General features: G+C 46.0%; 14 protein-coding genes and 1 pseudogene across 22 annotated transcripts; 5 read left to right on the forward strand and 10 right to left on the reverse strand.

Moving 5' to 3' along the window:
• Positions 1-33,623: 33,623 nt before the first annotated feature.
• DTD1 (D-aminoacyl-tRNA deacylase 1) lies at positions 33,624-44,882 on the reverse strand. Its single transcript, XM_056487879.1, has 6 exons — positions 44,760-44,882; positions 42,865-42,955; positions 40,687-40,922; positions 37,143-37,240; positions 35,527-35,703; positions 33,624-34,233 (listed from the first exon to the last, which is right to left on the reverse strand). Exons 1-5 carry the CDS (start codon positions 44,800-44,802, stop codon positions 35,548-35,550), a joined length of 624 nt encoding a protein of 207 aa, XP_056343854.1. The 5' UTR covers positions 44,803-44,882; the 3' UTR covers positions 33,624-34,233; positions 35,527-35,547.
• Positions 44,883-45,819: 937 nt separating this feature from the next.
• On the reverse strand, positions 45,820-47,238 carry SMIM26 (small integral membrane protein 26). Its single transcript, XM_056487880.1, has 2 exons — positions 47,081-47,238; positions 45,820-46,287 (listed from the first exon to the last, which is right to left on the reverse strand). Exons 1-2 carry the CDS (start codon positions 47,196-47,198, stop codon positions 46,103-46,105), a joined length of 303 nt encoding a protein of 100 aa, XP_056343855.1. The 5' UTR covers positions 47,199-47,238; the 3' UTR covers positions 45,820-46,102.
• Positions 47,239-47,489: 251 nt separating this feature from the next.
• On the reverse strand, positions 47,490-61,822 carry SEC23B (SEC23 homolog B, COPII coat complex component). Of its 2 annotated transcripts, none has more exons than XM_056487444.1 (20): positions 61,668-61,822; positions 59,648-59,883; positions 58,600-58,657; positions 57,926-58,012; positions 57,509-57,745; positions 57,280-57,365; positions 56,679-56,823; positions 55,971-56,129; positions 55,176-55,291; positions 54,159-54,282; positions 53,575-53,655; positions 53,173-53,262; positions 52,795-52,901; positions 52,520-52,673; positions 51,075-51,152; positions 50,618-50,779; positions 50,299-50,385; positions 49,134-49,289; positions 48,252-48,317; positions 47,490-47,740 (listed from the first exon to the last, which is right to left on the reverse strand). In XM_056487444.1, exons 2-20 carry the CDS (start codon positions 59,866-59,868, stop codon positions 47,651-47,653), a joined length of 2,304 nt encoding a protein of 767 aa, XP_056343419.1. In that variant the 5' UTR covers positions 59,869-59,883; positions 61,668-61,822; the 3' UTR covers positions 47,490-47,650. The 2 variants fall into 2 exon arrangements, with proteins under 2 accessions (XP_056343419.1, XP_056343417.1); XM_056487442.1 differs by lacking the exon at positions 61,668-61,822 and adding an exon at positions 60,746-61,186.
• A 5,404-nt stretch (positions 61,823-67,226) lies between these two features.
• POLR3F (RNA polymerase III subunit F) lies at positions 67,227-73,132 on the reverse strand. The gene is made up of 9 exons (XM_056486782.1): positions 73,020-73,132; positions 72,468-72,585; positions 71,605-71,672; positions 71,426-71,493; positions 71,067-71,179; positions 70,347-70,490; positions 69,364-69,471; positions 68,465-68,656; positions 67,227-67,901 (listed from the first exon to the last, which is right to left on the reverse strand). Exons 1-9 carry the CDS (start codon positions 73,073-73,075, stop codon positions 67,824-67,826), a joined length of 945 nt encoding a protein of 314 aa, XP_056342757.1. The 5' UTR covers positions 73,076-73,132; the 3' UTR covers positions 67,227-67,823.
• DZANK1 (double zinc ribbon and ankyrin repeat domains 1) lies at positions 73,130-94,159 on the forward strand. Its single transcript, XM_056486781.1, has 21 exons — positions 73,130-73,230; positions 74,221-74,345; positions 74,965-75,118; positions 76,141-76,258; positions 76,630-76,726; positions 77,482-77,594; positions 78,158-78,243; positions 78,919-79,036; positions 79,933-80,046; positions 80,987-81,079; positions 82,975-83,097; positions 83,761-83,922; positions 84,540-84,765; positions 88,018-88,121; positions 89,281-89,352; positions 90,256-90,352; positions 91,133-91,221; positions 92,250-92,330; positions 92,852-92,979; positions 93,336-93,410; positions 93,643-94,159. Exons 2-21 carry the CDS (start codon positions 74,237-74,239, stop codon positions 93,761-93,763), a joined length of 2,280 nt encoding a protein of 759 aa, XP_056342756.1. The 5' UTR covers positions 73,130-73,230; positions 74,221-74,236; the 3' UTR covers positions 93,764-94,159.
• A 96-nt stretch (positions 94,160-94,255) lies between these two features.
• On the reverse strand, positions 94,256-95,919 carry BIRC5 (baculoviral IAP repeat containing 5). Its single transcript, XM_056486784.1, has 4 exons — positions 95,532-95,919; positions 95,348-95,457; positions 95,087-95,204; positions 94,256-94,860 (listed from the first exon to the last, which is right to left on the reverse strand). The coding sequence occupies exons 1-4, from the start codon at positions 95,643-95,645 to the stop codon at positions 94,780-94,782; spliced, it is 423 nt and encodes a 140-aa protein (XP_056342759.1). The 5' UTR covers positions 95,646-95,919; the 3' UTR covers positions 94,256-94,779.
• A 543-nt stretch (positions 95,920-96,462) lies between these two features.
• Positions 96,463-115,333, reverse strand: KAT14 (lysine acetyltransferase 14). Of its 2 annotated transcripts, none has more exons than XM_056486785.1 (10): positions 114,703-115,333; positions 112,839-112,957; positions 109,557-109,678; positions 107,698-107,879; positions 106,783-107,202; positions 105,308-105,879; positions 104,657-104,793; positions 103,977-104,152; positions 100,739-100,929; positions 96,463-98,285 (listed from the first exon to the last, which is right to left on the reverse strand). In XM_056486785.1, exons 1-10 carry the CDS (start codon positions 114,956-114,958, stop codon positions 98,112-98,114), a joined length of 2,349 nt encoding a protein of 782 aa, XP_056342760.1. In that variant the 5' UTR covers positions 114,959-115,333; the 3' UTR covers positions 96,463-98,111. The 2 variants fall into 2 exon arrangements, with proteins under 2 accessions (XP_056342760.1, XP_056342761.1); XM_056486786.1 differs by having other exon boundaries at positions 106,783-107,199; positions 114,703-115,294.
• LOC130251943 (U1 spliceosomal RNA) lies at positions 101,091-101,243 on the reverse strand (annotated as a pseudogene).
• On the reverse strand, positions 115,184-119,260 carry LOC130250756 (protein PET117 homolog, mitochondrial). Its single transcript, XM_056486787.1, has 2 exons — positions 118,552-119,260; positions 115,184-115,333 (listed from the first exon to the last, which is right to left on the reverse strand). The coding sequence occupies exons 1-2, from the start codon at positions 118,645-118,647 to the stop codon at positions 115,184-115,186; spliced, it is 246 nt and encodes an 81-aa protein (XP_056342762.1). The 5' UTR covers positions 118,648-119,260.
• A 10,969-nt stretch (positions 119,261-130,229) lies between these two features.
• On the forward strand, positions 130,230-138,031 carry OVOL2 (ovo like zinc finger 2). The gene is made up of 4 exons (XM_056488423.1): positions 130,230-130,570; positions 131,226-131,416; positions 133,572-133,761; positions 136,971-138,031. Exons 1-4 carry the CDS (start codon positions 130,471-130,473, stop codon positions 137,279-137,281), a joined length of 792 nt encoding a protein of 263 aa, XP_056344398.1. The 5' UTR covers positions 130,230-130,470; the 3' UTR covers positions 137,282-138,031.
• A 1,529-nt stretch (positions 138,032-139,560) lies between these two features.
• On the reverse strand, positions 139,561-146,964 carry MGME1 (mitochondrial genome maintenance exonuclease 1). 2 transcript variants are annotated; one of them, XM_056488421.1, is made up of 6 exons: positions 146,889-146,934; positions 145,700-145,858; positions 143,328-143,931; positions 142,439-142,661; positions 141,894-142,026; positions 139,561-140,738 (listed from the first exon to the last, which is right to left on the reverse strand). In XM_056488421.1, the coding sequence occupies exons 3-6, from the start codon at positions 143,848-143,850 to the stop codon at positions 140,604-140,606; spliced, it is 1,014 nt and encodes a 337-aa protein (XP_056344396.1). In that variant the 5' UTR covers positions 143,851-143,931; positions 145,700-145,858; positions 146,889-146,934; the 3' UTR covers positions 139,561-140,603. The 2 variants fall into 2 exon arrangements, with proteins under 2 accessions (XP_056344396.1, XP_056344397.1); XM_056488422.1 differs by lacking the exon at positions 145,700-145,858 and having other exon boundaries at positions 146,889-146,964.
• A 236-nt stretch (positions 146,965-147,200) lies between these two features.
• SNX5 (sorting nexin 5) lies at positions 147,201-162,218 on the forward strand. The gene is made up of 13 exons (XM_056488425.1): positions 147,201-147,364; positions 154,140-154,244; positions 154,734-154,844; positions 155,392-155,513; positions 155,817-155,940; positions 156,524-156,619; positions 157,489-157,594; positions 157,674-157,749; positions 158,614-158,653; positions 158,778-158,864; positions 159,930-160,089; positions 160,853-160,938; positions 161,658-162,218. The coding sequence occupies exons 1-13, from the start codon at positions 147,332-147,334 to the stop codon at positions 161,703-161,705; spliced, it is 1,194 nt and encodes a 397-aa protein (XP_056344400.1). The 5' UTR covers positions 147,201-147,331; the 3' UTR covers positions 161,706-162,218.
• Positions 162,219-204,671: 42,453 nt separating this feature from the next.
• Positions 204,672-227,583, forward strand: RRBP1 (ribosome binding protein 1). Of its 3 annotated transcripts, none has more exons than XM_056488427.1 (22): positions 204,674-204,830; positions 210,376-211,077; positions 213,841-213,989; positions 214,197-214,319; positions 215,082-215,234; positions 215,725-215,843; positions 216,599-216,752; positions 218,396-218,534; positions 218,877-219,064; positions 219,196-219,233; positions 220,369-220,459; positions 221,061-221,153; positions 221,502-221,594; positions 221,696-221,776; positions 221,871-221,960; positions 222,362-222,454; positions 223,341-223,412; positions 223,577-223,672; positions 224,125-224,208; positions 225,723-225,806; positions 226,249-226,347; positions 227,173-227,583. In XM_056488427.1, exons 2-22 carry the CDS (start codon positions 210,396-210,398, stop codon positions 227,209-227,211), a joined length of 2,760 nt encoding a protein of 919 aa, XP_056344402.1. In that variant the 5' UTR covers positions 204,674-204,830; positions 210,376-210,395; the 3' UTR covers positions 227,212-227,583. The 3 variants fall into 3 exon arrangements, with proteins under 3 accessions (XP_056344403.1, XP_056344402.1, XP_056344401.1); XM_056488426.1 differs by having other exon boundaries at positions 204,674-204,826; XM_056488428.1 differs by lacking the exon at positions 225,723-225,806 and having other exon boundaries at positions 204,672-204,826.
• Positions 227,584-231,459: 3,876 nt separating this feature from the next.
• On the reverse strand, positions 231,460-243,118 carry DSTN (destrin, actin depolymerizing factor). The gene is made up of 4 exons (XM_056488430.1): positions 242,861-243,118; positions 234,214-234,521; positions 233,895-233,971; positions 231,460-232,822 (listed from the first exon to the last, which is right to left on the reverse strand). Exons 1-4 carry the CDS (start codon positions 242,861-242,863, stop codon positions 232,713-232,715), a joined length of 498 nt encoding a protein of 165 aa, XP_056344405.1. The 5' UTR covers positions 242,864-243,118; the 3' UTR covers positions 231,460-232,712.
• A 99-nt stretch (positions 243,119-243,217) lies between these two features.
• Positions 243,218-267,704, forward strand: CST3 (cystatin C). Of its 4 annotated transcripts, XM_056488431.1 has the most exons (6): positions 243,232-243,264; positions 243,575-244,128; positions 256,166-256,296; positions 265,244-265,755; positions 266,233-266,346; positions 267,300-267,704. In XM_056488431.1, exons 4-6 carry the CDS (start codon positions 265,477-265,479, stop codon positions 267,375-267,377), a joined length of 471 nt encoding a protein of 156 aa, XP_056344406.1. In that variant the 5' UTR covers positions 243,232-243,264; positions 243,575-244,128; positions 256,166-256,296; positions 265,244-265,476; the 3' UTR covers positions 267,378-267,704. The 4 variants fall into 4 exon arrangements, with proteins under 4 accessions (XP_056344407.1, XP_056344406.1, XP_056344408.1 ...); XM_056488432.1 differs by lacking the exon at positions 243,575-244,128 and having other exon boundaries at positions 243,218-243,264; XM_056488433.1 differs by lacking the exon at positions 243,575-244,128 and having other exon boundaries at positions 243,260-243,328.
• Positions 267,705-279,764: the final 12,060 nt, after the last annotated feature.

The raw sequence follows: 279,764 nt of genomic DNA on the forward strand, positions 1-279,764 counted from the left end.
CAGGGAGTTTGGTGGCTGCAGCCAGCAGCTGACCCACTGGAGCTGGGCAAGGTGAGATCCCTTCCCTCTCTACCACACAGAGACACTCTTTAGGCCTTTTTAAATTAATTGTCTTTTCCTAAATGCAATCAGAAAATCAATCACAGTTAATTGACCAAATTAATACATTTCCCTACACACATGCACAGACACCCAGAGCATAATTAAACGGTGTCAGAGCCCTGAGTGCACTCAAAGGCTCTCAGTCACCCTGACAATCCTCACGTGGCCTTCTGCACTGTGGCCTGCACCCAGACAAACCTTTGGCCACAGTGCAGAAGCTCTGGATAAATTCAGGCTGCATTCCCACTCCTCATTTGAGCTGGGTAATTGTTTTTATCCCTGTCTCCTGGCATAGAGTCTGGACCTTCCTTGTAGCCGTCCATCTCCCCATCCCCACCCTGCTGCTCCTGTCCTCTCTCCTGCTGATGATGCCCTGCATCAGTCAGAAGGGAACTTTTCAGAAAAATTTATTCCCTTTGCAGAAGAAAACATCCCCAGATTTTAAAGCCCCTACAGAGATTATAACCCCCTCCTCTAGAGGTCTTAGTTCAACCTTTGTAGATATTCAGGCATGTGCACTGTCCTGGTTTGAAGGACAGGTGTGTGCCAATAAAGGCAGAAGCTTTTCCTTGAAATGGAGAATGTAAACAACCTTCCTCCAAATTATTATTATAATTTTGAAATTAAGGGGCTCTCAGGCAAAGATAGGGGAATTAGGAATAACAGTTCTTTACTAGGAAAATTAAAATAGAAATACAGGATTACAAAGAACAATCCCAGCCCTGACAGAGTCAGAATACAGCCTGACACCCTGTCAGTCAGTCAGGGTGTTGGTAGCAGTCCCATTCAATGGTGGCTGCATCCTCCTGCAGTGGCAGATGTGGTTCAGCTGAAGCAGTGCTCCTGTAGAAGGTGCAGTTTTCCTCTGAAGGTCCAGAGATGATGTGGAAAAAGTCCTGTTTTCCTCTGGAATCCAGTGGAAAGACGGTAACTTGCTGTCCAAAATGTCAGTTTTTATCCAGGTAGGAAAGGCTTGGCTCTTCCCCCTGGCTGGAGCATCTCCCAGTGGGATGATGTAATTTTATCAGTCACACAGTGGGATTCAATGGCCCAGCAGCAGATGATATCTTCCTAGAGGGAGGATGGGTTGTGGAAAAGATAAAGATGATTGCCCCAGCTGGTTTAAAGATGGCCCATTAGCAGATGGTATGTGCCACAGAGATAAGGGTCACTGCCCTACCCAGCTTCAACAGATTTTTTCAACAGATAATTTCTGGCCACATTTTACATTGCAACCCAAGACATGCACTTAAACCTAAGCCTAATTTCAGGAAATAAATTAATCTGACATTTGAAAAAGACAGAAAACTCCTTTGGTCCTCAACAGGAAGGGACTTCATGTTTAACCAGCACAAGCATGACACATAATCTGCATTTCACAGAAGAGAAGCAATTTCTATATAGACCAGCAAGCAGCACTACTAGGAGTATGATAAAAATTATCCTTCCCCGAGTTTAAATAAAAAAATATTTCAGTTCAGTTAACTCTGCCTGCACTTAGCCATGACGTTTTGCATGTATCATTAGGAAAAGTGAGAAAGAGGCTAAATATCCATTGGAAAAAGCTTGTTCCAAGGAAGGGCCCAAATTAGGACCAGGACCAGAGAGTCATAGCCTTCTGAAAGGCAAATTCAATTAAATTAAATTATTGTACTTCAGATGCAACAGGAAGAAATGGATGGAAGTGAGGAGTAAATGACGTAAATCAGGAGTTCTGTTTACATAAAATCTGTTCCACTATTGCAAAAATAAAATGTAGCAGTTGTAGCATTCAAAAAAGTTGTTTCCTAGAGTATAAGAGAGATAATTTCAACTGCAGAACTTCTATAAAGAAATCTAGATTTTCAAATTAGTGTAGACAAAAGGTTTACATTATATATATATAGCCCCTGGAAACACAAAAAAGAAGAGAATGAAAATTCAGAGACTACAGTTTGGAAATCAGCTATTAGATCTCAGTGCTAACTCATAGCAACTTCTGAGTCCATCCCACTTTTGAGGGGCCTTTTGGGAAACACAAAGCAATGCTTGAGGGAAAGAGTGGTAAATCACTCAGGAGATCAGGTGGATTTAGGGGGGTAGTTTTTAATCACTGTCACTCCATTACCCACACAAATCAAAGATTTACTACAGCATCCTCGCATCCCAGTCATTTGTTCCAGCACAGTCAGGCCACAGGCTGACCTGAAACCATCCCACCTCCACTGGCTGCCACAGACTCCAGCACAACTTCCCATAGGAGATACACAGTCATGCAGACTCTCCAGCAATTCTTTCTTGCTTCTTCCCCTGTTTCTCTCTTTTAAACTTCATAGAGTAGATGGCCTGACCAACACTGAATTTCTTACCCTGGCTAGGAAAGCCTGGATGGCCTCAGGGACAGGCTGGAGCTGTGCTCTGGCACACCAGCACTGCTGCCATGCCTTGGGGAGGCTGCCAAGGGCCCTGGACAGAAGCTCCTTTCTCTCCCTCTTCTTCCATTGGTTTCTCCTGAGATTTAGCTACTGGTTCACTTTCTTCTCAGTGCCTCGGCAGACAAAGGTCACACATAACCATCTATCAAACTAGGACAACAAAAGCTGCCAAACGCACTTCCCTTCCTTGCCCCACGTAAAAATTCTCTTCTGCTCTCAAGCAATTCAATTTTTTTTTTCTTTTCTCTAGTTAAGAAAAAAGATTTTCCTGAAAGCAGAAGCCATGGGGCCAGACAAGCAAACCCATCCTCTCTTTAAATCCCAGGCTGTGCTTTGCTGTAAGCACATACAGTGACCTGTCCACATCTGGCCAGAGACAAACCAGACTTCAAACTCTTCACACACCTCAAGTTACACCCACCCACTTCTTGAAGCATCTCACATATGTAATTGCTCCCTACCTGGACTCTCATTTCCTAGTGGCACTCACTCCCTATTTTAATCTTTGGTTAAAAATAAAAGGATTTAAAACACCGAAAGACTTTCAAAGGTATTTGATGGAGCTAAAAAGAAATTACAGGAACACCCATTTTGCCCATGGCAGAGGGGTTGGAACTAGATGTTCTTTAGGGTCCCTTCCAACCCTAACCATTCTATTAATCTCAGTTAGGATTGCACCAATTATATGTTCATTAGCCCATTCAGGTTTAGGGGGGGGTCTATCCAAAAAGCAGAAGTAGACATTTATAGTAATAACATTCAGGGAGATTCTGATTTACTGACAACAGTTAGCATTCATGCCATGAATTATCCTTCAATCTGAAAGCAAATTAAAATTTTTTAAAAAACTTGAAATGGATGAGATGGCATAGCATAATCTGGCTCACCCATTTCCTCTTTGTTACCATGAAATTTATATCCTTGTCTCAGTTGGTACCTGATGTCATTTAGATATTGAGTACCAGAGCTCTGCTTCTTTAAGACCTGTGGGTTTTTCTTGACCTGTCATTGTTTTCCTGCAAAGTTATATCCAAATGACATCTCTGACATTTCAAAGTGACAGCAAACAGGCTGAGTAAGGAGGGGAAAACTAAAAAAGAAACCAGCAACAGAAAAAGGAGGAATTTGTTTCTCCCAGGGTAGTGAATTCTCATGGCTGGGCTAAGCAGACAAGCTGTTACCATGAGAATCTGAGAGTTCTCACTTTGAAGGTTTGCCTGCTGATCAGTAATAGAGGGGGATCCCATTTTGTGTAAGGAAAGAAAAGGTGAAAAGAGAACAACAAAAATCCCTCTGGGAAGCATATCTACCCCTTATTGTAAATATTACTACCAAGTTTTCCAGTTAAACCTGGAATGGATCAGATGTAAAAGTCAGCTCTCTGTTTACAAATGAAAATAAGCACACAAAGTAAAGCAGTGCCTATACCAAGGAACCAAGAAACCTCCCAGATGCTGGAAACCTGCAGGAGCCATCAGGGCAGACACGTAATAACTTCCAGCATTCTGATATCTCATTTCAGTAGGACATCAACTAATGACAGTGGGGAAATATGTTAAGTGCAAGAATGATACTTTGCTGCTCAGCGAGAATTTCTGAAGATCTGAAGTGCAGCAGTCTCTGGGCTATTATTCAGATACAGTGGATAAGGCTGTGCAAGGCAGCTTTGCACTCTGTGATAGAAGTGATTTCTGAACTAAAAAATGAGCTAATTCTGTGGAAGGTTGAATGTCACAGCAATCCCTGTACATTAAAATGAGAAGGATATAATGGATTTCACAGTGGGAGCAGAGTACAGCACCACAGAATCACAGATAACTCCACATCAGGCTGCTGTATAAAGTCACTGGTAAACAGAGTGCTCCAGTCTTGATTGCAAAGGGAATAGACACACACAATGAAATGTCATTTCAGGAAAAGCAACCTCCTTCCTCCTGCCAGTATGAGGCTGGCATTTGACTTGACATGCAAACAAGGAATGCAGGCACTGGCAACCAGAGTTGGCCTTTCAAGCAAGAACCTGATCTGCTCCTGCCCTAACACAAATGGGGAGCACATCCACTGAAAACAGCCAGAACTGGGAAAACTGGAGGGAAGGCAGTTCTGTTTGCTGTACATTTCAAGAGCACAGAGTGCCAAGTCACCTGATAATAAGTTACCCCACTGCAGCTTCAGGCAGCAAGCTGACAAATTGCATTTCTTCTGATTTACTCTTTCATAAGAAAATCATCATGCCTCCTGGAGATGCAGATATTGCTGTATCAGCCTGTTCTCTGCAAGATTATAAAGAGAGCACTAAAAAGCATTTTTAGCAATGGCTTTTCACAGGTGAAGAGATTTGCAGAAATGCTGACTACTCACTCAATTTTATCTTTTCCTCCCCAGTACACACAGCAGACACACATCAAAACATCCCCTGAGCTAAAACATAGTGGAGTAAAGTTAAAATAAAATGAAATAAATAAAAAATGAATTAATTTAATTTATAAATGAAATATTATTCTAACTGAAAGGTACAATTTCAATTCCCACTCCAAGACAGTCCCCACAGCCTCTCACCTGATGTGCCCATCAACAGTCTCACAGAGGGGAGTTTCCACCAAATTACTGACAGCTGATAGAAAAACTGCTCTGAGAGTCATGCCTGGGGTCTCCTGCTAATTCTCAGCTTAGATAGTGTCTGCTTCTGAAGATCACCCTTCACAAAAGATACACACTAATGAGAAGGCATCCAGAGACTCCAACTAAGAGAGATCAAGGTTTTAGGAAACATGGTCTCATAGGATTTATCAGAGGATTAATGGACTTGGGTTTCAATGTCAAGAAGGTAGAAGAGAGCTCTGAAAGAGCCTTCCAGTATTCAAAAGGATACTGCAAAGGAAAATGGGACAAATTTCTCCCCCTGTTCCATGATGAGAGCAGGGAGTGGACAGAGATGGTACGAGCAAGCTTTTCACCCAGGAGGAGAAGACAGAACTGCATAGCCAGAGGCTGGTAAGGACAACACAACAGCAATCACAGACCAACTGGATGTCAAGAATCCATAAAAAGAAACATGCTGTTAAAAGAGTCCAGGTCTGTATTTGCCCTTGTTCATTCTCATTTCCTTAGCCTGCCCAAAGGCTTATGGCCATTTATGCACACCCCAGTCACTCAGGAATTAAGGGAATTTTATTCCATAGCTTTATACCAACTCTTTCTATCAATTAAGCCTCCCTACAACCCTCCTGATCATTGTTGCATGCTCAGAGTCCCAAGGAGTTAATTCCAGCTCTGGCAGTACTGAAGGTAATAGAGGTTGGAGAGAAGTAATTCAAAAGACTGAAATACTGGTGAGGTTTTAAGGACCACTTTCTGCTAATTGTATCTGAATTTTACACAGTCATTGTAAAAATCCCTTTCCTCTTGGAAAGGACTGCAACTTGCTTTAACATTATGGCATTGTGGACTTTCTTCACCTTTCCTCAGAACATTGAAACTTTTCTGTAAATTCCCTGACTTATTTTGCAGATTAATTTGGGCCTGCAAACATGCCTCTAGAGGCTAATTCTCCCTATGCTGGCACTCTAAACACACTCAAGGGAAAGCTGCAGCTGAGGACAGAATGCTGTTGCACTGCCATTGTCCACTATCATTGGGAACAGGAGCTAGTGCACTGCAGCTGCCAGGATATATGGGATCTGACAGGTCTAAAAGACCCCCAAAAACCCACTGCAGAGGATCCTGCAAATGAAATGGCAGGTCCAGATATTTTAATCTTTTGGTCTCTAGACATTTCAAGTCTTGGGATAAGTCATGGAGAAGAGGCAAATACTGTTAATTACCCCAAACAGTTCACCTGACATAAATGGGGGGGAAGAAAAATTTTAAAAAGAGAAAAAAAAGTTGTGACATTTCTGGCTTCTGTGGGCACAAACTACTAGAAAGTGTTACATCAACATAAATGCTCACATCAAGTACAATCCAGCATTTCCTAACAGCTAACAAACAGATTGTCACATTAGTCAACATTGTTCTGATTCAGCCTAATCATCCAACAATCAATACCTCCCTTTGTGACAATCCAGCAATTCAGAAGTTGCATTTGAGTGCTGCCCACTTCTAGGCATTGCCAAATCTGACTCTGGTTCATAGACATCACTGCTTTTTAGGCCAGCTGTCCTTTCCTGTGGGCAATGGAGATAGACAGCTCAGCTGCACCCACACCAGACCCAGGATTATTCAGACCTCCCTTTATCTCCTCCACCAGCCCAAAACTTGTAACACGATTACATAAGGTTGCACATTATTGTTGCTACTACTACTTCCTAAATGGTCAGACTCAATTATGCTCTAAGTCCTGAAGCTGCAGAGAATGAGGAACAAGGGCTCTTTCCTCAGAGGAGAATAAAAAAAGTGTGAACAGAATGGCACAGTTTTGAAGGTCAGTGGAAGTTCTTTCAACTTGCTCCAAAATGTGTGACATACCTAAAACTGCAAAATTCACTACTGCAGGGGAGAGGGGGGAAAAGATCCCTGCACTGTGGTGTAACTGGGACAAAAGTGCTCCTCAGAATAAATGTCCTAACAGACCTCAGGTGAATCATGAGTGTAAAACTCACACTTGCTTGGACACCAAGATATTAAAAATGCAATTCCAGGCACAAAAAGAAGAATAACAAATTCAAGAACCTGCCAAGCACAAGGGTTCTGAAATCCTAGTTCTAGAGGCCAGGAAGAAAAGAGCTGACCCGATGAGAAATGTGTTTCTTGGCACAGATGGTCACTCCATAAATGTCTATGGTTCAAAGAAGATAAGCCAATACAAACAAGAGAGCAAATTTGTACTTTTAAGAATCAGCACAATAGCTAGGTTTGAAGTACTTGTACTTCAAAATTATATGCTGCAAACACTTTTTCTGCATAGAATGTCATTAGAATAGAATATTAGAATGTCATTATATATATGTTTGTCATTATACAGTAAATATTTTAGTCCAGAGACACATCCAAGCATTTACTCCTGGCTGCTCCTGGCCACTCTCACATGTAGTTGTGTTCCTCAGAGACAACTCCACCCTGCACTACAGAAAAATGGTCAGTGTAAGGCACCACCAGCATCCCTGATTTCTACATATTTAAAATTCAGTCCAAGACATCAAGCAATGAGCTTCAGAAAGCAAACACAGCCCTGATACAGCTTTCCCTTCCTATTATTTGGGGTTTAGAAATTATTCAGATTAAAATTTTCTTGTGAGTGCTAAAGTCAGATGATAAAACGCCAACAGGCAGTTTACAGAAACTGTTACCTCTGAAAGCCAGATTAAAAAAAGAGGATGTGTGTCCTGTGCTAAGGCTGCTCTAGGCTAAGGGTTAGCTGCACAGCAGTTTCCAAAGCAAGGATGGCAAAGTTAAAAAAAAAAAACAAAAAAAAAACCCCACAAACAAACAAATAAAAAAACACCAAAACAAAACAACAAAAAACACACACATTAAAAAAAAACCACAACACTTTAAAGAAGAAGCTACAGGCACCCAAAACACATCTTCCCAGTACAAAGTGTAGGACGCAGGTACATTTGCTAACATACCAGAGTAATTTTGTCCCATGACTCTCCTATAAGGATGTCTGCAGAGATTATTCTTCATTCTAAATCTCTGGGGAGGTTTCTTCCTCCTGCCTTGCACCCCTCCTCCCCCAGCCTTCTGTAGCAGAAACTGCTGAGAAAATAAACCTTATTCTTTAATTTGATATTTGAGCAAGTATTTCAGTGAGACAGGACTGTGGTTTTTGGTGAACTCCTGGACTGTCAATAAGGCTTTTTTAATTATTTAATCACTAATCCATGTAACCTGAACAACAGATTTAGCCCATGGCAGCAGCATCCTCAGAGAGAAGAGAGAAAACAGTGAGAGGAGCTCATTTGCTTACACCCCCCTGCCTGGTGAAGCTGTTCTCCATCCCCTCCCCAGGTGGTATCCCGTGCAATAACCATGTGCTCCTTGAAAAAGGAGTGAATACCAGGCTTCACACTGAGATAAGGCTCCACATTAAATTAGAGCACAGGGATTTGGTGCTAAACTGTCTCATCACTTGGGGGCTTAGCTGACCTCAGAACCTCAGCTTTCTGGGCTCAGAGATAAATGGCTTTAAATGTTTCACCCAAATTCCCTTTCCAGGCAAGCCAAGGCACATTTCACTGGTGTCACCTGTCTTTTCAGCTACATCAGCAAGAAAATGTCCTGTTACTACATCCAGTTAGCCAAGTACAGTCTGCAGCAGATGACCAACACTGTAATTCATGCCAGAGCACCTTCTCTTTATTACTTCCATCAGCAAATGAGTGACTTTTGCTCTACAATTGCAGAGGAGTGCCAAGGCCCAGCATAGTGCTGTAAGCTGTGTCTCTTTGGAGTAGACACAGCTTTTTCCTGTTATTATTTCCAAACATCCTGCCACTGCAGCAGGATCTTGCAGTGCTCAGGAGTGAAGTTCCAGACCATTGGTGCAGGACTCTTACCAAGCCTCTCTGAAGCTTTTCAAGCAGAGTATCAGAGTTAACTCACTTCTGCTTGAAAAATGTCAGCTTCACCCCAGTCTGCAGAGGAAGCAGAGCTCAGCCAACATCACCTAGGAGCCTTGAATTCAGAGGGCCCTGGTGCTGACACAGGTGCAAACAAAGCCCCTTTCCATAAGTGGGAAATGGGAGGGACTGGAGGAAGCCTCTGGGTGACAGCACTCCTCATTGGGGAGCTCAGCTGGGCAAATGCAGCTCTAAGCACTGTGAGCAGCCAGTGCTGAGTGCTGCCAGCTTCAGTCAGCAATTTCTGCCTGCAGAAATAATGGCTGGCCTAAAAATATGGGGGGGGGGGGGGGGGGAGGGGAGAAGATGGTGGACACACCCAACATATCAACAAAGTCAGCAAAAATAAATTGTTTATATAAAACCATAGTGGTGGCTGTGTGGCTAAAATCATTCTCAGCTGGGTTCCTGGGCTGTTGAATGACAGAAGGAGACAGGATGTGGTGTTGGCACTCCTAGCATCTGCATGCAGAGCAGGGAACCCTCTAAAGATGGTTTGTGAGAAAGTCTGAGCACCACTTTCTCTAGGGATTAATGTCCACATATTCCTGCAAAAATACAGATGAATCCCAGGCTAAGTTCTCAAGCACAACTGGAGATCCCAGACAGGGCTGCACTGGTGTTTCTCATGGCACAGCTCCTGCAAATTTACATGGCAAGCTAAAGAAAAAGTGGATTTTCTGTAACACACAGGGCAAGAGCTGTCAGAGCTAAGATTTACTCTTGCAAAGCCCATTTTCCCCTCTGTTAAGACACTAAGCATGCTGCTATTTCAGGCAAGCATCCCAGAGATAATACTTTTTGTTCCAGTGCGCATTACTTCTCTCATCTCTATTTTGCATTTCTAATGAAAGATCTATTTGTTGCTTAGCTGAACAAACCCTGCTATCTTTTTCGCTGGGGACTTGCTCGGATATGTTCAATCCAATCCGTGGTGGAAAGGTGTTCCCGAACGGAATGGGGAGAACGAAAGGAGCAGGAGATGCTGGGTGGAGCAGCACGGATGCCCTGGGGAGAAGCAGCGCGGGCGCTCCGGGGATGGCCGGGAACATCCCGATCCCTCTCTCCTGAGAGGTACCCGAGTCCCTCCACCCCGGGCTGTGTTTTTCCGACGTGGGAAGAGCTCCCCCAGGCTGTGGCGGGCTCCGGGATGCTGGGGTGCCTTTGGGAGCACCCGGGGGAAAGGGACAACTCTGCCAGCCCTTGTCATCCCCGCTGCTCGCTGCAGGCGTGCGACCCGCTGATCAGTTCAATTCTCTTTATCTGCACTGGGTTCTTTAAACCTGCCAGGCATCTGCTGCTCCTCCCAGCCCCTCTCTCCTTCTGCCTTCTTGGGTGTTTGCCATTTCTGGTTTTTGGCACTCTCCCTTCCCTCTCCAGCTCCCTCAGCCTTTTCTCCCTCCCTGCAGGTTGTGCATTTCAGGAGAAAATAATGAGTTATTCAGACACAAAAATCTATACGTCTTCCGGATTAAATAAATACCAGGTCGTGTTTGACTCTGTGTAGAGAGGATGTATATATATCCTGAACTTTCTGTCTCTTTAATATGGTATCCTAGGCAACCTGGATTTTCGTGTTGGAGATACAACTCTCCCAGCTTTTCTTCTTCTGATATAAAGATTAACCTTTGCATGTCATCTGAAATTTTAAGAAAGTTCATAACCTGATTATGCCTAAACTCCATGAATTATTCATTTGTCTGCTAGTGAGATCAGATTTAATTACATTTGAGGGACATCTTGTGCAGAATTAAATGCTGAAATCCTCATTTACCTTCATCACAGCTTTAAACACAATTGATATTGGCCTTTAAATGTACATGCATAAACATGGCATTCGTTTAAAAGTTAAATTTAAAATATACCAATACCTCATACAACTAAACAATAGGCATGTTTACTCAAGTTTTTTGTATATTAAACCAAACACAACTTTATCTCCATTACTACTAAATTTAAAAAATTAATATTACATATCCAGAATGTGGCTGTGAGTCATATAAAATATTTATGTCCTCTGGGAAATTTCTTAAACAGCTATAGGCTGATATTAGCCATCAAAGAACATGTATCAATAACAAAGTCACAGCCTCTTGTCATATTTGGCATGCTTTAAATACAAAATCAAAAAAGAGACCTTAATTGTAATCAATATTAGTTGTCTGTGTAAGCACTTTACAGAAGTGTAAAAAAACTTACTCTGAAATATTTATGAAAAGCATCTTACAAGAGCTATAATAATAATATAAATGCTTCCACCCTTTCAAAGAAATTCTTTGCCAAAACCTAAAATATAATCAAGGTTTTCACCCCACCAAAATTTATTTTAAGGACAACACACCTCTACATTGATCTAAATTCATACACATGTGTAACCCAGAAGATTTTGGTGTAGCCATTTCCCAGTAAACCATAGAACCATATCCCAGTTAAGCCACCCCCATCATTTCTCTGTGCTGAGAGCTTTAATTTTTAGGTTTATTTTATTTGAGACTGCTAATGCAAATCAAAATTTCCTGACAGCAAGCACTCTTGTTTGTAGGACCTCATGCACCTTGACAAGGCTGCTTCCCTTGACAGCCAAATGAGATACAGCCAACTTATCCCTCACCCCCACAGCCTGAGATGAGACTTGGCAGGGGAAGAATTTCCACTGTCTCTGTTTTTCTGTCTAAAAGTTGATGACACAGATATTTATTTTTTTTATACAGCATTTCAAGCCCTACTGAGAACAGCCCTCTTTAAAAGGCTGCCATTCTTCTTAACTGCTTAGTGTGATTCTAAAGCCAAAAAGAGAGGTTGGTTTTCACTTGTATCACTTGTATTTCCTGATGGTGTTTTCCTGGGGTTTCTTTTTTCTTTTTTTTTCTTTTTTTTTTTTTGCTTTGTTTTTTGTAAATGGAAATAAGAATACCTTGTATATATGTCAGATATATATATATATATATATATATATATATATATATATATAGGCCAGGTTTTGGTAGCAGAATGGGTACAGGGGTGGCATGTCTGGCACCCAGCCAGAGTCAACCCACTACAATCTGAATATTTGCCTTTTCCAAGGCACACAGAAAGGATTTGGAGAGCAAGCTAAGCACCCAATTCTTTCAAGCACCACCCCTTCAAAGCCAGCAGCTGCCTTAGTCCAAATTTACAGCTGCATTTTCAAAAACTCATTTGACTGGGAAGCAAATAAAACATTTGATGACTTATAAAGGATAAGTCTTCCTAAACATCTGCATAAAGCCAGCAGCAGGCCACTGGACCTGACTGCTGCAAACCAGTGTGAACACACAAAAATCACCTGTTGTGGGTTTAACCCAGGTTACAGTGCATAGTTTTAATGTGTGTGTCTGCAAAACCAGAACACACCCCAGAAACTGCTCCCCTTTTTCTACCCAGCATCTTTTTATATCCAGAAAGATTTACATGTAAAGTAATTTTCAAGTCTACCCTGGTGTTTTTTTCCTGTGAGACGCCTTCTTGTGGTTTGTTTCCCATTGCAAGGCAACGAAATGGATAACATTATATTTTAATACTTTAATATACAACGTTTTATTGTTTACTGAAATATTAATGAGTCCTCAATTCATCCTTATATAACAACTGTAGGTGTCTAGACTGCCTGCTTACTTAAAAATTGCTACACTGCATAAATTTAGGTTTTCTGCTACTCTTCTAAATGCATCATTTTCTAATGGGAACTCCTTGCCTCTGATAAATAAAAAGACTTTATGGGTGATTTTCTTCACGTAGCAGCACTCTGAGCACAGGGGTCTTTGAGCCCAAAGACTTGCAGGGATTCATAGGAGGATTTCAGGGTGCACAAAGATTAACCTGATTCCTGCAGTATCCCAGTAAATGTTATGTTCCCACCTTTCACAAATAAGGATATTGCATTATACAAATGTCCTGGTTTGGAGGACAGGTGTCTGCCAAGAAAAAGCAGGAGCCTCTGTTTGAAATTGAGAATGTAAATTCCTTCCTCCAAATTATTATTATAATTTTGAAATTAAGGGGCTCTCAGGCAAAGATGTGTGAATTAGGAATAACAGTTCTTTACTGGGAAAATTAAAATATAAATACAGTATTATAAAAAACAATCTCACAACACTGACAGAGTCAGAATACAACCTGACACCCTGTCAGTCAGTCAGGGTGTTGGCAGCAGTCCCATTAAATGGTGGCTGCATCCTCCTGCAGTGGCAGATGTGGTTCAGCTGGAGCAGTGCTCCTGTAGAAGGTGCAGTTTTCCTCTGAAGGTCCAGGGATGATGTGGAAGGGTCTGGTTTTCCTCTGGAATCCAGTGGAAAGAAAGTAACTTGCTGCCCAAAATCTCAGTTTTTATCCAGGTAGGAAAGACTTGGCTGCTCCCCCTGGCTGAAGCATCTCCCAGTGGGATGATGTAATTTTATCAGTCACACAGTGGGACTGAATGGGCCAGCAGCAGATGATATCTTCCTGGAGGGAGGATGGGTTGTGGAAAAGATGAAGATGATTGCCCCACCTGTTTTTAAAGGTGGCCCATTAGCAGATGGTATGTGCCATGGAGATAAGGGTCACTGCCCCACCTGGTCTCAACAGATGGTGATAGAATACACACTTTTGGTCACATCCTGTATTGCAACCCAAGACAACAAATATGCTGTTTCAGAGGCCACAACTCAAATACACATTTAGCCATGCACTCCAGCAACAAATCTAGCACAAGCTAAAATCCCAGTGGTCCCACATTCGTGCCAAAAATGAAGCCTCAACAGGACTTTAAACATGTGATTGGTGCTAAATCCATAGTGGGCCTTTCTGACCTGAGACCAGGTCAGACATGGGCATGGATGGGCTCTCCCAAGCTATGGGGAGCTGTGGCTTTTCCCTGCTGACATCAGAGGAAGGCAAGAAAGGCACCTGCAAAGGAATTGTATGATTAGATCCAGAATGTGCAGCAGAGCAAGAGTTTCACTCTGGTTTGGGGTTTGGGTTTTTTTTTTCCTTACTAAAAGCAGATAAGTTTTTTTTCACATGGGAAAATTTGAATTTTCAAATTTATCTGTTTAAAAATACTCTCCATTTGCTGGGTGATTTCCACTCCTTCCTTATTCCAATTCTCAAGATGTTTTATTTTTCAGTGCATGTAACACACATGACACATGAAAATTTCACACAAGTTTTCTGAGATTTTGATGGCAAGGAGCATAGAGTCTGTTAACCACCCTATGAGAAGAAAGGCTAAAAACCAGCTACAAGACTTTAGAAGTCAGGGGCCCTCCTTGGTGCTGCTTACATGTTCTGGAGGAACAGTACCTCTCAGATATTTCAGTTAGCTTTTTCTACTAAGAAAAGCTAAAATAGAGACATTTTTTGCCACCTTGCAGGGGCAGTTTTCTTCTGTGAGCACCTGCCATGCTCTTTCAAACTCCCTGTGCAAAGGGAGCTCTGGTTTTGCACGTCCTTATTCACCACCATAACCTCAAGACATGTACAACAAGGAACCCAGTATCTGCTTAGTGAAGAAATCCTCTCCTGGTTTTAAAGCACGGGATTGTTACCTGGGTGCATTTGACACTTTGAAAAGTCAAACAGTTTATTGATATCACCTGAAAATGGACCAAAAAATATAAAATAGGAGGCTCGGACCTCCATGATTTGTAACTAGTAAATCTATTTCCTCTTCTAAAGCACTCTTGATATGATGAAATTCAAGTATTTGAAAGCACTGACCAGATCTGAGAGTAGCAAATTATGTCTAAAAATGTGCCTTTATGAGCCCATCCAGCTCCCACAAAAATCGATACGATCCTGCCCGTGTTTAGCTCAGAGCCTGGAAGACAGATCACCTTCCTGGGAGTGATCCTTCACAACAGAGCTGCCTGAGCAAATAAAAGGGAGAAATTATTTCCCAGCAGACGTGTTCCCTGGGCCAAATGCCCCTTGGTGCTCTCTGCCACACAGGCACAGTACAACTGCCCTGTTTTCCAAAAGCTTTGTGCAGGTGTGTGGGCTGCAGGTTAGCACAGTTTTCACCCCGAGCCTGAAAAGCCTTCCTTCTCTAAAAATATGGAAAGTCAAGAGAGGGACTGAAAAGAAAAAAAAATCTGGCATTGTTTAGGAAGAAAAAAAATAGCAGGAACTTAAAGCCATTTCAGATTTCATGGATAAGAAGAGTGAAAGGGATGCACAGGCATTTTCCATAGACTTTTGCCCCCCACCTCTCTGAGCAGCTGCTTATTTTTTCTGCAAACACTGTTATTCTGTCTACCCCAGCAAGGAGCAATGCTGAGCTCCTCACTGTTTCTAGAATTAGCAGAGCTCATTGATGTCACCTGGAGTTAATGCTGCTGATTTTTAATCCCCTCTGATCTATTTCAGAACCACTGGTTGTGGTGGTATGAAAGTCACTCGAGCTCTGAGTTCACTTTTCTTCTATTTCCCCTGTGGATAGGCAGGGCCCTGCTGTGGAGAGACCTGGAATGAACACTGAGATCCCCTTATGAGTGGCAATCCCTGGATTTTAACAGGGCTGAGTTTTCAATCAGGCCCTTCAGGAGGCATCTTTCTGTATGGCAAAACCTCTGCAGAATTCAGAGGCTTGAGCTGAGCCCTCCACATTCCTTGCTTCAGTCCCTCCCTATCTACAGAAATTTCTTCCATGACACAGTTCTTCCATTTCTTTGCATGACACAGTTTGAACAGCACAGCTGAGGGCCCTGCTAGCCTTTCTCTTCAGAGAATTTTGCATTGTCACTTGTCAGAATTCAGCTTTGGAGCCATTGCAAAGAAGACATTGGAGATAGAAAACAAGAAAAAAGTGAAGATGGTGCTTCAATTCAGAAACCTACTGCAGCCCCAAATTAGCTGGCACAAACCACCTTTTGCAGGAAGAGGGCTGAAGGCTGAAAAAATCCCCTCAGGATGCTCACAAGGATTAACAACAGACTCAGGTGGAGAGGTGGACGTGCTCAAAGGGGTTTCAGTAGAAGCACATTTTGCTTTTTGCTGGCCCCATAAGCCTGCTCTCATTCTTTGTGACATTGGGCTAGAAATTTTATTCACACCTCCTGCCAATTCCTGTTATGTGTGTTAATTTTGGCTGCCTGTAGTAGGGTGTCCTGATGATGACTTATTTTCTGCAGTGCCACTGCCTGTAAGCATTTTGTTGGAAACTCAGCTTCCAAAAGCTAAACAACCTGAGAAGATCAATCCAGGAGACACAGATCCAAAACATGAAGTAGAAAAATGCAGAATTTCCCCCTATGCACCCTATATGGTGCATTTAAAAACCTTGAAGGAGATGTTGCTTAAAGTGACCCAGCAGAACCATGTGGCTGGAATATGAACAAAAATGCACCAAATTAAGGTTGAAATAAAACTGTTCCTGTCATCAGTGGTGTAATAGCAATTAAGGACTGGGAAAGAGTATAAGGGGAAGCTTTAGAATTGTTCACTTGAGACATTAGGACAAGATTATCCTAATCTTCAACTGTGATATCTTCTTTAATGACAGAGGCAATGAGATAAAATGTTTTAACACATTCTTACAAAAAAAAAAAAAAAAATGGGATTTCTTATGGTAGTCTCTAAAAAGCACTAAAACCTATTGCACTTTTGTGGTTGTGATGTTGTTTTCAAACAAAAAAGGCAGCAGCTTCCCAAATCTTGACTCCAGCCTACTCCTTTAGTTCTGCATTCAGCTTTCTTCATTGCTTCTACAAAACAACATCATTCAGTCATATCAGCAGTCAAAAAACATGAATAAACCTTTTTTAAAGTGATTTTTGCTTCACTCAGTTCAGTCCTAATACTCAGATGTTTTACAGTATCTTTGGTTCTAAAATGAAAGTCTTACTTTGGACTGCAGCAGAATTCAGCTTCTTGGGAAACTCTTCCATTGCACAATTGCTATTTCCTATCATAATATTAAATATGTCTTTGAAGACAACTGCATGTACATCAAGTCCCTAAACAGTTCTTTTAAGGCACAAAAGAAGCTGAGGGTTGCACTGAAACTTTTAGATTTGTTATCAAACTTTAAGTGTTTTGCAGCTCAGAAGTCATACTAAATATAAAGGTCAGAGAGACACCCTTTTGTCTTTCCTGTAAAAACACAGCCTTCTCTTCCTAAAAAAGCTCTGAGCTGAGAAGAAAATTAACTCTTTCTTACAAGGATGGTGGTGAGCAAAGTAACAGCTCCCAAAAGACAGCATCTTCTTGAAGCAAAAACTTTTAATTTCACAATATGGCAGGGGTTTTACAATATTGCAAAAAGAATCTTTACTAAAAAAAAAAAAATATTTCATTATGTCACCTTTTACTCCCATATATGTGAAAAATAATGGTGGTTTCTGCTATAAATGGGCAGTAAATTCAGTGTGCTAGGGGCAGATGTCAGCTGGAGGTGTGAACACCAGTTCTTGAACTTGCCAGCATGAACACACCACTTTTAATTTCCCATGCTCAGCCATGTGATGAGCTCAGCTCAGCTCAAGCTCTTAGGCCTGCTGGAGTGGGAAAGGCTGTATCTCAGTAGAGCAGCTGCCCTCCCTACCTGCTCTTTGCTGAGAGAATGAAAAAGAGAAGACTTCTGACTTTTTCTTCCCCTCCTTCTCTGCTTCCTCTCTTTGTGTTTGGTCACTGGAAACTGAGCCTGCTGTGCAAGGACAGAGCTGCTCACCTGCTGTAATTTCAGTAAGACTATCAAGGATGCTTTCCAAAAGCTTGGGAAATTCAGCTGCCCATCACATCTTTGCTTCTCCTCAAACACATTCCTTCAAAAATGTTACTGGTAGGCTACTGTCACAGCTTTTGTCCAGAGACAGGCAACTTGCATACACATAAAAACAATGAAAGAAGGTAATCATGCTTCTCATGTGTGAAGTTTCAAATGGAAGTGGAAACAAAGATAGAACTGCAATTAAATTTCCCCAGGCAACCCCCTTTGTCATTAAAAAAAAAAATTTATGCAGATTAACACTAAATATAATATTCCAAAGAAATTCTAATAACATTAACACAATTTTTTCACCCTTCAAAGGTGATAAATTTATTCAAAGAAGAATTATGTTAAATATGAGTCAGTACTGAAGGCATTTGAGCACAAGTTTTCAAGAACAATATATATGTTGTATCATAAAGTCTATATACTAAATCTGGAGGGCGGCATTTGAAGACAGAGACACTGATTTCTTTTATTTTGGCTGACCTTGTTTTTGATTATAGAATTGACAATAAGCTGTAAACACTTATTATGATAATTTCTGCTGTTTGCATTTTAGTTGTTACCAAGTGCTAAGAATACAGGGTAGACACTTTGATATAAATACAAATCTAATTCCAAAACTAATAAACAAAGTCAGCGGGATATTGTCTAGAAAATGTAATCAAATAATATTCATTATCATCTCCCAAATTTTCCAAGAGTCTGAACAAATCATGTTAAGAAGGTGCAATGCTCTTTTACATTCCCTGCCCATACTTGGCTTTTCCCTATTGAACTCCTCTACCCAGTTTCCAGAGAGAGTCCCAGCCCCCTTTGGGTATCAAAGATAGTCTCTAAAAAGCAAGGCCATGTCACCATCTTCCAGTTTTCTCCCTCACTGAAGCTTGGAGCTGTACTGGGAGCACAGGTTGGTGTGTGTGCTCTCAGCATAATCTTGTCACGTGTGATGGGGCTCGTGTGACAGCATCTCTGGGACAGAGATGTGTGACAGCATCTTCTGGAGCACCCAGCATCAGGCACACACTTTACTTGGAAGTGGACACGTATCAAAAACACCTCCTTTAAACATGACATGTATGAAATAAACACAACCAGCAAAATGCATTCAAACATAATTTTTTTGGCAAAGGAGATTGTTTCTGCCCCTCCCCAGGTTCTGGATAATTACTATTCATTATTTGACATTCTGTTGCTTTTGAGTAGGAGCACGAAGAGCTGTTTCCCACTTAAGTTCTGGAAATTGGGGCATACAGGGGGGATTTTGCCAATTCTACCACTCACCAAAGGGGCTGCTGGCAGCCCAGGCAGCTTCCTTTTTCTAGCCTGAAAGGTTTTTCTCCACTGCTGGAGGGTGTTCCTCCCAGCTCATTAACTCCAAAATGAAATTAAGGGCATCCTCATCCACAGGGTAAATCCTACATAGCCAAACAGTCCTCTAAAATTTTGACACAAATTTTTTCACACAATAGCACTAAAATAATAAAGGAAACAATACACAAACAGCTTTGCTATTTTTTAACAAATTCTTGCCTGATTTATATCCTAAGAACAGTAAACCATCAAAGACAATTCTAAAGTCAATTTGAAAGTATCACCCTTGCTAATGCAATCAGATATCCCTCTGGGTTTTTTTGAAAGAAAAAAGTGTCCCTGCTTTCAAAGGGGAATGCCTCAGCCTCCTCTCCAGCATTTTGCTATCCCACTTCTAATTCCAAGCTCTCCTGCTACCAGGGAGGCACTTTTGGAAAAGGAGAAGAGAGGAAAAAAACCTCAGATGAAGTATATTTAGCTTTTGGGTTTGTTGTTGTTTTGGGTTTTTTTGGTTTTGTTTTTGTTTTCGTTTTTTGTTTTGTTTTGTTTTGTTTTTGGGGTTTTGTTTTGTTTTTGTTTTTTTTGTTTTGTTTTGTTTTTTTGGTTTTTTGGTTTTTTTTCTTTAATAGAGAATTAACAATCACTTCAAACTCTCCTTCCACCAGAGAATGCATTGATCCATATTCAGGAATTGTCTAAGTTGCATTTCAAATCTTCAGAGTGTGTAGCTAAATTTTACTGATGGCTTAACTGGGTAAGTGGGGAACACTGTGGCTATGAGCAACTGTTACAGTGCTATGTAGCATAAAAAGCCATGTCATTCCTGCCTAGATCTACATTCCTGAATGTCTTTCTGAATGGGAAATTAAATGTGCTAAGTGAAGGGGAAAAAAACAACAACAAAAAACAGAAAAAACCCCACAACTTTAATAATGTGCTAATTTCCGAGGGACTTGTGTCAAAGGTTCTCTTGTACACATTCTAGGGTAGTTTTTTTAAAATTGTTTCCTCTTTCTACTTAAACCAGAAGAAAATAATTTTTTAAGTGATGACCAAACCATATACAGGAGAGATACCCAAAAGCCCAGGCCTCTTTAAGAAAATGGTAATTTTGCTTTGTCACTGGTAAACTGCAAAGAACACAGCATCAAACTCTTGCAAACACTTTTAAAAGTTACAAAAAAGTTTTGTAAAAACAAGTTGTTGTTTTTTTTTAAGTTTTACTGAAATACATTTGGTATCAATGGTATCTGAAATATAAATCAATATTTAAAACTAAGTGAATCTTAAAATCCTGCACTTTTCATATAACTGAGTAATAATTTTAAATACATTATAAAACTTAAAATATTTTGGTGATAGCTCATAAATATGAATGTCTAAGCATCTTTTCATGGATAATAAAAATCAGAAGAAAATACAAATACTCCATAATTTTAAATACAAGTTTAATTCTATAGGGCCTAGTTAAGAGCTACACATTACCACACAATTACTTCTATGTGATAAAATACCAAAATTGGTATTTTTGCCTTGTTGTTTTGTCTCACACAATCTCTAGTTGAATCCATTTCCTTCCCTCCCAACCTTTACTTTCATCTCCTGTATCTTCAGATCACTTTCTGTGCATTTGAAGTTGTTCTTGTCGCTCAACAAAATTTGGGGTCTAATACAAGATGTTTGATATAATAATAGAGAAAAGGTGCTTTTCTCCGGGGTGGTACTAAGTAATTTTTCTTTGTGGCTTTCTTGCTATAGAGAAGGAAGCAATAAGCTTTACTGAATTCAGCTTTCACACACTCACTTCTTTATTTCAGATTTTCTATAACCCTCACCAAACTTGATCACATTAATTACCAAGTACCATCCCTTGAAAGCACATGCTGGACTAGCCAGAAAACAGGTTTGGAGATCAGCAGACCTCATTTAAATAACCAACACAGCATTATCTGCTTACCAGGTGTCCTGCACTGTAAATTCATTGGATTAAATCCACCTGACAGCATATAAGGCAGCTGACCCTCGTGCTGCTCATTTGCTTAAGTAACTACATTACTTAAGAATCATCCAAATAAACTTTGCATGTTACAAGGAATATCCTAAATTAATCCAAAGTAGGGGGATTGTTTTAGGAGTATACTTATTAAATCAAAACCCTAGAAACCTAGGGACAGACAACACCATGCCCACTTGCTTAGATTTCCCCTTCAAGCTGTGCCACGTGAAATATAACAGCATCTCAAATACAGGGACTATCCTAAGACTGGGAATTGCTTTAGGATTTACATCCAGCTGTGCAGCTTTGGCTTCATGCACAGCATGGTATACAGAGAAAGTCAGTTGGCATTTTTCAGTAACCTATCCTTCCTGAATAGAATCTAACTAATTAAGAGTCAATTTGATTCAATTACAGCATCAAGCCAAGTTCCCAAAAGAAAGAGATGAGGCTGATAAGGCCTTTTGAAAGCACAAAATCTAGACTGCAATTATGTTCTACAAGGCTCCTCTTCTAAGAGTTGAGCTGCCCAAAGGAGAAGGGGGCTTGGCACTTGCAGGTGGCCCCAGCCACACACAACATCCAGGTACTAAAAGTGTCACCAGTATTAGCACCTCCAGATTACTTCAAATACCTGGAGTCACTAATTATCTGTGAGACATTACGGAACAACTACATTTTAATTTTTTTCTCATGGCTGAGATTGCTTTGAAGAACAGCATTTCTTATTCGGTAATATTCTCATAACAATGTGTGCTTCAGTGCTGATTTACATCTCTGAGTGGCTATGTAAATTACACTGCACACAGAGGCTCACATGCCTCTAACACCCTGTTTTCCATTATTCTGAGTAGCCAAGCAATAAATGTGTTTTAATTGGAACCAGAAACAGATACTTGATATGACCCAGCAGTGCCTTTTACAGTGATACTGGGTGGCCGTGATATGCATTTAGATCCAGGCTTCCCTGGAGTTTAGAGGTGAGCATGTGAGCTGTAGCTAAAATTAATATTTCCTTCTTCTGAACACTGAGATATTGAAGCAGAAAAATAATCTTATTCTGTAACTCACCCCTCTGACCTGAATCTTCCCCAGCTAATGAGAGCTGGGGGAGAGACACTCTGCTACTCATTTATTGATGCTGCTCAGAGATAGCAAACTTCATATGGTTGGAAAAGTTGCAAAGGCTGGTTTTGATTTAAAGACATTTCTGGTCCTGGTAACTTTGCCAGCCCATCTTTCATTCATGAAGAGTTTAAGGAAAACCCTCATCAGCCTGGTAAAAGTCCTCAGTCTGACACACAGCTTCAATGATAGGTCAGCCAAAGATCCCCTTTTCTCTAAGGGTTAAGATTAATTATCTCCTCATTATTTTGCAGTTTAAAATGTTTTTAATCTGTATTAAATATCTTTTCTCCTAAATGCTGCCCATCAGGTGCAAGTCATGGGATTCCCAGGTGACCTCTGCAGTAACATCCCAACTGACCTTCCTGAAATCACGTGTGACAGGTGGCAACTCTTTTCTATGTACTGAAGACTTACCCTATCTTCAAGGAATAGCATTTTAAAGACTGGGGGCTGCATAGTTCTCCAGACCAGCACAATGGTCTGCTGAAGACCCACTACATTGCTCACCCTGTAATTAAGTTAATGATAAAATATTAAAAATTTTATCCTTTGGTATTAGTTATTTCTGCTGCACTATTAAAACTGAACTGAAATAGAGTAATACAGAGGAGAATCACTTCTTCCATATATAGAGGACACAGTGGTTAATTTACATGCCAATAATCTTCCTCAGCTGACAGACTGTTGGGTTCATACAGACACATATTGTGTGTTAATAAAAGTCACATCGCTGGCAACATTACATGTGGTTTTCTACTCCTGCTCCAAACTGTTTTGCACACCTCCTTGCAACTCAAATTAGATTGAAAACACTGAAATTTGACATTACAATGCCCAGAAGTACAATTAAACCTGTAAAACTATATCTGATGATAAATCAGTGAAAGTCTAAAAACCCAAGCTAAAGGAAAGATGACCATAACCAAGGGGTAGAAACTTTCTTAAGTTCTCCAGATTTGCACACTGAGCAGCAACACACTAATGTGTAATTCAAAATTATCCTCACATTCCTGAGCTGCTCCCTTAACCTGGATTGTTTTTATTTTCTCAGTGTATTCCTTAAAAAATTATATTTTTCCTTAAAAAACACTGGAGAACTGACATAGCCTATTTTTTTCCCCACACATTACAAAAAGAGATCAGAAAAAATTGCAGTATATTCAGTACTGTAAATATAACCTGAAAAATTGGTGGTGGAACAAATTAGACAAATTTAATTTAATTTTTCACATTTGCTCATTTACCCAATAAACAGAAATGGAACTCAAATTAGCTCATTAGAACCAGTAAGCCAATACATTTCTGTTCTGGAAATTGGCCGTGTTGTCTCACTTATGAAGAGTCATTAAATAGAAATCTTTCTCAAAAAAACCTCTTAACAGATTCCCTTCCCAAACATAACAAGTGAACTCATAAATAGATACAATATTCTAAAGAATTAGAAATACAAATACCTGAAGAATTATTGCTGTTTTAGTCTTAATGCATTCTTTCAGTGCATTCCAACTCCATTAGCATTCAGACTGCCTGGATAGAGCAGGAAAAATAACCTAACAATGGAAAAACTGTACAAAATGTCATTCAGAATGTGGCATTACGTGAAAATGAGGTGGGAGATTCCAAGGTTACCTGACACAAAGCCTGGGGCACAGAATTCATCCAACATCCATGTTAGAAGAGGCCAAATTGCCTGTATGCCCATTTTCAGCACCTTCAAGACCAACAGGAAAAAAAAAAGTCATTCTCATAAAGAAAATACAATTGAAAGTACACGACTCTATTTTTGCACTAAATTTTCACTACAATCATCAGAATTCTTTTGCTTTCCTCCATTCTCCCCCACCCCTCCAAGGCAAAACTAATTTGTCCTTAATGATCAATGCAGTGCTGGTCTAAAAATCAAACACACATCTCCTCCCTAACTTCTACTGTGTTTCATGTAAAACAAATTCTTTGCAATGTTGCTTAGGGACAGGACAAAATATTTCAGGCTCAGAGATGAAAATGAAGGTGTAGCCAGTGATTAGACAAAAGACAAGCACATTTCCCTCCCTTCAGGAGGCACAGCAGTAGAAATCACAAATAAACTTATCAGTACCTGATTTCTTACTTTATTTTAAATACTATCACTATGCCCACACACACTGAAATGTAGGAGTTACTGTAAATAAGAAGAGGCAATCACTTGTGCAAAGTAGTCAGGATTAGCATTAAACTTACCATGGGATAATGTTTAAGAAGCACTTAGAACATCATTCTCTCTGCGTGTTCATGAGAAAATGCTGCTTTTCTTATTAATTAGAAGTTCATCAGATGGGTATAAAAGGTAATTTGAAGCTGTTTTTAGGCCTAGGCATGGGATGTAATGGTCTGAGCATGTGGGGAGTAACAATTTAGGTCACCCAGATCTTGCCAATGCAAACTCCAGGTTAACAAGGGGTTTTAGCTCTGATTTACACCCTAGGTGTAAGCACAGAGTCATAGAAAATACTCCTTATTTACCTTCACCTTAAAGAGGATGTGTAAAATGTTCTTGCTGATACAAATCAAGGCACAAATCAATATATAAAAAACACCCACAAATCCCTGAAAAGAATGAGAAACCCTTTCAACCACAAAATCATTAAGGTTGGAGAAAATCTCCAAGATCACCAAGTCCAACCTTTGACCAAACACCACCCTGCCAATTAAACCATAGCACTGGATGTCACATCCAGCCATTTATTGAGCACTTCCAGGAATGGTGACTCCACTACCTGGCTGGGCAGCCCATTTCAATGCTAGACAACCCTTTCCATGAAGAAGTTTTTCCTGATGTTTAACCTGAACCTCCCCTGGTGCATCTTGAGGCTGTGTCATCTTGTCCTGGTTGTATGGAAGAGGAGGTCAGTCCACACCTGGCTACACTCTCCTTCCAGGGATTTGTAGAGAGTGATAAGGTTTCCTGAGCCTCCTTTTCTCCAGGCTGAACACTCCCAAATCCCTCAGCCTCTCCTCACACAATTTGCTCTCTACATCCTTTACAAGTTTTGTTGTCCTTCTCTGGACATGCTCCAGTGTCTCAGAATCATGTTAAAATAGTAGAAATCTAACTACAGTTTTGGTTTTGGTTTGGTGGGCTGCATTTTTGGGGTTTATATAAGCACATGTCTGGAAAAAAAAAAAAAAAAAAAAAGAAAAACAAACCAACCAACCTACTACTAGACATGTTTATATTAGAAAAAAGTAAAATTCAGATTCAAAGTAGTGGCAGCCAAAACAAGAAGCAAGGAATTCACCTGAAATTGTCTGTGAGGGAAGTTTAGAACCATCTGCTTGGAAGAAATCTTTTAACTCCAGGAAGTCTCTAAGGTGCCAAAGAAAGCTTAGGTTTCACTGCAAGATCAACAAAGAATTAAAACAAAATACAAGTGTATGCATAGCTGTCTAGAAATCACCTGAACTGAAAATGCAGCATTTCTCCTGCTTCAGTTTTGCTTCTAGGAGCATCTCCTGCTGACAGCTGGAGTTGCTGCAGGTGTCCTAGCAAAGCTGCTCACTCACAGGCTCACCAGCACAGGCTTTTGTTAAACATTTCTAAATTCGAGGACCAAATAAAAGGGGGAGGGGGGATGAAAATAATAAGAAAACATATCATTTTACCCAGTAATTTGTCCAAGTATGTGTCTTGTATAACACAAGGAGCATTAAAGGCTGTGGATGGTTGACAGATTCCCCACTTCCCACATCCATTTAAGCTCTCATGGACCTACTAGGCAAAATCTTGCAACTGAAGCAAGGGATCATTCCCAGTTGATAAAACCTCTCCTAGACACTGCCAGCTTTCCCAGAGAGACCAACAAAGAGGCATCACATGACAACATCATGAAATGAGATCCTGCAAACTTCAATGTGCCCTGCACCTCTCAAGGAGGCAAATTTGGGATGAAGGAAGAACTAAAACTGCTCCTACAGGCTCTCTTCAGTTATTGTGAAGCTTGTACAGCAACACCTAAAGGGCCTAAATCTATTCCATGTATTCCACTTTGTTACTGAAAGGCTGTTCAAAATTTCTGTAAACAGGGCTTTTATGGGTGAGAACACAGGTCTAGACAAAATCTCATTAAGTATTACTTACACTGTGTTTTATTATACATTAAATATTTTTTATTCTTTTTGAGAATTGGATAAGATAAGGTAAACTGAAGCCAGTGGTCCCAATAAATGAGCAGTACCACTTCAGGAAAATATCCATGCTAAGCAACTCATCTCAGGAGACTCTAGCAAGGGCAGAAGTAAATTGTCTGTGAGTGAGGATTTTGACAATTGAATCAGACTGGAAAAACAGAAGCACACAGAATTTAGCACACCCTGTGAAACAAAAACCTGCTGGGCCTGGTCATGTCTAAAGTTTAAGTTAACTTCAAGGTTCATCTTATTAAGAAAATATCAAGCATCCCTGGCTGAAAATGACAGATTGTTGAGGGTAACCCCACTGTATTCCATATTTCTTTGTGTCCAAAATTGTTACTGTCTCTTTAAGACCCTGCAGGACACAGATGTATATATGTTATACTTGACATACATTTATAAATTTATAGAGATGACATATGCATATATATAAATTTTAAAGTGGCATTTAACAAATTTTATTTAGTATATATATGTGTGCATACAAATATATATATATATATATATATATTTATATATATATATATATACACAAACACACACACACACACACATATATATATGCATTTTCCAGCAAGATCTGGCTTGAAGGAAAAAAGCTGGTAAATCTCAAACCAATCAGAAGGAGAAATGCTGTATGCAACCCTATTGCTTTGAGGACACAAAACACCTGTATTCAGTAATCCAAGCTGCTTTGACAAATTTCCTGACTACTTCAGTTTCTGAATGCTGCAGTTTCCCCATCAGAAACAGAATTTTCAGCTTATTAAAATTAATCCTTTGCCAACCCACATTCATGAACTAAAACTCCACTTTACTCAGATGCTGGTGATGTCAGAAAACTGAGTTAAGTGAATCTGATGACCAGACTGGTGAGCTGGAGGTGAAAACCATCACCATACAAATAATGGTCCAAAAGGTCTTCCTCAGCATCTTATGTACATTCTGAATGGGGTCCAGCAGCAGAATCTATCTGGTCAGGTCAGGATGCCTGTGCTCTTCCTCATTCCTCTCGTTTCAAGCAGTCACCAGCTCCCCTGATTTTTGGCCTCCATAGGAAGCATCCTGTAGCAGGTCCAAAGTAAGGCTGTGGTTTGGTATAAAACAGACTGAAAAGGAGCAGCAGAGAGAGGGCAGTGGATGAACCTCAGAGTTCAAACATCACACTTCAGAGAGGCACAGTTACTTGGAAACAGTTATGGCTGGAAAATACTGTGTTATACCAGTGTAGAAGGCCAGAAAGATGTAAAGAAATGATGCCCCAAATTCCTGCTCTGTGTACATTTAGAGATGAACAGATGATCAGACTACAGGCTCCATTTCAGAGCTCTTCAGATTGCAGGTCAATGTATTTTATACTTTATTTACAACAGCATGGCAACACTGTTCTAGTGCATTTAATTAATCTCCTGTGGCATTTGTACTTGGTAATTCTGGGCATGCTGCCATCAGTGTAGAAACATCCAGTTCATACATGAGGCATCTTTTACTTCACTTGGTTTGCTCCAAGAAAAAAAAACCTCACAAATACAACTCAAGCTTCCAGCTGTTCCCCTTCTCCCTTACTCCCCATTTCCCCACTGGGACCTCAAAGGGATTTATGCCTGCACAGGCAAACAGGTGGGTTTTTTTCCCTTCTCATTTTCTTTTATTCTTACACCCTTCTATCCAGAGCCAAAGCAAAGCCCACTTTGCAAGCTGTGCTGGAAATTTGACTTGTGCAGGAACCCCAGTGGGAGGGGCCCACTTTTCAATATGGGGTTACAATGGACCGAGGAACAGGAACTAATCAGCTTGATGATGGGGAAAGAAGGAATGCTGGAAGGTAAGATGTAATGTGATCAAAAGCAGTGCAGCTGACAAGTTCCTTAGAAGGCACAAGGCAGAAACAGGAATTTAATGTATTCTGTGCTTATCTTTACAAACACATGTATTTCAGGTAGGAAATAATTGGGAAAAAAAAAAGGTGACTGACTTGGTATTGATATGCAAAAATCTTCCTGTCTTGTCTGGTGCAGATTGTAGGATCACCAACACCAGTACCCACATCAGGAGCAGCACAGCTTCTCCCAGCCTGAGATCCTATTCACCCTGAGAGATTCCTGGAGCTGACACAGATAAAAAAACAAGTGAAAACATTAACACAGAGCACAGTTGGACACCAAAGCAGACAAGAGCAAACAAGATTTGAAGTTAAAGGGGTTGTAGCCAAAACTTCTGGGCTAATTTGAAATCCTTTTTCCTAAACCACATTGAACATAATGTCAGTACTTTTATCCTTGCAAGAATGCACTGTGATGCTCTTCAAGATGGTTTTCTTATCAGCATGTGGCTGCATATGACTCCATGGATTTCTCAACAACACCTCCTATTAGAAAGAGACACTACTCTGAATGTAAATATTCTGATCAATTTTCTTTATGGATTTTAATCCATAATACATCATATTTCAGTAATTATTTGCAGGAACATTCTGTCTAGCTCAGTAAACTTTCATCACTGGAGCTTAATGGAAAAAATACAATTTTTTCTGCCAACAGAAATATTTCTAACCAGTTTTATAGAAGAATAACATGGATTTTCCCAAAATACAGGTGGGGAAATGGAAATTTATTCATAAAATGTTTTGTTAGATGTGTTAAAAATATGTGTATGTTAAACTAACTGGAATAAAAGAGTTTCTCACCTCCCTCTTCTCCCCTGAAACACAGAAGCGGTTTTGCAGCAGGCACACAACAGCTTCATGGTTGCAGTGGACACTTCAACTTAGGAAGCCTGCCGGCTATATTCCAATAAATTTCTTAAAACTTAAAGTTATCATTTTTATTCCTTTTCATCCATAAGAAACGCCTCCATTGTTCCACCCTCCCTCCCTCCCATTTCATCAATTCCTCTCTATGCTTTAGCAGATCATAAACTATTCTAGCAGGTTCAGGGGGGTTTGTTCAGGTTTCTTTTCTAAGGACATTTATCAACCTCTTGGAAATTTTCCACGCTGGTCAGGAGCTCCTTGGCTGGGCACCACAAGGTTGCTGCCCACGCTCTTCCTCCTCCTGAAGTGCAAGAGGGAAAGTTGCCTGGCTGATTGCTGTTTGTGGCTGCTTCAGGGACAGCAAGCCTCAGCACTGTGAGACCATGACACAATAACCAACTCTCCATAGGGAGAAATATTCCAGCTGACTGCCCTTTTCCCCTGAAACAATAGCTTTTAGAATGTGAATATATTTTAGGATTGACAACAACTGTGTTTGCTCTTTACATTTCAGTCTTTTGTCTCCCTAACCCCAAAGAAAGAAAAGCAATTAGAGAAAACATATTTGGAGCTATCATGAGATACAAATAAAAATCCACTGTACGACAAACAGTGCCTGGCTTCTGAGGAGCAAGAGAAACAAACTCATGACAGAATGAAAGACATGAAAGACATATTCATATTCTGATTCAAACTGCACAAGCAAAGACATCTTCCTGCCCTAAAAGAGATCTTGTAGACACAAATGTGAGTAGAACCATACCCTGGTTTCATTCAGAAGGCGCCTGCCTATTTCCACAGGCAGATATTGTCAGTCCTGAGGAGTGATTACAATACTTGTAAGCACTGGACTCATCTCAGGAAACCCACCTCCTGCCTTGACACCCAGAACACATCTATTGGTGCTGCCAAAATTGCAGTTGTGTAGCTTGACAGAAATGCTCTGAATCAAAGACAGCTCAGAGCCTGAGGCTTGCAAAAGGCAGCACAGACAATGCTAATGCAACCACAGGGCAGCACAAGCTGTGGTAACAAAGGGCTGCTGCTTCCCTTGCAGCTTCTCTGCAGAGCTGAGGGGTTTGCACAAATGTAATGCAGATCACTGGGTTAACATGCAGAAAAATTATTGTATTGCACCGTTTTTGAACTGTGGAGAATGTAAATACTTTTACTAAATACACTCTGAAGAAAGAGCAGGGTCAATTATCACTAAAATGATAATTTTTCTTTAAGGAAGGAGTCTTTAATGAAAACCACCTTAATCCACTGTAGCGGTTTTCAATTTCTTAGATTCTGCTGACACCAGGTGGCACAAAGGAAAATAGTCTCAAAACAATAAACATCTCTGGTCCTGCTTCAGCAGCCAATCACACCTCACCATGTCTGAGTCAAGATTTGCCATTTTTATTACAACAAATCAAATACACTCAAAGTTTTAGAAGAGATGCCATGGAAGGCTTTTACAGGTTAATAACATCTGCCATATGAACTGTTAACCCCCAAGTACTCCAACCTTTTGCATACAGGTGTGTTAGTGCAGAAGGATTAATAAAAAGACTTACATATGCTCTATATAGCCAGAGGCTTTTCAACCACCCATATAAAATGAGTCCCAGATCTTAACAGGAAAAAAATTCACCATCATACCTCATCTGGCACTGACCAACATCCCCCAGATAACCTAAACTCAAGAGGAAAAAACACTTTTGCATTAATAGCAAAGTACTCTCTTAGACAAAGTGCAAATCTCTTCTCCTTAAGTCACAACTGAAACACATTCCCCATACATCAATATATTAACAATATATTTATTAAATCAATAATAATTTTTTGGCATGGAAATACAAGGAGCAGCTCTAAAATATAGGGTATTAGATTAAACTCACAAAGAACAAAAACATATTCAGATATTGCTGGCTGCAAGTACTAAACTATTTATTAAATCAGAGAAGCTCTCCAAAAGAAATCATCAACGAGAAATAAAATATGTGGACCATTCCCTAGTCCAGCCTGACCTTTTGAAGCACTTGGTGTTAACTGCCATTCCCAAGCAGCCCTTGACCAGAGATTAGTGGGTTGTTGATAACACCTGTGGTGCAGGCAGAGCTGTTGAGACCCCACCATGCTGTGGGCTCTCTTCAGCCCCTGGCACCACTTCTCCATCAAGGCCATGCTGCTCTGACCTCAGTCCCATTTACATCTCTGGCTTCCTAAAATATCCCACGCATCATGTGGGCACCATGTGATGAGGTTACAGGGGAAATAGGGGGTTTGAGATGGGTTTACACCTGCTCCATCAGCCCTTCCACGCTGAGCGTGGGGACCAATGGTCAGCCACAGCTCAGTATCTCCATGGTTTATTTTCAGACCATTGTCAAAAACCCCTCAAGCTACAACCTGGCTTCTCATCCCTTTGAAAGAGCTCAGCTTTGAGCCATTTATGCCAGGGTGAACAGGTGGCCAGTTTTCATAAGGACTGGGATTTGGCCTGGCAAATCATAGACTGGGGAGAGGACAGGGTGCTCTCCTCCTAAGGCATTAGGAATAGAATGACATTGAGGTTGGTATGAGAATGAATGTGTACTCCAGAATACAGAAAGGTGACCAAGCTCCATTGTATTTTCACAGCATCTGCTCTGACTCCTGCCAGGACCCTGCCATCTCAGTTCCACTTAGAGTCAAATACATGCAAAGAGTTTAGGAATCTCATTCTAAATTTTCACCAAACCTTTGCTGTCTGCATAGGCCATAGTTACATGCAGCTGAGCTGACAGAGAACCATTTCTAAACACTCAGGTGAAAAATCAACCAAAAATGGGCATTTCTGGGAACATTATGGGACTACTTGGGGTGGACTGGCAGCCAGAGAAGAGCAGACACTTCACACCAGCTGAAAACCTGCTTGGGGAGCTCTGTCTGCCCTTTGCTGGGCAGGTACTGAAAGGAAGCAACTCCACTAGTCAGAGTGCGGATGCTCCATGAATGAGCATCTCTGTAAATGAATTTTTAATTAACTGCCCACACTTCTAAACTATGAGCTTAGCTACTGGGTACTTGCATCAATAGTCATGTTATTTTGACTTTGATTACTGTATTTGCACCCCAAAATAAAATACTCTGATCACTTCTTCAAAAAGCTTCGTAGAAACATCACTTATTCTGACTGTTCCATTCTTAAAATCCTATTTTTCAAATTCTCATAGCCGCTAGAGCCAGTATCTATATGGAGATGTTGGAAAAACACCTGCAAAAGTTTTTTAGTGTGACAATAATTGTATTTTCTGGTTTTTTAGCAGTCCATGACAATTAGCAGCACATTTTCTTTAGAGGTGTCTTCTGTTGAGAAAACATTTTTTTCCTAAGAAATTCCAAGCAGAGGAACAAGAGACAGGAATTCACGTCTTCTGGTTTTTGCTTGCAGCTCTCTAGAAGCAGAAAAATCCATGGGATAAGTACCCTATTTCAAAGCCATGTAACTGCACTTGGAAAAGTGGCTTTGCCGAAGATTTGCTGCTAGAATAAGGCAATAACTTTCTTCAAAGTAAACAGTACTTTTAAATTAAGTGGGCTTGGCTGGTTGGTGTTTTTTTTTAAACTAATTGTGATGCTTAAAAATATTCTGGGCACAGGACAACAGGAAGCATCTGTCCCAAACATACAGTTTTCTTTATATTGCATATAATGGTCAGATGGAAAATTATGTCATTCTTAAAGGTAAGACTAAGTGTAACACCCACCTATCCTGCCCACTCACCATTCCTGTTCAAATGCCAGCTGTGTAGCTTGACAAATTTTTACTTAAGCCTCATGGTTTTTAAAACACATCAGGGTACAGTTCTAACTCTCCTATCTTGGTTTCACTGGTACTTTACAACCAGCCTACAAGTTAAAAAAATAAAAACCACAGTGGTTACATGATGTGCAGCATTGGAGCTGTGATGTGCATTTGGATTAAAAACTCCCAGCAGTGAGTTATTCCTACAATCAGGGAGACAGTGTGCATTCTGGCTCTGATGGCAGTCACAGCAGGGGTCCAGGGCAGATTGGAAGGGCAGACCGGGGGTATAGCAAATATAAAAGGCACCATCACCTCTGAAAGAAGTGTAACAACCTGCAGTCTTTCATTTCCCCCCAAAGCTTCCTTGGCAGTTTTGCAGTTCTCCTCAGCTCTTGTTGTTGGCTGGCAGTTTCCAAATGCTCTTCTGCTTCCCATGGATCTGACAGAAGTGTCAGCAGCTCTGGCTCCAGTAGGTGGAGCAGCTGTGTGGCATTTTGATAGCCACTACAAAATAAATTACTTAGGTGTGTTAGAAACAGCAAAGATTTCAGGTCAGCAACCTGACTTCCAACCTTCCACAGGAAAGGTGGATGAGTTGAGGCAATAGGTGTTCCTTGGCCTACAAGTTTAGCTCTGTGTCCCCCCTCCTTGTTACACCCAGAAGTCACTCAGGGAATGCAATCCACAAACACCAACAGGCATCATTTGTTTAATAAAGTCTTTTCTGTTTTTAAAAAAGTTTACAAGACAGATGTGTTCCACATGATAAACAACTAGAGGTTGATCTTCCTTTGTAATAACTTAGTCCATGCAGAAAGACTGGACTGCCTAACCTGATGTTAGGCAGCAGCTAACAATTTACCAAAAAATGCACAGATCTGCACACTGCAATGGAAACAGGTAGCACATGACACCACAGAGTCAGAATCAATACACAAGCCTGCTCAGAGAATTTTCAGAATTCAAGTGTAAGTTTAAGGAAAAACCCTGATTTATTCTTTAAATGGAGCTTATGTACTGAGAGTGAAATGTCCCGCTACAATCTCCTACAGTCACCCTTTACTCAGCAGCCGTGTGAGAACGCATACACAGAAATGTCACAAATCCTTGTCACTACTGACACTACACATTTACAGCTGAATCTGATAGCATTGCTTTGGTTGGTTCAATACAGAATGATCGGTTTCTAATGTCTCAGCTCTGCTTTCCCATTTTCCATCCTTTTCCCAAGTCGTTGAGGAGTGTTGCTGAGGTGAATGTTGGGTCTTTCTTCAAGAATTCAGGGTAGCTTTTGTGTAAGAAACTGTGGGAGGCAAACAAACAGGAACATTACTGTAGGTAGAGCAGAAATACAGCAGGATTCCTTCAAATCCCACAGAGAGAAGAGGTTATCTGTACACCACACTTTAGAGATGTTCAGCTCCTTAGAAATCATGTTATTTGGAAAGACTGGAATGACCAAAGCACTCCAGAAGGCCTGCAAACCCTCTAAAATGTTCTTATTTCAACACAACCCAGAAAAGGTGATTGGATAACCTTGCATAGAACAGAAATCATTACCCACTGTCTGACCACCTGGGAAATTCACGGATTTAAAAATGAAAAAAAAAAGTAAGGAACTTTGTGAGCAATAAATGATGCTGAATTACACAAATCATGGCCAGACTAAACTCTGGGGATTGGAAAATGAGAGAAAGGTTAAACCTTAATTTTGCAAAGCTGTTAATAACTAAACTGCACAGCCAGCTCAGGGCTTCAGTGTGCAGATGAGGATAATAACACTTTCTTGAGAGCTTTGAAAAGTCAAAATCATCAATGTGGCTTTTTGGGGGCAGGTAGAGGGAGGGAAGGTAATGAAAGCTGTGTCCTGAAGGTTTAAAGCTGACTGGAAGAGTATGATAAACACATATCTACATAGGCAGATAATCCATGACAAAGGATTCAGGTCTATATTCAGTCTCATTCACTGATGTCTAAGCATGTCCTGCAGGTCAAGAGCCTGAGGGGAGAGAAGATCTGCTGCTGAGGCAACCCTGGCTCTCAATGCCTGCCCTAATGTCCTTATTAGATGGTAAAGGTCTATAAACAGCTTGTGACTAACTCATCCCAGGAAAGAACAAACTGAGGAGGGGCAGGTAAGAACCATGAAAGGAAGCTGCAGCTCTGCCCTGAGCTGTTTTCTACCTCCTTGCTGGGGACTGTGCTGTATTTGGGCTGTTCCAGAGTGAGCTCCCTGCTGGGTGAGGACAAACAGAAATATAACCTTGTATCTCTGGGTATCTGAAGAACACATGGCAGGATTCTGAGCTAAGTTACTGCTTTATTACCAGACCAAACTTTCAGATTTCCTGAGTCAACATGGAAACAGCCACAACTGAGCCAGACCCACAACTCCAGCCAAGCACACAGCTCGGAAGAGGTTTTCACCCACCCCAACATTCCGGTGTGTGCAACTGCAGATGGGAGCAGAGGTTGTAAAATTTATAAAACCAGCAAGATTATAAAAATTCACCTTCCAGCACTTCTAATGCCACTCTGCATGTGCAGGTTCAGTAAAAAGGCAGGGGCCAAGCATTACAGAGGAGAGAAGCCAAACCTGAGGCCTGCCTTGGATGAGCTAAGGCTCTCTTTCTGAGGACACATCTCCTTCTGCTCCGCTGCTGGCACTGGGGTCATCCTTGTTTCGGGGGGCATTTCTTTCTCTACTTGACTCAGAGGGCACCTTGGTTCTGGTCTTCTCTTTTCTTTGTTGCTGTTTTTCAAGTTTTGTCAGCTGTTCACAAAGTAAGGAAAAAATACATCATGTAATAAAACAATTTCAGAAGTCTATTTCTACAAAATTGTAAATGTGAGCATTTGTATAAAACTTGCAACTTAGATTCACAACACCAATACATGTATCAACAAAACAAAAAAGAAAAAAAGAAAGCTGAAGGCTAAGATTTTCAAAGATTTAGAAAAGACAGTGAATTATCACCATAAGATAACACGATCACCCCAAGTACAAAAGAGAAGTGGTTTATTTATATCCGTCTAGCACAAGGAATACAAAAAATACATTCCAATTGACTAATCTGAATGCATTTTTATTAATTACATTGCAAATGACTTCTGAAGTTTGGATTGCCAATTACAAACACAGGCAATTGCTCAGACAAAATGAGATATTTCACTGTCACATCCAATGACATAAAAGAGCTATTCATCAGCAATTATTTGCCTAATCTCTTCCTGCTAATATCACATTAAACACTGCAGGATGGTTCAGTTATCTCTTCTTGCTAAAGCTGAAAGCACAAATATAAAAACCCCTCCATCCCTAACCCTTAGTTCCCATGCTACAAACAAATCAACAGATTTTTGACAGCAAAAAAAGATTGCAATGGGCAGGGAAGAGGAAAGAGAACAACAATTTAAATCAGCTCTTCCTCATCACTTTGCATGATGGATGTCTTAACTCCACCTCTTCTTGGAATTTCTATCAGCTGAACATTGCTGAGACAGGAGTGCGAGCTATATTAATTCTTTTCTGTCTCTTTCTTCCAATTTCCTTTCCTCCAAGTTTTGGATGGGTCTGGAGTTTGAGAATTTGAATGGGTTAAGTCAGTGCTTTGTGAAATGTTTTGTGCTAATTGGATGTTGCTCTAAATTTTTGCCAAAGTTGTCTGATTTTCTGAAGGTTGCCAGTGAAGTTTCTGTTGTTTTGGCCTCTTGGTAATACATCCTGTTGGAATTTCTCCCTTGTGTCTAACTCAGGGAACATGAAAAAACCCTAAGCCTTTTTAAGAGGCTCATCAAGAGAGTTTTGGGCCTTACACTGCCAGAGAAAGTCTAAAAACCAGCATCCTTCCCTGTCTTCAGAAACTCTCCACTTCCATCCAGTCATCCACATGCAAAAGCTCCCACATGACAAGAAACTTCACTAAAGGCAGGGGGTGCTCCAGACTTATTAAAAACATTGTTAATGAGTCATGATTAAACAACAGCTTTAATGAGGAGGAAGAATAAAATGTGAAAAGCTGTTTTGCATTACACACACACAACCTTTCCCAGGACAGCAGGCAGCCTTCAACAGGTCATGGAATTGAAGAATACACAGGAAGGACAAGGTCCTTGTACCTAATGGAAACTGTACTGCTTCACAACAGGAATGCTACAAATTTGCAGAGGATACACATCATCTTTTCCAGACAGACTTTAGGGGTCACTTACTTGTTTAGGATCAACAGTGGCTGCTGGGGACTCCAGTTCTATTGTTACAGGACCATCATTCTGGATGTGGACCTGCATGTAGGCACCAAACTTGCCATCTGAAAAGGGTATAGACAGCAAGTGCTCAGGGACCTTGGGAGGATAACACACCCCAAAGTTTTTACCAACTGTGACACCAAAAATAAGTAAAAAAATACATAAAAGGACAGGTAACTATTGAACTACAGAAAGCTACTAAGAAAAAAAAAAGTGTATGTGCACCCAGGAATGTTGTAGCTTAACACTCAGAGAGGATAAATACAAAGCTAAGTAGAGAAATGCATAAAACAAACCAAGTCTACAGGTAACAACAGTGTCCACAGTTCAGGATAAGCAAGATAGCTCTCATTAGCAGGAGATGACATTTTAAAGGATGTTAACAGCTCAGCCTAGGGATCCACTTGATGTTTTGAAGAAACTTTGTATTTAGGCAAGAGGTAAGAAGACCTGGTGCCTACTCTGAAGCCTTTGACAATGGAATATTGTAGAGCAGGGGATACTGGGGTGCAGCTCAGTCCCAATCTGCTACAGCCATTTCTACATTCCTGCTTGCAACTCAGGCTGTTCTCTGAGAGTTACATAGATGTAACCTACACCCTGTGACCACAAAACCCTGTCAAAACTAATGCATCTTTCTTTAACAAAATAATAAACAAAGAATATTATCTTAAACTTTATTATTGGGAGCACAACTTTTAAAATTGCTCTCTACAATCATACCATTCCTCTGCTGTACTTCACTTACAAAAAGGACTGGTCTTTTCCATTTCCCATTCATGTGGACCTAAAAACAAGTAAACTCCACAAGCCCTTTTTCCAGAGGCTAATACAGTGGTCAAATAAACCTCCACCTTTACCAGAACACTCCACATATTCCCATGTCATAAGCACTTTCTATCCTGTTTTGGCACCAGAATTACTATCAAGGAACACCTTTCTGTAACAGTTCCCTCCCATTCTCCTCACCCATTTAAATTTCTAGTTACTGCTCTTCATCTTTCCCAACTTTAAGACTTCTGGATGGATCAATTCATCTTGCAACATCTTCTGCAATAAAGTAGAATCCTATAAGTATTACTAAAGTGGCAAGTTCATTCTGCTGGACACCCATCTCTCCAAATTTCTTGCCTCTAAAAACCCAGCAGCATGCCTTCCTCAGATGAAAGATCTTCACCTGACATGAGTCAGAGAAGCCAGATCTGAGCTGTAAAGACTTGAAAAAGAGGTATCATTTACTTCTAGAATACTTTTGTACATATTTCAAGCCTTATGACCTAGAAATTTCACACTAGTTTTATACTTCTAAGCTTGTCTACTTGGAAAGTTATTCTTAATTAACCTCATGTGAATACTGTTGCTCCAGATAAGAGCACTTATTCTGAAATGACAATACTCACAAAGGGCATTAATCAGGCAGAATAATTGTGCTTTCAACTTGTACCAAACCTTAATCTGAGTTAAACTCTTCCTTGTGGAACAATCCTCTCATATCTACTTAGATATTACTACTAAGGGAGCAAGACATTTCACACTCCTTACCATGTTAATCTTTACTACCTCAGAAGACTAAATCCACACTCAAGACAGAGAGCAAAGGCTCTGAAACATAAGGATGAGCCTTGGTATGTCTGGTATATTAGCTTGCACAACAAGAGTGCTCAGACCTGAAGCCACCAGCTCTGCTCCTCAGAGGTGAGTGAGATGTTTAAGAACACAAGAAAGCACTGAAGCACAACAAGCAAGGACTTCTGATGCAGCCTTTTATTTCCTAGATGTGGATGCCCACTGTGCTAAACTAGGAACCATGGCTCTGAACCTTCTCCAAGATCTTGTTTGTCAAGTGTCCCACTGCTCTTGGTGTGAAAGAATGATCTGTGCCTCTCTTTGGGGAACACTTCCCACTCTTGAGCTCCTGGCCAGCAAGCTCCAGGTAGACTATGGAGCAGAGAGGAGCTGCCTGCCCAGCACCTACAATTTTCAACAGCAAAATCCTCTACTGAACACAAACTGGAACCAGAAAACACAAGGCTCTTAGGAGATAGGACAAGACCTTTACTCTAATCTCCCCATAACTACAACTGTTGTGTGTGTGCCTGTGTGTATGTAGGTGAATTGCAAGTACAGATTTTCCAGACAGCAAAGAAGCAAAAAAAAAAAAAAAAAAAAAAAAAAAATCAAAAAAAAACCACGAAACCACTGGCAAAGCAATCAGCACAGCAGAAAATTCGACCTAAGAGAATCTTAACAGACTTGGGTGCAACACACCATAACTGGCACAGCTTAATAAGAAAGCAAAATCATAAAATGACAGGTATTTCCACTACTGCCAGCAGTTTTAAATGTTGTCTGACACAATAGCACTCTTGGGTTTCCAAATCTGTGCTTTTAGCACAGAAAAAGCAGAAGTGAAAGCTCGTTTTGCAGAAAGCACTGGCAAAAAAAAGTGCCAAAATAAGGGCACTTAATATTCATTTCAGGTACATAACTGCTATTCACTGAGAGAAGGAATTCAAAAAGCTGCAGTCAAAATATAAACTGATTGAAAGGGTACCAGAAAAGCATTCCTTATCAGGAACAAATGTTGGAAGAACATATCAAACTAGAAAATCTTGAAAAATTGATATTTTTGGGCACATGGACATGTGTGCATTTCACTTTATCTCCTTGGAAAGCACTGGAATAATTATTCTAACCTAGAGTCAATAAGAAAATTAGCCTCTAAATCTTTCCCCAGCTATCAGTTTTCTGTCTTTTTTTACTTTTGTACTCATAAGGAAAGTAAGGCCAACCATTATCTATTAACAGACACCATTTAAAAAATAGTATTTTCTAGAAGCTTGTCTTCTGTCAAGTGTAGCAAAAAGTCAATCTAAATATGAAAATTGACAGAAAGCACTCAGAAAACCAAACAGAAAAAATTGAGTGTGGACAGAGCACAAATGCACAGGGAAGGCAGGCATTTTCTGGTGAAGAGAAAACTGTTCCACACATGATACAGAGTTGAGAAAAATGAGTCTAAATCAGAAGCTGTTCTCAAGTAGCACATTACACCTACCACTGTCACAATTCCATTTAACAGGATGTAGAAGTGACAGATGGAACTGTGCTGTCCATCACACACTGGTGACACCTTTAAGCCTTATAAACACACTTCAAAAAAATGCTCCTCTTGGGTTAATCTATCTATACAGCACAAAACATCCAGCCTTGGGGGGAGCCTGACCTCAGAGTTTGTTCTCATTGCTGTAGCCTCTCTGGTCTGCTCGTGTTGTGCAGCCAAAAGGAATACAAGAATATCTACACATCATCCAGAGGAAGGCCAGGAAATGGCTTGGCTAGAGGACGACTGGAGTGATCACCCTGCAGACAGGTTCTAGTGAAAACATTGTTAACATCCCTTCAGCTACAGAAAATTACAGAATAAAGAAAGCAACAATCAGGAAAGAACATACACAAGAAATGTCCACTGGTCACAGTGAGGACCTTACCAACCTTCTGTCCTTACCTTTAATAAGCTCTGGTTTGTAGGCTTTCCTTAGCTGCTCTAGGAAGTTGTTATAAAAAGACTCTGCCTGCTCCGTGGGCATTGCCATGTGATAGTCAGGCTTGTTTCCCTTCAGGATGCACTGGAGAGTAAACTGGCTCACACACAACACTTCATACTGTTTATCCATCACACTTTTGGACCAGTGCTTCCCACTTTCATCTTCGAAGACTCGCAAGTTCAAGATCTTTCGGACCCTAGGAGGAGGAGAAGATCATTCCTAAACTGTCCCATGTAGGATCAGCACATACCATACAGAATGAGGTAACAGATGGGTATTCAGTGCTCCTCCACACAACAATGTACCCTCATTCCCACCCATAGGAATCTCATCCCATTAGGCAGAGAGAGCCCTTATGCAGTTACATAACAGTGTCAGGTCATTAATCCACACCACCATTTTAGAGTGTGGTACCAGGACAGAATAACTGCATGTTACACAGCAACATAAAGATGGCACAGGAAATAAGAAAGCTCACTCTTTACTATCTGCTTTTATCTGTCACAACATTATTTAATGTATGAACAGCTTTGGGAATTTTAATCCTCCCACTGCACCAGGAAATAGCATTCAGTACAAAATGAGATCATCCTAAACAGCATTTAAAACTGTGGGATTTTGTTTCCAATCATGATTCACATATACTCCTCCTGCTTTGTCACTTCCTAGCACTATTCCCAAACCAGGCCCCACAAGCCAGATGACGACAACACTTTTTCATCAGGATGAGAGAAGGAATCCAAGGAACAGAGCAGAACTGCAGCTGGCAGCAAAGTGTTTTGAATTTTGGGCCAATTTTCTAGAGATAGGGGACAGAACTGGCTGGCTCAAGGGGACCTTCACAAGTGGATCCTGAAAAGCAGCAGGCAGCTGCAATCCAGTCCATGTCAGGACTTTGACTGATTACAGGACTGCATCCAAGCTATTCTCCTGTCTTTGGTTTCTTCTGGCTTCTCCACACCTGCAGCATCAAGGGAGCCTATCAAATGCAAAGTGTTTCAACTGCAGCCATCAGCCACGCATTTTGCACTGCACCAGAGGTGAGGCAGTCAGTGTAAGACAAAGCTGAGACTTCGTTTTGGTCTAGCTTCAGAGCTTTGCAATGACTAAGGCACAGTCATGAGAACATCCTTGCCAACTTGTGTGTGTCAACAGCAAACAGAATTAACTCCTGAATGAAGTGGATTGTTGAAAGCATCCGCTGGAAGGCCCCAGCAGAAGATTTACATCATCATCATGCTCTGCTCTCCTCATAGAGATGTTTGTTGTTTCATTTACAGGATTACTAAAGTTTCCTTTAATAGGACCTGAAAAGCCTGGTTAAGCTGCTTTCTCTCACTCCTTTTGCCCAGATGCTGGCTTCCTGCCCTTCCTGTGTCAGCCATCCCAACAACCTGGTGCTGAGAGCACAGTAGCTACAGATCTCCTGCCTGCAAAATTCAGAAGCAGCTTCCACATCCACCAAGGTAGGGGTGGGAAGCAATGGCAGAGGATATGTTACACACTGAGGGAGGCAAACAGTGAGGCAAACCAATGGAGCATGTGAGAATAAAAACCCCTTCTTCCTGACATCAGTCAGCTCCACTACCTGTTTCCTTTTTGCCTTTGCAAGGACTGAGGTCAGCCCTAGAGCAATAACAAGTGCAAAAGAGACAGAAGAAGCCCCTGGAGAGCTCTCTCTTGCATGTGTTTGCTGCCTGAATCCTGCTGCTCTGTGGCCATGGAACAGATGGCCAGAGCCAGTCCCTCAGGCTGCCAGAACTGATTCCTGTTTGCAGACAAGCAACTGACAAGACTACCCTGCCTTTAGGAAGAACAAAACTCATGTGCAAGCTGAAAGGAAAGTCTGAGGATTCTTATAAATCCTACCCTTGAAGAATGGGTTTCTTTTTGACTCAAAAAGGACAGACACTTAAAAAAGTCCGCTCGTGATAAAGCACACATAGCAAAAAACAGCAACACATTTTTCTCAATGGAACATGAAGAGAAAACTCTTAAGAAACCTGTATTCAAGGTAAAATCTGAAGAGGAACTAACAGGCAAACCTGAATTTCCCAACAGGAACAGCTGATTTGTCTGGCTACTGCACAAGTATCAGCAATGGAAGAGTACAAGGCAAAAGGAAGGGAGTGACTTACATGTGCTCCAGCTCTCTTTGTGTATCTTCCAAAGAAATGCCCAGCAGCACACAGAGGCCTCGTCCTATTGAACTGATTTGTTCACCACCCACTGGAGAAAGGAGAGAGGGATAAGAAAAATAAGGCTAAATGTACTGTCATGCTTTATGGCACAAGTTAGGACTGGTTTCAGCTCTCCAACCACTAAAGAAAACAGCATTCCAAACCCTGTTTCCTCTGTCTTAAGTTTGTAGATTTGAAAGATCGCACAGAAGCATTCTTTCAGAAGCTTTCCAATGTCACCACTTCTTTATGAGATTGGGTTACTTACTCCAGCCTTTAAAAATACTGTATAAAGATTTTTATACTACAATTGGATCAATTGTCCTAAACAGAAAGGTGGTAAAACTGTCCCCAATCCTTGAAAAATTATCCACCTGGCTGATGCCACTAAGTGCACTCAATTTCTCTACTCCACCATTCCCTTCATACTTTGCATTCTTTTTAATGATAAGGATCTGATAAGAATACTCATAGATTTCTTGAAACGTGACTTTCAATAACCTGCAAATTCCACCCTCCCAATTGGGAAAACAACCCCTTTAATGACATTTACAATAAAACACAAACTATCATAGATCTGTTGTGTTTTCCTAAGAAATGTCTTAAATTAATTAAGTTATGTTATTGTGGTTGACCCTGAGATCACTGTAGTAAGAATAAATGCAGTCTTAAAACTGAGATAAGCACCAGTTACCCAGCTGTTAAAATTGCATCGAAGCTCATGACTGGGACAAAAAGCTCCAAACATCCCACAAAATGAAGGGAGATCAGGCCTCCAGTGAAAGCTGAAAGTGTCTGCACACTAGTGGCTGGATCAGGGTGAGTTCTCCAGTCCAGAAATTTATTCTGCTAAGTACAGCAGTGTCTCCCAAACTCTTCAACAGCCAAAACCAGAAGTTTAAATTCCCCCCAGAAAAGTGGTACTAAGCCAGCAAGAAGCCCAGCACTAACAGGGTGTGCCCAGCTGTGCCACAGTGCCAGCGCTGACACACAGACAGAGGCTGTTTGATAACTTGAAGGCCACCCTGCTGCTCACCGAAGACTCCCACAGCAGGCACTCCCTGCCTCACGGGCAAACTTCTTAGAGATCTGAAGCACCCTGAGCGCAGAAGGTCCAAAGCAGCGCAATAGCAGGGACATTCCATCAGGACACACCGCTCCCATGGGAAGCGGGCTACACCCCGGCGAGCAGCGCCTGGTGGCAGCGCCAGTGACACACGCAAGCAGTGCAAAAAGACGGCCCAGGCTGCACTGTCAACATGCCTGCGATGCACTGAGTGTGACTGTGACTAGTGCCAGCGCACGCAAGGCACGGGCAGGGACACTGCAATGGCACTGCCACCACACGCACAGCAATGCACGGCCGTGACCGGGGCAGCCCCGCTGACACAGCACCAAGGCGGTGTCACAGAGCTCAGGAAGCGTTCGGACACTGCTCTCCGGCACACGGTGCGGCTCTTGGGGACGTCCTGCGCAGGGCCAAGAGCTGGACTACACGATCCTTGTGGGTCCCTTCCAACTCGGAACACTCAGTGATTCCGTGAACACAAGCGAAGCAAGATGACTGCGACTGTGCTGCCAACACAAAGGCGCTCCAGGAGGCACCGGCAGCGTGACCGCCAGCCCACGGCTGCCAGGCATGGCTGCACGCAGAGCCCCGCAAACACCCCACACACACGCACCCCACGAGGGCCGGAGCCCGGAGGAGCCGCAAGCGAGCCGAGCCACGCCAAACCCACGCGGGGGAGCAGGGGGAGGGAGCGCCCGCACACGCCCCCACACACCCACGCCCACACCCCCACGGCCACACGCGCAGCCCCGGCCCCGCAGCCCCGCGCTCGGCACGCACTGACCTGTGACGCTGGCCTGGGCCACCCGCTGCACGATCGCCTTCATGGCGCAGCGCAGCGCGGCCGGCGCCGAGCGGGGACAGCGGCGGCGCTCGCAGCGGCCGCTCCCCCGCGCCCCGCAGCAGCGCCCCCTGGCGCCCCGGAGGTGCCGGCACCGCCGCCGTCCATGGGAGAGGGACAGGGGCCCACGGGACAGGCGCGTCCGGGTGTTTGGACTTCCTCTTATTGCCTATAGGGATTTGGGGGAAAAGATTTCCTCTCATTGCCTGCGAAAAGGAGAATATGCACGTAAGCAGAGCGGCATCTGCTATAGGGACACAGCGGGGTGCCTGTACAAATTAGTCGCTGGGAAAGGAGGTGGTGGCCGTAAGGACCTGAGGAGTCCATGTGGAATGGTGGGGCTGTAGGTGCGCGGGCTGGGTGGGGCTTGGGCTGTAAAAGCTTCCATAGAATCAAAGGGGTAGGTTGGGAGGGCAGGGACACTTTGCAGTAGGCTAGGTTGCTCAAGGTCTTATCCAAAACCTGGCCTTGAACGCTTGTACAGCTGGGGCATCCAAACTCTCCCCAGGCAACCTGCTCCAGTGCCTCACTACTCTCACAGTCAAGAATTTCTTCCTTATACCCAACCTAAATTTCCCCTCTTTTTATTTGTACCAATTCCCCCTTGTCATATCACCTCAGTTCCAGACGAAGAGCCCCTCTGCCTGCAGCATCCCAGCAGGGCCCCCTTCAGAAACTAGAAGCTGAGGTGGGTGGGCAGAGGAGATGGAGACAACTTTCAATACAGCAAGGTGGGAAACCTCAGAGACCCATGGGGGGCAGGGCAAGACGTGTCCTAAAAAGGCTGGAGGGAGAGCCCAAATAGAAACAGGGAAAGTGATGTCCATAAGGACTAGGGAAAATCCTGCAGAATGAACATTAGCTCTGGCCACAGAGCTGAGGGACAGTACCCTACAAGGGGACACAGCATGTGCAAGGATCAGGAAAGCCCTAAAGAAACAAGAGCCTGGAGCAGAACACTCAGTAAGTTTTTAGCTTACAGAAACATTTCCGCACTTGTAACTCATCTCTTGTGAGCTTTTATTTGAAGGACCATAAGGAACTCTCATACCCAAAACATTAAACTACATTCCTTCTCATTCACTAATCATTCCCAAAGTATCCATTTCAGAGCTGCCCAGCTGAGGAGCCATCCCAGGTGCATCCTGGATCACCTGGGTACGTCTGCACACCAGCTGGGCAGAACTGCTGTTTCAGCAATGCACGTTTTCCAGCCGTGGTCTGGTGCCAGGCACTGGGATGATGTTCTCAGGGGTCCAGCACAATGTTCTGAGCTTCTGAACAGCTCACTTTTCGGAAGGAGGGCTGTCATCAGGAACAAAGAATGACACCACACGCCTGAGCAGCCGCGTAAGAGGAGGCTGAACCTCTCTGTATGTTATTTCTGTTGTCACTGTCAATCCAAAAGGATACTCCTTAGTGCGTACTTCTTTGTAGGTCCCTTGGTTTGCATTAGGATCTTTTTCATTCTCTAAGGAACAGAAAGGGGGAGGGAGGGAGGGAAGACAAGAAAGAGCACAGCGATAAAAATGCTTTATCCCTTTATCATGGCAGCCACATGGGCATTCAGTATTCTTTTTCCTTTTCCTTGCATTCTGAGGACCAGACAGCAAAGATCTGTTACCTGTAGCCAGAAAACGTGATTTACTAGAGTACCTGCACTGGTACTAGACAATTATCAATACTACAGTAGCGGTAACAACAGGCTTCCCAGCTATTCACATTAAAGTTAGCCCAAACAGCCCACTGCAAACACCTATTAATTCCACTGTCTGACCACCCTCTCAGTAAAGAAATGCTTCCTAATGTACAGCCTAATCATCCCCCAGCCCAGCTTTGAACCATTCCCACAGCGCAAATAAAAGCAGCAGGTTGGGAAGAGTCTACTCCCCGTTCCTCTGACTTGGAGATAAAGCATGAGCTTCTCCCACCAACACGGGATTTATGTTCTTTCAGGAGGGACTGCCGGGGGCGGGCACGGCGGACACTGGGCTCACACAGCCCGCAGCGCCAAGGGGCGGGCGAGCAACACCCAGCGCTACCTTCCCCGGCCGCGGAAAGCGGTGCGAGCGGGCCCGGGGATCCCGGCGCTGCCCCAGCAGCCAGGAGAGCCCCGGACCCGCCCGCGGCCGAGCCCTCCCTCACGGCAGCCCCGCCCCGGACACGACGAGCGCCGACCGGGCCCTCCCTCAGCGAAACCGCGGTGGCGCTACTCCCTCCCCAGGGCTCGGCGGTGACCGCGGGCCCCGTGCCGGTGCCGGTACCGGTGCTGCCTTTGTCCTGGCGGCCGTAGTAGATGAGGGCGCCCAGAGTGGTCCAGCCGCCCAGCGAGTAGAGCAGCGCGGCCCGCGCGTTCCACACGGCCGCGCGCGCCGGCTTCATGGCGGAACGCCCCGCCCCCAACCGGCACGCGCAGGGGGGCGGGGCCGGGCCGGGCGGGGAAAAAGGAGCCAAGACCCGCCCATGGCACCAATAGCGGGATTTGGGGATAACAATGAGGAGCAGCGCTCCTCCCCGTTTTGTTTCTCGTCAATACAGCCCCCTGTTTGCCGAGACACCTCTTAAGAACGTTAAAATTAAAATCTCTGCTGGCTAAAACACCTTTCAACTCTAATTAGGATGTGTGGAAAATGCAGAGTAAACAGAATATAGACAAAAAGGAATACAAATAAATTAGAAGGGAGAAGTAAACAACTCTCCCGGAATGTTTATTTCACGTAACAGTTAAAATCTCTAGTTTAAAAGAGAGAAAAGGAAACGTAAATAAATTGCTCCACTTCTGTCATCAACACGATCCACTTAAATCGTCTGCTCCTGCTGCTCAGTTTGATCAGTCACGATGCACTTGAAACTGCCAGCTTTTTAAGGTGGTCCATGAAGACCTGGAGACTCACATCATCTGTCAGGATTGGAGCTCCTGATTCCTGCAGAAAAAAATAGAAAAATAATGAGCCTAAAATACTGTTGCAAACTCAGGGGGCAAACTGAAAGCAAATCAAATGCAGCACTCTGAACTAATTTCCTGCTAAAACAATCACCTTTTTCTCCCCCAAAAGACAGATGCTAGTCTTTGGCAACAGCACTGACATTTATCTTCTTGTACAATCTGAACTGCTGCAGGGAAGTCCCTTCTTCCTAAAGCACTAGGAATTTTGCTGCCCAAAGCTCTACACAAGCAAGGTAAGCAAAGAGGATATAAAAGTCAAGTATTCTCAGCTAAATTAGATCTATGCGTATCCATATGCTAGTTGCATTTTCCAAAATACTGGAAAAAATACTCAATTCTGATCGTCCAGTGCTGCTTATCTCATCAACAATCATGATAAGGAACCAAAGACAAATGTAATGCTGTTTGTGGCAACTTGGTGAGACAGGATGGCTGCTGCACACACAAACACATCCATGTGTGTTTTACAGAATTCTCAAACTGCTTACCTGGCCCCAGGCATAGAGGTTATTGTGGGTCTGAGAAGGATTCACTTTAGATAGGAGGAACCGGGCCTATAAAGACAAAAGGAGTTTGGTAAAATAAGAGACCTTCTGCTCCCTCAGGCTTCCTCTCACCTTAGATGCATGATCAGCAATGTTTCTCTGCTTTTGCAAGGTACTAATTTAACTTAAGCAGGTTTCAAGTCCAGAAATCCCTGCTCCACAGACAACTTGTTTCCCAGGGGCACTGAGTGCCCTGCTACAGCAGGCTGTGCTTGACTGGCAGGGCAGCTCTGATTCCACGGGAAAGGAATCCATGGCACAGGAAACACAAGCACTGTGTCTCTCTCCATGCCACATCTGCTCTTCTGAAATGGGCTCAGTGCAAGACCAGTGTAACAGTGTCACCAACATCAAATCTTTGGTCTGGAGCATCAGTTCCTGCCTCTTCCCTGCTATAAACAAGCACAGCACACCGCAATTCCAGGAAAAGCAAAAATAAATAAAAACAATTTTACATCTTCATTCGGTGTTTGAGGATGAAGAAACAGATGGTCAATCATACAGCATTACTGTCCTAGCAAGCTAACTATGGGCACATAACCAAATCATTCATTTCCCACCTTTTTGCTGGGGAATAAAAACATATTTAATTCAGCTTTTCCATTTTTTCCACCCTCAGATTTCATAAGCATACCCAGCAAGCGATCAGCTTATTAAAAGAGAGAGTTGTAGTAAAAGCTGATGAGAAAATATGCAAGCTTTGTACTTTGAAGAGTAAACTTCACTTCTGGTAGTGTTTGACAACCAGAACATCCTTTCAAAAAAACAGAATGAGCCGTTTGCTCTAGGCAACAACAGAAAGAGTTCCTCCAGGTTCCTCTTTACCTGACTGCCCCCATGCTCAGTGTGGACATAACGTGGCATTGGGAATCTGGTCTGCAAAATTTCCTGGGCATCATCCAGTGGGGCTTGCAGGAGGTGCTTGAAGTTTTCATATTCAGGCATGTCTTGGTATCCAGCTTTCTGCCACTGTGCAATAGTCTATTGATGGAACAGAGAGGAAATGAAAATGGAGCAGAGATGTCTACAAGCCTCTCCTTTCTACCCTGAATGTCTTAAGGCAGCAGAATGCTGCTACATGTGCTTCTGCTTATGAGGCAAACACACACCCTCACTACTCTGGCTACAACATTACTTTCTGTCCCTGAATTTAAGCACAGGCACCCAACACAAAAGCTGGCAGTAATTTATGAAGCGCCAGAGCAATTTATTGAAAATCTTCAATATGTTTCAGCCTGTGCCAACACAAAAATGAAGTATTTATAAATCACTGACATTTTGAATCTGACTTGGCCTTACAGTATTTTCAAGGTATCCACTGCATGTACCATACATATGCAGCAATTGCTCTATACATACACAGGTCAGACACTCAGCTCTTCCCTTGTGTGAATTTTACACAGTTGCTGAGTGTCTTCCTCTGCAACAGAAGACAGAAACTGTTTAAGGTAACTCCAGAAGATTTTCAGAAAGGGCCAGTATCTAAGCACTTGCCTCAGTCATGAGGGAAGGAATATAGCAGCAGCTTCCAAAAACATCCAGTATTTCAAAAGCAAAAACTGGAAAACTGCCTAACTGATTTCTTTAAGGGCTACAATACAGAACCATAAAAACCCTTTAAGCAGAAGGCTGTCACTTCTTCGAAAATACTTGCAATTATGTTAAAATATGTATCATCTTGTAATTCTGCCCTACTTCATGTCCAGTTTCTCTGGCCTTTTCCAGGCATGGTAAGGATCACCTTCATGGCCAAGCTAACACAACAGCTGCGACTCAGTGCAGAACATATCCTTAGCGATTCCAGTATTATTTTTACTCTGACAGTGGTGGAAACTGTATTCCAACAGGCAGCGTGTATATGACATGGTCATTATGCTGTGTGGGCTTTGCAAGAAGTTAGTTAATATTTCATACCACCAGCAAAACAGTCCACATGCATGGCAGGAGGGAAGAAGCACAAAAGAGAGAGAATGTACATGTTTCACCATACCTCACCAAGGTAGATAACTATCTGGAAAAAAGTATCCATCAGTAGGATTCTGTCAGGAAGAATACTGCTGCTGTCCAAAAGCACTGGCTGGAGAAAATAAAGAACAAAGTCAGACACCCCTAAAGCCCTCAGATCTCAGCATGCTAGAGAGCAATTTCTATGCCCAAGTGTAATTTGGAATGATCTTGAACAAATGTATCTTGCCCTCTAATAGTTTCTTAAAAAATCCATAGAGGACTTTTGGATGAAATAGTGTTACTTCAACTGAATACTCATTATTTTGGGCTGATTCACCTCTTCCTGGAAAGCACAGACTCACCTCAGGAGGCCCATGGAAAGAATAAGCATAAAGGATAGGCTGGATCATAATGAGCGACTGGGTCAGATCCTGTCTGGCAAAGTGGTGCCGGTAGTAGGAAGATTCATCTGGGCTGTTATTGAAGACCTGCAGGAATGGGGAGCGTCGCAGGTGGAAGATGAACTGCACCACAAAGAGGAGTGAGATAAATGTCAGCCAAAAGTGCTACAACTTCAGCATCCAAGTCCAGTATTTTTGAACAGCAAATTCTTTGGAAAAAAAGTCTACCCCATATTAACTCCTCAGACTTCCTCTTTTATCAGTCTCTTGCAGCACTGAACTACAGGATCAGTACATTAAATTAAAAAAGCATCTGTTCCTCCCCTCCTGAACCTGATCAATAGTACAAGATGTTTTATCATCATTCCCACTCACTCCTGCACACTTTTTCCATGGCTGTAGGGAGTGACATTCTTACCTGAGGATACAAAGAAAATGATTCTGACAGCCTAAAGGAGTTGGGATCATCTTTGTTGTATTGTCCAAATTTCTGACACTGTTGGAAGCAAAACAGGATACTTCTGTTATCTCTCTCTTTTTTCTGTCTTTTTTTTCTTTTTTATAATAGAATTTACATATCTTTTTCTACAGGGTGCTCTTCTGTTAATTTTTAAACAATCAAGACATGAACCTGTCAAGAACAAAGTACTACAACATTTACAGGCTATTTTTCTTTAAGTGAATGGTATCTCTGTCTTACTGAAATGAGAATGAAGATAAAATCTATTTTGAGAAATATATATATTAATAAAATCTAGACTTGAAATTATCCAAGAATGAAAGCAATAATGCCTCTACAGCAACACCCATTTTTTTCCATTAATTCAGGCTATTACACCTAAACTGTTCTGTACAGTATTGAATACTTCTTGCAGAACAACAGCAGACCAGTATTTCACTGTTTCACTGAAAATAAGTATCAGTGGTTTTAGCAATTAAACTCTAAATGATCCCACAGTCATTTCAGCACACAGTTTGCCCGTTTGTCCTTGCACTCCAATCTCTATTTGATAGCCCTGGTTTTTTAGGGTCTGATGTGCCATGGTGAATTAGTACCAACCCCACATGGGTGTTTGGACAGAACCAACACTGATTTAAACATCTTGGGCTTGTGAAATTCAAAGCAAGAGACAGTAGGAGGTTGCAGAATTAATTCAGATTACTATTCTGAACTTGGCTCACATCTGAATTCTGTGTCCAGCTCTGGGCTCTCCAGTGAAAGACAGACATGGATATACTGGATTGAGTGTAGCAGAGGCCACCAAGTTAGTTAGAGGTTGGAGCATCTTATGAAGAAAAAGAAGCTGAAGAAGCTGGGTGTTCAGCCTGGTGAAAAGTGGGATCAGGGAGTCAACTTGCTGTCTACTTGACTAGTAACTGGGGAAATGGAAATTCTGAGAGATTGAGGCAGCGGGGAGAAAAAAAAAAAACAACAAAAAACAAACAAAAAAACCCAGTGACTGTGATCAGACATTGTAACAGGCTGTCAAGAGAAGCATAAGAAATCCTATCTTTGGAGATTTTCAAAACACAACTGAACAAGACTTGGAGCAACCTGATCTAACTTCAAAGCTGATTCTACTTTAAGCAGGAGGGTTGAACCAGCGACCATCCCCACCTGCGTTAGTCTGTGTTTCACTACCCCTTATTCAATCTCAGGTTTAACTCTTTCAGCATGATGGGATGTTCACCTATCCCATCCTAAATTTGCTGATCACACTGGGTTTTGAGTTATTCCAAGCTACAACTATGTGACCATGATCTGAGTACAAACAAAGCAAGTAAATCTGAAAAAAGACTGATGTTATCTCTTTCACTTTTCTGAAACCAGGAATGCCTCCAAGCTCAGTGTCTTGGTCTTACCAGCCTGATGAGCTGCCTGTCCAGCCAACGCAGAACATCAGGTCCCTCCTCAGACTCAGCCCTGTACACTCCCAGCCGTGCCATAAGCACAGCAGCTGCCTCCTGGTCAAACGCAGCCTCGATGTGCTGGAGCTGAGTCTGTGCATCTGCCCAGCTGCAGGGTTAGCAAAGGGTTAGTGCCACGTGCATCCATGCAACAAAAAGCCAGGAATCCCAGCACAGACTGCAGCTGAAGTTGCTGCCACTCTGCCAGAGCACTGGCACGGGATACTCACTTTCTAGCTATGGTGGTGACACGGATGCGCCTCTGGGTGCTGGAGTGCTGATAATGAGTGACAAACTGGACTGCCCCTCTGCCTCCCTGAGGGATGGGTGCATTGTGCTGCAAATGAAACAAAGCCAGACTTCAAAACACGATGGCTTTTCCACAACTCCTCCCAGATGTAAAAAGCCCCCACGGCATATAAGAGAAAGAGACACATGCAAAAAATTTCTGAAATTATTTCCTCATCACAAAACACGCGGCTGCTTTGCAACCATCCACCTGCAACATGGGGGAGGATGTGCCACTGCATTTTCTGGACCTGTAATAAGTAGTTTGATGAGTAAAAATTATTGTTAAAAAAAAAAAAACAAAAGAAGCCAGGACTGACCTGATTTACCACTTCGAAGTAAATGGCCAGAGTTGTACTGGGATCCAGACTACATATTTTCCATTGAGATGTCCCTCCAATTCCAAGTTCCTGCACAGAATCAAAAAGAAAGTCGCAATTTTCTTCCAGCAGCAGGAAAGGCAAGCTTATGTTAAATTCTGATCAGAGGTACAAGAAATGGCAGGCTTCTAGATTCCTTATCTATTGGCTGTGAATTGTTACTGAAGGCCATCAGTTAAAAGAAAGCCTTAAGAAGCAAGAATTTAGTCCAGAAAAGGCTGTAATTTCCTAGGGATGTTTCCTGGAAAACTCTAACATTCTAGCTCAACTATAAGTCTAGACAGAAACTTTGCATTGTATATTTACTTCTTTATTAAAGGTTTTTCCACGTCAGAAACTTACATTTTCAGAGACACATGGCCCTTTAGCATTCAGGGATATACATGGTCCAATGGCTCCTGCAATTTTCAGCTCCCTGGAGGTCTTGAACAAGGAAAAAAAAAAGTTGGTTGCGTTTTTTTCTTTTTTTTTCCATGAAGTCAGTAAAATAGAATACACACAGAATAAATTAGCTGCTCAGCTTTAATTAGATTGTATTCTCCCAGACCATCCACTGCTACAATTAGTGAAGGTAAGAGAATCTACAGAGCCACATTTTAAAAATGAGGACATATTTATAGGGATGAAACAGTATGAACTGTTTTTTGTCGAGTGAGGAGAGGCTGCTTTAAAAGAAAAAAGAAAAACCACACAAACCAAACAAAACAAAAAAATCCCAAACAACAACAACAAAACAAAAACAACCCCAAAAATTACTAAGTTTCCAAATAAATATCCCTCCAGTACAGTGCTTCTCCCAAAGAAGCTCTTCATCTGACCTCAAACATGTACACACTCCTATACCCCAAACATCCCATAGACTTAATTTTTAATTAACAGCACTTGTATTACCCAATTACTGTCACCCAATCAAACTCATCTCTCACCTTCACATCCAGATTTGCACCAAAAGCCATCCGAAATTCCCCATTGTAGCCTTTGCTAAATACCCGCTGGAAGGTCTGCTTGAAGAGAGAAGTGTTGAAGGAGTCTCCCATCACCATATGTCCTCTGGGAAAGAAAAACAAGGGAACTGAACACTTGGGAACTAGAAGCACAAAGAACCTCTGACACGTGTAAACACATGCAGTTACTGCTTTAGAGCATGCCTTTGCATAGGCAGGATTCAAAACAGGGAGTGCAGATTCACAGATGCTTCTTACAAAGCCACACAGGTTAGTGTTCCACCTTTGTCAGTTTGCTTTCTCAACTCTATTTCTTGCCATTGCTTCAGCTGCCTTGAAAACCTTTGTGTTTCAACCCTGGAAAGCTCTTTGCTCAGCCTGCTTTCCCTGAGCAGGGCTGGAACCCCCCACACCACACCAGAGGTGGATGCACCACTGCAGCACAAGGAAAATGCTGGGCCTCCCCTAAGTGCCCTGACCAGATGCAGCTCAGTAACACAGCCATAGGGTCAGTCTCTGTTCTCCCTGCTGAGCACTGAGGGGTTATTTACAGACACCCTGCACTTGCAGTAAGACATGCCAAGTCCCCAAAAGGCCTGGGTTAACACAAAGTCTTCCTCACAGAGACTATTTCCAGCAGTATGGAAGACAGATATTTACCCCTCAGAGATATCACTTAGAACTGGGCCCAGGGAAGTCAAGAATCACTGGAGAAAGCATAAGCGAGGTGTTAAGCAGAGAAAGTCCAGCCCACACAAGGAAAGCTTCTACCCACCACTGAGTTTTCTAACAGCTAATTCACATGCTGCTTTGAGACTCCAGAAATGTGGACTGGGATCAGGTGAAGCTTGCCATATAATTCCTGGCAAATTCAAACCACAGTTTAGAACAGAACAATGTCTGCCAGGACAGCACTTAACTGCTTCCTGAACTACTCTCCCCCTCCAAAAAAACCCAAAAAGCAGGTGCCAGCTGTGTGCTGCCCTGCTGTGAACATACCCAGTGAGGTTTGCACAGCACTTCATCTCCAGCAGCCCTGTCTGGTCCAGGGCACAGGTGTAGATGTCGATGCAGTGCCCATTGGCCGCAGAGCGGTTGGCCAGAGTCTCGTAGTGCTGGGAACACACACACGAGGGTTAGGAGGCTGCAGTGTGCAATTTCTGCTGCTCCCCACCTCAGGCCAACACAAGGTACAGATGAGGCAATCACCAGTGCTGTGATAACTAAAGACATGTTGGCTGCAGCACACTGCCCCCTTCTAGGTTAAGGGATGCATTTGGATGAGCCTGAGTTTATTGTCTCAAATACAAAAAGCGCATAAATGACATGGGATCATCTAGTCTGTGATGACCCAAAGATATCCAAGTAATAGTTAAGAGAACAGGTGACATTCTGCTTTGTCTAAGCTGACAGGCACATCTCATATCTGATGTTTTTACTATTTTAATGGTTGCTTTATATGTCAAGAAGACAAAGGAGGCTTTCTGGAAATAACAAGTTCTTGGGAGACAGATTTTTTCCTCTCCAGAAGAAGATGCAATGATGTGGATGAACAAATTCTCCACTCACCATCAGCTAAGAAACAACACTGAAATATTTTCTTCTCTGAGAAGGCACAAGACCATGATGGAGAACTAACAAGAAAGAAGCTTTTTTATCCTTCCATTAACCATCCCCATAATTTAGTGTACACAGACTCAGATTATTTCAAGGACAACCATGCAACCCATGTAGTGTTCTAATATAACATTCAGTTTCAGCTGTTAAACACACTCATCAAGCCCTAGTACCTACTTTCGTGGCCTTCTTCATGAACCTTGCATTATCCTTCTCTATGTCATGCCAGGAACGGATGGGTGTTTTCAGCTCATCTCCCACCACCATGCCTGGCCCTTGTGTTGGTGGCCCTCCTGTGAACAGCATTATTCTAGCCCCTGTGTTTGGAAACGTGCCCTAAAATAAAAACAAATACTTACATCAGAGAGGGGGATGAGGAAAAGAAAAAGGGAACTGATTAAATGGCAACAATGCATTCTTTAGAAAAGTGTCTGCACATGCTTCTGCAATGTCAGTGGGGACCTGTCCCTGCTAGAAGCTGCCTTGATAAATAGTGATGCATTTCCTGACACTCACAGCACTCAGATAAAGTTTAAACTCAAACCATGCGAAGCTTCATGTCTTCAAAACAGGAAGCAGGCACTTTCTGTTCTCTTCACTTATATCTTAGATTATACTCTTAAAAATCTAATGTATAGTATCACCTCTTGTGTGGCAACACATACAAGAATCAGAGACCTTTAAACACCTGCAAATTTCACCATTTAGATGGAACCTTCCAGCCCACTCTACATCAGATGGTGCTAGCACAGCTCACATGTCAGTAGAGACAAATTGCACCTCTGCACCCCCCTGTAACCCAGCTGCATTGATATCTCACTCATCTCAGAAAGCACAGCCATGTGCTTACTTTAACCTGCTCATCTCAAACAGCATTAAGAGTACCTCCAATAAGCCAACTGCAATTGAAAGTGCCACTCCAGTAGAACGCAAGGGTCTCTTTCCCTGGGTCACTGGCCACGGGTCCCTTTGCAGCTCCCCAAGCAGATCTGTTAAATTCATGTCAATCTTATGCACGGGCTGTAGGAACCTGCAAAAATTCAAACACAGTGTTTTCCTGCTTCTAAGTTCAGAGAAGAAAAGAAGTGCCTCTTTGTTCCTGGCACACATAAATTGCACTGAGACAGTAATCAGAAGTAAAGAGACATGCATGTCTTCTTACATCCAAGCTTTCCAAGATAACAAACCTGTGCAAAATAAAAAATTTGATCAAAGCAAGACATCAGGAACTGACAAGGTGGCAAAGTCACATAAATAACAGGAAAGCAGTTCAAAGGTGAGTTTGTTGAAAGGCATGAGAGCTAAGACTGAAAAAGAAAAGCTGAGAAAGAGAAAACTGTTCAACAGAGGTAGAATAACTGTGACAAGATGATACCATTTAAACTTTCTTTCCCCTCTTGGGAAACCCAGGATTAGAAGCATGACCCACAGGCATAAAGGGGCATAAAACACCTGCCCTGCTGCGTACTATGCTGGTGAAACTTACCTGCTGGAAATAACAGATTGCTCTGGAGTTTGAAGAGATCTTCCCTGTTGCATGGGGACAGCTGGCCTCGAAAGCCCAAGCATATCCTAAGAACAGTAAAGAGGAGACAGAGGAGATGTACTATTTAAACACTAAACATATTATTTATATTATTATTACTTAATAATGTTTGAGAGTCCGACAGAGCTGAGAGGTACAAGCCCCTGGCCTGAGGGATGGCAGAGCACACCTGTATTTGCTTGGCTGTCAGGTCCTTGGTGCCCCGGAACACGTAGCTCTTGGAAATCCCTTCACAGCTCAGCTCGTGAACCTGGACCATCCTGCCAAAAGTGATGAGCCCTACCAGGGCATCGGGAGGCAGCAGGCTCAGGGACATCTGCAGGGATTCCTTCAGGGCCTGCAAATCCTCCTCTTCCAAGCACGTGTCCACAACATACAGGAAGATCAACGGCATCTGCGGACCTCGCTGATGTGGGAAGAAATGACATTTTACAAAGCCTCCAGACAAGGAATATAATGAGCCCCTTTTCAAGTACCTTGCAGACATGGTATTTATTTGCATTATTGTAAGAAAATTTTACACATATATTACTTGTCACAAACAAGACAATTCTGGGAGCTTCAATCTCGCCTGTGGTTCTTTTACCTGCACTATATATTCAATTGTTGAAAACTGAGGCATAAGTTCTGCTGGCTGATTGACTTCAGAAATGCCCGCATATGCTGGGGGAAACTGAAAAAGAGAACAAAAAATTAGGACAAGGAAGCTGCAGGGCAAAAATGTAGGGCTCTCCTCTGCAGCACAGAGCCTGCCCTGCTGATGATGTGGTTATTCAAGTTTTTATTTACTGCCACTGCACCAACCTGATTAATTCATGACAAAAAACCCACAGTGCTTTTCATAAGCACAGACAACAAGTGGCCAGTAAGATGGACAGCTGCTCAGTCCAGTGTAAATAAAAGGTAAGGCTACAGCAGCAACAATGTATTAGTTGAACTTCTTTTAGCCATATTTTCTGATGGCAAAAGTCTATTCAAATCTAATGGATTCCATATTCTGCAGGAAGAGTAAATATAGAATGCAAAAAACACACTGGGACACATGGAACAAAACAGCATTTTTATCTCCTTACGATACTCTGCATGCCAGTAAAATCGCTGACAAGATGTCAGGTAAAGCAGACTGTACTCCAGCCTGTGTTCAGCAAGAGAAGAAGGCCAAGGGAAGGGAGTTAGAGAAGCAGAATTTATGTTTAATGTCCAAAGAAGGCCATCAATAAAGTGCTCACTGAAAAGGTGGAAGTGCTTTTTCCAACTTACCTGGTTTCTCTGAAAACAGAAGTTACAAGCCCAAAGCTTGGCCCGATAGTCAACTTGGCTGCAAGGGAAAGAAGAGGCACTGGTGTGACTTCAGGAACAATTTCACAGCACAGCTTCACAATTAATTCAGTAAGCCATGCAGATTTACAGCACTGAGGAAGAAACAGACACTCCAGCTGCAACAGCAAGTATTTTAGGGATTCAGACTCTTGTCCAATTACCAGGAAGTTCTTTACCTAATCCAGCCCTGTCATTTCCAGGCTTGTCAACATGAGGGACCACTGGCAGCTCTCTGGAAGCTCAGCCCTTGGTAAACACAGACTTGAGTCTAATAATTCTTTAACTACACTTAGGTTCATCTTATTGTCTCAATGTTTGTGCAGCTGCAGCACACAAGCGCTCCAGTCTCAGAGCAGCAGGAGCCACCTACCCAGATCTGTGCAAACACAGAACAAACAGGCTGTTCCCTGTCCCACAGAGTTTACTCTCCTCAGCCCAGTACATCTTGCTAGTGCCTCGCCACATTCTCATTCCATGGCTTTGATCTCATTTTGCTTCCTCTTACTGGTATTCCCTGCTTTTTCTCAGCCCAACACCATGCTCTGAGTATGCATGATCATCATGTGATTTTGAGACCGAGACATTCCTCTAAAATTATTTCATTATGCTCATACTGGAACTGACCTACAAGCAGCAGGATGTGTAGGAAGCAGGGAAACAAGTGAACATCACAGTCCAGAGCATAATATCAATATAATGGGCATCTTTGTCTATGATGAGTTTCCTCAATCACCACGGAATTCTCTGGGATGGTGAGAGGAGTCTCTGCCTTAACAGCCTCCCCAAAGACCCTCCTGTCTCCTCTGCTCTTGCCAGCTCTAATAACAAGCATGTTGATGTATGGATTTTAACAAGCTCACCACATCTAAATGAAAGAGGCTGCCAGGCACTGGGCAGAGAAAAAAGGGGAATAAGGAAGTAGTGAACTTCAGATGAAAATTAGGCACTATCCAGCCACTTCCAACATCCCCAGCCAAGCAACACTTACCAGAGTGGGTTGAGCACAGCTTTGCAGGTTGGCCTGCTGCAAAGCACGGGCTCGTACTGCACAGGGGGCAGGTCCAGACGCTCCTTCAGCGGGGTCAGGAGACAGGCCAGGGGCACGACCATCCTCGTGGCCTCCAGCCTGCTGGAGGGCCACACGTTCCAGCTGAAGCGCACTCCGTCGCGCTCCTCATTCTGCTGGATGAACTCCAGGTACGTCGCCATGGCCCTGCACAAGCTCTGGAAGGACAGAAGAAGGCATGCTCAGGCAGCAGCCACTTGTGTGGACAACAGGCCTGCAAAGGAGCTCAGCAGATCAACAGGTGGGAGCACAAAACACTGCAGGACAAAGCCAATACATTACAGTGAACTAATCCCATTATCAAATGAACCATGTGACTCCATAAATCTCTTTTGTCCAGTGCTCTCATCAACATTACAGTAAATTGAAACTCCACCAAATACAACCAAGAAACAAGGAAAGTCAACACTCAAAGTCAGAACGCAAGAGGGCTTTTTTTTTTCCTTATGATTCACATTTAATATCTCAAAATCCAATCAGCTTCATGCTGGCCTCAAGGCAATCCTGCCTGACTGGGTCAGTAAAGGAAGACAGGCCAGATTTGCAACACATTCTGAATCCTTCAGCTGAAACATTGCAGAGAGAAAAGGAGGACAAGTCTGAGACCAAAACAATCACAAATGTCACCAAGCTGCCAGCCTGACCTGCTTACAAAGTGAAAGGAGTACATGACAGAATGTCAAAAAAGGTCTTTTGGACATCCACTCTGCATGGCATCATTGTCCCACTGGCAGTAAGGAAGGAACTGAGAGTCCAGCAGACTTCAGATATTCAAGGAGGAATATCCCCAACAAAACAGAGGAGTCATTCTCTGTGTTGCCTCACTTAACTCTTCAAAATAAGCCACAAACAAGAGTTTCCACGCCATCACTACTATCGATTTCTCTGAAAAAGACAAGGACAAGACTACCAAAAAACTTACTTGCCAAATCCAGACCACAAACACCACACAGCGCTAGCAGCAACTCACGGAGCCAAAAGCAGCAGCTCTGCAACTTGCTTCAGATGCTCCAGCATTACCTTACTCCTGGTCCTCACTGCAGGTGGGCCACACATATGAGAAATCAGAAGCAGCACCTCACCTCAGAGTGGGGGGAAGTTTTGGTGTCACATTCTCCTACAGAACTCCAAACTCACTGACATTTTCCTCTTCCTTGCTATTAAGGATGTAAATTAAGCTTAGGGAGAACTACCCCTTGTTTCCACCCCTGTCACTGGATGGACAAACAGAAGGGTTCACAACACATCCCCACCACAAACAGGTCTGTCAAGGTGAAAATCAGAGCTGAGTCTGCCTGTAAAAGATTCTGCACATCAGAACAGCGGTACAAACATTTGGCATCTCGGGTATGCAGCATAGTCAAAAGGCAGACCTATTCCATGTTTCTGCAACTGTAGCCCAGCAATCCTTCCCTGCCCCAGGCAGAGCCTCAAGTCCCATGCTGGGTTTGCCATGGGCTGTGGCCCTACTTTGGGGTCAGGACAGGTGTAATCACCCAGCTGCTGCTCTTGGCACGGCTGTAGGGAACACCACAGATCCCCAGCTTAGCCATAGGCGCCACCTCCGCCCCCAGACCACTAATCCCAGCAGGGCCATAGGGCAAAGCACCGACCCGCTGCACTGCTACAGGGGCACTGCTGACCCTCCACAGGGCACACAGCCCTGCTCTGGAGGCACTGCCGATCCCCAGCCCGGCCAAAGCCAGCTGAGCCCCTGATGCTCTGTGGGACACTGCTGAACCCAGGGAAAGCACCGCGGACTGACCACTGACCGCCCCCTCCAGACCCCGCTGTAGGGGACACCACCGGCCCCCCTCACAGGGGCCGTCACTGACTGCCTCACACCGCCTCCCTTCAGGGGACACGGACACCCCCCCGCCCCGCCATTGCCATTGCCATTGCCATTCCCATTCCCGTTTCTCCGGAGCCCCGCCGCTCCCACCTGCCCGCGCCGCTCACGCCGCTCCCTCCCGGCACGCCCCGCGCGCACGGCAAGGCCACCTCAGCGGTACGCGCTGCCCGCAGCCAAGATGGCGGCGGAGCCTCAGCGGAGCGGGGCGGGTGTGCCGCAGCCGCCGCCATCTTGACTGAGGGCACGCTACACCGCCTTTCGTACGGAGGGGAGTGACGTGCCCCTACCAAAGATGGCGGGGTCTGTGTTGGCTAAGGGTGGCAGGATCTGCCGTGGAATGGTGACCGACGGAGTATCCATGCTACATGGTGGGGCGCGGTGCCACGTTATACCCTGGCACGGCACGAGGGAAGCAGCTCTGCCGTCAAGGGGCTCGGCTGCTTGGGAGCGCGCTGTCGTGTTCAGCAGGGAGCACAGAGCTTCCTGGGAAGAGGCTATGAGTAACACTCCACTAATAACACAGAGACACTTTTTAAAGAAATAAACTGCGGGCCCCACACAGTCTCGCCTTTGTCTCAGTTCCCAGCTCCTCTGTCGGGCCCAAGGTTCTGTCGCCAGGCACGTTTGCTCAGCGACACACACTGGGTGAAGTGGTGAGGCCATCCAGCCCAGCAGCAAGGCAGGGACAGTCCATCCATCAGGTTTTCCTCACGGTCTGTTCCCCGACCGAGCTTTACCCCCACACCTACTTGAGGCCACAGTGCAAGGTGCAAAGGCATTGCAGAGAAATACCTCAATTTCCTTCTAACAGCTGGGTGTTTGCCTTACATTCAAGCAATGGTCAGCTTTCAAATATCCCCCAGGCTTCCATGTGGGCACCACTCCACCATTGCCTAAAGGAAATTATCACCCTTTGATCAAGTCTACTCATCCATGCACTGTCCAGCTCTGGTTTTTTGGTATTTGTTTGTTTGGTCGGGGTTTTTTTACCATGTTTTCTTTCTTTTAAATGCAACAGAAATCTGTGTTTGGAATGTGCAGAGTCCAGCTCCAGCTCCAAAACAAAGCAAAATGAAATGCTGTCTGAGGTGAACATTAGTTTTGCCTTTCCAGCTTCCTGACATCCCAAATACAGTGGGAATAAAAAAGTAGAGGCATATTACTGATGTCTGTATGCTAAAGTGTGTAAAATTCAAATTACTAGTATTGCTAACATTCTCAGATCCAGGACTGAGGAGGAAGCAGAGCAAATCCGCTTTTCTGAAGTCTGTTTGTTTACATCTTCTTCCCATTGTCACATCAGTGGGCTCCCATTGCCCATCTCAACAGCAAAGAGCCATACCAGGATCCAGGACTTCAAGGCCATAGTGCACTCCTCTGCAAACATTAGATTAACTACAATATTGAGCAACTATTGTGAGTTTGTGTCCTGCTTTCAACTTTCAGAGTTAATTTCCTCTCTCTGAGCTGGTTTAGTGCTGCATTTTTGATTTAGGATTAGGAAGATATTAATAGAACCCTGGTAATTTAGTTCTTGCTGAGTAGTTCTTATGCTAAGTCAAGGACTTTTCAGGTTCTCATGCTGTCCTGCCAGCCAGGAATTGGGAAGGGGCAAAGGCAGGATAACTGATCCCAAGAGGCTCAAGGGATATTCCTTATCGTATGGTGTCATGCTGAACAATAAAACTGGGGAGAATTGGCTGCTGGTTTCCTCTGGTACTTCTTGGGCAATGGTCAGCAGAGGAGGAGCAACTGTACTGTTCATTTCTTGTTTTGTATAATCTCTTACCATTATTTTCCCTTCCTTTTCTGCCCTGTTAAACTGTCTTTATCTAAATCTACATATTTTACTCTTTTTTTACAATTGTCTCCTCCATCCCACTGGGGAGGAAATAAGAGAACACCTGTGTGGTGTTTACCTGTCTGCTGGGTTAAACCAAAGCGGTTTGGAAGAGGAGCACAATGTTAAAGCCCTGTGTCTGTGGGCCAAATAAACCAAGTAAAAGCTTTCCCAAAAGCATTTCCTGAAAGAATCACAAGCTTGCTCGAAAAGTAGGAGAAAGGAAAACACCACAGGCTGCCTTCACAAGCCCCAACTTGGTTTGTGTTTAACAGCTGAAGGACAAGAGAGCTTTGAGCTCTGGTTCCTGTCCTTCCCATTCCCCAGAAGATCTCCCAAAGAGTGAGCAAAGTGCAATGATCAACTTTGTCATGTTGGAAGTGAGCATTTTCAATGAGAACTTGGACACCATTTGTGAAGCTTGTCACAATACTTTTTAGTCTCCTCCAGACTGCAAGCTAAGCTGGGCTCAGCATGGCTGAGGAGGGCCATGCATTTCTCACAGGTGAAAGGGCAGAAAGTCCCAGCCAAGCAGAGCAAGAAGAGGTAAAGGTGGTCTGTATGTGGCAGAGGACAGCTCTGTTTGAGGTGTCTGTACCCTGTTCCAAAGCATCAAATGTTTAGCAGCAATAGGAGACCCAATTGTCTCCACTCACTATAGTTTCTTCCCAAAATCTGCTCTACATGTGGAGGCAAAAGGGAAACCAGTGTGGCTTGAGACCAAGCTTTTTCCCTGCTGAAGTCCTGGGGGAGCCATCCCAGGAAGAGACAGGAGATGGTGCTCTAACAGCACCAGAGGAACAACAATTACCCATCACACCTCCAAAGGGTCAGTTGCCATCAAAGTAAAAATAGAAAACCCCCAACTAACCAACCAACCCCAGGAAAAAACTAAACAGCCACTCAGCCACTGGTTTTCACTACCAAAGCTTCAAGTTTGCCATTCATCCTAATGTTTTAAAATTTAGAGTGTAAATGCTACACATGCCAGACAATACCTGCCAGCTGTACACTGTCAGTTCACAATGCAGCCAGCTACCATAGTCAATGTTTCTCTTGGAATAAAAAAACAATTTTGCACTTGATTCCAAGACAAAATGGCATTTGGGTGTGCCCACCCTCCAACTTGCCTTTGGCTACTACCAGTGAGGAACCACTCAAAAGAGGCTCATGGGTTAACAGCAGGATCAGGGCTCATGAAAACAAGCATGAGTTCTCTCCAGCTCAGGAGGGATCTCATGGTCCTGCAGCAGCTGAACTCTGACCTCTTGTACGAGACCTGCAAAAATAAATGAGCAGATCATGCTTCCAATTTGTCATCCATGTTTTAAGGGATAATTCAGCTTTCTACATATAAGTGTTTTCATTTTGAGTACTGGAGCTACTTCAGTACCTTCCTCAAAACATTACATTTCATACCAGTTTGGAATAGGGACAGCTTTGCCAGGGAGAAGATTGATAAAAGTCAGGACACTATTAATGCTACCTTTTAGCATTTACTCCCTTTTCAGATAAGCATGTCAGGCTGATAGATCAGCTAGGTTCAAGAAGAACCAGAGTGACAGAAAGATAATTTCTCTGATTCATATAGAAATAGATCAGACAGATTCCTATCTGTAAGAAACAAAATTGAAATTACTTTTCCCTTATAGGCACTTTTCCCTAAATCTGAGAAGTCTTGTCATAGCTTCAACACTAAGAAGTTTCAGATATCACAAAGATCATCTAAGCCAGACAAACCCAATGCAAAAATTTAAAGAGCTTGATAAACCATCTATCTACTTCCTAAAGCTGTTCACTGAGGAGAAGCTTTCTCTCCTTTTTCTTATTGCAAATGAATGAGATTTTAGAGCATAAAGTTACTTACCTGCATGATAAAGTCCTGTTGCTTCCCAGGAAGTTATCTGCTAGCTGCAGTAGAGCACAGATACTGTTATCTCTGCAGCAGCAGGACTCAGGACCCCATTATCAGGTCCCCTTTGAAGACAGGAAGACAAAGGCAACCCCAGCCCCACATCTCAATGAAATTACCTTGGGTGGAACAAAGGATGTCTGATCCAAGGCTCCCTCCAGGTAAGAGAGCAGCATTTTCCCCTTGGCTTCTCTGTGCTGACTGGTTAAAAGGGCAGAGGAAGAACAAAGCTCCAATCATTTCACACCCACATCTCTTTTGTAAGAGCTCTTCTGCCTCTGTGGAGATATGCATCCCTTTTACCTGGAGACAGCATTGCAGCAAAAGGAGAGCCTGCTAGGGGTGCTCACCTTGCTGGGACAGTCAAAGTCCTTCCATGGACTTGCCAGCTTATCAGTTCTCATTGTTTGCTCCAGTACACACCTCACTGCTCCCACACAAGGAGCCTTTGCCTCTGCCTCCATACCCTCCCTGCATGGGACAGGAACCACGGGAGGTTTTCATGTTCTCTGTACAGAGAGGGCACTTATCCCCATTAGCCTCTGTCCTCCATCCACACTCTCGAAAGGAAAATGGAAATCAAGCAAGATTGGAACATTTCATATGTGATCCAGACTGCTTTTAGAAAGTGCAAATTCCTGGACAGTACTGAAAATGCTGATGTAGTCTCTTACCCTTGTGAGGTAAACTGTTCCAAAATCTACACTAACCCTCTGTCAGGTTACCCAGAATGCTGCTAGCTCAACCACAGAGGTGGTTTCCCACCACCCTCCCAACACAGTGTCCAGAGGGCTCATTTTCAGCCATGCACATTTGAAAATCACCAGATGCAACAAGGCCTGTGTTGTGCTTGACTTCCTGATTGTTCCCCAGTGCTGGGAGACCATTGTGAAGATACTGAATAATTGTGGAGAGATCCAGCCTGGTGAGAGCCAGCTGAAGGCACAGGCAGCAAGTGGTACAGGGGCCAGACTGTCCGTGCACAGCCTCCTAGTGTGTCATTCCAGCCCTCTGCTACTCTGGATGCTGGAATCTATAAAAATGTTCTCTCTATCATCAGGCCAGAGGAACCCTTTCTCTTGTGGAAAACTGTTGGGGGTTGAGTTTTTCTATTACTGTGTCAATTTAAAGAATTTTTCCCATTATCATGCCAATGGAGCTGGCCGGGTTACACCCAGGACCTTTTGACGACTCTAGACAAAGGGGTAGGTGGGAGCTGGGCTTAAGGAGGGGCACTTGTGCTTCCAGAGGGGGGACTTGTGTTTCCAGCGAGCTCGGAGGAGGATCCCCCGGTCTGGGAGCCACGCGGCCGAAGGCAGGAGAGCCAGAGCCTCTGCGATCACCTGCCCGGCATCTGCCCTGCTACAGCCTCCAGTCTCTGCGGACACAGCTGAGCACCAGAACCCAAACGGTGAGCGAGGAGCTGCCCGCTCCAGCCGCTCCCCCCTGAGACCGGCGCGGCCGCGGCCGCCCCTTCCCGCCTCCGCTCCCGCCGAGAGAGAGCGTGCTCACAGCTAAAGAAAGGACTGGAACCGAGTTATCTGTTCTGTTCTGTTAGTAATTTTAACAACTGCTGTTGTTTCTGCTTGTACGGTTAGATACATTAGTAAAAGAGCTGTTATTCCTACCCCCTTATCTCTGCCTCAGAGTCCTTGATTCAAACAATTATAGTACCTGGGAGGGAGCAGAATTAAATCCTCTATTTCAAAGAGAAGCTTCTGCCTTTATCGGCAGACACTTGTCCTTCAAACCAGGACAAAAACATACCTTCCCAGAACATCTCTACTCAAAATTGCAGTGGAGATATTCATGTACGTGACACAGCTGCAGAACACACCATCAGAAATTTGATGAAGGAATAAATACAACAGATGCAGGCACCAGGCAGTAATACAGGAAATGAAGCACAGATGTACATATGAAAAATCAGGGGTTTAATGATAAATAGCAGGCAAGAAAGATAATAAAAAACCAATAAGAGTTTGACATATCCTGTGTCTGATTGACATATTCAGAATCTTTCCCACATCAGATTGATAGTCTTCAATTAGATGGAAGCTACCATGGGAGAAAAGTGTCAGCTTTAGAACTTAGGCATCCATCAGTAGCATTAATCTGAATTCTTGGTACAACTTGTTAGCAAGTTTTTCTGATCAGCTGTGAAGGACTAATAAATGTTAAGACTAAAATGTCAAAACCTTGTTTGAACTTTATTTTGAACTGTTGCTTAGAAATCTTTTTTAATGTCAATCACCTTAGTTGCCATCTCCAAGTTTGGTTCAAGAATGGATCCACATTTCCACTTCAGCCTTTATCTTCAGCACTGAGTCCACTTCCAGTCCACTCCAAGATAGTTCACACAACTTATACATGGCTGGCTTGTCACTCCATGTCCTGAAGTTGCTGACAAATTTAGAAGTCCACTTTTAAAAAAAGCAAACTGCTTTGTCACTTGGCTGTGAAGGATGAATCCAGTTTAGAGTTTTCTTTCACTTTAAAACTCCAACCACTCTGTCATATAAATACAGTTTGATGGAGAAATCTCACCACCTTCATGACAATCATCAAAAACCTGCAAAAAAAAAAAAAGCCCTGTGTCAGCAGAGTAATTACTTCCAGTTGGATGATTCTTGCTGTGTGTAACACACTCCCATGTTTTCTGCTTCTTTCCCAGTACATCATTAGTCTAACAGAGGCTAAAACCTAGGAAGACTTATGGCAGCTCTGACAGAGAAAACAGATCCCACCACAAAAGGACATGCTGGCAAGTTTTACCTACAAACCAGTTCACAATCCAGGGAGGAGAGACCAAAAGCTAGACAGAAATAATTTAGCTTGGTAAAAACACAGGCAAACTTGGGATCAGAAATATAATAATGTAATTTGGAACAGGCTACACTTGACAGCATCCTTTCACATGCAGTCCAGTAAAGAGACAGGCTGGAAGTGGGAAACACCTGGTAGAGCAGGTGTTTAGAGCAACTACAGAACCTGTTATACCACAGCTAAGGCATCATGGACAGCTTTTAAGCAGTCTAAGCTGACTTGTGGGGCAGAACTTGCCATGTACCATCTGGCCATTGCAGGCCTGTGTTCAAGAGCTGCATGCAGTGATACACTGAATCAGTTACTCACAGGACAGAGTCCACAGGGTGTCCTGACCAGTCCAGTGGGCTGGATGAGAGGACTAACAGCTCTGTACAGCCTCATCTGCCCATCCACACTGCCCACTGTCCCCTCCTTGGCAGCAATAATGGTCATCTCCACTTTGCCATCATAGATCAGAGTATTCAAAATGGTCTCGATGTCCTCCATTGACAACTCTACCTAAAAAACAATTTGTGAAATAGATGTTAGGAAAGATGCATGTCACTGAGTCCTGCAAAGAGAAAATGAACAAACATCATGAGTAACAAATCCATAGAGTTCTAACCTAGTCCAGAAAAAGACCAGTCTCACTAGGAACTTTATGGAGTTGTGCAGATGCAAAAAGAAAAGCAAATACTAATACCTCCTACCTCCTGAGCACGTTTGATCTGCACTAGCCTTGGTCTTTCCAAAAAGAACTTCCCTATGCACCTGAGATGTCTCTATCATCCTAGCACAATACAGTTCCAGTTTTGCAGGAGAACAATTGTGAAAGAAGAAAAAGACAAGACTGCTAAAGATATACTTGCTGATGGTGACCAGTAATGGTGGGGTATTTTTCCCCTTCTTTTTTAACCTCCTCTAAAATTCTTTGAAGAGCATATATGAACTTAAGAGAAATGATGAAATCTAAATCAGCTGAGACAGTTAACAAGTTAATGCTAATTCTCTGACACATTTTTGAAAAGCCACATGCACAAGCTATCCAGGAATGCCAGGAAGTATCAATGACCCTCCCCAAAAGCAACAAAGCCACAAACCTCTCCTCCACTATGCAAGCTGTGAGACCTTTATGAGACCTATTTATGAAATCTGCAGCAAGTTAGCAGCACTTAGGTCCTACAGCACTGACAATTTTAAGAGTAGTGAGATCAATCTGTTCTGACCTTACTGATGCCCAGTTCACAGATGTATTTCCACACCTCATGGGATGAGGCAAATGAGCTGTTCCTCTGTATCATGGGGTTCTGTTTGCTGTCTCGAGCTGCCTCTGCCTGAGGAAAAGCAAAGGTTAGTTATAGTTAGCACTCACTGCCAAGAGTCTCCTTCATGGTTCAGTATCAGGCAAACTCAAAAACAAAACTTATTTTCCATTTCTGGGACATGTTTAGCACTTAAAGCCATATTCTTAAGACTGGTGTATGTGAGACAATGCAGTGCACAATCAAATATAATTTTATATAAATGACATAAAATTTACACTGTAATTCAGATTAATATTAAGGAATACCAGGATTTGGCATTTTGTTGACAAAAAAAAGTTTCTGCTGTACTTAATGCCAGTTAAAAATATTCTGTAATAGAACAGACAAATGCTACAATCTGCTGGCATATTTAATGAACCAGGGAAAATTTAGGGGCAATTGTCTTCTAGGGAGAGCTACCTGACTGACTGCTACCTTACACCCTCTCAGAAATGAGGTGCTCTGCAGAAACCACAGTGAGTTTTCCTAGATTTTTTGGTCCTGTGCTCTTTGCTGCCTGTTTTGTATCTTAGTTTAAGACAATTATACAGTGTGGAGACTCCAAAATTGGTTACAACTAAAGGGGAGGTAACTAATCTCCTTTCACCAATAAAATGGGAGACAAAATGGGAGAAGACAGAAGGGAGAAATATCAAATAAAAGATAACAGCCTCCATGGTTCCAGAACACAAGCAACAATCAGAGGGGGACAGGGACAAAACAAAACCTGGACAAACAATTTTTGGCCAAAAGGCTCCAATGCTGCCAAAAACTTCCCGGCAAGTTGCCGCCTCAACACACAGCAAGAAAATCCTGGAGAGAGGGTCTGACTCCTCCTTGGCTGTCCTTCTTGCCTTGCCTGGCATCTGTTTACCAAACAAATGGCAGGTGACTTTGGCACTCACCTTACTCTGCAGAAACTTAAAACACTGTTGATTTAACACCTCCACAAACTCAGACTCAAAGTCCTGGTCACTGTACCAGGCCCCTCCAGTGACAGAGCGGTCAGGCTGCAGGTTGTACAGCATATAGACCTTCTTCTTGGATGCCTGTTGGAGGGAAATGGAAATGTACAGCTCTCAACAGCTGAAAGCTTCATAAGGAAGGAACATTTAAGCAGATAATCTGCAAAAGAGCTTTATTACTCCTATTTTATTACCCCTTTATTACTCCTATTTATTACTACCTAAGGCACAGCAATCCACCTGCCTCGAGCTATCCTCAACCTGTTTGACCCTCAGGTAACATGGAGATAAAGAGAACCCATTTCAATTCCTAATCATTTTATAACATAGTGTTGGAAGACTAGATGAAGCCAGCATCTTTCACATGGAAATAAAAAAGCTAATGCTTTTCTATGTCCAACTTCTCTTCCTCCACCTGCTTTACCAGACTCAGTGTGGAGCAGATAACTGAAGAGAGACAGCAGAGAAGCTGACCTGTGGACCCAATATCTGCTGCATCTCAAACCTGCACACTAAAGACAGGGAGTCAAACACTGGTGCATAGTCAAAGAGAAAGCTGGAGGCAAAATGAGGTTTCTTTGCCCTCAGGCCCCTGCTAAAAGCATACAAAGCATGCAGCAGATGTTTGAAATTGTTAAAAAAAAGTCACAAAATACTCACTGCCACAGATTTAACTGCTTTAATTAGCTTCTTGCTTTCCAAGTTTTTCAATATCTTGTTGATCTCTGTTAAAGGCAGATTACTTTTGTACCTAATGTCCCTGCTCCAAATACCTGGTAAAAACAGAGAAGTGAACAGAAATAAATAGAAGAAACCATTTGTTTCTGTACATACCAACCAAAAGTCACACCAGAACACTGCTTGGGTTGTTTGCCTGCCACTCTCAGCAAAAGGGAAGGAAAGGAAAAAAGGGATTGGGGAAAAACAAGCAAGTATGGGGGTATTATATTTTATATTTGTATTGCCTGGGCAAGCATAAGTAAACAGTTAGTACAATTCACAGTCATAATTTAAAGTACCTTTGTTGCCTGCGTCCTCTATGATTTGGTAAACCAGCTTCTCTTGATTGTCAGAGCCTTTCATTTTACTGTAAAACAATACAGACAGCAGGATTTTTGAAAGGTCCAAAATTTGAAAGAAGTTGGATTCAAACAAGAATTGTGTTCCAAATATATTTACCCAGCAAACACAGGCTTACCTCGCATTTTGGGAATCTTTGATTCTGTAAAGGAGACCTGCACTGCTCCTCAGAAGGTCCAGCTGCCCCTAGGAGAGATGGGCACAATGCATTTACTTTCCTTCAAACAGCTTGTTTCAGAAGGTGTTTTAGAATATTCTGAAATTCTACAATAAAAACCTTATTTAATGTCAACTAAATGAAGAAAAGTGAAAACTAATGTTTCCAACCACTGGAAACAATAACAGCCTTGAGGATAAGTTTCCACTTATCATCAGCTATCAGAAATAACAAACACCTACACAATTCCTATTATTTCTCCTGACTTTTATATGGTACAAGGGATATCAAGTTCTTGTATACTTTGCTCTGTTTCCACCAAAGCACTCATTTGCACAGAAATCATGGTGGAGGTCTGGAACAATTCCAAATTCCAGTAGCAAAGTTCTACTTTTTATTAAGTGGCCATCACTGGAAAGCTGCCAGCTTTGATGGGCATTGACTCTTAGAAGCAGATTACTGGCATCGGTCACACACACAAGAAGATCGTTCTGCTCTGCATGCTTGTGGCCAGGAAAAGTCCTTATTTCCTATTTTGAAGAGGAAAACAATTAGACAAGCCTAAGAGTGTATGTATAACAGCATTAATTAACATTCACTCTTTCATTACCATCTGGTCTTTAAAGATTTGGCAGGTTTTACCTGTGTGCCATCAGAGCAACTCACAAGCTTTGGATTTTGTGAGGGGTTCAGAGAACATCTTCCCACATGAGAACATGGGCTAACATTCATCCTTTTCTCTACAGCTAATTAATTACCCATCTGTAATGGGCCTTGTGGTTATGTATGAGCTGAGGAAGACGAGGAAGATGGGCTGTCCTTACCATGGAGAGCAGCCTGTTTATGGCCACAGCTCTCTGCTGGGCTTCCATGTGAGGCATGTCATTCTGGATCACCTGGTCTGTGATGCCATGGGGGAACTGGTGGCACAGCTCAATGATCCTGCAGGAGGAGAAAAACACTTTAAAAATCACGTTCTGCTGCATCCAAAACTAAATACAAACAGTACTGGAGCCAGGACGGAAGAGAGCGACAAGAGCAGCTCAGGGGAAAACTATCCATCAATTATTTATTGAGGGAGCTCGGCACCAACTCCCTGTGCACCATTTCCCTTTCCAAGACCTGAAAAACTCCGGGACAGCCAAAAGTGACCTGGCCCCATCCCCACTGCCCCCTAACGAAACTCTCAGTGCCCCCAACAACCCTCAGCACCCATTCTTTCATTAACACGCGGGCGTAGAGCCATCCCCCTCAGACCTTGAACGACAAGGCCCCGCCACGCCTGCTGCCCCCGCCCCAAAACACGTCCTTCGGGCCTCCACACACCCCCGCCCCGCCCGGCAGCCTCCATGTCTGCCTGCGAACGCCCGCAGCACCTGTTCTCGATGTCCATGGGATCGGGCACCTCCGGCTTCACCTTCACCTCCGCCATAGCACGGCGGGCTGCGGCGCGGCCGAGATGACGTCAGAGGTGCGCGCCGGGAGGGGTGGGTGGGCTCGGTTGCTACGCAACGGCCAATGGGCGGCGGGCGCGCGGCGTCCCTGGAAACGTGAGGGGAAGGGCGGGATCCGGCGGGATCCAGTGGGGTGAGCAGGGCTTGGACTGGGGGATGGAGCGGGGCGAGCTGTGGGGGCTGAGCCCTGGAGGGGCGGGGAGCAGGACGGGGCCGCGCCGGGGCGCCGCTGGGGCCGCCTGCATCCCGCCTAAAGGCTGGAGCGGAGCGCTGCGTAGCTTTGGCCCAGGTGTGCCAAGGGCAGGTGGGATGGTGAGGGAAAGGCTGTCGGCCCCCTCAGGGCAGGGGAAGATCTGATCCGCCCGTGGTTGGTGGGTGTGTGTCAGAGGATGGACCAGGCTCGGCTTAGTGGCGCCCAAAAATAGGACAGAGAGAATCTGGGACACGGGAAGTTCCACCTGAACGTGAGGAAGAACTTCTTCCCTATGAGGGTGGCTGAGCACTGGGACAGATTGCCCAGAGAGGGTGGGGAGTGTCCCTCACTGCCTGCATTGATGAGTAGCATAAGAGCTGTTTCTGGAGCACTGAAGGCTTGGTTAGATGGGTTTCCTGGCCCTGAGCATCAATTCCCAAGATCTGGAGTACATCTCTTTGTTTTGTAAAATGTCATCATATCCAAATGCAATTTTTCCTTCTTGAGTTACGTGACATGATAATTACTATGTACATCAGGATAAATCAGGTTTGGTGCCTGTTTTAGGGATATATTCTTGATTCACACAATAACTGGCATAACCTTAAGAAGTAGCTTTTTTTCTTTAATCCTTTTCAGGGCATCCTGTACTTATTCTGGTGGCCATAGTGGAATGAGACTAGTTTCATATCTGGCATGATTAGGGAGGAGATTCCTGTCCCTTACTGCTTCCATGTATAACTGACATGTGGTGCTAAAGCTGTTCTAGCTCAAACACATAGAATCACAGTCACAGGATGGTTTACAACATCCAGTGTTATTCTTTTAAGAGAAACAAATATAAGGACTCATGCTAAAAGACTGTATTTCTCAGTGCATTATTCTTTTTAGGAAAATGATTGTTTGTCTTTTTTCTTTTCTATTTTATAGATCACAGCTGAGAAAAATGACAGCTGGCTCTGTCTCAGTTCCTCAGATCATCCCACTTCGAATCCCACCTCCAGGAAAAGCTCAACGGGAAATAGACACAAATACTCTCATAGAAATAAAATCAGGTATGAACAAGAGCTTTAACTCCATCTCAAACCTTTACTTATGTGTCCACTTGAAACATTTGGCCTTTATATTTTTTTCACATTTAATTACAATTTTTGGAGTGTGCATTTCATTTAGCAACTTATAAAATTAACCAACAGGTTTGATACACCAAATATACTTGCATATAATTTTATGCATCCAAACAATATTACTGACATAAAAATTATATGCATTAGCTGTCTTAATTGCTTCCAAGGCCAAACTTTTAAGCTGTTGCATTTTGCTTTGACTGCAAAAACAGTGCTTGAAAGAATCGTGCCAGGCTCACTCCCAACATTGTCATTACAATTTTTGAATTGTCACTTTTTGCTATGGCAGAAAACACCCTTTCTGCTGCAATGTGTTCATGCAAAATGATTTCACTGATACTTTGCTGTCAGAAAGATTTCTTACAGTGAAATTGCTTTTCTTGAGTAACTGATATTTCATGGGAGAAACAGTTTTGATCCCAAACATTTAGTCACTTATGGAACTGCTTTATTTTCTTTATGTGACAAAAATCAAGCACAGTAGTGACTACTTTGTTTTTCCAAGGTTGCCTACAGTCTGAGGAATTACTTTTTCTGTTTCCTTCAGATACACCTGGGGCCTCTATTTATTACACTTTAGATGGAAGTAAACCAGAACTCATTTGGAAACCTGGCTATGGGGCATGCAACACTTTGCAGTATCAGGGTCCTATCACATTACCAGCAGGGAAAATAATGGTCAAGGCCCTGGCAGTTACAGAGTGAGTATCCTGTTTTGCTTTGTTTTAGTCCTGTTTTGGCAAGGGGCAGACATCCCTGTCATAGCTTGTGTTGTCTAAAGCACTCCAAACCCTGCAGGTGAGAGATAAGCCTTTCCACTTAAGCAGTTTGCAGTCTAAATGATCCTCATGAATAGCACTGACTGAGCTATCTCAAAATGATTTTTATCCATCAAGTATTTGTGTGGTTGGATTATCTCTTGGATGTTATCTCCTGGACTGTGGGTGTCCAATGATCCTGGAGGCTGTGGGTGAGAAGCTGATGTACTGTCCTGAGAGCTCATCCTTTGGAGTGAGAAACCAGGGTAGTGTTTTCTGGGGTCATCCAGTGAATTTACAGAAGTTAGTCTTCCCAGGAATTTGCATAATTTCTCCCAAAGGATCACAGGATGCTGAACCTTGCAGCTTAAGTACAACATTGGGAAAAGCAAAAACACAATACGTAGAAAGAAAACTGGGTTTTGCTGCATAGCCCCTGACTTTGTCCAAACTAACTTCATTTTTTGAGACAGAGAGGACACATAAATTCTCTGTATTGTATTGCATTATCTTTTATTTCCAAGGGAGCAGAAACTTTCACTACACTTGGAGGTTTGTGTTTTCTGTTTCCTATTAGCAGCCCCTGCAGCCAACCTGTGCTTGTGTCTGCTCTGGAATGTAACAACATTATATAACACACAAAACCTAGGCCAATGTTTATTTTCTTGCTATCATTACCTAGATTAACCCTTTTTTCCAATCTGTTTTCCTTAAGACATTTTCAGAGATTCACTATAATGACAATAAATTATGGAAGAGTAACTTTGGACATTTACAGCAATTGCAATCCACTGTTATAATTTAATAGGTACTAGAGAATAACAGTTGCTTTATCAAATAAATATTGCTCAGGATTCTGCCACAATAATGACTGGCAAGCTAATAAGCCACATCCATCAGTGATTTTGTTGTTGCAGCACACAGGTCTGTGGCAGGTTCTTAGCTTTGTAAATATTGATTTTCAGGGACTACAGGGAGAGTTCAATTGTGACAAAGGTGTTTGTGGTAGAGTACCAGCAACCAAACATCCTTTTCCCTGCAGAAGATGATGACAATAATTTCCTAAGAGACATAGTTGCACAGGTAAGTTTCAGAAATTGTAGCCCCTTGTGTGAGTATATAATGTTGCATATGATATTATATAGAGATTAAGCTTTGATTGCCAGTTTTATTCACATAAATTATTTTCTCTGTTTGCCTATCTTTGCTGCTTTGGTCCTTTTTTGTAATATTAAAATTTCAATGGGCACTCCCCTACCCCCCAGTAGTATTTTATGACTAATTGAGGTCAAATATTTTAATAATACATTTATAAGTTAAGCTTTTCAAATGCTTGCATTGAAAGTAAATGCCTTAAGCATGTACTTTTAAAATTTTAACAAACAACTAAAGCAATAGAAGATTAGAGCAAAAGCAAAAATTTTATTTTAAATTCAAATGGAATTACATTTTAGAATAAGGAAGGTGGAACATTTACCACAAAACCTAAGAAGAATGGACTGAATGTGGATATCAAACCTGCCTGGGATGAAACACCCCAAGACCTTCGAGGTACAGTATCACTTCATATCTGAGATAGTCTTCTGTTCTAGCAGAAATAGTGTAGAGTTTTCCTATTTTATCACTGTAAAATGTGGGTAATTTTAAAACCCTCTCAAAAGACAGGACATCCTCTGGAAATTCCAGTTTTAATTGCTCAACACTGCAAATGGAGAACAAAGTTTACCTTCCATAGATTTCACATGACTTCTTAAAAACGTGTTAAAACATCATTCATTTCCCAGCAACACAACAAGGCCCTGTCTATATTTCCCTTTGTGCTAGAAAATGCTGTTAAATTGATGGGATTACAAATCCTTTATAGAGTTTCTTTACTGATGTTTGCTTGCAGTAAGATTCCAAAATAAATACACTAAGCAGAAATGAAAGCTTCACCCAGATTTTCTCTGTAGATAAAGCCTCTTATTCCATGGCAACAGCAGTGGTACTGTTTTAGTGCACGGAATTGTATTAATGTTTACTCACTAATTTACTCTTAGGAGCTGGGGTTTTTTGAGCATGCAGGAAGGAAGAAACCTGTAAATAAATTAAAACACAAAAGTAAGCTCTGTCAGAGAGGTGTGGGGTTTCTTCTAGTTTAATTTCCTGTAATTCCATGCAGCTTATTTGGACCCAAAATGTGGATGCCAAATATGTTTTTAATTATGCTTAGCAAGAGTATGTAACATTCATGTTCAGATGTATATTAACTGCATGAAGTGAGTAACACTGGAATAACAGGATTGTAATTTTAATCTTGGAAACAGACAGAAAGCCTTCTCACAGGTCCCTTCAAGGACCTCAGCTCTTTGCCAGTTGTTTAGGAGCCACAGAGTACAGAGAGGAATCCAACTCAGCACAACCAGTGGAGTCATTGCAGGTGAGCAAAAGGGTAGGCTGAAGAAAACTGTACAAATCCATCTTCAGGACATAGGTGTAAAAAAATGAGGAGGTGAAGATTTGTCATCTCTCTCAGCTATTAATGCCTTTGCCTGCATTCTACAGTCCTGATATAAATGTAATAGTAATGATGCACTAGAATAGGAATGCCCAAAGCAGGACACACTTGTCAGTATGGACAAAATCAGCAAAGGAAATCAACACTGACTGCATTCCTACTAATTCTCTTCTAACACATTCCTGAATCTGCAGTTAGCAATTACTTATGGCTGTTTGTTGGCAAGTTAATATTTAAAACTCAATATTCAGTAATGCTGTGGTATAAATATATATATATGTAGCAAGGCATTGATTTATTTTTATTGGAAGAAGCTGTGGGTCCTTAATGCAGCTAATGGGGGAATCACGGATAGTAAGTACTCCTCAAAGCAGTGCATTTCAGTGCAGTTTATTTTAAATTACATCTGTAGCTGATTTTTCTATCTTTATATGTATTTTGCAAATATTTCCTTACTAAATCCTAAAGAATTACCTCTATTTCAGTTTGCAAGTTCCTCTGCAGTGAATAGCCAGAAAAGCTTAGCAAGCACACAGGTATCAAGGATCCAGAGCAAAACAGATTTCCTTAAGTAAGTGACTTCTCTTTTTAACATATTTGTCCTTTGGAAAGCATCTAAGCCTTTTGCAACCAAGCTGATAATACAGTGGGCCCCTATAAAAATTAGAAAGGCAAAGACAGACACTGGCTCATAACTGGAGAGTATAATCTAGGTAGGACTTTGAAAATTCTGTTTCTCAAATTTAGTTTTCAGCTGTCAGTTATCAGCTGTCTTATCATCCCTTAGATAAAACTCCTAACACCCATGGGATCACAGGATAAACTCTCTTCAAATTATAGTACACCCTCAGTGCTGTAGGTGAATGCTGCTCGCTGGAGTAGTCTCACAGAACACTAATGATTATCCGTATTGAAAAGGTTCTTTGATTTACATCAGTGGCTTCCCATGCTGCAGCACTGAGGCCTGACACAGACTGCCTGTCAGGAGACCTGTTTACCTCCTGTGATGAGGAGGAAAATATGAAAATCCATGGTAGCCAGAGGGCTTTCTACCTTGCAAAGTTGTTTAGAGTTCAGAACTCTGTATCATGGATGTTGGGGCATGGTCTAGTGTCCCACCTCAGCTTGGAAACCACAACTGAGAAATCAGTGGCCTAAGTCCTATCACTAGCAAGTTCTAGATAATTCATTACTATGCAGCAGTGCAATACTAAACCAAGCTCAGCCAGTTTGCTCTTGTTTTCAGATGTGCACATTGTTCTGCCCCTCGCCTGTCCGAGCCCTTGGCTCACTTCTGCCAGAAATGTGGATCTCCTGTCCCCCCTGTGCCAGTCCAGCGCTTCCCAGTCCCTGAAGGGACACAGGTCAGCAAAACATAGCAATCCACACACATCCTTGGAGAGAGCAACAGCCTCTGCAAGTTACACAGTCAAAGCTGGCAAACCTGTTACCTACTCACACTTTCATTTGAAAGTTCTGCTGTATTTGCTTTGTTCTGCTCAACACCTTTAGCACTGGACCCAGTGAAATTCTCCAACAATGGGTGAAATTGACCATAGATTTCTTCAAGTACCATGTATTCTAATAAGGAAAACAATGAAAAAGTAAATTATTTGTCTATTTCTACTATGGAAGTAGTACCAGTCCTGAAACTTTAAATTGTGGCATGTGTGGGCATATGCACCAAGTTTTTGCAATGGTGCATGTAATTGTCTTCCTTAAGCTCTCCCCAAGACATAATAACCTCATCTAACAAGTTAGTGGTGTGTTTCCCTTCCTGTATCATCCAAAAGTTGTTTGGTCTGGGCAATGCTGTAGTTTTAAGTAATGACCGAGATTCATCACCTCTTTAGATTAGGTTCATAATTAGGAAAATTTCAACTACTTGTATGAAGTGAGTGACAGTGGAATAACAGGATTGTAATTTTAGTCTTGGAAATAGAAAGAAAGCCTTCTCACAGGTCCCCTCAAGGACCACAGCACCTTGCCAGTCCTACTAAATTTTATAGTAGCAGTTTAATTTTATTGAAAATTACCGTAATACCTTCCTGATATTCTCTTTTCAGATATATTAATATTTTGTCAATATGATCCTTTGAACTTTAAGGATCAATATCAGCATCAGTTACTGTCAATTTCTATGTTTCCAGTGACCTTGCTGCTGATGTAGACTCCACCTAGGAAAATACTGAACTCTCATGATAACCTTAATGATCTCATTGTGGTCCTTAACATAACTGTGATGTGGCTTTTCCTTTAGATGGCACCATGCCTTGAATGCAGACATCTTGTGCCAATGAATACACCCACTTGCATTATCTGTGAGTCACCAATAGCTCCACAGCTGCAGCCCCAAAACAACATCTGCATAAAGGTAATTGAGAATAAGTAAAACAAAATAGTGATTTAACTCCTGGCATGCATTTTTCTTACAGATGACTTCATTACAAATATTTTGATCCCACCTGGCTTTGTATAATTACATTATGGACAGCTTTAAGAGTTAGTGAGATTAAAAACAGCTTGGATGGAAAAAGGGATTAAAGGTTCCCCGGTAGAAGAAAGACATGGACTTACTTTGCTTGAGAAGGAAGGAGCAGCAGAGGCAATGTGTGATGGGCTGACTATAACCCCCATTTCCCTGTGTTGCTGAGGAGGACAGGAGACAGAGAATCAAGAGGAAAGTTAAGTCCAGGAAGGAGAGAAGGTGTTTTTAGAGATTTGCTTTGATTCCTCGTTTTCTTACTCTGATTTGATAGTCATAAATTCAGTGACTTTGCCCAAGAAGAGTCTGTTTTGTCCCTGACAATAATCAGTGAGTGATCTCTCGCTGTCCTTAAACTCACAAACCATTCATTGTATTTTCTCTTCTCTGTCTAGCTGAGGAGGGGAGTAATAGAACAGCTTTGGTACGAGCACCTGGTCTTCAGCCAGGGTCAGCTCACCACCAGAGGTCTATTAAGGCACCTCGTAGTATTATGGCATTATATTATTACTCATAATTGTCTATGCAGATACTGGGCTGTCTGATTATGTAAGTATCATGACTAAGCAAACTGAAACCAGAGTATACAAGGACCTGGAGATACTGATACTGAATCTCCTGAGGAAACTAAACTATAATTTTAAAAAAAATAGTCTCCATATGATGAGCAGGCAACATGGCCTAACTAAAGTGTGAAACAGCCCAGACTTGAAAGATATCCTCTATCTGCAGGGCTGAATAACAGCACTTTGTAAGATCAAATCTTCTTTGTCTCTTTGTTGACAGTTTTAAAATACTATGTGAAATGTATTTTCTCTCTGTTTAAAAGGGCAAAGTCATTTGTCAGGTGTGTGGCACAGGAAATCCCCTTCACCATAAACACTGTGCGACTTGTGAGAGCAAACTGCCTGAAGTACAGATGGTAAGACTTCAATCACACTGTGTGAATCAAACCACAGCAGAACATCCTTTCTCTTTGGAAAACTGAAGTCATGTCCCCTTGTCCCTGTGTTACCAAAGCAGAGGTTCTCTCCCCAGTGTCATATTAAAGCCCCGTCCTCCCACAGAAGCTCCACCACAAATGCCCAGCTAAACAAGTGTCTCATATACCTTCAAGTTTCTGACATGGAAGTTGGGATTGTGAATGCCATTGAGAAAGCTCAGAAGGCTCTTAGAAAATGAGTAGTCTTGACTCCAAGGGAATCTTGTTTGTGTCCAGATTAATTTCAATTGCAATAGAAAAGTTGAGTATATACATAGGAACATTATTCACACTGATTTCAGTTCTTTTCTGAAAATAGAATACGCTTTTACATTCTTTTTAGTATCTTCACTTTTACATTATTTTTCTTATCTCCACTTGCTGCTTCTTCTGCATGCACACAGCTAGCAGGCTTGTATTTGGCTGTGACTCTGCACAGAGGTGAGAAAAGCACTGAAATATTACCCGTAAAATATTTCTGTTTCAACTCCCTATTTAGCTTGTATTTTCAGTTCTGAAAAGTCTTGTATGAAAAATGAAAAACTCTCCAGGTTGTGGTAAAAACAAAAATGATAGAACAAGAATAGTTTGCAAGTTAAAATCTTCTAATTATAATGATTAACATCCTGAGCTCTAAAACTGGCTGTAGCTAGAGGCAAAAGTCTTGTAAAGCCACATAACTGCCATTTCAAAGTGAATTTCAGTAGGATTCTGTACTTACCTAAGATAAATGTATGTTTGGCTGCTTCACTGAATGCAGATATGTGTGTAGATAATATGTAGCTGCATATGTCATTAGGCATGTGACTTGAATGTGAGACCTGTATTAACTGAGAAAGTTAAATGCTTACTAAGAATTATTAATAGTAATCAGAAAAGTTACTAATAATTGTGATTAATAAGTGATAATAGTATTTTAATAATAATGATTATATTATTATTAATGGCTATTAAATAATTTATATTTAGAGCATATTTAGACTTGTGCTTTTGTAAATTTTATTTCCAACTGAACCCCCAAATTACATTGTTCAAATTGCAATGCAGGCCACAGATTAAAACAGGGCTACTTTGTGTTTGCTTACTTGCTGTTATGGTGTAATCAAAATAATTTTCCTTGGGTTCTGTCCCTTATCCATATGCCTAACTTGTAGAAAAAATAAACTGCATAAGCCTTAAGGCAAAACCAAACAAAACATTCTTAAGTCCTATTTGCCGTAACTGGGATTTATACTTAAGCTCTAGAAGTTTCAGACGAAAAACCTGTTTTCTTTTGCTTACTCAAATAAGTTAATTGTAGAAAAGCTGGGTAATATATAATTTGCACAAGGCAAAAGAGTGCAAAAAAATATTTATGCAGCAAATTCCAAAATGTGAGGAAACTCCTTGACTGAACACATTCTCCCTGTCATACCATTAAAAAGAAAGGTACAAAGAAAATTGTGTGTTGGATTTGAAAATGCAAATTTGTCAGCAGAGAAGCCTCCATCTTAATTTCATCTGTACTTATACATAGGGCCCTATTAATAAATACTCAGTTTAAAAGCACATCATTGAAAAAGTTCTTTTCGTGCTAGTTCTGCTAAAAATATTTTCAAATTAATTAATGATAATTTTACCACGGTTTTGTAATGAAAAACAAAAATATAGCTTACATCCTATTCCCTCTATTGCTCGTTCTAAGCTGCAATCATTCTTTTAGGCTGAATGTTGGTTTATGTTGTCAGAGCAGCTTCCATTACTCTTTTCCCTTATTAGGCTTCTTATTAGTCCCTTTATTAGGACTTCCCTTCATGAGGAGCATTTTCTCCCAAATGCTCATTTTGTTTTATCAGCCCGTGTTTGGAGGAGACTCCTGCCTGACTCTCCAGGGCCAGCAAAGGAAGACAGCTCAGTGCTCAAAATGCAACGGCGTGAACCAGAGCAACGCCCGCTTCTGTGCTTGGTGTGGGGCCAAGGCACGTGCTCCTGCTGTCTCTGGGGACAAACCTGCTGCTGCTTCTCTGCAGCAACGTCACACTTACCTGTGCAAAACTCCTGTCAGTCAGTAAACACTGTTATTATCAACATACTTGATTAGAGCATAGAGGATTGTGTATGGAAAAATGAACTGCTTAGGAAACCCCACATCAGCCGGTGACCAAAGGGTTTAGAGTTGCAAACAAATGGGTCAACAAGCACCAGATCATTGCATCAGCTGAGATGCAACAGCCCTGTGCTCAGGCAAAGTAACTTAACCATCAAAGGTTGAAGTATAGGCTGACCCAATGCAAATTCTCCCCATAACAACTCTGGGCTCTAATCACCTAGATAGGCAATTGCCAAATAAAAGATGATGCATGCAATTGTTTTGACTGAAGGCTTCCTTAACTTCAATAAGGACAAGTACTTTACTGCTGCTCAGTAGAGTTACAATCAATGTAAACAATTTCCCCTTGTACAGTGCTTCTACCTAAGAATGCACATAAAATTTGAAACACCCTCCTATATGCATAAATAACCATCAGTCCTGTACTGTACTGGCACACTTGGGGTGTTTTATTTCATTCCTCTTCTCGTATCATTCCTGAGTCATTCATCCTATTCTTCTCTAGTGACAAATGTTGTGTTGAACTTTCCAGCCTGGACCTCCTCCATCCTACTTTACTTGTTCCAAGTGTGGTACCAGCAACCAGCCGTATGCTCGCTTCTGCGTGTCTTGTGGTGTCTACATAGAGCCCCCATCCAGACAGAGCTCTCCTGGCAGTCCCATGGATCGTGGGGACTCACTGGGATGGTCTGAGGTAGGACACACAGTGTTACAAATTCAACTTTGAACTCAGCTGAGAGGCTGCTCCATTGGGAGTATGGATCAGCACAGCTCCATTCATTTCCTTGGGACAATGCTGTGGGCTGGGAGCACAAGGAGGGCAAAAATGTTTTGCCTTCTGCTGAAAAGCAGCCTCAGCCCAAGGCCTTGATCCAGCCTCTTTCTAGATATCAAAGTAAGAAACAATCAAAAAAAGACTTTCAAAAGTCTTAGCTCTTTAAGTACTTTTTTCTTATTGGATGTGAATTTTTTGTGATCTGCTGATACAAAATATTCTTTCACAAAAATTTAGTAGTTTTTTGAAAACTGCTTCAAGAAGGAGCCCAATACTTAGCAAGGCCAGCTTTTGCCCTCAGAAAGCATACACATTCCCTGGCAATCTTGCAGAATTTAGATTTTGCTTGAATATTTGTGATATGTTGCATTGTTATTACAAGATAGTAATTGAAATTTTATAAATTTTTAATTATTCTTCCTGCTAGCTTTTTCATTCCCTTACAATTTGGTGTACTGTTCAGGTTAGTTATGCTTGTAAGCCATTGAGCTGTATCTGCATTACTTACATTTTCCCTTCTCCTTCACTCCCCACAGATAAAACGACTACAGGCTCAAGCCTGGCAACCTTGTCCTGTTTCCTTACCCAAATCAAGAGCAGAACTAACAGAAAGAAAAGATAAAGGAACCCAAACCATTGGACTTTTTTACCCATCCAGCAAACTGTTGGAAAAGAAGGCGCTTGAGCTGATTTCACAAAAAGAAAAGATGAAAAAGATGAGTGATCATAAGCCTCTCCTGACAGCCATTAGTCCCGGAAAAGGTTAGAAGTTCTGATTTTATGATTTCTAAACAATTTATGACCTTGCTTTTTTTGGTTCAAATTATTATAGCTTGAGGAATGTGGCATCAGTAGGACACTGATTTACATCTTTACAAGTCTGTGTTTCCACCAGCCACTTATATGCCTTAGAATTCAATCACTGATATCCACCAATAGCTAAAAGAAAGTTATAAGCAATATCAAAATTGGGCAGTCTTACTAATTTGGTAGCAGTTTGATTTCTTCAAATCCCACAAGAATGGAGGCAGGTGTCCTGTATTTGAATTGGAAACCACTGAACAGCTCCCAGTTCCCAGCACCCTCCCCTCCTGCCATGGGAAGTTTGGGTAGAGCTGTGATGGCACCTGCAGAGATATTGATAAACGGAACTCTGAGACACGGGGGATCAGAGCTCTTGAAAATATGATGGAAGTTTGTCTACATGAGGAACTTGTTTGGGGTGCTGTTGTGGAATAAATTATAGAAGCTTCAGAAGTCAAGGAAACTAAACTAGAGGAAGGGATTCTTAATAGCATTATGAAAACATCACTCACTGAAGAGTCTTTCACAGACTACAGTAGGAGTAGTAGCATTACAGCAGACAACTTTCTTTCACAGTGAGTTTTGTGGTCACTTTGTTCTTTGTGGACTCACTTGACTGTTTGCTGTCATTAAATGCTTGCCATTTTTAGAGGTTTCAGTTTTACTATCCTGAGAAATCTTCCACTGTCTGGATCCCAAACCCTTGAAGACAGTCCATCACTATTAATTAGGGAGCTAATAAATGGCTGAGTGGGCAAAATTGTCTTTAATCTCACAGGACAGTCCAGCTGGGCAATCCATAGAATGACTTAATTTTAAATCATTACAGCACCAACTCCTCGTTTGGAGGAGCAGTTACTCTTTTAGATCTACTTTCTCATCTAGCTCTCTTCAGCAATCAGATGGTCAACCCCTCAGGCTGTTACCAGAATTAATTTTCTATTGATTAGTAAAGATTGCTAATGAATGTTAGAATTTCCTCTTCTGACTCTGTGTATCTGTATTCAGATGGACTTTGATTTTTAAAATAATCACTGGGGAAATCTGTTTTCCTCCTCCCTTCTTCTGAAATGTGACATGTTCTCTTAGGCATCACTGTAGGAAATACAACACTTGACTCAACATGTCAGGGAGCTTAATTTAGTCAGAGATAAGAAAGGATTGGTAACTAATAGTGCCAAGAAAACAAAGTAACACAAAGATACAGCTCTTGACTTGTGAGTGAGAACGGCCGTCACTTGGAAAGGTTGAGAAATTTTAAGCTGCTTTTGAATTCTTTTCACTTTTATCCACTTAGCAGAGGCAACTTTTTTGAAGTTGCACTGTGTAATGTATTCTCCTTTAGATCCTGCCAAGGACTGAGGAACCTATTTCATTTCATAAATCAATAAATGTCTTCTACAGTCAGTTCATGTTGAGTTGGATACATGGCTTGAAACTATCTGTATCAACAAGACCATGCACCCGTAAAAATCTTGTTTATAGATGCCAAATATGACCATTATTTCTTCAATCAAAACAGGATCAGACATTTTATATTAAAATTTTTAAATACAAGTAATTAAATAAAATGGTGGAGGTTATTATTTATTGACAATATCAACTATTAACTAACCTTCTTTTCATGTGTGAAGATTAAAAAAAAAAAACAAAACTAAACAGTTAAGAAAGGGGCAAACAACAGCAGTACCAAAACAATAATCCTGTGGTGTGTACTGCATTTCTTTTTTTGCTGTACTTCAGTCTGTTTTGAACAGGAGCCAAGACATTTACAAGGTAAACTTTACAAAGAAGAATCTCCCTTTTCTATTGTAACAAAGGTTAAATCAGTGTAATAGAGGTGTAATCTGCTATTGGCAGCATAGATTCAAATATTCCATCAATGGGTTTGCCAAAAATCCTTTGGGATCTATAAAACATCAACCATGCAAGAGTATGTTCTTTAACATCTGAATTTTTTCAAATAAAATCTGGGGATCTGGGCTAGTAAAGAACCACTTTATTGCAGGTAATACTGACTTCTATGGAGAGATCACTCACTAAGTAGTTTATTTTAGATGTTTTAAAGACTACTTTCAACTTGTATTAGTTTTTGCATAGGAGACCACAGCAGGGAACAATTTATGTTGTTTTGTGGATCCTTCTTTTTCTATTCATTTAAAGCTGATTAACAAGACAGATTTGTTGGTTTAGTTTGTCATACCAGTTCAACCTTGAGTCTTCTAAGCACAAAACTCCTTGTGCCCTTGCTTTGTCTTTTAAAAGCCAGAGCAGCACTTTCCTTCTGGCTTGGTCTCTTTTCACTGTTTTAAGCTTCACTTAACATGAAGAAAGGTCATAGCAGCTGCACTGTGTAAGTTAAATGAGGTTGCCAAGCCTACATAATTTATTTACAACAAAACGAATCATGCTTTGTACTTACCACGAGGATGCTAAAAAGGAAAACTCGCCAGATGCTGAAAACTATCAGTTAAAAATGAGAACATGTCCTTTCGTTGTTTTTTTTTTTTGGATTAAAACAAAATGTAGCTCTGGAATTGCCTGGAGAGGAGGTGCAAAATCTAAATGGCTTAAAATGAGTTTTTAATCCAGGCACATACAACCTCTCATGTTCTGTGCCCTGTATCAGCATAAGGAATGCTGACTCTCCCAAGAGATCCTGACAGGCAAAAGAGCAGGAATGCTTAAGCTTTTAATAGGCTCTCACATACATAATTGAAAGGAATTTATTTGGAGGATAATTTACACAGACCAAAATGTTGTGTATCCTGAGTTTGTGTGTTTGCAGTTTTCAGATTTGGCTTATTGTTCCTTGTCAGTTATTCCAAATCAACTAAATATCAGTTCACTAACACATAATTGCTTAACTGTAATATTTTACTATTTTCTTTTCTTATGATCTAGAATAGTGTGAGATTTTTCCTTTACACAGAACCAGTTTTGACTCCTAAGAATCATTCCAGGACATGGCTTTGTTGTGAATAGACGGCCCTAAGGATGATAAATTATAACTATGGATAAAACAGTGTTTCACTTGGCTTTTTAGGGTATAACTTCCTTTCTCATTTTCTCGATTAGAAGAAATTTCTACAGAACATTTTTTTTAATCTCAGTGAAATTATGCTATCTTTTAAATCTTCCATCACCTGACTAGAAGGAATTTTAATCACATTTTAAGGTTTTTTCTCCTGCTCAATTCCCTGTGAACAGGTTACTGGAGAAAACAGCTGGATCATGTTTGTGCTCATGTTAGAAGCTATGCCCAGAACAGCCCTGCATTCAGAACACTGATTGGAGAACCTCAAATGGGAAAGGTAGGAAGGAGCTTGTGAGTAATATCTTCCTATGGAGGATCATGAAAAAATTATTGCTACATAAACACTGGAAAAATAAATGCCTCCCTTTTCTTTAGATGTTGACCTGTTTGTATGTGTCATTTGTCTTGTTTGGTTTTTGGTCAGCCTTTTCCTGGAGACTTTTTTCTGCTTTTTTTCCAATGGCAATTCCTATTCTCTCACTTAAGAGCTGTAAGGGGACTAAGAAAGCCTTTGCTCAGCACTTTTATATAGTAATAAAGTAAAAACCTTCTAGGACTCCTTCCTAAGGAGCAGATACTCCAGTAGATATTTTGTATCTGATTTCTGTATCAACTGAGACCTACTGTCCACCAGGATCTTCAGAAGCTGCAGTGTAACTATAAGAGAATATCTGCTTAATAGAGTTGAGGTACAGTCCATTGCAACTTGTTTCCTCTGCAAGAGGATTCAAACAGATAGGCCTGAAGTATATAAAAGTGCCTACTGAGGGCTATTCCTGCTGCTTCTTGACCTTTTGTCAGTTTACTGTCTTAAAAAGCAATGCCCCCAAAAGTAACAGAAATGGTTCAAAGCAGGTGCCAACTATCTGGGTTTAATGCTGCTTTTTCAGTTTTTCATGTGGATTAGAAATATAATCAACCTTATCTCAAAATTCTCAACCAGCTGCAATATAATCTTCATTCCACTTCTTTATAATCCCCCATGCACTCATTTTTGTATGACTTCCATAGACTTGTTGCCAGCAGTACTGTCTCAAGGAATTAATACACAAAGGTACCAAAGATTTAATACAGACTGTGCTTCCCCAGACTGGTGTTGCTAAAGCAGCTACCAGTTCTCCTGGATCTGGGAGTCCCAAGAACAACACAGCCTTTTATGAAGCTACAAAATCTCAGTGGAGAATGCCTGAAATTCCATGAAATGCAGCCTCATTACAGTTTGGGATTCCTTTGGCATTTCAGTTGTTGTGAAATTTCCAGTTACTCAAAAAACACCTGCCCCTTTCTCATTGACATGGGAAGTGTTGGTACAATATCACAAATACACAAAGGCCACACATGTTGTGCATTGGCTGCACAAGAAACACCATCAGCAAGACTTATTCTTAAAAGTACTTTTTTGCTAAGACATACTAATGGCTGCTCTTTCCTTCCAGATTAATTATGCTACCATCTCTGAAGATGACTATGAAGTCACTATTACATTGAATTTTGCTGCTATAAACAAGGTCTGTTCATGGGATGGGGCCTGTTAAGAGGCAGCTAGTATAAAGCTTTCACTAAAGCAGTGTAATGCTGATATATTTTAAGTTCAGGTCTAAACAAGAAATGCTTTTGTTCAGAGGGTGTTAACTTATCACTTCAGAGAAAAGAATCTTTTTCTTTCTCTGTTGGAGCTGGATGAACAGGTATCCTTATCTGATTAAGCCAGATTTCATGGTTATGGTGCTATCATCTCACATTTTGTTAGTTTGCTATTGGTATTAACTTTCCTCTTTCAGCTGATGTTTGATGCTTCTAGCATGCCTTAGCTTTTGATCTCAGATCCTGCTTTTCTTCAGCCTGCAAACTGTGCTCTTAAAAACTAAGCTTAGTAATTTTCAATAGTTTGGAGATAACTTTCATCAGAGCTTCTGTTAACTCTATTCAAAATCTGGAATCTCTATTTCAATAATTACCATCTTCCAAAAAGCACAACATACACATTTCCAGCTTTTCAAAGATGAAAATCTACCATTCAAAAATCCAAAATTCAGACTGTGCCTCTTGTGTGGAATCTTGGAAAGCTTACTTTGTCACGTGAAGCCTGAAAAGCTGTATCACAATTTCAGAAGTGAAGTTTCTCAAGTGGTAGAAACACTTTCATTTGGATGAGAATCTTCATTTCATTAAGTGACGTTGTATCACTTTTTTTTCTAAATCAAAAGAAATACCTAACAAGGTTCAGAAAAAATTGCTGCATAATTTTGCTTCAAAACAGAGTTCAATTACCTATGATAATGTCTTGTGGTAATTTGACACTGATATTCAAAGCCTATGTGTTTTCTCATATGCAACAGTGTTGTGCCACTAAGATTATAGCAGCATTACATGAAAATCTTAATAACTGCCTGCATTTGATAATTCTACAGGATATTCATCGTAACAGAGCAGTGAAGTGCAGTAATGATTACCTGAGTGCTGGAGCAGAAGTCACAGATGGACAGGATGGCAGTCAGACTAATTTTGGTGAGATTTTCCCATCTTGACAGTAGACCATAAATACAGCAGTCAGGAATATAGAAGTAGTGCTTGGAAGCTTAGAACCAAGGCAGGCAAACATTCTGTGCCTATTTAAGTTGATCTTTTAAGTCTCAAAATGTGTCTGAGTTGAGATTTAAGCAATGTACAGACTGTCTCAAAAACTCCTGGGAATACTTCATCCCTGGAGAGCTGAGGAGACCAGTGAACTGCAGCCACAGTTCACAGCTGTGTTTTTATTATAGCACTAAAACTTTTGATGCTTCACATACTCTTTTACAATAGGAACCATAAATCTCAATATTATCAATATGCCAGGTACTGCTAGCTCTGGCATATTTGGCAAAGTTGAGAAATTATTAATTAAATTCATGCAGAGATGTTGTTTAACTGCAATCTCCCACTGGTGTCAGCATTTTGGGCATCTCATATTGGACTTAATTTTGCATTAAATCAACCAGTTGTAAAGTCAGCATTACAATTCAGGAATTCCTATAGCATCATTTGACATACTTAATCAACATGTAAGTTTCATCCACTTTGTGCTTCCAGTCTGAGGCTTGGCAAGAGGCAGTCATTGCACTAGAAGCTGTGCAAACCTTTTGTTAAAACCAGTATGAACTGCAACAAGTATTTCATCACTGTCTCATGTGGAAAACTGATAAATACTGCTTTGATCGTGGATAAATTATTTCCAGATCTCTCCTCCAAGTTCTAGTTAGGATACTGACTTTGCTTTGAATTAACACTTGTTTTCCTTTCTGGTAGGCAGAGATGATCATAACCTTTTCTATTCAAGAGACAAAATAAAGAGAACCAAGTCAAGAACACTCATGGGACAGGGATATAAGCTCTCTGTAAGTATCTTATGCAAATACAGGAAAAAAGATTTATAGAGCAGCACTAACATGAAGGAGCACTAAAATAGAAAGGTTTTAACCCTGACTGGGGGCAGGGGATAAAAGTCCAACCTAATATAAAACCTGAACATTGGTAACTGACATTTAGTTCAGAACTAATTTGTTTTTCTACTAGGAGTTTAATTAGATTTTTTTCTCTCATTTTGAACCCATTCAATTTTAACACTGCATTAGGCCTAAGGACTGTTGCAGTGATTCTCTTAAAGATTTTTTTTCAGAAGCAACATCATATGGAGGTATTGTCGTCTTCCCTTGACTTTACATTTGGCTCTGTAGAGGTCTAGTTTAATTAAAGAAGCAAGGATTGACTTCCACTGGAGACCAAATTTCCTGATAGAACCATGTACTAAAGGGATTGTCACTAATGACATGGAAAATGTCCATTAATGTAAGCCTGGATCAGTCAGCCAATTCAACAGGTGGGAGAAGATACAGAGCTCTGTGATATGAGTCCAGAGATAAAAATGCTTGGTCAGATGACTGAGCTTTCAAAATGAGAAAAGGTTGAAAGCTGGGAAGAAATAAAACGAAAAGGTTTTGTTGTTTGTTTGTTAAGATTTAGCAAACTAATTTCACTGAGGCAAAACATACACATTTTTAAAAGAAAATGGTTCTATAAGTTCTGGAAGCTTCAAGCTTCTAAACATGTACCCATGTTTAATTTTACTGTACTGAGCAGATCTTTGTACAGCCCCAAAGAGCTGCATTGACAAAGTGAATCATTTGCAGACACACTTGCTGAATGAAGACCTCAGTAGTGAGATATTAGCCAGGATAACCCAACACTTGCTCAGGTTAAGAAAGACATTCCCAAAGAAGTCAGGGATTAGTAACAATGAGACTCAGATACATCAAACTCATGCCACTGCATGCATTTTGCACTTTAATTCCAAGGCAGAATTTGAGACATCCACTTGTATTTTCCCTGTGTGAAATGTTCCTGGCTGTCATGTTTATCTCCACAGCCAGAGTCCAGACAGCTGCTGGATGAACTGGGTCAAAGTGGGAAAGGAAGAATCACCTTCATAGAACAATTACTCAGTGATGTAAGTTACACTTGCTGAAGTTTCCTTTTTCAACTCTTTAGCTGTTTACTGCATGAATATTAGCCTGGGATGCAACTTCAGCTTCATGATCAGGAGGCAACAGCCTTGCAATACCAGTCTTCAGATTGAAAGAGCATTTTAGAGAACATAGGACCTGTTTTGCATTTATAGATGCTCTCCCCACATTTTTATTTGGTCAGTGCATAAGGCAGTATTCTCTGGGTTTGTCAAAGCCAAACAAACAAAAATAAAAGGATTAGTTTTAGAATTTAGGATCAAGCCCTCTTTATAGCAAAAGCAAGCATAAACTCTGTGTTTCTGCTCTGGGATTTCATTTGGCTACTGTTACACACATTTACTCTGGCTTTGAGCTAGAAAAATGACAAACATTTTCAGAAGAAAGCAAAACAACACACTTCTAACCTCTGTCTTGAGCATGAGGCCCATTTGCCAACTTGAATTGGCACAATACAAAAGCGAGGTGGAAGCTGAAGAATCCGTATGGTTCTGTTCTGTTGCAGGGAGCTGACCCCAACTCCCTCAGCGAGGAGGAGCGCCCTGCCCTCACAGTTGCTGTCCTGAACAAGCACCCAGGAGCCATCTCCCCTCTGGTGCAGCAAGGGGCTGACATTGACCAGCAGTCAGGGCCGTAAGTGAGCTCTGCTCCTCTGCCTCGGCTCTTTCCAAGTTTTACCAAAACAAACCACACCTGCTCCAGTTTTACACAGAACCAAACCCCACCTCTCCTCCACAAATCTGCTCCTTTCAATGACAGTATCCACACTCCCTCTTCCAGCTGCCAGCTTTGAAGATTTCTCATAACTTCTGTTACAAAAGCTGCTGTTCTATTTAGTTCTGTTCCCTATCCACTTCACCTTAATATGATAAACCCCACCAAAGCCTACCACACTTCTTGTACATTCTGTATCCTTCCCTTCATTTTCCTAAGTTTTATTTGCTGAGTTTCTTTAGGTAATAAGTGCATTGCTCATTTCTCCTGTGCAGACACAACAACACAGCTCTCCATGAGGCAGTTCTGCTGGGACTGGAGGGAGAGGAGTGCATCCGAGCCCTGTTATGGTAGGTACTGTGGCTGGGCCTCCAGCTCAGGCTCCCCCCCAGCCTGCCAGCACAGACCTGCTTGGCACCACTGGAGGGCCACAGCCTGCCCCGTGTCCCTGTGGGAAGGAGCATCCAGAAACTCCAAAGTTACTCCACATCAACATTCCACATCAACAAGCCACTTCATCACTAAGTGCAGTCACTTGCAATGAATTTAAGCAGTTTAAACCAATGTGTTCTGTGTTTACAGCTGCAATGCAAGCGTGCAAAAGAAGAATACAGCAGGGCACTCAGCACTGGATTTGGCTGTTGCAGCTGGAGATAATAAGGTTATTTCACTGTTCCAAGTAAGTCTGGATAGAGAACATTGAACAAACTTATAAGACACAGGAACATTGTTCTCATCAGTGTGTTATTACAACAAACTTTTTCCCAAATAAAGCTGAAGGTTCTTTACTTTAGGAGCACCTGATCACGTGTCCAGTTCTGTCTGCAGAATCCATTACCCTGTGTGATCGCCTTGGGCCTTGTAACAGTTAAATATTTTCTCCAAGATTGCCCCATTCCTTTCTGGCAGTTCAGAGCACAATTCCCCTCTGACTGCACTCTATTCTGCAAATTTTCTTTTCCTTTCCAAACAAAGGAACAAACCAAACCTTCCCAGGCACAAATAAATTTCAATATCTCTGAAGTTACTATAATGCCTGACAGATACTGCTTATGAGAGTCTGACACTTGAGCAACAACACTGCAAGCTGTAATTGATGAGCTTATTTTCCTTTTTGATGTTAGAATCAGTGCAGCCCATTGCAGTAAAGGTCAGATTCTTATCCTCCAGAAAATTGAGTAAAACTACTTTCATGTTCTGCCTTCAACTTTTATTTATAAATGCATCAACACAAGGAAGCAGCCAACTACAAACAGAAATTTACAAGAATACCAGGCACACTAAGGTGTGGTATAACTCAACGCTATTAGCCACAATCCTAAATCCCTGAAGTATTTTTACAACTCCTTCCCCTTTCTATGTCCCAAAGTATCTAAAAGCATTGGTATTGAGTACAAAAATGGAAATGCATGTTAACTCCAATCAGAAATACAAGTTTTTAAAAAAAAATAAAGAAAACAAGTAAACCCACAGGTAATAATCCTTAAAAAAACAGCATGAAAATTAGGAGAATTCCTGCAGAAAAAGATTATGTACACAATGCATCAAACCTCAGGTACTTCCCAGACAGACTCAGAGGAGCGAAGCAGAATTCCCTCTGCTTCTCAGGGACAGCCACTCTGGAAGCAGCTTCAGGAAACACGGCCATTCAGTCACAGGGGCAGTGCCACAGCAAGTGGACAAGACAGACGTCACTGACAACTATGAAGCTGCAGCAGTCTAGGCCAGATTCATCATACTACAACGCTGGATCTTGGCTTTGTCTTCAAACTTGGTCATCATCTGAGAAATCTCTTTTTTCTGCAAAGAGTAAAAATAATATGTTACTGTCTACCACTAAGTGGAATATCGTTCAGCTTCGAGAGGAAATTTGGATACATCCCGCCTAAAGCATGGCTGAGAACCAGGAAAAGGCACACCGGCTGATCCAGCCCGAGCCTGGATGCAACAAAGCCCTCTGCACAAAGCCTTGTGCTAAGGAACGAGGCCAGCTTAACAATCCAAGGACAAGGTGCCGTGTACATACAAGTGCCTTTCCCATTCGCATTTTGTCCAGCTTCAGGAACTCCTGCAACGTCAGGCTAGCAGGTCCTTTCTGAAGAGAAAGAAAAGCACAGTCCGCGGAGTGCTTTTTGTGTTCCTCCCTGAAAAGAGGCGAAAAGAAAGTGAGAACGGAGAAGGCAGCGGCTCCCAACGAGCCGCACGCAGCCGCTCTCCCCCGCCGAGCCCCTCGGCTGCCACCAGCGGCTCGATCGGGGCAGGGGCCGAGGGATCCCCTGCTACTCACAGGGGGTCGTCGTCGGGCTCCCAGCCCTCCAGCTCCTTGAGGCAGAAGACGCACTGCACCACGTCGGGGCTGTTCTCGCTGGGGCAGTGCACGAAGCCCGCCGCCGCCATCTGTGGGCAGAGGGGAGGCCGTGAGCGCCCGCCCGAGCCCGCTCCCGCTCCCACCTCCCCGGCCCCGCGCTCACCCGCTCGGGCGTGCAGGCGCAGCCCTCGGTGAAGGGCCAGTTGCGGAAGGTGGCGGCGCGGACGGAGGGGAAGAAGAGCTGCCAGGCCTCGGGCAGTGCCTCCAGCCCCTCCATGGCCCCGTTCAAACGGCAGCGCGCGCGGGGCAGGGCGGGAGCAGGGCGGGGCCGCCGCCCTCACGGCGCCCGCGCAGCGCCGGCAGCCGGAGCCGCCCGCAAGGACGGAACGAACCAAAGCTCGGGGAAACGCCCGGGCTTTGCTGCCCTGTTCGGAAACGCTGAAGTTCCACCTTTATTATCAAGGAAGGATTTGCTTTGTTAAGCCGTGTTTGGCTCCTGCTCTCAGTGCTGCAGTCGCTGCCCGGCTCAGGGAAGCGTGGAGGAGCCGGGCCATAGGGCACGGCTCGGGCGCCTCAGGCACAGGAGGGAAGCAGAGGGCTGAGAGCACCGTTTGGCTGCTTGCTTCACTACGTGAGAAGAACCTCACCCCTTGCAAAGAAAGCCATGACTCCCGCCCGCCCCGAGATCACTCCATCGCCTTTGAGGATCTGGGGTTAAATGAAGGACCTGGATAAAACAAGCTGTCTGCCGCACAAGGCTGTTGTAACACCATCGTCACTTGGCAGTCCCTGAGGGACAAAGCCACAGAGCAAGATGATCCTCAAAATCTTCATGGTCACCTTTAAGAACACAATGCAGAACTGGTCATCTTCTTCAGACTACTTTGTATCTCCTAATTCTGTCTGGAAAGGAGGAGCCTGCTAAGGCCTAGCATGGGTGCGCTCTCTGGGGGGGTTAGCTGTAGGGAAATGAGGAATTTCTTGCCTTGGTCAGCTGCCCACACACATCCTCTTAGGGCCGTACTGGAGCCTGCTAGATTCCAATGAAATAAGATGATGCAGAGACACCTTAACAAACAGTATGACTACAGACAGGCTTTTCCAAGGGAAGGGCTTTAATTCCATTCATAAAGACATATATTTCTTTTCTTTCAAAGTCCAACTAACTCATAACATTAAGAACATTGAAAATTTTCACAGTCATGAAACAGGCAGACATATGCATGGGCATTCGGGCACACAACCCTTGGCTGGGCTGCTTTCCCCTCCCACTACCACTGTTTTTGTGTTGGTAATGATGGACATTGGCTACAGAAAAACACATTTTGTGTCCCTTTCTCTTCTGTTATCAAAGTGAAGACTCCACTATGGCAACTACTGCTGTAGTCAGATAGGCAATAGGTACACACAGTAGATTAAGGACAAAAAAGTCACATTTGGTGTGTAGCTCTCTGTGTGCTTGATATGAAAGGACCATCCTAGTGGATGTGATCCGCAGTTAAAATGCACAGCCTGACTTTCGGTCAGTGCAGCTTTCTGTTCATCTGCATTGAGTCAGGGAGGGAGAAAAGCTGCTACGGTGTGGAAAGGGACAAGAGCCACTACCAGAAAAACTGGGTTGTATTTTTTAATTCTTGAGTATTTCCATTTATTCTTTGCTCTCCTCTTTACTGATACTTAGAGCCTAGGTGCTTCCAAGAACTGGATCTGGGCCACCTCTGCCCTCTCCTCCCTCCTAACTGTGAGCGGACTGCTTCTACAAATCAGAGCCTGCATTTCAAACATCCCCACTGACTTTTGCTCTGAGTTTCCTCCAGCCAGAGCGCCTGTAGCAGGAGGAGGTGGCTGCTGGAGCCTGTGAGGCTGCTCTGTGGTTAGAGGTGTGCCCAAAGGGCCGGTTTGCAAACCAAGAACCGGCAGAGAAGTGGAGAGATTGCAAAGAGCTGATTTGGCAGCTGTGGTGCCCTGCCTTGCCGAGACACAAACCCGTTCCTGAACACAAAACACTGCGCGCTACGAGAACTCCACACTGAGCACGGGGCAAGGAGGGGATGGGTAGGCAGCTGGAAGGAGCAAAACAAAGGTGTCTCCTCTGAGCCTTGTACTTGGGATAACAGGAATCCACGTGCTTTTCCGTATTCCTAAAACATGGTTCCAGGACTCCTCCTCTGGCATGTGTAGAACTTTCCTAAAATTAACATCCAGCTACAGGCACCAATACCTTATTTCCCTTCACAGACTCAAGATAGTTCCTAACAAAGCAATCAAACCACAGAAACACTGAATGGTTTAAATTAAGGTATTCATTTTTGCTCATAAACAAAAACTGAGACAAAAAACCTGCAACATTTTTTGGACAGGTTTCAAAACTTGAAATCCATGGGGCCCCTCTGAAGTGAGAAACACTTTTTTTGCTTGGTATTTTTGTTTGCTAATGAGACTCTCCAAAGTAACAGTGGCAGGACAATTCCCCATAAGAAATTTCAATTTTCCAGTAGTTTCAGCGTATCCTAGTTGGCATTTCCAGGCCTCTCCCCTTGGAGCACAGGAATCAATCCTCTTGGATTGCATTTTCCACACACATCATCTCACTGCTGACGTCTAATGTCCTAGGGGTAAACACATCAGCGTGTTCCAGCTCTCCTGTGGCAGCCAACATCCTCCACCTGGGGGAGATGGGAAAGCTGGGGGAGTTTTTTGGATGGACTGGGCTTTTCCCAGCTCCCCAGACCCCTGCAGCAATTCAGCGTCGCAGCCTGAGAAAGAAGGCATGCTTACACTCCTTGCTGTCCAAGGGGTAATACTTGTCATAAAAATCCAAAATGTACTCCTCGGTCTTAAATCCAAACTTCTGGTAGAGCAGCATAGCAGGGTTGCTTGCAGAGACGTGAAGGGTGACGTCCTTGCCCATGCAGGTCTGCAGAGGGAGGGGAGAGGAAAAGAAAGGAGATATCACTGCAAGAGAACGAGCCTCTGGGGGAATGCGGAGGTGAGGAGATTCATCAACCCAGGGATCCAAGGTACTGAGGAAATGTGAGAAAAGTTACAGGCCCTGGCCCAGGAGTTACCACACATAGCAACAGCAAAGGCAGCCCTGCTGCTGCTCCTCCAAGCCTTTGTTTCTGGGAAACGTGGATTCTCTGACAATGAAAGCAGGTTTCAGGATTGTAATTTGTCATCTTTCCATTGTTGATTACTAAAGTAATTGTTAATTAAAAATAATCTTGGTGTACAGCCCTGATCTCCAATACAATGGCCTGAAGAAAAGACAAAATGTGCCAGAGGATCAGGATCTGCACTCCTCCCTGTCAGCAAACAGAACTGAGCTCTCTATCTGAGCACCTCTGTGCTGTCACACTGGAATTCCTGCCTATCCCACCCAGCTCCTCTCCCATCCTTCAGGGCACAGCACTCACCTCCTGAGAAGGCAGGAAATTCAGTTCAGACAGCAAATAATAACATGGCTGAAGTTACCTTGAAGATCCCAAATTCTAACCAGCAACACTCAGATTAAGATGCTTTCATCAAGCATTTTAATAGCATTCCATGTATATTAAGTGTACTGTAACTCTTAAGTGGGAACAGTAATACCCTCTAGGAAATCTCCAAGATAGAGCATCCAAGGGGAAAACTCCCAGGAATTTAAGGAGGGAAGGAAAAAAATAAATAATTGGAAGCTGGTTTGGGGAAAAGAAAATTTGAATGAGATCATTAAGAAAATGCAGTTTAGTCCTCTGGGACAGATGCATGAGAGGATAAATTTTGACAGCAAAACCAGCCACCACCATTTGCATCCAAACATTTTCCTGTTAAGTTATGCTGTTCCTGAGAATTCAGCCCCAAACTCAGCACACTGATCCCAAAAGTCAGCAACCTACTCTTAATCCAAACAGCATCAAAATGCCTCAAGCTACGAAGAGGAGACCCCAGGCCCAAGCAGCTGCAAAGTAGCACTTACAACCTGGAGACTGAGACACAGGTCACAACCACCATTATCATACAGGACTAAATCCCTTCTACCACTGCCAGGAAGTCAGCAACAGCAAAATAAACCTAATGTGAGCCAAACATACAGTGCTGATCTCTCATTGCTAGTGTGCCTAATCAGACTCAAATCTCTCAAATCTGCTTGGCTTTCCTCAACAGGGAATTACATGCAAGCAGGATTAGGTTAGTTGATGTGATACATCCTACAAAAAAAGGTGTGAGGATTTTCTGTGGCTGACTTGCCAACTCCAGCATCCGCGCTCAGCTGGAGAGAGAAGTCTCTGAGAGTCCACTGGCTGGATCCCTGCAAACCTTGGCGCCTGTTCCCACTGGGTGTTGACATATCACATCAACAGACTGAGCTGAGGGCAATTTCCTTCAACACTTCACACAGTGCTTCCTGGGAAATGCAAGGGGTAAGTTTAGAGAATATTGATTAGAGGCCTGTGTCAACACTGCAGAGAACTGTGCAGGTAGCAGAGTTACCCTTGGGCGGCCCAGGAACAGAAAGTGCTTTTCCAAAGCACGGATCAGTTTCCCCAAGGCTCTGCCAGCATTCCCTACCTTGCTTCAACCAAATAAGAAAAAACAGTTTCAATGGTGAGTTTTTGTTAGTGAAGCTCATCTTGACTACAACAAATGAAGAAATGTCATCAGCAGCTCTGCCAAGAGAGTTCAGGGAGTGGTAAAACTGTAGAGCTGGGCTCTGTAAAGAACATATATCTGCATATATACTCACATTAAGCTGCCTTTCCTGTAATTTAATTCAAGAAAATCAATGGAATTAAGGCCACTTAAATAACAGTTTTCATTTAGAGATTTAATGAAATTTAACTCCTTTAATATTACCTGTTCAGTTATCTGAGACTAATTTTTCCAAGTATTCCTGTGGAACAAGGCCCAGTACAAGTCAGTTTAAACAAACAATGAGGTTGCAAACACTTTATCATTAACTCAGCTGTATTTGAAGCAGATCAGTGAAAGTGAAAGTGAGTGATTGAAATCAGTAAGTGATTTAAAGCATGGAATAAAACTCCAGATGTAGTCAAGAAAGCTGCAATAATTCTAATTGACCCTGCCTACTCTTACCTCATTTTCTCCTTTAAACTCCCATTTACAGTATCCCTTTTACACAAATTACTGACCACTGACCACAGAGTTAATCCCAAGACAGTTGAAGTGTGCAGCATCCCTGTAATTTGGAGGACATGACCAGAAAAGGTTGTTTTTCTAAACACATTTTTACTTCCAAAGCAAGAGCTACTTCCTCCCATAAACATTCACAGGAAGGGTTCTTACTCTCTAATATCTGCACGTGTGTGCACAAGGAAGCAGTAAGAGCTGGTTCTTTGGCAGATTCACAGGATGATTTCATTTCATTACCTGGATAAGATGGTAAATCATGAAGGTTGCAATCCCAGCTCTTCTCCACTCAGGATGCACCAACAGAAAAGAGATGTAAGCTTCGTTGTACTTCACATCTGGCACCATAAAGCCAAAGGCAATGATAACTTTCTTGTAAAGAACAACAACACTGAAGTCTGGATACTGCAGGCACTCTGACAAATCGATTCCTAGGGAGAAAGGGAGAAACAGCAGTTGTAAGCATTGCAAACCAAAAGAAAAGTGTCACTGAAATCCAGGGGTTTAAGGCTTTTTAGAAACATCCCATCCCTTCTTTCTACATTTATTTCAAATTTGTGATAGCAAGAGATCACAGCATCACAGGATAGTCCAAGGCCCCTGCTGGAGCAGTCCTCTGTACTACTAATTATGCAGCCGCATTTTGGGAAATCCCAGGGGTCAGGACACCCAGAGTGCAGGGGATGAACCCTGCCTTGGAAAAACCAGTTGCCTGATCCTGGTGTCTCCCCTGCCAGGTAGGTATGCAAGGGAAAAGATTATACAACAAAACAGACAAAAAAAGATCTGCTTAGCAGGGAAGCTTGTGTAGAAAAACTAACAAAGCTGATTTCCTTTCAAATGACTCAAGTATGAAACTGAAAATTAAAACTCAACTCTCTTCAGAAGCAGCACACATGAAACTGGGCTCCCACTTTGGTAGCACTGCCTGCTATGGAGTCTTTTTCCTCCACCTTGCCTGAAGCTCTTACTGCTCGCTCTCTTGTGCACACTCAGATGGCTGTGGAGCTGCACTGTGAGCCTGACCACAGCTTGCAATGCTATCAAAACACTTGCTTTTAGCATGCAAATTCTCTAACCTGAGGGACAAAGTAGCCTCTCAGGCAGTGGTGCTTCTTGGACCCAAGGAGGCCAGGAGGTTGTTACCTTGTCTAATTACCCTGCTGCTGCAGTCCTAGAGCATCCACGCAGCCTGTCAGCACCAAGCAGTGCAGCTCAAGGCACTGAAGAATGACTGCTGGGTTATTTGTATGGACAGATCCTAAATGAGATGCAAGGCACACAGGAGATGTGCCAGAAATGTTTGCTTCAGCCTCAAGTTGGCAATTGCAATGTATTTATAACATGGGGTAACAAAACAGCAGAATCTGTTTTCCAGTAAAGGCTTTTGATAAGATGCAAGACTCCATAAGGCATCAGGCCCCAAGAAGTGGGTGAGTTATGTTCTTGCTCGAGAGTCAGCTGGGTGGAGGGATCGATTGGCAATAGGGAGCTGTGTTAATTAAGCCAAGGCTGCTGCTGCCTGTGGAGTGCCTTGCAGCGTGTCTGGACAGGAACACTCATTGCCCCAGGTGCTGGTGTCCCTGCAATGGTGCAGTTTTTCCTGTAGGAAGATGCTTAGCTCAGGATGGTTTGCCACTGGAGACGCTTCCCGCTAGGGAGAGGTTTCTGTGGAGAAACAACACCAGGAAACTCTCTTCTAGCAGCTCATCGGCAGTCACTACCTGGAAATGCAGCTCTGCCTTGGAAGAGGCAAGAACAGCTCTGAAAGGAAGGACTTGGAAGGACAAAAGAACTAAGTGCTGGCTTAATGATGCTCACTCAGTTGCACACTCCTGCCTTCCACCCTCTCAAAGCTGTACCAGCTATACTCTTTGTATCCAGGCTTTACCACCAAACTTCCTCACTTCCCTCTCCTGACAAAACAGAACTAAAGTGTGACAATCACATCCTAGCCTCAGAATTTTTTCACCATGGAAAAGATTTGGATTCCTGTTTGGAGACTGATGGTAGTGTCAACTTTCTGATTTAATGATGAACAATTCACAGTTGGGTGAAACACACGCATGCTCCTTATGTTAAATAAAACAGAGTGAGTCCTGAAGAACCGAATGAAGGTACAACCCAACTTAGCCAGAACTTCAAATGCATTATCAGGAGAGAAGAGACTATGACAAAGCTGTTCAGCCTCTGTTGGGATTGCAAGTGTCTCTCACAAGGTCTGAAACAGCTTGTGAAAGGAAAGGTGTGCCAGGTTATTTCCCCACACTCTACAATTTGCATAATGAATAGCAAAAAGAGCTCCTTTCCTGACTGTGCCATATGGGCACTGCTGAACTACAGCCCTGCTGAATCACCATTGGCAAATCAAAACACAAAGCAAACAGTTACCTGGAACAAAGGTGTGTACTGTTTGTACTGGGCTTTTCTAAATTAGTCTACGTGCTGTTCAATGATCAGAAGCTGATGCATGCAGCAGATGAAAATCCCTATTATCATTTCAGAAGAACTAAGGATTGCAGCCTCGTAACTGCCCCCACAAAGGGCAGCCATTGTCCCTAAAGAACCTGCAGTTCCAGAAATGACACAGAAAAATACAAACCTTATCTTTCCCATACCTTTTACCTCAGTAAATACTGATGCTTGAAGAAATAAAGGACATCACAGCAGAGCCTACAGTTGTAAAAGCAATTAATTGAGTCACAAAATAAACTGAGTTGGAAGGGCCCCTCAAGGATCATTGAGTCTAACTCCTGGCCCTGCACAGGACAACCACAAGAATCACACCATGTGCTAGAGAGCATTGTCCAAACTCCTCTTGGGCAAGCTTGGTTCTGTGACACTGCCCTGGGGAGCTGTTTCAATGCCCAACCACCCTCTGGTGAAAAGCCTTCTCCTGATATCCAAATGAAACCTCCCCTAACACAGATTCAGAGCCGTTCTATTGGGTCCTGTCGTCACGGAAGAGATTGGTACCTGCCCCTCTGCTTCCCCTCCTAAGGAAGCTGCAGACCATGATGAGGTCTCCCCTCAGCCTCTTCCTTTCCAGGCTGAACAGACCAAGTGACCTCAGCCACTCCTCATATGACTTCCCAGCTTTCACTCTGACATATCCAGCCTATGGCTGCTGGGAAGAAACCTTCTCACAAAGGTAATGAACAGTAATCTCTGGTAAAAAACTGTTTATTTCAATCCTTGATTCTGCAAAACATTTCACTGGATGCTTAAGTTTAGTTAACTACTAAATTAATTGGCAGCTGTTTTTTAGCTGTGCTAATTGCCTAATTGCCCAGTTCTACAAGATCTCAAGAGACAAAGACACCAAACCCATGTCTCCACCTTAAATGCATTTCTGTGACAGATAATGGGTTTCTAAGAACCAGCCAGACAACAACTGAACAAAGATTTGGCCCAAGAACATTTTTTTGTGACCAATACCACTTCATTCTTGGAAACCCAAGCACTGGAGGAATCTTACCAGGCCAGAAAAATTCGTGGCACATGGAGTTTATAGTGGGGATGTGATTAGGGCGAACGTAACAGTAATCAATAGGTGCTTCTGGCTCAGCCTTCCAGTTGAGATCATTCCTGTGTGGATTTGCACGGATTTCTGCCAGCAGCCTGAGTTTTGGGGGTTTTGTCTCATAATCACGTCTGCCAGGAACACGAGAAGGAAACACAAAAAGCAAGTGAGCAACAAGAACTGCCACTGCAGCTAAATGGGTACTGCCCATGAAATATCTTCTGACATGCTCAATTTTAGAAAAAAAAACAAGTCTTCCATTCACATAGAGAAACACCCCTCAACTCAGCAAAAACACCCTTGTGCCAGAGGCTAGAACACTTTCCAGACCCACAGTGTGTCCAGCCAGTCTTTCCTTACAGCACGAGCAAGAAGCCACGGTTCAGACACAAGAGCAGGTGCAACTCGCATTGAAAGGCTATGGCAATGCCCTCTTGGCCCTTGCCCCCTCTTGGAGATTCCCCTTCCCAATGCAATCCGTTTCACTACTCAGCTATGTCAAACACTATCCCTTCAGGGTTACCATGGTGCACTGGGTTGTACTTTGAGGAGGAGTGAGGAGCACTGCCCAAGAAAGGTGTCCTCTCCGTGGGCTGGCGGTGCACAAGCCAAGAGCAAGCTCAGACCCTCTGTACCTGATGTAGGGTTTAAGGACACGGGAGGTGTAAGGGCTGACAATACTGTGGTCTGTCAGCAGGTCTTCTGAGCCTACCAGGCGGTACAGAAACTTGGTTGTCTGCTGGCGATATCCCTTCGTGGCCGGCAGCATTGTCTGGATGCACAAAAAAATGCACAACAATTGCAGCAAGGTCAGTCATTGACTTAACTAGGGAGCTGTAAGGAGGGAGAGTAAGGGCCTTTCAGTGTGATAGGTGGACTGGACCATGGTGGTCCCAGCTTTGGACTCTGCTGGGCACTCCCAAATTTGGTGCCCAAACCTAGAAGTGCTGCAAGTCATCTCCTCTCCTACACATATGAAAGACCACCTGGCTGTGTGGCTTCCACTCCCAGGCCTCAACCACCAGCATTTGGGCAGGGCTGGAATACAAATACATCAACAGTTGTGGTGCTGACACTGATAGACAGCAGTGCTGAACCAGCATGTCCCAAGAAGAAAGGAACTTAGGAGAGCATTGGTGGGGACACAGCCCTAAGCCAAGATAAGTCTTGTTCACATAATCCTTTTCACTTTAGGAGTCAGATAACCTCAGTATGACACTGCTGGCTGCAGCAAAAGCTTTAAAATAACCAGTGCCAAAAGCTAACTTAGATTTGAGAACACCCACCTGGTATCTGTCCAAGATCCTGAAGTCCTGGCTAGTAGTTCTGTATGTTGCTTGCCCTACTGGGGACCTGGAGACACCACCTTCTTTGGCTCCATAAATCCCATCAACCAGGAGCAGTGCAGCATTCACCACCTGGTCCAAGTCAAAGAGTGGGAGTCCTCTTTCCCTCTTGGCCTGCCTGACCAGCAGCTTGCGCCTCAGCCTCCGGGCCTCTGGGGTCATGCTCAAAGCATTGGGACAGGCTTCCAGTCTCTTCAGCAGAAGCTTTTCTTCATAGATGCTAACCGAGGTGTGCTTGGGAACTCTGGGTTTAGTATCCTTCTCCAGCTGTGACTTCCCCTTGTCTCTTCCTCTCACCTGCAAGGGTGTGTTTGACTCTTCAGGATCTTCACTGTCACCTTCCATCCGTTCTGTTTTTTCTTCTTCACTCTCCACTTCTTGCTTGATCTGCTCAGCTGTCTTCACTTTTTTTCTGCTTGCTATCATGGTGCCAGCCCCAGCTGTCCCACTGGGAGGGGGCACATACTCTATTCCTGGGTCTATGACTCCATCTCCTTCCATCTCCTCATCATCTGTGGAACGTATCAAAATAATCCAGGGGGAAAGAAAAAATAATTTAAACATCAAAGTACCATTTCAAAAATGGCTGTCACAGCATTTTTCTGCTAAGCAACAATAATGTGGGTATACCCAACACACTTCACTTTCTATGTACTCCCCAACCTCCTGATTTTGGACAGGAGATGCTGAAAAGAGTCCAATATCCTGACACAGAATCAATCCTGCTCCTAAAGTGTCTTATAGTTCAGCATTTGGAAACAGTGCTCCTCCTGAGTGCAAGCACATGTTCTTTGAGAAACATTAAGCTGTTGAAAATTCCCAAAGACTGGGGATCAAAAAGTCAAGCTAGTGAGCTGTATCTTTTGCTAGGATACCCTGAAGAGGTCCTGTCCTCTCTAGAACCTCACTGTTCTTCCCGTCACCCAGCAGACTAGCTCCTTAAGGAACTAAGAGAATTCAGCCTGCATCACTGCTTTGCAATCTCACTGATATTTAGCACAGATTAATCAGCACAGTCAAACTTATAAAATACTGGGACATTACAATGAGAATAAAATTTCTCCCATGAAAAACATTTGAGACAAAACTAGATCTGCTACGTAACAGTGTAATCTGTGTTGCAATGAAATGCTTATGTTGAGTCGTCCAGAGGCTGCTGTGTGAAGTCTACACACTGTTTATTCAGAATCTGTCAGAAAACGATAACGGGGGTTTTCTTCTGGCTTAGAACCTGGTGATAAAACTATGGAAAACCAGTCAATTCTCATACTCAACTAAGACAACAGAATATTGCCAGTTACTTTCCATTTTATCCTGAAAGGATCCTGCAGCTCAGTGGGAGCTTCTTTTTTAAAAGCTATTCCTAGAAAACTGCACAGAGTTCATCACTGAACCAAGCCCACGGTGGCTCTTACCATGGAAGAGCGCCTGTGGCGGCATGACGTCCGGGATGAGATCTGCTTCTGAGAGCAGGCTGGGAGTGGCCGAGTGCGAGGCGGGAGTGCCAGGAGCAGAGAAATCCAGGGACGGGGACGGAGAGGGGCTGGTCAGGGGCGTGCGGTCGGACGAGCTCAGCGAGGAGAAGTCAATCACTTCTCCCTTCTCCAGGACGATGTCGGGCCGGCGGCAGCGGCTGCTGAACTTGACGGGAGTGGAGGAAGTGCTGCGGTCCAGGAACCCAGCTGCTTCCTTCTGGGCTCTCCGGATGTCCTTGGCCTCCTGGGTGCGGGACCGCTTCTCCTTCAGCTCCATGGCTGACTCCACAGGATTGCGGCTCACCCGCTTCCGAAGGCCTTCCACAGTAATGATGGGATCCAGCGGGGGCTTGGAAGCTGCTGAAGAAGGAGTTTGCTTATTCTGAGCTCCTGCACTCACTGGATTTAGAGTACGCAGTCAAAAACATGCTGACTACAAAACTTAAAAGATGGGTTTTTCAATGTGTACAAGAAATTCACTCTGGGACATATAGCATTAAGGCAGTGTATGACTAAAGCCTCATTAAAGCCCAAATTTTGCTCCTCCACACAGAGAATTTGCATCAAGTGATAAAAGATAAAAGACATTCCCCAGGGTAAATTGTGGATTTCAGCTCAAAACCACTCTGCACAAGCCTCAAGACCCTGTAAATCAGCACAATGGAAAAAGGTAATAAAATATAACAGGCTTCTCACACTACAGTATAAGCAGCATAGTTCTCTTCAGTCAATCATTACAGCAGAACAAAACTAAGGAACTGTCCATGCACATGAACTGGTTTTAAATGAACTTTTCCTCATGTCTCCCAGCTCTGGCCCAGCGAGGAATCTACACAGTACTGGGGACAGAGTTACCTTTTGCCTTCAGTGCAGATGCTGACAGCTTCTCTCCTTCAGGTTTCAGTGTTGGGGGTTTGTTATGAACCAGCTTCCACCATCCTGGCTCTCCAAATTCCTGTGCCCCCGAGCGGAAAAACAAGGGGCTCCCCACAGAGAGACAGCCAGCAACTGTGCTCCACCATGTCGAGGTCTTTTTCCTGTGGTGGTAGAGAGGAAAACAAGGGTTAGGTCCCCACTCACAGGCTGTGCTTCCATCCTGGACAGTGCTTCTGCCAGTGGCACTGACACAGCCACTGAACTATTCCTGAAGCACTTTGTTGGCCCCTTGGAGGCAGGGAGTTGCATTTAAGCCTTTCCCTCTGCTGGGCAGTGCACTCTTACTGGGCATCTGAGCATTTTTTGTTCCTTTAGGAACTGGTCATGGGGCTAACTAAGGTGTCATTTAAGGAGGAGGTGACAAGAAATACTGAAGAATTGGCCTTGTAGCCAATACCTGAGGTACTCCCTCAAACTCTGGACAGTCAGGTTCATGGTGCAGAGTCTAACCTGAATTGCCCAGAATCTCAGGATTTCTTCTTGCCTTTGCACACCTCCACACCAGAAACAACTGCACTTGCCAAGGTTTGGCTGAGTTGGTGTTCACTACTGCCCAGGTGCTGCCCTTACGCACCTTGGTGTACTGAGCCTCAAAGGTAGGGGATCAAACCCAGCGGCCGCAGCTCAAAGTCCGGAGTGTTACAGTAAACCTGGATAAGCTGCCCTTCAATATGCCAAGGAAGAACATCATTGCATGGCTTGTACTGCTGCACACACGATTCAGCTGTCTCTGTTCCATCAGTGGCTTGTCCAGGCAAGTGGGAAGGCTGTCTCTGAGGCCAGGAATCACCCTCTGAATTTTAATCAGAGCAGGGAGTGCCCAGTTCCCAGGGCAAGTCTGAAAAGGCAGCAGCAAACCCTGGAGGCATCAGCTCCCTGAATGAGGGACAATGGGCCATGAGCTGCCCTCCTGTCAGGGTCCCTGTGGCTTCCAGGGAGTACAAATGCTAATATTTCTGAGAACAGAGCAAGGAGGCACAGACAAGCACTGAAAGCAAAACCAAAGACCAAATCTGTTTAGGAAGAAAGGCCAGATCTTACAACAGAGAAATCTCTGGGGCAGAAAAGAAGCTGTGAAGTCAATCAAATCTACAATTTCCAAGGATTGTTCAGTTCCTTTTCTGCCTCCACAGCACACGCATTAACAGTGAGGCTTGGGTTTGACAGCTTCAGCACGCTCAGAAAAAAATGTGCTGTTCACCTGGAAAATGAAGGCTGCCCTTAATAAGGGGGGCTCCTATTCTAACAGTGTCTTTACACACACTGAAAAATGTTTCAGTTGTTTTAACACCTACTATGTAAAAGCCATTTCATTAAGATCCAAAACAATCAAAAAGGTGAGGCTCAGTTCCTTTTGAGGAACTTGGTCGTCGCGAGCTTTACAGCCAAGCAACATAGAACTTTGCTGGATCACATTTTTGTCCCTAAAGTTTGGCAATACCAGGATCAGCCCATCCATTGTGACTGTTAAGAAAAACCCAGTTCTTTGCAGGTTCATATGCTGCCTAAAGGAAGATAAGAAATAATCCCAAATACATGCTTTTGTGTGACTCCTGGGGTTGTTCTTCCCTAGTAAGAAATGCTAATTCTTTCTCAAGTGTACCCATCATGCCTGCATTCAGATTCTTAATATTAAATCCTCCCTTTTTATCACTTGTAAGGCTCAACAGAGATGTCACCAAATTAACCAGGATTCCTGTCCATCTGTACACAGATAATTAATTAATTAATTCCTTTGGCTTACCAACCAGATCCTCAGAGAAATATCATGTCTTTACCTGTTCCCTAATAAGAAATTCCAGTGTTTCTCAATAAAAGCACAAATGTCTTCTTTCCATCTGAAGTACCCCTGACGGCCTGTTCCTTCCAGAGACAAGTTGTACATTGCCAACATGACAACCTGCAACAGATAGTGTTGGACACAAGTTAATCCCTTCTGCTTTTTCTGCTGAACAGACCCCCACAGCTGCCACACACACACACATGAATCTTTGCTCCCTCATAAATATCTTATTTTTGCAACAACTCATAGGCAACTTCTGCAATCCATCTTCTTCCTGGTTTTGTGCTGCCCATTCTTGTCTTTCTATTGTTAGATGCACATTCTTTCAGAGATTTCTCCATCCCAGGGGAATGCCTAGTCATGCAGGTTTGTGCTGAGACACAAGAATTGTGCAGCTGTTGTATAAATGAATTACAGTACAGCTGGAGTCTGAATGTAATGTGGAGGTAGGGAAACAGTCTTTCAAATTAAAAAAAAAAAAAAAAAAAAAGTCACAAGTAATGGCACAATCCAATACATCAGAAACACTGTGACAATGGTCCTTCACATACGTCACTACCAAATTCACTCAGACCTGTTACAAACCCAAACTAAAAGGCAGGTTTGAAAAATATCTCACCTTCTTCTAGCAGACCCTAAGTGACCAATTGTTAATTACATTTACTTAACTAATTTTAATTAATTTATTAGAACAAAACTAAAGTCAGTTAGGCTGACATCTTTCAACAATCACACAGCGTTGGTTTGGCAGTACTTCCAATAACAACTTGCATTTCACCCTCAGAGAAGTCTGAAATCTGCTTTTCTTATGGACATGGGTCTCCTCACAGTGTACCTTGGCTTTCTGGGATGCAGTGTCAAAGATGTTAAAATGAGGAAATATGGACAGCTTCAATGTTGCCTTCACCCTATTTCTACCTCACAACCCCTCTCAGTTCCATAACTAAGTATTTTGTGGGTTTTAAAGTCATGTGGGACAGTATCTCAGGATGTCAAAAATAATTCTCTTTTCAACTGGCTAAAGATATGGATCTGAAAAAATACATACTCTGAAAAAAAATCCAGAAATCACTGTCCCCATTTTTCCTGGTTCAGGTAAGTTAGTTTGACCACTTCTCTCAACTCCACTTAAGCAGAAGCAGCAGCAGCTCTGGCTGCTGGAAGCCCAGGGAGGTGATCACAGGTTTCTTCCTCACCCACTTTCATTTTGTCTGCCCCTCCCCATGGCACTCTGAAGAGACCAGGGCAATGCCAGCAGCCTTTGCCTTCCCAGTCAGGAACTTGCCAGCACAGACCCCTACCTACACCAACCCTTTTCCATGAGATGGCCGCTACAAGAAAGCAGTGCAGTGGTTACAATCAGTGTTTCAAATTACCTTACAGGATGATAAGGCTGAGTACCAAGGAAAAGCCAACAAGGCTGCTATTTTCAACAATCTGACAGCTTGTCCTCAGGACAAGTGGCCTCCTGAGCTGGTAGATGGGGACAGGGAGCAGAACACCCACCCTGTTATTCAGGAGGAAACAGCTGGTGACCTGCTGAGCCTCTTAGATGCTCACAAGGCTATGGGACCAGATGGGATCCATCCTAGGGTGCCTAGGGAGCTGGCAGAGGAGCTCACCATGCTGCTCTCCCATCATCTGCCATCAGTCCTGGCATACAGGGAGGTACCTGATGGCTGAAGGTTGGCCAGTGTGACACCAATCCATAAGAAAGGCTGGAAGGAGGATCCAGAGAGCTCTAGGCCTGTCAGCCTGACCATGGTGCCTGGCAAAATTACAGAACAGATCATCTTGAGTGCCATCCCTTGGCACCTACAGCATGGATTTAGGAGGGGCAGGTCCTGCCTGACCAGCCTGATCTCCTTTTATGACCAGGTGACCTGCCTGGTGGATCCAGGGAAGGCTATGGATTTTGTCTAACTCGACTCCAGCAAAGCCTTTGACACCATCTAGAGGGGCCTGGATCCACGGGCCAAGTCCAACAATAGGAGGTTTAGCAGGACCAGGTGCTGAGTCCTGCACTTTTGGCCACAACAACCCCCTGCAGTGCTGCGGGCCGGGAACAGAGCAGAGGAGAGAGGCCAGGCAGAAAGTGACCTGGGGCTACTGACTGAACTGATGACAGACTGAACACGAGCCAGCAGTAAGCCCAGATGGCCAAGAAGGCCAATGGCATCCTGGCTTGGATCAGAAATAGTGGCCAGCAGGACCAGGGCAGTGATTCTTCCCTTATACTTGGCTTTGGTGAGGCTGCAGCTCAATCCTTGTGTCCAGCTCTGGGCTCTTCAATTTAGGAAGGATGTTGAGGTGCTGGGATACATCCAGACAAGGGCAACAAGGCTGGTGAAGGATCTGGAGTGCAGATCCAATGAGGAACAGCTGAGGGAGCAGGGGGTGTTTAGGTTGGAGAGGAGGATGCTCAGAGAACACCTTATCACTCTCTACAACTCCCTGACAGGAGGGTGCAGCCAGGTGAGGGGTCAGCCTCTTCTCCCAAGTGACATAATGAGAGAACACTTCTTAAGCTGCACCAGGATAGGTTTAGGCTGGACATTAGGAAGAATTTCTTCACAGAAAGAGTGACTGGGCATTGGAGTGGGCTGCCCAGGGAGGTGGTGGAGTCACCATCCCTGGAGGTGTTTAAGGAAAGTCTGGATGTGGCACTCAGTGCCATGGTCTGGTTGACCATGTGGTGTAAGCTCATGGGTTGGACCCAACCTCAAAGATCTTTTCCATCCTAGCTGATCCTGTGATTCTGTGATATTCTATGAGACAACACACCATTAAGGGTCCAAAGGATACAAACAGATGTTACTTTGATTGCTCAAGTGTGCAAATGACTGGAACAGTGAATTCCAGCAAGGACTGATGCCAGTCTACAAACCTCCGGGTTGGAGCTAGGAAGCTTTCTGTTTCTATGTTGCCAACCCACCAGTTTAACATTTTCTTAGATACAAAAAAAGTGTTCATGGCTAGAAGCCAAATTGCTTTTATTTTGCTTTGCTAAACCTGCTTGAAGCCATGAATTCGTGAGCAACATAAGGGGAAGGAAAAAAATAAAAGGAATGTGGTTTGTATGATTATCTGTCATTTTCCCTGCCAAATGCTGAAGTTCTCATGTGTAGGCAATCCTCAGCTAATTAATTTCTGAAGCTCATGCAAATGCTCCTTTGTTACCAATACCTGATCCTCCTTTTCCAGGTAGCATAGACACAGCAACCAACAATTTCAGATAGTCACACAGTTGTTCTGCTGGCACAAACATTTCACTTACTTGTTGCCATGTTAATCTCAGACGTTCAAATTGCTCCTTCCCATCTTCTGAGCAATCAGAGCAAGTAAATCTGAAAAAGTTATCTCCTTTGAGGTAACTGAGCTGTTCTCTCAGTTGACCTAAAATGAAAAGGTAAAAATCAATTTTTTGCCCTTTTATAGGAAAAAGTGCTGCAAAGGAAATTTGGATTTCTTCCAAGATCAGGTTTGTCTGGACAAAAATGGCAGAAGCACTGTAAATCCCCATGCCCCCAAAGTTACAGGCACTAATTCTATTTTTCTACAGCAGAAGAAAAAGATCATATGAATCAGGGCTTCTAAACTCACCAGGAGTTAATTTACACAAACATGAACAATTGAAAAATTACATAGGAGCACAGGTAAACTGTTAAGATTAGAGTGTCTCTGGGAAGTCATACTCAAAAGATGTTTCTCTACAAGGATGTCATCTCTTTTACTGTGTAATGACACCAGATAAAGCATTTTTAACACATGGATATCTGGCTTCCATAATGAATTGCAGAATTCAAGTTGCAACTGTGTCTGAAGGGGGAAAAACCCTCCACACTTGTCAGATTAAGACAATTTCTAAACGCCAATTCAATGTAAAAAAGTAATTATTTGCCTGAGCACTTTGGCCATTTTCACAAGTGACAACTGAGCTTCCTAGAACTGAATGATTAGGAAAAAGCACAGTTATCTCCCTTTGACAGCTCGTTTACTCTGTACATTTGCATGTGGCTACTATTGCTTTGCAGCCTTTTCTGCTCTGGATTTGCTCCACAGCAACTGCAGAGAGGAACATATTTGTAAAATAAAACAAGCTGAGTGTTGATTCAAGTGCTCCAGCATGAGATGGCTCATGCTACCTTTAACACTGCTTCATTTTTTTAATTAATACATTTCAAGTAAATATTTCCCTTTACTGCATAGTAATTTAATAGTCTGGTACTGGTTTCATTACTTTAACACCTAAACATTCACTAACACGCCTTGAGAGGAATTTTTACACTATAAATTTTGGCAAATTCTAAGACAGCAAAAAGGGCAGCTCTGACATATCTGCAAGGCAGGTGCCACCTAAACAGTTCATTATTTCTAACCACAAACAAACAAACGAAAAACCAAAAAAAACCCACAAAACTCCCAAACAAAACAAAACAAAACAAAAAAACAAAAACGAAAAAAAAAAAAAACTACCAAAAACAAAGCCAACCAGTGTTTAGCAATATCTGGCTTTTGGATGTAATAACAGATCAGATAATCCAGAATTTAGAAAGTAAAGTTGTCTATTACACTGCTAACAGCATTTATCTTATGTCAAATGCCAGAGGAGATGCATCAAATTTTGCAGCTAGCTACTAACACCCCCCAGAGCTGGCTGCTGAAGGCTGGGCCTGTTTCTAAACCAACTCAAATTCACATTATTGGGAAAACATTAAGTTTGAGATTTAGCCATATGTTCCACAGATGTGACAAATCAACAGAGAGGGAAAAAAAGTAACACATAAAGTCATTTTCCTCCCCAGAGCTTTACAGCAAGGGTCATTATCTGAGTGAGCAGAGCTCAGGTCTCTTGACCCAAGCCCCTAAACAGCTGCAAGAATTGTGAGGATGGGCACATTTCCGAACTTTAATGTTCTCTATTAATTGAAGAAGACAGTTTGCCTCCCGCAGAGAGAGCACCATCTCTGGACACACACAGCTCCTGGACTGAAGCACCTAACACATCCCCTCCCAGCAGGCATCACTCACCAAGACAGGATGGGGTACAGCCTAACAAGCTGTGAAACAGGAACGCAGGACAGCACAAACACCTTGCAAACACCCACCACGGTCAGGCACAACACAACGGGCAGCCTTACTTGCTGGGATCCACTTCTGGCACTTCTCACAGTAATAGGACATCTCCTCCATCCAGGACGCTTCGCCCTCGTCGCTGTTCAGGGAGTCCCCGCTCTGGTCGTGCGACAAATCCACGGAAGCCTGGTCCTCGGACTCCACGATCAGGAGAGTCTCCCCTTCCACCTCGCCCTCCTCCAGCCCCTCGGAGGTGGAGGTCCTGGTGGCTTCATCGTCGTGGCGGCTGAGCAGCCCGCTCATGTGCACGTTGTTGGCCATCCTAGAGGGATGTCCCCAGCTTCAATCCATCCACACCGGCCAAGTCTCCACGGTCCAAGTACCAATCACAGAGGAAATGGGTTTTTGTCTGTCCTAAAGCTTTAGAGGCTGGATTATAATTTATACAAAATAACCTGTCTTTCACAGATTACCTCTGTTTGTTAGAAGTCCTGCAAGAAGTGAGACGCAAATGACCTGCAAACTTCTAAGGAGCCAGGTCTTTGCCTAAGACTGCTGAGAACGTCTTTCCATTAGCGCCTTGTCTCTCTCTTCCATGAGCTGCTTTGTCAGAGCAATCTGCTCTTCTAACAGGCGAATGTTCTCCTTTTTCTGATTCTGACGCTCAAGATCTCTGACAACGCCACTTCGCAGCCTCTGAAAGCACAAGGGACAGGATTTATCACAGCCTGGAGGATGCTGATCGCGATCAACCCCACCCAGGCTTCACCCCTCCTGCAAGGCTGTTCCCTCTGCTGCCTTTGCAGGGTCTTTGCCACAGCAACTTAACGCAGGAATCATCAGGAGACAATACCCAACAGTACTATACCAAAAAGTGCTTTATTTGCACTCACTTCAGATGATTAGGCTTACTAAAGTGACAAAGCCATGGAGCAAATAAATTACAGGCCAGAAGCCAGTAATTCCCTTGCCATGCAGGATGGATGTGATCTAAAAAATCCTGTTATCTCTGACCTAAATCTTCACCAAATCAGAATAAGCTCCTCAGAACTTCTCTGCTTGGAGGCAATTTTGTGACAAAATGGAAACTATTTTAAGAAAAACTGGCATGTGTCTTCATTTCTTCTTTCTGCTCATGTCTTAATCATAAAAATATACCCACAACCTGCTTAAGCCAAAAGGCAAAAGCAATTGCTTAAAAATATCCCCTTTACCTAAAATGTTCGTTATAAATCATGTAAATATATAACATATATATATAAATAAAACATATATATATAAATAAATACATACATAATGTGTAAAACAACACCAGCAGCTTTCAACCTGGGGTGCAGCCCCTCAATGGGTATAAAAAGCCCTAAGAAAATCCTAGCTGCTCTTTGCTTCCTCCATATGCTTCTCTCTCTCTTACCTAGACAGTTTTACTCACATTGATACTTTGATAATTAGGTGAAAGATCAATAATTTATTTGACCCATTTGAATGATGCCAAAATGCACCTGCAAATTATTTGAAAGCTGACCCTGAAGTCACTTGAGAGGATGTTTGTGACTATTATTCAACAAGTCATCACAGGGTTTCATTCCTCACCCAGCATGCCAATGACTGCACACTTCAAATGCAATAATTTCTCTTGCAAGGACCAAAATGGAAAGGTTTTGTTTAAGAAATAATTTTATCTTGTTTAGAAAACGCACAGACACATATGTGAGCCAATAATCAAAACTCTCTCCAGAAATTAATCTAATGAAACCAGTTCCTTCCCACCAGCTTCCATCAACTGAACTCAGGTTACAAATCAGTAATTTGAAACTGAACATAAAATTCATAAACTTATTATTATGTTACTATTAGTAAATAACAATAAAGATGTGGGGAGATGCAAGGTAATTGATCAACAGCACCAAGAATGTAATCCTTTTTCCTTCACAAAACACACAGCCTTTCAGATGGTGGGTGTAATTACTTTGAAAATGCACACTTTGCAAAAGACACCTTTATCATTTGAGTGTCACAAAAAGTTAATCTTCTAATCTTCCTCTGTTCCTGGAAGTTAGCCCTGATTGTCTTCTGCAGGCATGAAAAGCACGTGCAAGCTCAAGTCACTCTGGGCCTGGCACAACAATTTATAAAAGTCAAAAGTTTATTAATCTGCATAAAGAAAAACTTAAAATAATCTCTATGCCAGGACTGCAAAATACCCACGTTATTTATTTCCATTATGTTATCTAAATTACTGGATCTGTTGAACATGAAGCCACTACTCCTTCACTTGGCCAAGAAGAATTACTGAAAGAAAATCTCAGATTTAATTATAAAACATTGAGCCTTGACCCTTCTCAACAGGTATTAGCCAAGGATTTCAGTCAAAAAGATCCATGAAGTTTGGGTGTCCTACTGAAACACCCAAGGGTGATGTTTATTCTGCAGCACACGTTCAAAGTACAACTGCTATTAATTGCAGCTGCAGTTTAGTTTAGAGAATTTAGCAGATATTCCTACCAGATCCCCAGTGGCTCAAGGCCAGCACATTGAATTAAAGAGCAGTCAGCTACAAAAATGTGATGTGATCTACCTAAAATGTGTTAGGTGATCTACTGAGCACATCCATCAGCTCTGGTAAGTGCACAGCCAATGCTGGTTGCCACTCCAGGATCTCAGCTTTCCTCTCCTTGCTACTGCCTATGCAATTCAGAGTGCTCTCCAACTCCTGCCCATACAAACCTGCCTCCTTCCTTAACCAGACCAGTCTCATCCTCCAAATTCCATCACTCTCAAGCACTGACAATCTCTTGAGGGGAAGAAAATATAATCCTCTACTTACAGAATGTATCATAAAGCCCAAGCAACAGCCAGCTCAGCTGGACTATGGATTGGAGATTTAAACTCTGTGTTCTGTAACTTCTCACTGCTTCTGTGTCATTTAACACAGGCTTCTTCTGTGTGCATTTTCTAGATTTTTATGTATGCAAGTGGAGAAGGATCAGCTGTGTGCCCTCATATAATCCTTGGCTCCTCACCTCTACACAACCACACAGCTTTTAGTCCCAGGCAGGATTGCTCTGTCTTAGGACTCACCATGGTCAGACCTGTTACCTTTTGGCTGTGGACTCTCTGGCACACAGGCTGCCTGCCAGGCATTCCTTGATTTTTAAATGTAGCACAGAGAACCGCCCTTTTCAACTACCACGTGGTATTCCTGACAGCTTGCACTGTCAGAACAAGAAGAGAGCAGGGGCATGGCACAGGACAGTGCTGTCTGTCCTTCAGCAGGGCGCATCTGTGAGGCTGAGCACAAACAGGGCACCCCAGCGGGACAGGACAGCCAGGGAGAGGGGACAGCACTGGGAACACTGGCCTGGAGGCTGCAGGATCACATCCCACACATCCCTGCACGCCGGCTGCTGGAGAGGGAGGGAAGCACCTGCCTGGAGACTCATCTGGAGCTCCTCGCTGCTGCCTATGAAGGGAAACGCACAGGGCAGCACTAGGGAGCTAGAAGAGGATAGAAAGCACAGGCGCCAAAGCAGGAAAATACAGGGAAGGGGCGGCTCGTGGAGACAGCATCATCGGGGACAGCGCTGGGCAGGGGCAGCTCAGGCCTCTGGGAGCCGGGCTGGGTCACGGGTTAGGCGCGGGCAGGGACGAGGAGCTGCGGGAATGGAAGGGTGGATGGAAGGGTGGAGCTGCGGGAGTGAAAGGATAGATGGAAGGGTGGATGGAAGGACAGATGGAAGGACGGAGGGACAGCCGGGCTGAGGCGCGGGCCCACAGCGCGGTGGGCGTGGCTCCGCGCTGTCCCGCGCGCCGGGGGCGGGGCCTGCCCGGCCGGTGGGCGGGGCCACCGTGAGGGCCGGCGCGGGGCCCCGCTCGCCGCCTCCCCCCCCCCGCGGCCCGCGGCGCGCCCTCACCTGCAGCTCCCGGCGCTGCTGGACGTGCACGGCCGCCACGACGGCGGCGGAGAGCAGCGCGGAGACGGCCAGCGCCACGCGGGAGCCCCGCGACATGGCGGGGGGGCGGCGCGGGGCCGCGGCGGGGAAGCGGCGGGCGGGCGGGGGCGCGCAGAGCGTGAGGCGGCGCGCCCCGCCCCCGGCCGAGCGCCGAGCGCACGCAGCCAGGCCGGAGCAGCCGAGCGCCGAGGCGGGGCGGGGCGAGCGGCTCCCCGGAGCGGCCGCTTCGAGGCCGGCTGTTCGCACCCTCCTGGCCAAAAACTGGCCTTTGTTCTCTCAGCGCCGCTGGGGACTGGGTGCCCAGCTGTGCCGCTGTCTCCCGGGGCTGTTCGCTGGAGCTTCCTGCCGGAGAACACAAACAAAAGGTTTCTTCTGCTTGCGAGAGACATTTCTGGTTTTGTCGAGTGAAGACCACCACCAGTTCTGCGCTCTCCTCGCCCAGAAATCCCGAATTGCATGAGAGGAGCAGCTGGAGAAAGCTGCTCTTCAATTGTTTGGTTTCTTCTCATTGTTCAGTGTGTGGCCTTAAGGCCTCGTGGTTGCCAGTTTTTCATGCTCTGGAGACAGAATTATTCCATCCCCTGCCCATCTGCAGTGCGAGAGGGAAACCAAACATGTCTGATCCCTCCGCATTATAATCTTTTTCATCTCTCTGCTGAATAAACGCGATTAAAATGAAAGGTGAAATTAGTGGCAATGATAATATTTCAATTGAGTCTAATGGCTGCGCTCACGTCGGTGTGTTTAGTGTTATTAGGGTTTGTGCATAAGTGCTTGTAACGTGTCCAAGGGCACTGGAGTGCCAAGAACGGGGCTGAGCCAGGAGCCTGGTGGTTGGGAGCCAGGAGCCCTTGGCACTGGGGAAGGGAGCAGCTCTGCCCGGGTGCCTCTACCCATCCCTGTCATTAATCACCAGAGGGGCTAAAATCCCCAGGGAGGGAGCGCTCTGGCTGTGCTTTCACCATCTCGGTCTCTGGTGTTCCTGCTCTCCTCCCGTTCTCCCAAGCGCTGGGCCCTGCTGAAGGGCTCAGCGCCCCCGCCCTGACCCTGCTCTTCTGCTTTGCCCCCTTTCCATGCTCTGGGATGAGAGGGGACCTTTTCCAAACCCGGATTAGCAGCTGGTCTGGTTTACAACCTTGCAGCAGCCACGATGTGGAAAAGCCCGTTTTCCTTTCTCAGAGCAGGGGCAGGGAAGTGGTGTGATGGAGGTGGGAGGGCAGGAGTGCCCAGCGGGGACGCTGCTGGGGAAAACCTTTCCAGCTGGTGGTGGGCGCAAGCACAGAGAAGATTTCAGCCCAACAAACACGAGTCTGGTGGCTGTGTCCATAAGACTCCCAAACGGAGAGGCAGAGGATGGGCTTAAGCTGAGGGAGAGGTAGATCAGTGCAGTGAAACGTGTGCTATGCCCATAGTTTTGGTGCCCTTTTTCCTGTGCCTGGCTCCTCCTCTGCTGGCCCGGGAATAGCGGTGCAGCCGCTCACGGAGGTGGGGCCAAGCGGCCAGGCGCAGGCGGGAAAGGGCTGGGTCACACCTGAAGGAGATTGGGAAGCTCAAGGCCATTTTCCCCCTGGGCAAAACCCTCAGATCTGGATAATGATCTTGGATAACATCTGTGGTCCATCCTTAGGGGGCATTTTTATCCTAGATTTCAAAGAAAATTCAGCTTGTGCAACCCCTGTGCCTCATCCACAGGGTCTTTGACAGGCACTTGGCACCCTCTTTGATAAGGCTGCATTGCAGGCCCTGTCTCAGTAAAACTTCCACGTTTATTTCCCTGTTCCAGCCGTTCTGATGGATGAGGAGGAGTTCTGGCTAGGCATTGTGTCATGGGTGGTTACTCTGGGTAGCTTTCTGTGAAAAGAGGGGGTGGCAGTGTCAGCCTGTGTTAGCCACCAGAGAATCCAGAAAACAAGCTGCTCAGTTGTGGCTTGCCTTAGTAAAAGAAAAAGTGCTGAAGCCTAAGGAAACCCCTGCAAGATATGGAAGGGGAGGGAGAAAAATTCGAATGTAGCCCATTTCCAGGTTTGTGTCCTGAGCCACAGCCCCCTCCTGCTCCATTTGTCTTGTGTAATGTGAGGAACCAACCTCTCTTATCAATCTGCAAACTAAGAAAAAAACAATAATAATTTTAAAAATCTCCTAAAGGTATGTTTTCACAAAGCTTTCTCTGTTTCCCCCCAGGGTTCTGGTGAGCTGCTGGCTGTCCTTCCCTCTTTGCAGAGACAGCTCTCCCTCCCTCACAGTGTGTGTGTGTGCACTCACACGAGGAGGACTTTGTACACACCCAGAGCTCTCCACTGGGACACAGGGGCTTGGCTGCCTCAGTGGCAAAGAAGACAAAAAACCCAAACCTGAATTCAGCCTAACCCAAGCTTCCGTTTGCCCTGTGAAGCCGAGTGTGGCTGAGAGTGTGGGTGTGGGCGCCTACACGGCTTTGCCGAGGTCTCACGGTAGAGGCAGAGCTGAGGAGGGGAGCAGGCTTTTCCTGCTGCTGTTAGCATTGATTTTCTCCTTATGGCAGTGCTAATTATAGCAGCAAAAATAACTAATTGAGGTGTTGTAGGCTCACTGTGATAGCTTTCCCCTTCGAGAAACAGAATCATTCCTGTCCCTCCGCAGCAGGGACAGACCTGGCCGTGGCGTTGGTGGTCCAGGTGCAGCACCCTGACCCTGCAGGAAAGGTTTCTGTAGGATTTTCTGGCAGGGTTGTGTTGTGCATTATGCAGAGGAAAAAATTGTGGTGTGTAACCTTTTCTGTCCCTCCTCTGTGGTTCAGAGGGGTGACTGAGGGTTTCTCTGTGCCCAGAAACTCCAAAATTTTTTCAATTCACGAAATGTATGTATTTAAAATGCTTTATTTTGGCCAGGTCATCCTCCTTTCTAGGCAGGTGGAGGTGTGCCTGGCTTGGGTGAGTTTCAATTTTTTATTGGTATGAATGAAATAAAAGCCCTTGTAACTCATCCCCTCAGTATTTGTTCAGAAGCTCCGTTGAAAGAAGCTCCGTTCTCACCAGGAATTTGGATGAATTTTGTACTCCTCCCATTCAGACAAGCCCAGGGCCCTCTGATAGTTCTTCCCAGGGAGCTGGAGGGAAGCAAATCTGATTGTCCTGAGATTTGAATAATAAAGATAAACTGGGGGGGAAGGTGACAGAATTCTTTACTAGCAAGGAGGATGGATGCTTTCCTTCCACGTGGAGGGCAGACTGTGAAACAGTTACTTTGGATTTTAAACTTCCCGTGCACTTCCTCCTCCCAGCAGTGTGGGCAGGAGCTCCAGACAGCCGCTACTGGAGCCTTGCTGCTTTTATAGCCAGGCTTGTGTGATTGCACGTTAGCCAGCCAGTTCCAGAGACGCCAGTGGGTCACTTCCAGCTAAATCAGCGAAGGTGTGGGGCTGCCACCAGCGCCAACACCTCAAATTGCCCTGGCCAGAGTGGGGAAAAGGGGCCCCTGTGACCCCAGACACCCCAAGCTCCTTCCCTGGCATCACCAGCATGAGGGAGTGAGGAGGAGGGTCTGGATGCTGCCTCCCCACCTCCTCGTTTTCCCCATGGCATGGTTGGTCCCGCCCCTCGTTTTCAGGGTGCTGCAGAGAGCGCCCAGCCCAGGGAGTGCAGCCTGCAAGCACTTCTCCTGAGAGGGGGATGAAATGCAGGCAGAGGCCAAAGTCTACCTGCTCTGCAGCAGGGACAGGATGTAATCCCAGCATGCAATAATTATATTGGAGGCAATTGTACAGACCCTTGCCCGCGGCCAGAACTGTGGCAGCGCTGCTGAGAACTGAGGGCAGGTGTGCTTACTGGCTTAGGGTTGGGTTTTTTCTTTCCTGGAAATGGTTGTAAACGCCACAGGGAGGTCAAAACCATTGTGCATGGAACCCCAAAGTGCTGGCAGGGCAATTCTGCAGTCATCCTGCAGCTTGTAGGGCTGCTGTAAGACAGGGAGGTGTGGGGGTCCTGGCCTCCAAAGCAGGGTGAGCTGCACCCCCAGCTCACACCTTCCCAGGCTCTCCCGTGATGAGGAGGGATTCTTGGGCTGCAGCCATGAAGGCAGCAGGAGAGGAGGGCTCATCTGGGTATGTGTGGAGGGGCCAGAGGCACCTGTGGGTTCTGCAGCCAGCAGAACCTCCTCAGCAGTCAAACCAGAGCTATGAGGAAAGGGGCCCAGCTGGAAGTGGCGCCGCTGAGCTCCCTGGGCAGTTCCACAGGCAGCGGGTGTGTATCCTGGTGTTGTCTCATCCCAGGCATGTTGGAGCACATGCTCTGCTGCAGCACAGGCGGGACAGGCAGGGAGCCTCCAGTAGCAGTGCTGGATCCCCGTTGGGAAGCAGCTGTCCCCCTGCATGCGTGGCAGCAGGACAAGGAGCAGGAAAAGGTGGATCTCTAACACAGCAGTGTCTGAACTGGGGTTGGGATATCCTGTCCCATCCCCTGGCCCTGCCTGGAGCTGTTTTGTGCCCAGGCTGGCATCACCACTGTCAGTGGCCAAGGGTGTCCTGGAGGTCTTCCTTGTTAGGGAGGAGCTGAGAGGAGTGCAGCAGAACCACCGTCTCTTTCTCCTGCTGCCAAAACCCCAAGGAGCTGCTCTGCCAGAGTTCTTGGCCAGGGGTGGCAGCAATGGGATTGTCCCAGAGCACCCAGCTGGGGACAGTTATTCCTTCCTCCAACTGACCTTCTCTGCCCTTATTCCTTCTTTCTCACTCTAATAATCCTGCAAAAGGAGATGGATGGCAGGGACAGCACCTAGCTCCTCCTGGAGATTTTTGAAATGGTAAAGAAATGCTTGAACTCCATCCACGTACAATGGGATTTATGGCAGCTGTCATCCGGCAGGAATGAGGAAGCCTTGAGGGGGCCCCAGAGTGCCATTTTAACTTGGGGAGGGGACAGGGGATTTTCTACCACCGGTTTGAGCTTGGTGGGGGGTGGCAGAGATGACAGGGCTTGTGGGAGAGAGGAAGCACAGCTTATCATGCCGTGCCAGCTGCGGAAAGCATGGGTTTCAAAGGCACGCTCATTATTTCTAGGAACCTGGAAAGAGACTGAGTCAGCCCCCAGTTGTGGCTCATCCAGCTTTTTTCCACCAGCTTTTCATGGAGAGCATTCCCCCCTCTCCCCAAACCTTGGCAAATGCTTGTCATCTCAGTCAGCTAATGGACTTTGCATTCCTTCCTTGAGCTCTCCTCCTCCATCCTGATATGCAAGTGCATCCCAACAACAGTGCATCCCGATGTGCTGTGCATCCCAGCGTCAGGGAAAACGTGGCTTAATACCTCCCATCTGCATGGGGAGCAGACTCCAGTTGGGCAGCAGAATGGGAGCAGGGAGATGTAGTGATGATGAATTGAGCATAATGCAAGGAGGGAAAACGCCTCTCACAAGGATAAAGCCAGGGAGTGGGGTGTCAGCAGACCACCTGTGGCATCCTTTTCATTGCATTCCAGCAGCCCCCTCCAGAGACTGAATTGGGAAGCTGCTCGTGTGGCCAAGCCCACCTGGCTGAAGCTTCCTGTGACCTGCCAGAGAATCCAAAATCCAAACAACTGAGTAAGAAGGGTGAGAGGCTGCTGCCCCATCTCTTCACTGTTCACACAGCTGTTGGGTTTGATGCATAGAGATCTCTTGTGAAAATACCAGCGAAACACAGGGCATTGAGGGCCTCCACTAGTAGTGACTGGTTACTGGAAGAGGCTGGAGGGACTCTGAGTGGAGGTTTTTGGACATTGGAGCCCATGTGGATTTGCTGTGTCTAATAAAGGTGATGTGTTTTGAAGCACAGCAGAAACATTCAAGGGGAGTAGCTTTCTGACCACTATTCAGCTACTGATTTGCAGGATTTCCTGGGATTTCATTATCTTTGGAACCTTTGCTGCTGGATCAGGCTGGTAGGAGCACACTGAAATTTCCAGGGAGGAAACACTGACCAGTAGGATTTCAGGAAACCAAGCAACAAAAAAAAAAAAAAAAAAAAACCCAAAAAAAAAAAAACCAAAAAAAAAACCCCAAAAAACCCAAGCTAGACAGTGCAGGCAAAACTGGCAAGGGGCTTCAGATATAACTAATGCTCATCACCTCCATGTCAGTCTGAGAGCTCAGGGCTCTCTGAGGAGGGTCACTGTCCTCCCAGACTGGTGCTGGACCACGTGTAGGGGATGTGAGACACACAAGATCCTGCAACAGCTTCTGACCCCAAGCACAGGGCCATGGATACCACTGGGGAAGATGCTTAGGGGAGGCTGCTGGGGTTTAATACCCACCGCAGGCCTCGCAAAGAGGCCATTTCCACAGGGAGTGGGACCTGTAGGCTCGGTGGTGATGCTGGGTGCCCCGAGGAAGCAGAGCCACAGCGAATGGACAGACAGGGAGACAGTGCTGAGCCGGCTGGGCTGAGTGGGAGGGAAGCGGAGAAAGACAGGGAGACGCCGGGAGTGGCAGGGGCTGTGGGAGGCAGGGAGACAGGAGCCCGGTGAGTCAGCCTGGTGGGGTGCTTTGTAAGGTGGCAGGGAAGCGCAGGCAAGGCAGGTTCTGCTGCAGCCCGAGGAGCCATCTCCCCCCAGCTGGCGCTTTCTCCATCCCTCCCTGCTCAGTCAAGGAAAGCAGATTGCCCTCCAAACTGGGGCAGCCTGCGGAACCACTGCTCCCTCCTTCCCAGATAATGCTGGCGCGGAGCCACTGCGGTGAAGCGTTTCCTCATCTAAGCAGGAGAGTTACCAAAACCTGGCTTGGAAACAGGGCTTTCCAGCGGGCAAGCTTGGCTGCGGAGCTGGCAGCACAGAGGGTGAGCAGGGCAGTACTTTGCTCACGCCAGCAGCGCTCCCATCCCGCTGAGCTCCGCGGCACTGCGGGCCATTGTCACCCGAGCGCCGGGCTTGGGGTGGGAGACAGGAGCAGCCCCCGGGCGAGGCACGGCGTGTGTGTGTGTGTGTCTGTGTGTGTCTGTGTGTGTCTGTTTGTGTCTGTGTGTGTCTGTGTGTGTCTGTGTGTGTCTGTGTGTGTGTGTGTGTGAGGGCGGCTGCCGAAACCCGGCTGAGTCACTGCCCTGCCGCGGGCGGGTGATGCAGAGCGGGCAGCGCCGCGGCATCTCGGGGAGCGCCCTGGCTCTGCACAGACACATGCTGGGCTGCAGCACGGACAGCCAGGTGGGAGGAAAACCGGGGCTGGAAGCACCATGTGCCCAAGGGGAGGATTTCTTCCAGAGCAGGAGGACATGGTGCTTTTCTGGGGGCTTTCAAGACACAGTCCTCAGAGGTCCTGTCTTGGGTTGCAATATAGGATGTGGCCAGAAATGTGTATTCTATCCCCATCTGTTGAAGCTGGGTGGGGCAGTGACCCTTATCTCCGTGGCACACACTATCTGCTAATGGGCCATCTTTAAAACCAGGTGGGGCAATCACCTTTATCTTTTCCACAACCCATCCTCCCTCCAGGAAGATATCATCTGCTGCTGGCCCATTCAGTCCCCCTGTGTGACTGATAAAATTACATCATCCCACTGGGAGATGCTCCAGCCAGGGGGAGGAGCCAAGCCTTTCCTACCTAGATAAAAACTGACATTTTGGACAGCAAGATACCTTCTTTCCACTGGATTTCAGAGGAAAACAGGACCATTTCCACATCATCCCTGGACCTTCAGAGGAAAACTGCACCTTCTACAGGAGCACTGCTTCAGCTGAACCACATCTGCCACTGCAGGAGGATGCAGCCACCATTTAATGGGACTGCTACCAACACCCTGACTGACTGACAGGGTGTCAGGTTGTATTCTGACTCTGTCAGTGTTTTGGGTTTGTTCTTTGTAATCCTGTATTTCTATTTTAATTTTCCTAGTAAAGAACTGTTATTCCTAATTCCCATATCTTTGCCTGAGAGCCCCTTAATTTCAAAATTATAATAATAATTTGGAGGAAGGGGGTTTATATTCTCCAATTCAAAGAGAAGCTTCTGCCTTTATTGGCGGACACCTGTCCTTCAAACCAGGACAGATCCTCACAGTGCTCCCTGAAAGTTCCTATGGCATGCTTATCCTCCACTGAGTAATCCAAGGCTTCAGGAGGTTGGAAAAGGCTGCTCTAATCTTGCCTCAGTTGAATGAGAGCATTTTCCTTCAGTCAACCTCTCTCTGTGATGTGGCTGGGATGTGACCCCAGGGTTCCTGGTGGTCTGGCAGTGCCCACTCCTGGTGCTGCACTGGGCTTTGTGCTCACCATCCCACCTCAGATGGGGACACATGGAGCATTGCAGGGAAGGGATGTGTCCTGCAGAGGTCTGGGCAGTGTTTTGACACCCAGATTTCTCCCCATCTCTCCCAAAATGGAGAGCAGTGTGGGGGCTCACCAGCCAAGGGGGTGTCAGCTGGGTTCTGGTGACTTGCAGCAGCCCAAGTGTCCCAGCACAGGTGTGTCAAGATCACTACAGATCCCGAAGATGAAGGTTCATCTTCACAGGGGTATGAAGCTACAGCCTCTCCTGAATGGTCAGTAAATTTGTATAAATCTCCTCACCTGAGTTCTGCTGGGAGACAGAAACAAAAGGTTGCACTGTTGCTTTGGCAAGAACCTGCTGTACCAGCCAGGTTCTCATCTCTGTCTAGCCTGGTTGGGCTCAAAATCATGAGGGATGGCCAGAAAAGGGGTCCTGGGTGACTGCTCTCAGCCTTGTGGGAGAGCACTCCTAGCAGGCAGACCTGCTAGATTCCCTCTATTCCCAGAGAAGTGATGGCTGGGGACAAGATGCCACTGGGGGTTGAGTGGGAAGGTCCCTTTTCTGGATTCCATGCTAAAGGCACTGCTGGGGGACTGTGCCTTCCAACAATGCTCAGCTCTGACAGGCTGTGCAACCAAACCCTCCTCCCTGCCCAGGCCACGTCCCTTTGCAGCCTCATCATGCTGATTGTGGTGAAAAGGCAAGAAGGACAGGGCTCCCTGGGATCATGGCTGAAATATTCCCTGTTCACAGATCAAACTGAGCCATTGTCCCCTGAGCAGTGCCTTCCTTACACCTCCTTTCCCAAGCATCTCTCCCTCTGCTCTTCTCTTCTCAAGCCTAGCTCCTTCCCTTGTTCCCTACACCCAGGTCCTTGCCCCCACTCCCTCCTGAGTGCCACATCAGGAGGGTGATGCTGGATGCTGGCAGTGACACGGGGTCCTCCAGAATGAGGGGAATGAGTTCCCCTGCCCCTTGCACAGGCCACCCATCCAACCCCACACAGGTTAGTCTGGGAAGGGGTGAGATGTGATTGAGACAGCAACACACAGCTGTTTTTTACTTTGTTCCCACCTCTCCTTCCTCACTCCCAAATGATCTGAATGAAATGAAATACATTTTAGTAGTCAAATCCATAAGGGTGGGTCCCACTTTGCTTTGACCCTACAGGGCATTTTGTACATTTAGTTTGATTTACACCCGAAATATCAATTTAATATGCTAGATTTTCTCCCACACCCAAGTAATGCCAAATATTAAACAAGATCCTACAGAAATGTTTGTGCCATTACCTTGTTAGCATCATTATTTATCAAGTTTAATTACAGTGCTGAAGCTGTACATGCAACATTGCTCCAGTGGGAGCATGGAGAAGGACATGGCCATCCAGTGATATGTCTGTGGGCTGCCTTGCTGAAGACAAGGATCCCCAAAGATGGTTTTCCTATGGGCTCTGGCCAAGAAATAGTAAACAATCTGCATTTCCCCCTGGTAGCTCAGCAAGCACTACTGCCACTGGAATGGTCTCCTTCGTGGAGCTGGTGCCTCTCCACACAGCTCCTCTTGCCCTGCCAGAGGCTGCAGGACTTTCTCTCTACTGTGTGTCTCCAGTGGTGCTGGGCACACCTCAGCCCTGACCACTCATGTCAGGGCTCCAGAGCTGATGATGATATTATTATTGTTGTTGTTGTTGTTATTATTCCTGATTCAGCCATGCATGTAACTGCATGTCTGACTTGGAGCACCCAGTGGAAGTGAAGTGTGTGCTCCAGGACCTCATTAAATGAGAACCTCAAAGCGAGATTTGAGAAATCCCAGATAACAGTGAAGTCGTCTCAGCAAGTTCTTGGCTTGGGAGTGCTTGGAATAATGTCATTTGTTACCTCTTTCAGCTTAAAAGACAAGGAGTCATTAAAATAAAAGAAACCTCAAGTTGAAAGCACTGTGAGGTAAAAAAAAATCAATTAAGCCCCACATAGCTGTATTTTGTCCTGGAGCAAAATTTCAGACATAACAGAGAAATTACATAGCCTGAAAGAGAAAGAGAGGAAGGGAAGGTTTTATGTGGGGTCTTGCTGAGGTATTGCCTGAAGCCATGCTGAGGAGGCTTCTCACCTGGTACCTGCAGAAACTATAAACTCCCCACAGGAGCAGGGGGAGCAAGTAGGAGCTGGGATACCCTGGTGGAAATACAGATTGCTGGAGGAGCTGTCTGACAGCCATGACCTGATGTGGGGCTGGAGCTTTGCCCCGGGGCTCCGGGCTGTCTCACACCCCCGGTCTCAGACCCCCACAAGAGCCCAGAGGACTAACGGGACATGCATCCAGCAGAACTCTTCCTTTTGGCCATGATGTTGGAAGGTGTGTTCCTTTCAGAGGCTCCAGGAGTTAAATCTTGCTCTCAATGAAACCGACAGTGAAACTCCCATCCATTTCCCCTGGTCTGTGCTCTGCCCTGTGGGAGGAAAGCGACACCCTCAGAGAGGAGCGACTCCGTTTGAAAGGCGTCTTCCTTCACGTGGGGAAACAGCTCCTGCTGCTCATTCCCGCACTGCTCCAGCCCCGTCCCATCTCTGCCGCAGGGATGAGCCTGGGGAGGGAAGCACCAAGTATGTTTCCAGTGCTTTTAATAAAAAAGCAGATTGAACAGGAGGCGGGAGAAGGAATCCCTGAATGTTGTTAAACACCCAAGGCCACGCTAGTCATGGGCTCGGCTCTGCTTGCAGACTTCTTGTGGGTTTTCTTCTGTTTCTTTTGCTTCCTTCCCCAATACCCTAACCTCTTGTCTTTGTTTCATTTCCACTTTGGGAAGAGGGGGAAGATGACAAGAGGCAAATTAAAAAAAAAAAAAAAAAAAAAACAAAAAAACAAGAGGGGGTAGAGGAAAGGCTGTGACACATTTTACTTTTAAATCAATGACTGAAAAATATTTTTTTTTTTCTCTGAGCAGAAGAAAGGCTAGCCATTAAGAAAAATAATAACGACTTTCTCTTCCTGCTGCTGCCCAGAGGACAGCTCGGCCTCTTTCCCGGGCCCTCGGCAAGCCTTACCCTCGAGGGGCGGTCCCGGGGGGGGTCTCCGCTGGGAACGGGGAGCAGGGGAGCAGCCCTGGTCCCCATTCCCAGCAGGGCATCCCGGTGAGGCGGAGAGAGGGGCAGCGGGTCCGGCCTGGCGGGGCGCGGGCAGGCGGCAGCGGAGGGGCTCCCTCTCCCTCCTCCTTTGGGTTTTTGGTTTGATTTGATTTGTGGTTTTTATTTTTGTTTGGTTTTATTTTGTTGGTTTTTTTGTTGGTTTTTTTTTTTTTTTTTTTTTAGACGTTAAATTCTTTTGCAAACATTCATGCCTTAGGAAGGGCTGGAACAAAGCTCAGCTGCTCCAACCGGTCGGACAGGTAAGCAGACTTGTTGACACCGTTATGTTTGCAGCACGCATGCTCCTTCCCAAGTTTCCTGGTGCATTTTTCTATTCCACCTTATGAAACTTTCCTTTCCCCCCCCCACCCTCTCCCCTCTCCTCCCCTCCCCTTCCCCTCCCCGCTCCTCAGCGGCTCTGCCCGGTGCGTGCGGTCCCGCTCCGCGGACGGCAGCGCAGCGCCCGCGCCCCGTCGGGCTGCGGGCGGCCGGCGGGGCTCCAGGGCCGCTCCGCTCCCTGCCCAGCCGCCTTCCCTGCCCTCGCCATGCCCAGAGCCTTCCTGGTGAAGCGCCGCAGCCCGCAGCCGGCGGTGCGCAGCTGGGATGAGCTGCCCGACGAGGAGAGAGCCGACACCTACATCCCAGGTACGGCGGCGGCCGCCCCGCGCCGGGCGGGACGGAGGGACGGAGGGAAAGAGGGACGGAGGGAGCGGGACCCGCGGGCTGTGGAGGGGGCGGCTTGGGGAGCGGGCTTTGCCGGGCCGAGGGAGCCCCGAAGGGGCGGGCGGCGGCTTGGAGAGAGCTGTGCGGAACGCGGCGGAGGGGACACGGACAGCGCTCGGCGGAACAGTGTCCGAGCAGCCCCCATGCACGGCAGCGGCTCCCACACCGGGGAGCCCCCGGGATGGCGGGGCGGGGAGCTGGGGGGAAGTATGTGTGCGTGTGTTCAGGAAGGTGGGAAAACCTCGTTTGCATGAGAAAGGTGGCTGGGGGAGAAGGAAGGACCCGGGGCGGGGGGGTGATGTACTCCTGGCCTCCCCCTCTCCTCCTCCTCCCGCTCCTCCTGCCCTTGCCCGGGGTATAACGGGAAGGCGGCGGAGCTGGCTTGTTTGAACTTTGGGACCGTTCGTGTTTGAGTTTCCGATTGCAGCGTGAGCCGGGGATCCTCCCCCGCCGCCAGCGGCCCGCCCGCAGGTTAAACACCGGGGCCGCCTCCCTCCCTCCCTCCCTGCCCTGCCCTGCCCTGCCCTGCCCGCCGCTCGGAGTCCCCCCGCTTCATCGCATCCCCTCCCCGTTGCAGGCGGGATCGGCTGCGTGCTGCTGGGCTATGAAGACAGCTGCAGCCTGGAGAGCAGCGGCAGCAGCGGGATCCGGGACGCCGAGCCCAGCGACCCCCCGACGCCCCAGCCTGCCTGCGGCGAGCCGGGCGCGGGAGGGGGGATGCTGCTGGACCTGGCCGTCAAGCGCCCCATGGTCAGGTCAAAAATCAAGGTAACGCCCGCACCCCGACCATCTCTTCTCTGGCAATGGGGTGACCCCAGTCCAAGGTCAAGGCCTGGCTGCTGCCCTCGGGCTCTCTTTGCTAGTGGTGACAGCACCTGCCCTGCACACCGAGGTGGAGGCCTGCGAGAGCAGCCGGCCAGCCGTAGGATGGCAGCAGCAGGAAAGCCTCGTAAGCGATGTGCTGTAATCTTCCAGTGCCCTTTGCCTTCTCTTATCCTTGCCTGGGACGTGCTGCCCCTGACCTGCTTGGCTCGGGTCCTGCAGGAGCTCTGAACCCAGCCAGGAAGGACCAGCCCTGGCAGCTAGGAGTCATGCCCCATGGTGTGTGGGTGGATCTTGTTCCTTAGCATGGGGCCCGCTTAAAAACTGCCTTCTAGCTTGTACTCAAGCCTTCTCCAGGAAGGGCTGGGGTGACTCTTCATGCTGCCCCCCCTCCCACCCTGACCTATCAGGAAAGCAGCTAAAGGTTCTCCTCTATTGCTGTAAGACCATTGCCATCTTGAGGTCGACCTGCAGGCTTGGGTGAAATGAAGCAATCATCTGTCCACTGACTTTGCTGAAGAGCCTCCCTGCTGCAAGGGCAGGAGCTCTGGCTGTCTGGGTGTTCCCTGGGCAGAACCAGCAGAGCAGCGTAGTGATTTCCCTCCCAAGGCTGAGAAGGCAAATTGCTCACCATGCCTCAGGTCCTCATGAGAACTCAGCACCGAGCTCCCAAACAGCGCTGCCTGTCTCTCTGAGCATCCAGGGCCCCCTCAGCAGAGGTGGAGCCAGGCCACACCAGCGCTAGGCTGAAGGAGATATTTACCACTGGTTAACACCTTGTTAAATACTGGCTGCTGCTTTGCTGGATGGAACTGTGAAAATTACCATTGTCTGTGCCGGGCTGACAGCTTTTCAGTCGCAGTGTTCTTAAGTCTCATCATTAGGTTTCACCCTGGTTATATGCAGCTGCTTGAGGTGGAGTAATAGCCCTGTTGCCCAACAGATTCTTCCCAGATGGCTCCCCCTCCAGTTTCACACCTCGGGGTTTCACAGCTGCCGTATTCTTTAATCTTCCTTTACAATTTCGAGTAGCGTTTCTTAAGTAGTAAGCGGAGGAGGAGGAAAAACAACTGAGTTTTCAGGAGAAAGAAACCCTAGATGTATTCCTGTCTTTGTGAAAAGCCCTCCCTGCTCCTGCTTGACTTTAACCTACTTTGTATAATTTAACCTGGGCTATTCGACTATCACAGCAAAACCTTGTTTTCAGCAGAGGTGGGTTTTTTCAGCCAATGGATCTGTGCTCGTGGTCCTGTCTGCTCTTCTGGCTTTCCCTCATCCCGGGCATCTAACAGGGAGACATCAGTGTGTTCCACCAGGAATAATTAAACCAACAGTGCAGTATTTACCATTTCTAGATATTACGTCTTCCCTCTGAGGAATGATCTGCCCAGGAGCTGAATCATCAATGTCGTTTTTAGTCAAGTTCTGTCATGGTGTTGGCACAATGCTTTTGGTGCTAGGAGCAGGAATGAGATTACCCCCTAATGTCACTTCGCTGTTAATTAACAAGCCAGGGACACCAACGGAGGATGATTGGGATGATTAGGGCCATTGTTTCAGTCTCTGCTGAGACAGCACAACGTCCAAAACCACCTTTTTTTATCACTGCTGGCTAGTTTTTGAGGGACCCAGGGCAGTTGGAGGCATGACTAGTGAGAGCAGCACATAAAAGAACTCTCTGGCACCAGAGGGGACTTCCCTTCTCCATCCAGAATATCAGCTGAGTGCAGGAGTAAACATGTGTGGTCCCACAGAAAGGTGCTCATAGCCTGAGTGCTTGTGTTCATGGATGTGGCTGGATAAGGGTTGCTACCCCTGGAAGTGAACCACTACACAAAATTTGTTTTAACCCTTGAATCCAAACCACCCACCGATGCCTCAGTCCCAAACTGTGCACACAAAGTCCCCCACTTAATTGCAAGGAAAGTGTGAAGGTTTCACCCAGCAGGAAAATCTTAAATGCTTTCACTTTTAATTTTTAATATATCCCCCCACACACCTTGTTTTTAATGCCACAATAAGCCCTGCCTTGTTTTGCTTTATTTCTTCTGTTGGTCCTCTGTTCATCTCAACGCTCATGCAGTCCTCTCCCCTTCCTCAGTTCACCACTGGCACCTGCAGTGATACTGCCCTGCACAGCTGTGAGCTGTGTGGCAAAGGCTTTCGCCTGCAGAGGATGCTCAACCGTCACATCAAGTGCCACAGCCAGGTGAAGAGACACTTGTGCACCTTCTGTGGAAAAGGATTCAATGACACCTTTGATCTGAAAAGACATGTCCGGACCCATACTGGTGAGAATGCGTTCCTTGGGGACCGCGGGAGGCTCCGGGGAGAAGGGGTGGGATGGAACGAGGACAAGGAGAGGGTGAGGGTGAGATCATAACACACAGCCCGGGTTAACAACAGTGGAGAAAAATAGTGGGGATGCAGTGGAGAAAAGGACTGTGAGTGTGGACTCTTCTCTGTCCTGGCAATCTGAGAGTTATTGCAATCCGTGTGAGGCAGTGAGGTGCAGGACCTGCCATCCACACCTCGTCCTGTGCTGCCATGCCTGGGGCAGCGAGGCTGGGATAAGCCCCAGGATAACCTGCCTGGGAATGCCATCCAGGGATGGCAAACCACCGCAGTTACCGTGCGCAGCGATGAGTGCGGGCAGGGGCTCGGTGGAAACGCTTTGCCCTCTAGAGGCAACGAGCAGCAATTTCCTGGATTCTGACATTGAGAGCCTTCCCAGCTGATTGCTGTGCAGGATGGGATTCTGGCTTGATTTTGGAAATGTCTGGAGGAATCAGAGTGTGATTCATGCTCTGCTTGCCCCAGGCTGGAGGATGTGCTATCTGTGGTCACTCTGCAGTGGGTCACTTCCTAAGTCCATCCCAAACAGCAGTGGTTGTGTTTCTGTTGCCTCAAATCCAGCTTACTTTTTCCCATCCTGGAGTAGGGAGAAGGCTGCCAGTTTGACTGGCTTTTTTTTTTTTTTTTCCTGGGTGGAAGCAGTGGCTTAAATAAACACCAACCCCATCCTCAGCAAGGGCAATGCTTCCTGGTAGGCCAAGCTGGCTGTTCTCAGCAGGCTTTGACTTTGCACTCTTGGGCACCCAGAAAGTGCATCCTCCACATCTCACAGGCACATCCCATCTTTCCACATGTGTGGTCACTGAATGGGAGCTGGAGATTATTTGGGCTTGCTCTGCAGAGCCCCATTAACCAGGTGAACTGCTGGAAGTGCCACAAGGATGTTGGTAGGCAGGAGCTGTTTCTTAGTAGTAGACCCCCCTAAAACAATGACACCTGTTTGGATGGGAAGACATTGCCTGGAGCCAATGTTTTAGGCTGTTTGGATTCGTTTGCAAAGCTTTCATGTGGGAAGGAGAGCTGCCACTGGGGCATGCTGGAATGTGGAGTCAGTGCTTCCAAAAGAAGTGATTTTTCAAGCTATCCCTTGAATCGGAAAATAAATCCAAGAGAGTCTTTGGTCAGAATAATTTAAAATTATTCCTAAAAGATTTAAAATTATTCCTAAGTGATGAAGAGGTTCTGACAGCCCTGATAGGCTGTGCCATCCTGCCACTATCCTTTCTGTGTTTGTATTCCTGCCTGTGGAGCGCTGGAGGAGGCACCAAGGATGGTGGAGGTTTAAATTGCCTTCAAATGAGCATGAAACTGCTTTTTGTGTGAGAATTCTAATGAAAGTTTGGGCTTCCTCTCCAACTGTAGTTTAATGGAAATGAAGCAATTTTACAGCAGCAGGCATTAGGAAACTTTTGTCTTGATTGTTTTATCTGCTGCATTGGGACAACCTCTTTTAACTAAACAAAAGTGCATTTGAGATGCTGCTTATTGGAACTTCCAATTAGCTAGGATTTCTGGTAGAAAGATCAGCTCCTGACTGGTAACTTAATGCAATCACAAAGTTACAACTGTCTGAACAGATCAATCTGTCTACCCATTTCTGGCTCACCATAGGTCTGATCTTCCAGACCCTGGAATTCCACCTTCCCTGAGGCAAAGAAGGGGTTAGCTGACTCCTTATATCAGTTTAAAGAGTGGTCTTTGCTTGGAAACTTACTGATCTAGCCTAGTAAGTAGAATTCCTGCTGGTTTAGGTTCTTTCAAGTGTTGCTAAATCCTTAGCTCTTTAAGCACTGATGGAGGGGGTGTGTTGTTAAATCAGTGTTGATTGGCGGTAAAATTGATTTTTATGATGTTGGTTGTCTGGGATTTCAAATCACAAGTCAGTTTCTTCTCCCTCCTCTGGAAACTCAAAGTTACTTCTTTCATCTTCCTGCACTTCTCTAGAATTTGTAATCTCAGTCATCAAAACTGTATTGTATTGAAAGCACTTGGGATCACTGGATGTTTACTGCTTTTCACTGAAGCCTCATTAAACCAAAAGAGAAAAATTAAAATCTTACCAAGACAGATGTTTTCATTCATTGTAAAAGCTGAAAAGGATAGTTTTACCTAATCACAGGATTTCAAATAGTCAGGGGTCTAAAATAAGTTTTGCAGGAGTTGATAATGGCTGCTTTGGGATCAAACCACTGATGGGCATCTACTATCCTCAGTGTCCTGGTTTGAAGGACAGGTGTCTGCCAACAAAGGCAGAAGCTTCTCTTTGAAATGGAGAATGTAAACCCCCTCCCTCCAAATTATTATTATTATAATTTTGAAATTAAGGGGCTCTCAGACAAAGATAGGGGAATTAGGAATAACAGTTCTTTACTAGGAAAATTAAAATATTGCAAAGAACAATCCCAACCCTGACAGAGTCAGAATACAGCCTGACACCCTGTCAGTCAGTCAGGGTGTTGGCAGCAGTCCCATTAAATGGTGGCTGCATCCTCCTGCAGTGGCAGATGTGGTTCAACTGGAGCAGTGCTCCTGTAGAAGGTGCAGTTTTCCTCTGAAGGTCCAGGGATGATGTGGAAGGGTCTGTTTTTCCTCTGGAATCCAGTGGAAAGATGGTTACTTGCTGTCCAAAATGTCAGTTTTTTATCTAGATAGGAAAGGCTTGGCTCCTCCCCCTGGCTGGAGCATCTCCCAGTGGGATGATGTAATTTTATCAGTCACACAGGGGGACTGAATGGGCCAGCAGCAGATGATATCTTCCTGGAGGGAGGATGGGCTGTGGAAAAGATAAAGTGATTGCTCCACCTAGTCTTAAAGACGGCCCATTAGCAGATGGTATGTGCCATGGAGATAAGGGTCACTGCCCCACCCGATAAAATACACATCTCTGGCCACATCCTATATTGCAACCCAAGACACTCAGCATCTGCCTGCACCTTCTTAAAACATTCCTAGGTTTTCTGTGCCTAAATATATCAATCCATTTCTGAAAACCTTAGCCTGAGAGTAGGATGTTTTGTTCAGAGAGGCAGCTCCTTGGGCCGCTGGATAGCTCTCAGCAGCTGATGTGCCAGACCCTCGCTCTTAGCTGGCTGTAGGAAACAAGCACTCGAGATACAGGTGACATAACAGGTGTTTCCCTCTGCAGGCATCCGTCCTTACAAGTGCGAGGTGTGCAACAAGGCCTTCACGCAGCGCTGCTCGCTGGAGTCGCACCTGAAGAAGATCCACGGCGTGCAGCAGCAGTATGCCTACAAGCAGAGGAGGGACAAGCTGTATGTGTGCGAGGACTGCGGCTACACGGGCCCCACGCAGGAGGACCTGTACCTGCACGTCAGCGGCGTCCACCCCGGCAGCGCCTTCCTGAAGAAAACCTCCAAAAAACTGGCAGCTGTCCTGCAAACCAAACTGAGCCCTGTCCTGCAGAGGAACTCCAAAGAGGACGGCAAGGACGAGTGACATGGGCTCACAGCGCTTGGCAGCAATGAAGTTTACATGTAGGACTATATATATTATTTTTTTAAGAACAATTTTGAAAGAAACACCTGAAATTAAAGGGATGGTTTTGTTAACAGGACTCTCTTGATGTTAGTAAAACCTCAGCTTGACAGAAATATTCCCATTTGTGATGGAAACATCAGACTTTTTTTTTTTTTTTTTTTTTTTTTATCTGGCCAATAAAAATGGAATGCTTGCAAAGGCTGTCACCTCTCGGATGGAGTATTTACTGAACTGACCTTTGGGGAACCTGTTTTCTGTTTCAGCTCTACCACGGGTCTGAACACCCGACAAATCAGTTTGCCTTTCCCCAGCGTATTTTGTAAAGCTAATAACGGTTACCTCCCATGTGAATTACTTATGAGAGGTTTGGGTGAGAAGTGTTGGATCAGAGTGCTACTGGTACATGGTTCTATGCAACATTAATCAAAGTGCCTTAAGAACAGGAGTGCATTGTATCAGCAAATGAGTTAAAATGTGCAAATACCCTTAGCTCTGCTCCCTGTGCAGTCTGCCTACAATTTATGGAAGTGGGATCCAAGGTGAGTTGAAACTTCCCAAAAGATGCAGAACATTTTCTTCCCAAAGTTTCTCTACTAGCAAATTACATTTTTCTAGGGTAGACCTTTGGTTGTGTTAAGTACTTGAAGCCATGAACTTACTTTTATCATGTTGATATACATGTGAAACATTAGCTCTGATGTTCCTGGACTTGCCATGCTTACTCTGAGGATTATGACCACATCATTTTAACATACACCAATAGCAACCCAGAAACCCAGAGAAATCACTGTAATGACTTGAAAATAAGTATTTTCTGTCATGGTGAAATGCAATTTTTTGCATACTTTATGGTGTGAGTGTGTGTTTGGGGATTTTTTTTCCTCTTTTATATTCAAATGCCTGTTCATTAATACAATGCAGTGGAAAAAGGGGGATTGAACCTGTGTCTGCTTCAGGAGATCAGTGCAAAACTGCAGGCACCAATCTGGCAGCTCCTCTGTGACCACTAGCAGTGTAGAAGGCTCCTCCCACCTAAAATACAACCTCAGGCTTAGCCAGGACTTTCAGTGTCATTGCTGCTAAAACGAGACATTTTGAAAAACTTTGCAAGAATTTAAAAAAAATCTTTTCAACTTGCTTCAGTTTTGTACAGGTACCTGCTTGGGTTTTTGTGGGGGAAAGATTCTAGGGGTCTTAAAGCATTCCTAAGGATATTAATACTTTATTCAGCACAACTGTTGGTGCTCAACACCTTGAAAACAAAGATAATGAAATGATGCTACTGTGTTAAGAACCAATTTCTCCTATTTGGCAGGAAAATTTGTAGAATTCTTTAATAAATGGGAAGTTGCTGGGTAAAAAAATGCACCTGAGGTAATTTAGGAGATCCTGAAACCCTTCCTCTCCAGCCAGAGACATGTTTTGTGTCTATACCTGTGTGCAGGGGGGTGGTTTTTTAGCCCTCCTGCACCATGTGTTGCTTTTGCTCTCCTTCCACTATCACTGCCACAGCACATCCCTGCTGACAGAACCACAGGCAGTGAGGTGGGCACAGAAAGGATTCACAACAGAGAAAGGGAGCAGGGAGCAGGCCACAGGGAAAAACCCATCCTGGGTGGACAGCAGAGCTCTGGGAAGCTAGATGTCAGAGGTAAAGTAACTGCCCTGGCTGCCCAGCAGGTTTTTCTGCAGAGCAGACAGTGCCTGTAGCAGTGCCCTGGGCACATTACTTTAACAGTCTGGCAACTTAATTGAAACTGGTCACAAAGTGTGCTTTGGTTTGTGTGACACTGGTGACAGCCACCTATCAGTCCTGTTACAGGACAAACCAGCTTGTGCTGCTACAGAAATGCTCCACAGCTCAGCCAAGGATGCCCAAGGCAGCAGCCAGGCCTTCAGAAATGCCAGACACGAGTGACTCCCACTGCTCCTGTCTTTTGAAGGCTGGCTGTCTCCTCCTGGCTCTCCGAGGTACAGACTCAGCTGGGACTTATGTTTACAAAGTAGCATTGCTGGCAGCATTCCTCAGGCATGGGGTTCTGGCTGATCTTCTTCAAGCTTAGGGGTTGGTCATAATTTTATTTGTAAGCTGCAGTGTAATTGTGGAAACTCATACATACAATTCATAGAAGACAAAGAGAATGAGGAAAAAAGCTTTCCAGAGCAATACTGCCTGACATGATCAAGGCTTTTTCTCTGCTTCATAGACTTGATTTTATACGCTTCAAAAGTAAAAGTTCTGTTTTAAAACATTTATTCACAAACTTATTTGAGGGAAAAAAAAAAAAAAACAAAAACAACAACAAACCCAAAGAGAAACCCATAAAAAACAGCCCCCAAAATCCAACCAGCAGCTCTTCACCCATCGGAAGGCTCAGCTTCACAGCCACAGGGCTGCTTTGATACAGAAACTCACTCTCATGATACTGGGGATGTTCCACAGGGTGGGCTCCTTGTTGGCTCAGACCCACAGTAGAGTCAGAAGAGCTCAAGGCAGTGGCAGCACAGAGCTCCCAAGCCAAGGCACAGAGCCCGTTTCACAGTGCTCTTCTGTGGGCTCCATGTTAGAAAACCTGCAGGAGAAGCCACTAGCAGCAGCCAACATTCCCACCTCTCAGAATGCTTGCTTGAAATTTCTGTGAGTGCTGGTTCCAATTCTGCTCCTCTCTTGCTGAGCCACTTCTGCTAAGTGGCTACTTTGCCATACTATTTTAAATAAGAACTAATGAGGACTTTCATTATAACTCTCAGCACAGGTTTTCCAGTTGTAGCTGTAAGAAAAACCACAAATAATAATAAGCCTAATGATGGCATAAGCAAGAACTGACTGAAACCCAGTCTACTATATCCATTTCTTTATAATTTGCATTTCTATCAGCTCATACATTGCAGTTGTTGTTTTGCTTTAGTTCACCAACTTCATTTTCAAAGACTCAGTTCTGCAACTTTTTTTCCCCTCAAAAATCACAAAAGAAAGATTATTTGATCAAGCAGTTTGACTTGATAGTAGAAACTTTTCTATCAACCTCAGGCTGTGTGGGATACAAAAGAGAGTCTAAATAAGTTGGCTTTTTTCTGCCTGGACCACTAAGGACACCTACAATATAAGCAAATAGACATTCCCCATTTGAAAGTGGCTTTTTGGGAGAGGAGAGAGAGGAGCCCTGTTAGTAAGAAATTAGCAAAAGTTACTCGAAAAAGAATATGAAAGTGGTACATTTAAACAAAGGGTTCTTCCTTTGTCTCTGTGCTCAGACCACTTGCTTGTGCTTAGTCTGGGTCAGTTTTTGTCCATGTACTTCTCCAGGCGCAAGAGCCACTTATTCCAGTACTGGGAGCACAGGTCAGGATCCATGAAATGCGGATGTGCCGGAGAGCCGTTCTTGTAGGCAACCACAATGAGCCCACAGCGAACCTGCAGCACAAACAGGGGCTGTCACAAATCCAACAGCTGCAGCCCCAAGAGCTAAACCTCGCTGCAAAACACCTGCCTGATGTACACATCTCACATAAGAAATACGTGGGGAATAAAAAGGGGCAATAGCTTACCATAAAATACTTGGAGACTTAATATTCAAATGCTCCAAAAACCCTGAGCCCAGAGCTCTGAGTAACTCCAGTGAAAACCAGGGGACACCATCTCTGAGAATGAGTGATACTTAAGCCCTGCAGATGCCATGAAAATTGCCAGAGACTGAGGAGTTTTTGCCAGGGGCCATACAACCAGACCGATGGCACCCTCCAGCTTCAGTCTGCATAGAAATGGTTGCTTAGATATGTTCTGACATCTTTCATACCTGACAAATCCTAATTCCCTACAGTCACTGGCAGTGGGGGGCAGGAAGCTACTAGGAGAATTCCAGCCCATATTTCACTTTGTAAGGATCATGTCTGTGGAGTGCTTGTGTTCACTGACCTCTACAGTATTCTAGAAAATTCTTTGCATAACATACAAATTAACCTGCTCTCTTCTGTTTTATATTTTCCCCCTTCAATATCTGTATTGAGGTAAAAATCCTTCAGACCGAGCAGATAGACTAGAATTGCTTTTGGAGTCTTTAAAAACATTATTCCAGTCTTTTGATGAAGTGATTTACAACACATTGCATTTCCCTGAGGAAACACAGCACAGCTTCCAGACACCAGGTGCATCACTTAGTCCCTCATTTGCTAGTGGGACACAGCAAGACAGGATGCAGGCACAGCCCTCCCATACCATTTTCTTGTTTGCAGATTCTTTTGCTTTATTTCCTCTCCTGCCCCTTCTTACTCTTGACACAAGCGAAACCACAGAGGATTGCCCAGATGCCAAGTCCCTGGGAGTTCACCTGAGCATCCCTTGGTGTCTCTGAGCACTTCCTTAAAACCACTGAAAATTCATTACTGGCAGCCAAGGGCAGCAGGATTAGTGGAATTATTTCACAGTATGACATCTTAACCTGATCTCAGACTGGGCTTCTTTGTTACAAATCCTACCAACACTTCCATGGGCAGGAGGTTCTAAAGGCAGGAAGAAATGAAGATACTACAGGCACTGCTGCTTGTCTTGGCATGCAGCAGGCCTACTGACCTGGAAGTCATAATTGGCATCATGATTTATGGCTCCAATATATGCTGCAACCTGTAATGGGTTGTCATAAGTATTCTCCAGAAATGGCTTGGGCTTCTCCGAAGTTTTCCAATCGATCACACACAATTGGCCCCTGCACAGGAGAACAAGATAGGACAATGATTTAATCTTAAGTTTAGCCACAAGTAAGAAATAAGGGATGAGAGAGCACATAAAGACTTTTCACTCTCAGCCTGTTTCCCCCTGATGTCATGTTGCTCATTATTATGTCCAAACAAGTCTCCTTCACACTGGCAGTTTAGATCCTAAAAACCAATCTAAAACTAACTTACTAAAACCTGCAGCAGTTCCTGGAAAATGCTGATGATTGCTTAAACCTGTCCCTTCTCCAGTAAGGAAAAACAGCACTTCTGCCATGAGGATCATCCAGGAGAGTTCCTCCAATCTCCAGTCCAGGGGGGGCTCTGTCCAGCTTCTCCCAACCACTCAATCACACCCTGGTCTCCAAGGCATCACATCACAGTTTTAGGGGAAGGGCACCTCACCTATACTTGGCCACGCAGTCGACCAGGCCCAGGTACTGCAGGGTCTCGTGGAGAACTCCACTCTCCAGAGCCTTCACGTCGCTGATGTCCTCCAAGACATGTTCCACGCTGGATAAGTAGCCAGCCACAGCATCATCTTCACCCTGGTCCCTAGCTGATGCCTCTTCAGACAGGAATAGTGATTCCAAAGCTGAATGGAAGAGCTCTCCTTGGAGAAAAAGATCTAAGAAAAATAGAAAAACCCCCTGACATTTTAGACACTACTTTAGATTTGTATCCTATGTATATCACTGTAGGTCTTAAACCAGTCCTGGTTTTTGTACTAAAAATTTGAGGGTGTGGGGAAAAGGGAAAGAAAGAAAAAAGAAATTCTCAGTAGTGAAATTGGTATCCCTTATATTAAGGCTTACTTTACTTTTTCAGTCTCACTGACTACTCATACATACAGTGGATAAACCAAAGTTACTGAAAAACTCACCATAAACAGCAGAACATATTGGTTTTTAAACACTCAGGATTGTATGAGCTCAAAATGCTTATTTTCACCTTGTTACAAAGTAGCTTTGTAACTGCAAAGAAGCTCAGTAATATCATCTAGAAAATACTAATTTCTAAATAGATACTGGCAAATAGAGAACTAAAGCAAAGTCAGACAGGATTGAGCAAAGCATGTCTACAGTCTGACTCAATTTTCCACAAATATCTAAATCCATTTTAGTGGTTCCAGAACAAAGACCAGAGCTTAGGCTTGTTGGTAACAGGTACACTCACAACATGCTCTCATGAAATGGAAACAACTTCATGGATTTCCAAACCACTTGGTCTAACGTACCTGCCAGCAATCCAGACTACTGCTTCTACTCTGAAATCACACTGTGGCTAGACTTACTTTTGGTATACTCCTCAAATCCCTCTTTTCCAAGCTCCTCTATCATTTTCTCCTTCCATCTTTCCAGATAAAAGACTTGTTGCGGAGAGAGGGTTTGTTGAAGGATGCGGGTAACACTGGGCATCTTAGTTCTTTGTAACCCAATTTTCATGGGGGCATTTGAATCACTGCTGACAGGAAGAATTCTCTTGCTGGGGTTTATTAAAGGAACCCAGTTCTTGGGAGTTTTTGTCCCAGCTTTAACTGGAGGTCTGTGCTTAGCTGGTGGCCCATATAATAAACTGTCTTCCTCAAGTATTGTCTCTGGTGTTTGGGCGCTGGTTTTGTAAGATGTAACAGAGTGGATCAAGTTCTTGTATTTTTCTTGGTCAACTTGTTCATAACTGTTTCCTTTTTTCTTTTTGCTATAAACACATACAGAGGTAGACAGACAGGTATATGGGAATTGCTTTTGGCAAAATGGTATTTGAAAAAGCACTTCCAGGCTCCCCGGTTTCCTGGACAGCATCTGTAGGAATTGCATCCTGACAAGAAGTGTTTGTGAGCAGTTAGAGTTTTCTTCCTTCTGTCAGCAACAGTCTGTGTGTTACCATACCTTCTCCTCCTGTGGAAAAAGAAATTTGTGATTTACAGAGCCATAAAACCCTGCCACCATCCTACTCTTGCCCTTTGCCAAACAAAGAATTGCTATGGCCAAAGTGTCTTCATTCACCTTGTACCACCTTTATTCTTCAGATAAAGAAGAGAAAAAAACAGCAAGGAAAAGAGGAAATGCTCTTGAAAAGAGCCACTGCTGGCCTGCCAAATCTGAAATACTTGAAGATTTGTTGCAAGTAGCAAAAGTTGCATCAGAGGACATCCCTACAGGAACAGTATCAGAACTGCCCTGGAAGTAGGCAAAAAAAATCAGATTTGCCACCAACAAACCCCCAAAAGGTGGAGGGGGGGGGAAAAAAAGCTACACAGAGGACATTGAAGCCAATTGCTGTGAGGTATTAAAATTTTTAAGTTTATAGTGAATGGCCAACTAAAGGGGATTGTGGAGACAAGGTACCTTATGGGGTATAAACCCACATTTTTCTTTTGTATCCCTAGGAGAAAACAGACAGCAGCAGTATATTCCATTGTGAGACTTGAAGGTAGAAAAGGCAAAGAGAAACCAGATGCACTGCAAATATCTCCATATTCAAAGAAATTTTTTTAAACTTCAGAATAAAATATAAACGTATTTTCCCAAAAACACTTATGAAATGTAAAAGCAAGAACAGCCTACAAGCAACACCATTCTCAGCACACCTTCCAGAGCTGCACAGGAAGCCCCAGGAAGTTTTTTGCACACGGATAAAATGTAACACTTCCATAATGGCATTTCCAGTGCAGAATTGAGGGCTTAGGCTCCTTCCTACTACACTCCTTCCACGCTGCCCTCTTCCTTCCCCATGCTCCTCACACAGCACTTCCCACACTGCCCGAGCCCTGGGAGCCACGGGAAACAAAACCACGGGGAGCTCCTTTGTGGGGACAGATCCCACAGCTGCAGTGGCCACAGTGTGGGGCTGAGCATCTGTCACACACAACAGCTTCCAAAAATGGGGCAGCTGACTAGAACAAGGCACCTTGCAGCAGAGGCTGAGACCTCGGACTAGGGATCCATAAATATTGTCCTTCATCAGCGCAGAAAAATTAATTCCTTCTCTCTTGGAGCTTACCTCTAAATAGAGATGCCAGAGCTGGGATTTAAAATAAAAGAGGGAAAATATATTTTTATTCCCATGTAACAGCTTGTGGATTCTCAAGCTGCTGTTTGATGATTATTAACAGGCTCATTAATGGTTGTTGTGGGCATGCACTAATCAGAACAGAGCAAATGTTGGGCTAGTGGCTCTGGCTTTGTACATAAAGCCACAGCACAAAAGAAAACGTTTATTCTGGTTTTGTGCCACTGCAGGAAGCAAAAGGATGGCTGATCCAGCATAAATTTACTTGTAGTAAGCTGCTCCCTCAACACTTTCCAAGGAATAAATTCATACCAGGTCAGTGTTTTGAATCATGGAGCTATTGAAATATGGAATATTACAAGCTCCAGAGTTAAATTTAGTACAACACAGTGCTTCAGTGACTAGTATGAATTTTGATTTAACAGCCTATGTCGGGCTGGGGAATATACCTGTGGAATTTCCAGTACCTGCAAAAACGTTTGTGCAGCATATAAACAGAATAACCTGTAAAAGGAGAGTTTGCCAGCTGCTGTCCTGTTTTACAAAAGGAAAGAGGTTCTAGGATTGCTAAGAAATAAGGAACCCTTGTGCCCAGCTGAATAAAGAATCATGCATTTTTCAATAAATCACACTGGCATTGTGCAGATAACTTACAAGAAAGAAATGGAGTGGCCAGGATCTACTCTTGTACACAAAGAACAGAACTTAATTGAGATTGCCCTCTGGGGAAGTGTCTCCCTTCTCTCTGAAAGTGTTTGTGGTTGAGGATGACAGAATTGCTTCAAGTATTGCACAATGAGCCACATTGGAGAACTGAAAAAAATTAACCTGGAGTTAAAAAAAAAAACAAAAACAACAAGAGGACTTAACATTCCCAAGCAAGCTGACTTTTCAGCTCCAACAACTGAGTTAACATAACTAAGGAAGTTTTTTTCCAGTATAGGAATGAGTGGCTTAACTGAAGGAACTAGAAAGGATTACTTAAGGAAATGTTCACATCTAATAAAAACCTACCTCCAGCTGTGGATTCGGATAATAACTGGTATGCCTTTTTCTCCACAGCCACCTACCCAGCCAAAAAAAAAACAAAGAAAGAAAACCAAAAAACAAAAACAAAACACAAAAACAAAACAAAAAAAAAACAAAAAAAACCCCAAACAACCAAACCCAAAAACAACAAAACCAAAGAAAAGCACTGGCTTATTTCAGTGATAACAAAAAAGAGCACTCCTAAACACACCTACAGACCTGTTGCCCCTTGTCCCTGATTTGAAGAGAACAAATCCACTGATGAAGGTATAACTGTGAGTTCCCTGCAGTTTGCAACATACATTATTGAACCTATCCAGGCTAAAAACACACCTCCCTCTTTTGGGATGTTTAGAGCACAAAGAGAGACAATTTAGCAACCTCGTTTAAAGCACAAGCCCACAGAACCTTTGGTTCAGGGTAGCTTCAACAAGCTTCAGTGCCCAGATCAGCAACATTCCAAGATCAGCACTGGGGATTATAGTGGGGAATAGGGCTGTAACGCGAAGGCAGCGGTTTTTGCGATCAGTGAACACCAGTGCACCTTCAGGCAAATAAACTTTCTGCATGAGCACCAGGTGTCTGAAAACCCCAGTGCTGGACCGCCCGCGCTTGTACAGAGAGGGATAAACCACGGGACAAGAGGCCCGCCGGACGCGGGCATGCCCGGCCATGCAGCCCGCTCGCTGACGGACCCAGAGGCAGTGTCGGCCAGCGGAGCACCAGCACCAGCCCATTTTCCCTTCCCTCGGCCTTCTCTCGCCCTCACGTCCGCCCGGCCCCGCAGCCCTCACGACCCGCGGCACCGCGTTACCTCAGCCGCGCTTCCCGCCACCGCCGCGGGCACCAATGCGCAGGCGCGCCCCACCCGTAGCTTCTGCCGCTCTCATTCCGCATGCGCCGCCCGCCGCCTCATGGGACTTGTAGTTTTCCCGCACTGCCAGCTGTAGCCCTTTCTCTTTCGCTGAAGCGCCCCGAAAGGTGGTAGGAGGGGCGTATCTGCTCCATCTCGCGTTCTTTTGGTATTTTTTGAAAGGCTGTAAGAAAAACAACCCAAATCTTTGAATGCAAGCCGAAAAATAAAGCGTTGTGGTGCCATCTTGGATGAAGGCAAGCAGCGCCCTGCCTTCACCAAAGATGGCGGATGCCCCTCAGGGGGTGTGGCGGCGGCGGCTCCGCCCAGGTTATATGAGGAGGAGGTGGCGGCGGGGGGGAGGAGAAAGAGAAAGGTGCGGGTAGTTGTCTGCGCCCGGAGGTATGGCTCTGCTCCATGGGGACGCGCAGAACAAGGTGAGGGTGGCGGCCCTGGTCCGGCTGGGGCGGGCGGTGAGGGCGCAGCCCGGCGGCGTGAGAGGGAGCTCCCTGCTCCCTCTGCCCCCGCCAGCACTGGGACAGTGACAAGTTTTTTGGTTTTGCTCCGTTTAGGGGTTATTTTTTCTTTTAAATATGAGTCACCTAAGCCCTCGTGCCTTTGGCGCGCCGAGGTCCCCTGAGCGCGGGGGGTCGGCGTGCCGGGGGTGAGCAGCCTGTGAGGGGAGAGGTGCCGGGGAAAGATCAGGCGGTGGGGAGGATTAGGGAGCGGGAAGGAGGAGGAGGAAGGAAGGGCTGTGCGGCTGCCGTGAGCCGGTGCGGGCTGCACTCCGTGCCGGGGCGGGAGCAGAGCGCTCACCGGGAGCGGCGGGAGCCGGGCCTGGCAGGTGAGGCGGGAGCAGGACCTGTCCCCGGGCGCGGCGATTGTGCTGCAGGGGGTGAAACCTGCTCTTCCCCAGCGGGTCAGCTGCCCTTTGTGTCTGTGCCCGGCCTTCCCGGCTGTGCTGCGTTAATTAGGCTGTCAGCTGTCATTTCACCTGCGGTGCCCCTTTCCCTTGGTTGTCACATCAGCAGCTCTCTTGGTTCTCCTTTCTCCGGAGAAGTGACTGTAAGTGCCAGGGAGATTCAGGTCTTCCCTTTAAAGCAACACAGGGTGTTTCCTAGTTAAGACTCTCAACTTCTCAGAGGAAATGCAAGTGAAATGCTAAAACAGGAACTTTGTGAATTAATGTTTATCTAGTGTAGACAGTGGCTGGCATTTTCTCTTCTACTGGAGGAGCTGCTTGGGTTAACCTACCTAAACTCCCTGCTTTAGTAACTACCCTCAACACACCTTGAAAAGAAGATAAAGCAGCCCTGTAAGAGTCAGCAAGTTGCCTATTTGCCTTTCATATTGTCACATCTGCATGTGGTTTTGCATTGTGACTAAGCTTCACTGGCAGGAAGATGACTTTGCTTTAAGCTGTAAGGTGTGCTGAAAGTCTCTTCAGTCTGCGTTTTCTCCAGCTTTTTGGAACATGTATATTGACTAATTTGAGGGCTAGAAATATACCAGCCTTTATTGACTTCTGGATAATTTCCTTTTCTCTGCTTCTTTCCCTTATGAATCTTGTTTTGAAACAATCCTTCAGTAAGACAGGCAAGAGTTTGTAGAAGAAGCATTTTCTAGTAGTTTGCTTTGAGCTAGGAGCTGCCAGTGCTTTAATTCTTTTCTGCTGCGTGTGAAACTCTTTATATTAAAGTGTTTGCCCTTGGAGAATACTGGAGGGGAAGAACTCTCTTGCAGCAGTTGGTAACTTTTGAATGTTTATGTGCCTTTCTAATTCTGACAGGAATATTGGGGGAAGGGGAAGATGTTCTTGTGGTGGGAACTGGAGTAGCTTTAAACTCTAGTGGTCAATGAACAAAGATTAGCTTGTTTAGATTGTAGGGCTGTCTTGGGATTCCAGCAGCATGGGGGAGGATAGAAATGCCCCTATCTTGTCTGTTCCTGTTTAGGCAAAGAAACAGCAACGTGAAACTGGTGTGTGACCAGCAGATAAAACTCATGCCTGTAAAGAAAACTTCATTAGGTATTAAATAGGAGCCGCTGCTAAGTATAAACTAAAAACTGACCCTGAGGTGGCAAAGCAGGAGAGGATCAGGATATCAGGAAGAGGAAGGGAGGGTAGGATAAGGGTGATTGGAAGCGCAGCGGGAAATAAAGTGTAAACTGTCATGAGGGAGGAAAAGGCACTTCAGAATTTGAAGTGAGTGGTGGGACTTCCAAGCTAAGCTTGAGAAAATACCTTGGTATTTTTTAATGTCAGTGGCTTTGTGTTATTTTGAGGCTTCAGTCTGCAGTTAAAATGTTCTAGATCAGAATACTGAGAGCATGTATCATAGCCCTTTTTTTCTCAAAGCCATCAGTGGAAGACAAAGTGTTGTGTCATGGCCTGCAACTTGCTGTTTTCACTCACAAATGGTGACTCTGCTGGACAAATTCTGCTGCATGTTCTGGAAGGAATGAAACCATACCGGATCGTGCCTGTACTTAGCAAAAACCCTCCTTCTGCTCACTGCTGAGCCTGAAATCAAGAGAGGAGGTGAGCTGTGCTAGCAGGATGGCAGCTCCTGGATGGGGATAATACATTCTCAAGTATGCACAGCCTCCATGAAGCTGGCCCAGCAGTTTGAGCCAGCAGAAGGTGAAGCCAGCATGGTGAGGCTGCCTGTTCCTGAGACTCCCTGCCACCAGCTCTGGCCTCACTGTAGGAGGTCTGCAGAACATTCTTGGGGATGCTGGCACATTGAGGGCTTGACCTGCATGGCCAAAGCTGAGCTTGACCTCTCCAGCTGAGAAAGTCATGGTATGGGTGGAGGTGTCCTGTGTGCTGGTGGAACAAGGTGAGCCAGCAAGGCTTTTGCTTGGAATGTGGCATCCTTGAATGTTTATAGAGTCCTTCCCTCTGTCAGGAAGTGTGTGACCTGCATGTTTCTGCAGAGAGTGATGCAGAGATCCCTCTGGCAGGAGAGGGACAGTTTATTGCACAGCCAGAGGCAACAGGTGCTCTGGGCCTTCTGCTTCCTTGGCAAGCACTGCACTTGCTGACGAATGCCATTTCAGTGTGACTACATTGAGCTTTTATTCCCTCTTTATCGGTGTTTTAAGCAAAATAATTAAACCTTTGCATCACTGGAGTTCTCCAGTTTGAAGTCACAGATTTGGGGAAGCATTTTCCATAGCATAAGTAAGCACTGGTTCAATTTTTCTTGGTTGTGTGTAACAGACCACTTCAGGACTGTTCAACTCAGTGCCAGAGTGGTCACAGCAAACCTACCACAAAGGCTGCAAAATCCAAGCTTCACATGTACTCTGTAGTGCTGTGTGCCTCCAGTGTACTTTCAGATGTCCTTTTAGTATCTTGATTAAAAGGCAACTTAAGCTACTTGTGCTGAATATGACTAAAATGTAGTTCCAGCTGCTAATGCTGCTGATGTCTGCTGACCAGATCCTCTGGTTGTTAACTCCTGGGTGTCAAAACAAGGCCCACTGGAATTAAGGGCTCTGTATAAACTGCCAGAAAACATCATGATCTTTTAGTGCTCTCTGGAGAGCACCTAAACAGCTTTAATTAGAAAGCCTACTCTGTAAAAAGTAATGGATTCTGGGTAGTGGCAGATGTAATTACTACTGAAGTCTTGTTTATGGGCTGTTGCTTGAATGACAGCAGGGAGGTGATCAGTAAGGGGAGAAGGATTTTAAAAGGTAGCTGACAATAAGCAGAAAACTTTGACATGTGAGCAGTTGTGGAAGGGCTCCTTGCTCCTTCCAAGAGCCTGGCTCTGTGGAAAACCCCTGGATTAATCTGTCTTTGAGAACAAATACATGTTTTACTAGCAGTCAAAAGTTGTACACAGTTGCTTGCACTGGCAGATTCTTTTGTTAGAATGCAGAAGTGACACCGAGTCATCCAGAGCTGATGCTAAAACTGCAAAGGGTGGTACTGTAAAAGCAGCAGCTCAGGCCTCTCATCAGAACTATGAGACTTCAGTGGCTGAGGACATTTCCTCTCACTGGGTGTCTGCAAGCATCAAGATGTTTGCATTTGGGTTAGGCCTGATCAGAAATGTAATGTCTGTCAGGCAGAAGTCTGGGTAGCTGATGGTCATCACTGCCTTATATTTAAGTGATCCAACTTTTTTTTTTTTTTTTTTACTAGCATCTCTAAAAAAAATGGGGGAAAAAAGCACATATTCTAAATTTCTGCCTGGATTTGGTACAGTAGTGATTTCTGCTGTCCTGGGCTTCTAGGTCACATGTTTATCATGGTGTCTTAATTAATACCATAATATGTATTTTTAGTCTTTTGGTCCTGAAACCTAGAAATGTTGACCAGTACGATGTTTATGTTATTGTGAAGGGCTCTGCTTTGTTTCTGATTTACCAGTTGAACAGGTGGACAGTATCTGTACTGAGTAGGGAGTAGTTTTCCTTGAATCCTCAAGAAACTCCAGGAATCCAGAAACAAGTCTCTGATGTGTCCTGAGTGTAGAAGTGGGAGGTGTCAGAGAAGCTGTAACAGTTTCTGGAGTCATTGCAAGCCAGAGGCTGCTTCTGGGAAAGAGAAATGAGAGTCCTGTGCTGGCTTCGGGTGAGTGTTTCAGTTTGCAGCCCAACCCAGCTGTTTCCATTCTGTGTATCCTCTGTACCTATTTGAGCATCTGCTACAAGTGAAGAATAATCCCTTCCCAGTTGCTGAGCTTGGATTATATCCCTTGAGGGTATGGAGTGACAGACTGGTTTCTGGTAACTGGATGGGGAACCTTCAGTTCTCTTGCCCAACTTCTTGGAGTCCAGGGAGGAAGCAGTGACGTCCTAGCAGAGAAATGCCTCTGGATGTGAAGGAGCTGCCAGAGAGTTAAGATGGAGCAGTGACCTGGGAAAGCCTTGGGTTGGATGCCTGCTGAGGTAGAAGGACAAGCCTGGGGCCTGGAGATGGATGTTTAATTCCTTTGCTCTGCAAAGCTTTCATGTGACCCTATTCCTGCTGGTAGGGTGGTGTAGGAGAGATGGTGGCACGAAAGGTCTTGTGTGCAGAGCTGCTGGTGCTGCAGAGCAGGTCTGGGTCAGGGGTTGGTGTGAGACATCTGCTGTGGATGTCACTGAGTTAGTGCTTTACAGAGCTGTGCTGAGAGGAGTGGGGTTTCCTGCTTCCCCCATTCAGGGGACAAATGCTACTCTGGCATTTTTTGTTGAGAAACACTCCCTCCTTCTGAAGTCAGACAGCGTGAATGTTCCCTTTGTAGTCTGAGTCTGTAATCCTAAAGGTCTCTGGCCTGGAGCTAGGAGCTCACAGTGACCTTCACAGGACTGGAGCAGACCAGGGGTCTTAAAATCCTTGGTTTCACATAGCTCCAGTTTGTGCAGGGTGCCAGGAGACACATGCTTGTGATATGTTAACTGTATTAATCTGATCAAGCAGGACCACCTTATGTTCGTGCTTATCTGTCTTCTGTGTAGGCAACTACTAGGCATGGAGGGGCCTAGACAGCCTCTAATAATGGGTTACTTTCTCCACAAGACTTACTAAGAAAGCTCACAAATTCAGCACTGTCTGATTTGTGTAATGCTTTCCTTAGTTTAGCTGGGAGGAAACAGTTTCCTTTGGTTTATCATACTTTCCAGACTCAGCAGTTCATATTGTTAGCACTGCTGATCCTGTTTGGACAGTAAGTAGAAGTAAGCAGGATGTAAAACACTGAGATCTGCATCTTGCTGCTTTGGCTGGTGGTGTTACCTGGCTGGGAAATGGGAAACACCAACCAACTTGCCTTTCATTTGGCAAGAGAAAAAAAAATGAGCCATGCTCACAGTGAAACTGTTGCCTGATTGGTGGCCTGTCCTTCCTGCAGTGCCTGAGTGGGGCAGCTTCTGCCCAAACCCATGTCAGTGACCTCTGAACCGTGCACCTCTGTTTGGCCTGTGCCTTCCTAGCAAGAACCAGAATTGCCTGCCTGTATGGGAACATAATAGTTTGTTCTAAGTGGTGACTGAAGAGAAGTGATTACTGTTGGAGTCCGTGTAGAGTTTGGAGTCCCACCATGTCCTGTGGGATGTGAATGGTGCCTGGGACTGCTAGGAACTGTGCTCCAGGGCGTGCTCTCTAAGTGTGCTCACTGCCAAGGCAATGGCCAGGAGGGGCTAAAAGTCTTCTGTCCTTCCCTTCTGGGATGCTTAATGTGCTGCATGCAAGGCTGTTTCATAGTTGTAAGGCTTAAAAAGTTCTATCTATTACTTATGTCCTTTTAGTTCTAGCTAACAGTGAGGATGCAGCAGATAGAAGTCTGGATGGAGGGTGAAGTGGCTGGGGTGTCCCTCACTTTATGCACAGGCAGTCTGATCATAGGGGAGAGCAGTGGCAGGGGCAAATGCTCCCTGTCCTGGCAGCTGTGCCCTCTGCAGGCAGCCAGAGAGACTTGTCACATACCAGATCTGGGCTGCAGATGGCCAGCCTAGGGGGAGGCAGCTTCAAGAGCCTTTTGGAAGCAAAGTCACCTTATAACAGGCAGCCCATCAGCAGTTCTTAGGCAGCTTTACAGGGGCTTGAGGCAGCATTTAGCCATCTGTGATATGATAGGATTTCTCAGATCCTGCCACCATTTGCCTGTGGGCTTGGGTGCTGAAACTTAGTGTACACAGCAGTGGTAGGAGCAGGCTCCTGGCTGGTGTGGTCTGTGCTGCAGAGGGGTGAGATAGCAGTCCTGGTGCAGTTCTCTAGCCTGCTTTTCTGAGACGGCCTTCAGAATTATCTCCAAAGGATAACCTCAGCATTCCTCCTGCCTCTGATGGTTGCTCATCAGCAAACATCCTATGTTGTGACCTTGATCTCTGGTAGTTTCTCCCTTATGCAGAAAATAGCAACGATCTGTTAGGCTGCAGCAAGGGAGGGCCTCTTAGAAGACAGTCTTCATGTGTTAGCTGGAGGATCTTCTACTGAGAAGGCTATTTCACTCCTCTTTAGAAGTTTGAGTATGCTTGAAATTATGTTCTAGGTCTAGGCTGTTGGAATAAATGAAGAAATAAGCCCCCAGAGGAAGATGCCAGCTCAGTTAAAGGCTCTTTGAAGCACTGGGAGAGGAATTCTGGTCATATGTGTGTACCTGAAGGCAGGGGTGTAGTGTAGTGTGGTTCTTGTTCACGGCTGATGATCAGTCAGCTTCACTAAACCTACCTGATGCTCAATTAAAGATTATTCTGTGAATTCTCTTGCAGCTGAGGTCTGTATCTGTAGACCTGAATGTTGATCCTTCCCTCCAAATTGATATCCCTGATGCCCTAAGTGAAAAGGACAGAGTGAAGTTCACTGTGCACACTAAGGTAAGGTCATGGGCAAAAAGAGGCTGTGCAAGTAACAGAGGTATTTGCAGTACACATACCTGCAAAGACGAGCTCAGCAATGAAGAAAATCTAATTAGATGGAGATTTTCCACTTGAAGGTGGCCTGAGGATGTGTATATATATGCAGAAACTTCAGATTTGCTAGGATTTGAACTCTCTAAACAGAGACAAGTAGCTGATGGTTAGGTTGGCTTTGCTAAGGAATCCTAGCTAGACACTGGAAGGCTGAGGGGGCAGGAAGTGACCTACTGTGAAATGTCATGAAACAAACTGCATTAATGCTGTTCTACAGCAGCACTTTTTTTTCTAACAGTCTCCTTAGTGGTGGTGTTGAATAAGTGCCAGCTCAGCTAAAAGGGAGTGGGCAAGGCTCTTAGTAAGCAGAATAGCTTCCTTTGGAAATGGACAGAACTGTTTCTAAAAGCACTGATTTACAAAACAGTAGGGCTTCTATATATTCTCTTCCAGACTACACTGCCAGCTTTTCAAAGCCCTGAGTTTTCAGTTACAAGGCAGCACGAAGACTTTTTGTGGCTACATGATACACTCACTGAAACTGAAGAGTATGCAGGACTCATTGTAAGTACTTCCTAAAGAATGTGATCCTAAGTGAAAAACTGTAGCAATCTAAAGTACCTACTAATAAGGGCATGAAAAATATTTTACCAGTGTTACTGGTGTTTTGTGACTTAGGTGTTCACTATGCTTCCTGTTGCCTTAATTCCTAAACAATTTGAGTGGTATGGCATTTGTGTTAACTTTCCATATAGCTTGGAGCAGCAAAAGATGCTGTGAGAGTCCTTGACTCTGTGGTAGTATTAATATCTGCCTGAAGATGGCACACTGGAATGATCTATTAAATGTGGGCTTTCCTTCCTATCATGATTCTTTAGGAGATGATGGGGTGGATTACAGAAGCTGTTTCACTGGGTTGGTTTCCCTCCTGGGGCAGGGATAACACAAACCAGGGATCTAGATGTCAATGTGCCTCTAGAACTCCTGTATCATGCACTCTTTACCACACTTTCCTATGTCCAGGCAAAAGAGCCTCCTTCTAGAGAAGGCTAGAAGTAATCTTGGAAAACTTTATTTGCTAATATCCATGACTAACCAATTCCCTGCCTAGATACCTCCAGCACCTTCAAAGCCTGACTTTGATGGTCCTAGAGAGAAGATGCAGAAGCTGGGGGAAGGAGAAGTGTCCATGACAAAGGAGGAGTTTGCCAAAATGAAGCAAGAGCTGGAAGCGTAAGTAAAATGAGTCTACTGCCAAAGCTGCATTTAGAGAAGCCTCCTGGGAGAGCAACTCATTTGGTGATCCTGAGTGTCACTGTTTTGAAGGGTGTCTTGAAAATCCTGGAGCTGGGGAGTTGCCCAGCTTTTCCAGCTTTAAAATCACCTAGCTAAAGAGATTAAAAGTAGCTTCACTATTGTGAGCTGTCTATTTCAGAAGTCTGCAGTTGAATATTTTCATGGGATAAACTTACAGCAATTATTTGTATATTGAAGAAGGTAGTACAAAGAGGATCTCAGTCTGTTGTTTCCTTGCAGTGAATACCTTGCTGTCTTCAAGAAGACTGTCTCGTCACATGAGATCTTCCTGCAACGGATTGCTTCTCATCCTGTGCTCAGCAAAGATCGCAATTTCCATGTTTTCCTGGAGTATGACCAGGATGTGAGACCTTTTTCCTTGTTTCCCTTTCCAAGGAAGGCAAACTGTTAGGAGTGATGTTGTTTTTGCCAGACATAGTCAGAATGTTCTGTGGATCTTTGTGCGGCATAGGCAAGTAGATATTGCAGGTATTTCTGTGAGGTGACTGAAGGATGAAAGCCCAACCTTTAGACCTTTCTCTGTTATAAATCTCACATTCTTTCTAAATCCTTGTCAAGTTGGTTAGGAAGCCACCTTTGTATGTCTTTATCTTGGGAACATGGCTCCAGTGTACCTGAGTCACTCTTGCATTTATTTCATCACATCTAATTGTGAGTGATAGATGCTGATCCAAGAGATGCAAGGAGAAGCTGAGCTGCTTATGGGAATTGGAAAAATTCATGGCACAGAATAGTAGAACTATTTGTAGCCAAGCCATGTGTTACATGTTACATTTTTATATGGGTATTAGGGAGGGCTTGGAAACCAACCAGCTCTGACATATGCTGAGTGTAAAGGATGTTACTGCATTTCAAGTGTCAAAACACTTACTTTCCCCCCCACCCACGGGTATAACTTTAAAGCTGCTTTGGCCTCTGTATTTCAGCTGAGTGTTCGGAGGAAAAACACTAAAGAGATGTTTGGTGGCTTTATAAAAAGTGTAGTAAAGAGTGCTGATGAGGTTCTCTTCTCTGGAGTCAAGGTAAGGTTGTTGCTTTGTCTCTTACCCTAGTCTTGGTTGTTTCTTGCTTCCTGCTCCAGGGAAGTTACTCCTGTCTGCTTCAGGCTTGCTGTGCATGAGGCTCAGCTGCTGTCATTAACCTGCCTTGTTAATTCTCTCCCATTTGAAAGGGAAGGGTAGCCTGTATTAATTCTGATTTCTATGGAAATAAGACATTGTAGCTTTATGCTGTTCAATTTCAGTGTATAATTAAAATTTCTGGATGCAGAAGACCTCCTTAATACCTGATACTGGTGGAGAGGAGAGAATTACACCTTCAGGAAATGTGCTTGGAGTTTTTGTCTACTTTGGAGCTCTGAACAGACATGATCTGGGTTTCTGCTTATACTAGACAAGATCAAATACCAAAGACTCCTGTAACTGGTCTTGCTCCAGTTTTTGTGTTGAGTTGCCAAGGCAGCACTTCCCAATAAACTTGTCCTATGTACAGTGTCTGAAACATTACAACATGTATCGTGTTTGGTGTGGACGCCAAACAAGCTTGTAAACTGCTTAGTCCTTAGCTACAGTGTTGCAGCAGGCCTAGGAAATAGAATTCCAGCAATTGAGAGTCCTAAGGGCTGTCCCATACCAACTTACTGGCTGCTGCAGACAGCCTGCATCAGTATTTGACTGTCAACTTCATGTTCACTGCACAGCGAGGAAGAAGTTTGCCAAGTGGCTTGGGATGTCAGACCCTTGGCTCACATCTTGTCTTGAACAGTTTTTCCATAGGGATTGATGGGCCTCAAGCTCAGGCCCAGACTATGGTTGTTTCTTTAGCCCTTCCGAAAATAGGGAAGAGCTTGTATTCTGCAGTTACTGACTTAACAGGTCATCTTCTTTTTCAGGAAGTAGAAGATTTTTTTGAACAAGAGAAGACTTTTCTTGTGAACTACTACAACAGAATAAAGGATGCATGTGCAAAAGCAGATAAGATGACAAGATCTCATAAAAGTGAATCTTTTCAAAGCCCTTTCGAGAGATCATGCAGTTTTGCTGATTTCAGCCTGAAAACCTTGTCTTGTTCTTGCAGATGTTGCAGATGACTATATTTATACTTCAGCTTGTTTGAACAGCCTGGCATTAGAAGAGCCTACAGTTATCAAAAAGTAAGCAATTCTAACTGTTTGTAAACATATCCTGAGTCTGGGAATACCAAATTTCTTCTGTAAAATCCACAGGATTAAGTCATAGGTGGTTTGAGTTTTTGAATTGCAATCAAGTGGCATTAAAACTTTTTTTTTCTGGCATTCCTGCTGTGGCAGACCTAATATTATCAATTGCACCTAACTCTGAACTAGTTGATCGGTTGATCACTTGCCAGTTGTGGCCTAGAGATTACTTGTGCTGGTCATCAAACTCCTTCTAAGCAGAGTTCTCTTTGATTCTCTTCAGGTCACAAACTGCTAGAGGCCCCTGAAGAAAGGGTTTAATGTGCTATTATATAAAACTGCACTAGGTCAGCTTACACTAGGTCTGTGCTATCTTCTGGACCTTTGCACTTCCAGAATAGTAGGGGATTTTTAAACTGGGGGAACCCAGTTATCAGTTACCCAGTTAAAGGTAACCCCAGTCATCTTTTTTGAGGCAACTTCTTCCTCCTTTTGATTTTGCTATCAATTTACCAAGACCTTGTTAAAACAGAGTGTATAGCTGAATAAACAAGTCAGCTCATCCCTCTTGGATAGCAGCAGGGAAATTCTCCACAAGACCTTTATGCTCTGGAGATCAGCATTGTTACATTAAATGGTGTTGAGCTGCTCAGCTGTACCACTCTGGTAGGCTGGAATCCAGCATATTGAACCTTTTGTCCAGGTCTTTGCCTAATAAATGAGTTTTTTCGAGCCCTCGTTTGAACCTGTGTATGAGAGGAAACTCCAGCCTTCAGCATTCTGGTTTCCTGCCAATTGTTCCTGGCATTTATCAGACTAAGAAGTATCTCAAACTTATTTACGCATTTTTTTCCTCACTAGGTACTTGTTGAAAGTTGCAGAACTCTTTGAGAAACTCAGGGTAAGAGAAGCTTTGCTGGGGGCAGGTGCGGGGTGGGGGGGGAGAAGAATCTCTGACTCTGGATATTGCTGTTCTCTGTTACACACCAACTAACTTGTGTTTGTTTTTTTTTACCTGTCTGCAGAAGGTAGAGAGTAGAGTTTCATCTGATGAAGACTTAAAGCTCTCTGAACTGTTGAGATACTACATGCTCAATATAGAAGCTGCTAAGGTGAGAACAGTTTTCTTTTTGAAGCTTAGTTTTGTTATGGGCAGCATGACTCACTCATTCTTTGTGCTTTAAGAAGACAGGAAAGTGGACTCTTGTTTTGCCTAAGAAACCTAAGACTCTTAAACCACAGCAGAATATAGAAGCTAAATATTAGCTAGCTGGAGCCCAGCCACTTACAGAAGACCTTGGACCAATTTTTCTTTGGCATGTAAAGTGGAAGAGCTCTTTAAATTTCTGTAAGTTAGAGCAAACTGAATTTAAGTCTGCAGCAGTTTGTTTCCTGTCTGAGTAGTCATGGGCTTGCCAATAAAATCAGTAATGACTAATTAGTAGTTGGGATTGACTTCAGGTTTTTTGGAGTACCTTAGCACAAATATGCGGTAATTCAGGAAGGTTATTGGAGTCTGAACTTCCAAGAGGGCTTTAGTAGACTGATGTGACTGCAAAAGCCTTGCTGGCAACTTTTTTCTAATCAAAACTTGATTTGACGAGGGATGACTATGCTGCAAAGAGGTATCTAGGTACAACCTACTGGGCCTCTTCCTTTAGTATCTCTAACCATAATGTCAGGTACTCCAGAACATCCCCTACAGCCTGCCTCAGTGGGGTGTACTGCTGTTTAGACAGCACATTATACTCCTGCTACATTAGGAAGGGATTGGCTCAGAGACTTGTACTACTTCTGCTGTCTAGGTTAGTGCAGTGCTTCAGCCAAACTGTCAGCTCACCAACAAATTAAATGTCTGCTGGAAGTAGGCTGAGAGAATTCAGAAAGTGCTTTTCATTCTTAGTGGAGAGATCCACTTTACAGCAGGATAAACTGCTTTAAGGGAAGAAACTATTACTGTAGTAGTCCTTAGAATTCCTCCACTAAGGCATAGCTGGCTATCCTGGAAGTGTAGTGCTGCATTGTGAAAGGCTGCCAAGAGCAGGCTGTAATAGCTTGTTGGAAAAAGCAGAATCTGGTTCTGAAAGAACTGAAACCTCCTGCTGCTAAGGTGGTTGTAACCTCAGTTTGGGAAGTAGTCTTGCTAAGGCTCCGGTGTGCTATTTCTGTCTATTCAGGATCTTCTGTACAGACGAACCAGGGCTCTTGTTGACTATGAGAACTCGAACAAAGCTCTAGACAAAGCCAGACTAAAGAGCAAGGATGTCAGGCTGGCTGAGGCACATCAACAGGATTGCTGTCAGAAGTTTGAAAAGATTTCAGAATCTGCAAAACAAGGTAAAACAGGCTTTGCTGTACTGATGCTTAAAGGAGAGCTTAATGCAGTCGAGGTCTCCATCTGACCCTCAGTTACTGAAGGCTCCTGGACAAATAGTCTGGACATCCCAAGGACAGTAGAGATAGATGCAGTAAAACTAATGCAGCTAAACATTTTTTAAAACAATTCTCTGTAGCAGAGCTATGTCAGTACTACACTAACCTTATTTGTAAGCCCCTAGTATTTGCTTTCTGGGCTGAACTCAGCCTCCATGTAACTGTGACTACTAGAAAGTAACTAATTATCTCAGTCAGAGCTATGCAAACAGGCTTTTGCTCTGTCCCAGTACAGCAAAGTTCTAAACATTGGTTCTTAATAGAAGAATATACGTGTGTATACAAATATATATATATATATATATATATATATATATATATATATATTTGGACAACATAAAGCAAGGGAAATGCACTTACATGGTATACATGCTGTTCCTTCAGTGTATCTGGCTTTTATGTGTTCTGGGTTCTTACAGAGCTTGTGCAGCTCATTTCTGCTTTATTCCAGCTGTCTTCCAACAAAGCTTTTCTGTCTTAAGCTGTCTGTGTGTCATGTGATGACTGCATCTGTGTCTAAAAACGGCATGACTAATTCTTGAACCTTTTTTTGATCAAATACTGTAATCTGAGCTGCACAACAGAACTCCTGAAACATAAGGGGCATTACTGAAACTTGTCACACTTTGTATATCTCTCTTACCTTTGTTTTTTTCGTTCTCTACAGAACTGATGAGCTTCAAACAGAAGAGAATAGCAGCATTCCGCAAAAACTTAATTGAAATGGCAGAACTGGAAATAAAACATGCAAAGGTATGTTCTCTTTGGAATTTAAAAGGCATGGGTTGAGAGAAGTGACTATTGTGTAACTGGGAGGATTTGGTGGGTCAATTGACTTCCCATCAGGCAGCCTCATCTGTGGGGGGCTTGACCCCTACTGTGTCTAGAGGCAGCTGCTGCTTCCAGAGCTCCTGAGTGCTGGGATAGGAGCACATCCTGCAGCTTGTGATCAGGCTGTCAATCCTTGTCACTTGGATTGTCAGTGGAGGGGACACTGGCTTTATAGCAGTCTCTGCCAAGCTTTGCTAGGCAGGCTTGAAGGGTCTGTTAATTTAGTGTAGAGAGCAATCAGTAACTGTGCATCCTCAGCATCCTTTGAAGAAGGAAAGTCTGATGTCCCCCTCCTGAGAGTACTGGGCTTTACCATAGGCAGCTGCTTCAGTGCTGAACTGAAATGTGACACAAAGGCCTTGACAGCACTGCTCAGTTTGGCCCACTTTAAAAACTTCCTGTTGGCTGTTGCCTCTCTCCTTACCACACAGTCATGGCTGCAGGCCTGCAGGAAGAGGCATATTGCAGAATGTGTGATCTGGTTTTGGTTCTTTACTACTTGAATGCTTGTCTTTGCAGTAGGAGATCTTTAGCATCAAGATCCTGTGACAGACCCACAATTTGGGAAGCTGCTTCATTGTGAAAAGCAGGATTTGAACTATCAGTCATCCTCATCTGAAACTAATTCTCTTCCTTTGCAGAACAATGTGTCTCTCCTGCAGAGCTGTATTGACTTGTTCAAGAACTGAGGAGTCTTACTCTGAAAATGTGACAAAAGCATCAATTGCACTCAATAGCCAGGGGCAACTTATTGGCTTGAATTCATTAGCTTAAAATAAATATTGTCACTGAGATTGTTTCACTAATACTTAAGTATGATGATAGTGATGCATTGACCTTATTGGTATAAATGGGAGCTGAATTGTGTATGAATTGTCTGGATGTAGCTAACATCCTGTTGGCTGATAACTCAAAATGAGTCAAATGTAAGAAATTAATTTGCTGTTGACTGACTTCATCTAGCAGAAAAAGTTTATTGAGAACTCCTTTTTTGCAGGATCATAATCTGTCTCTTCATGGCCCTGATATATTTAAAACTTGCCAAGTGAGAGTGACTTAAGGGTAATAATTTTATAAAGTGAATATCTTAGCATTCCACTTCCCAGACAGATTTCTACTACAATATATTTTGAATTTCTATAACTACATTCACTATTTGTACACTTGGGCAACACAGCAAATAAACATGTCTGACACAACAAGCTGTTGTATGGCAAGAATTTGTGTGGGATGTAAAGTGACAAAGAGGCTTCAGACACAGAACTATCACAAATTACTCATCACCTGGATCTCTTCAGAGCACTAGAGAGAAATATTTGACTCAAGAGGATTGTTCTTGGAATGGGTGTTGAAATGAAATGTGTGGATTTCAAGTCACATTGCTGTTTGAGTGGCTGTCTGCAACTTTTACTTCTACTATGCTGCACGTACAGCATTGTAAAGTAATTTTACACATCTACTAGCAGCAAGAGACTGTTAAAATCTTCAGGGCTTCTGGAAGCATAGGCCTGGACAGTCTTCTGTGAGGTATAAACCTCTTGAAACAGCTGAGCTCACATTGCCATAGCTGAGGTGGCTCAGCCCATAAACCCCAGGGCTATCGTTGGACAGTTTACTATCAGTTGGCATATATGGATATAGGTCAGTGAGTCAGATCCTCCTAAAGGCAGATTTGGGTGAGATGAGTGTCTCAGCCTTGCTTAATTTCATGTGACTAAACTTCTAATCATGCTCAAAGTGGACTCTCTGGCTGTGCTCTGGGCAGACTGCCCAGAGCTGACTTGAAGCAGCTTCAACCAGAGAAGCTCTGAGAATGGGCAGCTCAGTGACAGTTTCCAAGGGTTTACTTTCCTGTGACCTACTGCTTTTTCTTCTTGATACTTCATGTAAACTGAGCAGCTTGTGCCAGCCACACCATCCTGGTGCAGAATAGCTGAAGAATGTGTGAACTCCTTTTTCCTTTGTTTGGCAGAAGTAGTTCCAACCTGAGGTTGTTTCTTATAAGCATGTTGTTTGTGCAAATGTGAACTCTATATAGCTGACAGATGACAGTGGTGCTTCCTATGACAGATGTCAGATAAGCTCCTAGCACTTTTCCTGGGGCCATTAGTGATCCCAAACTGCATGGTTTACGCTGGCAAAGCTTTGGTTTTTCCTAAAAAAGCATGCTCTTTATCTTAAAGTAGTTCAGCCTGGCTCAAAGGCTCTTCCTACTTTCTCCAGAGAAAGGGTGCAGTTCTTTTTGCCATGGTAAGCAACACTTTATGTCCCAATTCCAGAAGTGGCCCAGACGATGATGGGTTACATGTACTACCAGTAGCAGTGTTTGAAGCTAAGTGAGAGACCCTTTTTCTGTTTCAAATACCCTTTTGGAGCTTTTCCACAAGATCTTCATTCTTGAGTGGTTGGCACTCTAAATTCTTGACATACCTTAATCCAAGTCAAGATATTAATGTGAACATATTAAAAGTAAGTTAAACACTTTAAACGGCTGTAATTACGGCTTTATACTGATGTTGCAGTTATTGTAGTTACAGTTAATTTACAGTAACTGCAAGAAAGCTGTTAAGCAGATTCTGCCAAGGCCACTGTTGCTCTGGAAGAAACTGCTATGTGTCAGCTGCTGCCAGCAGAGTGCATTGCAGTCAGCTTTAGCGTGGTGACTTGGAAAATGAGCTCCAGCACAACTCACACCTCTTGAGGCCAGTGGGTGGCAGGCTGCAACAGCCACTGGTTATCTGCTCCCATGTCTCCCCTCAGGCTGAGTTGAGATGAAGTCCTGAAAAGTCTGCTGCATCCCCCAGTTTCTTACCTGGTAGCTGTACAGATGTTGATACATAAGAGAAATTAGCTGTGTATGTAGGCAGCCTGCTCATAAGAAAGGATAGAAATATTCCTTTAAGGCATGGAATATCACTAGATCTAATTTTTCTAATAGCAGGGCCTTGAAAAAAGCCTTAGTAGAATGAAGATCAGCTTGGGCAAATCAGTGTGATAAGGCAGGTTATCATCAATATGCAAATAAATTTTTTAGAAATATTGCTGAGAGTTAATTTAAAAGGCTGGTTGGGGATGAGAGCAGAGTCTCATAGATGTCCCAAACAAGGATTGACTAATGTATATTTACTGATCCCATCTGTAAAGGAGGTTAACTTTACAAGCTTGTTTCTCTAGTTTATGAGTTAAAAATTGGCTTTTGAGAGCAGGCACAGACCTTATCACTGTGATGGTAACTGCTGTGAAAAGCCACATGCTGCAGAAGTCAGTGCTTCTCCCCCTTCTCGTTTGAACGAGGGCAGAGGAAAATCTATTGTTTGGTCAAGTTTAATAAGGTGTTTTAAACATCCAGCTGTAGAAAAGCTGCTGATGGGAACCAAGCTAGTCCCATAAAAGAGGCTCAAACAAGTGTCCTCTTGTGCAAGGCTGTGCAAATGGGTTTGTAGCCACAGAAAGGGAATGATTAAGGATCAAATGTACTTCAGGAAAGACCTGGTTTGCCCTGATATATGCAAGTAGTCATGATTCTAGGAAGACACATCACTGATGCTGAGACTGGTAAACAGATCAGAGAGCATTTTGTGTGCCTTTGGGATACATAAAGCCTGGAAGAGCTGTAGGCATGTACTCTTTATGCTCTTTATCCCAATTTATCCTGTTTTTCTCTATTCCATCTTTTTTCTTCTGGATTGCATACTCTGTAGGGGAGCTCTGATCTGAGACTCTGCCTTGTGCTGCACTTATGGTAGCAAATATGAATTTCTCAAAACATGGAATTGGGAAGGTTTTCTCAGCAGGTATTAAGTTTCTGACTTGCCATCTCTTTCAACAGATTGGGAGAAGCTACTTGTTTGTTCTATGAAGCAGAGAGCTCTGCAGAGTTGCTGTTCTTAGATGGAGTTTTCAGTTCTTCCCAGTTCTCCCAGCACTTGCTGCTATGCTTGATAGCACAGTTAAGAGCGATTTCAGTTTGTCCTCCTAAACACCTGCATCACTGCTTGGTGACAGTGGAATATATGAAATGGGTTTGAAGTTGGCCCATTGGCAGATCACTCACCAGTGAATGAGTGCAGGCACTGGTGATTCATGTAATCCTTCTGACTTGGCTGGCTGCAGCTTTGGATCTGCAGCTCACTGTTTACCAAAAATTGTATTTCATCTACTGTCAAAATGCTGCCTGGTGGCTAAGCTCTGGTGTGGGCTCAGCTTTGCTTTTTGTTTGCTTTTAATATTACAAAGCCAATGAGAAGGCCCAGCTGAGATCAGAGTCCAGCTCTGATTTTATGCTTGCATGCTAAAAATAATCCCTGCTAGGAGTGCTTTGTAACTTAAACAGACCAGCAGGAATGGTGCCTGTTTTACATGACAGGGAATCCAGGTGGTGTGTGGAAAAGGAGACTTTCCTGTGGTTCCATGTGGAGTTTTTTTCAGATCCAGGAAATTAACTTGAATCTGAAATTCTACTCCAGGGCTCCTGCTATCTTGATCAGCTGCTCTTGAAAGCACTCAAATGAGTGCTGGTGGTTTTGAGTTTGGCTGTCCCTTGGCTATGATTTGCTGCTCTTCTGTGCAGATGTGGCAACTGTTCTGCCTCTGCTCCAATGCAGTGAAACATTTCAGTCAATTTAAGTGACTTTTGATGCTCTCTTCTGTGAGTCTATTTTACTTGGCAGTAGAATTGCAAGGTCACTTTCTGCAAGAGAGGCTGCTGGGGTCTTGGGTAGGTAGAAATGCATCGTGAAAGCTCCTGTGCTGGTGCTTTGGCTTCTTGTCAGCACTCAAAGCTAGAGAGCAGTGGCCTATGTGCACTTACTGCTTGCAGCACTTTAACCTCTTTTAGGTAAGGCTGTAGAAGTCTTCCTATCAGTTAAGGGATTCTCAGTCCCTTTTTGTTCCTTGTGTTTAATGTTGCTTTGCTGTTGCTCAAAAACCTTCCTGTTCCATGTGAGGAAAAGGCCCCTGAAAGTCTGACTCACTGAAATAAAGCAGGAGTAAAAGGTTCCTGTTTAATGCTAGTCTACTGCCTGCTTTGAAAACAATGTCCTGCTTTATTATGTCTGGTTTAGTTAGGATCAAGTTTGTTCTGCCCCCTTGCCAAGGAATTAAAAAAAAAAAGTAGAAAGAAGGAGGCCTGACTCTGAAACAGCACAGGTTGAATTGCACCTGTGGCTCAGCCCAAAAAATGTACCACAGTTTTAGTATAATTTAGTCAGGAGCTTCCAACTCTTTCTTGAACTGCTCCTTCTTGAAGGCCTTGCTAAACAAAACCTCTTTAAGCACAAAGGGTTAATGAGAGATGTTCTAGTACAGTAAAACTTGAGACAGCAATGGATGTAGTTTCATCATGAGCTGCTGCCACTGAAAGGGGATGGCCTCGCTTCCCCTCCTATTTTGTTTTTATTGCATTCATTGGGCTGGTCCTGATGTTCGTGTGGCCTCAGGCCAAGCTGATGTAACTCGCTAAAATAGCAGTGAGATGGGCCAAAACAAAACAAAGGCTTTTTGCCAAGTCACTGCACTGAATCTGTGTCCCTGGAGCTGAGACGCACGCAGACCTATGCAAGGGCAGCTCAGAGAGGATGGAGATGGACTTCTTGCTGGGGAGACTTAGTTTGGCTCAGCTGTGTTTTGGAACTGTTGGACCAGCATTGGTCCAGTGACTGCTTCTGTTCCAGGAAAGAGTGGCAAGATTACTTCTAAAGCTGTAACAGGAAGACCTGGCCCATCTAAGTCCAGGGCTGTCTTCAAACCGACAAACTGTGCCTTGTTGGAAAAAGCAAAAACCTTGTCCTGTGGAACGTGCACAGACAGCTCGTGTTGGGAGGTGCTGGTTGTTGGTGATTTCTTCAGAAAGATTTGTGTCACCAGTGCTTGAGAAACTCCCTCTTCATGGGCAGTGCAGCACTGGAGATTTGCCCCCACTGGCAAAACTTTTAAGGAGAGTAGAAAAATGGACTGGAACCATGAGCATGGAAACCATGAGCAAGTTAAAGCCAGGAGCGAACAGGCAGTGCCACTTTAAAATTTTTCATTCTGCTCTGGAGATTATTGGCACAGCCTCCTTCAGTAAATGCAAAGTGGTTGCCATGGAGGACAGGAAATCCCTCGTCTGCACAGAGAAAGAAAACATTGGAAACTGTCCTACTGTAAAGCACAGCTGCCTCTGTGCTGGGAGAGGGGTGCTTGCTTCTACAGAGTGTTTTCCAAAGGTCTCTGTTTTTGTCTGCAAATCTTTGCACATATTTGCTCTTAGTGGGCTGCTTGTGCATTTAAGAAGAGCTGGGCAAAGGAAATAGGAGCAGCTGGTTAGGACTAGTTTTAAGTGCCCTGATTAATGTGAGAAGCAGGAGGGATTTTCACTTGGAAGTAAGATACTTAGCAAACTTTTAGTGTATGCCTCTCCATTTAACTCTGCAGCTCCTCTCATTCCTGTTTCCTTCTGCCTTCTGTCTCTGCCTTTTCTTGCCTCGGAGCTCTTGGAGCTGCAGGCCTCTGTGCTGTGCTGGTTCTGTGTTCTCTACCTGGAATCTTTAACATATCCTGGCTGCTGCTGCTGCTGGAGATGGGAACACCAGTCTGGGCCACGTGTGCAGATTGAGCAGCTTGCCATCTGTTCCTGCAAATACCCAGATGCTTAGAGCTGGCTTGTCTTTCTGATATGGATGAGAGGTAAGACTCGAGACAGATCTTTCAGGACATGTTGGTGCCACCTTTCCACTGCAGGCTCTGTGGGAGGATCCAGTTCCCTCAGGAACTGAGGTTAGCCTGTGGTGGGCTAACTAAGTTTGTCAAGCCATCACTGTTAATTAACATCATCAAACTGTATAAAGGCTGTGATGCCTCACCTGTTACCTGGATTGTCATTCTTGCCTAGGACTACTTGAGAGGCCAGATAAGCAGGTTACCAGTGATGTACAGCAGTGATTATTGATCACCTGTAGATACTGATCACTATCGGATCAGGAATTTCCCTTCTTCCAGAGACGTGTTTGTCAGTTATGTAGTTCAGGTCTGGTTCTGTCCCATTGCTGTCCACACCATTGCAATTGTTTGGAACAGAACAAGAGAAGGCCATGTCTGACTTGGTGAGCTTTAACCTTTGCTTGGCAGTGTTTTCTGGGTCAAGTTTTTGAGCTGATGTTCATGAAACTGGACTTGTTTCAAGGCTCCAGAGGATATTCCTGCTAGTAGACTGTGGTGTTCTGGGAGGTGTTCTGGCTGGAGAGGAAAGGGAGCTGTGCTCAGCAGCTTCTCACTGTTCACTGGTCACTGTTTTCAACATGATGTGTTAAATCAGCAGCAAGGTCTCTGGGGATCCCTCTAGGAATTGTTCATAGAGACATTGTGGGTGAATTTAAGGTACCTTTGGCACCCAGTGTGATGGGAATGGTGTGAAAATCCCAGAACTCCTGTATCCTTCCTGAGGCTGCTCCAGGATTTCCCTTGCAGCTGTTCCCAGCCTTGCCACAGCCCAGCTTTGATGCAGTGCAGAATGTTCAAACAACCCTCTTGCTCTGCTTCTTCTCACATTGGGAGAGAGTCTTTTGACATCAGCTGGCACGGCTGTGTTGACTCAAGTCAACGCAAGATGGATTTGCACCAGCAGGGCTCCCTGGCCGTGTTTGCCCAGCCCTGAAAAAGGCAGGCTGTGACGTCTGTCTGGAGTCAACATGAGGCCACCTTGTGATCCATGTCTTCCTTTTATGACTGACCACAAAGTGCCACCTCCTCTTTTCTACTACCAGCCCTCCCTAGGTATATTTGCACAAGTCAAGTCCCACACTCTGTGCTGCTTTATTTTCCCTTCAATAGCTGGGAATCCTGTGTGTTCTAGGTGTCTTCACCTTGCTGGGATGTCTTCCCTGATATAAGGCTGGACTTTTTAAGCTTCATGTCCATCTGTTGCAGAATGCCTACTTAACCCTGGGCACAGCATTTTGGGGCTGGAGTGGCACCATTTGGCCCATTGATGTAGGGCCTGGCTGGGTTTCTTTAGGGCACCTAATTCTCAGAGTGTTTCTAGTCCTTTGGCCTGTAAAATGTGCAAGGTGACACTGAAACCACTCACTGATGTCAACAAGACCCCATGAAAAAGAAATCCCCTGCCTGTCCCTTAGGTGCATGCAAAAGGAGGAGTAAAAGGCAAGAAATGAAAACACAGATGGTCTTGTTCATCTTCAACTTGGTTGTCAATGACAACCATTCTGGAAACTGTGTTCTTTTAATTTTCTAGAGGACCAGGACATCCTTTTGTTAAAAGAAGGGGCTAAAGAACTTGCTTGGGGGTAAACAAATCTCTTGCATTAGACCTCATGACAGAATCTTCTTCCTTTGTAGCACAGATTGGTAAAAATGACATCAAGAGCTTGGTGTTCTGCAGGAGAAAGGCAGGAGGCAATGTTAATGGAACCAATGCTGGGTGGTTGTGTGCCCATCTTTTGCATTTTGGATATACACACCATCTCCTTATGTCAGACATTTCAAGGGGCTCTGGAGAGGATGACTTAGAAAATCCTTAGGGCTATAAACAACCAAGCACAAAATGTCATGTGGCACCTGGGTGCTGTGCATGGCTTGGCCTTCACTAGAGTAGAAGAGGGGAAAATGAACGATTTATTTGCTCTCCTTGGGACTGTGCACATAGTATTTGTGTGCTTGAGTGAAATGGCAAGCCAGAGGATGTGCTCTGGAGGGAAAAACATGACACTTGACTGAAAAGCTTTCCTCAGGCAGGATAATTTGGTCTACAGAAACTGGTTAATCATAAAAGCCATGTGGTGTGTGGGGACACAAGGATTAAACTGCCAGAGCTTCCTTGGTGCATAGAACAAGCAGGGAGAGGCACAATGCACACAGGGAGTTCCCTGTGGGAGACAGACATCCCTGTGTCTTCATGGGGAAATCTTTGCAAATAAACTGCCTGGCTCTGTTTGGTTACTGAGCAGCTAAAAAAGGAGCAAGGACACTGGGAGGACACTGCTGACTGATGGCTGGTGAGAGATAGATTGCTTTGGGGAAAGATGGAGGTGGTGACAACTTCCTGCCCTCTTTCCTTCCCCAACTTCAGCCACAGCAGGAAGGATGTAGGAATCGTGTTATTGCAAGTTGGCATTGTGCTGTTGAATATTCCTGCTTGGTGTTCAGTAACCTGCTCCAGAATGGGGGTGGTGCAGATAAGAAAAGAAGGGGCCTGTAAGTGTGGCTGGGGGAGCAGACTCAGCAGATAGCCCCAGATCATTCCTTGCTCCTGGAACAATGGATCTGGGGTCTTCTGTGGGCTGGACAGGGAGAGCACTTCTGGGGATGCTGCTGGAGGTATAAAAAGGGACCATTTATTTTAAAAACGCAACAGAGAGAAGGAAATGGGAGCTCTGAGTGTACCTCCTGTTCTCTGCCTGCCCCTCTATGCCAATGTGTGCATATCCTGTGCCTACCAAAGCCACAAGATAAGGCAGCCCTGGAAGGAGACTTGTTTTCTGGGTGAGTGACTGAGCTCTGGCCTGAAATTACACAAACCTTATTTAAGGGGCTGTCCTGCAGCTCTGCAAAGGCCTGACAAAGCAGGCAGGGGAGAGTGGGGAGGTGTCTGTCCCCCAGGGAGTTGCAAAGGGAGAGCCAGCATGGTGGGGTGCTGATTCCTCACTAATTTGGCCAGAGGTGTGGCAGTACCCCCAACTCCAGCACTCCCCAGCAGCACTCTTTGTGACCTTTCAGTGGTCAGAGATGGTTTCACTTGCTCTCCCAAGAAGGTGAGGAAGATGCTGTGTTGGATGGACACATGTTGGAGCTTCTTTGCCCATGGCATGCCGTGGAGAATCAGTCAGTGAGTCAATTGATGGGCTGCACAGTGGGTTTGGGAGCAGGTCAAATCCTGCTGAGCTCTATGAAAGAGGCATTTTCTGCCCCTATAATGTCAGCCTGGCTGCACTGGAGAGCGTGGATACATCATGAATACACTGGCTTCACAGAGCATTCTCAGCTGCAAAGCTGCTCGAGACAGGGCCTTTGGTAATGTTTGTGCAACACCTCATGTACAGGAGTCCCAATCCCAGTTCCAAGTGATCATCCCAGGAGCAGGTGCTTCCTGAGCCTTCTGAACCTTTGGGGCTCTTTGTTCTAAAGAGATGGAGCTGAAGCAGAGAAAACGGGTCCATCCCCTTAGCTTGGAAGTGTAGGAATGCTTAAAGGGAAGAATTGTAATGCTGCAGTGAACAAGTGCAGATTGAAGGGGGATAATGGAGGGGAGAGACAGTGTCACTCACAATGCTAGAATAAACCAAGGCTGCAGGAATAATGTGTCTTCAGTGTTCTCATCCAAGCACAGAGAGGTGTATCCCTCCACATCCATGGCTGTGTGTTTGCTGATGAGGAGTGTCCATGGGCCAGCCACTCGATTCCCAGATGGAGGACAAGCTGTTTGCCTGCTGGAAGGAGAGGGTAAAGAAGACCTTTGTTCTGCCTTGAACCTCCCTATGGGCTCCACCATTCCTTGTATCCTTGCCTGGCCACTCCATTAGGTCTCCTGTGCCTCCTGGCTGGGCTATGCAGGATGTGTTCCTGCCATATGGGTGCTTTTGCTGTGAATGATGGAGTCCAGGAATCTGATACGTGAATGCAATATCATGGCTGATTTCCTGGAGCCAGTCAGGACAGGGATTGGAAAAATAGCTTGGCATGTTTCAGTGAGGTACTTCTTGTAGCACTTCTTCTAGGCTGGGGAATGAACAGCAGAAAGCGGAGAGAGATGACCTGTGACAAGGACACCACAGCAGGCAGGAGGGGGGCTTCTTCATGTGTGTGTTTTCATACTACAGGGTCCTGCTGTAAATTTGGGAGCAATATATGCTCTTCCACTGAGGCAAGGCTGAGTGAAATTCTCCCTGATAAGCATCAAAGGCAGGCTGTGCTTCCCTGGCAAGTGCAACTTGCTTTCCAGCCTCAAGGAAAGGAGAAACCCCAGGAAAATGGCCTTGGATGGCTGCAAAGGTCAGATCTAAGAGGAATCCATAAATATCCTTGCAAAAACTGGAATGAGGGAGATTCCACCCACCCCAGGGTGCTTGTACTTAGGTCTCCAAATGGGGAAAGGAACATGCAGGGGGCTACACTGCTATAGAGAAGTTAAAGGTATGTAAGGGTGTTTTTTGGTCAGGTCTGGCCAAGTCTGTGTGTTACTGAATTACCTCCAGCCATGTCCCTGCTGCTGCTGGAAGTGCTGTCTGACCCATACTGTCTCCCAAATCATGGATATCTGCAGAATGAAGCTCCCTGGCATGGGCTGAAGACACACCAGGGACCATCCTAACAGTCCATGGTTCCTCCCAGCCAATCCAGAATCTGCCTCCTCTTCACTTTGATCCAGTGGGAGGCTGGTTTGTCCCAGCTGATCTGTGTGAGGACAGGGGAATATTCCAACTCAGGACTACCTGGACAAGAAAAAGACTGAACTAAAGGAGGGTCTTTTGAGGCATTTGTTGGAAGGTGGTGGTGGGATTCCTGTGGCTGCTCATCTTTCTTGCAATGGTGCCAGCCTTTCCTGCTGGGCAGCAGGCTCTTTGTGGCTCCAATGCCTCATGTGGGGTGTTGTGGTGAGGTTCCTGTGCTGGAGAGCCTTGTGTATCTCTGGGGCCTGTCATTGTTTGGCACGTTAATGGGATTGTTTTCCCACTTCAGCTGTATTTAGATCAGCATCCCAGCTTTAAACCAAATCCTCTGAAATCAATCCAAGAAAAGAATATTTGTTGCTGACTTTGGGGTTTGCCCAGGTCTGTCTGTGCAGCAGGCACAGGCCACAGGTGCTCTGACAGCTCTGTTTGCTGCCCAGCTGCAGCCACAAGCACAATGTGTGGCAGAGTTCCCACCCTCACCTTGTCTGTAAATATTTGTATCCTTCCCTGGTCAATCAACAGCCTGGTATTTGCACAGGGAGAAGGCAGCTGATATTTGAAGAATTAATTTTCTGTGCAGCCCATTCACAGGGACTGTGCAGGAAGGATTCTTGGTGGGACTGTGGGATAACAAAGCAGAGGGGGCTGCAATGATTCCTTCTGCTGTGTAATAATGCCAGGGGGCACGGTCTCAGCAATGTTCTTTTGCAGATTTATGGAGCACTGAGCTTATCACCTGCCTGCAAAACAGGAGGTACTTTAGGCTTGAAGCACTGGGGTTTGTAGGCAGCTGCAAAGAGCAGGACTCTTGCTAATGGCATGTCTAATCTCTCATCTCCTGGTGCTTTCCTGAGTCAGCCAGTCCCAGTGGTTACAGATTTACAGTTTATTTTTCTGAGCCTCACCACGAGTCTGTGGTAGCCTGGCTGCCCAGGGGCAGGACAAGGTGGGCAGGCAGCCCTTGCCAGCATTCCTGCAGAGCCATGCCCCTCTGGGACCAGCAACATTCTCAGTGCTATGGGCAGCTTTCTGCTGCCATCTGGAGCAAAGGAAGATGGTGGGGCTCTGATTTGAGACTCAGCAGGCTTAACTTTGTGGGAGCTTTACTTGGCAGTTCTTGGCTGATACCACCCTCTCTTCCATGTGCATGGAAAAATCAGCATTACTTTGGATCCACATCATGAGGGTTGTCACCCATGTGATTTTCTTCCCAGCCTTGCCCCATCAGTGGCTATATGGTGGATTGGATCAGGGATCTGCTCCAGTTTAAAACACTCTTTCCTCCTGATGGATCTTTCATCATCATCACAAAACCCAGACACACCGTGTTCCTTCATACCAAAAAAGTGTCTGGTAGTTTTCAAACTGCCATGGTGTCATGATCCCACTCAGAGGTGAAAGAAGGGAGAGGGATGAGGAGACAAGACAGGCACAATGAAAATCATTACCTGAATTCCTTCATCTCTAAACTGCTGCAACAACTGTAGAAGGTGTAACATGCACCTTTAGGGCACATCTCCATTGCAGCCTTTGGTCTGTGGATTGGTGTGTAGACTGCTAATGCCACCCATGCAGCAGCCTGGCACTGCACATCCAACAGGATGGCTGCTCCTGTGATGAAGCAAAGGGAAGCACCCCTGGCTGTTAATGCACTGATCACCTCTGCTGGGGTCAAGATTTCATTTTCAGCCTTTTTCCTGGTGCTGTTCAGGAATATCCACCCTCTCCATGCTCAAACAAAAGAAACTCTTTGGGAAAGATTTGCCAAATGTTTCTCTTTGCAGCAGCACAATCTTAACTCCTTCTTCTTGCCTCACTTTTTATCCACAACACCAGTTTGTGAGGCCAGGAGGAAAACAGTGCAGGGAAATGATCCAGGTTAAAAACAACCTGGTGAAACTGGTGGATTATGTGTCACTTCACTTGAGAGATTGTGGCCGTGGTCAGAGATGTTAGGTGGACTTCCTAAGAACTGCTCTAGGGTTTTGGGTACAGGCATATTTTGCCTGAAAAGCCACAAACCTGGTCTCAGAGAAGGGTTTGGAGAAATATACATCTGTCTCTATTTGCATGTCAGCTTTTGAAGGTAGTGACAGCATATCTCAGGGCAAAAAATCCCCAAACCTTTAATTACACCCAGAATTGGCCAAAATGAGTTTGAATGATGCACCAGATGGAATCTGACATTGTTCCACTTTCTGATTGTCTTGTTGGGCAGATGTTTGCCTTGGTTAGAGGGGTACAACACTGTCAGAGTCAAAAACTCTATTTTGTGACCTAGTAAAGGGGAAAGCAGCAGGAGAAGGGGTTGGCCTTATGAGCAGGCAAGGAGGCAGCTGGTGTTTTTACTGGTAAGTCTGCTTCCTCCACTTGCATGTTTTCACACAGTGTATTCCCACTCCCTCATTAAGTGCTCATTCTTTTGAGCATAGTAGAAGTTTTATTCGTGGCTGTTCTGGGTTGAAAGGAGGGATGCTGCTCTTTCAGAAATGGCTTGCCACCTTTTCTTGCTCAGTGCACAACAGATGATGGCCCCTTCTTGTTAAGTCCAGCCACGCTCTGCCCACATTTTTTGCCTGTCTCAGGGCACTCCCCATTTGTTACCTTCCTTCTGGGTTCACCTTGGGATGACCCATGTGAGGAGCTGGCTTTCTCTGTCTGAGTGTGAGCAGGGACAGCCTGGCCTGTGGGAGAAAGGTCAGGTCTGCATGTCCTGCTAAATGAGGCAAGGCCAGCCCTTCTCCAGCCTGGCTGCCCATGTGGCTTGATTTGTAGCCCAGTGAAGCCCAGCAGTGCTCTCCCAGACACAGCTGGGGTGTGGCTGGAGGTGCTGGCATGCAGCAGGCTGCTCAGGGAAGTGGCACATGTTTGACAGCCACAGGGTCACCACCGCCCCACACTAGGGCAAACACACCTGCTTGCAAGAAGGGCTGCAGCCTTTAGATGACTTGAGGAGTGGGTAATTAGGGCCACAGCAGCACAGTGGGGGGCTCAGGGCAATTCCTGCCTGCTGGAACATGGTGCAGCTACAGCCACATCTCTGCCTCTGCCAGAGATTGGTGTCCAGCCTCTCTTTATTTAGAACCTAAGGAAGTGTGGAAATCTCTGAGAAGAGCTGGAAGTGCTGCTGTTGTTCTCTAGCAGGTTTTTGTCTTCCAGAAGAGATTCCAGAGTATGCTGGAGGTAACATTTCCTTTTGTTCTCCTTGGTTGCTGGGTGTCCATCCTTGAAAAATCGTGGCAACTGGGGAGGTACAAATCTGTTGGGTACTTGGATCTCACATCACTGGTTCAGTGTTTATAGGGCACCTGCTTTATTCTTGAAAGGGAAAGTGTTGGGAAAGCCCCTTCCCTCAGCACTTCAATGTCCCTTCAGAGAAGGAGTCCTGGCCTTGGGCTGATGAGGCTGTTAAGGGAAACAGAATATTCTTGTCCTTTTGGCCACCTGCAGAAACCATCACAACTGCAGAAGTTTGGTCAGCTTAGAAGTGTTTTGCACAGCTGCTGTCCTGTCATCTTGGGTATCTCTAACCTTGTAGGTATTTTTTCCTGCTGGTTTTTTTTTTTTTTTACTGTTTTAAGTTTCTTGGGCTCTTCTGAGAGCATGTTGGAGGAGCTGAAATTTGGTTGTTCATCTCTGTGGTCCTCCCACAATTGTATTCCAAGGCTCTGCCCTCCAGAATTAAGCGAGGACAACAGTGCTGTTTTGTCACATGGTGAATCCTGTGCCACCTCCTGTCCTTTGCCATGCTCCTTCCCTGGGCTGCAGGCTGTGGTTTCAAGGCTCCTGGGAGCCACATCAGAAAATATCCCAGCCCCATGATGCAAGGCACTAATGATCCATGCAAACTCACTTTTATGGTTCAGATTTGTTAAATATTTTTGCCTGACTGGAAGGCCCTGTGCCACATCAGGAGCTGCCTGTCTCTATGTCCCACTGCACGTTGGTCCATGAACTGCCTGTTTTCCTGCACAGAGACAACATAAATTCCATCAACCATGGCTAATTGGGTAGAAATTAGATGTTCTGCTTATGCAAAACTGAGATGAAATGTATGCTGTTGAGTGGACTGGTGCACAGATGCTGTGTTCCTGATGGTGGACATTCAGCCCTGGCACTTGGATGCTCTCCCTGGGCCTTGGCACATGCTGGGATGGGATACTGGTTGAGACTGTCTCACAGCAGGCAGTTCTGCTCCATTCCTGGGTCTTCCCCACTGCTGGGAGTGCAGGTGCAGATGCTGATGTGGTGCAGCTGAGATGTGACAATTCTTTAAGTCCCTACACCTTGCAGCATCTGAAATCAATTATTTCTTTCACTGTAAAATTGTTGCTACACAATTTCACATCTCAGTCGTTCAAACAGGCACATCTGTCAGATTTTCATGTTGTCAGTGCTTTGTCACATGGGATTTTCTATTTATTAAGAGCAGGGCTTTTACCAAACAAGCATCTCAATCACCATCTCATTTAAAAAAGTACATTTCAGGGTCAGCTTACCCGAAGTCATCTTGGGGAATGCTTTAACTTAAGGATGGTGTAAACACCCCAGAATCTATGATTATAGAATGTGGCCAGCTTTTGTCACTCTTCAGGCTCTGGCAGAGATGTGATCTGCTTCATTTTCATCCTTAATTTTGCTTGTATGGATAATTTAACATCTACAAAAAAAAAAATAAAATAAAATATATATATAGGACATCTGCTGTGTATACATAAAATTGGAGTCCCACAACTAGTGCTCTGCCCTTCCCTGTGCTCTCCAGCCCAGAGATTTGGCATGGGAGGATGAGGAGGAAAAGATGGTGAAGTAATGCTGTGGTCATCAGAAAGTCAGTCCCTGCAGCCAAACTTACACTCAGGAGCTCGTTGCCAGCCATGTGGGCAAGCTTAAAGCCTGGGTCATGTGGTGTGGATGCAAATTTAGTGCTCTTGAAAACCGAGCTAAACCTGAGGGCTCTACAGTAAGCCCGTAGAGAGCAGCTGTTGTGGCAGCGCATAAATGAGTGGGAAGGGAAAAACATTCTTTCCTTGTTTCAGAGAGAGAAGAATCTCTCTTGCCTGGGGCCCTGCTGTGCAAGGAACTGCGGGGCTGCATGTCAGGCTGTGGTTTGAATGGTAGGATCAAGGTGGGGACAACTGTCCTGGCAACAGAACTGAAAGGATGGAAAACCCCACATCTTTGTTTCCCAGGTGTCCTGGGTTGGTGTTTTGTCTGCTCCTCTCCCGCTCCCACACCTCGCTGTCTGCATGGAGCTGCCGACGGTGCCCTTTCTTCCCCCCTGGGGGTGTGGTGCCCCGGGGCTGTGCTTGCTTGGCCTGCTGCTGCTGCTGCTGCTGCTGCTTGCTGCGCTAGCTACCCCGGCCGCTGCTTTTGCCCTATTGCTTCTGCCTGCTGCTGCCCCGGCTCTGTCCCGGCTGCTGCCTTCCCCTCCCCCTTCTCTCCTTCAGCTCCAAGATCTGTACCGGCTCCGGACGGGACCTGAGCATCAGAGACTGCCTCCGGAGCCTGCCCAAGAAGCTTCTCGCCCTTCCCAGCAGCGACCGTCTCTCACTTCGGTGAAAACAGTTTTTTTGTCATCTGGGATTGTACTTTCCTGTTGCTGGGAAGTGTTTTTTTCTTGTGTTTGTTAATAAACAAGTTTTTTCCACTTTTCCCCCCGAGTAAAATTCTCTCCGAGCCCAGTGGGGGGGAGGAATTGTGAGGGGGGTTTAGTCTGGGGGGCTCCTTTGGAGGCTTTTCCCCAGTTTTGTCCTAAACTTGGACACCAGGCTTTCAGACCAGGAGGCAAAGGGACAGCCAGGGCTCCAGTGCCATCAGAGCAGCATCTGAGGACTGCTAGGATATGGGAAGAGTTAAGCAGTCTGGACATGAGGAATGAGCTGTGGTGTTCCTTCTGTGATTTAAAGGGGGAAAAATGTGCCCTCCCTCTCAGATGCTTCCTTCTGTCCAAAAAAGGCTAAATCGGCTCAGTGAAAAAACAGCAGAGGCATTCCTCATATTCTCTGGAGTTACTGGATGTAAAAGCCTGGATTTAAAGGGGTAGCTTGCAGGAGATTAAATGCAACTCAGAAAGGAATTCACCTTCTGCAGGAAAGCTGGCTGTGGTTTCCATGGGGAAGGATGAGCTGGGTGCTAGTGAGAGAAAGATCAGTCTGTGCATGAGATGGGTCTTAACAAACATAGATGATTCATAAGTCACCACAGATTATTAAACACAGGTGGCCAGTTTGTCTTTTATTTTATTAGGGACAGCTTACATGCACAGTAATAACCCCAGGACTCAGCTGGGCTCATCAGCTACCAAACACCCTGGTTAATGGAATTAACCCTGGTCCAGACCCTGTTCATATCAATGGAGGGATGCTCTCCTGACTTTCAACAGGCTTTGGAGCATGACCAAAGTGAGTTTAATGAGCTCTTCCGATATATCCTGTCATCTTCCTGCAGACAAACAGGCTGTGCTATCCTCTCTGGGCCAGGACTGCAGGCACTTACTGCACTCTTTGCTGGTGGCTGTCAGCCACTTGCAAAACATGTGTGAGGGCTGGTTTGCAAAATTACTTCCATGCAGAAAAAAGCCACTTCTTGCTCCCAGCAATGAGTCACAGAGGAAATCTGGGGCCTCGAGGAGGGGGCAGGGAGGGGAATGAGAAAAAAATCTTTAAAAGTGAAAGGAAAATTTAGGTAAATAGGGGGAAAAGAGGCTGAAGATGATTGCCAATGTCAGTGTGAAGGGGAAGGGAAGGATCTCTGGCAGACAGACAGTGTGGTCCCTCCTCCCCATCTCCAGCCAGTAAGAGATGGGAGAACATGGGGTACGTGTTCATGGTGGGTGGATCATTGTCTCACCCTCTCGACTGGATCTGAGCTGGAGAGAGGTCCACCCTGCTCTGCTCATTTCACAAAAGCAGGATTTCAAGGAGGATTTCCTTGTCCTCGGGGATGAGCAGGAAGGTCTCTGTAGGCCAAGGAACTTCACCAGGTAACACATACAAGTTACTCTGAAAAACACTGAACTCTTGCCCCATCAGACTCCACAGCCCCGTGAGGGGCTTGTGGCTTCTTTTCAGATTCCTGTCCTGTTTGAGGGGGAGTTTCCCACTCCCATGAGAGTGGTTAGCCAGACCATCCCTAGTGAGCATGGTTGAGACTATGTGAAAAGCGAAGGTTAGGGGATAATGTGTGGGAAGAAGGAAAACAATTGATATGGAAGGTGGAGGAGGGGATCTGGAAGAATGTTTCAGTCACTTTGGGAGGCAGTTTCTTATCTCCCTTGGGCAGAATTTCTGGGACTTTCTGCAACTCTCTGAGTGAGTGAGATGCAGAAGACCAAGTTTCTTCATCCCTGAAGTCAGGGCTGCCTTTGCTTGGGAAAGAGCTTCAGGAAAGTCTCTTGAAGAGAGACCAGGCAGGCAGGGGCTGGAGAACTGTCACTCCTTAGTTGATAGCTGCCTTTATAGGGGAAGGATTAAGCTTTTCACCTCAGTGCCTTCTGCAAGTGCCAAGCTGTCAGGAGCAGTTACTGATGCTTGGCAGTGGTTCCATGCACGTGCTGGATGAAGGCTCACAAAGGGGCTCAGCCAGGCAAGGACTCTCTGCACATCAGTGCATGGAGGTTCCTTGGGCAGGTTCCAGTCTGATCTCTGCATTTATTTTGTTTCTGAAATGGAATACATATTCAAGCTCTTTTCTAGGGAAAGGTGTTAAAAGTTATTGCTATGAGAAGCAGGGTTGGCTTCACTTTTTGTGCCTGGGGAAAGGAAAGGATTGCCACCAAAATCAAGTAGCTTTTAATGTAAACTTGATGACCAAGTGCTGACCTGCAGCAAGCTGGAACCAACTGAGAAACTACCCTCTGTCCCTCTCTTTCTCTCTCTTCCCTACCAAGTGTCTGATTAAGTAGCACAGACCATCCCACAAAATCTCACACATCTCCTGTTGGGTGAAGCATTGCCCAGAGGTGGGAATATCCACGTGGATTTTCTGTGGAGCACAGACAGCCCCAACAAGGTTATGAACAGGAGTGTGTTTAAAGGAAGGGAGAGGATATGGTTTGCCTGGGCTTTTCCTTGAAAGGAACCTCCCTTTGAGAGGAGGCCTGGGAGAGGTGGATGCCAGGGCTGGAGCAGGGTGCCGTGACTTCCAGAAGCTGCAGATGGGGAAGGACTGCAGTGAGGTTAATTTGGACCTCTGGCAAATTGAGGGTGGCAGGGAGTGACTCAGCTGATTGTTCTGCTGTGGACTGTCTGCAACACTTTGCACTGCTGTTGAAGGACGTCATTGAATGGGAAATCCAACTTTGGTCCACCTGAAATGATCCAGCTTGGATTTGCCAGATGTGTTTCAGGGGAGGCTGTTCCTGGCTGGCTGTGATGGAAGGGCTAAGGGATCTTCAGGCAGATTTGTTGGCATGGCTGCAGCTTGAGATTCCCAGCCATGGCCAGCATCCCCAGGGCTGTGAGCAGAGAGTGGAGCTGGGGGCTGGGAAGGGGCAGCTGAGCCAAGAGCTGCTGAATCCTGGATGGTCCAGCAGCTTCATAGCCCTCCCTCCCCACTGTGCCTCAGGGCTCCAGTGCATTGTGGGCTGCGTGGGCAGAGCATCCTCCTGGGAGGAGGGAATTGCTGACTTTGGGAAGCAAAGGAAAGCCTGGTTTAAAATAGCTTTGTTGGTGAGTCCTATTCCAGCCTCTCTCCCTGCAAAATTGGTTAAAAATCAGTTAATTCAGTTAAGAATACAGGAAAGGGGGTGTGCATGTGGGGGTCTGTGTGTTTGTGAAGGCTGATCTACCTCCTGTGACCAGGGAGGTTAACACTAAAATCTGTGATTCCTGTTAGAAGAACAGGACCTGTGCTTGAGTCCAGACAGGATCATGGCATCAGACAAACCCCCACTTCTCTGTTAGAGAACACCTGTGATATCTGTGAATCCAGAAACAGTGTGGATTTGGATGCAGCACGGGGCAGAGTGAGGGAAACTTTCATCAGCTCATGCAGCACTGATGACAATTTATGAATTGGTCCTTGATGCTTGCCTTGCCTTCAGATTTTCAGAAGGACATTGGGGTGATGTGGGCAGATGCTTTTCTGTCTTAAATAACTTTGAAGAGAAAGAGAGAAAAGACAGAATCAGGAAGACAAAACATAAATGGAGAGGATGAATCTCTTGCCTGGCATTGAGTCTCTTGTTTTGCTGTGCTGAAGTTACTTTCTCTCAGTTTGCAGACTTCTAAGCTGCTTGGCTTGTCTCTCCCCTCACCTTTTACTTTCAATTCTTTGATCTGAAAATGCAGTTATTCTGTGAAACCAGGCAGACTTTCTTAGGAGTATGACTCAGCCTTTGCAACAGAGTGCCCAAGGCTCCCAGCTGCTGAGTTTGCACAGCTGGGCACAGGTGAGGTGTTCAAGGAGTTTATTTTTATCTCTCCAAGTCTGTTATTTCCCTCAATTTAAACTGGCTGCTGCACTTTCCTGCTGTTTCTAACTGCTCTTTAAAGGAGTGTGTACCTGGACTGCAGGCATGGGAGGGTAAAGGAGTCAGGAGTTCATTTCTCCAACACACCTCAAATTGCTGGCCCTGAGCAGGACCCTTTTCCCAGCTTTATCCTGCCTTTTTTTAATATTTCTATGACTTACCAGCAGATTGAAATCACAGTGTATATCTCTAGCTCTGCTTCCTGTCTGCTCATGGTAGGTATCATATCCCTACAGAGGTCTCCATCTACCCTTAAGGAACCAGACTTTACTTTTTGAAAGAGCTAAAGAACCAGCATCTCGATTCCTTGGGCACCAGTAAAATCCCTGACCTGGGAGATTTCCTGCCAGCTCACAGTGTTATAAAAATGACAGAGTCAAGAAAATGCTTTAAAAACTTGAAAGAGTGCTGAGATCCACCTTTTAACAATTTTTTTCTCTATGGGGAGAAGATTGTAAGTTTCTTGTGCTGCTTTAGACAACATCAGAGATTTTTTGCAATGTTGGCTCTGGTCTTTGAGGAAGAAGCCCACACCACAAGAGCCATGAGTCTTACAAGTTAGAAGATATCTCCAACTTTTCCTCCCTGGAAAAGGGACACAGGTAGAAACCTTCATGTCTTTCCTTGTGTCAAAAAGAGCATTGAGAGTGATTTGTGGTGGAAAACACCTGAGGAAGGTTCCATGTGACCTCTTCACCACGGATGACCCCCCTTCCATATCACTGCTCCTTTCTCTGGGTCTTTTCCATAATATTTCCTATTTGCCCCTCTGGAAAGAAGCAGTATTTTGAGTCCCAGGTTTTGGCTGTTGCAGCAGTGAGTTGCTGCTCTCGGCCACCAGCCCTGGCCCTCTCTCCAGTGCTGGGCTGGCAGCACCATGGCAGGGCAATGACTCAGTGCCTGGCAGAGGCAGGGAGGGGAGGCAGCAGCCCCCAACCTGCAGCTGAACAGGCTCAGCTTTGTGCTGGACATCTTAAAAGGAGCTTTATGACTCCTCTCAGTGCAGCATGAGCCCCAGCTCCTGCACAGGCCCTTCTTTGTGGGTGGTGACGTGGGCCTGGCGTGGAGGCAAAGCCAAGCAGGAGGTGGGGAACAGCACTGCTGGCAGGGTCCCTCGAAAGGACTGGGACTGGGAGAGGGAAACAAGACCCCAGAGTGCCTAATCCTGATCTATCCAGAGGGGAGGTAAGTGCCCTAAGGGTGTGACTCAGCCCAGAGTTGATGGTGGTCCCTGGATGTCATTTAGAGTCACCAAAAGCATAGTTGGCTGCTGAAGGCTGCAACTCTTGCAAGCTGGTGTCAGAGGTCCCAGGAAAGACGAGGGAATACTTAGAGAGGCACACCTTGTATATTGCAATTTGTGTAAATATGCAAAATCTCACCTGTGCCAAGTTTTGATTCACACTTCCTTCACTTGGTTTCACGTAAAAAACCCCCCCAAACCCTCTGCAGCTGCCTCCTATCTCGGTCACAGGGACAACTGGATGAGCAATTGCTTTTACAATTTGTCTCTCAAAATATCAATTTTCATTTGGCTGGAGCTAAATGATTTCTCACCCTTTGCTCACACATTTCCATCAGTGGATAACAAGAGCAGGGGATGTTCCTGGCTCTCTGCTCCTGCCTCTGCCTGGGTGACAGGGTGCACATGTTCATGCAAGGTGTGTTGCTGGGAAACCCAGTGGCCAGAGTCCCCCTTGCTGCCTTCCCCTGGCCCTGAGCATGTTAATCTCTGCCTCAGACTCAGCAGACAGACATCCACTGCCGTTTTTCCAGACTTAGCTTCTACAGCTAAGCTGCCTCTTAAGACCACCTCAGACCTAAGCCCACCACCAGAGTGGGGTTACATAGGCAGAGGTTGAGACCTGGCTTGGAGTCACTCCACATTTCTGCTGCACTGTGTCAGGGTGATTCCTGCCTGTTGGGGGGTTTATTGCAGACTAGGGCTGGGAAATGTCCCTTCTGCAGCTGTTTAGTTTTGCTTGAATTCCACTAAGCTACACAAGAACTCCCAGGCAAGGAGCTAAAATACAAGAATGTTAAAACACTGTTTGCAGCCAGGCCAGTGCCCTTGATGTGCAATTTTAGTGCTCCATCACTTCTGTGGTGTCACCTCAGTAACTGCAGGGCATTCCCATGGCACAAATCCTGGAGTGATGCAGGATGAACTTGGCCTAAATGTGTAGAAACAGCTGAGAATGAATAATTTGTCTTCTAGGTGTGTCAGTGATGCTGAAGATGGGGCTGCCAAGTGCTATCACACAACTTTTGTGATGGCAATGCTTACAGCAGCTGTGCAGAGGCTGCTGGTGCTGAGCTGGTGTCTGGGTGGTTTTCTGCAGGCTGGGATACTCCTGCTCACAAATCCAGCCCTTGAGCCAGGTTTCACATGCTCCTTGTGCCCTGCAGTTGGGTTGAACGTTGGCTGGACTACCCAGCATAGGCAGGTTGTTACATAGAGGGAAACCTGGGAATTCCTTCTCTCTCAGTCAGTCCTGATGTTTTTGGACTGGCTGGGGTCCGTAAGGGAAAGGTTTGCCCAAACCCAGATGGGAGGCACCAGCCCCAGAGTGCTTGAGGCTGGCTGGTTGGGATCACACCCATTTGTCAGCCTGGAAATCCTGGTGCTGGGCTGCCCATGGTAATTTTTGAGAAGCTTTCAAGAAAAATAGTTATACACAGGCCTCTGCCCAGAAACCCATGCAACTGTATGGCTTGGAGAACCTGGATCACCTGAAACTGCTGCAGAAGAGCAGGATGCTTTTATAAATGGTCCCTCTATCACAGGTTACAAGCTAATACCAAAAGTGAAAAAATATACAAGAGAACATGCCTCTTCAGAATGGGAAATAGCTCCTTGCAGACATATGAGGATGTTAAAGCCAGGCAACAGGTGAATTAACACAACTACTGGCCACTTTTTCATTTCTTGAAAGTGCCAAGGTGTATTTTTAGCACCAGAACTTTTGGTGGTTTAGGTCTGAAACCACCTCAAAGGCTGAAAGTCAAGCCTGCTTTACTGAGCCCCACAGCTGTGCTTGGGCAGCCAGGCATTAAACAAGAAAAAGCCACGTAGCAAGAGAATTCAAACACAATCTGTTGCAAACCTGGTTTGCTGGGAAGATGAGGCAAGGCTAGGGGAAAAAATGGTCCAAGGGGCATTTTGTTGCTCTTGCATCTCCATGCTGAGGAGGGTTTGGGGGGATTTAGTGAGAATAAATGGCTAGGTCCTGCAGCAAGGGGTATTACAACTCAGCAGGGCACTATTACAGCACCAGGTTGCTGTCTGAGGCACAGATATCAGTTAAACTAATCCTCTAAAAATGCTCTACATCCTCTTAATTCCTTTTAAACTGGACTTTCCTCAGGGTAGCTGCAGCAGGACCCTGAGTTTGTGCTGTGGTTGCATGTGCTGTACTGAGGTTCTGGGTGGGGAGCTGGAGGAAGCTCGTGGGTCTCATTCTCTCCACACTGTGAGGGGACAGTAAATTTGGCTGGAGGGCCTGTGGGATGGTCAGGCTTATTTTTCTATATGAAAATTTACAAGGATCAGGGAGTAAAGAAATCCTAAAACTTCTCTCTCTCAGCTTTCCACAAAACTCCCAGCAGAGCAACCTTGCTTGAGGCACATCCACACTTGGGTTCACCCAAGTTTTTGGAGTCAAGAAACAAGTTACAAACTCCATCCCACCAAGTCTCCTTCTCCTTCTCCTTCTCCTTCTCCTTCTCCTTCTCCTTCTCCTTCTCCTTCTCCTTCTCCTTCTCCTTCTCCTTCTCCTTCTCCTTCTCCTTCTCCTTCTCCTTCTCCTTCTCCTTCTCCTTCTCCTTCTCCTTCTCCTTCTCCTTCTCCTTCTCCTTCTTCTCCTTCTCCTCTTTCTTCTTTCTTCTTTCTTCTTCTTTCTTCTTTTTTATGTCATCAAGGTTTCCCTCATGTGAGAACACTGTGACATACAATTTGTAGGCCTCCCATAACAAAATTTAGAGGGGAGGAAAACTTTCCCATTTTTCAGGTCCTGAGGGAGCAAAAGGCCTACACCCAAAGTGATGATGTTCCTGCAGCAGGACCCAAGGCTGCTGGTTTTCTCTGGAACTGGGCTGAAAGAAATTCCACTGAAATGGGAAGGCAACAAAGGAGGGAAGAGTCAAAGCAAAGATGGAGAGAGACAGAGTGCTGGATACAAGGAGAGACTGAGCTTACAGGTTACTGACCACATCAAAATCATGTTTCCTGGCATCTTGTACAAACTTCCACGGCTTTAGAGGGACAAAATCCATGCTTATCAGCAACAGTAGCTCAAGTACAACCCTGAGATTGCTCTGGATCCTCATGCATGCTGAGGGTAAAGTCACACGTGCACTAGCATTGCAGATCCATCAAAGCAGGGCTGCTGTGTTTTTCCCTTCAATGCCCTTCAGAGACTCTCAGGAGCTGGGCTGTGGAAGGAGTGTTGGGAAGAAGGGGGCCAGGGGGCTTTCTGGTGGCCAGAGTGGGTGAAATGTCGGTCAGATGATCCCAGGAGAAGGTGAGCTGAGAAGGGAAAGGTCACCTACACAAGCCCAGGAAGAAGGCAGCTCCTCCAGGTACAGAGAAGAGACATAATAGCAGTATTTGGGGACACTTTGTCTCCGGGTAATTCATGTTGCTGATTCCTGCCCACTGAGCCCAGACAGGCCTTCTGAGGGGGAAGTCTAAACATTAACAAAGTGGTGTGCACACAGCAGGGCAGCTCAAACACAGTGTGGGTGGTTTGCTGGAGGGCATTCACACTTAGCCGTGGTGCAGGGGGTCCTCCCGATGCTGGACATGCACTGGTCAAGGCTGCATTTTATCAACTCATCAAATATTTGTTTGCATCTGTGACCTTCAGAACTTCCCATCATGGGCATGGCTACAGGTTTGCTGGCAGCCCCTTGGATTTCCAGTATGGGCCAAGAGCAGGGCAGGATGGAAGAGCTCCTTGCTCACCCCTCTCCTGGGGGTGAGGCTTTTACCAGCACTCTCCTTTCAGATTTGTTTTGAGGAGAGGTGTTGCCAGGGGAACCTCTGAGTGATCCAGGCTTGGCCTCCCTCTTGCCAGCTGCAGAAATGACTGTCACTCTGAACACCAGTGGGGAGCAGTGATTTATCCCTGCTGGCAGCCCTCTTTCTGCAAGTAAGCAGAGACTGGACTCTCTTTACTGAAGCCAAGTCATCTTTGCCATTCCAGTGAAAGAAAAACACAAATGTCTTGGTGCTTTATGTGAACAGCTCTGTTCCCTTCAGACATCTTGCTTGTCCCTCAGGGAGAATTTGGGGTGAGCAGGGTGGAGCTGTCACAGTAAAGGTCCCTTTTCCTGAAAGGTGGCTGCCTTCAGACAGATTTCTGTGCTTTTAAAAGGGGTATTTGAGGCTTCCACACCTCAGGGATGTGGCCCCACTCTGCACAGGTCATGGTGAGGTACAGGACAGGCTTTTGTCAGCAGTGGCTTCTCATGGGGGCTGATTCTCAGTGGGAGTGTGTCTGTTTCCTTTCATCAAGTGTAACCTGCAATTCTTATTAATTATGGCAATACTCCCAGCTGCTGATGGCTATTTGGGCAGCACCATTTCCATGCATTTCACTGGCTAAATGCTGCACTGCTGACTGGGCTATTTCCTGATGATGTTTTTTTCAGTGTTTCAGAGGAAGCTTCCCCCTATCCCAGACCTCTCTTCTTCCTAGCTCAGGACTCCCTTTCCCAGCCTGACTTGCTCTTGTTCCTGGGCAGGGTGCCACAGTTCTGCTGCAGGCCTTGCTGATTTGGTGACCTGCTTGCTCACAGGCTTATCTGAATTTGGTCCTGGCTTTCTTGGCCACTCTGTTTGTGCATGTTCCTTTGAGGCAGAGAAAGAGAATGAGCTCTGCAGGTGCTGATGGCTGCAGCTACCAGCAGTGATGCAGTTCTTGTGTCAGCTCCTGTTTCCTCTTTCCAGAAAGGCAAATTGCTATCACTGATAGCAATGTGATATGGACAGAGACCAGGATTTGGGCTGTGTGATTATGTGAAGGCTCTTGCTTTATGTGCCAGTTGGGAAGTACCAGCAACAGTGGTAACACATTTCTGATGGTCAAGGCTTTTGACAGCACTGACAAGAATTCTGCTGGTTTTATGCTCTTCTGTTGAGGTGCTGCTTTCATACACCCTTCCCAACCTCAGAGAGTGCATCTTTTCCCTAGGATTTTTTAAAATATAGGAACTTGTCAGAGAAAGGGACAGCAATGCTCTGCAGTGTTTTCTGGTGCATCTGCATGAGCAGCTGGGCTCAGGCTGGACATGAGTGAGAAGAACCTACTACAGGACCTTTGGATGTGATTGGTTTCAGATAGTGGCTTAAATAATGTAATTTGACACAGCAATGTGAAGTTCACAGATGACTAATTCTCTGTATTTGAAAATACAGCTGCTTCTTCTCCTCTTCCCCATCTTAAGCTCTGTGCTGCAGCTTGACCTCAGTCAGTCCCTTGCTTTTGTATACTCTGGGTGGCCACTGATATATTTTTTTTAAACTCTGAACAGTGCCTGCTTGATGGATTGTAAGCTCAGCCTTTCAAAATACTTCTGTGCTCCAAAAGTCTCTTTCTACATGCTGGAAACACAAATGAAATGGAGCACCAGGGAGCAGCCATAACTGGTCTTTATTGCCAACTCCTCTTGGCTAGTTGGTGAGGAGGAAAGGATGTTTCTCTCAGACATTTTTTACGTCCCTGTCCTGATTTTTCCAGTAGGAAATGGTGAGCACATGAATTCAACAGAGAGCCCCAGGGAATGGGAGTCTCCATAGGGACATAAGGACAATAATAATCCAATATTATTAATGACAATCAGAACAGATACCACATAATTTAGCTCACAAGAGTTCTATAAAGGAATTACTCTTAGGTGTTTGGCTTCCCAAGGATGAGGGAAAAACATTATTTTGTGTAGAGAAAAAAATTCCTGATGCTTCAAAATCCTATAGGAAAGAGGAAATAACTGTGAGAAAACAGAGCAAACCAGATCTTCTTTGGTGATCTGGTACATGAGCAGAAGCACATCAGCTTACAGAGAGGCAGAGATGTAGCTGCAAGTGGTCTGGCCCAAGGATTTTTAGCCCCTACTGGTGTGGCTCTCTGAGAGGCTATAAGGAGCTGGAAACCTTTGTGTTCAAGCAGGAATGTGCTCAAAAAGCAAGAGTCAGCCCAGGACTCCATCAAGGAAGCATCAAAGCTGAACATCTGTAAATGTGAGCTGCCTCTGGAGGTGGTTACAACAGAAAATGTGAGCCTGGAAAGCTGGAGGAGATGGCATGCTCAGCTCTTCTGGCAAGGAATTGTAGTAACCTCCTTCAGGGATGGGGCCCTTTGGTCTTGGCCTTCAGAGAAGTTCTGGCAGGCACATGGTCTGAGCTGCTGCTGAGGCTGGAGACAAACAGCAGCCCTACTGATATCCAGGTGTTGTTGAGCTGTCTTTGACCAGGGAACACTGAAACAAGGCAGACCTGGCCAGAGCAAGTAAGATCTGATGTGCTGCCTCCGATTTGGTGAGGGGTGAACTGTGGTGGAGGAAGAACCGTAGGAAGGAGGCAGGTGAGTGTGCAGCAGGACTTGTCCCTTCAGAAGAGCCATAGCTCACATCCTCTTCATGCCCCCAGCCAGGGCAGAGCATCTGCCAGGGCTTTCCCTGCTGCCAGCCAAGGGATGCTTTCCATGATGGGCAAATATGAGCAAGCAGGGTGACAGAAAGTGTGATGGGTGGGAAGCATGTGGGTTGCAAACCACTGCCTGCCTCATTCACTGGGGACCTGACCTCCAGAGAGTCCATGGTAGTAATGGAAAACCTAAGGCACCTCTATCTTGAAGCAGGCTTAACTTTCCTTGATCACACACTAGCCTTCCGCTGGGTCTTGTGGTAGCCAAATTGTGCCATGCTGGATGCCCTCGAACCCAGCTGCCTCTCTGGGTGGAAGGGAAGGCTTTGCAGGAGCTCTTCTTCAGAGTCCTTCCCCCAGAAAACTCTACAACTCTTTAAAAAAATCTGTTTGAAAGGGATAAAATGTTAAAAGAGGGGGAATGCTGAGCAGATGCAGCTCTTGCTTTGATTTTAATGGCCTTTAGAAACCATACTAGGAAAAAATGGAGCTGTTTCCAGGAGAAGTTTTCCAATGTCACAACTTGATTTCCTTCCCAGTGTTATAGAAACTGTTCTTTGATAAAGACTATCATTAAAAGCAGTCTTATCTCTTCTCTGATTAATTTTAATGCTATAAATCCAGACGAGGAAGGGGGCACTTAAAAAGAACACGTCTGTATTTTCTCATATAAACATATAGTTGTCAGGAGGACACTTTCTTCTTTGACAAGGGTCTTTCTATTGGAAAACCATTGCTTAGCTTTGCCCTGACAGCCCAGGGACAGTAAAACTTGTCAGCATGGAGAAACTGAGAGGCCAGGCTGGAGCTGGGTAATGTTGGTATTAAGAGGGAATTGTCTTTCTAACTTGGCCGTGCCAAGCAATCCCCTCCCATTCTCCTGATCCCCCCCTTCAGAGCTCCAAGGCAGCTGCTAGCTTGTGGCACATTTCTTTTCCTAGATGTCACCTTGGGGCTTTTTTCCCCTGCCTTTCTTTATTACTAGGATGCTTGAACTCTTTTCTGACTGTGGTATTGCAGATGTGGATGGGCTGGGCTGCATTTTTAGGGTTCAAAGCTGCTGATTCAAAGTCCACTGAAGGCATCAGTTTGCTGTTGATATCAGTGGTCTCTGGAGCAGGCACTGTGTAACTGCTAATTTTTATTCCAGACAATTGCAGTCAAAAGGAGTGAAGTATAACCCCCATATTTTATTTTAAAAGTAAAGTGCTCAGCCAGGTCCACTGGCTGCTGAGCGGCCAAAAACAAGGATTACTTAAACCCTGGTGCAAAGTGTGCCTTCTTCAACCTGTCAACTCTCTGTCTGCTCCTGTCCTGTGTCCTCTCTGTGCTGTGGGATGCTGGTCCCATATGACCCATGGATCCCACACCCTGGTTTTGAGCACTGTGGAGTTACATGGAAATGTGCTGCTTTTGGGGCTGTTCAGGGGCTTTTTTCCTGCCTTTGGAAATCTTTTAATACTCTTGTAACTAGAGGAAGCTCAAAGAGAAGCACCAAATGTTTAGTTTTGCCACATAGTCACAGACAGCAGACAGCTGCCAGGGGAGCAGGACTCAGGAGCAGTTTGTGAGTAAAAAAAGTATGTATAGCTACATACATGAGTACAAATTCCCATTGTGGGGCCAAGCTGCAAGGGAGGAGCTGCCAGGGAAGGTGTATGAGATTTGGGTGGCTGTTTCATTGGGAAGAATTACAGACTCATGGGGACCAGGCCTATTATTTGACTTTCCTTGTGCTTCATCTAAAAGCTAACAGGATTTTCTTTTCCACCAACTTCCGTGGGCTTTGGATCAGGATCTTTGTGCCTGCAGGGTTATCTCAGTTTCCTGGAACTCTTTCACTGTTTGAATTTGCTAAGTATATTTACTGCCAGGCTGCTTTCTTAACTCCCACTGGCTGATTGCAAAAACTTTTTGTTCCTGGCAGCTGCTGGTGCAGGAGCAGCACAGCTCTCTCAAAATTGGCTCTGCACGTCCCTGGGTGTCCCCTTCTGCAGCTGGCCCCACGTAAATCTTCACAAGATCCACCATGGACTTGCCCCTTGCAAATTATTTGGTGCAGTTAGAGAAGGTTCAGGAGCATCAGGCAGCATTATTAATATTTTTCCTTTCTTTTTGAGCCTCAGATAGCCTTTCTTCTTCTGAAGAACGGAAGAATGTGGCCTGACATTAAACAATAGAGGAACCTAGAGTGAGGGATAGTTTGGAGAGCAGAGGCTGGTGCAGGGATAGGTCTGAGGCACTGTGGAGCCTGTGGATCCTCCTCCTTGGATCCCCATCAGATGATGGAGAACCACCACCAGAAACACCAGCCTTCCACCTAGCAGCACAGGTGCTGATGGTTGAGCAAGGCTTTGATGATCACCAGAGAGCCCTCAGTAATACCTACAAACTTAGGTACTGGAAAAAAGTCTGTGACTTTCTTTTCCATTTGAACTAGGGCAGGTTGACAAGTACCTGTTCTTGTTTTTTTTATGCATTTGATGGAAACATGACACTTTTAAGAAAATGCATCTCATCCAGAAGTCAAGATAGGTCTTTAAAATACAAATAGGAGTGGAGGCAGCAATGCAGACAAGCTTTACATTGTATGTCTCTCAAGTACACAGAGTCAAAGTACAGCTTGCAGTATAAATATACATGTGTGTGTCTAACCAGGATGGCTGAGAAAAAGCCTGAGAAGTGTAACTCCCTGCCATCTGTTAAGTTTTAAGCTTGTGCTGCTATGTCAGAGAGACCCCTAAACGTGTTATTTGGAAGGATTCACTGCAGAGGCTTTTAAAGATAATCTTGGCACCTATGGAACATCTAAATGTTTGGATTTTACAACATTGTTCTTTATAAGGTTAATTAGGTTCTATGGAGGGTTAATTAGGCTCTATGGAGAGATTTACAAGAGTCTCTGCCCCTGGCAGTGGAAATGGGAAGCACTTCTGCTGGCTGGGAGGGATCCATGCTCAGCTCCCAGGAGGAATGAGCTCGCCAAAGGCCATTGTCTATGGGACAGCTCTGCTGTGTCAGAGCGCTTCAAACTGACCAGAGTCATGGTGACCTGGTTCCCAGCTTTCCCATTCAACCTCCTTTGCTCCAGTTTTACTTTTAAGGCCCTTGTCAAATACCAAATAACACTGCCCCTTGCCAAGGTGACTGCTAGCCAAAAGTCCTCTTTCAATGGGAGCTGAAGGTTTTCCAGTGCTCAGGGACATGCTGGGAGAGCAGAGCCCAAGCTGAGTGGCTGGGGATGTGCCTTCCCCTCCAAGGCAGCTGCTGTTTCAGCACACCTGAAAAACAAGGAGATAGCAGTGTGGTGTCAGGCCAGGCTGGAGTCACTGGTGTGTGAGGTGGTGCAGGAGTATCCAGAGAACTTAAAATGTGAGAAGCAAATGAGCCAAGCACAGGGATGGCACAGGCAACCACCCTGGAGTGTCAATTCTCCTGTGCCATAGTGGGGGAAAACAGAGACACCTCTGGCAAACCTGAGGCTGGACTTTGAATTCCTCCCACAACTTCCAGCTTCTTCCTGCACACCCAGAGACCTTGCCCCAGTCCCAAATAGCATGGTTTGACACTCCACCATAAGCCTTCACATTATGTTGCTGCAGCAAGATTAGCAGCTTGCTTTGACCCACATTCAGCAACAGGTTCAAGCCCCTCACCTAGCCCAAATGTCAGCTTAGTACCTGGTGTAATTGTACATGTACATGGAGAGGAGTTGTTTTTTGGGAGTTGTTTTTTTGTTTTGTTTTGTTTTTTGTTTTTTTTTTTTTAATTTGCTAATATAAAAATCTGTTTTCTGCTCAGAGACAGGATTCTGAGCACAAAGCCTTGTGTGCAGCCAGAGAGCACAGCGTGTTCTTGGACAGCAATGTGCAGGTACACGACTCTGCTCTAAGGAGACTAATTCAGAGCTAGGGTTTACCTTGGCATTATTCAGTGGCACCTCACACACAGATTTTAACCCCAAGCCTGAGGTTTCCAGTTACATTTTTTGGAAGAGAAACTGCTTTTAAAATTACAATTTAAAATTTTTTTTCTTCTTTTGTTTCTTTTCTTCTTTTTTTTTTTTTTTCTTTTTCTCCTGCTTCTCTGCATAGATAACCATCCCTAGGTGTGTTTGTTTTAGAGACCTTCTAATACATGGCAGATCCCAAAACATTTAAAGTTGTTTTTTTTCCTGCAGAGACCGAGAGGGGTTGTTGGCCCTTTGCAAAGTCCTCTTTGCAACAGTGCATTGGATGCCTGTACCCAGCAAGAGAAATTCACTCTAAGATTCATGTGGAGCAGATGGGGCTTAAGGTGACATGGAAATAAAGAGGTTTAACAAAATGCACATGGAGGGCTTGGCTGCTTTTTGCTGGTGCACAGGAGCAGAGGAATGAGTGGTGGGGTGGGAGCTATGTTAGCCTAGGTAGTGTTGAGCTCTGAGAGTGGAGGTTTCTGTCCTCCCCACCAGACCAGAGGGATGGCTTCCCATCTCCCCTCCACTGCTCTCTCACAGATCAGTGCCACCTTCCATGGGTGTCTATTTGGTGTCTGCAGGCTGGAGAAATATTCAAACAGGACAAAGGGGGAAAAAAATTGCAAATTAATTATTTTTTCCCACATAAAATTTGGAGTGATTAAGGGAGAAGAAAATTCCATATTCTATGAAGGGGTTCTTCTCCTTTAGAAAAATATGACACTTATAGAGTGTATTTTTTCATGGAACAGAAGAAAAACCCCTTCAGCTCTTGGCTTTCCCTTCATGGCTCTTGTGCTGGTATTTTGCAGTCCCTCCAAGTGCACCCAAACCTCTGGACGTGGCTCACATTTTTTCCCTGCTGGCTTCTGGCTTCAGCCAGAGGAGAAAAGGCATTGCACAGGTTTCACTTGGAGGTGTGGGGCCAATAGGCAGAGGAGCCTTGGGAGTGTGGGAGAGCCTCAACCAGGAAAGCCTGTCCTCAGCTGAGGTGTGTTTCTTCTAAGCCAGAGGCACTTTGTGCCTTTGTATTGAATGCTGAAAGTGCACTGTTGTCCTCTACTCATGCTTTATAGTACTAGCATCCCCAAAACAACTCAAATTCTCTGTCTGGGGCCATGTCCTGGGATTTCTCAAAGCTGTGAGCTGTGCTTGTTCCTGGCTTGTTAGGAGAGCCTTCCTGGGCTGTTTTCAGTTGAATTACAGTTTCCAGATGTTGAGTCAGGCAATGAGCATGAACTCTGCTAAGATCATCCATGGGACATGGGAAGAGTTCCCTTGAAAGAGCCAGTGATTGCCCCATCCTGGTCTGCTGGCAGTGGAGCAAGACAGGCTGCACGTCCATGAACTGCTTCAACCCTTCTCAGCTGATTGTCCAAATTCTGATGAAGTTTCTTGCTAAGCTCCTGAGTCACGTAAGTTTGTGTCCAGCCAAACTTTCAAGAGAAGCATGAATTTTTCTGGACCTAAAGCCAGTTTGGGGATGAGAAGAGGAGGACTCTCCTCCCTCCAGTGTGGATGGAGATGGTCTGAAGGCAAGAGGTCCCAGGGTTTTTTCCTTGCCCAGATGGAAATGCCCTTTCTTCCAAGATGTGCATAGTCCCTGGTACTTCAGCCTGGGAACAGGGACACCACTCTGCACAGTGAAGGATTAGGTAATTTCCTTCCCTTCTCCTCTGGAAGGTGTTTTGATTAGCATAACCATTGTGTTCCCAAATTAGCTGGCTTCCCGCTTTGCCCTCAGGCTGGCTTTTCCTATTACAGCCTGCCCTGGCACAGGGATCCAGTTTTCCACTGCAGCATCACAACTCACATATGGACAAATCCAGCCACCCTCAGTCCACCAGCTGCCCTTTCTGAGTAACCTTAGGCTGATGCTGAGGCTACAGAGAGCTGGTCCTACAGCCCTGCAGGTCACCAGTGTATGGAAAACCCCAAAAAGGCCCAATATGTTCTTGTGAGGTTTGGGGGGAACCGTGGTATGTGCTGGATGGAGACTAGCAGCAGACAGGACACAGGTGCATCTGCTCACTGTCATCGTGGCAGGGGGAACGTAAACTTCTGGCACAGGCTGAGGTGCATATCCTGCACATCCCTGGTACCTCAAGCCATGCTAAATGGGGTCTGAGCCTGTCCAGCACATCCTCTGCCAGTCACTCACCTGCTTTCCTCCTGCCAGGAATTGCTCCAGCTGAAACAATGCAAAGTTATGGGAAATAATTAACAAGACAATGCAAAATATTTTTCAAGTGCCAGCAAGACAGACAGACACACACAGAGAAAATAATCAGGAGCCTCTGATTTAATGACTCTTGAGTGCCATAAAGAGCAGGAGCATGCAAGCATGCATGAAGCTACTGGTTGGCAGATATCTTTGGTGTCAAGCCTTATCCACAGAGGGTCATCTGGGGGTCTGGAATCAGATGGTTTTAACATTCCTTCACTGCTGGCTGAGCCACAGGGGGTGGTGCAGCTTTACAACCTTCCTTCTGTGGACATGAAGCTGTTTAAGTAAATCCTCTCACAAAATAAGTTTAAGTTCTGCTTAAAACATCTCCAGTGAGGGATGGAAGAACAGATAAAGCACATGGATATTTGACCTTGCTGCACTACAAATGGCATTTGTCATCATGCCTTTGAGATGAGCCAGAGCAATATTCCACTAGTTTTAGATGGGCTTCCACCTGAATGGGAGCTCAGTTATGGCCACGAGGGCAGAAGGAAGGATGCCATGATGATGCCAGTGGGCAACTCGGGAAGTAGGTGGGGAGAAAAGAAAGAGTTTCCATTCTCAAACCCTTCATCAGCTGATTTAACTCCAAGCTCCTTACCAATCTACTTCTCTAACAATACTTCGACTGTTGGTGGACCCAAAGACTAGCTCACTGAACTTTTGGCTTCTGGTGACTGCCTGACTTGTACTCCTCCTGCCAGCATTTGGGGCACCTCACAGAGCAGAGCTGTCAGGACAGGGGAAGAGCAGAACAGAGATCTAAGGCGTGAATACCAGGAGTGCTCCTGGAAAAAATGTTATTTTACAAACACCCAGGGCGAAGCCCAGCTGCTGAGACACAGGGATTTAGTGTCTGCTGGGAACTGGGCTCTGGCTGCTAGCCCACCGACGTGGAGTCATCCTGCAGGTCCTGGTTCATATTTCATATTCCAGTGGTATTTTCCATTCCCATGTGGAGTTAGGTGGAAAAACAAGGAGGCCATGAAGGTACACCCTGCTCCAGAAGCAAGGCCAGCTGTGGCATGGTGCATTTTCTAAGCCAGGTCTCAGCTGTACCATTGCAGAAACATGGGTGAGGAGAAGCTCTTGCCACCGTGTCCCTGCACTTTGCTCTGCTGCAGCATCCACCTCTAATTTCCATCCCTGGAGCAGAGCCACTGCTTATTAAACCCAGACCAGCAAGGGCTTGGCAAGGCACGCAGGCTGGGAGGAACCACCAGGGAGCTAAGGGGAGGCCAGGCAGACTGATTCCTTCTTTTATGAAAAAGGGGAGGCTGCTTCCAGAGTCTTCAAAAGGATCAAGTGTGGATGTAGTGCTGCTTGGAGGATCAGCCTGACTAGGAGACAATGCAGCATCATGTCCACAGAGCAGGCAGCAGCTGAGTCTGGAGCAAGGGGCTGCTCTGCTCTTGTTCCTCCCAGCTTTTTGGTGTATTTCTGCAGCAGGACTCCATGGTGGGAGTGAGGGGGGGCAAGCACCTCTACCCCTCCATGAGGACACCACCAAGGCCAGGCAGAGCTCCCTTCCCTCCTGTAAGAAAGCACGAGCTGTGCCTGCCCATGTGCTTGGCCACAGCCTGGATGTGGATCTCATGGGGATGGCACAAAGCACTTGGTCACAGTCCTGGGTGGCTCCCCAGGTGGGATTTCATGGTCGTCTCTGCACAACTGAGCCTGCAAATTCAAAAGCATCTGGGCTGGGGGGACCTCAGGGAGTCCTGCAGACCTTGTGGCAGTGTTTGTTTGATGACTGCTGTGCAGAGCTAAAAATACTCCAGCTATGGTTAGGAGCTCAGGATAACTAATACACCCAGTGGAAAGAGTTGGAGCCGTTCCAGGGCTAAACAACAGCTTCTTCACCAACAGCCAAAGACTTGTGGATGCAAAAATAACTAGAAACTGAAAAACTTGAGCTGGAGCAAGAAATTTTCAAACTGAACCCAAAAAAAACTTTCTACTAGTGAAGATGATCATGGAAAATTGTCAGACTTTGGTTGTTTTAACAACAGGGTACACAGACCTCTGGATTTAGGCCGGATTCTGCCTCTGGGCAGGAGCTGGGAGAATTTAAGGAGAATTTAGTATTTAAGGAGAATGCCTTCATTATGAAGGTGAAATCACTGATTATATGTTATCCCAGTGGTCTGGATGAACAGCATACGTGCAGAGGGAAACATCATGTGTTGGGGGTTGGGGCTTGTTCCCTTTCTTTTTTCTCTGATTCCAAAATTCCAAAATACTAATCAGGAGAGAGGGGGGTCTACATTCTCCATCTTGAGAGGATCTCCTGCCTTTGTTGGTAAATACCTGTCTGAATGCACTGGAAGACCCTTCAGGAAGGGATCCAGCAGCTGAGAGAAGTGGCAGTATTAGAAGTACTCCTTGGGGGGGATGGACAGCACGACAATGATCCTGACAAGGTCAGGTGCACAGGGCAGATGCTGTGGAATTTGGCAACCCTGGGGCCATCTCAATATACCACCTTCATTGCAATGATCAATGCTGATAACCACCGAGAGACAGTGGGTTCTGTTGCCAACAGACTCAGAAATTTTGAGAGTATGATGAATGGCCCAATGCAGGCCAATGTCTCTGCCGTGGCCAGGGACCTCCAAGAGGTCCAAGACAGGATGGAGGAGATGAGGGAGGAGATGAGGGAGGAGATGAGGGAGGAGATAAGAAAGATCAGTGCAGCACCAGTGCGAGTCACAGGCCCCAAATCTAGAACCCAACACCCCCCAGCTAGGGAGAGAGGGTACACCCCACAAACTGACCTGTGGTTCTTCCTGCAAGACCATGGGGAAGACATGGGAAAATGGGATGGGAAACCCACTTCTGTCCTGGCAGCACGGGTGTGTCAGCTCAGGGAGGGAAATGCTAACTGGGGGAACCGTGCTAAGATGAAGGTAGCCTCAACCTCCCGTGGTAAAGGTGCAGGGTATCACAGAAGGGAGGATGATCTGTCAGATCCCCTGGAAGGAACCTCCACTATGTATGCCCAGGAAAGAAATAATAACCAGGGCTAGAGGGGCCCTGCCTCTAGCCCGGGAGAGGCATGGGATGACAGGATCTATTGGACAGTGTGGGTGCGATGGCCTGGCACATCAAAGCCACAGGAACATAGAGTACTAGTTGATACTGGTTCACAATGCACCCTGATACCATCAGAACATGTGGGGAAGGTACCTGTTTCTATTGTTGGGGTGACGGGGGGATCACAGGAATACACTTTGCTGGAAGCTGAGATTAGCCTGGCAGGGAAGGGATGGCAGAAACATCCTATTGTAACTGGCCCAGGGGCTCCACGTATTCTAGGCATAGACTTCCTCAGGAATGGCTACTACAAAGACCCAAAGGGGTTCAGGTGGGCTTTTGGAATAGCTGCTGTAGCAACAGAGAGCATTAAGCAGTTGAACACCTTGCCTGGACTATCAGAAAACCCATCTGCAGTGGGGCTCCTGAAAGTGACAGAGCAACAGGTACCAATTGCCACCATGATAGTGCACCACCGGCAGTACCGGATAAATCGAGATGCTGTGATCCCCATCCACAAGATGATCCGTGAGCTGGAGAGCCAAGGGGTGGTGAGCAAAGCCCACTCACCCTTCAACAGCCCCATCTGGCCTGTGCGCAAATCTGACGGAGAATGGAGACTGACTGTGGACTATCGTGCATTGAATGAAGTCACCCCACCGTTGAGCGCTGCCGTGCTGGACATGCTGGAGCTGCAGTACGAGTTGGAGTCCAAGGCAGCAAGGTGGTGTGCCACCATTGACATCGCCAATGCGTTTTTCTCCATTCTTTTGGCAGCAGAATGCAGGCCGCAGTTTGCTTTCACCTGGAGGAGCGAGCAGTACACCTGGAACCGACTGCCCCAGGGGTGGAAACACAGCCCCACCATCTGCCACGGACTGATCCAGGCTGCACTGGAAAAGGGTGAGGCTCCAGAACATTTGCAGTACTTCGATGACATCATTTTGTGGGGGAACACGGCAGTGGAGGTATTTGAGAAGGGAGAGAAGATCATCCAGATTTTGCTGGGAGCTGGTTTCGCCATTAAAAAGAGCAAAGTCAAAGGACATTTAGCAAAGCTAAATGCTGCCGAGAGATCCAGTTCCTGGGAGTGAAGTGGCAAGATGGACGGCGCCAGATCCCCACTGAGGTCATCAATAAGATCACTGCAATGTCTCCACCAACAAGCAAGAAGGAAACACAAGCTTTCCTAGGTGCCATAGGCTTTTGGAGAATGCACATCCCTGAGTACAGCCAGATTGTGAGCCCTCTCTACCTGGTCACCCGCAAGAAGAATGATTTCCACTGGGGCCCTGAGCAGCAGCAAGCCTTCGCCCAGATCAAACAGGAGATCGCTCATGCAGTGGCCCTTGGCCCAGTCAGGACGGGACCAGAGGTAAAGAATGTGCTTTACTCTGCAGCCGGGAACCATGGTCTGTCCTGGAGCCTGTGGCAGAAGGTGCCTGGTGAGACCCGAGGCCGACCCCTGGGATTCTGGAGCAGAAGTTACAAAGGATCTGAAGCCAATTACACTCCCACAGAGAAGGAAATCCTGGCTGCCTATGAAGGAGTTCAAGCTGCCTCAGAGGTGATTGGCACGGAAGCACAGCTTCTCCTGGCACCCCGACTGCCAGTGCTGGGGTGGATGTTCAAAGGAAAGGTTCCCTCCACCCACCACGCCACCGACGCCACATGGAGCAAGTGGATTGCCCTCATCATGCAGCGCGCCCGTATTGGCAACCCGAATCGCCCTGGGATTTTGGAGATAATTACAAACTGGCCAGAAGGTGAAGATTTTGGTCTCGCTGACGAAGAGGAGCAGAAACAAGTGACCCGGGCTGAAGAAGCCCCACCATACAACCAACTGCCAGCAGATGAAAAATGCTACGCCCTTTTCACCGACGGTTCCTGTCGCATTGTGGAGATGAACCGGAAGTGGAAAACAGCCGTATGGAGCCCCACACGACAGGTTGCACAAGCTACCGAATGAGAAGGTGGATCAAGTCAACTTGCTGAGCTCAAAGCTGTTCAGCTGGCCTTGGACATTGCTGAGAGAGAGAAATGGCCAAAGCTCTACCTTTACACTGACTCCTGGATGGTAGCCAATGCTCTGTGGGGGTGGCTGGAGAGGTGGAAAAAGGCTGACTGGCAACGTAGAGGAAAACAAATCTGGGCTGCTGATGAGTGGAAAGACATTGCCACTCGGGTAGAGAAGCTACCTGTGAAAGTCCGTCATGTGGATGCCCATGTTCCCAAGAGTCAGGCTAATGAAGAACACCGGCATAACGAGCAGGTAGATCAGGCTGCACAGATAGAGGTCTCAAAGATAGACTTAGATTGGGAACACAAGGGAGAATTGTTCCTGGCTCAATGGGCCCACGATGCCTCAGGTCATCAGGGCAGAGATGCCACCTACAAGTGGGCACGAGACCGAGGGGTGGATCTAACCATGGACAGCATCTCCCAGGTTATCCACGACTGTGACCCGTGCGCTGCCATCAAGCAAGCCAAGCGGGTAAAGCCCCTCTGGTATGGGGGGCGGTGGTCCAAGTACAAGTACGGAGAGGCCTGGCAGATTGACTATATCACACTGCCTCAGACCCGCCAAGGCAAGCGCTATGTGCTGACCATGGTGGAAGCCACCACCGGGTGGTTGGAGACCTACCCTGTGCCTCATGCCACTGCTTGGAACACCATCCTGGGCCTGGAAAAACAAGTCCTCTGGAGGCATGGTACCCCTGAGAGAATTGAGTCAGACAACGGGACTCATTTCAAAAATAGCCTTATAAGCACCTGGGCTAGAGAACATGGCATTGAGTGGGTGTATCATATTCCCTACCATGCACCAGCAGCTGGGAAAGTCGAACGGTGCAATGGCCTGCTTAAAACCACCTTAAAGGCACTTGGTGGGGGGACTTTCAAAAACTGGGAGATCAATCTACCAAAGGCCACATGGTTAGTGAATACCCGAGGTTCCACTAACCTAGCAGGCCCTGCCCAATCTGAGCCCCTGGGAACACCAGATGGAGATAAGGTCCCAGTGGTACACCTGAGAGGCATGTTAGGAAAACCTGTTTGGGTGAACTCTCCCTCCAGCAAAGACAATCCTGTTCGTGGGGTGGCTTTTGCTCAAGGACCAGGTTGCACTTGGTGGGTGATGCAAAAGGATGGACAGACACGATGCATACCCCAAGGAGACCTTGTTCTAGGGTGAACTATCTATGATACTGTGCCTGTAACTGCATGTATGTATATGATTTAAAGGTTTTAATTTGCTGTAGCATGTTGGCATGGGAAAAATTTGGGGTGGATAATGTTGGGGGTTGGGGTTTGTTCCCTCTGTTTTTTTCTCTCTGTGGAATTTTCCCCATGATGATGCCAAGAAAACTTGTTGGGCTACAGCCTAGCTCATGTTGGCTAGTGACAAAAGCGATGGGGAGGGGTAGCTGGGTGGGCTCTGGCTCTCTCACTCACTGGTGGGGTCGGAGGAAGACGGCCGAAAAGGACTGGAACTGAGTTACTGTTCTGTTTGTTGTTAATTTTCATAGCTGCTGTTGTTTTTGTTTGTCTGGTTAGATATATTAGTAAAGAGCTGTTATTCCTATCCCCGTATCTCTGCCTGAAAGTCCCTGATTCCAAAATTACAATAATCAGGAGGGAGGGGGATCTACATTTTCCATCCTGGAAGGAGCTCCTGCCTTTACTGGCAAATACCTGTGTTTCAAACCAAGACACCATGATAGGAGGTATCCACTTGATGTCTTACAGAGTGAGGGGAAAGACCCAAGAACAAACCAGTGACTGTGGGGCTGGGTAGAAGGCTATGGAATGAGAGCTTCCAGCCACACAGGAGTTGGGGAACAGAGGCCGAGCAAGGGTTTCAGACATGTCTACAGACCCCAAACATAGCTGGGGAAGGAGCAGAGGGAGCACATCTGTGCCATGGTGGCAGAGGACACCCAGGCTCACATCTCTGCCTGGGGTTTACCCCACACTGTGCATTTCCCCGTTGCTCTGCCCTCATTATTGCTCCATGCTGAAGCAGACACTCAATTGTTCCTTTGGCTGGAGGTGGCGAGAGTAAGCCCAGCTCCCCATGGCCCGGGTGCTTGGCTGGGGCTGTGCATGCCCATCCCTGCCCCAGTGAAGTACTCAGCGCCTTGCTAAGACAGCTTGAGAGAGCCCAGCCTCAGGTCTCTCACACCCAGCAGGCATGAGAAAACACCCATGGTTCCTGAGGATGCTTATGGCAAGGCAGGGAGCTGGAAGGGGTGCCTGGCTGCATGCTCCACCACAAATGGGGAAATGGGGACTCACAGGGCTCAGGACATCGGTGCTGTTCAGTCCTTGCATTCCTGTATCCAAGTGCTTTGGTTTAGAGAGGATCCCTGGGGAGTCTAATGAGCTGATGATCCCAGGTAGACTGAGGCAGGGATGGATCCCAAACCTTTATGCCTTTGCCTGGAGGTGGCCATCACAGGTTTTCCTAGCCCAGGTCCTGCTCAAAGTGGGGAGCCCTGGTCTGCCCCCCAAAAAAACCCAAAAGAGCCTCCAAGTCCTCATGAGTGCCAAGAAGTGTTTGTGCCCATTGCAGGTCCCCTAGCAGAAGCTGTTATCATAATTAGCTGAAATGTTTCTCCATTAGGCATAGCTTTCCTCTTCTCCTACCACATCAGCCCTCATGAAACAGTCACTTATTCTCCCCTTGCTCTTGTGTCAAGATGTACCAGGCTGCAGGCAGGACCTGCTGCCCTCCCCAGCCTGGCCTCAATAGCACAGCTTGTTCTTCATGCCGGGGGTGACAATCCAGTGGCAGCTGATGTAAATCCCAGGAACAGCACTGAGAGCAGCCCCAATGGCCACCCCCCTGAGATCTGGCCACTAAAATACAATAACGTTGATGTGCAAAGCCAGGAGGCTGGAAGGTCCCAACAGCCTGTGGGACGTGATGGTGAATTATCACTCCCTCACAGACACATTTTTAATAGATTCCTCCACAGCCAGTGCAGAAGCTTGGTTGTGCACCACAGTGTGGCCAAGGAGAATGCAGGGTAAGGAAAGTGACGGCTCTGAGCTTGGCTGAAGGTATGGAGGCATGGGAGACATATTCCCTCACAAGACCAGACCTTTTGTCTGTTCTGGGATAAAAAGAGTAAATGCCAGTGTGTTACAGAGTAGGCAGCAAACCCCTGCTCAGTCAGACCAGCTCTTTTTGCCAACCCTCACACTCTTGCTTGGTTGGGTGTTGGGGTGTTGGTTGGTTTTGGATGCACAGTCCTGGGGAGATGGGGCTGAGATGGTTGTCATGTTTTTATAACAGGCTGGCAGGGTGCAGCATCTCCTGAAAATGCTCTGGCTCTTCTCCAGTGGTTCAGCCTAGCGGTTGGTTCTGACGTGACAGGAGTCCCTTCTGACCCACTTCCAGGCAGAAAACTCCCTCTGGTGTGAACAGGCACTTGACTGATAGATCTTGCCATGGGAGGTCACAACCAGGCCAGGAGACACACAGAAGGCAATGTGCCAAGAGGACAGCCACTATCCTGCGTGACCATGGCTTTCTCCCTGTGCTTGGACCCGCAAGCTGGAGCGGGACGGACCAGTCCCAGCGCTGTTTAACCACACAAAGTTTGCAAACCCTGAAGAAAGGCTCCCGCTGGGGCTAGGCATCTTTCGGTCCCATCTGCTCGCACCCAGCTCTTGAGGAGGGCCCCCCGCATGGAGCTGGCTGGCAGCTCCGTGGATCTCTCACCCTCTTCCAGCTGCGCCCCGGGGGTGACGCCGACACCCCGGGCAGGGCCAGCGGCCGGCACACACCCGTCAGGGGCCAAGGCTCCGCGGGGCTCTGCCTGGCCCGGCGGAGGGACCGTGAGGGCCCGCGGGACAGCCCGCTGCCCGCGGGGAGGGCCCGGCCGCCGCCCCGCCCGCCCGCCGGCCCGGCCCGGCCGCCGCGCTGAGTGGGCCCCGCGGCGCGGCGCGGAGCGGCGGGCGGGACGCCACGGGGCGGGGCGGGACGCGGCGGCCGAGCCCGGCCAGACAGCGGCGGAAAGTGCCACGACTCCACACAGCCGCGGCGGCGAGGAGGGACCGCGACCCGGCTCGGGTGGGTAGGGGCGGCGGCAGCCTTTCCTTTCCTTTTCTTTCCTTTTCTTTTATTTTCTTTCCTCTCCCCCGGCCCCTTTCCCGGCCAGCGCTTCCGCGATCCCCTGCGCCCACCCCGCGCTGCCGGCGGGACCCTCGCCCGGCGCTGCCCCGGACTCAGAGCACTCGGAGCGGGCTGGCACCTCCAGCCGCGGCCCGGCCGGAGCCCTGTCCCTCGGGGAGCGGCGCGGATCCCGGCCCGGCTCCGGTCCGTGCGGCGGGGCCGGGCGGATGAATGGCCCTGAGCGCGGAATGGCGGCGTGTGCGGGCAGGGCGAGGTCCGGGCCCCGCGCTGCCCGCGGCCCCGGGCGCTGTCCCGGCGCCGGTCGGATGACAATCACTAATCTCATTAACCGCGCTTACAGAAGGTCCCGGCGCTCGGGCCGCTGTCCCTTGTCCGTTTTCCTTCCTTGAGTAAGCTCCCCGGACAAAACTCCGCTGGCAGCCGGAGCCCCCCCGGCAGCGCGGCGCTTTCACACAGAGGCACCGGACCCACAAGCGGCCGCCCCGCCCCGTCCGCCGTGGGTCCTTTCAGCCCTGCCGGAGCTCTGCCCGCTGCCCGTGGGTCCGTGCAGCCCTGCCGCGGCTCTGCCCGCTCCCCGGGGGTCCTTTCAGCCCTGCCGGAGCTCTGCCCGCTCCCCCTGGGTCCGTGCCGCTCTGCCCGCTCCTCGCCCTGCCGGGAAGCGCTCCGGCGGAAGAGCGTGTGCTGCACACGTGGCTGAGCGGGATGGAGAAGTGTCCGCGCACGGAATGCCAGCTCTCACCTTTGTCGAAGCCCCGCAGCAGCGGGAAGTGGCTGTGAGGAGTCGGGGCTGCTTGGGATGTGAGCCCCGGAGAGGAGCTGATGGGACCGGCAGTGAAATGCCTCTTCGGGCCAGGGAGGGGAGAGAAAATTTCTAATACCCGCTGCAGAGTTTAGTCAAGCTGCAGCTGTGTTGTGGTGCTGTTACACTCTTCTATATATACATGTACTTTCTGCCTGCTTTCTGACTCCTGTGCTCAGGAAGGGAGCTGGCAGCACTGCTGGCAAGCACAAGCCAGCTGGCTGCTGCTGCCAGAGCTAATGGAGCACTAAGATATCTTCAATTAAGTCGAGCTTTAACTGTTGATGATGGGCTGATCTGGAGTTGCTGTGTGGAGTAGCACATGCTGCTGAGGGGCTGGAAGTGCATGGTCGCTTACACAGAAAATGTATTTGAACAGAGGCTGCTGGCAACGTGGGCAGGATCTGCTCATGGCATGCAGGCTTTTCTCGTTTGTTTTTAATTTTTGTCTCTCTCTATTGCCACAGGGTGGAGAGAAAAACTCCAGGAGTATCTGGTGATTGTTTTTTTTATCTGCTGGCAGGGTTGTTGCTTTTTCCTGCTGCTGGGCTGCCCTGCTGTTCGCAGGATCAAGCCTTCCCAGTTCCCTCGTCGTTGCCCTTTCCCTCCTTTTTTTTTAAGCTGCTGGGATATGTAGAGAAAGGGATGCTGCAGATGCTTCACAGGCAGGCATTTCTATGGGTTATGCAGAGCACATCTGTGTGAGCCAGTTCTCTCTCTGCCCTCTGACCCATCATCACCCCTCCTGCATTGCTCTAAACTGAGATGCCACCTTGACACCGTGGCAAAGTGGAAGCCTTGGGTTGCAGGGGGTACAATGTCCTGCTTGCAATGAACACCTTTCCTATCTGTAGCACTTGTCAACACCAGGAGGAGATAACATATATTTTCCTTTGGCTATGGGAAGAAATAAGGTTTCTGTAGTTACTGCACAACCTGACTCTCCATTGCTCCTGCCCACCTGTTGTGTGGCCTGAGTGATTTAAGCCAGAGTTGGTGGAGGGCTGGATTTTAAAGATACAGAATTCCCATGGATTTCATGTATGGTCATAGAGGGGAGGACAGACTGAACAGGTGGCACAGTTCCAGCCTGGTTTTTGACACAGCTGTCAGTGACAAATGTGACCACAAGACACTGAGCACGGCTGCAGTGCTGTCATGTCACGTGTCTGTGGACTGGTTCATCCTGGAAATTGTTTAGTGCTGAAAACCCAGCAAGGCTGAGTGCTTTTCTGGTTCTTCCTTAGGGTGAGTTGGACTCTTCCTCAGGTCAAACAGAGGTGGCTGCATGTGTAGAGGGGTGAGGGAGGTCAGGTCTCTTGGGCTGTTATCGAGGATTTTGGGAAGCTTGATGTATAGCAAGAAAAAGACATAGGAGTGGAAGAGTCAGAGCACAGCATTTCAGTCAGCTCCTTTACATGAAAAATACCAGCTGTCCATCTTATCCCTGTTCTGAAGCTGAGGAAAAGCTTTACCATGGACAAGCTGTTTTGGGGAAGGAGTTTGTGTATGGAGAGATTTGATGATTTCTGCTGTTTTGGCTGGGAGAGCAGTGGAGGGTGCTTCAGAAACTTCATGGAAATCAATGTACTCAGTATTGGATGTGAACTTGAGTTTTTGAGTATAGACTCTGACAACTGCTGGTGTCCACCCAGTTCTTGGGCACACAACCCTTCCCCAAGCAGATGCCATAGTAGCAGTGACCTCCCATAGAGGACCAGAAACTACAGAAGTGAGGATCCTGAAGTTTGTGAGCCTCTTCAATGTGTAGCTGTCAAGCTGAACATGAGAGACTACCTTTGGTGCCCTATTTTGCCATATCCTGGCTAAGGCTTTATCCAGCTGGGAAGCATGGAGGGCTCTCCTGCCAAAGGGCACACGTGTTTGTAAGGGAGATGGTGTCTTGTTGTGCATATCCAGGAGTAAACTTCCAGCCTTTTGAAGGGCAAAGGTGCCAAGGTCAGGAAATGTCAAAGCAGAGCTTCTCTCTTGGGTGCTAACACCATGGCTTAAATGCTTCTGGCATTCTGAACCAGGAAGTTCCTGTAGGAAGACTTTTCCTTGTCCCCCAGATGCCAAGGCCAGCCTGGCTTAACCATATGTGGCTGTCTGTGCACCATTGGAGAGATAGGCTCTTCCCTGAACAAGTTGTTGGGCTGGTTGTGCCAAGTCCCAGCCACAGGAGGAACCCTGCAGGTAGAACTTGCTCCTGGAGTCAGCACCGAGGCTGTGGAGCGCGAGCGCTGGGACATGACCAAGGTTTGCCATGAGTGCATCAGTGCTGGCAGTGATTGCTTCCTGGCTGGCACCTCTCATTCCTTCCTGCTGCCAGCACACCTGTCCTTGGGAACAGCTTGGGATTCCCCTGGTTGAGCAGTGGGGCCTTGGCATGGCCTCTCTGAACACCTCAGCTGCTTTCAGGAGCTCTGGCAGCTGCCATGGCCCCTCAGTGCTCTTGGCTGGTTTGTTCCTGTGCTGCTTTTGGTCTGGAGGGGGTTGTTGGAGTGTTTCTGTTTCCCTAAGAAGGACTTTAGTGCTCATTTACATCCTTATCTCACCCGGCTTTGAAGCAGGAGGCAAGGTACAGGCAGCTTTTACTGCAGCCTGTGGGGCTGGGTAAAGCTCTCTGAGAGGGCATGGGGCTCTGGAAGGGCTTCTGGTGGTCCTGTGGGGTGAGCTGTGGGGCAGGCACATGGCTCTGGTGCTGTGGTGTCACATCCAGCACTGCTGTCTCACCCACCTCACCATGCTATCTTTATCCTCTCATGCATCCTCTGTAGTGGAGATGGGCATTTCTTCCCCCATTCCCATCCCCTGTGGACTCCATCAAGCTGCTTTTGAGGTGGTGGGATCGGAGGACGTTTGTCAGCATTTGGGGATGCCCTTGCCTCAAGCTGGAGTGGATTTTTATCTGGATTTGAAATTGTGGTGCTGTGAGGTCAAGAAAGGCTTATTTTTACAAATATATTGGGGTTGCTGGGTGAGGAATGTAGGTCACCTTGTTCTGCCCCTGAAACAGCTGCTGGGTGCTTTGGTGTAGCCCTAGGCCGGGCACAAGGTCGTGGGTACGTGTTCTCCAGCCCTGCTTTTTATTTACTGACAGGGAGAGGAAATCCTGTCCTTTTCACCCTGTGGCTTAGGAATTGTCTGTCCTGGTTGGGACCATCCCAAAGCAGTGCCCCCTAGTCAGGAGGCAATGACTTGGCACCAGATGTGCTGGGATAGAGTGGGCTGAGGCCATTTAAGTGCAGAATGGCCAGGGTAGATGTGACACAGTAATAAGTGATGCCTGCAATATCAGCTGAGATCTCCAGCAGTGCCCTGGGGTAGAAAATTGGCCCTGACAGGGCTGGCTGGTTCCAGCTGGCATGGAGAGCCCTCCTGCCTGCCAGCTTCTCTCTCTGCTGCTTTACCTGGGGTGCTTGGAGAGGTGGGCAGGGAGAGCTGGGCTGCTGGTTAGAGCATCATCTCCCAGGCAGATTGGGTATCTTCAGTGGGAGATTTGCAGTTTTTCCCAGCTCTGCACCCCCTGCTTGGGTGCTGGAGATGAGTTTTCACTACACTGTCCCCACCTCAAGCAGCTTTGAGCTGCAGATTGAAGTTTTCTGCTCCAGCTCTTAGAAAGGAAGGGCCTCCAAGGTGTCGCCCTGCAAGCACTGAGGTTTTACAAGATTCTGATCTCTCCTTAGTGTTATTCTTATTGTTGCCTCCTCCCCTTCCAGCCCTTCTCTCCCTCCCTCCTCAACCCACAACCTCTTAAAGAGGAAATTCGATAATGTCAACAGTTAAGTGTGGGGATGAGAACTCCTGGTAGCTGAGGACTTTCTGCATTTTGCTCGTTCTGTTTTGGTTAACAATGATGAAGAACCACAGCCATGGCAACTCCTGGAACGTGTCCCTTCCCAAGTTAACTGCCTGACACCAGCATCCCAGCATCTGGGGGATTGTGAGCCACCTCAGAGCCCTGTGGAAGTGATGCCATGGTGGATGAAACATATGGTGAGCCAGCAAAAATTGGCTTTGGAACCAGGGCAGGTTCAAATTGTGGTTAAGAGGAGTGGAGATAGCAGCATCTTTCCCCAGGTGTGGCTGAACCCTGCTTGCCAGACCTCAGAGCAGGCAGTGTGGTCTCTGCTGCTGCTCAGCAGCAGTGTACAGTTGGCAAAGGGAAGAGGGAAGGGCTGCTGCAAAGCTTTCCCCTCCTGGGGGATATTTTCTTTCAAAGATGACACCTGGATATGCATCTGGGTACAGTGAAAAAGCCAGGTGCTCCAGGGAAAGCCCAGATTTTGGACAACCTGCTCCCAGAAGTCTGAAAGTGGGCTCTCTTAACTGCTGCAGGTATGGCTTAGGGTCATACACAACTACCCCGTTGGACATAGAATGAGGCTTGTGGCTGTCTCTGATTACATCCCTGTTTTTTAATTCCTTCTCTTTTGTTCTGCTGGAGATGAGATTTAGTCACTGAGGTGCAACTGGAGCCCTGTGCATGGGCAGTGTAGCAGAGGAACACAAATGTGGGGTATGCAGGCAGGTCAGCCTGAGCTGTATGAATCTGGAGTGTTCCTCTTCCCAGTGCATGGTGCCCTTGGAAGGCACAGATGCCCATGTGAAGATCCTTCTCAGAAAAGCCATTGCATTTCTTTCCTCCTCTCCCAGTCCTAACTGTTGTCCTGGTGTCTTGCAGGCACAGAAGAGTGAGGCAGGATGGATGTGTACGACCCTCAGACACTGGGTGTTATGGTCTTTGGAGGCTTCATGGTGATCTCAGCCATTGGCATCTTCCTGGTGTCCACCTTCTCCATGAAGGAGACATCCTACGAGGAAGCCTTGGCCAAGCAACGCAAGGAGCTTGAGAAGACCCAGCAGCAGAAATTAGAGAAAAAGAAGAAAGAGAAACCGGTTGAGAAAAAAGGAAAAGCAAAGAAAAAGGAAGAGAAACCGAATGGAAAGATCCCAGAGCAGCAGCTTACTCAGGAAGTGATGGACCCTCCCAAGGAGGTGGTTCTTGAAGCTGCTGTGGTGCCTGAGCCTGTAACAGTCGAAACTCCAATTGCAGCAGTGGCAGTTATCCCCCAGGAAAAGGAGAAACCTGTTCCCTCCCCCAAGGAGAAGAGGAAGAAGGAGAAGAAGGTGGCCAAGGTAGAGCCTGCTCCTAGCCCGGTGTTGGCCCCACGCCCTGTCAGCGTCCCCAAAAGCTCTCCTGTCCGGGAGGTGGCCCCTAAGGAGGTGCCTATTGTGGCAGTGCCCCCAGTTGGCACTCAGCAAAGTGCTCCAGTCATCAGCTCTGTTGCTGTCAGGAAGACTGAGGCTCTTCCTGCCCAGGAGGATAAGAAACACGATGGACCTGCCAAGAAAAAGGCTTCATCCAAGAAAAAGAGTGAGCCAGGTAAGGCCAGGTTCCTCTGCCTATATCCCTTTGGTCCAGCACACAGGCGGTGGAGAGTAACAGGTTCCTCTGGGATTTGCTGTTGTGTTGTGGGTTCTGCACATGGGAATGAATAAGAGGTGCATGTCCCTGTCCTGGGAGAGGGCAGCTGCCAAGGTGCACATCTGGCTGGAAAGCCAGGATGAGGTGTTTTCCCCATAGAGCCCTGACTGTTAAAAGTACAGAGGGGCTCTCCCACACTTCTTCATGGAGCTGGGTCACTGCTAGTGTTTCTTCCTCCTTTGGTGGAGGTGAAGAAGGATTCTTCAAGCAGAGAGGATTGATGAAGTTTTATACCACAGGGGATTGATTGTAGAGTAAGCAGAGAGAAGTAACTTTGGGTCTCTCATAGTGAAGGGAAAGCTTGCCCATCATCAGTCATGCCTCACTTGATGACTCAGAGATGGAAAAGATCAGGTAGTCCCGAACTCTGCAGAGTACAAAAAGGTGTAGGGAGGGCAAAATCAGCTCTCTAGCTGGATTGTTGCCTCTCATTGTACCAGTGGGAACAGTTTGGGATTTATTTTTGGTTAAGTGATAATTACAGGCACTAAAAATGTGAGTGCTTTCAGACCTGTGGAAGGACTCCCATGTGGACACATAGGAGAAATCTCTCAGGTGTTTTCAAAGATATCATGTGATGTGCATAGGTTTCATTTCTTTCTTTACCAAAAAAATCCCCACCTCACCAAACTAAAAGACAACCCTTCTTGCTGCCCTTCTCCAGCACATCCAGATCTGCTATGCAGACTGGCAGTTTCCACACATACATTTTGGAAGAGGGCCTGCTACTCAGCAGGGCATTTGCAGCTGCTGGGTTTCAAAGGTGGGTTAAACCCCTTGAATCTGCTCTTCTGAGGGAAGGATTTTACTAAAGGCAATCTCCACATGGTGATGGGGTTTGGAAGGATTGGAGAAACTGCTCCTGGAGGGTATTGCAGAGGTGGTGGTGGGGAAACTGGAGGTGACTGTTTTGTTGCATTCACCCATGTGAAAAACACAGCCCTAACTCCAAGCTGTAACAGCAGAGGAAATGTGGCTGGGAGATGAGCTTTTAGCATGTGTTAAGTTGGGAGGATTTTGGGTGCTCCAAACTTAGATTCCCTTGGGTATGAAGTGCCAATCCTGCATGTCCTGGGAGCGAAGAGTGATGTCTTAGCTGTTCCTGTGGGATTTTGCAAAAGAAGTCTCTGGGTAGGATTTGTGCCGTGAAACCAACTGCAGTTTGACCAATGTTGTTTTGAGTAGCTATGGTCTCTCTTGAAATGCAAAGGAGCAAATTATCCAGTGGCAGATAAAAAAGGCCACATCCTCAGCACTGAAACAGATGGCAAAACTGACAGGAATGGCTTGGGATATTTTGTGCTTTTCTCCTGCCATTCCACCTGCAGAGGGACAGAATTCTGCTTGGTGTGTCCCTGCACGCAGCAGGACTGAGCCAGGGGATGCCACGTGCTGTCCTGCAGCCTTGCAGTTGCCAGCATGAGTAAAGTGTGAGCCAAGCCTCAGCCCTAGTTGCACAAGGGGGTGGAGCTGCCCCAGGTGGGAAGTGTCTGTGGCTGGGGACACAGACTTGGCTGCTCCATCCCAAATGGATCTAGCAGAGATCACTTAGCAGTTACTGTCACTGGCCAAACAGACTTGACTTGGGGAAAACTAATTTATTCCCCATTAAAATAGATGAGAAACTGAGATTTTATTTTATGTTATTTTTTTTTAGAAATTAAAACAATGCCTTCCCCGCTGCCCTTATTCCCAGACTCAACTTCACTCCTTCCCTCCTGACTCCTCTACCTCCCATCCCTGAGCAGTGCAGGAGGATGGGGACTTTTTACAGCCACTCTCTGCAGCTCTTTCCTCCTCACACTTCTCTCCTGCTCCAGTGTGGGGCCAGCCATGGGCTGCAGTCCTTTGGGAAGAACCTGTTCCAGGTCCATTCTCTAGAGGAGAATCTCTGCTCCAACACCTGCATCATCTCCTCGTTCTTCTTCTTCGAACCTTGCTGCTTGGGGCGTCCGAAGCTTTGTGTTCAAGAGACTCTGGTGTTAGTGACTTCAGGGTCTCTGGAGCTATTGGGCTCCAGAGTGCTTTCCCTTCTGTGGTTTTCTAGGAAAATGAGCCCCCTGGGCCATAGATACATGCAGGAGTCCCTAAACCGCTGCCTGTCATCCTCTGTGTATCGTGACCACGTGCACTGAGGTCCTACAACAGCATCATGGTCCCTGATCCTCTCTGGCTTTCCCAGGTTAGCAGGGGAAGGGTAGGAGTCATGTTGTTCTCTTAGCAAAGAGCTGGAAAAAACTTTGGCTGGTGAAAACTGGAAGATGACCTCGCTGTCAACGGCACCACTGTGTGGAGTGACATCCTTCAGCAAGGTTGTATTTTGGTGTGGTCCAGCTTCTGATGCCCAATATGTCTGAGCCCTCTGACATTGGCATGGCACTCACAGCTCCTGCTGAGAATCTCTCTTCGGTAGAGAGTGATGGGAGGTGCTGGGACCAGTTGTTGAGCTGGGCAGAGGTGGCAGCTGACTCAAGGAACATGTGTGTATTGTCATCTCCAGCACTTTTCCTACTGTTCTCACTCAGGTACCAAATGTGATTCTGGAAATCTGGGTGGATAATGGTTTGAGATGGCAGCTGTGGGGGGTTGAAGCCAGCTGAGATGATACAGTATTTCTGCTATTGTCCCCAGAAGTCCTAATCCCATCTCTCTCCTCCCTAGCACCTACGGATTCAGATGGGGCCCTGTACCTGCCCTACAAGACACTTGTGTCCACAGTCAGCAGCATGGTGTTCAGTGAAGGGGAGGCCCAGCAGCTCATCGAGATCCTGACAGAGAAAGCAGGAATCATCCAGGACACCTGGCACATGGTAGGGCTCTGCCAGGGCTCTGCTGAGCCTCAGCAAGTGCAAGGGGAGGGAAGGCACCCCGTTTTCAGGCAGGCTGGCCCTGAGGGTGTCTGGGAGAGTGGAGCCCAGCTTTGCCCTGGAGCACAGGGCAGGATGTCATGCAGGTGGGGTGGAGGGGATGGGTCTGAAGGTGGTGGTCGCCACTGATGTGCCACTCTGTGCTGGCAGGCCACACAGAAGGGTGACCCGGTTGCTGTCCTGAAACGGCAGCTGGAAGAGAAGGAGAAGCAGCTCTCTGCCGAGCAGGAGGATTCAGCTGCTGCCAGGAACAAACTGCGGGAGCTGAGCAAGGTAAGCCTTGTGTGGCTCTCCTGGCATCCCCGGTGTGGCCTCTGCTCGTGGTGGCTCACCATGTGCCTCCTGCTCCCCACATCCCCTGATGGGGCTCTTTGGACCCTTCACCTGTTGGCTGTTTTTGTCCCAAAAAGGGGAGGAGATCTCCCCCTGCCCTCCTCTCTTGGGCCTGCTCCAGTTTGGGGAGGTGCCAGCCCAAAGAACTGCAGAGTAGTGTCCATTGGCAGCCATGGGAAAAGCAGGGGAAAAAAACTTTCTGTAAGAGACTGCAGTTTTCTTCTCCTTCAGGGAGAAAAGCAAATCTTTTCTCATTTCAGCTCCTTTGAGCCTTTGTAAGGAACCAAATCGTATTTACAGTGCCCTTCCCTGACTCAGCCCCCTGCCCCCACCTCTTTTTGGGTGTTGGAGGCAGAAGAGATCCCTGCCGTGCTGAACTTGCGGCTGTCAAGTCCATCTGCTTAATTTTTCTGCTTTGCCGCAAATGTTGTGTGATGTTATTTGTCCTGGGGGAGGAAAATAAAATTCCAGGCTGTCTTACTCCTTTCTCTTAGCTGGCCCAACATGGAACAACAGTGGCATCCAGTGGCCACAGAGCCCAAAACAAAATGCAGGAGGAAATGTAAGTGCTAAATGTACCTGGGCATGGGGGCAGCAATGAAAGGGCTAAACTTTGTAGTCTGCTGAGCTAGGAGGCCACATCCTCTTAAAATGGGGAAACCTGTGCTCTGAGGACTAACTGGGAGCCTCCTTTCCTGGAAGGAGCTGGCAGCTGAGCGGGCCAAGGCAGTGGCTGTGGAGGGCAAGCTGAAGGAGCAGCTGCTGGCCCGCGAGCGGGAGATTGTGGCGGTGCAGGCACGGATGCAGGCCAGCTACCAGGACCATGTCAGTGAGACCCAGCAGCTCCAGGGCAAGGTGAGCCCCATGCTCTGCTCTGCACCTGCCTCCTTCCTGTGCCAGGTGGCTGCTGGTGGCAGATGTATGACCTTCTGGGGAAGGCTGAGCTGATGGAGGGGGCGAGAGCCTCAGGGAAGGGTGAGACCCTGCAGTGCTCCTGGACTGTGGTGCCCAAGTTCCCCCCAAACCCCTCTAAGGCCCCCCCCAAACACCCCTTAAACTCCCCCAAATCCCTTCCTGAGCCCCTTCAGTTCCCCCTACACCCCTCTAGGACCCTTTTAATACCCCCCAAGCTCCCCCAATAAACTCCCCAATCCCCTTAAGCCCCCTCCAAACCTTGTTGGAGAAGGGGCACGTTGAAGCACTTGCATGGATGTCACACCCCTGAGGGCTGTCAGCATCAGCAGACACTCCCCTGCACTGCCAGTCCTTCCTGTTCGTCTCCTGGGCTTTGACAGGGGCAGCAGAAGGGCTGGTGGTGGCATTAACCACTGTTGGGCTCCTCTAGATCCGGACCCTGCAGGAGCAGCTGGAGAATGGCCCCAACACGCAGCTGGCTCGCCTGCAGCAGGAGAACTCCATCCTGAGGGATGCCCTCAACCAGGCTACCAGCCAGATGGAAAGCAAGTAAGGCTGGGGGAAGGTGCAGAGCCTGGGACAGACCTTGGCTTGACCACCCCCTTTCCCAAAGGTACTTCTACAGACACCCCAACTAGCTGGAGGTAGAGGAGGCAATGAGAGAGGAAGAGCTTGCTAAATGGCTTTTGGGGATGCACCAGGAGAAACAAGGATGTTCTTCCCAAGTGAAAGGGCAGGGAATCCTTCTCTCCTTTGGGGTCACTTGTGCTGATGCCAGGACCAACAGGCAGTGGAGGGGGAGAGGGGATTAGAATGCACTGGTGTTTTTCCCCCATAGGGGAGCTCATACTCTCAAACTTGAGAAGAAATGCAGCTGGCTCTTTGACGGGAGTGATGCTGCAGAGAACAGACCCCAGCCCAGTGTATGCAGAACAAATAGGAGCTAGGTAGAAGAATTTCACACTTCTCTTTATAGACTGTTTGAAATGATTAACAGCAGACAAGTAACTACAGAGTGGACTCCAGCTGTAATGCTTCCTCTTGTGTCTGGGAACACAGATCCATGTATCCTCTACTTCATAAAAAAGGAATGTCTCCTGTGACTGAAACAGGACTTCTAAAAAATGATTTGTTGGCTCTTTCCACCCCCTCCCTGGAGGACCAGAGTGTCCTAGAAACAGGCAAACAAAGTTCACCATTTCAAGTCCTGTATAAGGCCCACAGGAGGATGTGTTTCCCCCAACCAGCACCAGAGAGGCTTGGCTGGCCTGTGGGCTGAAGCAACCCTGCTTCTGTTGCTGCAGGCAAAATGCTGAGCTGGCCAAGTTGAGGCAGGAGTGCAGCAAGCTGATGAAAGAGCTGTCTGAGAAGTCGGAGGTGCTGCAGCAAGAGGAGCAGCAGAGGAAGAGCTGGGAGATGAAAGCAGCGGCCTCGGAGAAGCGAATTGAGCAGCTGCAGGTCAGGCAGGCACTGGCAAACCCTCTCCCCTTGCAGAGATGGGTGGCTGAATGGCAGGGGATCCATGCACTTTGCCATGGAAGGGCTAGGAGGGAGATGAATGTCCATGGCTGGAAAAGAAGCTGCCTGGCAGGCTTCCTAATTGCTGTCTCCCCCACTAGCTTGTCACATTCTGTGTGCCCCTTGTGTAGCATCACCATCAGAGCCCAGGGAGCAGGATGCCCTGGTTGAAGCCATTCTTCTGCAGGTCCTCTCTCTTTCTCTCAAACTCAGATGGTTTTAAGCTTGTTGCTCTCTCTCCCTGGTATAGGAGATGAAGCTTGTGGCTTTTTTGGTTGCCAGCAGGGAGTGGCTGGGTTTGGGGTTGGGCAGATCATCTGAGCACACAGAGGTGTGTTGCTGTCAGGCAGGCTTTACTCACACAAGAAAGAGCATCTTCTTGGGATATTGACAGTGCTCCTGCTGGGATCCTGCTGGGATGTTCCTAACCTGTGTGCTGGGAGCATTAATCCCGGTGTGGCAGAGTGAGGGATGTCCCTCAGGAATGTGCTGTGGTCTCTGAATTGCTCTGGCCTCCTCAAGAAGGGGCTATTGTGGAGGAGACCTTTATCTGCACGTGCCAAAGTAGTTTTGTAGAGGAGTTCTTAGTGCAAGGGGCCTTCCATATCCTTGCTATTAATTTTTTGTGTGCCTGAGGATGTGGTTCTCCTTTTGGTGGGCTGCATTTGGCTCCTGCTGCTTTTGCAGGTGAGGAGCAAGGAGGGTGATGTGAGCACACAGCTGGTGTGAATGCAGGAGCTGCCTTCCTGGCTCAAAGTAGGAACTCCTAGACATACTTTTGGGAGAACTCCAGGGCTGTCAGCTCGCTGCACACCTTAATGCTAACTAAATAAATCACACTAGCTGGAAGACTCTAAAGTCAGGGATGTGCTTAAGGTGCTGGGGAGAATGTGTTCCACAGTAACACTTGGAGCTCTGAGCTGAGGATTTTGAGTCAAATCCTCCAAAAACAGAGCAGCTCCCCTTTCCTGGTGATGCTGAAAACATCCTTTGGACAAAGACAGGCCTGCTGGTTTACCTTTTCCTGTCCCCACCATGCAAAGCAATTTTTCTCCCTCTGCAAGAGTGCCACTTGTACCTATAAAGCTGCAACTCATCCTCCTCCTCCTTTGCTTTCCCCCTCAAAATGCCTGCCCTGGCCAGGCCTCTTCCTTGCTGCTTTCTATGGTGGAAAATAAAACGTGTTCTCTGGATGAAATGGCACAGAAAATTCCTCCACGTGTGGAAATGGGTGTCTCTGTCCTGCAAAGCCCCATGCCAGCACCTCTCCCTGCTGGGCTGGGGCAGTTTGAACCAGGGCTCTAAGAGATTTTTCAGAATTCTCCAGAGAGGAGGTTGGCCTTGGAATTGGCCCAGGACCAAGACATTTGGGTATTGTCTATTTCTCAGTGTGAGGGCTGGCACGGGATAAAATGTGAGCACAATGCAGGGTGCTTGGTGCACAGGGCGAGCTCGGTGGGAGGATGCCTTTAATCCCCCAAAACACAGCTTAAACATAAGATTGTGTGACTCATGCAGCTTTGCTTCAGACTGGCTGGGGTGTCTGTCAGGGCTCCAGGAAACCTTCTCTTCCTGCCATGCAGGCTTACCAACGGGAGGCAGAGGCAGTGCTGCAGAAGAGGCTGGATGAGGTCAGCGACGAGCTCCGCAAAACCCAGAGCAGCTACAAGAGCCTGTTGGCAGATGCAGAAAAGACCAAAGGGCAGCAGCAGAGCATTGCTGGTGAGGAACTGGCATCAGCATGGGGAGGGCTGTAGGGCAGACTGGAGACTGTGAGAGCTTGGAGGAGCCAGTTGGGGCAGGACAGGTAGGTCCAGGGATGAGTTAGGCTGCATGGTGTTGGTATGAGCAAGACATGGGCTGGTCCGTTGTTCTGTCCCAGGATGTTACTCCAGTGCCTCTCTCCTGTGCAGTCCTGCATCCCTGGCTGCCTTTCTGTGCCTCCTCAAAGTATCCATGGCCAAGGCTTCTTTGGCTAAGATCCTGCATGGACAGAGCGAGGTGGGGAGTCTCCAGGTCTGTTTGCACCTGCCCTACTGTGTTTGCCACCCTTCCCTCCAACAGACCTGCAGGCCAAGCTGCTGAGCTCCGAGGCAGAGGTTAAAAGTAAGCTGCTGGAGTTGGACAGTGTGAAAGGGCAGCTGCAGGATGCCAGCTCGGAGAACACAAAGCTTCGGGAGAGGATCAAGTCCATCGAAGCTCTGCTGGAGGCAGGGCAGATGCGGGAGGCAGAAAAAGACAGAGACCTGCAGGTTGTGTGCTCATTTCATTGGGGTGGGAGGAGGGGAGTGGGTGACACTGCTTACACAGTCCCTGCTTCATCTTTGCTCTGACCTGTATCACGTGCCTGGGGCAGATAATCAAAGTGCTTTCTCTCTTCCAGGCAGCCAATGAAACAGCAATGAAGCAGCTGCAGTCAAGGTGGGTCCAGGTGCACATCTTGAAGTGGCAGCTCCAGCTTGCTGTCCGTATGTCCCAGGCTTCCTCAAATATTGAGCTTCTGGCTGAGGGCTTCCTGCCTTCCAGGCAGGCTTGGGGCTGCCCAGCTGGGAAGTCAAAGTCAATCCTAGCCAACAATGCTGCTTAAAATGTTAATTAGCTCTGGTGCTGCCCCCATATAACAGCCAGTCCATTCTGAAGTAGAACTGAATTGCTGGCAGGCATGTGGAGTCTGACCACTCCTACAGAACAGGAGGTTCTGCTGGTGTTGGTGCTGGGTGGAGGTTGTCTCTGGTCCAAGTCCCTGCTCAAGGCTGGACCTACCAGAGGAAGGTTTTTTTAGATGTTTCCAGGTATGTCCAAAGATGGAGATTCACCACCACTCTGAGTCCCTATTCCAGTGTTTGATAACCTCTTCCCCCACCCCCCAGCACAGAAAGATTTCCTGGCATTTAAGTGGAGTTTCCTATGTCACAAGTCCTGCCTGTTGTTCCAAGTCCATGTGCTGGGCACCTCCAGGCTCTGCATGGGGAGAAGGTTTCTCAGATGCCCCCTTTGCCAGCAAGCATCCAGCATCCCTCTAAAGGAAGGCAGCTGTTGAGTTATCCTGTGACCCTAAGAGACTTGTGTAGTTCTTCTCAAAGACCTGAACCTTGGTTTGCTCAAATTGAGAGTCCCTTCAGGGCAGATGGGGGATCTGAGGGTGTGGAACCTGCAGCTTTCTGCTGTCTAGTTGGCAGCCCTGACTTAGGGTTACTCAAGGTGATGATACTTTGAAAATGCAGAGCTTGGGCTCTCTCAGCCTAATGAGCCATGGATAGGAGCAGTCCCAGCTGTTCAAGCTGGAATTCCTGGCCTTTGCATTGGGTTGCTCCTTCCTCTTTTTGTGTTGTGTACAGCCAGCCAGTTACTTGATTGCTTTTTATTGCTGCTAGGGGGGTAGAAAACCAGATCCCACTCGAGTATTGCCGTGGCTGTGGGTTTTTAGTCTTCCCTCCTGCTGTGTGTAGATCCCAGAGCAGACCAGGATAGGAAGGGCTGTGGTCTCCATCTCGGGAGCTTGCTGCCTGTGAGGGAGGTGACTGCTCAGGCTCACTCCTGCATCCTGCCCTTCCAGACTCCAGGAGAAGACAGACCAGCTCTCAGCCTTGGAAAGGGAGGCCACACAGCTGCGGGAGGCAGTGGAGCAGCAGAAGGTGAAAAACAACGTACGTGAGTGACAGACAGCCCATCATAGTCACCTGGCTGATGGCTCCAGGGTGTGGCCAGAGGCTCTTCCAGCCCCATGGAGGCTTGGAGGCAGTGCCTCATCTGCCAGACAGCAGGAATACCCCTGGCAGGCTGGAGCTGGTGGGCTGCCTGAGGTGACATGTTGACATGTCTGTCCCTTGTTCTCTTGGAAGGTTTAGGACCTGGTAAACCAGAGAGATCCTGGTAGGGCCAAAGTAATCTCTGAGAGGGATCCTTCACACCTTCCTGCTCCTCTGCTCCTTATCCCTCTGCTGCAAGGTGGTGTTGTTTGTGTGGGGGCCACCTGGCATCCCTGCACTTGGCCTGTGTCCCCTGCAGGCATCCTGAGCATATTTCTGGAGCTCCTGCCCCATTCAGGGCACTGCCAGAGCAATGGGGTGTGTGGAGCCACTGGAATGACTGTGGAGAAAGGAGTGCTGGTGGGCATGGGGTGGAAGACTCCTGACCAAACCCAGGTCCCTAAGCAGAGGCTTTGAAATCCCCTGCAGTGCCAGCAAGTAGCTTTGTGGCCCTTGGCATGGCGTGTGGCTTATTGCCCTCTCTGTGTGGTCTCCACAGGACCTTCGGGAAAAGAACTGGAAGGCAATGGAAGCGCTGACCACGGTGGAGAAAGCGTGTGAGGACAAACTGCTTGCTGCTACAAAAGCAAAGGTGAGCCTGTCATTTTCCTGATGGTGGAAGGGAAACATTCAACTTCCTCAAGCCACCAGAGAGGCCTGCTCTGGGTTGTCTGCCTGCTTAGGAACAGTGCTGGCCCAACTCTTCTACAAGCTTCTCCAAAATTTTTCTTGAGGGCAGTGCATCCCTGCCATGGTCATGGTTGGGGAACCAGGGAGATGGTTGAACTGGAAGTGATGTTTTTGTGGTTCCCAGCATCAGCAGTTTTCTGTGTTGGCTGGTTTCCCCAGCCCTGTAGGCACAGAAAAGCAGGACCAGTGTTGTCAGCCTGGCCAGCAAGTGCCCAAGACCTCCATCCATTGCAGTTTGTCCCTATTTCAGGAAGAGCTGGCCCAACAGCTGGACTCACTCCAGTCACAAACCAGGAAGACGCTGCTCTCCATCCTCCCAGGAGTAACCATGTCCTCACAGCAGGTGGGACAGGCTTCATCAGCCCCCCCAGAGCTTCCTCCACATGGGAGGGAGAGGTGTCTAAGCATCCTCCTTCTTCCTTGTTCTCTTTTTTCCCAACTCAGGATTATGACACGTGGCTACAGGAGTTTAAGGAGAAGGCTGTGGGTGTGCTAAAGCAGCAGATGATCACAACAGAGCCACCAGTAAGTGAAGGCTGGAAAGTGAAGGGGCGAGGATGTGCTGGAGGGTCACATGTTTCTTCTCATCTCTCTCTCCTTCCCTCCCCTCTCCCTTTAGGATTCAGCTCTTAAATTAAAAGAGGCAGAGGAAGCGCAAAGCACTTTACAAGCAGAATGTGAGCAGTACAGAACGATCCTCGCAGAGACAGTAAGTTCCTGCTTTGTTCACTGTCTTGGCTGCCCACTGGAAATCCCTCTGGAGAGGTCTCCTATCAGCCCAGGCTGTTCATGGGCTCAGGGTGGGGCATCCTTTGGTGTGTTGCCCTATATTGAGTATTTGTCAGTGAGGCAGAGGAACAGGATAAAGGTGAGTTTCTAGAGCTCTTCAGCCTAACTGTGTTGGAAATCTTGCTGGTAGTGATGGGATGAGGCACAGCAAGGGCTCTCAGAGTAGGGATTAGGAACCCCCAGCCCCACCTGATTTTGTCAGCTGTTGTTTGGCCCAAATCCTTGGAGAGGCTTTAAGTATGCCAAGGCTTCCAGCCCTTACACTGCTCAGCCTGGTGGGGGCTGGAGGAGGTTTGGGCTCAGCTGAGGCTTTGCCCCCAGGAAGGGATGCTGCGAAACCTGCAGAAGAGCGTGGAGGAGGAGGAGCAGGTGTGGAAGGCAAAGCTCACAGTGTCTGAAGAGGAGCTCCAAAAGGTGCGTGTTGATGACACACCTGGATTTGGTGGGATTTCCAGAGAAGGGGATCTGTTGGCTATAAATAGTTTGGTAGCCCTCAGTGTTCCTGCCAGCTGTGAACACCAAGACACAGGAACTTTCTTTTCTCCCCATATTTACCCCTTCTGTCACCAAGCCAGCTGACAAAAAGCCCACCTCATGTAGAATCTTAACTCTTGAATGCAGAACTGAGATTGAGCTATTTTCCATGGTCTGGCTTCTCCCCATCCATCATATTGGGTTTTGGGGTTAACTGGGACTGCAGGGAGGTGGGGGAAGCTCTTGTACAAGAGATGTTTGATTTCTCAGCCCACTGCTGGCTCCTGCAGCGCCAGCACTGTTGAGGGCTGGTGTAGGATTGCACACGGTGACGTGGCCAATGATGGTGTTTCTGATGGGAAGAACATCTGGTGCCTAGGGCAGCTCCCAGAGCAATCCTGCCTCTGGGTGGAGAGGAGGTGAACTCCTTTCCAAAATCTTCAGATTCTGTAGAGTTCTCTTCAAAAACCAGCTTGGCTTTAAGTGCTTTTTCTGGTAGCTTGGCCTCTCTTAATAATGAAGTCCATGCCACCTCATAGGAAAATTGCTGCTTCCAAACCAAAAAGTGCTTTCAGCAGGAAGCTTGTGCTGAGTCTGGTGCTGGTTTCTCATGTGTTGAAACCTGACTGCAGCCACCTGAAACACTGCAGGCAAGAACTGTTGCCTTGCTCCACCATTTATGGCCTGTGTGTGTTAGACTTGTTCTCCCTGGGAAGGAGAGCTCCTCTCTGAGTACAGGATGAAGTGGGAAAGGTGGGAGTCAAACAGCAGCCAGTTTTTGACTGAGGCAAAGATACTGAGTGTCCTCTGATCCTTTTTGCTTCAGTCACACCTGCAGCTGAAGTCCCTGGAAGGCATGGTGGAGAAGTTGAAAGCAGATCTGCAAAGCACAGATCAGGTGAGGTGTTTGGGGAAGGGAGGTCCCTGCACAGAGAGGCACATGCTGTGCTTGGGTTGGCCCCATCTCCTGACTTGGCTTGGGGAAGGCAAACCATAGGATATTTGGGATGTGTTGGGCTTCAATCAACCCACCCCCTCCTATTTTCCTCTCTTTTAATGCAGCTAAAGGAATACACCTCTCTTCTGGAAACACAACTGGAAAATCACTTGGAGACAGCCAGCTCTGAGCGCCAGAACTACACAAAAGAAGTTGGAGCTGTAAGTGTGGAGGCTGCTGCCTTCTTCACCTTCTTCTAACCCTGCCTGCCTGCCCATGCAGGTTTTGAGGAGTGCTCTGGGCATCTGGGAAGTGCCCCAGGGATCCACAACTTTGCAAAGAAGGAAAATGCAGATGGAGATGGTTGCTCCAGTCTGGGTTTCAGACTCCTAAAGCCAAGAGTCATGGACAAGGTGATGGGTCAGGGAGATCTCTGTGGAGGTGCTGTCTGCTGCTCCTGGGTGGCCCATGGTTTCTGTGGCTCAGGTGAGACAGACCTGTCCCATGGCTGTCTCTGCTTGAGCAGGCATCAGCAGGCAGGTCAGCATGTGATAACACCATGACCTCTTTGGAAGGATGTTGCATCATAAAAAAACTTCATTGGGCCAAAGAGTACAGAAACCAAGTGCATAAAAGGAGTTGGTTTTTTTTCCCTTCTTTTCCTCCTTGGCAGTTGAGGCAGCTCTTGTCAGAATCCCAGGAGCAGCTGGAGGCAGCAAAGACTGAAACGCAGAAGCAAAGCAAGGAGCTGGCCCTGGTAAGGTGGCACACTGGGAGATGCTCTGCTGGGTCCTTGGCAAAGCAGCTGTGGGGCCAGCACCCTTCCCTGAGGCTGAGGGAGGTCAGGAGGGCACAGCCATTGCATGGCAAACCTGATGCTGCTGGGGACCAGACCTTCAGAGGCGATTACTGGGACCCAGGAGGAGATTTCTGTTCGCCTGTCTTTCTTCCTGTGATGGGGGTGGGAAGGAAGGAAGAGCAGCAAGGCTTGCTCAACCTGGTGTGTAGCAGAAAAACCCAGCTGCCCCACCACTGGACACTTGTCACCTCAGCACCACCCTGGGGCAGGGGTTTGTGTGTCCATCCATCCATCCATGAGCAGGATGAGGTAGAAGCATTTGCTCTGCACCCCTGGGACCTGTTAAGCCTCCAGCTGCCCAGGTTAGATACCACTGTCCTGCTCTGGCAGAAACTGAGGTGGTTTTCCAAGCATTCCAGCTCGTGTGCAAGCCAAAAAGCTGGCAGGCTCTATTTGTAGGCCCCTGTAGGTCATGTGAAGGCTGTGGCACAGGAATATGTCACTGAGCCAGGATTGCTGCTCATCCCTCAGCTCAGGCAGCAGCTGAGTGAGGCAGAGAGCCATGTACAGGAGGGAGAAGTAGTGGGGTTACAAGCTGAGCCAAGTGAGCCTGCACCCCTCAAGGTTAGGGTGGTGAGACCACTCCTGGGGAGGCTCTGACCTGTGACCACGTCCCATGTCTGTGTCACCATCTCTCACCACATGGAGAACTGCACATGACTCTGCTCAGGGCTGTCACAGCAGTGTTGTGTCCCATCTTGTGTTGGGGGGAGCCAGCACAGCATCCCCCCATTAACCATGTATCCTGTTCCCATAGGGAACATGGCAGTCAGCTTTGGCCAGGCTGTTCCCCTTGGGAGCCCTCTGTCCTGGATCAGGCTGGCAAGCTTTGGGAGATGCAGGCAGGACATGCTGTGAGCCCTTGGGCCAGCACTGCCATGTGACAGTTCCCTGTGGGGTTCAGTCTCCTTAGAGGAAGGGGACAACACCCTGACAAAGCTGTGCTGGTATCCCTTCCCAGCCAGGGAGAATTAGGATTACAGAGGCTTCATAAATCTTGCTGGAGCTGGGCTGAGGGCATTAGCAGCAGCTGTTCCCTTCCAGGCTGACACCTCTCACCAGTGGCAGTGGTCTTTCTCCTTTAATCCTGTTAACTGTGGAGCCTTCTCCCAGTCATGGGATCATGCCAGGCACATCTTTCTCTACGGTATGCCTCTCATCCCACATCCCAGCTGGAGCTGCCTGAGGAGCAAGCAAAATTGGGCAGTGCTGAGCCAGGCCCCAGGCTCACCATCAGCAATCTCCCAGCAGAGAGGGGATGCTGCTACCTATTGCCCGTTGGTGCCATGGGGAAAGCTTCTGTTTCTATTTCTCCTGTCCAGCCCAGCCCTTTTGATGATGTCCCTGCTAGCTTATTTCTTGAGTCTTACTAAAATTTCATTTCTGGGTGTTTTCCCCTGTTCTCAACACAGTTGAAAACCCAGCTGGAGCAGAACGAAACGCTGGCAGAGAAGGAGCAAATGCTGCGGCAAAAGCTGGCACGGGAGCTGGAGGAGGTGGGTGTGGCTGAGGAGGATAGCAGAGTTTGCAAAGCCTTCCTGGATTCTTGGCTGCTAATGAAGCCCAGGAATCAATTTGAATTAATCTGAAGCCTTTTCCCCATCACTGTCCACACCTCAGACATCACTGTGAGACGTTCCCTCCCACATCTGAAGGACCTTTTTCTGCAGCTGTGCTAAAGCCATGGGGCATCACTGGCCTCTCAAACTCAGCTCTCCCAGTCCCCCCATGTCTTGTGCCAGCTTTTTCCTTTAAAGAGTTATGGCCCTTAGCTGGATTTCCTGCTGCTCCAAGTGAGAAATGCTGTCTCCCTGGTGAATGCTGGCTCAGCACAAGCAGTGTGTCTGTCCCACCCAGCTCTTCAGTGGGCACTCAGGGATGGCTGGAGCAGGATGTGTGGGAGATGTTGGCTTCTGTGCTCACTGTGTCCCTTTCCAGGCCCAGAGCTTAGCACGCAGCTTGCAAGCAGAGCTGGAAAAACTGAGACTGGCTGAACATGCAGCAGCTTCAGACCAGGAGGAGGCCCAGCATCTCAAGGTGAGTTGGCTGTGCCATGACAGCAAAAGTCACGTCCAAGCAAAGATTTATCATATCTGAGGATTGGGGAGCGAGACCCATGGTTACCCTGCAGGAGAGGGCTGAGAGCTTTACTGTGGCTAAAGGACAGCAAGGGCCACAGCCACTGCATCCCTGCAGGCTGAGGTCAGTGTGATATCCTGAGCAAACACTCACAGGCTGGGCTTCTCACACACTGGGAAACCATCCAGTCCTAGCCCATAGCATCTCCAGGGAGCCAGAGAGAGCTTTGGGAGCTGCTTGTTCTCCCTGTTGAGGTGGGAACTGGGTGTTCCCCTGGCCTGTGGTCATTGAGACAGCTTGATGCAGATCCAAGGTAGCCTGAGGTGTTTTGAAGGATTGGCTCAGGCAGGTGCCTTCTTTTAACTGCCATGTAGGAAAGACTTGAAAAAGAAAAAAAATTAACAAAGGACCTGGGCTAGGCAGCAACCAAACTACAGGAGCTACTGAAGGTTCCCCAGGACGAACTGGCCAAAGAGATGGTGAAGAAGTTGAAAGAACAGCCTCAGGAAATGGTACTGATGGTGGCCATGTCCCTCCCTTTGATGCTGGTGGAGGCGCTGGGGCAGTGTGCAGCAGGCAGGGCTTTCATAGTGGAGGCAAGGTGGTCCTTGCTGCCAGAAACCATTTGGGTGGCTTTTGAGAAAACCTAAGACTACATGAGATGGTGGTCAAGGTCCTCCCAGCCCCACAGGCAGGACCTGGCCCATCTGTGAAATTCTTTGAGCTGCCATGAGAATAAGGGTGAGGCCTGGCTGAGTAACCTACTTTTTTTTCATTTTCCAGGGGAAAGAGGACAGTTCAAAGGAAGGGACTTCAGTTTGATGAGTCTTCACCCTGGACCTTACATTTAACTTACCAAAATGCCTTACACATTCCTAAAAATAAAAATTTATGCTAAATTTACTGTAGATAAAAGATACAAGCCATTAGTGACCCAAAACATAGTTTTGAAACTTAAAACATTTAAAAAAAAAAAAAAAACAACCAAAAAATCAACCAGTAAACACTGCAGTTTGTAAGAAAATCTTCATACGGTTTTGTACAACTCTTCGTTTCCTGGGAAGCTGCTGTGGCCACATCGGGCACGTGCTGGGGCTTCACCCTCCTGTTCCAGCAGAACCCACCAATGTGTGAAAAGGGAAGACTGTGTTTCTACATCAACCAGTGCAATTATAATTATATATTTTTTTCCTTTTTTTCTTTTATTTTCTTTTATTTTTTTTTTGAGTGAAAGGAGTGTGAAAGTAAGACCCACCATGGAAGAATGCCCTCTTGGATAGGTGGCTCTTGGCACGTGTATTTCTGGGTGTTGATGCAATTAAAATGATGTAGTGAAGAGAGCTTATCCTTGCTTTATTTTTCTTGGAGGTTTTTGTTGGGTTTTTAAAGTTTGCAAGCCTGGTAGGGCTTTGGGATCGCTGGAGAAGGATTCTGCTTTGGCCAGGAGCACATTCTTTATTCCCCCTTTGCTGTCACAGAAATCATGCCCTGGTTTTGATCCACGGCAAGCAACAGAGAGACAAAATTCCTCCCCACTGTGTTTTCCCAGTGCTGGCCCAGGGCCTGGCCTCCCTGTGTGGGGTTTGGCAGAGAGACTGACACTTTTGTCATGGCAGTAGGGGCAGGGTGGGGACAGGGACCATTCCTCCTGCTTTAAACCTTGGTGCTCCCCTGTAATCTGTCCTTGTGGGTGCTGTGTGGTGATGGTTGCCTCTCTTTACTGTCAGGCTCTCCAGCCCTCTGCTCTCCCTTGCTGCTTTACTTTTTTTTCTTCCTTTTTTTTTTTTTTTTTATTGTTCTTTCATTGTTCTTGTTTTCTTTTCATTTCTTTTTTATTTTCAAGCTGGTTTCTGAGGAAATGGCAGAGGCCACGTGACAGCTTGGTGCCTGTCTCCCCACAATAAAGCTGCTGAGCCCAGTGCTAGTATCAGCAGGTTTTGACAGAGGGGAGGAAAAGGCCCCTCAGTCCGTCCAGTGTGTGCAAAGAACCAAGGCCAGGAAGGAGGATGAGGGGCAGGCCTGCTTCCATTTTGTTCCTGGGGAAGGCCAGTGCATGACCAACACCAGAGACTCCACAGGACTGGGACATCCTGTCCTCCCTCAGCACTGTGGCTTTTGGGGCCAGGATGAAGGGTGGGGGAGAACTGTGTATGACTCAGCTGGGACCAGGTAAGAAAAAGGGCCAAGGAAATGTGGAGCTGCCCCAGCATTGTGTGTCTCTCCACTCCCTGTCCCAGCCCAGGTGGCAGATGGGGCTGCTCTCCCCATCCCAGAGGGACAAACTCCTGAAGCAGACCTTTGCCCAACAGCCAGGATTAGCCTGTGGTTTATCTTCCTGGACTTTGTGGCACATGTGGAGGAACACATGAATCAAGGGCCACTGGTGCCCTCAGCCTGTCAGCACTACCCCTTGCCCCAGCCCAGCATGCCTGACCTGTTGGACTGAAGCTCTCCCAAGGTGAGGGAATGCCTGCATTGTATCAGGATTGCACAGAACCCCCACCCCACCCACGGGCTGGAGGGAGCTGTCAGGCTTGGCAGGGTGGCTCTGCCCACGGGGAGGAAGGGCCCCGCCGCCGCAGGTGCCGGGAAGTGATGCAGTTCCTTTGGTTTTGCAGTTTTTTGCTTTTGCAACAATTCTTTCCTTTATTGTGAACTCCTGTGCACAGAGAGCAGATAGCCAGGCCTGCCCACAGAAGCAGTAACAGACCCCAAACAGCCAGTGCAGGAAGGGCAGTCAGTGATCCAAATGCACCACAGAGCAGGTTGGCCCCAGGGGAGCTCCAAAGGCTGCCCCAGAGCAGGTGCAATGTCCCCAGCCCCAGGGCACATGATGCCCTTCTGGCACCACAACACCAAGCTGGCTGTTTTAGGAAGAAAGAGAAGGGCTGTCCTTGTGAAGCAAAGCTGAAATGAAGTAACTCATTTTGGGGAAAATAAATTTAGTGGATTTTTTTACACCTGGAATGGTACTGTTGCCATATTTTAATCCCCCTGGGGCCTTGATGGAAAGGGAAGGACATCCTGAGGGGCCAGGACAAAGACACACCTTGCCTAAGGGCACATGCGGCTGAGGCCAGCCCCTGCTCTTCCACAGCTTGGTGGCATTTTGCCACATGCTCACCCAGCATTAGAGAGCCACCCAGGCTTGGTGCTTGTCAGCCCACGGCTCATAGCAGCCCCAGCACTGCAGGCAGGTACCTTTATTCATAAAGATCAACAAGTTGCTCAGCTGGAGAGACTTGGAATAAGAACACTGGATGCTTCTCCTGATTCAGCCATGCCTGGAATTATCTTTCAGCCTGGGTACCTAGGCTTATCATGGCACAATTGAAGACATTCAATTTAACCTTTGGTGCCTACTGTTCACATTTAGGCCTGAATTATCAGTCTCCATTTGCTGTTCTCATCTTCTCACAGGCTGAATGGACAAAAATGGCTTTTGGGAAACCACTGCCTACATGTGGACTTCAAAATGTCTGCAGTACCTGGGCAAATCCTGATGAGCTTGTGTGACTGAGCTGCTTCCCTCACCTGAACTCTTTCACCTTTTTCTTCATGTAACTCGTTAGGAAGTGACTTCTCACCAGAAACCAGCCAAGTTATAAGAAGCAATCGCCATGTTGTCTCTCCTTGCTTGCCTTCTGCCTTTTTAGAAGGTCTGGATGATTTGGGAGAAAACTTAAAAAAACAGTCACAAGAGTTTCAACCCCTCAAAAAGGAGGACAAACAACCCTGAGAGAGGAAGCAAACCCCACAGCACCACAGCTCTGAGGATTAAGAGTTACTGTTAGTTCTGGAGCACAAAGATCGATCCCAAAAGCAGCAGGACTCACCAGGCAGCTGAAGCTATGGCACCACACCCAGCCAAGGCCCAAAGTGTCACCTCTTATCACTCAGTTCTGGAACTAGGCACTTTGAACCCAAGTCCCTGATCCAATGGCTTTCACATTGTGGGAAATGCTCTTCTGCCTTACAGGTTTGACATCCTTCCCCTTTTGTAGTGTCTCCTGCTCCATTTTGTGACCAATGAAGGAAATCTCAGGGAGAAGTGACAACAGCATCACCTGGGCTCGACAGAAGATGCCTGCAGCTGGAGGCACCAGCTATCAGCTGGATCTTGGCTAGGAGTTGCCTGTTTGTCAGGCAGCACCACTCCCAGCGTGTCACACTGGTTTCCTTATCTCCCCCCCGGACTTTGGACAGAGATCAGTACTGCAAACACCTGGGTGAGGAGCTGTTTATGAGGATCATTACACACTTGGGCAAGCCCCTAGTTGAATGAAAGGCAGGCTAGAAGCCCCAGCAGAAGCCAGGCCAGTTTGCTTTTGCTCAGAATCAGGAAGCTGCACTCCAATGGTTCCCTTTGCATCAGAAAACCTTGTGCTCCCAACCCTGTGACCCGCATGGGTGCCAAGTCAGAGCAATCAGTCCATGCCTGTCTTTAATGAAGGGTTTTAACCACAGAGCCTGGCCAGAGAGGGCACATTCTGAGTTAGGTAATGGCCTATTATCCATTACCACTGGTCACCAGACACAGCAGCACAGTGCTGGCACTGCTCTTCTAGGAGCTGAGGGGACACTGCAGCTTTCTGTCCCTGCACAGCTGGGAACAGCTCAGGAAGGAAGGGCCACCCTGTGACTGCCTGGGCTCCCTCAGTCCTCACAGGGTAGGCAGTACAGAACAACCAACACACAGCTGGGCTCTTGCTGCTCAGACTGCAAACAGGGAGATGGCTCCCAAGATAGCCCCCAGCCAGTGGGAATTTGGGGCCAAAGCCTCAAAGGCAGAGAGAGGTGCTGTCTGGGAGCTGGGGCCTGCAGCATGCAGGGGGATGCAGAGCCAAAGAGGGCAGCACACTGCAGAGACAAACCTGCTTTCCCCCCAGATCCCTCCAGCTTCACCAGCTCCTCCTTCCAGCCTGTTTCCCCCTACTCCTGCTCCCGAGAACAGAGCAGGGCAGTCACTGCAGAAGGCACAGCAGCTCCCTCAGTGTTTACCCAGATCCAGCAGTGCCAGCCCCACTGCAGGAGGGCTGATCCCGAGGCTGGAGAGAATCACTCACTGACCCAGGGGAGGGAAAGCCCATTTATTTAGGCTGTTCAAATTTGGCACACACAGAACATATCACAGCACTGGAGGCTAAGGGTTTTGTTGTTTTTTTTTTTTTTCTTTTTCTCTACAGACATACAAGAAAACTCTATGCAACTCCCATGTACACATTACACAAAGGAAACAGCTTTAATCAACCACTGATGAAACATGGAAGCTTTTAAGATCTCTGTAGCTGGCACAGGAATGTTCTCTACCCCCCATACAAAAGGCATTTCAGGTCAAACTTTCTAGTAGGTGATATTTCCATGCATTTCTACAGAATTAAAGAAGCTAACAGACAAAAAGCCCAGATCAAGCCGTATTAGTCAGGCTGATTGGTTCTACTAAGTTAAATCAATAGTAATTATGGACAAATGGACCAAGAGACCAAAGACTGGGGCTGAAAATGCCATTTTTTCAATTGTGGTTCCTTTTCATTTTACTGCCCATAACTGGAGAGCTCTGATATAAGAATCTGCGTTTATAAGAGCCTCAGAAGCAACTGATCCATTAGTAAGTATATATTAGAGAAAGGTAGGTCTAAATTAAACTATGTCAACAGAAAAAGCAATTTCTATAGAATTACTCAGGAGGAAAGAGATCTCAAGACACTTCATAACAAGAAAATTGAACCTACAGAACAAGTGAACCTTTAAATATTATTACTGCACCGTGAGTTTACAGGAGAGCGGATTAGGACTATTTCTCCAGAAAAAGTGTGTCTGTTTTATGTCTAGCTTCATAATTAGGCTTTTTTAATACAGCTCTGCAACTGCAAGCACTAAGAATTTAACCCAGTTTTGGGATAACAGGTTGCTTTAGCTGAAGTTAAACTACAGGTTTTAAGTTTTGTCTTAAATGGTTACAGGGGTAAGTTTTTGAATTTCGCTTGTTAGCATTTAGAAAAGCAAGAACAGGAACCAGATTGTTCTCACCTTTCATGATACACTTTCATGATACACTGCTCAAATTTTTGGAGACCTTTAGTGTTAATCCATTGGGGATAGTACTGGGCTGGACAATCAATGCAAATATTAATACACCAAGATAAATCCTTAATTTCATTTATTTAGGGTCATTTGTACATACAAGCTACATCTCCAAAATCTACTTTATTCTACAAGACAGCTTCCCTACTGTTAGTGAAACCCTTGCCTAGAATGTTTGCTTTATATAACTGATCTATTAAAACATGGAATGCTTGTAGAGTTGTGGCACTGTATGACATCTACACAGGACTTCCTTCAAAAGCTACGACTAGGGAGCCTCCTAGCTTCTCAGCAATGCAAGCTCGGTTCAGGTCCTCTGGCCCATTTGCTTGGCATTCATGCTTTATGCCTAAAAAAAGAGGCAAAACACTCAATAATGCAGTACTTCAACATGCTGGTAAGCAATCAAAGAAACATACCTGGTAGTAATATTAGAAGCAATCCAGTCACTCAAGCAGACAAGTCCTGCCTCATCTTAGGGAATTTGACGGTTTTTCCCTAACACATCCCAGGAGACATCTGGCTGCACACCAAATGTCATTGAAGTGACATGTAGGGAGAAATCTGTCACTAGCTCAGTGCTCAGACTGTTGGCCTTTCATGGCAGGCTTTTAGACTGGATCCCTCATTTCTTGTGCTGCCCTGGATACAGCAGGGGAGGGAGCTCCAGGCAAGCACACAGAGAGGGATCACTCAGCTCCTGCTGGCTCTGCAGAGGTGGCTGAAAGCATCACACTGTGAACCTGAGAGGCAGAGAGTGAGAGCTGGGCTATGCAGTCAACAGCGCTTTCTTTTCCTTTTTAGGGCTGGAGAGCCCAACCCATGTCTGCCTTATATGGTGAAAAGCAGAATTTCCTCATGATTTCTTTTGCTCAACTTCCACATGTGCAGCACACAACATTCGCCTCCCATGGCAGTTCCAGTCCCTGGCAAGCCACCCTGTGAAGGCTGGCACTGCTGCACAATGATCCTGTCAGACTTGCACACTGCAAGCCTTCAGCCCAGGGCAGCCTGAGTGGAAGAGTGCTACCTGGCTATCAGCCAGACAGACTTATTACAGCATAGTAAGTTTATGAGACTGCACTTCAACAGACACAGGTATGAAAGTGCTCTGCCACTGAGGCAGCTCTGCACAGAATCCAGCACTGTGTTATGAATCGAATAGCTTCTAGCCTGTATGCTGCAGATGGGCTGCTCCATATGGTCCATCACACACTGCAGTCCTAAGCACTGTTCTAGTGCCTCCATAATTTTGTCACATAATGTAAATTTGAGCCAGAGCTCACTTTTAGCTCTGTTATACGACACTTCTCACTGTTATCTCAAAAAAACAACAAAAAAGGCCCTAAATCCTAAACTAATTAAGCCTTGCTGTGTATTCAAAGGACACAGCAGTTAGGACTTTTTATTGTATTACATACCTTGAAACTTCTTTTTGATTGCATCCTTGGAGCTCGCATAGATCATCTTACTTTTGAGAGGTGCTTGTTCTGGTGCCCTAGTGGGAGACACCACAAAGAGTGAAATTATGACACTGATTATCCACAGCCCAGACAGAAGCAGTATCCTACCCACCATGGACAAGCAAAATATCTCATGCCTCCAGAATACAGGCATTAGGCTGCCCAGCTCACTTTAAGCCTGCCATTTTCCCAGCCTGGGCAATACAAACACTCAGAGACCTCACCCACAGAGCCTGGGCTGTATGTTAGGAATGAGAGAGCTGGGAAGGTGGCTTACCACAAGAAAAACATCAGCTCTTCTTTTTTGGATTCCTTGGTCTCAAAGCTTGCATCATACAAGGCATAGCGGCAATCCTTCTCCGGAAGCATCTGCACAAAGTGCTTGAAAGGGTCGGTGACTGTCACTCCAACATCTCCCACCAGAATCTCTTTGCCTTCCTCCACAATAATGCACTTTTTGTCTGGACTGAGGCAGAAGATGACAGCCTTCTTCCTCTTCTTGATTTCCTCCGGCGTGGAGCACTTCCGCACTTTCATGTCGTAGAAGATACGGCACACCTCATCGGCCACTTGTACTCCGGAGGCCTGCAAAGACACAGCAAACATCCTCAGGCCTGCCACCCCTCATTTTCCCAACTACATTATGGCACTGCCTTAAACACAAGGCTAAAAGACAATGGACTCCTGCAATAGTCACTTGTGGCATGTAAGTCTCGTCAGAAAAGGCTGCAGACCCTCTTTTCCAAAGCCAAGTAAAGAATCTGGAGTGTCACTGCAGCCCACAGCCGCCTTCCAAACCAAAAACCATTCCAAAGAAGGCACAGTCCCACTTACACATTGTTTTGGGGGAGTTTTACAGGCATACCAACCCCTTGTTCTCTGAGATTCAGTTGTGGCAGATCCTCTGGCATTACAGCAGCTTTATTTTCTCCCTGTTTCAGCCTGGCTGGACAAGCCCACAAGGATCTTCTGTTCAAAGTTTCCTAGCCATTTCCAGCATGCTTTAGGAAAAGAAGTAAAACTGGCCAAATTCCATACCTGTCACATGGACTTAGGGATCAAGGGAAATATAGTGGGGTACTGGAATTGCAGTGGTCGTTTTTAGCTGAACAAACCAACTTTGGGAAGTTGCTCTGAAATCAGTATTTCAAACAGAGAACTTGCAAGTCTTAACAGTTAAAGTCTCTACTTCTCATCATCTATTCTACCTGAACCTGCTTTTAAAGCAACCTCGACCCTTCCCACCATGTCTCCCCCATCTTGGAGTCAGCTGGAAAATTGTAGTGAGTGGTAATGTATTCCCCTGTGTAACATGGAACAAGAGGTGCACTTACAGCATTATCAATCTGACATTAAAGGCAGCTGCACAGAATAAAGAGGACAGGTTCTAGCAAGAATGACAAAAGGCTGAACTGCATTTTCAGTCTGATGCTTTTCTGGGAATGAGACATAAAAAAAAGTGGGAAGTAGAAGCATTTACATCTGAGTTTTGTTCTCAGACTGCACCAAGTTGGAGAGCTTAAAAGCAGCTGTGCAAGAGTGAGTACTGCAAATGTGGAAAGCCAGCAGGCACTGCTGGAAGGACATCATGGCCAGAGCAGTAAAGACCAAACTGAAGCCTGTCCAGTACTGAACACCTCTATCTGTTCAAAATGCTACATACAGTATAAAGAACGAGATACCTTTAGAATTCTGCTTCCTCCCTCACTGTTTTTCTGTCTTCCAAATTCAAATGCCATGACACATATCAATCTATCAGAAGGAAAACTGTCTTCCTCCCTCTGTGTAAACTGTGACACGTCACTGCTATGAGCAGTCAGCAGTACCAACAGTCGGGTACAGCAGCAGGTGAGATACACAACTGAAAAAGGTTAAAGGTTGTTCTTAATCTTTTTTTAACTTATTTTCAGCCCCAAAATGGGAGCTCAAGAGATTTCTTCTGCATTTTGAATAAACAGCAACTGCAAAACCAGGGGACAGAGATGCAGGGGAACTGCTCAGTGCTCAGGCTGTCCTCGAGGTTTGTTATGGACAGGATACCTACTTTAATGTGTGGGGTTTTTTAAAGCCTTGACCAGTGCCTACCATGGAGGACCTCAGTTGAGCCCAGATTCTCCTTTCTACCAACATCTCTCATCCTGTAACTCTGGGTGGCTAGCATAGCACTGCTAACCCAGTGAGGAGAGGTGGCACAGCTGAAAGAATCTATTACCATGGAGTTTGGTATCTAAAGCTCCTAAGTGCTGGTCGTGGAAAATCAGGGCAATCTCATACATCAGTAATCTGAGACAGCTTTTCTTCAGTGCTTTTTCAGGCTTTACCTAAATACAGGAGGACCTCTCTCAAAATTAACAATGCATAGTCAATTTGTAAGTGGTAATCTATGCAGAATTGCTTGCACTTACTTTGGGACAGGAGAAGAGCAATTCAGTCACAGTGCCTCAGCTGTGTGGCAGGCAGCCATCCTTCTGAATAACACCAATAAGGTAAGGAAAGTACATGGAGAAAGTGTGTTTCAGGATAAATTCAAGCAACAGTGCAAACATGGACTCAAGTGACTCACTGCTGTGTCACCTCCTCCATATAGAGACAGTGCACTTTGTCAGAGTGTGACTGAGAGCTAAGGAGGAATAAAGGTCTTTCTCCTCCTGTCCCTCTGTTTGGTGTGGGCAAGAACCTCTTTGGGAAGACTCTAAATAACACAAAGCTAACCTAATAAAGCAAGCAGTGCAGCAACTACAGCTATTTTGTCATTCACTAAGGACAAATCCACAGGGAATTCAAGAGAACTCTTTTCCTCCCCGAGGTTTATTTTCTAACCAATGGTACTTCAGTAGCTAGCAACGGGTGACAAGACTCAGGTTTTAGTTACAAACCCTCTCAAGATTCTTACAAAATGCACAGAAAGTCTGAACTAGCATGGAAATGATGCTATTTATCATGGAAAAGCAGTTCATGTCACCTATCTCTACCTTTGTCAATTCTTGAGCTTTGCTCAAACACTACAACAAATAATTCCCTTGCACCAAGTCATGTTAACTTGGAAAGCAGAGGTTAATGCCCAACTTAAGAGCCAGAAGCAGCAGCAACAGACCTGCAGGTTGATGCAAACTGTGCAGTCATGTGCATTTGCTTGTGCTACTACACAGCCAGAAACATGTCTCCAGATCAGGAGACAAGCTGTTTCTTTAAAAAGAATATAAGCACTACTGGCAAGTCAGTTTAGATTCCAAAAATGTTAAAAGTACTTAGTCTGGAAACTCAAAATTCACTGTAAAACTTCAGCTGGTAACTGGGACTGACCAAAAGCTGAAGGGACAATAGTGACAACTGGATTTTTTGGCTTTCCAAAGCAAAAGACTGTTAGTAGCCAGTGCTACTCCTTTTCACAGTTGCTGTACAAGCCCTGGATTCATCACGCAAGCTGACATTAGCAGCCATTGTGTTGCCAGGAACAATGCAGATTTGTTCCATCTGAGAACACCCTATAGCTGTGTTACAGTATGGGCTGAGACAAGACAGTGCAACAAACCAACTCCCTCTGAAAAGAGGATCTACTGTCATAACTGTAGGGCTCCCTCCTCAACTCTGGGCCTGTACCAGCCACAAATGCCTTCACAAACATACTTAAAAAGGAAAAAAACTCAAACACCAGGCAGCTTTTGTTTTAAGACAGTTGCAACCACTCTGTGTAGAACAGCAACAGGATGACTGCTAAGAGCACTGGAACAAGGAGAAATTCCAGACTCTAAATACATGTCCTCAAGCGACATTTTAACCTCATCTCTGCTGCCTTGTCCAGAAGAAGAGCTGGTGAGAAGCCTCCACCCTCCCAGTAATGACAGAGTAAACACTTGTTAGTCTGGATTTTTCCCTCTTTGGCCAGATATAGCTCTGCTCAGAGGATTCAATACAGCACATTGGTTATTATTTTATGCATTGTGGCTTGAACGATGTAGAGCTCCAGCAGCCAGCCTGGTCCTGTTCCTTTTCCAGGATGGAAGCAGTCATCCAGCTCTGGACTGGCACATGGGGGGTTGCTTCAGTGAGCAGCACATACTGCAGGCACTTGTGAGATCCATGACAAGGCACAGACCCTTAACTGCAACAAGGCAGCAGCAAGCAGGCAAACCACCAGATGGGAAAATGACTCCATGACAGCACATTCAGGGAGACATTGAAGAAAGAAGAGACAGAATGACTTTCTCTGAGGGAACCAGCATAACCGAGGTGTCCCCCAGCACACCCACGCAACTGCTGCACACACAGCACATGCAGGGGGCTGAGCCACTCACACATTATCCCCTGGCACTTACGGCAGTATCCCCACTGGATCTCAGAGCCTGCTGCAGGCACCTGAGGGAGGGATTGCATTGTGTGCTTTGTCAGCAGGCACTGCAGGAACACAGTGGCTCTTGTTCACAGAGCCTTGCTCTTGCCTGAAGTGCAAAGCTCTGCAGAAGCCTTGGGAGAGCACAGTGCTCTCCCTCCACCGGGCAGCCCAAAGAGGGAGCCTTCTGTCCAGCAGGCTTCCAACAGGTTCCTTCCGGCAGGAACCGGACCCAGCTGTCTCCAGTAAGAGCTCCCAACATTTTGACTCCAGTGCCAAGTAGCAATGAACTGAAATTTAATCTAAATTGGAGAAGACTGAAGAATAATCCAAAGGTTTCTCAATAAAATCTCCACATACAGAAAAGCTATTTCAGGAGGGAGAGACACGCCAGACACCTGACAAACTGGATTTGTAGGAAGCCGGCACTAAAACACAACTCTGACACCAAGAAATTCAACTTCTCTTTTGCTAGGAAGTGCTGTGAGCTCCAGTATTTTTCTTGAATACTTACAATATTTTACCTAAGAAGAATTTTTGTTTTCCTCAACTCTAAGACCTCAACTCTAAGCCAAAAAGACCTTAAACTAATGACTTAGTTTGCCTCAAGAAGAGTTTGAAGGACTAAATTTAGGTTTAAGTCTTGAGAATTTCAGACTGTTGGTTTTCCCTCCTGTGCTTAGAGCCCAAGAATTGTCCACAGTGGTGCCTGGGCATGCATGATCTCCAGAGACATTCCAAGATACAGTCTTGACTTGTTTTGTCTGGGAACCACGCACACACATTGTACACTGTGAACTACCCACAGCTACTCAAGTGGAAACTTCTGCTTCTTGGGAAAGCATAATCAATTTTTTCCAGAATCTGACACTGAGAATGTATTAAAGCACACCTTGTTTAATTGCAAGGGCAGATTTGAGAACACTGTGTTTGCTGGTCACATTATTGGCATGTACTTGATTCTCAGTTTCTCCAGCAAACCCTGTTCTCCCCATGCCTGCTTACCCTCCCTCCTATCCACTTCCAGAATTCCGTGCCACTGCCAGAGCTGCCTGTGGAGCCATGAGGAATTTCCCTCTGACTCACTAATGTGTCATAGTACATCTCTGCAATAAATACTTTTTCAATTAAACCTATTTCCACCTGATTGGTCCAGGACAGCACCCCTCATGGACAGAGCTGTCCCTTGCACCCAATGGCATGTCCTGGGCAATCACAGCAACTTGAGGTGAAAATTAAGCCAAGGTAGTTGTGGGAGACTTACCAAAAAGGCAAGGTAACAGCCTGGCTGAAAGAAAGTTTTGCCAAATCAGGCCTCTAGAAAGGTGTCACCTAAGGCCAACAAGCAAACTGAAAATGTAGGTGGTCAAAACCATAAAGAGAGTAAATACTGCTTGTCTATCTGTTATTTAAGCACTCAAGAAAACACATCTGATACTAACATCCCCACTTTACTGAGCAGAAAAGGCAGCAATGCAAGGAGGAAATGCAAAGAGTAGCAACTTTAACTTCATCCCAGAGACTAGCAACAGTGTGGGAACACCACTGACTCCAGGAATCTGGAAAAGCCCACATTCCCTGCTTACCTATAGCTGGACAGAAAGACACCTCCATTTAAAGGGGAAAGCCTGTACATCTGAAAGGCCAATACTTCAACTCAGATCTGAAGCCTGAGAGGCAACAGAACTAACAGCCTTTTACTGCTGTTGTATAAGAGGCCATTATTTGCACACCATAAACCAGCAAAAAGTACAGAGTCATCTACATATCACTTATAGACAGATCCTGCCAGCTAGACTCAAGTTTTTATTTTGCGTTATTTGGTCTCTTTTGGCAGGGAGAAGGTGTGAGGGAAGAAATTGAAACTCTATCCAGCTTTTATTCCCTCCCCACCACCCCTTCGTAAGAAGAAAGATTATTGACAAAAAAGGAGAGGTAAGTAGGAAAACAATTATTAAAACAAACAAAAAACTATCCTTCAAATTCCTGAAGGTCATTACTTCAGTGTTTAGCCAAAGAGGAAATTATCTCCTTCTCTGAGCCACCAAGAAGTTCACTCCTGACTTAATTATCGAGGTAGGCAGAACAAGCAATACCCACAAAAGGCAATCCCAGCAACAGTACTGAAAAACAGGAACTGCAGTGGCCAGTAGTAGCAGGGCAGTAGTTTGGAGCAGCACTCATCCCTATGTGGAAATACACGTTTTTTAGGTAATGTAGGCGGAAGCTGGTGTGTAACAGGACTCTTGCAGAAAATCAAAGCTTCTCAGAAACATATCCAGCACAAAATCAGCTATTATGAACCTAAATGCCTATAAGAATTTTCCTGTGGCCCTCCAGGCACCTACAGCAACCTAAAGGTTAAATGTCACCTTCAAAACCAGGCTTTGAAGGCCAGCTCTGGGCATCCCTGATACTAGTTACTGAGGGATCTTCCTCTCCTGAGAAGACTGCTGTGAATATTGAACAATCAGGTGAGGAAAAGGCCAAGAACAACTCCACCAGCAAGCCCTGGTTGAATTCAGGCTCTCTCACACGGGATTGCTTAGGTCAGCCCAGCAGGAGCCTCTTGATAGCGACTCTGACAAGGCGAGTAGGAACATGCCAGACACCGACAGCATCAATTGTCAGGAGGCTGTTATCTTGTACATGAGGCATATGTACCTTGTAATTACACAGATCTGGGAACAGCACTGACTAACAACCAAGAAACATAATTTGCACGGTCCTCCAAAGACCTTGGACTCATTTAATCCAGTAGCAAAGAAAACTGAACATTGTGGCAAGACACAAAAGCTGAAAATCCAAGCTCTTTTGATACCAAAGGATGCCCTCCTGCTGGCACTGTTGTACTTTGCCAGAAGGTCTCCACTCTGCCCAAAACTGAGTTCATTTGCAGCCTCTCAAAAAAGTAACCTAAAGCCTGTTGCAAAAAGGAGCTCACTATGAAAAATAGTAGTTTTGACTGACTTGGGAATTCCCTGGGTCTGAAGCAAGATAAAGCCTGACACACTGAGTAGTCACATTTAACCAGGTTTGCATACTGCAGAGGTGGTAGCTGGCTTGTTGAGACAAGCCTCTTTTAAACAAGAGCTGGAGTCTCATCAGACTTTTCAGCAGCTTTATTTGCAACTCCCATCAGCTCTGCTCCACACTGCAGACCAGCCATAGATGCTCCAGCTTGAGTGTTAGAGAAAGCAGGGACATCAGTAGTACATCCTGTCTGCCAGTCCTATGGACCAAAAATTAATTTCCTGGATATACCACATGTTCAATGAGCTACTGGTAAATACCAAGGGAACACCTCAGTATTTAACACCTCTAATACAAGTAAATAACCCAGGCAAGTGTGTGTTGCTGGACAAGTGCTTGTGCATGACTCAAACAAAAACAGGGCAGTAGTTAAAACTACACGAGCTAATAATTGAGAACAATTTGCCAACTTTGAGCATGGGCAAAGCAAACAGAACGAGCCACCATGAAACCGAGCACGTGTTTGGTCTCTTCTTCCCCATTTATGCAAGGAACGCCCAGACACTTTTCTTTTTTCTGAAAGCCGGGAAACACAAGCAAGTCAGTGCGGATATAAAAAATACTTGTTTCTTTGTTTCCGACGTTACGCCTCGGATAAATGTTTCCAGCACTGTGCGGAGAAGCAAAACAGGCAAAAAAACCCCAAATCCTTGCAGCAGCTACCTGAGAATTTCAGCTTCCCCGAGCGGCTGCTGCGACACTTTTATTTTTCACGCACAGCGATTCCTCTGCGCGGGTTCCGCTTCCCCCTTTTGTCCGCCACCAGCGCTGCGGGCTGCGGCGGGGCCCGGCGGAGGGGGGCCCGGGCCGGCCCCGGGAGGGCCCGCGCTGGCCCCGGCTGCCCGCGGAGCCGCCGCCGGTTCCAGGCAGGCCCGAGCCCCTCGGCTGTGGGAAGATGGCTCCCGCCGGGACCGAGGCAGCGGCCGCGCTTCCTCCCAAGCAGGGCATCCCCCGGCCTCGGGGGAAGAGCAGGCTCCTCCCAGCACCTCCCGGTGCCTTCCTGCGAGGAGGCGACCCCCTCGCACCCAGCCCCCGGTGGGGAGCGGCGGGGGCGCCGCCTGCCCGTCCCTTCCGGCCGCGCCCTGCGGCGCGGGGAGGCGCCGCGCTCACCCCCCCACGTACGGCCTTTTCCCGCCGCGCCCTCGCTCCTCACCAACCCCCCCCGCCCCCCCGGGGCCGAATGGACGCGCCCGCGCCTGTGTGCGGCGCGGAGCGTACCATCACCTTATGGCGGGGGTGAGGAAAAGGAGGGAGGACAGTTCCATCGCTTCAAAGCGGGGTGGGAGTAACCTTCTGTCGCCTCATGGCGGGATGGGGGCGGGGGGGAAGGGAGGAGAACGGATCCGCCGCGTCAAGTTCAAAGGCGAACGGGAAGGACCGGGAGAAAGGGAAGGAGAAGGAAAAGGGGGAACGAAAGAGCAGCGGCGCCGCCAGCCAGAGCGGCGGCCAGGATGCGGCGGGCGGTACCGCCGCCCCCCTCCCCCCTTTTTCCCCCAGGGATGACGGCGGAGGCGGGAGACGGCGGAGCCGAACGCCTCCCCCGGCGGCGCGTGGTGCTTACCATGGCGTCGGCGGGGCGCGGCGGGCGGGCGGCGGAGCGCGGTGCGGCAGCGGCGGCTCGCTCGGCTGTCTGGGCGCGGCGCGGGCTCGGCCGGCAGGAAGAGAAGCTGCGAGGGCGCGAGCCGGGCGGAAGCGCTGCCGACGTCACGGCCGCCGTGCCCGGAGGAGGAGGAAGCGGTTGCTATGGCGGGAGCCCCGCGTGGCGACGCCCAAGCCCCGTGCGCACGCGCGAGCGCGGCTGGGGGCGGGAACCCCGGGCGCCATGCACAGCCCCTTCCCTGAGGAGTTAACCAGTCACAGGGAGACTCCAGCTGATTGACGTGCCCGCCGGCCAATGGCGCACGCCCCGGCCCGGGTGGGCGGGGTTACCTGCTCCAAGGTGCGCCGCGGTGGGCGCTGGGGAAGGTACCGAGGGCAGAGCTGAGGGGCTGGGGCCGCCGTGAGGGAGAGCGCGGAGGGCACGAGAAGGGTTTGAGCTGTTGTCAGCGCGGCTGGAAGGGGCTGGGGCAGGCGTGAGGGGGTCGGGGAGCGGCCCAGGGGGCGGCCGTGGCCATGGGGCGGGCGGGGAGCCTGCGGGAGGAGGCGGCCGCAGCAGCAGGAGCGGCTAGGGGCGGGCGGCTGGGCGGAAGTGTGGGAGTGTTTTTTTGTTTTTGGTTGGTGCTTTTTTTTTTTCTATTTTTTTTTTTTTCTATTTTTTTTTTTTTTTTCCTCCGAGGGCTTTTCACTACCTACTTTGGTGCGATCTCAGGCAGGCGGCGCTGATTGGCTCGGGCTGCTGCGGCAGGAGCCGAGTGCTTCCCGCCGGCACCCGCGGGTTCCGGATCCCAGCGCCGCTTCACCCCGGCGGCCCAAACAACGAGCGGCTTGTCCTCGGAGACAAAGGCTGCCCTGAGAAAACGCTGCTGCCGAGCCCGGGGCGCTCCGAGAAGCTGCTGCTTCGTGTTCATGGCAGTCCTGCTTGCCCTGACGAAAATACTCGTTCCTTAATGTTTCTGGGCAGGGAGGCTCAGGCTGCTTGTAATCAGAGTAAAAAAGCATCTGCTGATGGTACAAAATGTATAGAAAGTTAGGTTTTAATTACCGAATCCTGACTGCAGTGATGTTTCAGGCTTGAGTCGATGAGCAAAAAGTCCCCAGCATCCAAAGCTTATTTGTTGAGTCTTTGCCTCCCTGTAAGCAGGAAACAAAAACAAGACTCGACAGCGACGTTTTCAGAGCTGGGGTATGAGGCAATAATATTACAAACATCATGAAGCTTCACTATTAAAGGTGTGAGCAATGCTTACCTTACAATTTTCATCCACGTTGCTGTTCTAGTTAAAGGGGTTTAATTTTTATTTGATTTTTTCCCCTCTTTGCAGGCTAACCCAGTAGATGCTCTTTGTAGATGTTTTTAGGCCTGTTCACATGAGAAAGAAGTTGCTGAAAGCCCTCACGCTGAAGATGGGTGCATTGAAAAAGCCATCCTGTTTCATTAGGCTCTTGTGCTGTGTGACTTACTCCTGCCAGGGACTCCTTTTTGCAAAAGCTCTTGCATCAGATTTGTAATGAAACTAGCAAAAAACCTACCAGCGTGACTCAGACTTTAATCAGCCTGAGTGGATAGTTTTCTAGGCCCGTTTCTGATACATTTAATCAAGGAATGCTTAAATTTGACCCCAAATCTTGACTTACTTTGGAAGTATTAACAAGAATGAACAAGGTCGTGTTTGATTTTCTTTTTTTTTCTTTTTTCCCTTTTGAAACGTAGTTCTAAAACATGCCAGATAAAGTGCCTGTATAGTAGGGAGCTGCAGTCCTGTGAGTAAGTTTCTCTGGACAACTTCTGGCCCTGCCTCCCTGCTGTGATTGTGGCTTGGAGAGGAAATCAAGGCAGTGGTGGTCAGTGCTGTGTGGCAGTGCCACAACAGATCTCCATCTCTGGTGGGGTGAAGCAGAAACCTGGGGCAGCTGTGCTTTCTAGTTGTAATTGATGTGGGTAATTTGTCTGTTACTGCTCCAGGCTTGCTTTTCAGAGATGGGTTTCACTCTGACAGGAGTACAGAAGTGAGACATCCTGGGGAGGAGATGATGCAAGGCATGGTAACAGAGCTGGGACTATTTAATTCTGTGTACTTATAAGGGCAAATGAGGTGGAACTTGCTTCTTGGCCAGTCTGTTCTGAGAGGTGGTTTTAGAAAGGTCGCAGTAGGTTGAGAAAGTATCTAACTGGTTAAAGGAAATTCAGCAGGGACAAGAACTCCTTCATCAGCAGAGTGAGGGAAAATTCTCATTTTTTCCTGCCTCCTGAGAGATGTGCCTGCTCTGGGAAGGGCACTTACTCAGCAACAGCTACAACGGCTTTTTGAAATTTTCATTCCCCAGAAGACAAAACAGCACAGCCCAGTGAGGCTAAATACAGCAGATGTGCTGCTTTGAGGCAGGAACTGTGCACCAAGAGACATGGACAAATGTGTGGTTGTGGTAGTACCAGCCTGCCTTAGCACAGGGCTCCACTGCCCCTGCACTGCTGTTCCAGCACAAGCACTGCAAGCTCCAGCCCTGCCCCAGAGCTGCCTGCTGGGGATTAACAGTGTATGTGGCAGGTTGGGAACCCCTGCTGCATGCCAGTCCTGTGCTGCTGGCTGTGTAGGGAAAGCCAGCCTGTTTCTCCAGCCCTGTGCTGCTCCCTGACCTGACAGCCCTCTCCTCATGTGCCTAGCACGTTAAGCATCAGCCCAACCCTTTGTAGTGCTGGGGCCCCCTCAGCCCCAACTTGCAGCAGGGTCCTGTCAAAGCTGTTCTGTAGCTCTTGCCTTGGTGCCTGAACCCAGGGTTTGGGGAGGGCAGGAGGAAATTTTGTTTCTGTTTCTGAGTTCCCTCTCTGTCAGTGTCAGCCTTTGGATGGGACAAGGACCTGGGCAGAGATGAGGAAGTTACTGCCACTCTGACACCAACACCTCCGGCTTAGTTTGTTGCACACCCTGTTTCAGTTATTCTGGTGTGTAGTGAGTGAGGCTAAAGCCTTCTTGGAGTGAGACCCCTTTGTCCCCAGCCTCTCAGTGCAGTACGAGGTTGTCACAATGACAGACATGATTGCTGTGAATTGCACTGTGGAGAAGAGAGGGTTTTTTACTAGCTCTTCTGCTTTTCAACACTGAACCAGCTTTGCCCTTTTTTTCCCCATAGTGTTAGTGCTATAAATAAGCTAGGCTGGAAGCACATACTGTACATTTGGATGAGCCATCATGAAAGGTGAGTCTCTTAAGGCAAATGGTATTTGCAATCAGCCTGAAACTACCCCCCCCCTTCTTCCTACCGCCCCCCCAAAAAAATCCATCCTTCAGCCAAGGGGGACCCTGAGAGATTCCAGCAATCCTGGTGGGGACCACTTTAGGTCCAGTTAGAAACACTGGTGTGAGCTGCAGCTGGCAAATGTCTGCCCAGTGAAAGATCACTTCAAAATCCAGCCTGGTCAATATAAAAAATCACCCGTGGACTCCATTTTTGAATGAGAACCTACATCAACAAAAACCTGAGATCAATACATCCAATTCGCTGACTTTGTAGCTTTTGAGATGGTGACTACTTGCTTACTTTATATGCCTCGGCTATTTTAACTCTCCCTCCCGTCCTCCAAGCTACTGACTCATTTCCTCCTCTAAAACCTTCCTTTTTTAGCCTTTCGCTCTGAAGTATTTGGTGTCTGTTTTGAGCTGCGTGCTCTATGCCTTACTTAGGCAAACTCCTACACAGTCCTGCAAGCCATGCTTTTGTACCATGGAAATCGTTTGTTTTCCTTGATGCTTTCAGTCCTGAGGAGCAGCCTTGGCTACTGACTGTGCTCAGTCGGCAAATTGCTGCTTTGCTGTTGGAAATTGGGGAAGCAGACAATCGGCAAAGCAGCTGGTGAGCTGAGGCTGCCGCTGCTTATGCTAATTGCTGTTGTCTCCCTCTTAGCCCCGCTTCCCCCATCTGCTTGTATCCACCTGCTGTCTTTTCATCCACTTTTGTCCTGATCTCGCAGTTGGAGCAGGGAGCACAGAGGCTCCAGATTGGCTGAACAACCACAGAGCACCCTGACTCTCTGTGCTGTCTGATGCAGCAAAGGAATAGGCAGTGTTCCCTTGTGCATGGTGGTGACCCAGAGCTTTGCTCGTGGCTGATGGATGCTGCTGTAACAACATTAGCTGAGTATGCCTGAAATACCGTGCCTTTTTCTCAGGCTTTGTGGAATATTTGCTCTGTGGTCTTGGCGTCGCAAGGATCAGCAAAGATAATTTTAGACAAGAACAGAAAGTCTCTGTAAACCTTACAGTCATAGCTATTTCACTGGCAGAAAAATCCCCACAAGGAGACTATGGCTGTGCATTGCTGAAACATTCTGCTTAGCAAGTGCACTGGAGTAAAAACTTAAAGGGAAATTTGGGGATAGGAGAATCCAAGGGTGATTTCCGGAAACTGGTGTGGTACTCCATCCCTTTTCTGAGGAGGTGGTGCAGCAGACAGGATTCAGGAACCAGAGCCTGGTGTCTGGTTCAAAGCCCTATCCTAGTCCATGGCGTGAGTCTGGACAAGCTGCTTTTCCCCTTTACATTAGTTTCCTGTTTTTGAGGTGTTACCGTTGTTCCTGCTTTTTTTGTATTGCAGTTGGAGATTTAGTGCAGATCAGAGCTAGATATTGCTTATCAATACTTGATATTTTTACATTAATGAAAAGGCTGTTCTTAAATTGCTACACATGAATGCCAGAACTCATATTCCCTTTAATTTGTTATCAACTTCCAGAATTTCTGCAGGTTGCAATCCTTCTGACTTCCGCATGGTAAAAACTGCAGGCTATAAGCAAACAGACTAAAATTTGACCTTGCTTGCTGCTGTAAAACTGGGTGAATTTTATGAGCCTCATCAGAATTGGTCTGGATTGAGTGGGATGGGAAAGTTAGCTCAGTGCTTCATTACCTCCGGGGTATTTTCTCCACTAGAAAGACAAAGGAGGAGATAACACAAGAAGGCAGCTCAGCAGTGGAACAGCTTCATGTTAATTTAAGTAAGCAAGAATGTCATCAAGCTACTCTCCTACCTGGCTTTTTAAATTTCCCTTTGATTTTGTTGCCACTTACCCTGTCTGAAGTACTTTTTATGGTGAAAATGAAATGCATCTTGCTCCAGAATCAGCTTAAGGGCTGGCCACTGCTCAGCTCTCACTTAAATCCTCAAAACAGGGCAATGTACAAAACTTAAAATGATGTGTTTTCTCCACATCCACGGGAATTGGATCTCAAATCCCTGTCAGTCTGAGAAGGGAGACTCATGTTGAGTACAGTGAGGCCTTGAACCAGTGGGTAAAGCTTTAAGCAACATCTCTGCCTGCACTACCCAAATGCTTTGCAGCGTTCCCTGGGATTGTGCTCCAGAGCTTTTGCTGTGAGACAGGGCTGTGTGTGCAGCCCCTTTTATAGAGGGAGAGGGCTGAGCCCAGAGAGGCTGCAGGGCTCTCCCAGCCTCGGACAGGAAATTTGTGTCGGTGTGAGGAATTCTTCACTGCCTTTACAGGGTAACACCCGACCCCTCGGGCCATCTCTGCTCTGCGCATGTAAGATGATAGTGCTGCTACAATGAATGCGGCACGACTGCAGGGATTTCTTGGAGGATAAGCACGTGTGTCTTATGTGGGCTTTGTTCCAGGTGTGGAGGTGGTTACTGCTGATGCCATTAGTAATTGCTATCTGCAATGCCATTAATAATTATTTCCTGAGTTAGTGAACCTCCACTCCTCACCCTCTGTAACCCAGACAGAAGGTAGTTGTAGCAGTTTTCTTATGACAGGGTTTGTGCTCAGCTGCATCAGAATAATGAAACCTTTGGGAGGTGTGTTGCTCATGCAGGATGGCACTTTGTTTTGGCTTGGGAACTGCAGGCCTGTCTGTATTTTTTAGGGCTGTGGCCACTTATTGAACCTGTCTGAGTTGGGCTCAGACAGCCAATGGGGGGAGCTTGGCTCTTGTTAAAATTGGGAGTTCATTTTTTGGAGGGCTTCTGTGGGTAAGATTAGGTGGGAGGTAAATTAGCACTATCCCATGTATAGGGCAAGGTGATGTACAGGCATAGACTGGAAAATCCCCCTCCTTAATATGCTTTTTATTTAGCCATAAGAAATGCATGGGGTAATGAAAAAGGAAGCAATGAGACATATTAGTCAGCATGATGGATGGTCATCAACAGCAGGCTTATAGCTGTGAAGGATTTGCTAGAGGGTAGTGAAAGGCCCTTCAAAATTGTAAAAAGATAATTAAGTAGCATTGACTGATTTCTGGGGAATGCTCTGAGAATTTAGGGTGGTTACTGGAGGCCTGACTTGCAGAGGTGGGTATGGAGAGGTAAGCACTCATTTCCCAACAAGAGCCATGGCTGCTGTAACACTGGAGAGAAGCTACAGCACTGGCAGTGCCTGTGGAGCACAACTTGCATGGGCTGCAGGACAAATCTGCCCACAGCCTGGATCTGGGTGAGTCTGAGTGCTATGGGAGCTGGCTGTACCAGTGGTGATATGGGTGGTACTGGGAGCAATCATATCAGTGTTTTTGCCTTCCAATGTGTCAGAGAGTCTCAAAAAAGGCTTTGCTTTCCTGGTGAACCTGAGCCTCACACATGGATGGATAACACTCCTACTACTACTGCCACTTGGGCTCTGCCAGGTGAGGCGGAAGAGTAGGAGGACATTGCAGAGAGACACACTGGGAAAGAAGAGGGTCTTGCTGTGTTTCCTGTGAGTGTGCAGTGGATGGGAATCTCTGACAGTTTCCTTTACCTCTCTCCTATCTGTGTTGTGGGCTTGCAGGATGTGGACAGATTATGAATGGAGTAAAGAGTGGCTTGATAGCTGTATCTCTGCTCTAGCTATATTTATAGCTCTGGGTTGATAGCTGGGTCGTGGTGAGCTATATATACCTGCTGTGGTTGGTCTTGTCCAGGAAAGTGGCTGTGGGAAGTCTCCACTGAAAAACAGGGTAGTGTCAGTGGAGCATTTTTTTCCCACCAGCCTCTTTAGGTCTGTTCTGTGTGCCTGAATCTGTACTGGTGGCCTGTGCTTGGTGTGCTGGCTCTCTTCTGGCACACGGAGTGTAAAAAGGCTGCTGGTGTGGGGGCATGGACCACCTGGGTGAGCCTGTGTATTCCCAGCTTCAGCAAGCAGTGGTCTCCTTCTGAGCCTTTGCATTCCCTGAGTGGCACAGCCCACACCTCTGCATGGGTGGCCACCCAACAAGCTGCATGTGGGTGCTGGGAAGGAGCATGGTTACAGCTGCATTTCTGAAGAGGGCCAGGAAGCACAGCTTGCCAGTCGATGGTGTATGAGCTGAATCTGGCCAGCCAGAGCAACTTCTTCCCTGAGCAGGCTACCCTGTCATCCTTCCCTAGGGCTCTGACACTTCTGCTGGTTCAAAAACACTTGAATGTAACCAAAACACAACCCCTGCCAGATTGCCCATCTTAGAAGTCTTTCTCCCAACATATGATGCTTTGCTCTTGCAATGCTCAAAAAGGTAGTCCTTATCTTCCCTCCAGCTTCATGAGCTTCCCGGCTCATTTCCCCTCCTCTCCCGAATCCCGACTGTCTGAGGCCCAGATGCAGCGTCAGCCTCGCCCCGGCTCAAGGTGGAAGTGTCCGTGCAGCTGGAAGATGTCCCGCTGGGGAGCCAGGCCCTGGGGCAGAGCGAGACTGTCCCTTCCTTTCTCCCGGCAGTTTGAGGGCAGTGCCCATCGGACGCGGAGGGAGGGCTGTTGTCTCAGATCAGCTGCCTGCTGGTGACTGAAGGCACAGCACCATCTGGTGGCGTGAAAGGAATTTGTAAATCTGTCAGAGAGCAGTCCTGACTTTCTCAGTCAGATGCAAACTAGCAGTTTCCAACTATTTTGTGTTTACTTTTTATTTTCTCCTCTTCCCCCCCGAGGTTTTGGGCCCCACCTGTCTGATGTTCTTGTTTATCCCTAGCTGCTGTGACTATTTTTACAGAGACTAACTTGTCCAAGTCTGGGTCTTTCTTGGAGCATGGTGCAATTTCTCAGTCTGGAAAGAAGCGTTAGAGAGCTGCAGAGGGCACTGCTCAAGGGCAGGCTGCTACAGCCCAAGATGTGACAGGTCTGCTCCCGTGAGAGCTGTCCTGGGTCAGATCAGAGGTCTGTCTAGCTTGGTGTCCTCCTCCTGGCAGGAGATACCTGGGAGGATAGACAGCTGCTGGCAGCAGGAAATCATCTTGGTGCCAGCTGCCCATGTGCAGGCAGGAATGCCCTGAGTCTGGCATTGTGCCTCTACTTTTAATAACCTTCTGTGGATTTCATCCTTTCTGGTTTTGGCTCATCACCACCTGAACTCATGAAGACTCCTGGCATTTGCCACAGCTGCTGGAGGTGCAGCTGGGCAGGAGACCTCTGCCTTGGGCTGGGGGTATAACGAGCTGTCCAAGGTTGCACAAACATCATTCACCTGTGTACTGGGGCTGCAAGGCAGAGAATAAGCCAGAAAGGACTGGTGATATGTCACTGTTGTCTTTCTTTTCCACGTCCCTTGAAGGCACTAGATATGGCAGGAGTGTCCAGATTGTGGGCCTGCTGATCTTCAGGCAGAGAGGAGTGGCACACAGCTCAAAACCAGATGCCAAGGTGGGCCTTAAGGAGCAAATGTATATGTGAGAGAGAGTGTCTGTGTGAGATGGAGTGGTTTGGTTCCTCCAGATCCCCTGAGACCCTGTTTAAGAGTTGCTTGGCACTTAATTGAGACTGTTGCCTAAGAAGGCAGTGCTACAAATCTGGTAGGAAAAAGTGGAGGTCTCTTGTTTTGTGAAAATCATGGCAGTCCAAGCTCTTTTTTATCCAAATTCTGTTGCATTTTGGCTGGTACCTCCTGGCCTGTGAATGTGTGTCCCAGCACAGCTTGCATGCCTGGGCAGGAGAAAGGGATGCCAGGTTTGTGAGGAGGAGCTGGGAGTTGTGCTGGGCTCTGGAAAAGGCACCTCTGCAGTAGACACCATCGTGTTCAATGTTCAGGTCTGACTGGTCTCAGTGCTCTGGGAGAGAGCAGCACAGGACTGTGTTCCTGTAGTGCTAAGACTTCCATGAGAGCAGGAAAAAGCACGGGGCCACTGAAAGTCCATCTTTGCAAATTCACATTTTGCCACCAGGGAGCTCCCATTCCTCATACCAGTCCAATGGTGAGAAAACAGGCCAACATGGCAAAAAAATTCCTCAGTCTCCATCGAATCCCAACTCTTGTGTAAGGGCTGGATTCTGTGGTGCTTGCTCTGGGGCCCAACTCTTGTGTAAGGGCTGGATTCTGTGGTGCTAGCTCTGGCTTTAAAAAAATATTATTTTAGTGCTTGTATGAGTTTTGCTCTTTCATTGGATGTTTCTTAGGAAGGGGAGAACATTGAATGGGAATATTGAGGCTGGCTAATGAGAGAAAACACAGTAAGCAGGTGGAAATGTGGTGACAGCAATGCATTTTCCCTCACTCTGGTGGTTTTGGGCAGTTTTGTCTATCTTGCTGATAGAACAGCAGGGTCTGCCTGCAGCCATACCCTTGCTGCTAGTTGACCTACAGAGAAGAACGTGGCACTTGTGCTTCTAGAAAGAGTGTTGGCACATGCAGTATATTTAGTTTGGTAATGATTTGAGTTTTTAATCAACAGTGATATGACTCTCTCTGTTTGATTACAGGGCTGAAGCATTTACTCCCACAGACAATGTAATTCTGACCTTTTCCATCTACTCTCCTGCCTTCCAAAGCCTGACTTCTTTTCTGTTCTTACCTGGCACTTTCACAAACACATATTTCAACCTCCCACATTCCTACTTTGCTGAGGAGACAAGTCTGTCACACTTGGAGGAAAAGATAACTGGTATAGTTGAAATACAATAGGTATAATTGAATAATGATTAATTAATTAATAATTGGTGGAAGATTAGTAGTCGGAACACTACAATGAGTTTGGAAAAATGACTGTGCTCTCTTTTTGGGGAATGGTGTGACTGATGTGAGGTTAGCTATGGCAAAGTAATGTGTTCTCTGTGTTCCTGATAGCTGTATTAGTATTAGATCACAGCAAGAGACATCAGAGTTTGGAACCAGCAAAATGTTTCTGAGGATAGCAAAGCAGTAGACCAAATTACTTGGGCAAGAAATTAATGTCCTTTCTTGGAGGTTCCTAAAAAGCAGCATAAAAAATGGTGTAATTCCTGTCCCTGTCCTCAGATAGTCTGTCAAAGGACATCCTCAGAAAAGGTTTCTGTAGCACTCAGACAGAAGGGTGGAAAGACATCTCTAGATGTCAAGTCTTCTCATCTTAGGCCTAGACTCTTTCTGTCACAAATACACAATGGTTGTGTGCGCTGTCTGTTGGAAACTGAGTCACATCATGCCAGGAAAGAGAAAAAAAGTCCTTCAAAATCCAGGTAGTTCCCAGGAGAACAATTTTTCTCCTGGAAACCAAGGACACAGGTCTGGCACTTTTCAGTCCAATGTGGCTTCCTTCTGACTCTGTGCAGAGGAGACAAGTGGAAATGTTTCAAGTTAGGGTGAGTTTAGGGACATATGTTAGAAGACCAGCATATGCTGGCATGTATCTGTATGGGAATATCCATGGACAAGAAAAGCCAAAGCTCTCCTAAAGTGGGAGAACTTGCTTCATCATTTATTTCCATGCTTCAACACTTGCACTTTCATGAGGGCTTAGATATTTCGTGTATTAGCCAGAACAAACACAGCAGAGGGCTCTTTTAAACTGTTGATGAAATAATTGAGAGGCTTTGTGTCTGCTTGTGATTTTCCACTTATTTGAGTTTCCCTTGAGAAGTGCACTTAAAATCTGGCACTCATGGGCTCCGTGTGACTTTATGGTGGTCTTGGGAGCATTTCTTCTTCATAAAACAATGTCTTGATCCCATCCAAGCACAGATGTTTGTTTGTTTGTTTGCCTATGATAGGTATAGGATCAATGATATTTGCTTGCTGAGTCTTGGGGGTTGGGGTTTGTTCCCTTACTTTTTTTTCCCTTTCTGGAGAATTTTTCCCATTATTATTCATTGTAGTACACTGGTTCAGCAAATACTGCAGTAAAACCTTTAGAATAGAGACTGATTTACAGAAATAAATGAGTTATGTGTAGAGGGGAAATGGAAAGCATTTTTTATGGCATATTGCAGTGGTTACCAAGCCTTATGGCTTTCTCAGCAGTCTCAGGATGTTGTATTTTTTTTTTTTCCTTAAAGGCTTCTGGAAGAAAGACATTGCATAAGAAACTCAATTTTCTAATTAAAAAAAAATTCTAACCCTCATGGTTGCTTAGAAAAACATGAAAACATGAGCTGAATGTTCCAGATAGGATGTTGAAATCAAAACCAAACAGGATGGAAAACTTGGTTCATAGCTTTAGACTGCAAACAAACAGCCTTAGATTGGCTTAGAAATTCTGCAGTTTGGAAATGTATCAATGTCTGACTTTTGGGACCTGACTGCAAGCATGAGGGCACATGTGATTTTGGAATCAGAGTTTAGTCTCTTATTTGTTAGACAATATTGATTTCATAACAAGTAAATACTTCTGTAAAAGAAAATAATTTTTTAAAAATATATATTTCTCTGTTGAGAATACTTCTTCCAAACTTTCTTTAGCATTACATGAGTCCCTTTTTGTCTCTTGTTTTGTTCCTCAACTAATTTTATTCTGTTCTGAGTCGAGAATTTAATCCTGAAACTTTTTTGGTTCATTCTTCTTTCCTTCTGGACTTTAATGTTTCTGCCTGGTGATTTTCATTTGATTAGGTTTTGATGTTTACATCAGATTTGGTGTTTTCTTCCATCCCTCATTTAGGCTTTGTCACCCTGTTCTTTGCTTTCCAGCTTTATATTGAGCATAAAAATATATGCTATAAAATTCCACCTTGGGTTGTGGATGATGTTCCACCTGGATGTTGCCTTTTACCAGCTGAGCATGGGATGTTTCCAAGTGACTCAGTGCAGCCACCCAAAGTCACATTTGAGCTCATCTTCTCATGACTGGGAAAGCTGTTGCATTTTTTTGTTTTCCCAGAGGAGATGACTGAATTTTTGTGAAAGACATGCACAGTGCAGGAATTCACAGAGAAGAAATTACAGTTCTCCAAGCAGAACTGTCCCTGAGGATCTGTAGTGGCAAACTTTGTGGCCATACTCCTGGTGATGCAGTAGAGTGGTGTGAAAGTAGTTGGAGGATGAAAAACATTCTCTCTATCACCCACTGTTTAGACCTGGATTATCCATTGCTTAAGATATACAAAGTACTAACACTAGTGTGATTTTCTTTCCCAGATGTTTTTTGTTACTTTTTTAAGGTAAGATCTGCAGGCAGATCTTATACATCTGACATTCTATACATGAGATACAAATATCTTAACCATAGGCTAGTTTGATCTTATTTGTCAGAGTCCTGCTTAGGATTTTGGGAAAGCAGAATGACAGGCTTCCAATCAGTGGGATGCTTGGGCAGTGGAGTTCCAAGGAGTGCTCCCTTGTCATGCAGTCAGAGAAATGAACTGGGAGCTTGGCCAGAGTTTTCATGGCTTGGGAAAGAGAGGGAAAGGAGGCACTTGTCAGCTTGTGTGGAATATGTCTACCTTCAAGAAAATGTGAGGTAACTTCAGTGTTTTATAGGACTGGTCTGGTCCTAGAGGTCTCACAGAGAAGCCAAAGAGTAAAAGGGACAAAATATATGTGGTTCTTGAAGGGCCTTGTCAACCTTTGCATGGTAACTCTTCAGAACACCTTATGCTCCTTTGGAAGCACTGCTGGTGCTTTTTGATATTATTTTGCTGGATAATCACTGGCATTGTCTGCTTAGTGTTTTATACAGCTACAATTTAATTTTTCCCTCTGAAAACTCCTGCTGAGAGAATTGGTGTGCTTGGGCAGGTATTCAGCTGTGTCAGTCTTCGCGGGATGCCTTCTCTACAAAAAAGGCAAAACCATAACTACAGCAAAGCCTCTTATTTCTTCTGTTTAATGGTGTATGGCTGGCAGCAGGGATGGCAATGGAAAAGCAGCAAGGTTCTTTTAAAATTGGTATTAATGGGAACAGACACATGGGGAGAGATAGATGAGATGAGCCCCAAAGCAGCAGCTGCAGAAACAAGAGTTACTTGTTTACCAAGATCACTGGGATTGAGCCTTTGGGTCTCAGCCCTGCTAATGATTGTTGGGAACCCTGTGTAAATCATTCAATTTCTTTCTTCCTGGCCTAGAACTCAGTTGAGAACAACTGTTGGTTTACTTCTATTTTTCTTTTTTTCTTTCCAGAGTCTCTAATCTCAGCTGTTTGGTGACTGCGTGACTCCTACAGTGCAGGACACTTCCACCATCTAAATCCAAGAGTGTGGACTTCACAACAGAGGATGGGGAGACTAATTGTGCTGTTCTCTTGAGCATGGGTGAGAGGTTTTTGGAAAAATGGCTTTGATGTGGGGTCAGAGAGTTGTGCAGAGGCTTCTGTCTTCAGTGGGATCTCCCTTTTGCCACAGGCTTCAACTCACCCCAGCACTGAGTCTCACACAGTGGCTGAGCTGGTAGGGCCTGGGTAGAGAAGGGAGAACAGCAAGGGGTGAGAGCTGGAAGCATCTCTGGACCCTGCCAGATGTCTGGATTCAGAAAGGGAGCAAAACTGGGGCAGCTTAGAGGTCTGTCATTATTCTTTGGCTGCTCTCTCAGCTTCCTCTGTTCTGTGGATTCCCAGCAAACCTCAGCTTCTGCTTCATGCAAAGGGCTGTGCTTCCCCTGGTATTGCTTCTCTCACAGTGAGAATCCTTATGCTCTTTCTTCCCCAAATCTTCTGCTTTGGAATCTTCAGTTACACAGGCATTGTGTCTTAATGGAGACTGATCCACTGACCACCCATTCCACCTGCCCTTGGCTGATGTTCACTTGGCTATAGAAACCCCCTTAGAAGGGCCCCAGTGTTGCTCAGGATGGAGGAGATGGAGTTTCTAAGTTGTCTCTTTAAGGACTTGTTGGAGTCCCTGAGTTTCAGGCAGGTGAGGTACTGTGTAGATGTTTTCTGCATTTTTTCTGCAATTATCTCTATGATCGTAAGATGTCTGCAACCTTTTTTTTTTTTTTTTTTTTTTTCTCTTCTAAAGCAGCCTGCAGGCCAGCATTCATAATAGGACAGTGTTTTAGTTGCTCTTGTGATTCTGGAAACTGAGGCCCTAGCAACTGCCTTCACCTCACTGAGGAGAGGGTAGTCTGGTTTTCAGCTGAATTAAAGCACCCCTTAACCTTGTGCAAGGCTGTGCCAACAAAGAAGTGAATTACATCCAAACTTTAGACTGTTGAGGTGACCTTGAAGTACTGGACCCTTTCACTGCCAAAATTCTTCGAGGTGAGGGGAAGAGAGCCTGCATTCCTGACCATTATTAAAGTGGACATTGTTAATTACATGTGAGGTTGGATTATTGCATGCATGGAGCAAGTCCTTGATGTTGATCAGTCAGAAATACATGAAATACACATTTCAGCTTTTTAACAATGACCTCCTGGAGGGACTCTCCCCCTGTGGCTGAGAGAAAATATGCTTAGGGAAGGAAATATAAACAATAATGCGATTAAATGAGAGGTATTACGCATATTTTCAATCTCTTTCTCCTAATTCTGGGCCTTGAGTCAAATCTGGTTCAATGTATTCAGCTGTTTTGTGTGTTGGACAATAACCTTGCTTGTACTGGCTTTACAGGCCATCAGTAGAAGTTCAATTAATCACCATATTGACAGCTCCCCAAATTCACAGCTTACTTCTCCAGGAAGGACTGGATCTTCAAGAACAATGTAGAAAGATCCTACAGGACAGTCCTCGTCCAGCATGAGCTGACTTCAGTCTCATGAACTCCAAATGATGTTTGGGGCTGTGGCATGTAAACACTGAACTCCTTGTCAGTGTCTGCAAATGCACCAGCCTAGGAGGAGGAAGCAGCTCTTTTAACAGCTCTGCCTTTCAACTCATTGTAGAGCAGGAACAGCAAGATCCAGGCAGAAGGACAGAGGGGCAAGCAGCAGAAAGATATGGATTTTGTGCACTGCCTTCCTGTCCACTGCATTAGGTTTTCATCCAAGCAAAATTTTATCCTGGAATTTGAAGGAAAAAGACAAGACGTCTTTGTGAGTAGCTTAGATGAGTATTTTGGGGGAGAATTAAATTTTTTCTGGGAAGCCAACAAAGGATTCAAGAGATATGTTCTCATTGTTGAAAGTTAAGGATAGCTAAGGTGTTACTCCTGCTGTTTGCATCAAGAAAGCATTACCACACTGGAGAAAATGGCATTATGTGGCTGCCTGTGTGTTTTTGAGCCCAGAACTGAAGTGCTGGGCTGCAAACCCTCCAGTCTTCTTCCTTTGTACCAACTGTAGGTGGATAATGCTGCTTGGTATTGAAGTCACTGTGATGTCCTTGTAATGACTGCCTCAAGGCATGCCCAGCTGCTTTATTTTCCTAAGTGAAGTGCAGCAATGTTAATCAGGCCTTTTTGTTGTTGAGTAATTTCCTACTACTTAAAAAACTGATCAAGTGGAGTCCTGAAGCTTAACAGCCAGTATCCAAGTATCCTATGGAATACTTGAGCCTGACACCAAATGATTCAGAATAAATGGAAAGAAAATACCAAGTGCCAGTGTGGTTACTTAATTCCACATCCAGCTGCCGAACTTCATTCTGTCCTCTCTGATTTTGGAGGTCCCCCAGCACTACAAAAGAGGAAGGGCTGAATGCATAATGTCAGTGCATTATCCAAATGAGACTGCCTACTTAATCAGAAAGTAACAGACAGTTGAGTGGCTCTTGGGCTTTTAGAAATCTCTCAAGGATAAAGGACCACACATAATTTTTATTCCCCTTCCTGCTCTCACTCAGGTAGGATTTTGTTTATTTGATAGGTGTCTATGTGTGTTTGTATGTTTTATTAGTTTACTCTTAGTCAAATAAGAAACCTATTTTGCACAATAAGCATCTTTGCATATGATGTGCTGCTGCTGGGCTGGTGCAGTGATGTATCATCACAGCCTTCTGGATTTTGTTTCCCCTCAGACATCTCACAATAAGTTGCAGGGTCTTTTCAGGCGCCAGTCCATTATGTGAACATATGCAAACTTTGCTATTCATTATACTATCTTATGATATGACTGCCAGTTTGACAGAGGAAAACTGGGAAATCTAACCTAGATTTATGATTGATGTCTTTTAAAAAGGAGTCAAAAAGCAGATTAAAAAGGCATTTAGAGTGTATTTGGTTTGAGATATTTCAAAGGTAATCTATGTAGAGAGCACGATTATTTTTCAGTATCTGAGGTTTGCTATTTCATTACTGAGTGACGACAAAAGCTGTTGTTCCTCCTGCAGGCCCCATTTCCGTGGGAGAGCCATGCAGAGATTAGAGCTCTGCAGGCTGTGCTTTCCAGCCCTGCAGGAGCCAGCCAAAGGCTATTGTCTTTAGACAAATGCAGATAGCAGGCCTGGAGGGGAGGCACTCAGGTAATGTGTGAGGGGCTGCCATAATGGAGATTTTTCTGGGAAGTTTAAACAAACTCTGGAAGTATGTTCAGAAAATAGCCCTGTGTACACATTAGGAATTGCCAAAGGGAGAGTAGGTGCCAAGGGTTGTGGAGTCTCCCTCACAGGTGATACTCAAGAACAGCCTGGACACAGTCCTGTGCCATGTGCTCTGGATGACCCTGCTTGAGCGGGGTTCTTGGACCACATGACCCACTGGTTCCTTCCAAGCTGACCTGTCCTGGGATTCTGAACTGTGGCTCATCAACACCACAGCACTGTAGCTGAGCTCTTAACAATGAAACACCTGATCCATGTTGCTTTTCCTACAGGAGCTGGACACAACTCTCCCATAATCTGCAGTGAAACAAAAGCTTCCTTGTCCTTGCCCTGTTGTCAGGTTAATCAAAGCCTAATTATTAGCCAGCTGGGAATCTGAGAAGGAATTTTGTTTTTTCAATATTCACAATTTTTTCTCCTCATGCTTACACATTTTAATTATTTCTGTTCCAGTTAATCTAGTGCATTAGGTCTGTTTTTTACAGACATGTCTTACATAAGATTGCTGGGAGAATGTTGTGCAAGTCTTTGTGTGTTGCAGTCAGGTCGATAAATGATAAAAGAAATGCCTCATAAAATCAGGTCTTGCTCTCTGCTAAATTAATAGCTAGCTTGTCACTTCTTCAATGTGCAGCTAAGTGGCTTGCAAGTTCCCATGTGAAAACAATCTTAAGCATGAAAACAACAAAACAAGCTATTCTGGTAAGAGAACTGTTTGCCCCTGCAATAAAACAAAAACTCTATCTCATGGGAATCAGTGAACAAAATATGTAAACTAACCAAGAATAGAGAAATTTGATAGACAAGTAAAATACCTTTTACTAACCAATGGAGTAATCGGCAAGAAAACCATGAACCAATTAGAGTTGCACACGATGTCTGTAAAAACTGTATAAAACTATAAATGTGGGCTGTAGCATGGCTTGTAGGTAAACTGTATATCAATTAAATAATGATTATTTATGCAGTAATCTTATCTATGTGTGACAATACATACTCTTCTGAAAGGCCCTTTCATGTTTTGGAGTGGGTTGGTCTTTTAGCTAGATGTGCATGTGTAGAGCAGTGAGTGAGCAACTGGTGGGGTGCATTTTGAGGTTATTCACAATTTCATTTCCTTTTTGAGGGAAAAATCTTAGTGGCCAAGTATCCCAGTTTGTCTGGTACAGGCGACTGGTTTTGTTTGCAAGCTACCTTGATGAATCCTCTTTTGAAATTGTTAAACACAATAGGTGTCCCTGCCCCTTCCCATGCATCAAATCCAACAGGCACAATGCAGAAAAGAGTTTAAGTCCTTCATAATAAGAAGCAGTGAGACTTGCTGGCAAGTCAGCCCCTTGAGAAAGAGGCTGTTTTCTGCACTCAGATGTTTCATAGATCCAAGTCTTGCTTCCCCATTCCCTGCAATAAAGCCTTAACCAGGCAGAGTTTTCTGCTCTGAAATGCTGGGCAGACAGGAACTGTAACCACTTCAAAACTTACAACAGAGGTTGTACCTCTGGTTGTGTATGGGGATTGTGAAAATATCCAGGCTATGCACCACTGTTTTGTCTTGCAATGAGAAATCTTTTATTTGAGAGCACAACAGTTGTCTCTTTAAAATGAAACAACAAAACCAAACAAAAAATCAAACACACCTCTCCAACCTCATAATGAAAAAACCAAAGCAGTTGTGTCTGTCTGTGCTGTGCCATGCAATCCAAAGCAGTACTTGGCTTGCTTTGCTGGGATCATAGCAGAGGAGCTGACTTGGGCCAATGAAAAACTTGAGGTCTTGGATGGCCTTTTAATTGTGTGCTCTTGCAAGGATTGGGGATTTATAGTCTTGTCCTTGAAAAAGGGCCTTCATCATAAATATGTGTAGTTAAATCGTGATACTATGCTGAGTGAACATTCAAATTTGTGCTATGCCCTGAAGCCCTTGAACTTCAAACCAGTGAAGTTACACTACAAGCTATTGCTAAGGGAGGAGAGAAATTATTTGATTAATAGAGAGATCAAGTGTGGTGTGACTGTGAACCAACTCCTGGAGAGCCTGGGGGAGCTCTGCAAGGACACAGTGCTACTGCAGAGGAACTGCTTTCCCCTCTGGGCTTCCAAGGATCTTCAAAGCCTCGGAGCTCTACTCTTTGTGTCCCAGTCTAGTATAACAGCAGGCTGCTGCAGGGCCCCTTTCTGCACAGCACACAAGCATACACTTCATTTTAGGCTTCTTAGTCATGTGAAGTCACTGGTAGTCCTCAAGCTATGCTTAAACACACACTCCATGCTTTGGATTGGATTGGAGACCAAGAACAAAACTCATTTTCTTTTCAGCTCTGAACCAAATAATTCATGGGGAAGAATAAAACATCTAGTAAGAACTAATGAACACAAATCTTACACAGCAAAGCTATTTCTCCTGCAGGCTGAGGCAAACAAATACATAAGAATACAGGGGGAAAGAGAATGGCCAAATTATTCATAGGATATACAAGCTAATGTAGCCATCAAAGGCACCAGATTGCAAAAAATCTCTGGTGATAATTTTGAATATATGCTATTGCTGTGCTGGTATTTGTATTTCTCAGAGTAAAAAAAGGATACTGCTGCAGAGGGATTTTTTTCTAAAATCCCAAGTGCGCCAGTGCTTCACTTAAACCAGCACCCACTTTCAGTACTGTGGCTTCACTGTTTCAGTTGCACAATCTGAGCATAACTGATTGCATGCAGTTATTTGAAATGCAGCTTTTCCTGCTGCCAATTACTTTGTTTACTGCTTGTATGTAAACAATAATGCCTCCACTCATGGGCATAAGGGCAGATTAACAGCAGTAACTACTAATCAGATGCCTGCAAGTGAATACCCATTTCTTAGAGGCAGATTATCTTCTCTACTGGCATAAAGGAAAGGGATTCAAAGTAGGTGCTGCTGTCACCCCAAGTGATATGAGCAACCTAGGACTCAGCAGAGGGCTGTGTAGGTCCCAAATCACCGTCTGCAAGGTGATAATCATTGACCTACTTGAGATCAGTACTGAGAGATGTTTGGCACTTAATTCCTAGAAGTGACCACCAGTGACTAAACAGCCCTCGGTACTACCTGCACTTCTTTTCTGTTAATTGTTTTTTCTGCTCCCAAGAAATCTAAGGCTGTGCTTTCAAGAGAGCTCAATACTCAGCCTGTGTTTCTCAATAGCTCTCTTCCCACTGAATTGCCCAAAAGGTGCACTCAGCACTAAGTGCTAGGCTTATTTAGGAAGTCTTTGAACTTGAGAGGGGGGGTCTTTATAATCCAGTTGTACTGCCAGCACAGAAATATGTTCAGAGCAGCCCTTTGGTGCCCTTGAAGCCTCTCCTGGTACATACTGTTTTTCAGCTGAGCAATCACCTCTCAGCCTATCCAGAAAAGCCACTACTGGCTTTTGGCTTGTGGCAAGAGCTTGCCAGTATGTGAGGGTATGTGTACATGCAGAAGAGATGTGGCTGTGTCCTGTTTCATCGTCTAGATTTCAAAGGCTACCGTTCTGAAGCTGAGAGACAAGACAGAGACCTGGTTTTCTTTGCGTGGACAAGTCATGGCATTGCCTCCATTCCTCTCCTGAAAAAGAATGCCTCTGCGTGCCAGAGCAGGGAGTGGTGACCACAAGTCTCAAAGGCAGGCAGACTCTCTCTGTTTCTCCCACCATCACTGAATAAGGTGATATGGGATGGGTTCGTTTCCATAATCAGAGGAAACTCTTCTACTGCAGTGAAATAATTTTGCGCTTGGTATTGAATCACTCTCAGACCCATCTCATAAACTGCTGACTGTCTTGTTCAAGAGGCCTTCTTTTTATGAGCCCCTGGGATTCATGTGAACTTATACAAATCCTGCATTTGGTTATGGCTGCCAGTTTGACAGAGGAAAACTGGCAAATCTAACCTGGATTTATGATTGATGTCTTTTAAAAAGGAGTCAAAAAGCAGATTAAAAAGGCATTTAGAGTGTATTGGGTTTGAGATATTTCAAAGGTAATCTCCTACCTGTAGAGAGCACGATTATTTTTCAGTATCTGAGGATTGCTATTTCATTACTGAGTGACGACAAAAGCTGTTGTTCCTCCTGCAGGCCCCATTTCCGTGGGAGAGCCATGCAGAGATTAGAGCTCTGCAGGCTGTGCTTTCCAGCCCTGCAGGAGCCAGCCAACCAGCCAAAGCCTGTTATCTTTAGACAAATGCAGATAGCAGGCCTGGAGGGGAGGCACTCAGATAATGTGTGAGGGGCTGCCATAATGGAGATTTTTCTGGGAAGTTTAACCAAACTCTGGAATTGTGTTCAGAAAATAGCCCTGTGTACACATTAGGAGTTGCAAAGTGGAGAAATCTCCAAATTTAAAGATACTCTTTCCATTACGAACACAAGCCCCTGAGTTAATTTTTGTGCCCTGAAAACTACCTTGGGGACGTGGCCCAGAACAATACTACCCACTGATGTGGGCCATCCAACTTCCATCTGCCATTTCTGTTGTCCATGTCTTTATAGGCTTGATCCTACAAATCTTACCAATTAATTCAAAGGGGCATTTTATCTTTCAGATGAAACACAGAGCTGTCCATATAACTCTCCAACTGGACAGTGGTCCTGCTGACTGTACTTTATAGTATCTCTGTGCCCATATAGGTGGTAAGAAGCTTTGGCTGGAGGCTACAGAACATTTATTTGAAGTATTTTCTGCACATATGCACATATTGTAATGGCTAGAGTTGTAGAAGTGAAGCTTTCATGTTTGACAACTATATTTTTGAATGGTGAAATAGAGATGAGGAACGTCAAGAGAAAGGACAAGGCATGAATGGCAAGGCAAGAGGTTATCTGGAGAAATTAGTAAGCCTGGTATCATAAAAAGCTCACCAACCCTGAGTGAAATGGAGACATGGACAAAAAAGCAGACAAAAATATGTTGGATATTGTTCAAATATCAAGCACAAAAGAAGACGCTAAACCACTATTTTTCTGGTTATACTGATGGCATACAATATTACAAACTTTTGCAATGTTATCATGAGTCTTCTGTTGCTTGGTAAGTTCTTTAATTACCAGCTTCTTTGTTTATGTGGTTATTAGTGAATTTCTGTTTTATAAAAAAGCACCTCTGATAGAGCAGTGGGGTTAGGACTGGCAATAGCCAACAAATGCCGCTTGTTTCTGTTTGGGTGTCTGCAGGTGATTTTGGTGATGTTCATTCTGGGGCTTTGAGAAGCCTGGTCTAGAGGAAGGAATCGCTGTCCATGCCAGGGGGGTTGGAGTGATATGATCTTCGGAGGTCCCTTCTAGCCCAAGCCATTCTACGATTATTTCTCTTGCTACAAGAACAACTCCAGTGTCCTGTCAGTGTTAGCTCAGTTTGTTGCCAATTGCAGGGATTTTTCCATGCTGGATATTGCCGGCATGCAGGCAGCTTTTCCCGTCAGCAGACAAGCCTTTTCCATTACAAGGCAAGCTGTGGATATTCAGGTGCAAAACCTCCTCCTCTCTCAGCCTAACAACTCCGTGTGGCCTTAATTTCACCGGAGTGGGCTCCCTCATGCTATATTAAGTCCTGTCTTTCCAAACTTGAGGTTCCTGATGGGAACGACATAATGTTGTTTATGGGAGCAGACGTGAAGCAAAGCCATCCCTCTGGGAAGCCGCCTCGGCCCCTCGAAGAGCAGATGAGGCAACACCAGCGCCGCGGAGGCAGAGGTAGGAAATTACTCAAGGTGTTTTGTGCTACACCGGTAGCTTAAAATGCTCTGTGGCTTTTGTTTTCCCTTCACAATAGAGGAAAATAAGCACAAGAATAACCCACGAGGAGGATGAGTCTGGGAAAAGCCTCCAACTTCCCGTGCGGGAAAGCATCCTCCCCCTTCTCCTCCGCTTTATCGCTTCCCCGTCCCGCCCCGACCCTGCGGGAGACTCGGCCAACGCACCGGGGCTGCAGGGTTCCGGCCGGGGCGGGCTGGTCCGGGCTCGGCCCAAAACACCGCCCGGCCCGCCCCGCCCCGCGGCTTTAAAATGGCTGCGGCCGTGAGGGGGAGCCGGCAGAGCGGAGTCATGGCGGCAGGGAGAGCGTCGGTGCTGGTGCTGCTGGTGGCGGCCCTGCTCTTCTTCGCCGGCGCCGTGCGAGCTGCCGAGCTCCGCCCGCGGCTGCTGGGCGGCCCGCAGACTATCGACGACCCTGAGAACGATGAAGGGCTGGAGCGGGCTCTGCAGTTCGCCATGACGGCGTACAACAGGGCCAGCAACGACATGTACTCCAGCCGGGTGGTGCGGATCCTCAGCGCCAAGAAGCAGGTGAGCGGCCGGGGGCGGCACTCGCTGAGGGGCTGGGAATGAGGCCGGCCGGATCCCTTTGGAGAAAGGGCAGACCGCCAGCCTCAGGGCCTCTGCAAGCTGTCGTTTTCCTCCTCATAGAAAGTGAATAAAAGCCCCTGTCTCGTATCTTGACTTCTCTCAGTATGAGTGACCTTGAGTGCTGCGCGCTATGGAAGGAGCCAGTGGCTTCTCTGCGCTGCTCATGAGTTAACACGTGTCTCTGCTTATTGCTAAGGAGGCTGCTTTGTGGGACATGTTTACTTGGATTTGGCTCCTGTTTCCAAGGGGGTGCCAAGTGCTTCTTTCGTGGAGGTTGCCACATACCATTCCGTCTGTACTTTCTCAATCTGTTTTCCATCATGCAACAGTGCCTGCCTCTGTCAGGCTTTTCTCGGCAGAGAGCCTTTTTCCGTGTTCTGTGAGTAAGGTTGCCTCTACTGACTTGTCTTGTTCCAGATCGTGGCTGGAGTCAAGTACATAATGGAAGTGGAGATTGCCCGGACAACCTGCACAAAGCCAGCAACTGATATCCAGCACTGTGCGTTCCATGAGGAGCCCCAGATGGCCAAGGTAGGCTCCAGGGCACAGCCTGCTAACACCCACCCCTCTCTGTTTCCAGCCCCATCCCACTAGCTGGCTGTGGTCAGTGTCCCCTGTCTGTCTCAGCTGACATCAGAGACCTTATGCCTTTATTCTTAACGAGGCAAAGCAAGTTGTGCCCTTGCAGAACTTGTCTTGCCAGTTGACGCCAGAGAATGGCTGTTTAAGTGGGGCTCAGGCTAGAGCAGTGCATGTGTCTCAGTCCTCTTAAGAAGTAGTCGTGATCTGGGATCAGAAGGGTATGAGAGGAAAGTCTGCCAAGGCTACAGCCTCCTGGCTCTCAGCCTGAGGTCCCCACAGAATTCTCATCTCTTCTTTGCCATGGTGATGTAAACATGGTGTAAACATACTTGGCATGCTTTCCTGTGGGATTTGTGTTGCTGTGAACAGACCTTTGGGCAAAGCACTGCCCAAAAGAAGTAGATCACCCCATCTCTCTGCACCCACCAAGCAGTTAGACAGGCATTTGAGCTTTGTGGGTGGGAGCACCAAACACTCTGCCTTCATCTGGCCTGAGTTTTTTCATTCCTTCGGTTGATGGCAGCAAAAGGATGTATGTTCCTGCATGTGTGACAGGTGTAGCTGCATGTAAGAGAAACACAAAACTGGTGTGTACTGTTAAGGTAACTGCAGTGGTTTGACACAGGTACACGTGGCTTAGCTGTGCCTGTGAGCTTATGTTTGAGTATTATCCATGCTGAAAGCTTTCCTCTCCGAGTGGATAAAGGAGATAACCTGATCCTCAGCAGTGCTGACTGCTCAGCTTAATTTCTTAGGGTTTATTTAAGAGATGTGACTTGCTCTGAGCACAAGAGTGCTATTCCAGAATACTTGTCTGGAGAGCCACAGCAATGAAGAACAGTGGTAAATGACACTGTTTTGTGCTCTTATTTTCCTAACTACTTTTTTCTTTCTCTCCTTAGCACACCATTTGCAACTTCGTAGTGTTGACTGTTCCTTGGCGAAACCAGGTGGAGCTGCTGGACAGCAAGTGCCAGTAAGCCTATGTAGATTCCAGCAGAGACCTGCAACCAGTTGTTCAGATTTAGAAGAAAAAGGCAATAACAGAAACTGAGATGGGCTTTATCAATGCCTGTAACTTGGCTACTGACGTATGCTTGTGCTATGCAAATTAAACCATGTAATTTCACTTTTAAAGCACAGTATGATCTCAACTTTTTCTTCTTTGGAATTATTATTTTAGAGCAGCTGTTTTGGTCTTATAAAGCTTTCCCAATAAATGCACTCCAGCATCAGAATTCTTATTAAAACCCCTTGGTTATGGGTTAAGTGACTACTGTAAACATAAAAACTTAATTAATAATTGCCATGATGTGTGGTTTTCTTTGATCTTCTGCTGTCTTGGAGAGAGGGTTTGCTTTTAGTTGTCACCATGCTATCCTTCCTCAAGAATGGGATGAGAAGGAATATTGTCCTGATCACAGAGGAGACAAACCATGCCTGCTTGTCCCTTAGCCTGGCCTGTGGTTTTGAGTAAAAGATGCAAGCCTTACCTGTTTTCGCTGAAGGAACTCTGCTTTGGAAGTCTCTTGATCTTGGGGTGATTAGTTGAAGCTGGTCGTGAGACTACAATGGTTTTGGGTCCTGGCTGCTGTACTGTTCTGTTCTAAGGCTGTAAGGAAGGAGGCTGCTCCCCTTGAAAAAAATTACATTTTCAGGTAGTAGGGAAAGGTGCCAAGTCAAGAGAGAGTTTTGGGAGTGGGTGAAGGCACTGTGGTGAACAATGGGGGTGCTTCTTGTTTTTTCACAGTCCTGATAAAGTAGGAAATTACCTTGTTTCTGTTTTTCTGTATTTTGAATTAAGCCTTTTCCTTTTGGTGTAAATCTCACCCATGAATACGGTGAGTCCAGCTCCTTGAGAGTGCATCTTCTGTGGTTTATTCTTCCTCCCAAGGGAAATGCCACTTCCCATCATTGCCAGGGTTTGCCAAGCTTGTGGTGAATGTTAGGCAACACCTTGATTCATGTTGTTGGGAGGATGAGCTGTTTGCCTGGCGCCAAAGATCTGCTTCTGAGTTGTGCTCAGATCCAACAGGAATAAAATCCCTGTTTCCCCTCCTTGTCATTCCATTCTTAGTGCTCTGCATGAAGGTGGCCTATTTTTTCTTGCCAGCCAGGTCAGTGATTGCATGTTTCCATCAGCTGACCCTGGAAATCTTGGGTCAGGCTGTTCAGGTGCCCTCAGCTGTCCTTCTCTAACTCCTCAGTTCATACATGCTTATTCCCTGGCTTCCATCTGCACAAGGCAGTGATGAAGGGATTCCCTCACACTTTAGGTGAGTTTGCTCTGTTAATTTTTTATCCTCTTGGCTTGAGGATGGTTGATTGCACTGGTCTCCTTCAAAAAGAGTCTAGGCAAGAAATGAAGGTGCAGATAGACATAGAGGCATTTCCAGCACTTTGTTATATTTATTAACCAGCAGCTCAGAAAAGCATGGGGGAAAAAGAGTGGCTGTGCCAGAGAAGATGAAAGTTTGAGTGTTAGGAGCTCCTGAATCTGGAGGTGTTGCATTTTCCTGTTGAAATGCCAGTGACTAAGGGAATAAATGAATGGCACAAACCTACCCCATGCTCACAAGCTGCTGAGTGTCAGCCTTAGTGATTATCCCACCTGGAGAAGTGCCAAAAAAAGCCTGACCTAATTTAAACACCTTCCGCTGTGGGCTGTGTTACTTTGCATTTGCAATAGGCTAAGAGCATTAGTGGCAGTTCCTCTGCCAAGTGCATTTTTCTTCTCAGGTCTTTCTGCTTAGCTGGCTGGCAGTGCACTGGGCCAGCTGAACACCAAGCCCTCATTTTTAGCTGCATTCTCTGCCTGGCTTTTTCAAATGTTGGTGTCAGATGTTAACAGGTGATGAGAGAAGTGCTTGTTTCTTGTAGTCTCTCCCTTTGCTTGCATCTGCTGTATCAGTTCTGGGGACATTCTTTCTGAAACTTAGTAGTGTCAGAGCTTTGCTGCTGCTGCAGCTCAAACTTAGGGCTTTTTCCTGGTTCTGGTTCTCAGGGACAGATTTAGGGCCAACTGTGTGAGAAGTTGCTGTCCTTAGCAATACCTGCACTTGCAGGCCTGTGCTCACAGGGACCAGTGGCTCCCAGCACCTGCTGATGCTGCTCCCTGGGTCATACCCCTGCAGGTTTTTTTTGAGATTCTTGAAGCTCTATCAGCACTCCTGCCAGGTATGGACACTTCCTTGTGCACACAGCTGAAATGGCAATTTCCTGCAATTATGGAAGGAAATAGCCATGTAAGGATTTGAGTCACTCTGCAGCCCTCTGTCTGGGCCACCAAGTGGTGTTGCTGACATGAATGCACTCAGGATGTATTCCTTAGTGAGTGTTTAAAGATGCCTGGTGGTTTGTATTCATTGTTAACATGCAGTGCCTTAGAATCCCTAGTATGGTTCCCTCAGAAGGTCAAATTTACCCATCAAACACCCATTCAATTTTGACTCTTGGTGCTCTCTCTTGACATGGGAGAAGGAAGACTTCATGTTCCTTTCCTTGTGGGATGCAATGGTCACCTGGACATTATTTCTGCAGGGTTGAGTAAGAAGGTGTCCTAAATTGGATCACTGCTGGCAATGCTGAGCCTTTCCATGACTCTTGTCACTCAGCTTTGGTGGTGGCCTGCAGGTGGGAAGGTGGGAGGGCAGCTGCCTGTTTCTCCTCTCTGCACAGCATTGTCCCAGCTGGGTGAGGAAGGGTGAGGAGGACTCTTCTTGAGTAAGAAGAGCAGCAAACCTGCAGGCTGCACAGTACAAATCCCTTCTGCTGTCTCCCTGCTGACTTTCTGGCATGAGTCATGGCTCACTGGGACAGCAGATCCTGGGGCAGGACCCAGGGCTTGAGGTGACACATGCTAAAGCCTCCCTTGTGTGTCATTGCTCGCTCACAGGGCATTGCCCAGCCTCCATGAGCTGGAGGGCTCCTGCTGGTAGCATTTTGCAGCAGGGAAGAAAAGGAGAAGCTTAGCTGCTCATCCCCATGATAAGCTGGTGGATGGGCATTGGGGTGTGTGCTGGATGCTATTTTTAAGGTTTCTGGAGGCAGATGTGGGTGTGTGTGAGCATAGGGATGATGATGGGGAAAACCTTTCCCTGTTTCCAGCTGGAGAAGATCCCCAATGGCTCATGATGCCCTCACTGTCTCATGCCTTGCTGGGAGGCACTGTCTTTTCTTCTCCATGAGCTGAGAAACTTCATATCTTGTGCCCTGCCAACTCCACCTCTTTTCAGCATCCAGCTGCAGAAGAAATTTGGACTTAGGCCAGGTCAGGGAATGAATTTTATATCTTGAGTATAAAAGCTAGCAAAAGAAGAGTTTCAGTGAAATAGTGATGCTTACACTAAGCATGCCCCTCTCCCTTGTCCTAGGTGGTCTCTCCATCTGTACTGGTGAGTAGTGGGGTTTTTCCCCTTCTTATGGGGCCAAGAAGGGAAACCCTGACATCCCTGGAGAAAAATTACTATCTCCAGGTGCCAGAACTGGCTAAAAGCAGGAGGAGGCTGGAGAAGAAAATGGCTGGGCTTTGAGGGTGACGTTGGTTTGCAAATGCAGCTGTGCAGTTCTGAGCATGTCCAGAGCCAGTGGGACAGATGCTCTTCAGATACCATGGTGCAGCTCACCTGGGTGACATTGGATGTCCCAAGCTCTATTTGTGCAGAATCACAGTCTGGTGAGCTTGGGGGGGTGTCAGAGATCGTTCCAGAAGAGATATGTGGGAACTTTTCAGGAAGAGGCTTCTCTCAAGACAAGCCATAACCTATAAAATGAAATTAGTTTTGGGCCTCTCAGCATGGCTGGGCTGGGCAGGTTGGCTAATTACACTGACCTCCCCTTGATAAAATCCACACAACTGGTTAAGATGGCGACAGATTTTTTTAATTACTTGCTTTTTCTTGCTGAACAGCAGGTCTTTTCACTGCTTTCTGTGATAGCCAGATAACATAGATGGAAATGTTTATCCTATTTAATCTAACATTTGCAGTGTCTGCTGCACACTCCAGATGGTTCAGTGGAAATGATTCCTTCTGTGAGATGCTGAGAGAATAATGAAACATGATGTTTCTACAGCTCTGACACACTTTTTGCCCAGCTGCTTGCATGAGCAAAACTGTCTGGGATCTCAGTTTGGTAGGAAATTGGAGAACTGACAAGAAACTTACTTGTTCTGTGCTCTTGTAAACTGCTTTCCAAATGTAGGAAACATTTCTTGCAGTTTCTTATGCTAGGAAGGCAAGGAATTCAGATACTAGGGACAAGTGATCTGTAAGGGTCAGATCCATCAGGGAAGAGACCTGCTGTAAACCAAATTTTTCTCTGTCAGCTTAGTGCTAACTGCAGAGTTTCTCAGCTGATGATGAGAGGGGAGAGGTGGGAGAAAAAATGCCTAACAGGCTTTCAGATGCTCCACTGAGCATCCTCCATCTATTAACAGAGCCAGTTCGATTGGCAAATAGTGACAGTGAGCAGTGAGTGTGAAATTAAACATTGACCTCAGACTGATGTGTTTTGGTTGCGTTCTGCTGGACCTTGCTCTGATATACTGACAGAGGCAAGTAAGGTTTATATATTTAGTTTTATTTTTACAGGAAATGTTGAGGGAGCCCCTACCTTTGGGGAAGATGCTGTGTGATGGCATCTGAAACCAGCACTTTAGCTGCAGATGTTGTCAGATGTCCCTCTGGGCTGCTCTTCCCTGGACTTAATCAGTAGTATTTGCATTTTACTGAGGCATTTGTATTATCTTGTGGAAGATACAGTTTCACAAGTCTTCCTGGTACATAGGTGTCTGACCATTCCATCCCAGGACTGGAAGAGAGAAAAAGACACTCCTGCTGCACATGGTGTGGTTAGTAGGGAGGAGCAGGGCAAGTAACAGTCTTGGTTGAATTTCCAGCATGGAAAAATGGTCCCTGGGTCCCCCAGATATGTGGGACTAAGTAAAGCCTTCCTTTCTCAGCTCCTGTAGCCTTGTACATGTAATATAAAAATCTTTCCACAGGGGGTCAGCATCTTAGAGGAGATGCACAGGAATGGAAGACAAGCCAGTTTTGCACCCTCAGCAAAAGGAAGGCAGGGCCAAGCATCTGCCACAGCCCTGCTCCTTATCCCAGAAATTAATCATCCATCTACTTCCAGGTGCCTGCTGGAGGAAGGTCTAATCCAGCCTGCCTGGAGCCTGCTTTGCTCACCTGGGCAGAAGGACACTAGAGCAGTGTCCCCTGGTCAGTCAGGGGGCTGAGGGGAGGGACTACATCAATCATCCCCTCACAATCCTGGATGCCTACAACAGGTACTTTCTTGCAGGATCAGCACCCATTTTTTAAGCTCTTTGCTTGGGTATTTCCACTGCCAACAGACACCTCTCAGTTGTGTCTAGGTGTTATGCAAACTGAAGGAAGTTACTCTTAATTTTCCCCCATCTTCTTGTCCTGCTTCTGAAGAGAATTGTTTATGTAAGTCCAATGAGCAACCCCAAATGCATCTGCCCCTAGGTGGAGGAGTGTTTACAATGTTCACTGAGATCGTGATAAAGGTTGGTTTTGTTGCTATGGGATTTCTATTCACTCTGTAATAGCAAATGTGTTTTTCTCAGTAGATCAGATGTGATGGGAACAGTTGGAGAGCTTCTGTCAGTTGTGTCCCTTCAAACAGAAATCCTGAGGCTGTGTAAGCAGGTGTGGGAATTGGGATATTGAAATATGAGCATCCTTGGCCACTGATCCTCCACTACCTTTGTACTTGGCATGTGCCTGGAGAAGCAGTCTAACCCAGCAACTAACAAATTGTATTTGGGGCTTCTGCAGATTTCTGCTGAAAATGTTACACTGAAGATAATCTCCTTAAATTTTAGCTCTTCAGGATCAGATAGGAAAATATTAACTTTAATCAGCTGTTTTTCAGTATGCTGCCATAAGAAAAGATGCAAAAACTGGATGTTATAATAGATTAAGGACAGATTAATTTAGTGACTCTTCAGACCTCTGGTCTAATTGAAATGCAACTTATTGTGTTTTTGTAGGGCATGGCCTTCCCAAAAACAGCTGCTGACACGTGCCCTGCTTGTAAATATTGGAGCTCCTGAACACAGGCACACCCTACAATGGGCAGGTAAACCAGTGCCTGCAGACACTGAAACTCCTGTCTTTTGATCTCAGTGGCATTTAATACTGGCAAACTAGCACCAAGTGGGAAACTGACTTTATGCTGCCCCAAACATGTTTCAGGGCCATGTGCAAAGCCAGCAAAAGTTGTATGTGCACTTCTGAAATCAGTGGTAAATATCCTCCAAACCCTAGGAAATTAGATGAGATTTAGAGAGTCCAGTTTATGTAAATTCCTGGGACTGTCCCATGGATTATCAATATGGAGCAAGAGCCAGTTGGCTTCTGGACCCCTCAATCTATTGACTTGCATAAATCTTGTTTGCTTTGGAATTAGCTCCCTTAACTGCATCAGCATAAAGAAAGCATCTCATTTTCTGTAAGTCTTTTTTTTTAAAGGTGGACTGATATTAAATAGCTGGCAGATATAAGAGGCTGTGTTGTGGCAATGTAAATTGTGTGATATATGGCATAATTGGGATCCTTGTGCAGAAGAAATGAAAATCAGGTTGGGTTTTTGGTTTTTTTTTTTTGTGCTTGCTGCTTGCTTGCTCACTTCTAGAATGCTGTGCCATCAATTAAGAGCTCATTCCCTGTGAAGGTGAAAGTCCCCACTTTGATGCAAGGCTGGGAAAACTGCAAATTGTCTCTTATCAAATTATGAAGATTGGGAAGGTGCAAATATTAATTGGGAGTGCTTGGCTGGGGATAGTCCTGCCTGTGCCCAGGTCAGGCATGGCTAAATTTCTTGTTTTCTGCTAACAGCCAGAGTTTAATGAGGTGGATGTGAGTGAAAACAAAGTGTTGAGTAAAGGATGGGGGCTCTTAATAGCATGATGCAGTGCTAGCTGTGGTGTTATGAGGACAGTGTCTGGGGAAGCCAGGATGTCCCTTCCAAGCCTTCCTGTGGGCTGTTCAGAAAACCTTTTTCCTTTTTGGAGTCCCCAGAGAGCTCTGCTCAAGATCCCTTCTCTTCAATGCTTGCTTGGGGTGGTGGAAGGCTAAATCTCTTCCTTCTCTGGAGGCAAAAAGCTACTGGAGAGCTGCTGAGCAGCTGCTGAATAGCAGAAAGTTTGTAGTGATGCCTGTCTTCAGCTGCATCTCAGTCCTCAGTTACTGGGTTTGGAAAAAAAATCTTCAGTAAGAGCACAGACAAACTCATGATTATTAATTCCTACTCTTCAATTTAAGGAGAAAATAACAGTGAGATTGAAGGATGCCTTTTGGTTTCTGTGCTTAGTACAGAATGGTTCAATCCTTGGTCAGAGCTAACTCTGGAAAAGTTTCTTCACACTCAGGTGTGAGGTTTTTGTCCTTTTTATCTGGATTTGTTTACCAGCTACCATTTTCTGAGGATTTTGAGATCTCAGAGAACACTTACCTCACTAATTTTAGTTAATCTCAGGAGTAAATTGACTTTTATCATTATGTCTTACTTTTGATGAGTTTAGGGCTATTTTTATAGGTCAGTTTTGCTGGTATGCTCAGTTTTTATTTTTATGGAGTAACATAAAAAGTGGATAACACCTTCAGACTATACCAAAACCTAACAGTTTTGAAAATGAAAGATGTCTAAGGATGGTGTCTGGTTACTTGATTTTCCTAAGCCACTCTTTCCTTTGCAAGGCAGAGCTCAGCGCAGGTACCAGTAGCTCCCAAGACAGAAGCCATCTGTGTATCAAAATAACACCTTGTTTGAAGGGACATCTCAGGCTGTGAGGGATGGAAAATGAGGTTTTGGGGATGTTTACACAAATTTGGTGGTGTTTAGAGCAAGGGTGGCAGTGACACTTTTTCTCCCTGATTGCCTGCCACCACTCTTGCAAGGTTGCACAAACTGCTGCCTGAACTGTGTTTAGTTATAGCCCTTCATAAAACCAATTACCCAAATGTCACAAAATGGTGGTATTTTTAGTGCATTTCCTCCTGTATTAGCATGCCCTGAGCTCTTGCACTGTCAGGGCAGTAGAAAGCTCATGGCCTTTTACCAGCAATGGCACAAATCACATTTACTGGGCTGTGCTGGAGCTGAAGTAACATTTCTTCAAACTCTCAGCCCTGCAGGCCTGAACAAAGTGTTTTTGCAGGAGCTGAGAGGCTGCCAAGGAGAGATGAATTGCTCATCCTGGAGGGAAACATGCTTCACACTAATCTGGCTGCTGCATAGTAACTGGGATGGTGGGGTGGTGGATGGATCTGGAGAAAATGGATTGCATGCACAGAGATGTTTGTGGGCCAGGACAAATCAGGGCTCTTCCCTTTTGTGTTGGGGAACAACCATGTCTTCTTCATGTTTCTGAAGTGCCCCAGGCCTTGAAATGGGAGAGGTGATTGGGCTGGGGCATTCCCCTGAGAGGCTCAGCCTGGAGAATGGGTGGCACAAGAAGATCTAAGAGCAGATTCCCAATCCAATCATTCTGCATCAATCTGTGACTCTTCCAGGAATGTGACAGTGGGTTCTCCTGTTGCAGGCTTCAGGCTATTGTGTGACTGCTACTGCTGCCCTGAGTCCTAGTGGGTGTTCAGAGTTTGTGATCTTCAGGGTGAAATTCTGGACACCCATGTCCAACTTCTCCTCGTTCACCCAGCAGGCAAACATGCAGGTCCATGAATCTCCATCTGCTGCAGGTGGTCTACTGCAGGTTTTGGAAGGTCCTTTGTTGGTGCTGAGGTTTACACCTTGGCAAGGCTGGCCTGTGAGTGTTCTCAGCGTGGCAGAGAGCCTTGTTGGAGGCAACAGGAAGCCAAACTGCTTCCCAGAGGGAACACTGTCCCAGAAAACGGGTTTCTAAGAGACTTGTTTTCTGGCTGTGCTACTGGCCTTGGGTGATTTTGGGCAAGTTCCTTCATCTTGTCGTGCTTCAGTTTCCTTAGCTTTTAAAATGGTGATAATAATTCAAAGTCAGGCTGGATTAGGGCTTTGAGCAACCTGATCTAGTGGGAAATGTCCCTGCACGGGGTTGGACTAGATGGCCTTCAAAGTCCCTTCCAAACCAAAAACCCATTCTGTGATAATGTGGTGTTCTTCTGTTACCCAAAATAATAACCCCAGACTCATCTGGGACCTGCTGGTAGATGTAAATACTCACTGCTGTGATTACACAGGAGCTGAGCTCTTATTTGTCAGGGCAGTTTTATCAATGCATAACTTTCAATTTGTTCTGGCAACCACAGAATAAACTGCCTCATCATAATACAATTTTCAGGGTTTGCAGAGCGACATTTCCTAACTTTTTCAATCTGACCCTTATGAAACATGGGTCATTTTACTGCTTGGAGAAATTAATTGTGCTGTACAGTATCTGCATCTTTCCACCTACACACTTTCATGAAATGTTAGGATTGTTTTTGTTAGGTAGTGCTGCTGATGCCTCAGCAATTTCCAATGAATTTCTGAATATAAATTGCTGAGATGCTTTCCCAGGGAGTTAAAAAAATGATTTAGGATTGGCTTTATTCATTCCCCTTAAAGAAAAATAATATTTTCAGGCAGGTTAGGTTCTTTTCCATAAACAGATGCAGGACTTTTTTTTTTTTTTTTTTTTTTTTTTTTTTTAGTGTTGCCGTTTTGTTTTACACTGAACAAATTACTAGCATCTGCTGTGCACATGAGAATGTGCAATTAATTATCTCTTCTGTGGTTTTGCCAACTTGCTCTAAGGATGTTTGAGTAGTGAGGAAGCAAGAAGAGCCAGTGAGGATTCACATTCCTCTTGATCTGGTTTAGATGTTTTCAGAAGGTTCCTTCAGTCAGGAGATGCTGATGGAGGGGAGAACAAAGCAACACCCAGATGTCTTAGAGGGGCAGACAAATAGAATCACAGAATGGGACAGGTTGGAAGGGACCACAGTGGGTCATCTGGTCCAACCTCCCTGCTCGAGCAGGTTCATCCTCTTACACATTGAACAGCATTGCCTCCAGACAGTTCTTAAATATTTTTTTAATATTTCAGTGAGGGAGACTTCATGACCTCTCTGGGCAACCTGTTCTTCCTCATGTTCAGGTGGAACTTCCTGCATTTCAATTACTGCCTTTTGCTTCTCATCCTGTTGCTCAGCATCACCAAGCAGAGCCTGGCTCCATCCTCCTGGCACCTGTAGAAGATGTATGCAAAACAAATCATGCAAATCTTCCAGGGAAGAGCCATGTGAGGGTAACACCAGGATGGTGCAAGGTGGTGCAAGACCTTGGCTGGGGATTCAGATCTGTTTTTTGCTGCACAGCTGAGTCTCAGACAGGGACTGGCAGCTGAGGGCTCAGGGCTTCAGGCTGCAGCCCAGTAAAGGGCCTGGCCACACTGGGGATGAAAGCAGGAGTGAAAACTGGGGCAAGCCAAGAGCTGTCATCTCCTGCCACACCCACTGCTGCTCATGGGGCTGAAAATCCCTTTCCAGTATAGCCAGTGTCAATCCCCATTTTTTTGCAGCCCTGTGCAGACAGGTAGAGAGGACAGATTGCTGCTGTTTCCTGTCTGTATCTTCCTGGCTTCTTCCCCATCTATCTTTTTCTGCTTTGCTTTTCAAAGACTGCATTTTTCATTCCTTTTGTTGGCTACAAATGCTGGTAACTGAGGCTAGCTGGGAGTGACGCCTCCCTGACACACTGCAGAAGCATCAGATGTTTAATTGGTTCCTCCACCCTAGGATAAATAAACCCTCAGAGCCTCAGCCTTGAGTGCTTAATCAGAGGAGTTAAACATTCAGGGAATTGGATCACTTGATCTCTTTGCTTAAAAGTTTTTCTGCTTCTCCTTGATGAGACAGACATGCTGACAGTTGTCAGAAGTCTTAGAGACCTTTGTGCAGAGAAGCTGGAGCTGAAATGTTGTTTTTTTGGGGTTTTTTTTTGCTTTTTTTTTTCTTTTTCCTGATTGATTCTGGAGACTATCAGATGAAGAAGTTATTGAAAAATGGAAGTGTGGTTCAAGCTCTCTGACTTGAAATTCTGAACACATCCTTCTCAGCACAATTGCGCCTCCAATTTATGGAGAGAAGTTACTTTTCAATCAGGACTGCTGGAAAACACAACCCAACAGGAATTCACAGCCTTTCTACCTCTTGCTTTCCCCTCCCTGCTCCTTTTTGGCTGCATGTCATTCCTAAGCAGCTGCAGCAGGAGAGATGGGATCATGAATCACTGACTTGGGAAAAACATAGATGTGCCTCTCATGTTGTTCAGGAAGGAAGTTGAGTAATGCCACTTGCAGGTGTTTAGTGCACGTGTTTGGAGAGTGAACCCCTGGCCAGCTGTAGGTTAGACCTGGCAGGAATCTTCTTGGAGGCAGAAGTTTGACAGTGTGGTATTGATTTCACATTATTTAATTCTCATCTTGATGAAAACATTTGGCCTTTGGACAATGGTATTCTTAATTCTGCCCATGCAGAATGTGTCAGGGTGTCAGCTGAGATGGGATTGAAAGCATTGTTCCTCTCAGGCCTAGGGGAGTTTTTCCCAAGAGCTTCAAGTGGAAGGCAGATGGTTTGCAACTGCTTTTTGTTCTGAAGTAAAACACTGAACTGAAAAACATCTTTGATGTATTAATTGCAAATAAATTATTAGCAATAATAATAGTTTCCTGCTTAATTTGATTTTAAAATGAAAACTATGAAGAGATGATCACAAGTCTAAAGTGCCACTTTTGTTACAGACAGACATCCCATAATTCATAAACTTCTTTACTTTGTGAAGGGGAAGAAGAGGAAGCTTTTCTGTCCCTCCCACCACCTTTGATTATTACCTGAACCAGCATTAGCTCATAGAAAATAGACCCACAGTGATGAATAGGGAATGAGGTTTTGTTCTGTCTCTGGCTGTCATGCAGGATTCATCCTTTTGAGGGATTTTTGCTCCATCTCTACAAGCTTCATACACTAATGTGCTCATTTTATCAGCACAAACCAGGACATTTTCTGCAGGACAGAGTCCTTCAGGGCTCTGACCCATGTTGCTCTGGGGAACCTGGTGTGTTTGGGTCACTTCTGAGGTAAAATAAGTGCTTTTTGCTGTTATTCAAGTGCTCATTATACCTTGGACCCCTTGGATTTCTCTTGATAAAACAGTTCATATAACTTTCAGGTTATTTAGCTCTTTCTATTATTCCTTTAAAATATGAAATAAAAGTCTCCTTTCAAAGAGAAGAATGGATGCACTTGCATAAGGAAAAGGTGAAATGAAACATCTGAATCACTCTGACCTACCCAGCTCTACTGAACAAATTTCATGCAATTTGTGATTCATGTCAGCACCCTCAAAACCATATT

The sequence above is a fragment of the Oenanthe melanoleuca genome, chromosome 3, assembly GCF_029582105.1.
Source record: "Oenanthe melanoleuca isolate GR-GAL-2019-014 chromosome 3, OMel1.0, whole genome shotgun sequence".
Taxonomy (NCBI): Eukaryota; Metazoa; Chordata; class Aves; order Passeriformes; family Muscicapidae; genus Oenanthe; species Oenanthe melanoleuca.

What these genes read in the sequence shown, in the direction of transcription:
- DTD1 (XM_056487879.1), bottom strand. Translation starts at nt 44,802, where the DNA reads ATGAAGGCGATCGTGCAGCGGGTGGCCCAGGCCAGCGTCACAG. An exon ending in CAAAGAGAGCTGGAGCACAT is followed by an intron (nt 40,923 to 42,864) that starts GTAAGTCACTCC and finishes TCCTCCTCCTAG; the next exon opens with GGTCCGAAAGATCTTGAACT. An exon ending in CAAACCAGAGCTTATTAAAG is followed by an intron (nt 37,241 to 40,686) that starts GTAAGGACAGAA and finishes TACCCTTTTCAG; the next exon opens with ATGGCAAGTTTGGTGCCTAC.
- SMIM26 (XM_056487880.1), bottom strand. Translation starts at nt 47,198, where the DNA reads ATGAAGCCGGCGCGCGCGGCCGTGTGGAACGCGCGGGCCGCGCTGCTC. An exon ending in CCAGGACAAAGGCAGCACCG is followed by an intron (nt 46,288 to 47,080) that starts GTACCGGCACCG and finishes TCTGTTCCTTAG; the next exon opens with AGAATGAAAAAGATCCTAAT.
- SEC23B (XM_056487442.1), bottom strand. Translation starts at nt 60,781, where the DNA reads ATGTGTGGCCCACCTGCAGTGAGGACCAGGAGTAAG. An exon ending in TGACAGCCAAGCAAATACAG is followed by an intron (nt 57,366 to 57,508) that starts GTGTGCTCTGCC and finishes TACTGTTCTTAG; the next exon opens with GATATGCTTGGGCTTTCGAG. An exon ending in ACCTCTATGCCTGGGGCCAG is followed by an intron (nt 47,741 to 48,251) that starts GTAAGCAGTTTG and finishes TTTTTTCTGCAG; the next exon opens with GAATCAGGAGCTCCAATCCT.
- POLR3F (XM_056486782.1), bottom strand. Translation starts at nt 73,075, where the DNA reads ATGGCGGAGGTGAAGGTGAAGCCGGAGGTGCCCGATCCCATGGACATC. An exon ending in AAAGATTCCCAAAATGCGAG is followed by an intron (nt 71,494 to 71,604) that starts GTAAGCCTGTGT and finishes ATTGTTTTACAG; the next exon opens with TAAAATGAAAGGCTCTGACA. An exon ending in TTAAGTTTCTGCAGAGTAAG is followed by an intron (nt 69,472 to 70,346) that starts GTGAGTGCCAAA and finishes GCTTTTCCTCAG; the next exon opens with GCAGAGGCAGCTCGAGACAG.
- DZANK1 (XM_056486781.1), top strand. Translation starts at nt 74,237, where the DNA reads ATGACAGCTGGCTCTGTCTCAGTTCCTCAGATCATCCCACTTCGAATC. An exon ending in TGGCAGTCAGACTAATTTTG is followed by an intron (nt 90,353 to 91,132) that starts GTGAGATTTTCC and finishes CCTTTCTGGTAG; the next exon opens with GCAGAGATGATCATAACCTT. An exon ending in TGCATCCGAGCCCTGTTATG is followed by an intron (nt 93,411 to 93,642) that starts GTAGGTACTGTG and finishes CTGTGTTTACAG; the next exon opens with CTGCAATGCAAGCGTGCAAA.
- BIRC5 (XM_056486784.1), bottom strand. Translation starts at nt 95,645, where the DNA reads ATGGAGGGGCTGGAGGCACTGCCCGAGGCCTGGCAGCTCTTCTTCCCC. An exon ending in GCGCCTGCACGCCCGAGCGG is followed by an intron (nt 95,458 to 95,531) that starts GTGAGCGCGGGG and finishes CTCTGCCCACAG; the next exon opens with ATGGCGGCGGCGGGCTTCGT. An exon ending in TGCGAATGGGAAAGGCACTT is followed by an intron (nt 94,861 to 95,086) that starts GTATGTACACGG and finishes TACTCTTTGCAG; the next exon opens with AAAAAAGAGATTTCTCAGAT.
- KAT14 (XM_056486785.1), bottom strand. Translation starts at nt 114,958, where the DNA reads ATGGCCAACAACGTGCACATGAGCGGGCTGCTCAGCCGCCACGACGAT. An exon ending in TGAGATTAACATGGCAACAA is followed by an intron (nt 109,679 to 112,838) that starts GTAAGTGAAATG and finishes TATCTGTTGCAG; the next exon opens with GTTGTCATGTTGGCAATGTA. An exon ending in GTCCTTAAACCCTACATCAG is followed by an intron (nt 104,153 to 104,656) that starts GTACAGAGGGTC and finishes TGTTCCTGGCAG; the next exon opens with ACGTGATTATGAGACAAAAC.
- LOC130250756 (XM_056486787.1), bottom strand. Translation starts at nt 118,647, where the DNA reads ATGTCGCGGGGCTCCCGCGTGGCGCTGGCCGTCTCCGCGCTGCTCTCC. An exon ending in AGCAGCGCCGGGAGCTGCAG is followed by an intron (nt 115,334 to 118,551) that starts GTGAGGGCGCGC and finishes TTGTGCTTTCAG; the next exon opens with AGGCTGCGAAGTGGCGTTGT.
- OVOL2 (XM_056488423.1), top strand. Translation starts at nt 130,471, where the DNA reads ATGCCCAGAGCCTTCCTGGTGAAGCGCCGCAGCCCGCAGCCGGCGGTG. An exon ending in AGCCGACACCTACATCCCAG is followed by an intron (nt 130,571 to 131,225) that starts GTACGGCGGCGG and finishes TCCCCGTTGCAG; the next exon opens with GCGGGATCGGCTGCGTGCTG. An exon ending in ACATGTCCGGACCCATACTG is followed by an intron (nt 133,762 to 136,970) that starts GTGAGAATGCGT and finishes TTCCCTCTGCAG; the next exon opens with GCATCCGTCCTTACAAGTGC.
- MGME1 (XM_056488422.1), bottom strand. Translation starts at nt 143,850, where the DNA reads ATGCAATTCCTACAGATGCTGTCCAGGAAACCGGGGAGCCTGGAAGTG. An exon ending in ATTTGAGGAGTATACCAAAA is followed by an intron (nt 142,662 to 143,327) that starts GTAAGTCTAGCC and finishes TATTTTTCTTAG; the next exon opens with ATCTTTTTCTCCAAGGAGAG. An exon ending in ATGCCAATTATGACTTCCAG is followed by an intron (nt 140,739 to 141,893) that starts GTCAGTAGGCCT and finishes TTTGTGCTGCAG; the next exon opens with GTTCGCTGTGGGCTCATTGT.
- SNX5 (XM_056488425.1), top strand. Translation starts at nt 147,332, where the DNA reads ATGGCTCTGCTCCATGGGGACGCGCAGAACAAG. An exon ending in ATGGGGACGCGCAGAACAAG is followed by an intron (nt 147,365 to 154,139) that starts GTGAGGGTGGCG and finishes ATTCTCTTGCAG; the next exon opens with CTGAGGTCTGTATCTGTAGA. An exon ending in TCAATATAGAAGCTGCTAAG is followed by an intron (nt 158,865 to 159,929) that starts GTGAGAACAGTT and finishes CTGTCTATTCAG; the next exon opens with GATCTTCTGTACAGACGAAC.
- RRBP1 (XM_056488427.1), top strand. Translation starts at nt 210,396, where the DNA reads ATGGATGTGTACGACCCTCAGACACTGGGTGTTATGGTCTTTGGAGGC. An exon ending in CAAGAAAAAGAGTGAGCCAG is followed by an intron (nt 211,078 to 213,840) that starts GTAAGGCCAGGT and finishes TCTCCTCCCTAG; the next exon opens with CACCTACGGATTCAGATGGG. An exon ending in GAACGATCCTCGCAGAGACA is followed by an intron (nt 221,961 to 222,361) that starts GTAAGTTCCTGC and finishes CTTTGCCCCCAG; the next exon opens with GAAGGGATGCTGCGAAACCT.
- DSTN (XM_056488430.1), bottom strand. An exon ending in GAGCTGATGTTTTTCTTGTG is followed by an intron (nt 233,972 to 234,213) that starts GTAAGCCACCTT and finishes GTCTCCCACTAG; the next exon opens with GGCACCAGAACAAGCACCTC. An exon ending in AATCAAAAAGAAGTTTCAAG is followed by an intron (nt 232,823 to 233,894) that starts GTATGTAATACA and finishes CTCTTTTTTTAG; the next exon opens with GCATAAAGCATGAATGCCAA.
- CST3 (XM_056488432.1), top strand. Translation starts at nt 265,477, where the DNA reads ATGGCTGCGGCCGTGAGGGGGAGCCGGCAGAGCGGAGTCATGGCGGCA. An exon ending in TCCTCAGCGCCAAGAAGCAG is followed by an intron (nt 265,756 to 266,232) that starts GTGAGCGGCCGG and finishes GTCTTGTTCCAG; the next exon opens with ATCGTGGCTGGAGTCAAGTA. An exon ending in AGGAGCCCCAGATGGCCAAG is followed by an intron (nt 266,347 to 267,299) that starts GTAGGCTCCAGG and finishes TTCTCTCCTTAG; the next exon opens with CACACCATTTGCAACTTCGT.